The 288,358-nt window shown below is 40.9% G+C and overlaps 1 long non-coding RNA gene across 1 annotated transcript; it reads right to left on the bottom strand.

The window, feature by feature from the left end:
- Positions 1-182,496: 182,496 nt before the first annotated feature.
- On the bottom strand, positions 182,497-183,009 carry LOC124867412. The gene is made up of 2 exons (XR_007038046.1): positions 182,958-183,009; positions 182,497-182,883 (listed from the first exon to the last, which is right to left on the bottom strand). It is a non-coding gene; the product is annotated as an uncharacterized LOC124867412 (long non-coding RNA).
- Positions 183,010-288,358: the final 105,349 nt, after the last annotated feature.

The following is a 288,358-nucleotide window of genomic DNA, read 5'->3' on the forward strand; positions in this document are numbered from 1 at the left end:
ATCTCAAAATAATCCGTAAAGCCCTCGCAACAAGACTAGAAAAGGGAACTCCTCTGACAATACATCCTGACCAAACTGGTTTTTATAAAAGGGAGGCATTCATCCACAAATTCAAAGATTACCTAATGTAATAGATTATTCCTCTAGTAAAAGCAATATATTAGGATAATATATTATCTGTAGATGCAGAAAAAGCAATTGATAAACTGTAAATTCTTGTTTGCAACCTTGCGTAAATTTGGTTTTGAAAACTCTTTCATAAACTGGTTAAAAATATGATACAGTAACCCAACAGCATGTATCAGGACAAATATCCAAACATCTTTCAGCTTCTGTCTTCAGAGGGGCGTCCGGCAGGTATGCCCACTTTCCCTGATCTTGCTAGATGGAAATCTCTACCCATATCACTCATGGGCAGTGTTGCTTCCATGAAAATGATGGTCTTGCCAAAAATCTATTACTTATTCTCAATGATCCCAAATAAACCATCATCTGACTGTTTTAGATCTCTGGACTCTATCACTAAATTTCTTTGGAAAGATAAACCAACGTATAAGCTTAAAAATGCTACAGAGGACCAAAGATAAAGGAGGACTAGATTTTCCTAACTTTCACCATTACTTCTTAGCAAACAGGCTACAACACATCTCAATTGTTTAAACACAGTCCTCTAGATGAGCCCTGGCTAGATGTAAAACAGACCTTCAGATTAGAGGATTAAATTATTTGAATCCCTGGAACATATATTTGAAGGTATTCTTATCCCATTTAACAGATTAATTATACAATATGGAATTACCAAGACAAACTTTTCAGTTTACAATCAATACAACATAAAATCCTTCAGTACACTATATAGGTCAACGGATCTTCGGGATGGGTTTTGCACTGTCTAATACTTGCTTAAAGTGCACAGGCAATATACCTGACAATTACAGCCTCTACCTCCACCTCAGATCAACCTCACTGGGATCCTTTAATGGGGTCCATCACCTAGTGGGGGTGTGGGACCTTTGTCTTCATCCATAGGTCTTGGTGTGGGGCATCTGGGGTGTCCCTGGGTTAGGGTTGCTGGGGGTTCTGTGCCAGGGGCTGTGTCCCCCCACTGTGGTGGGTCTCAGGGGTGACATCTGATGCCTGCATGCTTTGCTTTTGCGGGGCCTGTACCAGCGGACATCAGGTACTGGCCTGGTGGCCGTGCTGCTCCTGCGTAGGTAAAATAAGGACACATTTGTCGGCAGCATTTGCTCGGAATGATTCATGAATTGGGACAGCCTTTGTCGCCGCGCTGTAACGTAATCGGTCTACAAATACGGCCTTCGAAGGATGCAGCCCCTGAGGCTGACTTCCGGGTCAGCCTCAGCGTTGGTACATTCCCTTTCCGGTTGATTTTCTGAAATGCAAAAGTGTTTTCTGAAATGTAAAAGTGTTTTCTGAAATGTAAATTTGTTTTCTGAAATGTAAATTTGTTTTCTGAAATGTAAATTTGTTTTCTGAAATGTAAATTTGTTTCACATCTTGTTAAATTGTTTTCTGAAATGTAAATTTGTTTTCTGAAATGTAAATTTGTTTCGCATCTTGTTAAATTGTTTTCTGAAATGTAAATTTGTTTTCTGAAATGTAAATGTGTTTTCTGAAATGTAATTTTGTTTTCTGAAATGTAAATTTGTTGCGGTACTTGTAAAAGTATTTTGCACCCCCCGGCCACCGTACTAGTAATAAGACAATATCTGCATGTAGGCTTTTAAGTTAGTTAAAAATCTTTTAACATTTTCTCTCTGGTGCCAGATCCATGCACATTCCATGTGACAAACCTTAGTGTGCCCATAGTTGTGCATGTGTAGCTAAAGTTGGACAATGCGTGTCACCATAGAAACAAATAGACCCAGATGAAATCATAGTTACTGCTTGGGGTTGCCTGATGTAAAGCCCAGAATCAGAGATATAACAGACAAAAAGACAGAAAATTAAAAAGGTGTTGGGGGTAAGAGCGGGTTAGAGATATAGGGTCATGTTAAGAAATATTTGTGTGTGTGTGTGTGTGTGTGCGTGTGTGTGTGTGTGTGTGTGTGTGTGTGTGTGTGTGTGTGTGAATGTGTGTTAGTGTATATGTTTGTGTGTTACAGAAAGAAAAAAGAGTGACAGAGAGGTGTAGTAACAGACAACATGAAAGGAGACAAAGAGGAGCAGATACCCAAAAGACAAGCCTTGACCCCACCCATATCTAATAATGTAAACATCATGCTGAGCTGTGCTTTACATTAGATTACATTTGTCAGTTATCTAACCTCTTATTTAACCAGTGTTACATGTTTTAGACTAACCTGCTGTTGTTCCAAATAAAGCTACGGAGTAATCTCCTTGTCCCCGGACAACAGCGTCAATTCATCTTGGGAATGACATATACAAGTCCTGCAAAGTGGTCAGAGGGATTTTAAACCATTCTTCTTGCAGGATAGTGGCCAGGTCACTACGTGATACTGGTGGAGGAAAACGTTTCCTGACTCGCTCCTCCAAAACACCCCAAAGTGGCTCAATAATATTTAGATCTGGTGACTGTGCAGGCCATGGGAGATGTTCAACTTCACTTTCATGTTCATCAAACCAATCTTTCACCAGTCTTGCTGTGTGTATTGGTGCATTGTCATCCTGATACACGGCACCGCCTTCAGGATACAATGTTTGAACCATTGGATGCACATGGTCCTCAAGAATGGTTCGGTAGTCCTTGGCAGTGACGTGCCCATCTAACACAAGTATTGGGCCGAGGGAATGCCATGATATGGCAGCCCAAACCATCACTCTGGGCATGCAACAGTCTGGGTGGTACGCTTCTTTGGGGCTTCTCCACACCGTAACTCTCCTGGATGTGGGGAAAACAGTAAAGGTGGTCTCATCAGAGAACAATACATGTTTCACATTGTCCACAGCCCAAGATTTGCGCTCCTTGCACCATTGAAACCGACGTTTGGCATTGGCATGAGCGACCAAAGGTTTAGCTATAACAGCCCGGCCGTGTATATTAACCCTGTGGAGCTCCCGACGGACAGTTCTGGTGGAAACAGGAGAGTTGAGGTGCACATTTAATTCTGCCGTGATTTAGACCGCCGTGGTTTTATGTTTTTTGGATACAATCCGGGTTAGCACCCGAACATCCCTTTCAGACAGCTTCCTCTTGCGTCCACAGTTAATCCTGTTGTACGTGGTTCGTCCTTCTTGGTGGTATGCTGACATTATCCTGGATACCGTGGCTCTTGATACATCACAAAGACTTGCTGTCTTGGTCACAGATGCGCCAGCAAGACGTGCACCAACAATTTGTCCACTTTTGAACTCTGGTATGTCACCCATAATGTTGTGTGCATTTCAATATTTTGAGCAAAACTGTGCTATTACCCTGATAATTGAACCTTCACACTCTGCTCTTACTGGTGCAATGTGCAATCAATGAAGACTGGCTACCAGGCTGGTCCAGTTTAGCCATGAAACCTCTCACACTAAAATGACAGGTGTTTCAGTTTCATTGTCCAACCCCTGTAGCTCCTTTAGTCGTTTCAGAATCAGAATCAGAATCAGCTTTATTGCCAAGTTTGTACATACAAACATACAAACAAGGAATTTGACTCATTACAGAATATACATATTTACAATGTACAATATACACATGTATAAATAAAAAGGTGCATTTGCAACATCTGTATGCTGTTGTTTTGTACTCTATTGAATGTTCAACAGAGAAACAGCCTGGGGGAAGAAACTGTCTCTGTGGCGGCTGGTTTTAGTGAGCAGTGCTCTGTAGCGACAGCCTGAGGGTAAAACTATAAACAGTTTATGTGCAGGGTGTGTGGGGTCTGCAGAGATTTTAGCAGCTCTTTTCCTCACCCTAGACCTGTATAAGTCCTGGATGGAGGGAAGGTCAGCCCTGATGATTATCTCTGCAGTCCTGATTATTCGTTGCAGTCTGGACCTGTCCTGTTGTGTGGATGAGCCAAATCACACTGAGATGGATGAAGACAGGACAGACTGAATGATAGCAGTGTAGAAGATGACCAGCAGCTCCTGTGGAAGGTTGAACTTCTTGAGTTGCCTCAGGAAGTACAGTCTCTGCTGAGCCTTCTTTCGAACAGTGTCTATGTGTGAAGACCATCTCAGGTCTTCAGAGATGGTGGTTCCTAAGAACCTGAAGTGGTCCACAGCTGATACGGTGTTGTTGAGGATGGTGAGGGGGGTGTAAAGGGGTGGTGTTCTCCTAAAGTCCACCACCATTTCCACAGTCTTGAGTGGGTTGAGTTCAAGGTAGTTCTGACCGCACCAGTGGAACAGCCGATCCACCTGCTGTCTGTATGCAGACTCATCACTGTCCTGGATCAGTCCAGTGACGGTGGTGTCATCTGCAGACTTAAGGAGTTTCACGGACGAGTCCGCTAAAGTGCAGTCATTTGTGTACAGGGAGAAGAGGAGTGGGGATAGAACACATCCCTTGGGGCACCAGTACTTATTGATCTGGATCGGGAGAAGATGCTCCCCAGTCTCACCTGCTGCTGTCGGTCCATCAGGAAGCTGTTGATCCACTGACAGGTGGAGGCTGGGACGCTGAACTGGGTGAGCTTCTGGTGGAGGATGTCTGGTATGATGGTGTTGAAGGCCGAGCTGAATTCTATAAACAGGATCCTGGCGTACGTCCCTGGACGGTCGAGGTGTTTCAGGATGAAGTGTAGACAATGTAGTGTAGATAATGATCCGAAAAACCCGGAGCGGCCCTGGTAACAGCATGATATGAGTCCTTCAAAGTTGTTCAACAATGGTCCAGTGTGTTTTTGTCTCTGGTGGGACACTTAATATGCTGTCTGTATTTGGGGAGTTCATGGGAGAGGATTGCTCTGTTAAAATCTCCCAGTATTATGATGAAGGAGTCCGTGTATTTTTTCTCCACGTCTGTAATCAGCTCAGCAAAATGTTTTTCCGCAGCAGAAGTGCAGCCATGCGGTGGAAAATATGAGCCAATTGTTATAAACAAGGAAAACTCTCTCGGCTAATAAAACGTTTTACAGATTATGGAAAATTACTCCAGATCAGGACTACATGTTTTCCCCAGCACTTTTATGTCTCTGTACCAACCTTCATTTATATAAAAGCAGATTCCGCCTCCTCGCCTCTTCCCCGATAGCTCCACGCTGCGATCCGCTCTGAACAGCTGGAAGTCCGGCAACAGCAGTGCGTGGTCAGGGATGTCTTCTCTCACCCATGTCTCGGTGAAGCAGAGAACCGCTGATTCGTGGAGGTCCGTGTTTTTACTGGTGAGGAGAAGCAGCTCGTCCATCTTGTTACTTAGAAAGCGGACATTTGCCAGATGGATTGAAGGCAGTGGTGTGTGAAGTCCTCTTTTGCGGAGCTTTACCAGGGCGCCAGCACGCTTTCCCTTCTGACGTTTTCGGCGCAGTATCCCGTATAGCGGCGCAGCTCCGCTTGCCAGTAGCTCGGTGAACCTCGGATTGATGAAGGATGGTGAAAAAATCCCAAGAGAGGACTCTCTGATGTCATCTAGAAAGAAAGAACAGATAAACTCTGAGCCGGTTTTCAAGGTTAGAGTCTGAAAAGGAGCATATATAATTAGTTACAGTAAAAGCTCAGTCAATTCCTATGTCTAGGAGAGAGAAACGGTTAAACACTGAAAGACATGGCCAAGTGGGTCATCGGTAGAGGGTGAGCATTAAGTTGTTGCCAGCAGAAGCTTGGACGATTCCCCTCTCCAGAAAGGTGTCACAGGCAGACACAGAGTCAGGCTTGGTGTAGCTTTTAGAAAGAGAAAAGAGAGAACAAGGTTAAAAGCTGAAATAACAGCAAACAATGCAAAATTGGAGAGTAGTGTGAGAATGTAGCGAAGAGGGTGAAAGTGGTTGTTATGTCCTCCAGCAGCCTAAGCCTATAGCAGCATAACTACACAGATAGTTTCAGTTCAGATTATTTAGTTAAGCGGCGCTTATTTACAACAATGTCGTCTCAAGGCACCTCACAAAGGGTCCCACTGATGGTCATTGTTATACTAAAAACCACAATGATTGGGATACCTCTCTCTGTCAGACTGATTATAACCATTGGAAAAGAAAAGGGGTCCTACAGGTAGCAGAAATGGAGGGTGTGTTTGCACCTCAACCATAACTGAGCCGGTTTAGGCTAAACCTGACTCCCCCTTACTCCAACCAACAGGGAGGGAGGAAGGCGGAGGTAAAAAATAAGGAAGATAGCTCAGGATAAACTAAGCCACTCTATAAGCTTTATCAAAAAGTAAAGTTTTAAGCCTAGCCTTAAAAGTACACAGGGTGTCTGCCTCACGGACTAAAACTGGGAGCTTGTTCCACAGGAGATGAGCTTGATAACTAAAGGATCTGCCTCCCATTCTACTTCTAGAGACTCTAGGAACCACCAGTAAACCTGCAGTCTGAGAACGAAGTGCTCTGTTAGGAACATATGGAACAATCAGATCTCTGATGTATGATGGAGCTAGATCATTAAGGGCTTTGCATGTGAGGAGGAGAATTTTAAATTCTATTCTGGACTTAACAGGGAGCCAATGAAGGGAAGCTAAAATAGGAGAAATATAATCTCTCTTTTTAATTGTCATCAGACTGCAGCATTTTGAATCAGCTGAAGGCTTTTAACTGCATTTTGTGGACATCCTGATAGTAAAGAATTACAATATTCCAGCCTTGAAGTAACAAATGCATGGACTAGTTTTTCAGCGTCACTCCTGGATAGGATATTTCTAATTTTGGCAATGTTCCGGAGATGAAAGAAGGAAATCCTAAAAACGTCCTGGTCAAAAATAACACCAAGGGTTTTTACTTTATTATCAGAGGTCAATTTAATGCCATCCAGGTTAAGTGATTGACTAAGCAGTTTCTTTTTTAAAGACTCCTGACCAAAGACGACAACTTCTGTCTTGTCTGAATTTAGAAGCAAAAAATTTAACCTCATCCAAGTTTTTATATCTTCAGACGCTGCACAGATGCTGCATTGTCTGTACCAGGAAGGAGATGCATCATCCAGTCTAATATCAGCGCACAACTCAGAAGCCTCAATCTCTGTTGGTATATGTATGTATTAGTGCATATTGAATGGGCAGATTGCACATCTGGAAGGGCACCATCAATGCAAAAATTTACATACAGGTATTAAAATACATGATCCCATCCAGATGACTTCTTTTTCAGGGAGGACCTTGCACATTTTGGCAAAAATGCTAACTGACATACTCCATCTTTTTAAATGGACTGATAGGAGAAGAGCCTACCTTTCTTTTAGTCCTGACCTGTCACCAATTTAAATAAAAAAGGCGAGTCATGAAACAAAAAATCGGGCAAAGAAGAGCCAGGAAAGTTGAAAATCTACAATCCCACACCAGATAAGAACGGGAGAACATTCCCCTTTAAAAAAGTCACTGCCTAGATATTTACAGATTGTTGTTAAAAGAACAAAGGACTTTTTTTCTGTGGTGAGCATGACCATGTCCCAGTTTTTAAACATGTGCTGCTGCCAAAGAATTCAAAATTACCTTCGTTTAAAAAAAAAATTATACTACTTATTAAAATACATGTTGGAATTGTTTACTACGTTGCATAATGAATAAACTGTGGGTTTATGATTTTTGCAAATTTTTGAAGTGTTTTTTTTTTTACATTTCACACTATTGTTAGAATTTGGAATTAGGGCTGTAGTAAAAAGAATGCATCTTGGAAAAACAAATGACACAAAGGAGCCTGTGATAGACCCCAGTCGGTCTTGATGCATGATAAAGCTATACTGAAGTGCAGGTAAACTCATGGGAATGGGGGCAGAAGTGGTTGAGGAATCACTGTCCAACATCTGCACTTCACTGTACCCCCCGCTTTACACAGAAAAAATATTATGCAGCAGCCTGGCTTCCATTGAATCCCAGTGATTCATTGCCCAATTTTAAACTGCCAAGCTGTTAAATTGCATCAGGTCTGCCAAAATTCATTCCAGGACTACGGAGGAGATATGAAAAATTAAATGTCATCGCAGCTACAGTGGAAAACCTTTACCTCCCCTCCTAGTAGGGCAAGAATATGCTAGATTCTGTTGTGATCGATGGCCATGCGGGACTATGCTTAACCTACTTAGTGATGTCATGTCAGGCTGCTGTGCCTGTTTACTCTCAGCAAAATGACATGGAGGCATAAAGTTTATCAAGCACTGACATCAGCCCACACTGTCTCCCTCTGTTGTCTTCTTTCTTCTTCATCTCCATCTTTATTTTGATTCCCAGAGGCTTAGTTCTATTTTCTTCACCTCATCAACTTCCATGCGTTCATCAATGTGAAACCTAGTTTGAAATGTCAAATGACTATTTTAAAGAAAGGCAAGAAGAAGGGGGCGCGGGCGTCTGAGTTCATATATGAGTTAACAACAGTTTAATATGTGAGTGTCGGAGAAGATAAAGAAGATCAGAGCTGTGAACATATATACACATCTGTCACTTGTCATAGCTTATCTATATGTTGCTAACTTTGTATATGACCCTTCATCTAGTCCTTTATCAACTCACTTTTTTCTTGAATTATTTGATTATTAATGTTTGGTGTTACTACAACAGCAGTGACAGCTGCCGTTATTGGTCAATGTAGCATCAGCATCAGTAATTTCAACATTGTGCCACCAGCTTTTTACTTGATTTGACTAGGCAGGTTTGTATAGCTATTACTCTTGGGGGCCTTAATTCTTATTTTTGGCTTTTGCAAGTCTTAATCAATCATATATATTCATTAATTACATGGATTGTATTTAGGCTGTCAATAATCTCCCTAAAATGTTCTCTTTATGCAAGGCAGAATGATTGTGCTATTTTCAGCACCCTCCAAATGTACTGGCATCCCAAGTAAAGAAGTGTAAAAGCCTTAAAATAAATTAATCTTTCATTGAAATAGCATAATCTCACTTTGAAATTTTTAGAAAAAGGGAACAGATGACAACATTTACTTCACACTTTACAGTCAAGCAGACAGTGGAGCAGACCGGTAGACATAAATTAGCCCTTAGTAAAATTTAAATACAATTAAATAAAAAAATATATTATAAATCTCAAAGAGAAATTTAATATTGTTAACGCTTATATTATGCAGGTTTCTTTAAAAAGCCATTGTAGATGCTGATGACTGTGGGCAGGAAGAATCTACTGTAGTGGTCTGTCTTACAGTAGCTCTGAAGAAGCCTCTGACTGCAGACACTCTGTTGTACGACAGTCTCATGAAGAGGATACTCAGTGTTTTGCATAACATTATTTATTTTATGAAGAACCTGTCATCATTCGTTTAATTGTTTTGACCCACATGCAGAGAGACACTCAGGAGGCAGGAGAAAGTTTAACAAGTTTATTTAAAAGGTGAATACTGGAACTGGAACCAGGACTGGAAACTGCAGACTGTATGGGAGAGATGCAAGAGGTAAGTAGTCTTAAATTATGTTTAGGAAAGTGATGGAAAACAATCTTAAGCTTTGGCTTACTGTGGATGGAGGTGAGTTTGATGAGGGAGAGTGATGTCGAGTCAGGGAGAGCTGTGAGACTGCTGCTGAATCTTTGGTAGTCCAAAGTGGTGATGAGTTTCTTGAGGTAAGGTTTCAGATGAGATCTAGACGATTTGATTCTGCGCATCTGGTTACCAGATGAGATTTTCAGAAGCTGGTGGTGGATAGTTGGTTGGTGGAGGGTGAGCAGGGTTCGCTCGGAGGAGGACAGAGGCTTTGACCTGTCAGCTAGTACTTGATCCAAGTAGATTCCTTGGGAGCTTGGAAACTTGACTTTGGCAGGATGCAAAGCAGGGATCTGAAGCCAGGGCTGAGAATTGCAGGAGCTTTGGAGCTTGGACTTAAAGTCACCTGGGCCCAGGGCTAAAAAGTTGCAGGAGCTTTGAGGCTTGGACTTTAACACACCTGGAAGGAGCACAAGATAGGGTAAGAAAACTGTGAGCTTCAGCAAGACTATAGTCTTTAAGATTTGGCCAGATGAAGTTACCACAAAGGCAAACACTCAGGCACTGGAGTGCTGAGAGCTCCACCTTCTTATACTCCTCCAGATGACTACTGATGAGAAACATCTGCTACCCTCCACACCTGGAAATTCTGGCGGCATCTAGTGGTGAGTAAGTCTAAGCAGCAGGCAAAAAAAAAACACATAACCAAAATCCCAGACTCCGACATCATCCCCCCCTCAACGGTCGCCACCTGGCGGCCGAGAAGAGGAAGAAGGCAAAGAAGCAAGTACTGCTTTGATCTTTTCTGGATCTGAGCAAACCTGCCCACCCTCTAGAATGAAGCCCAGGAAGATAACGGATGATCTGTGGAACTCGCATTTTTCGGCTTTTACAAATAGTCTGTTCTCCACAAGACGCTGAAGAACCAGGTGGACATGATGGTGTTTGGAAAAATCTTTTGAGCAGATGAGGATGTCGTCCAGGTATACGAAAACAAAGATGTTTAAAAAATCTCTTAACACATCATTTACCAATGCCTGAAATACTGCAGGAGCATTGTAAAGTCCAAACGGCATTACAAGATATTCAAAATGACCAAGGGGGGTTTTAAAGGGTGTCTTCCACTCATCACCTTGCCGTATTCGAACCAGGTGATAAGCGTTGCTGAGATCGGGTTTTTTGAATATAGTTGCTTCCTGGACTGGCTCAAATGCTGATGAAAGTAGAGGAAGAGGATACTTATTTTTTACATTGATTTGATTTAGTCCTCTGTAATCTATACAGGGACATAGGAATCCATCATTTTTGCTCACAAAGAAAAAATCTGCTCCTAATGGGGAAGATGACTGGCAGATTATACCTGTAGCTAATGATTCTGAAATGTATTTTTCCGTGGTTTGTCTTTCGGGTCTTGAAATGTTGTATAGCCGACTGGATGGAAGTGGTGCCTCAGGAAGCAGATCAATAGCGCAGTCATAGGGACGATGAGGCAGAAGGGAAGAAGCCTTTGATTTACTAAAAACTTGCTTTAAGTCAGAATACTCCTCAGGTACCTGTGGTAGATGAGATGACTCAGTCTCCTCAGACTCCAATTGAGGGGACAGGGGCAAGGCAGCGGACTGGAGACAAAGGGATAGACAGTTAGTGGACCAAGACTCAATACAACCTTCCCACCAGTTCAAATGGGGGTTGTGATGGTGTAACCAGGGGAATCCTAAGACCAGTGAACTCTGAGAAATGGGAAAAACAAAGAATGTTATTTTCTCATGGTGGTTACCTGAGATGATAAGCTCCAATGCTTTAGTGCGGTGAGTGACTCAGTGGAGTCCAAGACTAGGACCTCTAGGGGTGGATCTAGTGGTTCCACTTCAATGTGAGCTTGTTGAACTAATGACAGATCAATGAGGTTTTGTTCACACCCTGAATCTATGAGGGCAGACAGATTTAATTGGTCTTGGTTAAATAAATAAATAAGTTAAATAAGGGGTCCTCAGGCTGATTTTCTGGTCCATCAACTCCCCTTTTAAAAGTGATGGACCCTCTCTTTTTGTCGTATTGGGCAAGCTGCAACAAAGTGATCTGAAGACACACAATACAGACACTGATTAGACTGTCTGCGCCGTTGTTTCTCCTCTGGGGTCAACCTTGTACGTCCCAACTGCATGGGTTCTGGTTCTGAGGAACTGACACCTTTCTGAGAACGGGGTAATTGAGATGGGACAGAGGATTGGATCCTTCCCACAGTTTGCTCTATTCATGAGCGCTTCCTTTCTCTTATCTGATTGTCCATTCTAGTTGCTAAAGCAATGTACTCATTCAAAGTCTTAGGTTCTTCAACAATAGCCAGTTTGTCCTATAATGAATAATCTAGAGCCTGAAAAAAGGCTGACTTAAGTGCACATGAATTCCAACTAGAGTTAGCAGCTAATGTGCGAAACTCAATGGAGAACTCAGATACGGGCCTGTTTCCCTGTTTTAGCACCATCAGGCAGCAGGCCACACTTGTCTGATCTAAATCAGAGGGGAAGGTTTGTTTAAATTCTTGGACGAATTCCTCATATGAACAACCAAAACTGTTACAGTCAGTAAACCTAGCTTCTGCCCAACGGAGTGCTTTGACAGTCAGGAGTCCAATAATAAATGCTATCCTTGTATCATCGTGAGGAAAAGACTGTGGGGAACGGTTAAATACCAGGGTACATTGTAACAAAAATCCCCTACAATTACTATTCTCACCGGAGAATTTCTCTGGGTTAGGGGAAGTGACGTCATATGCATACGGAAGCTACTGTGAGGTTGGGGATGTGACCAAGGGAACGACGGCTCCCTCTGGTGTCTGGGATGTCCGGATACTTAGAGCGTGTTGTAGTAGTGAAGCCATCTGATCCAGCTGTTGGTTTTAATGACGTTGTTGTTCCAGTAAGTTGGGAAGTGTGGATACGTGAGACTGAATTTGATGGCCATGTTTGGGTAGTGTCCTCCTAAGTGCTTCTGCTGGGTCAGATTGGCCTGAGTGTTCTGTCATCGTTCATTTATTGTTTTGACCCACATGCAGAGAGACACTCAGGAGGCAGGAGAAAAGTTTAACAAGTTTATTTAAAAGGTGAATACTGGAACTGGGACTGGAAACTGCAGACTGTACGGGAGAGATGCAAGAGGTAAGTAATCTTAAATTATGTTTAGGAAACAGATGGAAAAAGATCTTAAGCTTTGGCTTACTGTGGATAGAGGTGAGTTTGATGAGGAAGAGTGATGTCGAGTATGTGAATTTGGTTACCTGATGAGATTCTCAGAAACTGGTGGTGGATAGTTGGTTGGTGGAGGGTGAGCAGGGTTCGCTTGGAGGAGGACAGAGGCTTTGACCCGTCAGCTAGTACTTGATCCAAGTAGATTCCTTGGGAGCTTGGAAACTTGACTTTGGCAGGATGCAAAGCAGGGACCTGGAGCCAGGGCTGAGAATTGCATGAACTTTGGAGCTTGGACTTGAAGTCACCTGGGCCCAGGGCTAAAAAGTTGCAGGAGCTTTGAGACCTGGACTTTAAGGCACCTAGGAAGGAGCACAAGATAGGGTAAGAAAACTGCTAGCTTCAGCAATAGTACAGGTCCTTCTCAAAATATTAGCATATTGTGATAAAGTTCATTATTTTCCATAATGTCATGATGAAAATTTAACATTCATATATTTTAGATTCATTGCACACTTACTGAAATATTTCAGGTCTTTTATTGTCTTAATACGGATGATTGTGGCATACAGCTCATGAAAACCCAAAATTCCTATTTCACAAAATTAGCATATCATTAAAAGGGTCTCTAAACGAGCTATGAACCTAATCATCTGAATCAACGAGTTAACTCTAAACACCTGCAAAAGATTCCTGAGGCCTTTAAAACTCCCAGCCTGGTTCATCACTCAAAACCCCAATCATGGGTAAGACTGCCGACCTGACTGGTCCAGAAGGCCACTATTGACACCCTCAAGCAAGAGGGTAAGACACAGAAAGACATTTCTGAACAAATAGGCTGTTCCCAGAGTGCTGTATCAAGGCACCTCAGTGGGAAGTCTGTGGGAAGGAAAAAGTGTGGCAGAAAACGCTGCACAACGAGAAGAGGTGACCGGACCCTGAGGAAGATTGTGGAGAAGGGCCGATTCCAGACCTTGGGGGACCTGCGGAAGCAGTGGACTGAGTCTGGAGTAGAAACATCCAGAGCCACCGTGCACAGGCGTGTGCAGGAAATGGGCTACAGGTGCCGCATTCCCCAGGTCAAGCCACTTTTGAACCAGAAACAGCGGCAGAAGCACCTGGCCTGGGCTACAGAGAAGCAGCACTGGACTGTTGCTCAGTGGTCCAAAGTACTTTTTTCGGATGAAAGCAAATTCTGCATGTCATTCGGAAATCAAGGTGCCCGTCTGGAGGAAGACTGGGGAGAAGGAAATGCCAAAATGCCAGAAGTCCAGTGTCAAGTACCCACAGTCAGTGATGGTCTGGGGTGCCATGTCAGCTGCTGGTGTTGGTCCACTGTGTTTTATCAAGGGCAGGGTCAATGCAGCCAGCTATCAGGAGATTTTGAAGCACTTCATGCTTCCATCTGCTGAAAAGCTTTATGGAGATGAAGATTTCATTTTTCAGCACGACTTGGCACCTGCTCACAGTGCCAAAACCACTGGTAAATGGTTTACTGACCATGGTATCACTGTGCTCAATTGGCCTGCCAACTCTCCTGACCTGAACCCCATAGAGAATCTGTGGGATATTGTGAAGAGAACGTTGAGAGACTCAAGACCCAACACTCTGGATGAGCTAAAGGCCGCTATCGAAGCATCCTGGGCCTCCATAAGACCTCAGCAGTGCCACAGGCTGATTGCCTCCATGCCACGCTGCATTGAAGCAGTCATTTCTGCAAAAGGATTCCCGACCAAGTATTGAGTGCATAACTGTACATGATTATTTGAAGGTTGACGTTTTTTGTATTAAAAACACTTTTATTTTATTGGTCGGATGAAATATGCTAATTTTGTGAGATAGGAATTTTGGGTTTTCATGAGCTGTATGCCAAAATCATCTGTATTAAGACAATAAAAGACCTGAAATATTTCAGTTAGTGTGCAATGAATCTAAAATATATGAATGTTAAATTTTCATCATGACATTATGGAAAATAATGAACTTTATCACAATATGCTAATATTTTGAGAAGAACCCTTATAGTCTTTAAGGTTTTGCCAAATGAAGTTACCACAAAGGCAAACACTCAGGCACTGGAGTGCTGACAGCTCCACCTTCTTATACTCCTCCAGATGACTACAGATGAGAAACACCTGCTACCCTCCACACCTGGAAATCATGGCAGCATCTAGTGGTGAGTAAGTGTAAGCAGCAGGCAAAAAACAACACATAACCAAACTCCCAGACTCCGACAGAATCTTTCTCTGCTCAATGACCTCCATAAGTTTCAGAGAAGTCCCCAGAACAGAGCCAGTCTTCTTTATTGGCTTGTTGAGCTTGTTTAAGTCCCTGGCTCTGATGCTGCTTCCCCAGCAGATGATGGCAGAAGAGATCCCACTCTCCACAACAGACTTATAGAAGATATGCAGCATCTTGCTGTTAACACCAAAGGACCTAAGCGTCCTCAAGAAGTACAGTCTGTTCTGCTCCTTCTTGTAGATGGCTTCACAGTTGCGTCTCCACTCCAGTCTGTTATCCAGTTGAACAGTTGAGGTTTTTATACTCCTCCACCACCTCCACTTCTTCTCCCAAGATGGAAATAGTGTTTGATCTATTTCTGTTCCTCCTAAAATCTACAATCATCTCCTTTGTTTTATTCACAATCAAGATGAGATGATTGTTTCTACATTATCCCACAAAGTGGTCCACCAGCTCCATGTAGTTTCTTGTCCATCCCTGATCCTCCCTACGACTGCAGAATCATCCGAGTATTTCTGTAGATGTAGGAGTCTGTCTTGTACTGCACGTCTGACGTGTACAGAGTGAAAAGTAATAGTGAGAGCAAAGACTTCTGTGGTGCTTCTGTGCTGCCGACTACCCGGTTAGACAAAAAACCATTTAGTCTCAAAAACTAGCCGGTATCTCTCACACTCCGTCACAAGTGTGGTGCATTCCACACTTCTGAGGGAGAAGTGTGGTGCATTCCACATCCCTATAGCATCTGGGTATCGGGGTACCGAGGACTCCACCTTCAACCGGTCCCTCATGGTTCCCCCCTGCAGGTGGGGGGCTGACTTTGGAAGCCAATTGTGAGCCTTTACAGGATTCCATTGGAAAAATAATGTTTTTTTTTGGGATTTGTGCGATTTTATGTGCTTTGTTATCTGGTTGGGGTAAAGAATGGAACAGATAAAAATACAATTAGGTTTTTTGTATGAAAAAGCTTAACTAGGTGTTGTTGATGGAGTTATATGCATGCAAGTCTGACTACTGATATTGAGAAAAACATTAGATAATATTGAAAGCAATGGCTTACATTAAAATTATTGAAAAAAAATGTATCAACTTTACTGTTAAACATGACAATGTACCAAATAAATGCTAATACTAATAAATGCCAAAGTTAACGAAACGTAAGACAACCATTGTTGTTGGTGTAGGCTAGGTACTACAGTGATTTTGTTGTTCTTCACCTCTCACACGATGGCATCATTTACCCATTTATAGATCTCTCAAGCTTCACGCAGTGAGTGTGAGACGCACGCATTTTCTTAACTTCACACGCCACACATGACAGTCCTCACGCTGAAAAATAAAGCTAGAGGTGGGCGGATCAATCGAAAATATCGATGGCCACTCGAGATCAGTATTGGATCAATAATAGCATAGTGAGGTCTACACGTTATTTTCAGATTCTCTTCTATGCGTCCACCAAATTTTTCGAATATCTTCAGAGTTCAGTGGAGCGCTGCTTCTCTCTCTGCTGCTCACTGCCCGTCCTCTCCCTGCTCTGCCAGCTGACAGCACCTACAGCAGCCCGTGTTGGCAGAGAGAAAGAGTAGTGTTTTGTGGATGTTATTCACTGCAGCGGATAAGGACACTGCCACATGATGTGTGCAGAAAAGTAATTTGCTACAGTGAGAACACCACTAATTTACAGAAATTTATGAAAACAGTTCACACTTGCCTCAAGAACTCTGAGCTGTAAAAATAGTTGAGGAAGATGGAGGAGGAAGGAGATCCCCAAACCAAACACCTAACACAGAGACAGAAGTCTCTGGCAGAGCCTTTTCAGCCAAAAATCAGGAATATTCAGGTAATCTTCAGCATAAATAAATGTTTTCAACAATGTAATTGGTGATCAGAGAGACAATTTTAGCACACTGTTATCAATTATTATATATTCAGCCAGTTAAAAAAGGCCTTAATTGTTTTTGGAAGTAAAAAATATACACTTATATAAATATATACACCTTAACCCTGAAATGTGAATACGGCTGAATATAATAACCTTTTGTATTAACTTTTGAAGGAAAAATAGTATTCCTATTTAGGCTACAGGCAACTTACTTAAAGACTCATCATCATAATCATTTTGTTATTTCACCTAGAAAATTCACAAAGAACCATATATTAGGGGATTGTTAAATTATTTTATATTGATGTAGCTAGTTAATAAAAACATGTTTATTTGCCTTAAATCTTTGTCCTTTGTTTTTTCATAATAATAATAATAATCAATTAACCAAAGGAAAAATCAGTAAATTATTCAAAGACCATGACATTTCAAGTAAAGTATCAGTACTGGTGTTGGCGATACTAGCCTTGTATTTGCTTGGTATTGAATCGAGACCAGAATTCCCAGTTGGTGGGCAAAGTGCCTTCTGGGATTACAGAATCTTTTCCATTCAGCAATGCGAAGAAATTGAAGAAATAAACAGGGAAGACGAAGAACTCACAAAGGTTGGAAGTTGGAACTGAAATAAATTATTGGCTGATAACTATGTTTTCCATTCTACTATATTGTTCAATTATTAATAGTAAAAACATTGATTTGCATTCTGCTTAAGGCCTAAATCCTCGATCAGTAGCCATAGATAGCAGTGTGTAGCAGAATTATAGCATTTCTATATAGCATTTCTTACTTGTTGCTAAAATCAGGATCATCAGAATCTATGAAAAATTATGTCCGCCTGAAATATTCTGCCCCCCTGCACTGTGAGTGCTTACAGCAGCCAAATAGTGTTAAATCAAATTCTATGATCATTAGATGTGATACTAGAGAGCACTGTTGAGTCTGTCCAACTGAAATATTCAGTCATATCCTGATGACTGTTTACAGGAATGTCATAATACTGGATATTAAATCTTAGTAATCAGAACTAACTTTTTGACACTTCAGATTATTATTTTGTATAATTTGAACACTGACAAATGAATCTCTCCTGAAATGCAGAGGGTTACATTAATTTTTGCATTTGGTTAAATCTGTCCTTCATTAGATTAACCAGTTATAATGATTTCTATTTGTGGTTATTTGTAGCAAGGATGATGTAAAATTAGACATTTTTCTTAATGAAACAGTTGGATAAACAGAGTGAGGTAGAAGGGCCAAAACCGTCCATAATCTGTATTTCCTTCAACACCAGCAGACATAATCTCACTCTGAACTATTTCATTAAACTTGAGAGATCTGCCCATCCACTACAATTCTCTACAAGATCAAAGCCGAACTGGAACTCTGAGAAAGATGTCACTACTTTGAGCAATGTAAATAAAGCTGTCGAGGCAGAATATGTTTCATAGGCACCCAATATTCATAATTTGTCCTGACACATTCGTTTTTCTTGCTTGAACAGATGATCAAAATAGTGTTGGCTTCACATAGGGGGAGAAGTAACATACATTTCCTGTAGCGACAATGAATGTCTATTAGCTGCCAAGATAAAGCAGTTGTTTGCCTGGGGGTGTAGCAAGACAGTCACATGATTAAAATCTATGAATCCCTTGTAGTTCTTAGTTGATTACAAAATTAGCCAGCCAGAAATTCTTGTTATTGGTCTGCAGGCAGAGTTTCTTTATTCCCAGGTATTAAACATCCTTCAATACCCTGAACATTAAACCCAATAAAAGAATGAGATTTGAACACTATTCTGATTTGAAGCAAGGGGGTGCTGTCTTCTCCAATCCAGGCCATTCTAACTGACCTGAAGACAATTTATGTCAGAGATTTAGAACATTTCTGGTGCTCTTTCAAGATGACTATAAAATTAAAAACATAATGAAAAATGAATAAAGAGTTTGCTGCTCTTCCTGAGCTCTTTCTTTCAGGATGTGTTTGCCCTATTCAGGTCAGCGACTGGAAACTAAGCTCACAATCAGTTCAGCTCAGATTCTACTCTTGATGGTGGTAAAAGGTTTTATCTCACCTCTGTTCAGCATGCACATGTACTGAATGAATGGTTATTTAAAACTTGCACACTTATATAACGTTTATGTGGATAATTCTATCTTCACATAAACAAGCAACTTGTGAAAGGTTGTTTAAGTAGTCACACTACAGTAAAACAGCACGAAGAGACAACTCTGACTTTATATACTAAAACTTCAAAGTCAATACTATTGCTAAGAAAAATATTTCATGCTTGCGCTGCATTCCTGCACTGGAAAAAATGCCACTTCCAAAATAATTTTTTGGCTTGAAATAAGCAAAAAATATCTGCCAATGGAACAAGTGAAAATTAACTTCACATGATTTCTAGAAATAAGACATTGCGTTAAAGCCTCACAAGGTATAGAGAGTCTTGAAACTAGCCACAAAAACTCATTCTGAGCAGTATTTTACTACAATTGTGAGCTTTTGCGTCTCATAATAAGCTTGTGATGCCTGAGATTAGTGTCCTTCCCCTCAAAAGTAGCATCTTTTTTTTCAACTTGAATGTCATCCTCTTGTCTTAAAATTTATTTAACTCAGTCTTAGTTTCATAATTGTGGCAATGCTCTGGATCCAGGTCCAAAACCAACTTAAATTAAGATTTGAACATGGCATTTTAAGACAATTACTGAGCATTGCCAATTACTGTAGTATAGAACAGTATCTGTACTCATTACCTTTGGAATAATATGCTGGAATCTGTCCAGAATGCAACAGAACAGAAAACGAAATATTATTTTGCTGTCTTTTTTCCAAATCACTTGAATGTTTGGTTTGACAGAAATGTATTAAAAATAGCTACACTAATAGAATGTTTTGTATTGCACTGTGAGTTGGGCATGTTGTTGATATCGTTGTTGATTATCAGTAAAGCAGATTTGTCTTAATTCAAGTAAATCTTTTTTCTTTAAACAAGACTTTATGTTTTACAAACCTCACAGGAACTTCAAACTCATCTGAAATGTCAAAAAAAAACTTGTTTCATTTAAGAAATTACTCAAAACAAGAAGTTTTCAAGACTATTTCACTTATCAAGATTTTCAAGATGCATTGTCTCAAAACAAGTAGTTATATCTCACTTAAATTTATCTCTGTAGATGGTTTTGACTTATATTAAGTGTGATGAAAGGTTTTGACTAAAAGTTAGAAAAATATACTTTGTAAGATTTTCCTTTTTTGCAGTGTGTATAGCAAAACAAACATGTTGTTCATTGTCATTGTTAGAATTATATAATTTATGGTAGAGGTAAATATGTTGGATTTAGCCAAGAAGGTGAATGGAAACAGGTTTCTGGTTCACTGAACAAGTCATTAGGAGAGGTGCTGTTCATTCTGTCTATACACCACTTTGAAACTTTGTAGTTATGGTTGTTTCAAAGACATTTAATGGATGAAGCTGTAATTGGGCAAGCAGCCTGCTGCTAATAGTTATAAAGATAACATGCCATGTGGCCGGTGGTACAGTTGGCAGCACTGTTGCCTTACAGCAAGAAGGTCCTGGGTTTGACTCCCGGCCTGGGATCTTTCTGCATGGAGTTTGCATGTTCTCCTTGTGCATGTGTGGGTTTTCTCCGGGTACTCCGGCTTCCTCCCACAGTCCAAAAACATGACTGTTAGGTTAATTGGTCTCTCTAAATTGCCCTTAGGTGTGACTGAGTGTGTTCATGGTTGTTTATCTAGTATGTATCTGTGTTGCCCTGCGATGGATTGGTGACCTGTCCAGGGTGTACCCTGCCTCTCGCCTGTAGACTGCTGGAGATAGGCACCATCTCCCCCATGACCCACTATGGAATAAGCAGTAGAAAATGACTGACTGACTGACCTTCTTAAATTCCACCTAAACATGAGATTGCTCTGTGTAATTTGTTGTGCCATTTGTTTTCTAGTCTGTATGTATCATATATTGTAGTATGTATCACAACTTGCAATAAGGCTTATAAAATGCTGTAGCTTTTGCTGTTAGTCTTTGCCATAGACAAAATACCTTCAAACATTGCTTCTGCTTTTACATTTTCAAATGAAAAGAGTCGAGAGGCTCTGCATGAAGTTGCATACCACTTTAGAAAAATGGAAATGGCTGCGTTTTAGTAGCTTCACAAATTGTATTGTTTTATACTAAGCTACAATCTGACATATATATATATATATATATATATATATAGCATTGTCCTGCATTAGGAGGAACCCAGGGCCAACTGCTCCAGCATATGGTCTCACAAGGGGTCTGAGGATCTCATCTCGGTACCTAATGGCAGTCAGGCTACCTCTGGCGAGCCCATGGAGGACCCTGCGGCCGTCCAAAGAAATGCCACCCCTTACCATTACTGACCCACTGCCAAACCGGTCATGCTGAAGGATGTTGCAGGCAGCAGATCGCTCTCCACGATGTCTCTAGACTCTGTCATGTCTGTCACATGTGCTCAGTGTGAACCTGCTTTCATCTGTGAAGAGCGCAGGCCTCCAGTGGCGAATTTGCCAATCCCGGTGTTCTTTCGCAAATTTAAAGCGTATTGCACGGTGTTGGGCTGTGAGCACATCCCCCATTTGTGGACGTCGGGTCCTCATACCATCCTCATGGAGTCGTTTCTAATTGTTTGTGCAGACACATGCACATTTGTGGCCTGCTGGAGGTCATTTTGCAGGGCTCTGGCAGTGCTCCTCCTGTTCCTCCTTGCACAAAGGCGGAGGTAGCGGTACTGCTGCTGGGTTGTTGCCCTCCTATGGCCTCCTCCACGTCTCCTGGTGTACTGGCCTGTCTCCTGGTAGCGCCTCCAGGCTCTGGACACTACGCTGACACAGCAAACCTTGCCACAGCTCGCATTGATGTGCCATCCTGGATGAGCTGCACTACCTGAGCCACTTGTGTGGGTTGTAGACTCTGTCTCATGCTACCACGAGTGTGAAAGCACCACTAACATTCAAGTGACCAAAACATCCGCCAGAAAGCATAGGTACTGAGAAGTGGTCTATGGTCCCCACCTGAAGAACCACTCCTTTATTGAGTGTGTCTTGCTAATCACCAAAGATTTCCCCCTGTTGTCTATTCCATTTAAATTCAATTCAGTTTATTTATATAGCGGCAATTCAGAACACATGTTGTCTCAAGGCACTTCCGGGGACTCCATTACTCTGCTGGGGGACTTCAACGCCCACGACAGTGACACCTGGATAGGCGTGATTGGGAGGAATGGTCTCCCCGATCTGAATCCGAGCGGTGTTTTGTTATTGGATTTCTGTGCTAGTCACGGATTGTCCATAATGAACACCATGTTCAAACATAAGGGTGTCCATCAGTGCACTTGGCACCAGGACACTCTAGGCAGGAGGTCAATGATCGACTTTGTTGTCGTATCATCAGACCTTCGGCCGTATGTTTTGGACACTCGGGTGAAGAGAGGGGCTGAGCTGTCCACTGATCACCACCTGGTGATGAGTTGGATCCGCCGGGGGAGGGGAAAGCCGGACAGACTTGGCAGGCCCAAGCGCATAGTGAGGGTCTTCTGGGAACGTCTGGCGGTGCCTGTCGTGGCAGCAATCCCCGAACCCGGCGGTGGACACCGGCAGTAAGGGACGCTGTCAAGCTGAAGTAGGAGTCCTATTGGCTGTGGTTGGCTTGTGGGACTCCCAAGCGTGCTGCGGCTCGGGCGGTGGCAGAGGCAAAAATTCAGACCTGGGAGGAGTTCACTGAGGCCATGGAAAAGGACTACCGGTTGGCCCTGAAGCGATTCTGGTAAACCGTCCGGCGGAGGGGGAAGCAGTGCTTCGCCAACACTGTTTACAGTGGGGATGGGGAGCTGCTGACCTCGACTGGGGACATTATCAGGCGGTGGAAGGAGTACTACGAGGATCTCCTCAATCCTGCCATTACGCATTCCCTGGTGGAAACAGAGGCTGTGGACTCGGGGTTGGACTCTTTCATCACCCAGGCTGAAGTCACCGAGGTGGTTAAAAAGCTCCGTGGTGGCAGGGCTTCAGGGTTGAGATCCGCCCTGAGTACCTCAAGTCTTTGGATGTTGTAGGGCTGTCATGGTTGACACGCCTCTTCAACATTGCGTGGCGGACGGGGACAGTGCCTCTGGATTGGCAGACTGGGGTGGTGGTCCCCCTACATAAGAAGGGTGACCGGAGGGTGTGTTCCAACTACAGGGGGATCACACTCCTCAGCCTCCCTGGTAAGGCCTACGCCAGGGTATTGGAGGGGTGAGTCCGGCCAATAGTCGAACCCCGGCTTCAGGAAGAGCAGTGTGGTTTTTGTCCCGGCTGTGGAACACTGGACCAGCTCTATACCCTCTACAGGGTACTCGAGGGTTCATGGGAGTTTGCCCAACCAGTCCACATGTGTTTTGTGGACCTGGAGAAAGCATTCGACTGTGACCCTCATGATGCCCTGTGGGGAGTGCTCCAGGAGTATGGAATCAGGGGCCCTTTACTAGGGGCCATCCGGTCTCTGTACAAGCGGAGCAGGAGTTTGGTTCGCATTGCCGGCACTAAGTCGGACCTGTTCCCGGTGCATGTTGGACTCCGGCAGGGCTGCTCTTTGTCACCGGTCCTGTTCATAACTTTTATGGGCAGGATTTCTGGGTGCAGCCAAGGGCTGGAGGGGGTCTGGTTTGGGGACCAGAGGATTTTGTCTCTTCTTTTTGCAAATGATGTGGTCCTGCTGCCCCCTCTAGCCAAGACCTACAGCATGCACTGGGGCGGTTCGCAGCCAAGTGTGAAGCGGCAGGGATGAAAATCAACTCCTCCAAGTCCGAGGCCATGGTTCTCGACTGGAAAAGGGTGGCTTGTCCTCTTCAGGTTGGAGGGGAGTTCCTGCCTCAAGTGGAGGAGTTTAAGTATCTCAGGGTCTTGTTCACGAGTGAGGGAAGAATGGAGCGGGAGATAGGCATACGGATCGGTGCGGCTGCCACAGTAATGGGGGCGCTGTGCCGGTCCGTTGTGGTGAAGAGACAGCTGAGCAGAAAAGCGAAGCTCTCGATTTACCGGTTGGTCTACGTCCCTACCCTCACCTATGGCCGTGAACTTTGGGTCATGACCGAAAGAACGAGATCCCGGATACAAGCGGCTGAAATGAGCTTCCTCCGTAGGGTGGCCAGGCACTCCCTTAGATAGGCTGAGGAACTCAGCCATCCGGGAGGGGCTCGGAGTAGAGCCGCTGCTCCTCCACATCGAGAGGAGCCAGTTGAGGTGGCTCAGGCATCTATACCGGATGCCTCCTGGATGCCTTCCTCGGGAGGTGTTCCGGGCACGTCCCACCGGGAGGAGGCCTGGTAACGCCTTGGGCTCCCCCCGGAGGAGCTGGAGGAGGTGTCTGGGGAGAGGGACGTCTGGGCGTCTCTGCTGAGTCTGCTGCCCCCGTGACCCGGTCCCAGATAAAGCGGAAGACGACGAGACGAGAGACATCTATAGCGGCAATTCACAACACATGTTGTCTCAAGGCACTTCACTTAAGTCAGGTACATACATTCCAATTAATCCTAATCATTGAACAGTGCAGTCAGATTAAGTTATTTATTCAAAATGGATAAAAAGTTTTTCTATCTAAGGAAACCCAGCAGATTGCATCGAGTCAGTGACTTGCAGCATTCACTCCTCCCGGATGAGCATGTAGAGACAATGGACAGTCACTGGCGTTGACTTTGCAGCAATTCCTCATACTGAACATGCATGTAATGACAGTGGGGAGGAAAAACTCCCTTTTAACAGGAAGAAACCTCCAGCATAACCAGGCTCAGTGTGAGCAGCCATCTGCCATGACCGACTGGGGGTTTGAGAGAAAGAACAGAGCAGAGACACAAAGAGAACAAAGAAGCACTGATCCAGGAGTACTTTCTATGGGAAGGAAAAGTAAATGTTAATGGATGTAGCTCCTGCCCCTCTCCAGAAAGGTTTCACAGGTAGACACAGAGTCAGGCTAGGTGTAGCTTCTAGGATGAGAAAAGAGGGAGAACATAAAGTTAAAAACTGAAATAACAGCAAATAATCTAGAATTAGAGTAGTGTGAGAATGTAGCAAAGAGGGTGAAAGTGGTCATTATGTCCTCCAGCAGCCTAAGCCTACAGCAGCATAACTACAGAGATAGCTCAGGATAGCCTAAGCCTCTCTAACTATAAGCTTTATCAAAAAGGAAAGTTTTAAGCCTAGCCTTAAAAGTAGACAGTTTGTCCATCTAGAGCCCACTGATGGCCATTGTTATACTAAAAACCACAACGATTGAGATACCTCTCTCTGTCAGATTGACCATAACCATTGTAAAAGACAGTAGGTCACACAGGTAGCAGAAATGGATGGTGTGTTTGCACCTCAACCATAACTGAGCCGGTTTAGGCTAAACCTGACTCCCCCTTACTCCATCCAACAGGGAGGGAAGAATATGGAGGAAAAAAATTTGCACAACAGCATGTGCAATTGATTGTCAATCAGTGTTGCTTCCTAAGTGGACAGTTTGATTTCACAGAAGTTTGATTTACTTGGAGTTAAATTGTTGTTTAAGTGTTCCCTTTATTTTTTTGAGCAGTGTATGTATATATATATATATATATATATATATATTGTACCATTACACTTCTGGTGCAAAAACCTATTTCTTCTTCTGTCAGGCTTTGGTTGGACACTATGCAATTTGTGTAAATCCCCTAAACCTTTTCTTAAACCCATTCTCAGCTATTTGGGCCATTTCAGTTGTATGCAAGTGCATTTCAACACAAAGATTTTGCAGTTAATACCCTGCATCAAGTTATAAAGCACTTCAGGCACCACGTAACTTATAAAAGTTGGAGTCAGAATGTGAATAACTTTGTGAATAACTTTCTTATTAAAAATTACTAGCAGTGGTAGCACTGTTGCCTTGCACCAAGAAGGTCCTGGGTTCGATTCCCGGCCGGGGGTCTTTCTGCATGGAGTTTGCATGTTCTCCCCATGCATGCATGGGTTCTCACCGGGTACTACGGCTTCCTCCCACAGTCCAAAGACATGCCTGTTAGGTTAATTGATCTCTCTAAATTGCCCTTGGGTATATGAATGGTTGTTTGTGTGTTGCCCTGCGATGGACTGGTGACCTGTCCAGGATGTATCCCACCTCTCGCCCATAGACTGCTGGAGATAGGCACCAGCTCCCCTGCGACCCACTATGGAATAAGCGGTAGAAAATGACTGACTGACAAACATTAGTTAAGTTTAACCATTGTTGTTTTTTCTTTCACAGTTTATCTCTCTTTTACCACTATTTATTTTACTTGCTTGCAGCATTTTTTCTTCTTTTTCTTTACTGCCTTTTGTTCTTGCAGTAAGTTCCTTATTTGACAGTACAAAAATGTTTAACCCTTTTCAGCAAAACAGTTTGTCAATTTTCCCCAGTCTTATCTTGAAATCATCCAGTTACTTCTCTTGTAAAAGCTGCTTTCCTATACAACTTGATGAGTAGTCCACCTTTTTGATTAGCAAACAATAAACAGTGGAGCTGCCCCCCTCCTCCACTTGGTCTCAGTTTCCTTCTCTTGCTGCTCATTGCACTACAAGGCAGCAATATTTATTATTACGAATATCATTTGTATTAATCATCAGGATAAATGACTGGTTTGGCTATCTGAATGCCTCATTTAGAGAAACTTGGCTCCCATGTCATGGTTATAAATTACAAGGCTTGTGTTTCACCTGAGGCTCTTACTCCTCCTCCTCCTTCTGCTCTCCTCAACTGCATCTACGCACACTTCAGCTGTTAGTACAATTCAGGTGTTGGATCTGCTGACATTGGTCATGCTAGTGCAGGTCAAATCAATCCATGTCAATGTATGGGGTGCATGTGAACAGGTATTTTAGGTATTCACTTTGTTTTCTGCACACAGTGCTGCTCTTTCTAGTTTTAAAATAATGGCCCGATGATAATTCACACAGTGGTCAAATATTACACAACTAAACATCAGGTCAAATATTGGATGGGGTGTTCAGTTTTTAAGAAATGTGTTTTTATACACAGAATGTAGCTTTATCTACTGGGTTTTGAAGCAACAAGGACAATGTTTTACCGGCAATATGTGATAAAGTTTTGTGGCAGAAAATGACAGTAAAAACCTGATTTTTCACAACTAGCTTAGGCTTGAACTACTCAGAAGTCTTTATATCGATATATTTATATATATATTTGATTCAACAACTAATGTCGAAAAAATAAAGTACCAGCTCAGATTTCCAAATTGTTAGGTAATTGGATAAAATGTAAAAAATAAATAAATAAACATTGACATTCAAATAATTTAAATGCATTTTGTTCTCTAAAGATCCAATCTTAAATTAACTGTGGGCTGCAAATAAAAGAAAAATAAAACATCAAATAAGTAAATGCTCTGCAATGAACCAACTATGATTAATCAAAATTTTCATCACTTTGCAATATTTGACAATATATGCAAAGTTTTTCAATTCCGATGAATTTTGGGTAACGACTGAATCAATAAATAGACACAAAATTTAGATTGTGACTATGTAAAGGAATTTCTACCTTGATTTAGATTAAACAGTTGTGGTTTGCTTTAATGCAGTGAGTCATCCAACCATACAGATCCAGATGCATTCATAATCCAAATGTTGTAGTACTATTAAACCAGCTGCTTTGCACTTTATACTATTCTAAATCATTTAACTATGTTGGAAAATAGTTGCCATTTATAGAAATTAATGGCAGGGGTTTGTCATTTAGTACTATATTCATAAGTTTTATTGCTGTTTTATAGCAATTTAGGATTTTACTGGATACATTTCACCCTGTATTCCGTATGGTTGCAGAAATACCAGTGAGCCGTATGTTGAAAATTCATTTGTTTTATTTATATAGCGCCGATTCACAACACATGTCGTCTCAAGGCACGTCACAAAGGGTTTGGAATGGTGCGGGGGAAAACACTGCAAGATACCCAGAAAATTCAGCAATGAAAAGAGGTGGGTACGTTTTTAATTACATCATTAAGACCTAGATGCAGTGTAGTGAATGCAGCCCTCATTTCACGTCTTTAAAAGACACAAAATTAAGTTCTTTGCTCTTTTTATGCTATTTGTAAAGTGTTGTAGGTAATAATAGATTTGTGTGTCAACTGCTGGCTTGTCATATAGTTGAGTCGACACCAGGAAAATACTGTGTTTACAAGTGGGGAGTGTGCAGAGAAATCAGTCAATTGAAAAACATCAAATAGAAATATATAATTAGATTAGTACCAGTGTCATACCTGCTTGTGTTTTTGTTATATTACCTGGTCTGGTCCTTTGTTTTCTGTCTCCCTGCGCTCCAAGCCCACACCTGTTCTGTGTTTTCCCCTGATTGTCTTGTCACGTTTGTCATTGGTTCCCCCTGCTGTTCAGTTTTTGTATTTAAGCCCGTTTGTTTCCTTTGTTCCCCACTGGTTCCTTATGTTATGTGTATGTGCGATCTTGTGTGTTGGCTACCCTCTCGGTGTCCTGCCATGGATAATAAAGACTCATCTTACCTGAAAACCTCAAGCTTCAGGAGTTCTTCCCTGCATTTTGGTCCATCAAAAAACCAAACTATGACAGAACGAACCAGCCAACGGGACCAAGCAGGAGGAATGGTGAGGGAATTCGAGAGGGGTGAGATTCTGGTCAAATTATTTTCTCACCTCGTAACCTCTCCCAGCTGATCCTGGTCCTGTTCCCGGAGGGCTCCCAAGCCGAGCCGCCCTCACACTCTGTTCCTGTCCGTGAAGGGCTCGTGGATGGACTGCCTCCACTCCCTGCTCCTGTTCCCGGTCCTGTCCTGGAGGGCTTTGAGGACGAACTGCCTCCATCCCTGGTTCCCGTTCTGGAGGAGTTTGTGGAGGACATGTCTCCACTTCCTGTTCCTGTTCCTGAGGAGTGCGAGGACGCACCCTCTTTGCATGTCGTGCCTTGGCGGCTCCGCCGCAGATCTCCACAGCCTCGCCAAAGGTCCCAGCGGTCTCTGCACCGATCGCCTGAGCTCCAGCGGTTTCCACACTGCGCCTCTGAGCTCCACCGTGGGTTCTCCTGGTCCTGCAGCTGGCCGTCAGATTAGCAGTCTCTGCACCGCTCGCCTGGGTTCCAATGGTTTCCGCACCGCGCCTCTGAACTCCACTGTGGGTTCTCCTGGTCTCCATGTGTTGGCTACCCTGTCTGTGTCCTTTCATGGATAATAAAGATTCATCTTACCTGAAAACCTTGAGCTTCAGGAGTTCTTCCCTGCATTTTAGTCCATCAAAAAACCAAACTATGACAACCAGTTAAAATTCTAAAGATGATCATTGTCCTCATCACTGATTGTTTTACCCTCAGCCCACTTTAGCATCTATCCTGGTTCCTGAATCTTCAGTCATATTCTAGCTCATACAAAGCGCAATTGATCACAGCAGGAACATGCCTATTGTGAAAGCTGTAATAATCCTTGATATAATAAAAATCCTTCAGAATCCACGCTGGAATATGTCCAAAGCAACTCGTCCAGCATAATGTTTACAAAAGCCTAATTACTGAGATCTTTGAGTTAGCTGTTGTTAACAATTATTCTCACCATCTTTACGACGCCTTATAAGTTTTTCTAGCACACCATTTAAAAATGTATTTAGGTGAAATGCTGCATTTGAATTCCAAAATTTTCATTATTTGTATAATTGTTGAAAAAGAATTGAACCTCTGGTTATTTAATAACAAAAAGGGGCAGGTTGATTGTGGGGTTGCTTATGGTCCTCAGTACCATGCAAAGTAGTAGAGCTCTGCTTTAAAATATGCTTTCATAAAGCAATGGCTATGAAGTGCAATTGATTAACTACAAGTGTTAAGTTCTTTGTTGAAATGAAAATACTTATTAGGGGATAAAGTGGCTTTTAAGGAATATGAGATCCATGACTGCCCAAAGCAAGAGCTGTGTCTGCATTGTAGTTACAAAGTCAAGCCTGTTCCCAGTGCGCATTGGAAACAAGGCTGCCCCTTGTCCCCCATCCTCTTTGTGGTGTTCAAGGACAGAATCTCTTGGCGTAGTCGTGGAGATAGTGTCTGTTTTGGGAACCTCAGGATCTCATCATTGCTTTGATGTGGTTCTGTTGCATTCATCGGACTTTGACCTCCAGCATGCACTGGCAGTTCGCTGCTAAGTGTGAAGTGGCCTGGATGAGTCAGCTCCTCTAAGTCTGAGGCCGTGGTTCTTGACCAGAAAAAGGTGGACTGCCCACTCTGGGTTGGGGGTCTCTGCCTTAAGCAAAAGAGGTTAAGTATCGTAGTGTTTCGTTCACGTTTGATGATAGGATGGAACAGGAGATAGACAGACGGATTGAGGCTTGGTCTGCAGTAATGCAGGTGATTCTCCAGTCTGTTGTGGTGAAGATTTGACCTACCTGTCAGTGTACGTTCTGACACTTAACTATGTTCATGAGTTATGGATCATGACGAAATTAACTACATTTCGTATAGAAGCAGAAGAAATGTGCTTCCTGCGAGGGGTGGCTGGACTCAGCCTTAGAGATAGGATGAGGAGCTCTGTCACACGGGGGGAGCCCAAAGTAGAACAACTGCATATTTAGATTTTGCATTAAGCTGTAAGTTCTGCAACAACATCTAAACTGTCTTGTAATTGTTTGAAAATTATCCTTGTCTGATCCATGAAATCAGCTAATAAGGTGGATTGACACACTATACTTTTGATTAGTTTTTTTAGCTACGTCCACCATTCCTAGGATTTATTTACTTTTAACAAGCTCATAATAATTTCAGATCTTTCTACTACAGGTAAGGCAACCATCACTTGTAATAAATAAAACAGAGAACAAGAAAGAAACAAGGAAAAGATCTGGAGATCATCTCCTGTGATTTTTATTCAAAAACAGACTTTGTGCATCCAAATTTGCCTTCAATTAATTTATTAACCTTGACTAAATATAGCATGTGTGACCCAGAGACGAACCCAAATCCTGCCCCCATGGTTGAAAATATAGATTTTTTTATTTTTTTCAACTGAACCCAAAAGAATCTAAAAACTGGCAGACTTTCTTTTAATAGGGAAAATGTGATAAACCTTTTTTACGTTTTGGACCTACAATAAATCTGACTAATTTGTTTATTTTATTAAAATATTGAATGTTTGGTTTATTGTTGAGCAGGTAATACAGTTTATAATGTAATTCTCTGTAATTTTAGCGTTTTAAAATGTCCTCTTTTTGACCCGTGGGTACTTTTGATTTGACAGCTTTGGCCCACATGACACAGCGTTTGTAAAGCATTGCTTGAGACTAATAATTTTACACTTAATACATTTGGGGAACATCAAAACCTTTTAACCATTTGGGTATTCTTCTGTTTCCCGAAAATATAGCTAAAATCTTGTCTGGTGAAAAGGATGTAATGTTACAACCATAATAAATTTTTAGGCCAACTTGATATCTTGACTTCTTATGACATTTAGGGATTATTTTATAAAGATTTTGATTGCATTGAAATTAATGTATTTGACATTTAAAAAGTTTTAAATCATCTTAAATCAAAAGTAAGGGGACAAAGAAGTCTACTTCATGAAAAGCATAATAGAAGACAGTCATAACTTTAAACAAGAAACACACACAATAAGCCACAAACCAATAAAAATATATAAAAATGTTAAAAGACTTTATAATAAAAACATTGCCAACGTTACAGACACTGTTTTCTGACAGACTGTCTTCAGTACATGCGTATCCATTACAGTCATAGATTTTGTTTTGCTTGTAAGGAAATCTAGTTTAGCCACACATACACACAAATGAAAGATGGATACAAAACAGAGATTTTCACAGGAGGACTTGTGTTTTTGTGTGTATATCATCCTCCCCTTTCTTTCTGCACCATATTTCCATGCGATTAAATTATTCAGTGGTACAAACTACAATTATGCTTTATTAAAAATTATTTATAAAAAAAAACTCTCACCAGGCTTTGCAGATGTGAAAGAATTTATGGCTTGCTTGTTTTTCTAATTTGCATCATTGATTTTGGTCGTGTTTGAAAAGCAATGATGCTCTTTACAACGTTTCTGTCTCTCCCTCTCCCCTCAGTGAGATGACATGTATTAGAACATCAGGATGGGTAGACGAGGGGGCTGTTTTCCTCTGTTCAATAGATGTACAAACATCTAACTTTATTTAAATGTGTTTATCTGCTTTACAAGATGTGTTATTGTGTTGTAGAATTATTTGTGCGTGGATCTTTATTTTGTAAATGAGTCCAAAAAAAAGCTACCGTAAGCCCCTTACTTCTGACCACAACAATATCACAAACAGAACATTTATTACCATTATCAGGATGTAAAAATAAAAGATCAAGCTGCTTTCTGACATTCTGCTGAAGGATGGTATTTACATGCATTAAATATAAATGTGGAATCTACACTTCAAAGTTAGGCCAATTACACGATCCATTAGTTCTACTTGTAACAGCAGATCCCGATGGCCACCACATGAATGATTTAACAGTGGTTTGTAAACTACATTAAATTTGCTTTCAGAGCAGCTATTGCCTTAATTTACTGAAAACACGAGGGGTCCTATGAGTCAGAATGGTAGAAGTGTGGAATGACTTAGAAAGAGTTCGATAGACAGGGAGGAGAGAGAGACGGGGGAGAGTGCGTTGTCCCACTCTCTCTTATTGCGTCTTGAATCTTGAGCAATGACTGGCTACTTTAGCAATTAAAATCCGGGGCAAAGACACAGCAGCTTGCTTTGGCCCGGAGACTGGCCCATTCATCATCCCAACTGCCATAAAATAGCACTAGATGGATTCTTTGATTTTAGCTTTGGAAGAACATAAATCAAAATCTAAACCACGGCCTGTCACAAGTATCACCAGAATTATCCATTTGAGAGGGAGAGAAGAGCTCAAGGAGAGGTGGAGGGAGGGAAGAAGGGAGACACAGCAGGATTTAGTCTCATTGTTTGTCCACCTTTTCATAGACAAACCCTCACACCCACCAACTATGCCCCAGTGTGACACCCTGGGTAATCTATAAGTGTCTCGTAATGAGGCTTCTTCTATAGTTCAGCTCCAGCATTCATCAAGAATTACAGAGAGGAAACCTCATCTGGAAATTTTTGACATTTAAGTGCAGATGGTAAATGTTCATAAGTAAAAATATAAAAATCAATGTTAAACAAAAAATAAGTCTGCAGATAAAATGTGTTTAAATAATCATTAAATTAACTGTTCCCCAAGATCTCTGAACCTAAAATTAAAGCTTTCTGAACCTATATGACTCCACCAGTCAAGTAGTAGTTTGCATCGATTATTCCTGACAATCAATGGCTTAGTTTGAAAAATATCAGGTTCAGTGTGATAATGTCATAGGGAACCTGCCATTAAAATTTTTGGACATAAAATATAAAACAATCATTTTAGCACCAATTGACAGTTTTTAAAATGTTTTTTTGTTTTTTGTTTTTTTTATCAAATCTTCATATCCAATAAGTCAGTCAAACGCATGTTTTGACGTTTAACAATCTAAGAAATGGTCAATTCTAAACATAAAGACATGCGTATTGTACAAATGGACATTTAAATGTAAATCTGAAAGACAAACTTTCACATCTGCCAATGGAATATCGGAAAAGATTCTGTGGACTGATGAGACAAAAGTTTAAGGTTTTGTTGAAAGTGTGAGTGCTATCTTGCATATTAGGGGTGTAACGTACATGTATTTGCATCGAAAATGTCACAGACATCCATGTAAATACAGCATTGTTTTACACCTAAGCACATGCAGAATGGTTATGTGTGTAAACAAGTGTACAATGCCACGTTCTGTAGCACAACTTTAAAAAGTGATCCCAAAACACAACAGTGAGGATTCCCAGCTATCACTAAACTATCAGAGAAAGAGCCTGGGAGAAGAAACTATCACTGTGGTGACTGGTTTTAGCAGACAGAGCTCAGGGTGTGTGCAGAGTGTGTGGGGTCTGCAGAGATTTTAGCTGCCCTTTTTCTGACCCTAGACCTGTATAAGTCCTGGATAGTGGGAAGGTCAGCCTAGATAATTCCCTCTCCATACCTGATTGTTCGTTTCAATCTGGACCTGAACTGTTTTGTGGTTGGGCCAAACCACACTGAGATGGAGAAAGACAGGACAGACTGAATTATGGCAGTGTAGAAGATGACCAGCAGCTCCGCTGAGTTGCCTCAGGAAGTACAGTCTCTGCTGGGCCTTCTTCCAAACATTGTCTATTTGTGAGGACCATCTCAGGTTTCGAGAAATGTTGATTCCTAAGAACCGGATGTGGTCCACAGCAGACACAGAGTTGTTGAGGATGGTAAGTGGGAATGTGGGGGTGGTGTTCTCTGAAAGTCCACCATCATCTCCACATTCTTGAGTGGGTTAAGTTCCAGGTGGTTCTGACCACACCACTGTACCAGCCGATCCACCTCCTGTCTGTATGCAGACTCATCACTGTCCTGGATCAGTTCAATTACAATGGTGTTATCTGCAAACTTCAGGAGTTTCATAGATGGGTCTCCTGAGGTGCAGTCATTTGTGTAGAGGGAGGAGTGGGGACAGAACGCACCCCTGGGGGGAAGATGCTTTCCAGCCTCACCTGCTGCTGCCGGTCCTTCAGAAGGCTGTTGATCCACTGACAGGTGGACACTGAGGCTAGGACTTTTAGCTGGGTGAGCCTCTAGTGGAGGATGTCTGGGTTGGTGGTGTTGAAGGCCAAGCTAAAGTCTACAAACAGGATCCTGGCGCACATCCCTGTGTGGTCAAGATGTTGCAGGATGAAGTGTAGTCCCAAGTTGACTGCATCATCTGCCGACCTGTTTGCCCAGTAGACAAACTACAGGGGGTCCAGCAGGCGGCCTGTGATGTCCTTGAGGTGCTTCAACACCAGTTGCTCAAGGGATTTCATGACCACAAATGTTAGGGCAACAGGCCCATAGTCATTTGATCCTGTAATGGTGGGTTTTCTTGGGTACTGGGCTGATGGTGGGGTTTTAGAAGTGGTAGGGAACCTCACACAGCTCCAGTGACTTGTTGAAGATCTCAGTGAAGATGGGTGCCAGTTGGTTGGTGGAGGCTTTCAGGCATAACGGGGAGAGATAATCAGGTCCTGAGGCCGTTTTTGCTTTCAGGCGTTGAATGAGTATATTGATATCTTCCTCTAGATCCTAAGTGCAGGCAGGGAGTACAAAGGTAGGGGGGTGGTTGAAAATAATTTGTGTCTGAATAGGATGTAGAGGAGTTGGGTTGAAGTGTAAACTGCTGCTTTTCATACTTGCAGTAGAAGCCATTCAACTGATTTACCAAGTGAGGATTCTGCTAAGGGTTGGGGGAAGGTCTCCTGTAGAAGGTCAGGTTTTTCAAATCATTCCAAACAGCAGAGGCATCTCCATGTGAAAAGCTTTTCTTTAGCTTCCAACTGTAGCTTTCCTTCGCTGCGTTGATCTCCTTGGTCAGTTTGTTCCTGGCCTGCTTATACTGCTGGTCTCCACTGCTGTGAGCCTCTTCCTTATCCCTGGGCAGCTGCCTCAGATGAGAAGTGAACCAAGGTTTATTCTTATTGTATGTGCAGAAGGTCTTGGTCTGCACACACATGTTTGTGGAAACGCTGTGTGAAAAACTGGTGGCGAAAGATGTGCTGCAAGTGGGTGCAGTGAAAGAAGCTGAAGACACCACACTTGACGCAGATGTTGCTGCAGCACAGCCTGGCACCACCTGCTGAAAACGCAGAAATCAAAGTCTCTGAACCTATCGAAGGTAGGATACTGCCTGGATACAGGTAGGTTCTCAGCAGGTGGAGAACCGCAACAAGGAGTTGGAAGTAGAAGCGATGCACTTTCATATCAGAGCTATAGAGTTCAAAAGAGGTTCACCTGCAGTTTCAAAAAAATCACCAAGCACAGAGAAGCGTTGGTTTCACCCTTTCGTGAGTCTGAGGTGGACTCTTAGTTTGGTGCGTGTAAGTTGGCCAACAAAATTCTGTTACTTTAATGTAAACTTGTAGGAAAAGCCCAAGAAGTGTGTTCAAGCTTGTCTACACACACACACGCACACGCACACACACACACACATAGTGACTAAAAAGAAAAAAAAAAAGTATCGATTAATTTAATAATTAATAGTAGTAACATTGTGTGTCATACAATATAAAGAAGCACTTTATTGCTTCAAAAAGAATAAATTGGTGCAAAACTTCTGAACAGATCTTTATGTTAATAGGAGTCACTGTAAAGTATCAAATATGGAATGGAGGGGAGCACGAGGGATTCGTATGTTTTCAGTCATGTCAACCTACTCTATAAACTAAAGCTGCAGAAGACACCAATCCTTTGATTTGACTCTACAGTAGTAAGGGGAAGTTGCTGTAAATTCAGCCAAAATAGTTAAACGCAATGAGCTTTATTAAAAATCTAAGTCTAATCTTTTTCCTGTTTTGTCTTATCTATTTATGTATTTTTTTCAGATGACACATAAAAGGAAACAAGTGAAATGTTTGTACAGTGTACTAATATGGTCTTAGATATCCACTTACTGATGGACCAACTACATTTGAAGAATAAAGAAATGGTTAAAATAATAGTAAGTCCGACTTTTCTTTACTACATCCTGCCTGATGAACCTCTTCTTGCTTCATATAACCGACTATATCCTAAACGCCTCTTATCTCTAATAAAAAGGATATTTTACCGACAAACAAAAACACAAACTTAAAACTCAGACACTAGCTGGCATGACACCCAGCTGGATTCTACATTTAGGAAAGAGTGACTGCGTGAGTGCCTGAAAGGTCAGGAGGGTGTGAATTTTATGATATGTGTGAAGGTTAGGAAATCTTTCACATACTTGCCTGTCTGCACTGACCTACAACTGTGCTGAATGTAAATGTGCAAGGCATCAAAGTGACTGTCAAAGACTATACTGAACTTTGTACATTGGTATTATATTGTCAGAATTTTAGGTTTAGATTAAAATATACTTCTGTTTTGTGGTCTAAGTACTTCAAATGAGTATGAGTTAAATATTTTAGCTGAGACCTTTACTAGGCTGCTCCTAATATTGTTAATAGTATTTTTCCAAAACATTGTGTGGCTATGTTTTTGTCAAGTTTAGCCTTAGAATTTTAATTTCTGCAAAAAGTATCCCTGTTATTCAAAGGCACCATGATAGTTAATGCAAAGCAAGTAGTACACTCAAAACAAATATTGCGAAATCCACCTGAGCTGTGGAACTCTGCAGACTCTCATGAGGTACCATAAGAATCTTGGCTCCTTGTTTGATTAATGTTCTACTTGCCCAGAGTTTCAGTTTGTGTTTTAAGTTGTACCATACTATTTCTAGGTTCTGATGATGGATTGGACATTGTCGGTGAGATTTTGAAAGCTATGAGGATGTTTTATCTAACCCCGTTTTATTCTTCTTCATAATTCCATCCCTGACCATTTAATTCAGTTCAGTTGACTGATATAGCACCAGTTAATAACACATGTCCTCTTAAGGAACTTTACCAAAAAAAAAAAAAAAAAACCTTTGTGGTGTGTTTCTTAGTCTTCATGTTGTTTAATCAAAAATGTGCTACGTTGTTGCATTTTTGTACGGTGCCATACAGCTTTTAGTTTTTTTTTTATTTTGAAAAACATTCCCCCTTTTCCACTGACTTGTTTAAATAAGACAAAAATGTCTTATATATGTTTTTTTTTTTCATGTATAAAATGATCAACTGGGATAATTATCTGTAACAGAGCCCAGCAAGAACTCACTATAACGAGGACAAGGACTTTAAAGCACCAAACCACAGACCACTGACTACGATGAAGTTAGTTTTAGGTTGGAAATTTAATATTCGCCCTCCATGGATTCAGTGAGGTCTTCCTCGTGTTTGACCCAGCAAGAAAGTCTGATTACAGGCAGTTAACTTCTGCCTGCTCTATACTCCTGCACATAATGGCTTGCTTAAGGACCGTCAATAAATTTCCAAACCGAATACTGTCATACCACATCCCACCCCCTTGGACATGTTAGCCAGCCACAATAAAACATTCCCACCCTCATGCGTAGCCAATAAAAACACTAACACCCACACACCTAACGTAAAGACACACAACAATGGACATCGTACACTCACTCACACTCCCCATACATACTCTATACTCCCAGGTCCAGGTACCGATACCCCAGAGGGGCAACCAACCCCTGGACCCAGGAGGTGGTCCCCTTCCTTTTGGGGTGGAGACAGGCAAACTGCTTTAGCACCAGCCCAGACCAGTGCAGGCTGAGTTCCGATCTCCACCCCATGAGTTCCGATCTTAACCACATGGGCCCCCCGACCCCCATGAACCCCAGCATGAATCTCCCCAAAGGGCCACCTTCAACCAGGACACAGATATCGAACACATGCCCCCGAACTCAATGCCATGAATACCCCCCTGACAGGGGCACACCCTCCCAGATGAGCTTCACAATCCCGCGTGGCAGACCCCACCGCACCAAGCAGGCTGGCCGGCCAGCCACTCCACCAAAGTGAACCCCTCTACCAAAGGGAAACCACATCGCAATCACAACCACATTTCTAACACAATGCCCGGCCAAGACCCCCCCAGCCGACGGACCGAGCCCCAAAGCTAGGAATTGCCAACCCCAGCGCAAACCCTAACCAGAAGGTTCACTCCTTCTCCCAACCTCCAACCCTAAAAGGTAAACAGCAACGGGAGTTTGGAAAGACCACATGCCTACCTCCTCCCTCTCAAATGTGGTGTTGATGCGAGTGGTGAGGTTAATAAAATAAACTCCCTCTGGATGACATTGAGTGTGCCCATCCACTAGGCCCTGCGTGTTTGTCATGAAAATGTTATAAGTGAGAGTATCTGAGTTGTACATGAAATTGGGGCACAGGCTGCCATGGGACCACGGACATGGAAAACCCTCGGAGCACTCCAATAATGCACCCACACCCCACAGCCCTACATGAGAGGTAGTGTGATGGGAATGGGGAGGGAAAGACTGGGGGGCAAAATGTTCTCCCAAGGAACCAGCTCCCCAGCTGACCCCAATAGGCACCCCCGTTCGCAGAGTTTCATCAAAGGAGGCAGGCACAGGCACATCCACCGGGTCCAAGGTTAGGGACAGGTACCAGGCCTTGAGAACTAACCAAAAACCGAGACCTACAACTGCCCAATCCCTCAAACCCCGATCCCCAGCCTTAACACCCTCAGCAGCCACAATCAGGCCAGCGGAGCAACTAAACACGCCTCACACCAATACCGATGTGGCCAATAAGCCACATCTGATCCAAAGTGGCAGGCCCACCCGAATGCAAACCCCAAGCCAGCATAGGCACAAACATCCCCCCAGACACCGCGACACACCACCCCGCCCATCACCGTGCCAAAAGGAAAGACGCTGCATAAAGACTGGTTTTATATTCAATATTCATGCATTTTATGCCCTTACTTTCTTTAGTTTGCCTAATTGCTGCTAGTGGTTTAATGCAAATAGCAAACAATGCTTGTTTAGGATAGTTCTGGAGAAGATGGGCCAACAGGGGAAGGTCACAACCTTGCACGCCAAAAAGAAATGGGACAATATGAAAAAGAAATATAAAGTATGTTCAAAACTTCTCATGTCACACACAAATAAAAAATATTTCTAAATGTCTTATTGGTTTCTCTGTTTAGTCAACTCTTTTTTTTTCCTTCTAACTTTTGGATTGCAAGTATCCAGGGTCAGGAGAGGGAGTCAGTGAAAAGCCCACTGCTGCTACTTGGCCCTAGTTTGTCCTTATGGATGAGGTGTTGGGACAGAGGTCTTCCACAACACTTCCTGTCCTAATTGCCTGCATCCCTGAGGACACTCCAGGGCCAAGCGGAGCGGTGGTCAACCAGACGGAGAAGGAAGACAGTGAGCCAGCAGGAAAGGGTCAGAAAATAAAGAGCGACAGATATGAGGAGATTATGGAGTTGATCAGGGAGGACATGAGGGTACAGAGAGAACCAGAAGAGAGGAGGGCACAGAGAACGGACAGACTGTTTTCCAAAGAATGGCACCAAAATAAGGTGCTACATAAGAAATTAATAAATACGTTTTGTTCAGATAGTTTCTTAAAGTTTGAAGCTGTTCTAATAAATTTCTAAATTGTTTTTGTCACCAATGTATTTTATGTCCATTTGACCTAACAATACATCAACTTCATTTAAATTTCTAAACACAAAGTTTATTTTGAAAATTAAAAATCGCATTTTAAACACAATGTGGAAAAAAAAAAGAACATTCAAACAGATCAAGATTACAAGACACAAAAGCATAAAATAAAACTATGTACAAATATTTACAATGGCGACAGCAGTATCAACCTGAGTGACTGGTTCCTGGAACACCTCTTCAACAGAACAAAAAGGCAGATGTCTTTCTGAACAGAAAGTCTCTGGCGGTGTGGCTAAATCTCTCGCAAGGTCAGAGACTTGGATGGGATGCTGCAACTGAGACCTGTGGTTTGTCTTTATGGATGTCAAGCAAAGCATCACAGAGGTGGTCTGCAGATGTTTGTGATTCCTCTTTCTGCTGTCCACGTCATCATCAAGTTTAAAGGGCTGGCTGGACCACATCACAAAATATTACAATTAGTTATACCCCACAAACATTAATCACATCTATAATATTATACTTGCCTGCATACAGTAGTCATGTTCTGGTGGTGTGTGTATATATATATATATATATATATATATATATATATATATACACTGCTCAAAAAAATAAAGGGGACACTTAAACAACACAACACAATATAACTCCAAGTAAATCAAACTTCTTTAAATCAAACTGTCCACTTATGAAGCAACACCGATTGACAATCAATTTATCATGCTGTTGTGCAAATGGAATAGACAACAGGGGGAAATCTTTGGCGATTAGCAAGACACACTCAATAAAGGAGTGGTTCTGCTGGTGGGGACCACAGACCACTTCTCAGTACCTATGCTTTCTGGCTGATGTTTTGGTCACTTTTAAATGTTGGTGGTGCTTTCACACTCGTGGTAGCATGAGACGGACTTTACAACCCACACAAGTGGCTCAGGTAGTGCAGCTCATCCAGGATGGCACATCAATGTGAGCTGTGGCAAGAAGGTTTGCTGTGTCCGTCAGCGTAGTGTCCAGAGCCTGGAGGCGCTACCAGGAGACAGGTCAGTACACCAGGAGAAGTGGAGGAGACTGTAGGATGGCAACAACCCAGCAGCAGGACCGCTACCTCCACCTTTGTGAAAGGAGGAACAGGAGGAGCACTGCCAGAGCTCTGCAAAATTACCTCCAGCAGGCCACAAATGTGCATGTTTCTGCACAAACGGTTAGAAACTGACTCATGAGGATGGTATGAGGGCCCAATGCCCTCAAATGGGGGTTGTGCTCACAGCCTCCATTATATATATATATATATATATATATATATATATATATATATATATGCGTTATGTTAATTTTTATTTACCACTTATATTAACCATAATCAGTTTGAAATTTCAATATAATGGAACCTTAAGATTTACGTTAACGAGCAGTTGGACAGGTGTACCATAAAGTGGCCGATGAGTGTATGTTCTTGTTGATAAATAAGAAGTGATAATATTAATATCATAGAGGAAGGGGTGGGTTATAATAAGCTTGTACTTTTGTCCATTCCTTTTAGCATTGAATATTAATTATTAGTAAATATTTCTCTTACTATCTAATGTTATGTTCAATACAATTTTGAAGTGAAATGGAAATAGCAACTTTCTACATTTCATCAGCTGTTGCCAAAAGTGTGTGATATGCTCAGCTCAGTTGTTTCTAAGCCACAGACACAAGACCCCAATGCATTTGTTTTATTAAAATGTCAGGGATGTATGCAACTCCAAAGTTGGACCTCTTCTAGGTAAATGAGTTTGTGAGCATGTTTTTTATATTTGCTAGGTGTATAAACCCCATATGCAGAACCTAACTTTATTACAAAGAACTGTTAGAAGATGGTCACAGGAAGCTAAAGAAGCCCAGCAGAGTCGTTTTGAGACTACAGACTGGGATGCACTATCCCAGTCACATGAAGATATCAATGCCATGACTGAATGTGTGACTGAGTATATAAACTTGTGTGTGGACAAAACCATCCCCACCTAAAATGTCAGACACTTTTCTTGGATTACCAGTGATCTGAAGCAATGGCTAAACAACAAACAAGAGCCTTCAGTGGGGAAAACAGGTAATTATTGGGGAGTACTCAAAAGCAACTTATGGTCAAGTTTAGAAACAGCAAGGAGGCATACAGGAAGAAGCTGGAGAGCAAGCTCCAGTAGAGCAATAGAAGAAATGTGTGGTCAGGGATGAAGAAGATCACAGGCCTCAAGGTAAAGCAGGATCACATAGATGGAGGTCTGGACAGGGCCACCAAACTGAACAGGAGATGCTGGGGCTCATAGTGGAGTTGAAGATGTCATCATACACCTGCTTCATCTGAACAAAGCAGACAGCACTATGAGTATGATTTCAAAAAAAGTCTCCAGTGCATTTAATACAGTTCCGCCTGATTTATTATGTAAGAAACTCCAGAAGACACAGGTGACCAACTTTACAATTCTCCCGGTTCTCTTCTTGGACTCTGGGTTTCTGCTGCGTAAGACATTTTTTAACAGTTTGTCATAGGAGGCAATTTTTGGATGTACTCCATGATCTTTTCTCTCTCATCCTGGATAGTGGCTTTTACATTCACTAGTTCTTGGCCCCTCTCCTTTTGCATTGTAATAGAGTCCCAGAGTTCTGGACTCTGGTGGCAACTCTTTGTAAATTATGAGTAGCTTTATTGTCTAGAAATTCGTGGCTTTGATTTACTCTTTTGGCCACAGTATTGTAGTAGTGTGGTATATGATGACTGGCACACATATGTGTTGATGGTTTGGGCTTTGTTCTTACCATTCAGCTGACTTTTCAGGGCCTGCCTTACAAGCTAAAGTTACTTAATTGTGACTTACTTCTTTGTGGCCTGGTCAAGGCAGCATTTACCTGTAGGCTGACAGAGTATTTGTTTCTCTTTTGAATGTATCTTGTCTGCAATGTTGTCTTTTTGTATGTCAACCTTTTCAGTTATAATCATTTTTTCTCTACTGGATACCATTCAGCCACACGTTTCAAATGATGTCCCGATGACAAGATCTTGGCTGAACACAAATATTAATCAGTTTTTCAAAAAGGTTTGGCTAAAACACAAAGTGTTGAAATGGGAATATACATTTTTTTTACATACCGTAACAGTCTAACAATGAGCGGGGCAGGTGATCAACTCCTCAGTTGGAGCAAAAAAACTAAAGGAAACAAATCAGGAGGTGAATCATGCGTTATGATGATGATGCAGCATAACAACCCCTGTATGCCTCAAACACCACAGCAGAGGGGAATAATCTCTGACTGCAGGGAGGCTTGATGAAATTCAGACATAATGACAAATAACAAAAGTCACAAACTGGGACTGAAAAATAAATAATATCTTACCCCTGAGGAGCCCGGTGTAGCTTTGTGCGACACGTAACATGAGATTGCGGATACGAGACAGAGGAGATGACACTCTTGACCTGAATAAGCTTGTGATGCTTGTTAGGTGTAAAAGCAGTGTTAGGGTGCAGCACAGCAGAGATTCTGTCGGCCCATATTCTGAGACAGGAGGGACCAGCAGGGAGAGCAGATAAATCACTCCTCTTCGCATAAGTCAGACCTAACAGCAGGGCTGTTTTAAATGACAGAAATGTAAGCTTGATCTAAGGGCTCAAATGGAGTTGTAACAAATACGCACATAACCAAAACTAAATCCTATTGAGGAACCAGTGGGTGTGACACCGGTCTGTATCTAAGTATGGCTTTCAAAAACCGTTTCATCAGTGGGTTAAAGACTGTTCTGTCACTGTGAACCCTCAAGATGGGACGACATAGCCACAGCAAACGCTTTAACTGTGCTGAAAGCTAAATGTATGTGCTTCAGCTGGTGGAGAAATGGCAATATGCAAGCTAATGGACATGAAATGGAGTCCATGCCTATCTCTACACACCAGTGATGAAAAGCTGTCCATTTTGATGTGTATGAGGCTGTGGTAGAAGCTGCTTGTGCACCGTCAATTGTGCACACCACATCCTGCAGGTGGCCGAGTGTCTCTAAGTTCCATCTCTGGGTAACAAGTTCCATCTCTGGGTAACTCCTGATTACCATGACCCCATTCCCTCCCCATCTGGAGGAGCGTGTCACTCTGATACCAGCAGTTGCATGTTCACAGCGCGCCTGAGCGCTTGGGGGCTTTTAGAATCACTGACAGCTGCACCTCACGATCCCGGTTCTGAAGTTGCTGGATCAGTGGAACTGGAAGAAATGTGCACAGGAACATTTTGGGCCATGGACTTGAATAAAGGTGTCCACTCCTAACAGAGATTCCTCTTGTGGGCTCTGATGGAGAGCAGATTTGTGTATGCCCAGCACATCAGAATAAATATAAAAAAATAAATATACAAAACAAGGCACACAAAAATAATTTAATAATAATAATATTAATACATACTTTAATCAGCATGGATGGCTAAAAAAAAAAAACATTCATCTAATGGCGGCGCACACAGATGCAGCGGCTCGGAGCTCCTCTTGTCGACATTGTTTTTTATTAGTATGTCTGTTTTTTCTCTGCTCGACCTGCCGTCCATTTAACACCTATAGCTGATAGGATTTTTTCCGCATTGGATTACAGAGCGAACAATACGTAATCGAGGACTTTAAACACACATATAACATACCGCCTGACATAGCCATGGATACTTATCCCTGCGGGCAGGCGAGTGAGGTGGCGCAATGAGAGGAAACAAAAGCGAGGCTGCCAGGCTGGCATTCTGGCACAGCTATGGAGAAGGCCACACAAACTGCCCAACATTTTCCTCTTGAATTCCAGATCCCTTGCAAATAGGATGGATGAGTTGAAGCTTCTGCTGACAACACAGTCTCGTACGGAACTGCTGGATCTTGCTGATCACGGAGACTTGGCTCCACTCATCAATTCCGGATACGGCAATTGAGCTAGCATAACACACAGCACACTGGAAAAGCGTTATATAAGTTCAGTCCATTTACCATTTACCATTTACATAGACACGACAGGAGCCCTGACTCCGACTGCGGGGGGGCTACATATGAACAGCAGTAGGTGCACAAACGCTACGGTTATCGATAGGCACTGCTCAGAAGACCTGGAATTTATCATCGTTAGCTGCCGGCCCTTGTATCTTCCACGTGAGTTTACTGTTGTCATGGTAACTGCTGTGTACATTTCACCCAATGCTAATGCTAGTATGGCTCTTAGCCAATTGGACAATGCTCTTGGCCAGCAACAGAACAATTACCCAGAGGCAGTGCATGTGATCATGGGGGATTTTAACCATGCTGATTTGAAAGTAGTGCTCCCTAAATTCCACCAGCACATTAAACGTTACACCAGGGAAACTAAGAACCTGGATAAAGTCTATTCCAACATCAAGCATGGATACAGGGCCACTCAGCTGCCCCACTTGGGCTCTTCTGATCACATGTCGCTGCTTCTGATTCCAGCAAACAAATAAGTGAAGAATTGAGCACAACACAGACTGTGAAAACTTGGCCTGACGGTACCCCTCAGCAACTGCAGGACTGTTTTCCAAGCACAGACTGGGACATTTTCTGCCACCAGGACCTGAAGGTGTTCACCTCAGCAGTGCTCGGCTACACCCAGTGGACAGGCACATCCGGGGGTTTTCCAACCAGAAAGCCCTGGGTTAACAAGAAGGTTAAGGAGCTGCTGAAAAATGGCACTTTCAGGTCCAGGGACAGGGACTTGTACAGCTGTGCTCCAGCTGCTCTGAACAGGGACATCAGAAAGCCAAGGCAAACTACAAGCAGAGGGTTGAGGAGGATGTCAACAGCAACAACAGTCGACAGGTGTGGCAAGGGGTCCAGCACATGATCAACTTTAGATCCAGCAACACCACCGCAGTCTCCGGGGATGCCTCACTGGCAAAGGAACTTATCCACTTCTTAGCCCATTTCGAGCCTGAGTCACCCTTGGAGCCCACACCACAGCTGGCATCCCTCCACAGCCAGACCCTTATGGTGCAGGTGCAGGAAGTGAGGAGAACCTTGAGGGCAGTGAATCCCCAGAAAGCTGCCGGACTTGATGGCGTGACAGGGATGGTGCTGAGGGACTGGGGTTTTCACCAGCATCTTTAATTAGTCCCTCATCCAGTGCTCCATCCTACTTTGCGTAAAGTCCTCCACCATTATCCCTCTGCCAAAAAAAACAAAACAATATTAGGAGTAGAGATGTACTGATCCGACATTAACATCTGTATCGGTCCTTATACTGAAGAAAATTCTAGATCGTGTATTGTGACAATGGGCCCGATCAATAGGTGAAGATCAATTCCGTCTATTTCTATGCTGCGCACTGTGAGAGAGGTCATGCGCATTGTTTTCAAAATAGAGCAAGCAAAGGAGTAATTCATTTCCAACTTTTTCACTCTACCTCAGCCAACACTCCTAAAGGCTATGTGCAATGTCTGCTCTGTTGATGTTCTGAGAGGTGGTGCTAAATCTTCATGCTACAATACAGACAACTTAATCAAGCATCTCCAGAGATTTCACCCTAAGGAGCACGCTGAGTTCGCTGAACTGAGTGAACAAAAAGGAGGGAGCAAGAAGCAGTTTTGAAACTTTGAAAGAGATGAAAGGACGAGGTGAAAAGTTTCCACCTATTAGTGTGCAGGCAACAAAAATCACGGACAGGATACTAAACTTTATTGTCATGGATGGGCAGCCACTCTCAGTTGTTGGGGATAAGGGATTTTGGCTGCTAATTAATCATCTAGAGCCACACTACGAAATGGTAAGCTGAAAGAATTTGAACCTGAACTGCACGGTAAAGTGTGCAAACATATTAGAGGAGATAAAAGATGTTGAGTTTCATGACAGACATCTGGAGCTCTGACGTTTCCGCTGTGTCCCTTTTAAGTTTAACAGCACACTGTCTGGATGAGAGCAGCAAACTTTTCTACCAGTGATGGTTAAGCCTGAGCTTGAGAAGCTTGATAAATCTGCTTGATCATTGGCACTGAGAGGTATGTGTGGGGGAAACAAACTTGACATGTTGGGACTATCTCAGATTTATTTTTATTACCAAGCTAGCTGGTGAAGCTATTGTTGTATTAAGTTGCTTAAATACTGGATATTTAATTACAATTTACACAATTACACTAAACCCTAGCACACTTATCAAATACAATTTGTAATTCAGTACATTCATGTCTGTTTATGTGTTTCAAATAAATCAAGTTTGAGGTTGGCTTGCACAAAGGAATGTATTTTCCATACAATGAGACATTTTGTTAGGCAATTCAGTGCTGCTTTCTGTATCATATTGGATCGGTATTGGCTAATACTAAGCCTCAGATATCGGTATCTGTATCGGAAGGGAAAAAGTGGATCGGTGCATCCCTAATTACCAGTCTCACAGCCGGTGGCACTAACCCCCATCATTATGAAGTGCATCGAGAAACTTGTTCAGAATCACATCACTTCATGCCTGCCACCTACACTTTACCCCCACCAGTTTTCCTACAGAGCCAATCGGTCTACAGAGGATGCCGTCGCTACTGCTCTGCACACCATGCTGACACACGTGGAGCAGTGAGGGAGCTATGCAAGGCTGCTCTTCTTGGACCATAGCTCAGTTTTCAATACTATCAACCCGAGCAGATTGGTGAGCAAGCTGGGTGACCTGGGTCTCTCCCACAACATCTGCTGTTGGATTTTGGACTTTCTGACAGACTGCTCCCAGAGGGTGAGATTAGGATCACACCTGTCTTCAGCACTGAGCACCAGCACCGGCTCTCCACAGGGCTGTATGCTAAGCTCTCTACTCTACACCCTCTACACCCACAACAGTATCTCCACCCACCGGAACACCATCATTAAGTTTGCAGATAATACCACGATGGTGGGGCTCATCTCCAGAGGAGATGAGACTGGATACAGAATAGAGGTCTAGCTACTGTCTGTCTGGTGCATTACCAACAACCTCATCTTGAACACTTCCAAGTCAAAGGAACTGATTATTGACTTTAGGAGATGTAAACCGTGCATTCAGCCCATCATCATAAATGGGGACATGGTGCAGATGGTGCCAGACTCTTTACTTAGCTGCTTTTTTCTTGCCATAATACAAATTTTAACAGTCTATTCAGTAGGACTATCAGCTGTGTACTGTATCCACCTCCTGCACAACACGACTGATGGTCCCAACCCCATTTAAAAGGCTTGAAATCCCACTTATTAATCCTGACAGGGCACATCTGTGAAGTAAAAACCATTTCAGGTGACTACCTCTTGAAGCTCATCAACAGAATGCCAAGAGTGTGCAGAGCAGTAATCAAAGCAAAAAAAGTGGCTACTTTGAAGAACCTAGAATATAAGACGTATTTTCAGTTGTTTCACACTTTTTTGTCAGTATATAATTCCACATGTGTTAATTCATAGTTTTGATGTCTTCAGTGTGAAGCTACAATATTCATAGTCATGAAAATAAAGAAAACTCTTTGAATGAGAAGGTGTGTTCAAACTTTTGGTCTGTAGTGTACATATTTTTTTTCATATATACAATTTATTCATTATTTTTTTTTCTTGAATCCTTACGGACCCTGGGTTATTTTTTTGGTAGGCAGTAAGTAATGTAAGCTCTTTGATCAGCAAATACCCATTCATTGTTCCCATGAGCAAGTTTTGAATCATTTAATAGCTGATCCTAAAGTGTTTGCTTTTGGTACAGTTTATCAAAGTCGAAAAATCTATCCGCTTCCATCAGGCCAAAGCCCTGCCAATTCCTGCCAGCATGCCTTTCTGGGCCCAGGATTAATCTACGAGGGATTTGTTTGATTTGTGGTCCTCATTTGTATGTCTGTCTGTGAGAAAATGGAGGACAGCTGTCAATGCAGAGGCATTTGTCTCTGTCATCTTCTCCCCTCCTCCAACCCCATCTCGCTCTTACCTCCACTCGTTTCTTTTTTTCTCACCCAACATGTTTCTCTCCCTTGTTCTGTCTCTTTTCAATTCTTGGGCACTGAACACTCCTCGCATCCAAAAAATTGGTAATTTCACTGTCTGCAACACTTAAGTGCTGATTCAATCAAAAATAAAGCAACACATAAAATGACCTATTTTAATTTCCCCAATGCGATGAGGACATTCAATTACATCCTCAGGAAAGCATGTTTTTCATGGTGGTGACAATTAAAGTCGTCTTTAATCTTTGAAGCATATTACTTTTCTTTATTACAGATCTCATAACAAAGTCAGCAGCCATCAAGGTGTAAATACCCCCCCCCCCTATCCTTTTGTTTTTCATTTTATTGCAAAAGCTAATCAAAGCAGGACACAATGGGATGAATTGGATAGACTTAAGTCAGGATGTCATATGGGGCTTTGAGATTATTAATCTGCAAAAAATTTTCTCTTTTTCTGAGCACAATTCCTAAAACAGATGTCGCTACGCTTATCCTTGCTCTTTGTTTGTTGTTTATGTAGTATAATACCCAAAAAAATGAGAGTAGAAAAATAGTACCATGAAAAGATATTTGCCCTCTTACAGTTGTTACTATTTTCTTTTTTTCCATTGTATGTGACTATCAGGTGCTGGGGAAGTCAAAGTCACTTATCAAAATGTATAAAGACAAATATTCATTGAACTTTAACCATTCCCACAAATAGTAAACCATCCATCCATTTTCTATACCCGCTTATTGCGTACAGGGTCGTGGGGGAGCTGGTGCTTATCTCCAGTGGTCTACAGGCGAGAGGCAGGGTACACCCTGGACAGGTCGCCAGTCCATCTCAAGGCAACACAGACACACAGGACAAAGAACCATGCACACACCCAGTCAAACCTAAGGGCAATTGAGAGAGACCTAATTACCTAACTGTCATGTTTTTGGACTGTGGGAGGAAGCTGGAGTACCCAGAGAGAACCCATGCATGCACGGAGAAAACATGCACACTCCATGCAGAAAGATCCCAGGCCAGGAGTCAAACCGAGGACCTTCTTGCTGCAAGGCAACAGTGCTACCAACTGCGACACCGTGCTGCCCCAAAGGGTTAACATCTACCCTTATAGAATATTATAGTCCAGAAGAAAAACTCAAAGAGTTACTGATTAACTGAATGGACTAATTTGTTCACCTTTTTTACAGTCAAGGGATTATGAAAAAGGTGTAACAATAAAATGAGCTCACAATGACAAGAATGAGAAGCAACAATGTTTTACCAATAGTTTTTCATTTATTTTTTTTGTTGAGAAAACTAAGAAATACAAATAGAGTTAAGGATTCACAAATCTTTAAGCTACTTTAAAAAGATACATAGTCAGTGTCGAACAAATCAGCCCAAGTTTGACTAATCTTTGGGCTCAGTGAGAGTGACTTTCTACTTTCTATGTAGAGGTTATGGACACTCCAGTTAAAGTCTACTGACTTTCAGCTACAAATAAAATGCATCAGTACTGGGGAAGTAGATAAGAAAAAAGTTTGGGTTTAGATGAGCATTTTTATCCTAAAAAATGATAAACGTTCCTTTAGAATATAGTTTGTTTAATTTCATGCCAAGTTCCATTGTCTGCATGACTTATTCTGTTCAGCTTTGATGCCATTAAGTTTAGGTTCACTTTGTTTCAGAACTTTAAAACTAATAATTTACCAGTGAGAGTAGTTCAAATGAGAATATACTCCAAAGCAGTGCCAACATGAGACAAAAACTCTTGAGTTTTGTTTTTCAAACCAAATGTATGCCCTTTTATAATTTTTTTTGCCCACACGTGCCTGTATAATTTGTTTTTGAGAAAAAAAAACAACTTCTTCCCTGAGCCCAACAAACAAACCAAGGGCCCTGCTGCTGTGGCTGGCAGCACTGCTCACTTCATTGGCCCAATGAAATACAGTGTTCATTACACCATTGATCAACTAGTCTCATCCTGTCACAAGATTACAGCTGGCCAGCACACCAACCTCCTCACACACACACACACACACACACACACACACACACACACACACACACACACACACACACACACACACACACACACACACACACAAACCACAAACACACCTCTGCATTTAGACACAGAGCTGGTAAGTGGGGTCAGAGGTGGCTTGTAGTAATCCATCTAACCAGCGTGACAGCGGCAGCTAATAAATCACCTATTCATCGTTTAATCCATCGACCGTCGCCACCAAAACCCTTAGAAAACTATCCCTCTACAAAACACATTCCATGCTTTTTAGTAGCAAACTATCATTAACACACCATAAATAAGGAGTGTTTCTGTTTAAACCAAAAGCTATCAGTTGGTGAATGTTTTTATAGCTGTTGCTGTAAAATTACTTAAAATTCCCCCATCCGATAAACAATGCCAAAAATGACATCACATGTTGGCCTTCTCCTTCTCCTTCCTGCACGCATTAATGCATTGACTGTTTGTATCCAATGCTTCTAAGAAATTTAAACCTGGTATGGTGAAATGGAAACCATGGGAATAAAAAGGAATTGGATCGAAAATAAAGAAAGCCAAACTTGGATCCTTTTTCTTTGAGTTATTTATTTTAGTTTTTTGTCACTATATAAATATGAAGTAATAATGAGCACTTTTAAAACCTGCAGTGTCCAACTGTTTTAATGCTCTGTGTTGAAAGGTTAACAGCCTGCATTTAAATATTGTTAATTGTGCTCACATACACACAGTTAGCTCATGCAGATTGCTACATTTCCCAAAGCTTTTCTTCGCAGGTTTGGCGAGGATCTGAATCTAACTATCTAAGGCCCTGTGTAAACCAGTAACTCAATATACCAAACATGTTTACCTGAGGAGGCCCAAGTGTTCTCAACTAAAAATCTTACCTATTAAATACTGTTTGTTAAACACTGTACATTTTTTTTCAAACAGTGTTTCAAGGCTGTATGGTACCATTATTGTTAGAATCAATGCTGCTGACAATTATTGTATTTTCTAGCATTGTAATTATTTTCTAAAAATGAGAGAGATGCCTTAATCACTAAAACTGGCAATGAAGGGGCTGCAAAGTTTGAAACTTTATGAAGTAATGTATTGCAATGCCTCATGTTAATAATGACATGCATTTAAAAAATTGAAAAAAATATCTTTATACATATTATTTCTCTGGCAAGTATATTTGGTGTGTCCGACAGACACAGGTGGAGCACAAATAGAGGGACATCTGTCTATGGTTTATTTGGTTTGGCTTATTGTCTCAGTGGCAGTGTATTGGGAAAGGATGCAGGCGAAAACGTTTTAGTGCAGATATTACATATATGGCATTAATCTCAGAGAGTTGCTTGATCCCTTCGTGTGTATGCATGGGTTCTCTTTCTTTCCCTTCCACATTCCAAAGACGTGCATTAGGTTAATTGTTCTCTCCAAATTTTCCTTAGGTATGAATTTATGTAGTTGTTAGTCCTGTGTGTTTCTGTGAAGGAGTAATGGACAGGATGCCAGGGTAATCTACGTTTTGCCACTGGAGATAGGCACCAGCCACCACACCGCATGTAGGATATGGCAGGGTCATAAGCCTGCATAAAGGGGGTGTAATTGATAAACAATAAACTCAAAATAACAAACTTTACTGCATTTTGCCAGTAGTGTTTAAACAAAGTTAACGAAAGGAAGACAAAGACAAATCAAAACAATGGAAACATCAATTATATCAAGGAGAAACATTCACATATTTGTACAAATAGATTAAAACTATTGATATTCCTACCTGGTGCTTGGGAGATTTAAAGAAATGTTGGTACATGGAGGTAATCTACAAATGGTGAGTCAATAATGGGCAGTATGTATTAGAGTGCTGAAAGAATAAATGGCTGTTAGAATTATGTTGTAGAGCAATAACACCTCAGTTCAACTTGACTTTAAGTTTGCTCTTGTCTAAAAAAATGAGAAAGAACTTGTGTCCAGTTTTTTAAATTACAGCTGCATCAAGATCCAATTGTAAAAACCATTCTCATTCTGGCCACCTTAATTTGGTCTTCCTTTCCTCATCTCGACTCATCGCCTCTCTAAATTCACGCTTTTCGAAAGCATGTTGTCTCACCTGACAAGAGAAGCCGAAGAACGCAGCAGAGAGTGAACGGAAAGAAAAGAGAGGGAGGAGACGAGAAAAGGAAGGGCCGAATCGTACAGTTTAATTACCAGCTCTGACTTGTAAAGTGCTCTGGTGGAGAACTACATGACCCAGCTACAAGAGACAGCTCAACTCCATCCTATTAGAGTGGGAACAGAAGGATTCTCTGCTGCCTGTTTCCTCTTGCTGTCCTACAATCCTTCATTGACAACCCCTCCCCCCCAAAAAATAATACTCTTACTCCTCTTTTTCTTTGCTTTTCCTAATACTTGGGTAACTCTGTTTCCTGTTTCCCAGCACTCCATAATTCAAAAATCTGTCTGTTAATGTTGAGTATCAGAAAGAAAGTAATTGAGATCATTTTTTGACAAGATGAGAGCACGTTGTACATCTCTTGTCTTTGTTGTGGAAATTTGCTGGGTTAAGAACACAGGATTAACTGTAATAAAAATAGCTATTAAGAAAAGATTCCTTTCAAACATGTCACTCCAAGAAGGAAAGAAAGTCAGAGAGAGAAAGGAGGGAGGGACACTGGCACCTAATTACAAGGAGCGCACTTGGCTGCTTTTATCAGTAATTGGACTATATAGCCCTTCATTATAATTTACTTTCTCCCCCAAACTGTGATAATGCAGACAAGCAGAACTGAGTGGGCCTGTTAGTGGCCCAGAAACTGACACCAGTTAATGGTTAATTATAATGACTAAATTAAAGGAGTGACGGTGAGAGGGCTCCGGATAAAGCCCAGGCACTTAATTTAACAGGATCACTATCAGAGAAAACTCATGAGTTCACGATTGGAAACAGAAGAGGAAAAGAAAAAAAAAGAAAAGGAAATATTTAAGAACAAAAATCCCAGAAGATTTTTATTGGCCTTAGTGCCAGAGTAAGGTCCTGGAGACCTAAATGTGTGTCCAAGGTTTATACTATAATTAAATGTCCATTTCAAGAAACACTCCACCAAACTTTGTGATTAGCAGTCAGAGTTACCACTTATACCTATTGTTACAGAGCACTTTGTAGTATTTGTTAAGTCGTTTCACGGGTGAAATACCTTTAATTCAGTCATCTGCATGATGGATTAAGGAATGGAAAGATGGTGGAGCCAGAGCCAAAACAAAAGCTTAATTAGAGTGACTTCTAAATCTATTGGCATGGTGGCTTATGTTGTTGCCCACTCTATGGGCAACAATGGACATTGTTCAGCTAACAAGAAGAATCGGATAATTTAAGGTGTTGCCTCTAAAATAGCATGTTGTTAAAATATCAGTGCCAATTTACAGGTCATCTGGACTTCCTATGTTTGCCAAATGTGAGCTGTTAGGTGGTAGTGAGAGCACAGTGGTTACACTTTAAAAAAGCTGCATGTCTGGTACCCAAGATATGCACATGGTAAATTATAATACATTCACCTTAACAAAAATATGTTTTTCTATTTTTAAAAGATAACTATTTTTGAAGCAGTGTTAGTCAGCTTCACATAACTTAAATTTAGGGAAACCACAACAATTTAAAGTAGTACCAGTAATTGTTTTCAAATATGTGTGAAATAAAGGAAGGGATTACTGAAAAATAACTCCTGGCCCTTGACCCCCATTTGCTTTTTAATCTATATTTTTACATAATGTAGCTGAAATGACTACTTATCATAATTTATACAACACATTATTCCATCAGACCAAACCTGATATTAGAAATGCATTAAAAATCCTTGCAATTAATTCTTTAAATGGAAAATAGAATTTAAAACATTTTGAACACCTTTCTAACAATACAATTCATCAAAGGTAGCATAATGTATCAGATGGAATATATCAGTCATGAATTACATGATATGCAATATATGATACAATACAATATATGATACAATGAAATGATATGATTATCCACAGAGCTCAAGAAAGCTGCTAAAGCAAAAGACACATTTATTTCTAAGCATCCAGGGATGTTTACAGAAGGATGCACAAAAGCTTTTCAGAAAAGAAAAACATTGAATATAGGCGCAGTACTTAAAACGGCTGCCTCACAGCTAAGAGATTGTTAGATCTCAGCTAAGGTATTTCTGAATGAAAAAAGGGTTTAACCGTGGTATGTCTTTACAGGCACTCCACCTTCATGTTTCACCATGGGGATGGTGTGCTCAGGGTGCAATGTTAGTTATGTGCCTCACAAACAGGTACATCTCAAAAATTAAAATATCATTAAAAAGTTCTATGTTTTTTGTCACTCATTTCAGAATGTGAAACTCATATATTATATAGATTTATTACAAATAAAAAGGAAATATTTCAGGCCTTTTTTTCATATGTTATTGATTATGACTCACAGAGAAAGAAAACTCAAAACTCAGTGTGTTCAGAATATTAAATATTGTGGAAACGTTCCATAACTCATGGTGTCACACCCTAACCAGCTAATTAACTCAAACCACCTGCAAAGGTTTTCTGAGTCTCTAAATGGCCTCTCAGTCTGGGTCAGTAGGTTACACAATCATGGGGGAAGACTGCTGACAGCCTCCAGATGAAAGGTAAGCCAGAAAAGGTCAGAAGCTGTTCACAGGGGGCTGTATCTAAGCATATTCACAGAAAGTTGAGTGGAAGGAAAAAGTGTGGTAGGAAATGATGCAGCAGCAACATGAATGACCACAGCCTTTAGAGGATTGTCAAGTGAAATACATTCAAGAACATGGGAGAGCTTCACAAGCAGTCAACTGAGGCTGGAGTGCATCAAGGGACACTACAGGTCCTTCTCAAAATATTAGCATATTGTGATAAAGTTCATTATTTTCCATAATGTCATGATGAAAATTTAACATTCATATATTTTAAATTCATTGCACACTAACTGAAATATTTCAGGTTTTTTATTGTCTTAATATGGATGATTTTGGCATACAGCTCATGAAAACCCAAAATTCCTATCTCACAAAATTAGCATATCATTAAAAGGGTCTCTAAACGAGCTATGAACCTAATCATCTGAATCAACAAGTTAACTCTAAACACCTGCAAAAGATTCCTGAGGCCTTTAAAACTCCCAGCCTGGTTCATCACTCAAAACCCCAATCACGGGTAAGACTGCCGACCTGACTGCTGTCCAGAAGGCCACTATTGACACCCTCAAGCAAGAGGGTAAGAAACAGAAAGAAATTTCTGAACGAATAGGCTGTTCCCCGAGTGCTGTATCAGTGGGAAGTCTGTGGGAAGGAAAAAGTGTGGCAGTAAACGCTGCACAATGAGAAGAGGTGACCGGACCCTGAGGAAGATTGTGGAGAAGGGCCAATTCCAGACCTCGGGGGACCTGCGGAAGCAGTGGACTGAGTCTGGAGTAGAAACATCCAGAGCCACCGTGTACAGGCGTGTGTAGGAAATGGGCTACAGGTGCCGTATTCCCCAGGTCAAGCCACTTTTGAACCAGAAACAGCAGCAGAAGCGCCTGACTTGGGCTACAGAGAAGCAGCACTGGACTGTTGCTCAGTGGTCCAAAGTACTATTTTCGGATGAAAGCAAATTCTGCATGTCTTTTGGAAATCAAGGTGCCAGAGTCTGGAGGAAGACTGGGGAGAAGGAAATGCCAAAATGCCAGAAGTCCAGTGTCAAGTACCCACAGTCAGTGATGGTCTGGGGTGCCGTGTCAGCTGCTGGTGTTGGTAATTTTGGGTTTTCATGAGCTGTATGCCACAATCATCCGTATTAAGACAATAAAAGACCTGAAATATTTCAGTTAGTGTGCAATGAATCTAAAATATATGAATGTTAAATTTTTATCATGACATTATGGAAAATAATGAACTTTATCACAATATGCTAATATTTTGAGAAGGACCTGTACTTGATGAGATTCAAGATGGGCTTCGAATGTCCCATTCCTCATGTCAAGCCACTCTTGAATCAAAGATGGCATCAGAAGTGTCTTACTGGGGATAAGGAGAAAAAGGACTGAACTGTTCCTCAATTGTTCAAAGTCCTCTTTTCCAATGGCAATTACTAAAAAAGTTGGTATTTCTAATAAAAATTAGTAAGTCAGAGCACAACCTGATTATCATTAATTAATTGCCAAGCAGCTCTCAGTCTCTGTTAGTTAGTGTTTTATGAATGCCTGCAAGGGAACAAATAAGAATACAACTGAAGACAATAACCAATAAAATGATGCTGTGACATCCCAGTTCAGTGTGGATGTCTATGTTTAAGAACCAAAGTTTGTTTTGAGGAATTGTGTTTGAGGCCATAGACAAGAACAGTTTTAGGGTTGCATAAACTAGCATTGCCAGTAACTGATTGAATAGAGTGTAGCGGACTACCAAGATGGTGGCGAAAAACAGATATGGACTCACAATTTGGCAGAAGGAAGGCAGGCAAGATATTGACATATCTGGAATTAGTGGCTCAGATAACAATAAAGAAAATAGCACTATTTTGCAACCTCTCTCAGTAACTTTGAGTACCAATAATACAAATAGACTAATGTGTATATGAGTGCTGCTGGAGAGCTATGGTTGAACACGGTGTGTAGAGAACAAGCTGTGTTGTACACACAGCAGAACTAATGGTGAATGCTGTCTTACCATTAGATGCTGGGATAATGGAGAAACAATTTAGCATGTTTATAAGGTCTATGTAGACATATTTTATCAGGTTAGTCAGAGGAAGGAAGGAAAAACAAATAAAATGTAACATGCTCAGGCAACCGGACTATCAGTGCTCAACCACTCATTGAGAAAATGTTAGAATCATAGATAGCTTCAGCTCTAGATCCGCTTCTGCCCAACACAGTTTAAGCTATAAAACAAAGCAAGACGCAGTAAAATACACAATATTTAAATCGCTCAGACATCCAGTTTCAGGCGGCTAGTCTTGTTTACAGCTAAAGTACAATCACTGGATACACAGACAGCAGACCCTACTTTACTTTGGATCCAAGGTTTCTTTGAAGATGCAGCCTTTAACTCGACCAACGAGATCAAGACATTGACACGTGTTTCCTTCCAATGCAGCAGTTGCTGCAGGCAAAGAGAAAGAACATTGCTGGGTGCAGAGTTTTGTAGCTCTATGACTTCATAGGGGAAACAGATGTTTGGAACTCTTCCTTCCTGGGAGCTATGCATTAAAATAGGTTAATGCTGTGTATTCTAAAATTCTGTGTTTTTTATCAGTCTCCTTTTATTCTCAGGTTAGTAATGCAGTTCTTGTTTCCTCCCATTTCTAGGTCCAACACCACTGTCAGCTAATCCATCTACCAGGTAATTTTAGAGCACTTCATACTTCCTTCTGCTGACAAACTTTATGGAGATGCTGATTTCTTTTCCAGCAGGACTTGGGACCAGCCCCCACTGCCAAAGGTACCAAAAGCTCGTTCATTGCCCAGCTTTGTTACTGTGCCTGATAGGCTAGCAAACTGGCCTGACCTGAACCTCATAGCGAGTCTCTGGGGTATTGACAAGGGGAAGATGAGAGGCACCAGACCCAACAATGTAGATGGCCACTAACTTGAAGGCCACTAACAAAGCAACCTGGGCTTCGAGTACTTCTTTGCAGATCTACATGCTGAACAGACGTTTCAGAAGCCTGACATTTCTGTTTATTCTAATTTTCTAACACTGAATTTTGTAGGCCATAATCATGCAAATTACAAGAAGTTGAGTTTTGAAATATGTGTAATGTTTATGTGTAATGAATCTATATAATTCATGTTCAATATTTCTGTAATTTTACCTTCCAGAAATATAGAAATTTTTAGTATGACGTTCAAATTTTTCAGATGTACCTTGTCTGCATAGACCTTATCCCAATTCCAAAGCAATTCAAGTTGCTAACAAGATTGATAAAAATTCCTCTAAACACATGATTGCTGCACAACTAGACCTCACTCCCTCACAGCATGAACACATGCAAATATGACCGTATTCAGGGAGTCAACAGGAATCTAAACTGTCAGGGGTCTGACAGGATTTCTCTGAACAACCTTGCTGTTGATAGTGCTGTACTCAGACACGACTCACTGTCACATGCAGAACATCAACTAAGATGACACTTGATGTGTATTATCATAATCGCGCAATTACATGTGTATTTCAGATTTTCTTGCTTCCAATAGAAAGTGTATGCAAGCGTTTGACAAGGCTATGGTCTCACAGGCTCTTTGGTTTCTCCTCACCCCTATGCACACACACCATGTAAATCTACTAGTTTGTGTGAATGCCTCCTTTGGACCCGCTGGCTTTTTCTCAGCAAAGTGGCTGCCCCACTGATCCTTTTAGAAGACACATTTTTTCTCTTACTATACTAAGGTGATCTCCATCATCATCTCTGGTACCATCTCCTTCATCTTAATCATTAAGCTGGATCTGAATCATCATCATACACGTATGAGATGGCAACCCTCCTGGTGGTTTCTCACACACACACACTAACACACACACACACACACACACACACACACACACACAAAGTGGTGGATCATCACTGCAGCTCCATGGCTCTCCTCCAAAATCCCCTGCACCATCAAAGCGAAAGGCCTGTCTGTCAGTCATATGGGTGATTATGGTGCTGAGTGACAGGGGACGGGTGACACTAAGCGGCAAGGCTGAATGCACCTCCGTCAGGCCTGGCGTGTCTGGGTGACACCGGGGGCTGGGCCGCGTCCCTCACATACAGGGATTAGCCTCAGTAGCTGCCATCTCAGCACCACTCTGTTCTCACATTAGCACAAACACACACACACACAAATTGGTGACACCTTAAGGTTAGAAGCATATAAACATGTAGTGCAAGGTGGCAGGCAACACTTTACTGTATGGGCACAACTTAATATCTACATGTTACACCAGAAACATGTACCTGCATGTATAAGGAAAATGCTCAGCGTACATGTAAAAAAAAATGCTTATGTGGAAAATTGCTCCAAATCAGCCAAAAGATGTACATATGTACCAAAAATATTCTGGGATGTAAAATTGTTTAACAATTTCTGGAAGACCTGACAAACTTCATAGCAGCATGACTTGGGTGACCTAAAAAAAGTGAATCAAAAAGATTTAGAAGGCATTTATAAAAATTCTATTTGAAGTGCCTTGCCAAAATATTCATACCCAAATCTTTTTTATCCTTTAACTTCCACAAACATTTTGGTATTTTGAGATTATAAATAACAGACCAACACAATGTTGTACATGAATGAAAAGTTGATGTAACATAAAACATGGTATTTACATTTTCTTACAAGTAAAAATCAAAAAGGTGGATATGTACACAGATTCCAGAGTAAAGATGTTATAAAACAATATTTCATTGCAATTACAGCTGTAAATGCTGTGGGGAATGCCTCTATCATATTTGTATCAAGTCAGTGAAATTGTTGCCCAATTTAATTTTTTCCCATTGCAAAAGAGATTAGACACAGTCGTATTAGATTTAGGGTGTCTGGGAACATCAATTTTCAAGTCTTCCATAGATTCTCTCTCAGATATAGATTTTGACTTTGACTTGGCCATTCTTACACATGACTACAGGTCCTTCTCAAAATATTAGCATATTGTGATAAAGTTCATTATTTTCCATAATGTCATGATGAAAATTTAACATTCATATATTTTAGATTCATTGCACACTAACTGAAATATTTCAGGGCTTTTATTGTCTTAATACGGATGATTTTGGCATACAGCTCATGAAAACCCAAAATTCCTATCTCACAAATTTAGCATATCATTAAAAGGGTCTCTAAACGAGCTATGAACCTAATCATCTGAATCAACGAGTTAACTCTAAACACCTGCAAAAGATTCCTGAGGCCTTTAAAACTCCCAGCCTGGTTCATCACTCAAAACCCCAATCATGGGTAAGACTGCCGACCTGACTGCTGTCCAGAAGGCCACTATTGACACCCTCAAGCAAGAGGGTAAGACACAGAAAGAAATGTCTGAACGAATAGGCTGTTCCCAGACTGCTGTATCAAGGCACCTCAGTGGGAAGTCTGTGGGAAGGAAAAAGTGTGTCAGAAAACGCTGCACAACGAGAAGAGGTGACCGGACCCTGAGGAAGATTGTGGAGAAGGGCCGATTCCAGACCTTGGGGGAACTGCGGAAGCAGTGGACTGAGTCTGGAGTAGAAACATCCAGAGCCACCATGTACAGGCGTGTGCAGGAAATGGGCTACAGGTGCCGCATTCCCCAGATCAAGCCACCTTTGAACCAGAAACAGTGGCAGAAGCGCCTGACCTGGGCTACAGAGAAGCAGCACTGGACTGTTGCTCAGTGGTCCAAAGTACTTTTTTTGGATGAAAGCAAATTCTGCATGTCATTCAGAAATCAAGGTGCCAGAGTCTGGAGGAAGACTTGGGAGAAGGAAATGCCAAAATGCCAGAAGTCCAGTGTCAAATTCCCACAGTCAGTGATGGTCTGGGGTGCCGTGTCAGCTGCTGGTGTTGGTCCACTGTGTTTTATCAAGGGCAGGGTCAATGCAGCTAGCTGTCAGGAGATTTTGGACCACTTCATGCTTCCATCTGCTGAAAAGCTTTATGGAGATGAAGATTTCATTTTTCAGCACGACCTGGCACCTGCTCACAGTGCCAAAACCACTGGTAAATGGTTTACTGACCATGGTATCACTGTGCTCAATTGGCCTGCCAACTCTCCTGACCTGAACCCCATAGAGAATCTGTGGGATATTGTGAAGAGAACGTTGAGAGACTCAAGACCCAACACTCTGGATGAGCTAAAGGCCGCTATCGAAGCATCCTGGGCCTCCATAAGATCTCAGCAGTGCCACAGGCTGATTGCCTCCATGCTACGCCGCATTGAAGCAGTCATTTCTGCAAAAGGATTCCCGACCAAGTATTGAGTGCATAACTGTACATGATTATTTGAAGGTTGACGTTTTTTGTATTAAAAACACTTTTCTTTTATTGGTCGGATGAAATATGCTAATTTTGTGAGATAGAAATTTTGGGTTTTCATGAGCTGTATGCCACAATCATCCGTATTAAGACAATAAAAGACCTGAAATATTTCAGTTAGTGTGCAATGAATCTAAAATATATGAATGTTAAATTTTCATCATGACATTATGGAAAATAATGAACTTTATCACAATATGTTAATATTTTGAGAAGGACCTGTATACACAACTGATTTTACAATAGAATAAAATGTGAGATCAGTCCAAGTATGCATGGTGTTGTTCTGGAACTCCGAGTGTCAAGTGTTCATGAGAGAAACAGCCTGGGGGAAGAAACTGTCTCTGTGGCGGCTGGTTTTAGCAGACAGTGCTTAGTAGCACCGACCTGAAGGTAAAAGCCTAAACAGTTTGTGTGCAGGGTGTGTGGGGTCTGCAGAGATTTTGGCAGCTCTTTTCCTGACCCTAGGCCTGTATAAGTCCTGGATAGAGGGAAGGTCAGCCCTGATGATTCTCTCTGCATACCTGATTGTTCGTTGCAGTCTGGACCTGTCCTGTTTTGTGGATGAGCCAAACCACACTGAGATGGATGAAGACAGGACAGACTGAATGATGGCAGTGTAGATGATGACCAGCAGCTTTTGTGGAAGTTGTACTTCTTGAGTTGCCTCAAGAAAGGAAGTACAGTCTCTGCTGGGCCTTCTTCGTAACATTGTCTATATGTGAGGACCATCTCAGGTATCGAGAAATGGTGGTTCCTAAGAACTGAAAGTGGTCCACAGCAGACACAGTGTCATTGAGGATGGTGAGGGGGTATGTGGGGGTGGTGTTCTCTGAAAGTCCACCATAATCTCCACAGTCTTGAGTGGGTTAAGTTCCAGGTAGTTCTGACCACATCAGGGTACCAGCCGATCCACCTCCAGTCTGTCTGCAGACTCATCACTGTCCTGGATCAGACTAATAACAGTGGGGTCATCTGCAAACTTCAGGAGTTTCACAGACGGGTCCGCTGAGGTGCAGTCATTTGTGTAGAGGGAGAAGAGGAGTTGGGATAGAACACACGCCTGGGGGGTGCCGGTGCTGTTGGCTCTTGTGCGGGAGAAGATGCTCCCCAACATCACCTGCTGCTGCCGGTCCTTCGTTAAGCTGGTGATCCACTGACAGGTGGAGGCCAGAACTTTTAGCTGGGTGAGCCTCTGGTAGAGGATGTCTGGGTTGATGGTGTTGAAGGCCGAGCTGAGGTCCACAAACAGGATCTTAGCGTGCATCCCCGGGTGATCGAGATGTTGCAGGATGAAGTGTAGTCCCAAGTTGACTTTATAATCTGCCAACCTGTTTGCAGGGGGTTCAGCAGGGGGACTGTGATGTCCTTCAGGTGCTTCAACACCAGTCGCTCGAAGGATTTCATGACCACAGATGTCAGGGCAGCAGGCCTTTGGTCACTTATTCCTGTGATTGTGACAGGAATTAGTGACCAGTCTCCTGCGATGATGGTGGAAGCAGGAGGGAACCTCACACAGCCCCTTATATATTGTCTTTAGACTTTTAAATTTAATTCCTGACATTGAAGAACATTTTGACACGCAAATTTAAATTTCACATAGACAACCCTAGAAATTTTTCTAATCCTTCTCAAGAGTTTTTGCACTGTAACTGACTCAAATGTGTCAAGTAAAACACATTTGAAGCTTTTTGGCAGTAATACAGGAACATTGGAGAGTAAAAAACTAATTTGAATAGTATCCTATGATATGGCAGTATATAACATTAGATCAGGTGTAAAAATATCCAAGCTTGCAAGGAGAAAATGTTCAGGGAGCATTTTTAGTGAATCCTAAAAGTGGCAAAAAACTTGGAAGGCAAATAAACGTAGGCAAATGCTGCTTCTTGATTGTCCACGTCATTTCTGCTATCAATAACAAAAACAGAAAAATATATTTTTTTCTTTATCATTTCTTATTTTTTTATTTCTTAATTTTTTAAACAGTCAGAGGTTCTCATTAACCTGACTGGCTTTATACAAGAATGTGATCTGTTTTTACATGCTATTGTTTTACTGTTTTCTCATGTACATTTGGTATAGAAAACAAAAAAATCTTCACTATCCTAAAAATAAGCTGTATCTGATCATTTCTTTCATCTTTAACTGCAGCGCTGCTGTAGAAGACATTTTCTTTTATTGTTAAGTGACATTAGACGCCACTCAAAAGGAACAATGAGCAGTGAGGAATACTGGAGAACTGCTAATGGACTTGGTAAAGGTTTTGCCTCTGCTGTCATGAGCCACCTCGACAAGGACAGTACCTTCCACACTGAGCCATCATCAAGCCTCATTTCACCTCTCAATGAGACAGACCATAATGAGCAAGGCTGAAACCCTGACAACCCCCACCCTTTGCTCTTTCTTCATGCGCGTCCCTTCTCTCGTTAACACCCACACCGTACATAATCCACAACTTCTCTTACCCCATCCTGACCCCCCCATTGTTTTCAGCCCCTGTTACCTGAAAAGTGGCACACACCTTGAGCTTATTCAGCAAAGTCAAATGCCACCCACTTTCTCTCTGCCAGCCACTCTTCTGCTCCCCTGCACTCACATTCACGCCTCGCCTGTATCTAAGAAATGGGATTATCTGGAAATATGAGCTGGTTTTTGCTAGTGGTAAAATTGAACATTGAGCTATGTAAGTGTAAATGCAAATAAATAAATAAAAATACAAAGAAACAATGCAGATGGTAAATATCCAGCTTGTTGCTCCTTGGCCTGAGTAATCCGTGTATTTGAGAGCCTGTTCTGAATTACCTGATTGCTGCTTCATGTCATTTATTGTATTTCAGGCTCTAACTGTTCGCTCCCCAAACAGAAACAGCGAGCTCAGCACAGCAGCATGCACCTCCAGCTCCCCAGAGGTAATGTGGCCCACAGTTGGATGTGGCAATGACAGCGGGGTTCACAAAATGCTTCAAGCCATGAGCGGCGTGGCGTCCAAACAGAAGAGCACCGCTGTCCGTGCGTTTTGCTTCACTACACTGCCATTATCTAAAGGCTGACTTTGATACATTGAATGTGGAGCAAAAATTTAAATTTTTATTATATCAGGCCACCTATTTGGCTTCATTAACATATTATGACATTTCTCTTGAGTTGCAAATAGGCACTGGTCTGTATGAGATTCTCATGGTAAGATAATCTTGAGAAGCAGAAATGTTAAAGTTTCAATGTATTTGAACCAAAAATATAAAATATGTATAACTGATTTAAGTGTTTTCTTTAAAACACAAAGCTGCCATAACCCTGTTCCTCGTGGTGCAGAAAAATAATGCAACTCTTGACTGCAGGTATCATGCGGTCATTTATAAGAAATTTACCAACTGGCCAAACAAAATATATTTTCCCACATTGTTTCATTACTAGGATTGATTTATAACTAGAATTGGAATGTGTGTAATTGACTTTAAATCTGTTTATATTGTTAGATTGAATTGACTTTATATTTCTTAATATGAACTAGATCTATTTGTTTTGTGAAAAGCTGGGAATCCATGCTACATAAATAAACTGAATTCAGTTGAATAGAATTAGCTTGACTTTGACACAAATACGTCAGCTGCAATATATCGAAATTGCAAAAATGTGTTTAGCTGGAAAGCAGATTCATTTCCTTTTTAAATTGCACCTCATTTGTAGGAAAATACATGTGTAGATTGAACTGCAGAGATATAATACATGGGATGTGCCAAGGATAAACTTAAGGCATAAGACAGTCAGAGGTTTGTCAGGTGAACAACCAGAGTTGAAATTGCAGAAATAGAACTTTGGTTTGTTGGTAGGGCTACAGTACAATACATAACACTATATAATTTTAACTGACTAACACACTGACTCGATGAAATCTGCAGGGTTTCTTTATATAGAAAAACATTTTGACGATTTTGAATAAAAAACTGAATCTGACTGCAATGTTTGATAGTTAGGATTAAATGGAATGTATGTCCCCCACTTGAAATCTGTATGATTCCATTAAAAGGACTTTGTAAAGTGCCTTGAGACGACATGTGTTATGAATTGACGCTACATAAATAAACTGAATTGAATTGAAACTGAATTGAATTAATATAATCAATAATAACTGCAAGGACAGTTTGAATTTGAATTTGAATATCCTTCATTTTCCACACTGTTATTTATTTGCATCATCACATTAGCTACAGCATCTCATACACTGAGATCTGTATCAGATGTGGAGATAAAGGGCAGAAAAAGTCCATCTAGCTGGGTAAATAAATAATTAGCAAGTAGAGTTTTAATTCATAGCACCTGAAATGTTCTAGCCTACTAAATACAACAGCCAAGCAGTCCTTTGATAGCAATATTGCATACATTGATATGGTAATAATGACTGTCATGCAATTTATTATGCATTTGTAGATTTTGGTGAAGTTAGCAATGCATCTTTTGCCATGTCATAATATCTTTGTTTCGGTTAGGCATGTTTAGGAATCACATCCTTCCTTTAATGTTGAAAATCTAGATCTGTGACAGATGACTCAGCTCGATTGTTAAATCTCAATCTGCTGACATTGTTCAAGAAACCTGATGGACCCCGGGAGATGTATCACCATTTATTTCAGTGGTGTTCAGTCCTATTGCCACAGGGGCCAAAACTGTGTACTTGCAGGCCACCAAAACTAATATTCTTGTTTTTTTCAATAAAAGAAAAATACAAAAGCAAAATAGATCTGATTTTGGTAGAAACAGGGCTGGTAAATCATTGCAGAAGCATACAGATTTGCTTTGTTAAAAAAAAAGCTGCAATGTGCCAAATGTTGATTGTTTTCTATTAGCCCAAATCTTTGTGTGTATTCTCAGCAACAACAGATATGGGTTGTTCTTTCTTCAGAAACTCTGCCTTTATTTACCCAAATTTAATAAATGTGTGCTCCTGAGTCTACTTTTCAGTCGCTTGATGTTTGTGGTCAAATTGAATTAAAACAAATACCGTGGTTGATGAGTGATGAGTACTTTGTGTTGCACCTTCCATTTTTATAGACATTAATTTGTCTCTATCATTTTTAAGACATCCCATCAGCAAAAATTGCCCTCTTCATTTTTTTTTATTTGCATCTGCACTGAACCTCTGGCAAACTAAATTTGTGCCACTTTTGCATTGTGGTTGAGGGCCACGCAAAATCACTGTGGGGCCATCAATGACACATTTTGAACGCCTCTGCCTTACATTATCTTTTTTTTTTGTAGATGGAACTAAAGCAATGGGAAGATGTTACATCTTTGTGACAGACTAAGTGTCGGAAAACATAATTAAAAACCTACCCATGTTCATATTTTCTGTAATATTATGATACAGTGCTTGTTTATCCCTTTTTATGCCTAAATAAGTTTTTTCTTTGTGTTTTCCTGCTGTTCTAAACAAGCAAAAGGAAAATGCTGGTAATTTGGTAAAATAAATATATATTTCTGAAATTTCTGAAATAGTTACAAAATTTTGGTTTTTAAAACAAAATGTCAAGAAATATTTCTCGAGGAATTGTTAAACACCAAACTAAGACAATGAGTAAATAATACTACGAATATTTTTTTTGATTAAGTACTTACTGGAGCTCTCAGCAAAGCACAAATCAGTGTTCTACTGCACAGCTGGAGGTGATGTATCTAAGTACATTTCTTCTCTGAAAAAACTCCAACTCTGCAAACATTATGAAAAGAGCTTGAGTTTCAGGGCCCTAATTGTTAAACATTTCCAAGACAAAGGTTTGTGTTCAGAATGCTCATAACAGTGGTATAACTGCAGTGACAAGCAATAACGTAATCGTGCACACATCTTGATTCCAGACAAAAACAATGCAGGTTCTCAACTCTTCTATTTTTTTCTAATTCGAATATGGAGATTTCAGGACAGAAGGGAGCAAAAATTAGCCAATAATTCAATTTGTTCATTGCAAACTGTTTTTTGATTTATATCAATTTCATGCCTCCCATCAGGTGCCACATCACGGAGGAGGGTAATAACCCAGAAATAACCTCGTTATGGAGACAGCACTGCGGTCTGGGCACAATGAACTCAGAGCTGAAGAATTAGTGACCTGGAAAGTGGCAGGGAGAGTTAATGGCATTAGTTATATCTCACACACACAGTATACAGAGGAGGAAAGAAAGAAGACCCTCAAAATTATTGCTGCCATTGGAAAAGAAGAATGCATAAAAATTCAAGTGGAAAATAAAAAAGAAAGGATCCTCTGATGGTTGATCTTTTTGCTCATCACGATCTCTTTTGATATCAAGTGCCTGGCACTGTTATGAGTATTTTACCATCAGCATTATTATGATTGCTGTTTGAAACCAAAATGAAGCTTTCGTTATTGTTTTTGAGTCTAATTAGAGTGAAATGAGGAAAACGTAGAGTAGGCTGCTAATGAATTATTTCCTTTCATGTATTTTCCAGTTCATCTTTTGTTGTTTGTGGATTTTGAATGGACACACTTTGGCAACACACAACCTTACCTACCTTCTCATTGGCTGTATGTATGTGTGTGTGTGTGTGTGTGTGTGTGTGTGTTTGTGTGTGTGTGTGTGTGAGTGTGTGTTTTTGCAAGTCTTATACATTAGCGACAGCTTAGAGGTTGCTGTTGCTAATGTATGAAGCAACATTTTCACATGCAGAACAAGACTGGGTGAAAAACAGAGACAACAGTCTGGGAAAAAAGGAGGCAAGTGGATAAAGCATACTAGCAGGTGTTGTTCCTGTTTTCCCTTAAGAAAACAAAGAGAGAGAAAAAAAATCCCTCATGGCTGCTGTGTTATTGCTAAGGAAATGATTTCAGATCAGGATAAACACAATTAACAGCATAAAATTCTGGATGTTACTAAGTAATCACCTCTTTGATATCCAACATCAATACAACTTTGGACACTTTGATATATGAGCTTGCCTTGATGAGCCTGGTGAATACATTAAAAATATGTTTAATTAGCATTTCAAATCAGCTGCACTCAACTAAAAAAGAATATACAATAAAGGAGAAATATGGCTGAAGAGACCCGTGTGTGTGTGTGTGTGTGTGTGTGTGTGTGTGTTATGTTAGAGAGAGAGCGGTGGGGGCGCGTGAGCAAATTACTCATGGTTTTGATGAACAAAGAGACTGCCCTCAGAACAAAGCATGTGTTAAATCCTTGCGCCTTTCACCTTCTCCGTTCATTCTGAGGCCAGCTGAATCAAAATTATCCTTCAGGCCTTTTTCCTTTTTCTCCTACTTTTTTTGATTTCTTCATCATTCTTATGCAAAAAATATTCTGTCTCTAATTAATATGACCTTATTAAATTTTAATAGCACTAGATCTCCACTTTGAAAATGCAGTGGGAAGCCTTGAAGTACACATGTCAGTATCTGCACTTAGCTGTAAGGAAGAAAGAGGAGAAAATGTGACTCAGGCTGATCTGGTTTGTGATGAATAACTGATGCACATTTTAACCTATTTACTTCATTTTGATTTTCTCCACCAAATGCACTTCTGAATCTTCAGATCACTGCTAATGATTGACACATCAAGACTTTTAGGGTAAAATGACTGCTATGCTCTCAATTATTTTTTTCTTTTTTTTCTTTTTGAGATGCAGTGCTATGCCAGAGAAGAAGTTAAGATTTCAAACTGTTCAAAGTGAATTTGCTATGAGGTGTAATTCAATGGAAAATATAAATGTCAGTTTCAATTTTGCACTGTGAAAAGAGAGTTTCTCACTGCACTGATGTCCTGTGTGTACCGAAGGCTGCAGCGAGCCAGTTCTCTCTGGATTTTGCTGTGCAGTTTGTGATAAGGTGCAGACAGCTTAGAAATGTATCCAGCTAAAAGCAGTTAGCTCTATTTTCATTTTTTCCAAAAGGAACATATTTACCTAAGATGGTAAATACAGCATAAACATTCTGAGGCAACTATGTTAGTTAACTCCTCAAACTTAAAGACAGTTCATGTCCTCTAGATAATAAAAGCAGTGTTTATTTAACTCCTTCTCTCTAAAAGATAATATTAAAGTCTTCTGAGCTGGCATACCTATCAGAAGGAGAAAAACAGCTGGGATTCATCTGAAAACCGCTATCACACTATTGCCTTGCATTACAGCTGAGATCTATGGCTTTTTGAAGGGGGCCCGTTGTTGTGGATCAGTTCCTTTCAAAGAGATCTGGCTCATTTTGCTATTTACTTATTTTTAATAAGCCAGCCTGGGGCACCTCTTTTGATCGTTTGAAGGAAAGCTCGGGTAAGACTGGGATAAGATCCAGCATTAAGTGGTGATACACAGTATTTGTTGACCCAGGGTTTTTAGGTAATTTTTTTGGCAAATATTACATTACTTTGCCGTTTTTGACAATAAAAAGCGCATCAAGAAGTTAGATCAGATAACTATTAGCTGAATTAATTGGATAGAAAGTGAAGGTGTATATTTCAGTTTCAGAGCTCCAGCATCCTGAGGTGAGTAAAGCATCTATAAAGCATACCATAAGATTAAGTGATATTATTAATGGGTCATTGTTGCTGTATTTGAATTGCAGTTGCATTAATTCTGTATCAGTGCTGCATAATCACAGTAAACAATGTGTGAGCGCTGTGGCGCTAATGGGGTGTCTTCCAATTGTATAAAAAAAAAAAACAGATATGCAATAACATAACGCCATGACAGTGTATTGTATTGGCCACAAAGCAGCGATATCTAACCCTGGTACAGAACATAGGTGATTGAATTGGTGAGTCAGAATTCTTTTGTAGCCACTGGCCATTCTTAAAATGTCCATTAGGTCATTTGTTGTTTTATCAACACACTTAAAAACAAATACTGTATATCCACAAGCAACACATTCAAATAGGACAGATGTATATGTTACAAAAATTGTGTGATAAAAATAGGACGATTGTTTCTTCTGACTGGTGCATGGATGAGCATGTTGTTATAAAATTATACAGTTTAGGTAACCGCAACGAATGTTTTTTCACTAGTTCAGGATGCGTGTATCCTGAAGGAATTTCTAAGTGTTTCCAAAATGTCATACTGTGTGTTAATGCAAATTATTCACATATTTTTATATTACTACTCATCTAGCAACTTTTATTTTGTTTATATTTAATACTCTATCCACGGTCTACGTTAGTGATGTCATCTGGTCAGTTTCTATTTCTTTTCAATGCCATTCTGTCTGTTGAAAAAAAGGCATATTTTGTGTTAAAGATTAAATCACATTTAATCAGCAGAGACCTTTTTTACACAGCATTTTCTAGTTCGGGCTTATGCATATTATGAAGGAGAGAAGAGCAGAAGACTGCAAAGCCTGAAGTTGATTCGCTGTTCATATATCTCTGAGTTTATAGTTTACTGAACAGATGGATTACCTTGTGTTTGGTCCAATAACTACACAGAATTCCCATTTTACAGGAATGTCCAAATGGGAGAAGCAAACAGGTATTACAGTATGTGAATTTTATTTCATACTTGGGAAAAGCATTTTTTAGAGAAATGAGAAATGCCATTTAAGTGATAAAAATACCAAAGTTAAACTTAATTTAAAAGCTCCAGTTAATTTTTTGTAATTGTTGAACATTTCCAGAGGAACATACACACAAAACATACTACACACTAAACATTACGCAGACTCCTCACATGTGGCCACCAGCCTCAGCCTTTGCATTCATTATTATCAGTAATTATTTGGTATGGGAACACATACATTCACACCTTTAATTGGCTATTTATTATGCAGCTGTCACACTCGCACTTTAATGATGCTGGTGTACCTCTTTGTCCATACTGTGTTTTTATAGCAGAGTGTTGCTATGACCTATGACATAAACTGTAAATTTGCAACACTTTTTTATGAAATGAACTTTTTTGCCACTATCTCATTGTACAGTGCCTTGCGAAAGTACTCGGCCTTCTTGAACTTTTCAAACTCTTGCCACATTTCAGGCTTCAAACATAAAGATATAAAATCCAAATTTTTTGTGAAGAATCAACAACAAGTGGGACACAATCGTGAAGTGGAATGAAATTTATTAGATGTGTCAAACTTTTCATATTTTCATAAATAAGTATAAAGTTTCAGTGATCACAAACTTTATTTAAATAGAACTCTGTTCATTATAAAAAAAATCAGTCCAGACTTGTTCAGTCTAGTGATTTTCACACTACAAGAAGTGACTGTAAAGTAGTGAGGAAGTTGTTCAAAGACAGCAAGTCCAGAAAGGTCAGCGAAGGGAATCTCAGACAACCCTCACTCCAGTAACACCTTCCAGCCTCACAGTACCCTGCCTTAGGGGTTCCATATGCCAACCAGAACAGGTAGACTCATTTTTCAGTTTGACAGCATCCCTTACTGCCGGTTTCCACCACTGGGTTCGGAAATTACCACCACAACAGGCACCGCAGACCTTACGGCCACAGCTACAGGTGGCAGCATCAACAATAGAGGAGGAGAACAGAATCCACTCGGACTCTATGTCTCCACCCTCCTCTGGAATCTTGTAAAACCTCTTCCGGAGTTGGGAGCTAAATACATTCCTGGCAGAGGGCTCCCCCGGACACTTCCCAGCAGACCCTTACTATACCCCTGGGTCTGCCAAGTCTGTCCGTCTTCTTCCTCTTCCAGTGGATCTCATTCTTTCCAGTCAAACCCATCCAGCTGTCACTATCGTTTCCCACATGTGTATTGAAGTCACCCAGCAGATTGATGTCCAGCAACCCCAACAGGGATGCCAGGAAGGTCAGGTACTCTGCAGGTGAGCCTATTTCTAGCTGATATTGCTCTGGCTACCGAGTGACGTCACGTGCCTTATTCTACTGGTCCTCATGAAGGCTTCTGAACCACTTTTTGTCTGACCCATCACCCAGACCCTGTTTGCTATGAGGACCCTACCAGGGGCATTTAAGACCCGGACAGCATAGCCTCTAGAACAGGAGTCCCCATTTACAATAGCAGGAGGTCCACTACCTCCATCATCCAAACACTTTGGGGTCCAAACATTTTAAATCAACTGACAAAAATATTTTCTTTCATTTTATTTAACATTTAAATAACACCAGAGTTTTTGTCTTTTAACTGCTGATCAGTTATTGCCCATAAAATCACCTGCTGACCAGAATATTAAACGCACTTTGAATGGCTCAATTGAGCTGGGTCTGTAAATCTTGGTATAACAATTCTGCTCTCCTTGTTGTGCTTGTGGCATTGCAATTTGATTAACCTTTTCCTTAAGTTGTCCTTTTTTGCTATCTCAAAGTGTTTCTGCCACAGCTTTCATGCACTCTTTGATCATTTCCCAGTCAGTGAAAGGCTTTTTGTGTTTTCCTAAAATCCAATGTAATTGTAGTAAAAACTCGTATGCTCGCTTTTGTGCTGTAAGAGACTGTGTTAGCAGCCATGTAGCTCGCTCATACTTTTGCCTCATTTATTCTCCTTGTCCACAGCAGATAGCTTTGATTGAAGTTCTCATGTTTGATTTAATGTCTCTTTAGATTTCCGCTCTTTATAAGTCCAACTGTTTCAGAATATATAAAGCAGAATGGCCTTACAACCTACAGAAGTTAAAAGGAAAGCTTATGCTTCTGTCCAGTTATCTTTCAATGTGCAGTTTTCAAAGTCCACTTTATGTATTTTTGAGAAAGCCATCTTCTTTTACTCACTCATTTGTGCACCACCTAGTCATTGTACTGTGAGCAAGCATGAGCTCCCAAGCTAGTAACTTAGCAGCTATTAACAGTAACGTTAATAGCTGATTCCTGGAGACAGAGGTTCAGCCACCACAGCTCTAGCCGTCAGTGGGTCAGTGGAAACACAACTGGTACAGTACCAAGTAGAGAGAGACAGAGTGGAGCAGAGCTGCCTAATTAGAGCCAGCAGCAAAGGGGCATTAGCAACCAAGGACCCTGCATAGCTTGATTTCTGGTGGTTGGCATACAGCGATGTGGTGCATTACCGCCACCAGCTGGCTTGGAGTGTGGACCAGAATGTCGCCGACCCATATAGCTGCCCATCACACCTGTTCAAAAGTCAGATGGACAGGAATAAAAGGTCTATATCTACATAGTAAATGAGAAAATGCTTTGCAGTCTGGACAAAACGCTCTCTGGGTCCGGATTTGGACCGGAGTCCGGGATTTGGGGACACCTGCTATAGAATCATTTGAGCACTCAAACCCCCCATCACGTTAAAGTGGTGGTTCAAGGAGGGGCAGTACAATTCAATCTAGTTAAAGTCATATTTGTTTGACCATTAAAATTAATCTACAGAAACCTGCAGATTGCCTTGAATTTTCTGTGTGTGATCACTCATCCTAATAGAGGGAAGAAACAAATTACTGAACGGAAAGACTTTCATCAGAAGCTCTCCACCAGCCATGGTTTTCTTCGGAAAAGTAAAGAACTAAAGGTAAGCAAAATTAATGTCAGCAATAAATGTACATATAAGATAACAAAGAGAAGAAAGGTAGCAGAAGAAAGAAAAGTAGCCAGCATTTCCTTAGAATAAACTATTTAGCTCATCAAAAAGTCTGATTTCAAGAACCAAGCCTAGAGATCTCCCTCCTAATCTGGTTTTAGATACACTAGGAACCACAAATAAACATGCAGTCTGAGAGCAGAGTGCACTTTTGGAAAACAATGTACAGTGAGAATTAGTATTTACACTGCATTACTGCCTCCTGGATGCCTTCCTCAGGAAGTGTTCCGGGCACGTCCCACAGGAAGGAGGCCTAGGGGACGGCCCAGGACACGCTGGAGGGACTATGTCTCTCGGCTGGCCTGGGAACGCCTTGGGCTCCCCTCGGAGGAGCTGGAGGAGGTGTCTGGGGAGAGGGACGTCTGGGCGTCCCTGCTGAGTCTGCTGCCCCCGTGACCCGGTCCCGGATAAGCAGAAGAGTAAGAGTAAGAGTACGAGTACTGCTACATATAGAACTCCCGTCCTTACAGATTCTCTCCCTTTCTGGTAGTAAGAAAATTTTTACATCAATGATTTCAAATAACTTAATTCTATGAAGCAAGTTATTCAAACCAACCTGAAATTGCATCTACATATCTGGAACTCCACACTTTATCTCCAGAAATTGTTCAAACTCCAATAGCACGAGTTCTTCATTTTCTTTTCTTTCATCTCCCAGTTTCAATGCTTTGAAATGGTACATGTTGCACTAAAAGTATCTTTTAAATTTTTCTTCTTCTGTTAAAGCCTCTGCTTACACAGGATGCAATAACTATTTCCACATATGGAGTGTTTCTGAGCAGGCCTACGTGCTCATTTGAAATAACAACTCTTTAGTCTTTTCCTCGTGCCAGGAACTTTTCCCTATTTAAACTTGTTCAGTACAGGTATGGAGGACCGATCCTGACAAAATTAAAAATAAAAGCAGAAATATATATATATTGTTTTTCCTTTTCCTTAGACTTGCTTTTTCATCAAGAAATGTATACATTTTCTTTTTCCTTTTCCTTAGACATGCCTTTGTTCTTTTTACATTTGCTTGTCTCTCATTTTCCTTTACCGTATGCATTTCTCCTTCATTATGCAAATGAGGATGGCTGCCTTCTTCTCTCCAGCTCCTCTACTATTGGTCAATAAACAGGAAGGAGGAGGATCCATGTGCAGGCCGAGGGTGTCCCAATTCAGGGGCTGGATCCTTCCAAGTCCGTACTTGTTGGCCGATTACGTCACAGCGCGGCGCGGAAGGTCTGTCAAATGCAGCCGACAAATGTGTCCTTCTTTTGCCCGATTTGGAGGATGGGTTGAGGGTATCCTTCGCGGTCCATCCTTCCCATGATTCATTGCAGATCGAAGTGGTTTGGTCAAGCAGGGGCAGCCATGACGGACCACAGTGGCAAAAGCTGTGAGTAAACTGTGAAAAATTACACTTTCTGTGACACAAATGAACTTTTACAATGTTTTAAGTGCGGGAATATAACTGTGTAAACGTGAAAAATCTGCTTGATTTATCTAGACATCGCTTAATTTCAAACCTGCTCCGACGTGTTCGGAGTTTTACGATCCCGCCGTAGTAACTGCCGGCTTACCTCGCCAGCCTTCCCGGCGGTGAAGCAAGATATCCCCGGAGAGATCTGAACGGACTGTCGGCACTGAGCTCCCGCTGGCAGTCATCACAGTGAACGTTAAACACAAGTGATTTCTAACAGTTTATATTAGTATTATTTTAATGTATTTTGACAGTTGTTCATGTAAGTCGATTTGACATTACAGGTGATATTAAAGTTAACCTGAATAAATGGACAATTTTATGTAATCCTACCGTATCGCTGGAGAGTGTGATTTAGAATAAATAAGCTTTTAAATATAAAATTTTGATGAAGAAATCTGCTATATGTGTTTTTAAAAGTTTATTTATAATTCAGCTAGCATTATAATTCATGATTCCAGGTACAGCTGAAGAGAAATGCAAGCAAATCTCAGTAAAGAAGTGAAAAGTTTGAAAGAGCTTGTTTTAGGCATTTGCATAGAAATTAATATGTTCTGCAAATTAAGACAAACGTAAAATTAAAAAAGATTTTTTTTTACACTGATATTAAGCAAGATGTTTTTTTTTGTTGTTTTTATTGTTTAGGGACAAAGGAGCAGACGGGCCAGTTTATTAAGCTCAGGGGTGAGAACCACCACCTTTTTACTGGAGCTAAAAACTCAGCCACCGTGGCCTGGAGGTACAATAACAACATTCTTTGCAGTCAGTTTCTGTCCAGTTTCAAAAACTCCTATCTTTCTAACTTTCATAAATATCCATCCAGTGATTAACATACTTCTTTTGGTTTTCCCTCTTTCCTTTTGCTTGTTTAGGACAATTCTGGAGAAGATGGTCCAACAGGGGAAGGTCACTCCCTTGCAGGCCAAACAAAAGTGACAATTTGAAAAGGAAATATCAAGTATGTTCGGAACTTCTCATGTCACACACAAATAAAAAATATTTCTAAAAGTCTTATTGGTTTCTCTGTTTAGTCAACTCTTTTTTTCTTCCCCATAACTTTAGGATTGCAAGTATCCAGGGTCAGGAGAGGGAGTCAGTGAAAAGCCCACTGCTGCTACTTGGCCCTAGTTTGTCCTTATGGATGAGATGTTGGGACAGAGGTCTTCCACAACGCCCCCTGTCCTAATTGCAACCAGATGGAGAAGGAAGACAGTGAGCCAGAAGGAAGGGATCAGAAAATAAAGAGCGACAGATATGAGGAGATGATGGAGTTGATCAGGGAGGACATGAGGGTAAAGAGAGAACCAGAAGAGAGGAGGGCACAGAGAACGGACAGACTGTTTTCCAAAGAATGGCACCAAAATAAGGTGCTACATAAGAAATTAATAAATACGTTTTGTTCAGATAGTTTCTTAAAGTTTTAAGCTGTTCTAATAAATTTCAAAATAGTTTTGTCACCAATGTATTTTATTTCCATTTGACCTAACAATACATCAACTTCATTTAAATTTCTAAACACAAAGTTTATTTTGAAAATTAAAAATCGCATTTTAAACACAATGTGGAAAAAAAAAGAACATTCAAACAGATCAAGATTACAAGACACAAAAGCATAAAATAAAACTATGTACAAATATTTACAATGGCGACAGCAGTATCAACCTGAGTGACTGGTTCCTGGAACACCTCTTCAACAGAACAAAAAGGCAGATGTCTTTCTGAACAGAAAGTCTCTGGCGGTGTGGCTAAATCTCTCGCAAGGTCAGAGACTTGGATGGGACGCTGCAACTGAGACCTGTGGTTTGTCTTTATGGATGTCAAGCAAAGCATCACAGAGGTGGTCTGCAGATGTTTGTGATTCCTCTTTCTGCTGTCCACGTCATCATCAAGTTTAAAGGGCTGGCTGGACCACATCACAAAATATTACAATTAGTTATACCCCACAAACATTAATCACATCTATAATATTATACTTGCCTGCATACAGTAGTCATGTTCTGGTGGTGTGTGTATATATATATATATATATATATATATATATATATATATATATATATATATATATATATACACTGCTCAAAAAAATAAAGGGGACACTTAAACAACACAGCACAATATTACTCCAAGTAAATTAAACTTTTTTTAAATCAAACTGTCTACTTATGAAGCAACACTGATTGACAATCAATTTCACATGCTGTTGTGCAAATGGAATAGACAACAGGGGGAAATCTTTGGCGATTAGCAAGACACACTCAATAAAGGAGTGGTTCTGCTGGTGGGGACCACAGACCACTTCTCAGTACCGATGCTTTCTGGCTGATGTTTTGGTCACTTTTGAATGTTGGTGGTACTTTTACACTCGTGGTAGCATGAGACGGACTTTACAACCCACACAAGTGGCTCAGGTAGTGCAGCTCATCCAGGATGGCACATCAATGTGAGCTGTGGCAAGAAGGTTTGCTGTGTCTGTCAGCATAGTGTCCAGAGCCTGGAGGCGCTAACAGGAGACAGGCCAGTAAACCAGGAGACGTGGAGGAGGCCGTAGGAGGGCAACAACCCAGCAGCAGTACCGCTACCTCCGCCTTTGTGTAAGGAGGAAGAGGAGGAGCATGGCCAGAGCCCTACAAAATGACCTCCAGCAGGCCACAAATGTGCATGTTTCTGCAAAAACGGAAAGAACCCGACACCATGAAGATGGTATGAGGGCCTGACGTCCACAAATGGGGGTTGTGCTCACAGCCCAACACCGTGCAGGACGCTTGGCATTTGCCAGTGAACACCAGGATTGGCAAAATCGCCAATGGCGCCCTGTGGTCTTCACAGATGAAAGCAGGTTCACACTGAGCACATGTGATAGACATTACAGAATCTGGTGACACCGTGGATAGGGATCTGCTGCCTGCAACATCCTTCAGCATGACCAGTTTGGCAGTGGGTCAGTAATGGTGTGGGGTGGCATTTCTTTGGAGGGCCGCCCATTCCCCAGACCTGAATCCGATTGAGCACATCTGGGACATCATGTCTCGCTCCATCCAACAACGTCACATTGCACCACAGACTGTCCAGGAGTTGGCGGATGCTTTAGTCCAGGTCTGGGAGGAGATCCCTCCATCCGCCGCCTAATCAGGAGCATGCCCAGGCGTTGTAGGGAGCTTAAAGGCATGTGGAGACCACACACAATACTGAGCCTCATTTACATCAAAGTTGGATCAGCCTTTAATTTTGTGTGTGGCTCCAAATCCAGGCCTCCATTGGTTAATAAATTAGATTTCCATTGGTGATTTTTGTGTTTTTGTTGTCAGCATTGTACAGAACAAAGTATTCAATGAGAATATTTCATTCATTCAGATCTAGGATGTGTTATTTGAGTGTTCCCTTTACATTTATATATATATATATATATATATATATATATATATATATATATACTGGGGTTGGACAATGATTTGGGCAGCCGTGTTTTGAACTCTGGTATATCACCCATAATGTTGTGTGCATTTCAATATTTTGAGCAAAACTGTGCTCTTACCCTGCTAATTGAACCTTCACACTCTGCTCTTACTGGTGCAATGTGCAATCAATGAAGACTGGCTACCAGGCTGGTCCAATTTAGCCATGAAACCTCCCACACTAAAATTACAGGTGTTTCAGTTTCATTGTCCAACCCTTGTGTATATATATATATATATATATATATATATATATATATATATATATATATATAGAGAGAGAGAGAGAGAGAGAGAGAGAGAGAGAGAGAGAGAGAGAGAGAGAGAGAGAGAGAGAGAGAGAGAGAGAGAGAGAGAGATATTTGAACACCCTGCAACTTTTCAAGGTCCCCAACTTAAAAATCATGGAGTGGTCTGAAACTTTCATCTTAAGTGCACGTCCAGTGTGAGAGATTTAATCTAAAAAAAAAGATTTTTAAAATAATTTATTTATGTGTTACTGCTGCAAATACGTATTTGAACACCTGCCAATCAGCAAAAATACTGGCCCTCAAAGACCTGTTAGTCCGCCTCTAAAAAGTCCACCTCCACTCCACTTATTATTCTAATTTAGAAACACCTGTTTGAGGGCGTTAGCTGCATAAAGACACCTGGTGGCCCATCTTCTCCAGAATTTTCCTAAACAAGCAAAAGGAAAGAGGGAAAACCAAAATAAGTATGTTAATCACTGGATGGATATTTATGAAAGTTAGAAAGGTAGAAGTTTTTGAAACTGGACAGAAACTGACTGCAAAGAATGTTGTTATTGTACCTCCAAGCCACGGTGGCTGAGTTTTTAGCTCCAGTAAAAAGGTGGTGGTTCTCACCCCTGAGCTTAATAAACTGGCCCGTCTGCTCCTTTGTCCCTAAACAATAAAAACAAAAAACAAAAAACATCTTGCTTAATATCAGTGTAAAAAAAGCCTTTTTTAATTTTACGTTTGTCTTAATTTGCAGAACATATTAAAATATTTCTATGCAAATGTCTAAAACAAGCTCTTTCAAACTTTTCACTTCTTTACTGAGATTTGCTTGCATTTCTCTTCAGCTGTACCTGGAATCATGAATTATAATGCTAGCTGAATTATAAATACACTTTTAAAAACACATATAGCAGATTTCTTCATCAAAATTTTATATTTAAAAGCTTATTTATTCTCAATCACACTCTCCAGCGATACGGTAGGATTACATAAAATTGTCCATTTATTCAGGTTAACTTTAATATCACCTGTAATGTCAAATCGACTTACATGAACAAATGACACATTACATTAAAATAATACTAATATAAACTGTTAGAAATCACTTGTGTTTAACGTTCACTGTGATGACTGCCAGCGGGAGCTCAGGGCCGACAGTCCGTTCAGATCTCTCCGGGTCTATCTTGCCTCACCGCCGGGAAGGCTGGTGAGGCAAGCCGGCAGTTACTACGGCGGGATCGTAAAACTCCAAACACGTCGGAGCAGGTTTGAAATTAATCGATGTCTTGATAAATGAAGCAGATTTTTCACGTCTACACAGTTATATTCCCGCACTAAAAACATTGTAAAAGTTCATTTGTGTCACAGAAAATGTAATTTTTCACAGTTTACTCACAGCTTTTGCCACTGTGGTCCGTCATGGCTGCCCCTGCTTGACCAAACAGCTTCGATCCGCAATGAATCATGGGAAGGATGGACCATGAAGGATACTCACAACTCATCCTTCAAATTGGGCAAAAGAAGGACACATTTGTCTGCCGCATTTGACAGACTTTCCGCGCCGCGCTGTGATGGAAGGATCCAGTCCCTGAATTGGGACACACCTTCGGCCTGCACATGGATCCTCCTCCTTCCTGTTTATTGACCAATAGTAGAGGAGCTGGAGAGAAGAAGGCAGCCATCCTCATTTGCATAATGAAGGAGAAATGCATACGATAAAGGAAAAAGAGAGACGAGGAAATGTAGAAAGAACAAAGGCATGTTTAATGAAAAAGAAAATATATATATTTCTTGATGAAAATGCATGTCTAAGGAAAAGGAAAAACAAAATATATATTTCTGCTTTTATTTTTAATTTTGTCAGTGTCGGTCCTCCATATACAGGCCTTGCGTGCTATTTAGGAATCAACCCATTATTCTACCACAATGCAATAGAAATTAAGACATGATTTTTAGGCATGCATGATGCTCCAAACTCATGCAAGCAGAACCATAGCATCCACCACAACACCTTGAGCTTTGTGCTGTAAAAAGTCTAAAAAAGGCAAGCTAGATTGGCACAGGCACATCCACTGTCATCATTATCACCTCTTCTCTTGTTCTCTCTATGCCACTTTCTCTGGGGATTTATTATTGATTTAGGGAGCAGGTGATAAAGATCAATATCAGTCTGTCCGCGCTGTGACAACAGGAGAGTAGTGGTGGCATTGTGTGACAGAAGATGCCAACCTATTATGTAGGCAAAATCAAATATTCGTTGCACCCGGACACTGCTGTTATTTATTCATGCTAATACAAGTATATTAAAGAAGCTAAACAGGGTTAGTGCTCCATCACTCACAAGGGGAATCTGCCAAAGCATTTATCAGGACCTCCAATATGACTCCCCTTGGCCAAGTCTCCCTTCACATGCAGCATGCTAACTGACAAAATGAAACTGATAATCGGCCTTGATTTGTATGCCCAGAGTTGCCGTTGCCATTTCTTTATGGTTGGTTTGCAAATAATGCATGATTTGGGACTTGAGCATCACACTTATATCGATGTGTGTACTTACATATGCAAACCCCCGACTGAAATTCCTCAGTGGTTTGTGTCGGTTATTGACGACACTTGCCAGAGGAGAGTGTCTTCATTAGGCGAACACTGATGCTGATGTGTGTGATGGATATTTGCAGCAATGAGTGCGCAAACGGGAGGGACCACCATTCCTCAACTGTTTTACGCCATTAACAGAGACTCCCCACCCTTTGTCAGCCCATAAAACTAAGACTCCAGATATATTATGTTTTAATACGTGCTTATAAAGAAAAAACATAAAAATGCAAAATGCAATATCCAGGAGCTGTCAGTTTGATAAACAAAGCTGAATATTGATCTGTCTCTAAATTGGAGCATGGGAGGGAGGTTGAGGAGGGGGGGCAATAATGTTTGAATCTCAGAGACATGAAATTACATGCTGAAACAGAGTGCGTTCGTCTTTGGCCTGTCACCATCCAGCTTCACAGCAGTTTTTTAAAGCAGAATAAACTGGAGCCTCGCTCACCCAAAAAGAAGCTGAGACCAAGTCATGCTGAAGAAACTATAGTTTAGGGCTTCTGTTCATGATTTTGGGGGCGGGGTCAAACTGCACTTATTGCTAATGGACACAGCTTGTTTTATTTTAAAACCAAGGCGTGCTTTCTATTCAATGTGGAAGAAGTTGTTTGGATCACATTAGAGTACAATTAAACTCTCTAGCCAAAATGCAAAACGCTATGTGTATTTTAAAACTTATACTGCACATTACTTTAAATACACAATTCACGGTGAAATTTGATGATGGCAGCATCAAGCTGTGGGGATGCTTTGCTTCAGCAGGGAAACTGGTCAGAGTGTCATGATTTCAAGGTTTTGTTTTGGGTTTTTCTCTTATCATGATTATCTTCCCAGGGCTGTGTTTTAGTAGTTATTTCATTAGGTTTGGTTTCTTAATGATTCTTGTGTTCTGTTCTTGATGCATTTTAGTTCATGTTCCGTAAGGGTTTTCTTGGGTTTGTTTTCTTGCGTTTCTGTTCATGTTGTTTCCACTCCATGCCTCAGTAAGTAATCAGCTTCATCCGGTCCACCTGTTCATGCCAATCAGTTTCTGTTTTTACCTGTGTCATGCTCATTATATGCACTGCTGTTCCGTTTACTCCTTGCAGATACATACTGTTGATCTCCCAGCCTGTTATTCATGCCATGCCTGTCCATGATTGTTTATCAAGCCAAGCCAAGCCCTGTGCACCTTGATTGTTTTTGTTGCCACTTGGCTGTGTGAGTTATCTTTACTTAAAAACTTTACTCACCGCATCTCTGCCTGCCCATCTGCATTCTGGAGTTCATTCCGAGAGCAATTCCTAACACATAGTACATGGGAAGATTATAGAGATTCTTCATATCCTGGTTGAAAACCATACAAAATTTTAGATGTCTACACGGTTGAACCACCTTCCAGCAGGTAAGGTAGCTGGTAGTGGTGAAATCTAAAATCTGATTGATCTTTGGAATCAAACATTTTTAAGTGTATTGAAAAGCTTAATGATGTTGTTCATTCAATCTGACAGATATGAAGCTAGTTTGAAAAGAAGAATAGGTTCAAAATAACAAATTATAAAAAAACAGGCTTTAGATTTCCAAAGATGGTGGAAACATACTTCAAAAGACTTGCAGCTGTAAGTGCAAAGTATACAGAGGGACTGAGCACAAACACAAGATCATTCAGATTTTTATTTGTAAATTAAAACAACTTAAAACCATGTATCATTTTCACTCGACCTATGCACTATTTTGTGTATGGTCTGCCACACAAATGGTATTTCAATGTCAGATGGCAGATGTATGGGTCCTTACAAGTTGACATCTACAGACTGACATGAAATGTGGATGGCTTTTATTTGAACTAAAACAAAACTGGGAACCATTTTTATTTGGACAAGCTTATTCTAAAAATCACCTTAATTTCTTTTTATTAGTTGTGTTATTACTAGATGTTTGAGTTCTTAGGTTTCCTTGTATTTCTCATTTTCCTGTGCTTATGTACTATTATTGTTGCCATTTTAGGTCTTCCCTTGTTCCATTTCTATAGGATTTTATTTATCCGTATTCAGTTGTGTCATTTAGTCTCCTCCTCCCTCAGTTCCTCTATTTTCCTCTGCATCAGCTGTTCCACATCTTCACCTGATTGCTCACACCTGTTTGACATGCCTTTCTCCCTCTGTATATCAGCTCTCTGGTTTTTATTATGTGAGATCGTTGATAAACAAGTTGGATGAAATCCAAGCCCTACAAACAACCCAGCCAGAGTATCTGGAATGTAGTATTATGTGTTTCACTGAGACATGGGTGCCGGATCACATCCCCAACTCGAATGGTCAGAAAACCTCTCTGCCAGGTTTTCTGACCATATGAGCAGACAGAGGAGAGGCAGACACAAAGGATTGAAATAGCAATGTTTGTGAACAACAAATGGTGTTCTTCAGGACTTGTTACTATGAAGTATCATCTTTGCAGCCCAGATATTGTTAACTGTTAGTAGTAAGGTTTGTCCATATTATTTGCCCAGAGAGCTCACTTGTGTTATTTTGGCAACAGCTTATGTTCCACCATCAGCTTTTGCCGACACAGCATGTGAACTGAGCATCAGCTCAGTTTTTGCTAAGCTACAGACACAACACCCCAATGCGTTTGTAGCAATATCTAGTGATTTTAAGCATGCTTCAATCTCTGCTACACTTTCAATATTTTGACGGTTTTGTCAGCTGCTCTACCATAGAAAACTAAACACTGGATTATTTTATACAAAAGACTCACATCTCTAAAACCTCATCCTCCTCCTCTAGGCAAATTCGATCACAATCTTGTATTTCTTTGCTCGGAATATAAGCCCCTTGTTCAGGGACAACCTATAATAAAAAAAACAGTTAGAAGATGGTCACAGGAAGCTGAAGAAGCCCTGGCCAATTGCTTTGAGGCTACAGACTGGGACGCACTGTGCCAGCCACATGGAGAAGAGATCGATGGCATGACTGTGTGTGACCACCATCCCCACCAGAACGGCAAGATGCTTCCCCAGTAGCAAACCCTGGATGACCAGTGACCTGAAGGACCTGCTTAACAAGAAAAAAAAGAGCCTTTAGAGAGGTAGGCAGGAAATTATTGAGGAGTATATAGAAGCAACTTTAAAATCAAGATAAGAGACAGCAAGGAGGTGCACGAGAAGAAGTTGGAGAGTAAACAACAAAACAATATCAGAGATGTGTGGTCAGGGATGATGAAGAAGATCACAGGCTTCAAGCAGAAGGACAATCCAACTGATAGATATCTGGACAAAGCCAATGAACTAAACATCAATAGGCAAATGAACTAAACATCAATAGGTTCAGTTCAGAAACAAGCTCAGCATCCTCCTCTCCTGCTCACAGCCAATCAGACATCCAACCCTCCTCTGACCCACAGCTTTCCTGTCACACCTCAAATGTTTTATCTTCCACCTCAGCCATGGATCCTTCTGCTTCTACGTGTTTGTCTTCAACCTATTTAGAAGATGCTGATGCTCCCTTTGCCTCCCTCTTCCACCTGTATGTCTAAAGAAGTCAGGTGAAGAAGCAACTGGAAAGACCGGAACAGAGCTGCAGGTCCAGATGGTGTCAGCTCCAGAGTCCTGACGGCCTGTGCAGAGCAGCTCTGTAGGATTCTACAGGACCTCTTCTACCTTAGCCTGACCCAGGAGAAAGTTCCAATGTTGTGGAACACCTCATGTCTTGTTTCGGTATCAAAGAAAACTCACCCATCAGTCCTCAATGACTATAGAACTGTTACCCTGACATCCCACATCACAAAGGTTCTAGAGACTCCTGTTGGCCCACACAAATAAACATTCAGGACCTCTTCCAGTTTGTTTATCGCCATCGAGTTGGAGTTGAAAATGCCATCATTCACCTGCTTCAACAAACCCAATGTCATCTGGACAAACCTGACAAACAGACCACAGTTTGTGATACTGAAGGGTTATGAGTCTAACCAGGTAGTCAGCAGCACAAGAGCACGACAGGGGATTGTGCTCTCACAAATCCTTTTTACTCTATACACCTCAGACTTCCAGTACAAGACAGACTCCTGTCATCTGCAGAGATACTCGGATGATTCTGCAGTCGTGGGGTAGATCCGAGATGAACCAGAAGCTGAGTACAGGTAGCTGGTGGACCATTTTGCGGCATGGTGTAGAAACAATCATCTCATCTTGAACGTGAATAAAACTAAGGAGATGATTGTAGATTTTAAGAGAAACGGCAATAGGTCCAACACATTCTATCATGGAAGAAGAAGTGGATGTGGTGGAGGGGTATAAATAACTTGGTGTTCACCTAGACAACACACTGGAGTGGAGATGCATCTCTGACGTCATCTACAAGAAGGGGCAGAGCACACTGTACTTCTTGAGGAAGCTCAGGTCCTTCAGTGTTTGCAGCTGCATATCTTCTATAAATCTTCTATAATATATATATATAATTAATATAATACATACAGGGGTTGGACAATGAAACTGAAACACCTGTCATCTTAGTGTGGGAGGTTTCATGGCTAAATTGGACCAGCCTGGTAGCCAGTCTTCATTGATTGCACATTGCACATTGCAAGTCTTTGTGATGTATCAAGAGCCACGGTATCCAGAGTAATGTTAGCATACCACCAAGAAGGATGAACCACATCCAACAGGATTAACTGTGGACGCAAGAGGAAGCTGTCTGAAAGGGATGTTCGGGTGCTAACCCGGATTGTATCCAAAAAACATAAAACCACGGCTGCCCAAATCACGGCAGAATTAAATGTGCACTTCAACTCTCCAGTTTCCACCAGAACTGTCCGTCTGGAGCTCCACAGGGTCAGTATACATGGCCGGGCTGCTATAGCCAAACCTTTGGTCACTCATGCCAATGCCAAACGTCGGTTTCAATGGTGCAAGGAGCACAAACTTGGGCTGTGGACAATGTGAAACATGTATTGTTCTCTGATGAGTCCACCTTTACTGTTTTCCCCACATCCCGGAGAGTTACGGTGTGGAGAAGCCCCAAAGAAGCGTACCACCCAGACTGTTGCATGCCCAGAGTGAAGCATGGGGGTGGATCAGTGATGGTGTGGGCTGCCATATCATGGCATTCCCTTGGCCTAATACTTGTGCTAGATGGGTGAGTTACTGCCAAGGACAACCGAAACTTTTGTGAGGACCATGTGCATTCAATGGTTCAAACATTGTATCCTGAAGGCGGTGCCGTGTATCAGGATGACAATGCACCAATACACACAGCAAGACTGGTGAAAGATTGGTTTGATGAACATGAAAGTGAAGTTGAACATCTCCCATGGCCTGCACAGTCACCAGATCTAAATATTATTGAGCCACTTTGGTGTGTTTTGGAGGAGCGAGTCAGGAAACGTTTTCCTCCACCAGTATCACGTAGACCTGGCCACTATCCTGCAAGAAGAATGGCTTAAAATCCCTCTGACCACTGTGCAGGACTTGTATATGTCATTCCCAAGATGAATTGATGCTGTATTGGCTGCAAAAGGAGGCCCTACACCATACTAATAAATTAATGTGGTCTAAAACCAGGTGTTTCAGTTTCATTGTCCAACCCCTGTATATATGTTGTGGAAAGTGTGATCTCTTCTGTCATCATCGGTTGGGGTAGGAGCATTAGAGCCAGAGACATGAAGAAGCTCAGCAAACTAATAAAAAAGGCTGGCTCTGTTCTGCATACTCCTCTTGAACCTCTGGAGATCAGTTTCATTGTCCAACCCCTGTACATTTGTCAGGAAATTCCAGAAATTCCCATTCTTCATTTATTTATTTTTTGTTATTTGAGGACACAATTTGTCATGTGAGTCTCATCTGGGATTCCTTGGAGTAAAATGCTATTTTTTTTGTCTTCATCTCCAGGCTTTAATGCCTGTGCTGGACCTTTGGATCCAGCAACTTTTATATTTCTGGTAATGCATACTGTCTTTAAAATTATTTTTATTAGTAAAGCAATTTAAAGGTTTAATATTATGTTTTTCACAGTGCCGATCATGATGTCCAGATGCTGTAACAAAGTTTAACCAAACTTATCCTGGTGACATAGGCGGTTCTAGAGAGGGGTCAACAGTGCCCCTGTAGAACTGGTCCTGGCCCCTGTTATGGACCCTGTACTGAAGATATAATCTTAATCATTGGTCCTTGGGACCAATATTTTTTTTACCTTTACAGTTTTACTTTAACAATGAATTAAAAATTAAGGTGTTGCACTCATAGCTTCAGCCATATTAAGATAGGATCACCATTTTCATCTGCGAGCTCAGGCGTCTGAAACCTGCAGCTCCAAAGCCGCAAGTGGCTCTGTGGCTCACATAATATATGAAATGTTTCATTCTTTTGTTCTGTGTCCCCCCGAAAAAGCATTGGCCCCATTTAGCCGTGTTCCTCAAGGCACACTCCCCCACATGCGTGTATGTAGCTACATGTATGTAAGTATGTTTTAGATGTTTCTCTGCTTTAGCACAACTGATTTCAGTTGATGGCTGATTATCAAGTTTTTGCTTAACTACAGTCACCTGAATCAGGTGTGGTAAAACTGGGAAACATCTAAAACATGCAGGGCAGGCCCATGGTTGAATAACACTGAGGTTTTAAGTGATATGCTCAAATACTGACTTTAGTATTAAAAACATTCAAATCTATAGTTTGTGCAACAGTCTGTATCTGATTGAGAATCTGCATGTGTATTCTACAATTCTGTGTAGAGTTCATCACATGCAGTAAAAATAAGATCTGTTTTAATAGGCATTGACATATAGGTACTGGGCTAAAACTTAACAAACTTTCTTTGCCACATCTTTCTTACTATGTACTTTCCGCAATAACAAAATATGACCTAAAAGTGTCAGTAAAATGAGGAACAGCTGCTCAATATGAGTTTAGCAATTTATTTAGTGACAAGGGAAACAGATTTGCTGTCTGTCATGTAAATCGATGCAAAACTAACGATCGCTGCTCGTATGGCCGAAATTCTTCTCTTTAAGTTTTGACCAGCTACAAAACAGTTAAACTGATGAAAATAAAGGTTAGTCCTGAGAAAATGTCTCAGGAGTCCCTGACAAATGTAACACAGGGCACAAAGCTAAGGTTGTTTTCCCTACATGCAGGAGGCAGCACTGGAAGAGATGTAGCAACACACTGTAGCCCCACAAGCAAACCCATTAGGAGGAAAAACACCTAATGGTCTGACCTCGCAGAAGTACAATGTCATTCTATTGGCTGGAACGGTTGCTAGGCGATGGTACTGCTCCAATCCGAGAGAGAGCAATAAAAATCTACAAGCAGAGGTTTGCGAGGCATTTTTAAACCATGCAGAGAGCAAGTTTGCACGTGAGGAGAAGGAGGCAAGCGGGAGGTGAAAATATCTGACCAAGAAGCATCAATTCTAAGTAGAGAAACAAAGATTTGAGGGAAAACAGAATATATTTGAAAGAAAGCAGACGTTTTGAGTGCAAGCAGAGGTTTTGAGTGCAAGCATTACTAAATTTGAGTAATCCTGCTCTTTGATTGAAAATATGTGCTCTTGAATTTTGGCAGTAAATTTCCCCCATAAAAGTCCTGCTAGACTGAAATATACGAAAGCAGTGAGTTGGTGAATTCATAAAAATGTGTGCATGTGCCCAAACAGCAAGTTACGTTGATATCACTGGATTGATTTTATGAAATAATCAACCAGCACTTCTGAGCTTTGCTCAGAAGTTCATATATTTTGGTTTGACACGATTTTTTTTAAACATCTAGATCTGCTAGATCATCAGATGACTGTTTGAGTCGATTTGTCAGGAACACCAAGGGTGAAGCGATAACAAACTGCATGCCAACTCTCCTTTTGAAAAAAAAAAAATCTCCTTTCCACTAACAAGGCATATGGGCCCATACCTTGAGAGTTAGCGCTTCATGACTCCAACAAATAGACTTACACCTCTCCTTCCATCTCCCACTCTAGTGAATCTCATGAAAGGCAGACAACCATCCACTTCCCTCCATCTCTCTATATTAAATCAACCAGTCAGGGGGCTGTCTGTCATGCATTCCAGCTTGCAGCTGACAAGTTGGCAGCTGCAATGCAAGAGCGGTTCATTCATTCTGATGACACACTGCCAATATCTGTATGGTAGAAGCCACAGACCTCTGCCTTTTGTGCTGTTAGTCAGTGGAAACTGATTCACAGTTAGACAAGGACAGAGGAAGAGGGGCATCGAACCGAGCAGAATTAAAAACATTGGCTGTAAGTGTTCAGATCCGGGGCGTCTGACTTGCCAGTGACTGATAAGTCAGGAGCAAAGTTTACAAGAGAAACAGCTCATCTTGCTGCCAGCAAGCTCAATCACTCTAATGTCTGCAGTTCCTGGTCCCATCGAAAGTGTGTGTCTTGGCATGTTGCCAAGACTTGAGGGCATATTGATGAGCCGGGAGGGTGCTGATCCAGAGCAAGGAATGTTCACTGGCTCTGAACTGTTACCGGAGGGGGCCCTTTGATGCTTCTAAGCATCACTGAAAAACACAAATGCAGCCACCATGACATCAGTTCAAACTACTCTAAATGTAAAACAAAGAGCCATATTTTATTTTCTCCAGTTCTGTGAATTATGTTACTTTTGCAAAATCTTCTCAAAACGTGATGGATTTGTACAAAGTAGAATAATTTAAATTAAAACTGTTGACATCTTGAGTAACCATCCTGTGCCCACATCTGTGACAGAAAGTAAAGTCTAACTGCAGAAGGCCAAATTACAACAGATGATCCCTCCAAGGGTTAGCTGTGAAGTCTGAAAAAAATAACACCTATTCTAAACCATATGCATCTAAATGCTGATAATTGTGTTTTTCTTCACAAAATGTTCCTTAACATCCAAGAAGAAACTTTGTCTTTAATGAGAGACCTGTCCCAAGAGGGTCAATGCATGCTGGGTAAAACAACTAATTAAGTGGCAATTAACCGTTTCTGTCTGCCAGCAAGCTAAACATAGTCAGCCAATTTAGGGGGATTTATCCAAATGCTTGCTCGTTAGTTCAACTACTGCACTTTCAACTATGAATGATAAAATCCCACAGAATTATTCTTGTTTTTACCAAAATAAATTAGAAAATGTACTAATCCCAATGAGCGCTGCGATGGATTGGAGACCTGTCCAGGGTAAACCCTGCCTCTGGCCCGTAGACTGCAGGAGACAGGCACCAACTCCCCGTGACCCACTATGGAATAAGTGGTATAAATGAATGAATGAATGAATGAATGAATAATCCCAATGATTCCTGAGTTAATGACAAATACGTTAAATGCATGTGAATCAGAGGAAACAATGAAATGAGAGAAAGGAAAAGTGAGAAAAAAAGAACTACATGCAGAAGAGGTAACGTATGAGATGCATGCTTCAGTTAAGTGGGATACATATGGGCCTTAACACTGGGTGACAGAGTGTGTGATGTTTTCCTATCTTTCATTATCAGGCAGCCTGCCGGGCCACTAGGCATTACCTGTTGATGACCGAGTGGACCGCCAAACTGATGGACAGATGGATAGGATTGTTGATGAATCCCTGGCAGGTGCTTTGTCAGTTCAGAAGGCAATCTAAAACCCTGGGAGGGGGAAAAAACCACTTAGTCTTCAGGGACACCACCGTAACACTTCTTACACAGTTCAAAATTCCACCTCCCTCCACCTTACACAAAACCCTGCATACAGTCAGGTTTCAGTGTTGCATGTGGCATTAATGAGACAATGCTTTTGTCACTTACAGTATAATAGCAGGCTATTGTGCTTCTGTATGATCTAAATCTAATTTAAAAAAACGCCCATGGAGTAGGTCAGTCTCCACTCTCATAGCCAGTGACTGATAGATCCAATACCTCTGGAATCAGATAAAACTTTGACAAATGGCCCCAAGCCGGCCCGAGCGGTGCTAAGGAGGACGGCGAGAAGCCAAGCAGTTGGTATGTCCACGGTCAGCCTTGTCCTTATATCCCATCACTGGCTATGATCAATAGGGCCTGTCTTTAGACACACATACTAACACAAGCCAGAGGTCCATCATTCCATGATTAAAAGGCCAAGAGGATATTGCTTTCCAAACAATCACCCTACTAAAAGAAAAACTACAATAATAATATTTATAATTTCATAAAACTTTGCTATTTTGTCAGTTAAACATGTTTGTGCCAATCCCATCAGCTTGTGTTGTTGAGCAAGGATCAAGGAAAATACAAACATAGCAACTCTGATGTAGTGGATGACAGTGGATTAGGAACAGATCCTGGCTACTTTTGAAGATTTCCATTTACCTCCAAAGTCCAAACCCAGGCTAACCGCTAATATCAATACAAGGTAATGTATTTCTCTGTGAGGTTAGTACTTTCAAAATCTGTAGTAACTTGTCCACTATAGGAAGTTATAATGCACTGTGTGTGACTGATTTAATAACATACATATCGTAAAATGTGCAAATGATGCCTTTTTCTTTTTTCACTTTTGCAAAGTTTCATAGGCAAGACAACTACATAAGATTATGAGATTGGGATAGGTGACAGCTTTCAGACTCATAATTCCAACTTCCAGGAACCTTTCAGTTAATTAATGTTTCTGTTCATTTTCAACTTCTAGTTAAAAATTTAACATCATTCAAACAATAATGCAGTGCTAAAGACAAAGAGTTTATTTTTTAATTATTTTTGTTAATATGATATAACATGGCAAACTGAAAAAGTCCGTTTGTACCAATGCTTTACAAAGTCTGTAAAGAGGGCGGTATTTGGAAAACTTTATTTACGTACAAGGTGTGTTATAAAATGTTTGAAAATGACTGCTGTTAAACACAAATGTTTAGTTTTAATTAGATTCAATTTACATATAATGTACCATTATTGTTTTCTGAATGTTTGGCATAAAATGGTATACCTTCAAATATGATTATGGATGAGTTCCATTTCATCTATGCTTTTTTCAGGCCACTGACTATATCACTGGATCGGTCACAATATACCAATGGTGCTGTAGCCAATGCATGAGAACTGACTTTTGAAGTCAGAGAACTTGTTAAATTATCATACAACTGTTAAAGTGGTTTCCTGTTCAGTTTTGCTCAAACATTTATGCATTTACGCTTAACTTGCACATTATTCTATAAATAATGTGCAAGTTAAGCTTCTGTATGCTGGCATATTGAAAAACACTTGTTTCTTGTTCATAACAGCACACAGATACACACCATGGCAAGACTGTGGTAGAGGTCTGGTCTCTTTACAACAGTTTCACATGCCTATAGACAGGTATATCAACCCCCTCCTGTAGTAGTCACAGTAATAACATTTACAGGCTGACATATTTGAGCACTGACTGCTCACTCTACTATGCTACACTTCTTTGAATATGCCTTGTTGGTTCACATTAACAAGTTCCAAAAAGCAACTCTTAGTTGTGTAATGATCTTTATTTACCTTTCTAATGCAGATGTAATACTGCAGTTGCTTCCCATACAACACCTTCAGTTTTAAAGTACCTGTGACACGCTTTTCCCACAAATGCAGAAATTGAAAGAAAACATCTTTATACTGAATAAGTTGGGCAGTAATTGACATTATATTAGGATTAAAGACATGATAAAAGAAAATTGTGACACAAAACAGGCATATTTCATTGTTATATTTTATAAGCCCAAAGTTGCCCGGAAATGACGTCAACGGGGAAGTCTTCAGGGATTTATTGTGGGAGCGTGACTGATAAACAGTTAAGGTAGAAGCCAAGTTGTGTTAATTTGGTGAAACAGTGTATTGCTGGTAGTGGCAGCAATACTACAACAGCAGCCCTTAGTCTGAACTACTTTCCTGAAGTGAAGAGGATCAGAGCTGATCCAGGCAGCTGGATCAGATCTGGAAAACTACAAAGGGACAGATGGGTTGGTCCCACCAAGCACAGTCAGTATGATCAGAGGACTTATCGGCAAACTGCTTTGAACAAAAAAAAACTCTGAATTCGCAAGAGCAATTATATCAGAGGTCGGGATATCTGACAGACAAAGGAGAATGTTGAAGAAGATCATTGGATCTGATGTGAAAAGATCACCAAAGAAAAGGTTGTTGCTTGCTGTTGTGGAGCAAGGCTCAGGAGGTAAGAACACGTCTTTGTCACAAACGGACCTTTAGATGTTGGCACTTATTGTTAGTAATTAAAAATCTGAAATTCTTTTTTTATTATTAATATTAATAATAATCCAAAATTATTATTAAAATAAGATCAATTACACACGCATACAATATATTTTAATAAATGTTTCTCTAAAGATTCAAATGTAAATTTTAAAAGAATTACAAACCAGGTAGTGAATCATCCCTTGTGTCTGCTGCTGCTGGTGCTACATGCTGCTCCGCTTCGCCTCCAGTTGTTTAACTTAGTGCCATACTTACTGTAATTCTGGATTTACACTGCATCTGCTCCGGTCTGCTCCAGTCCGCTGCAAAGCCCAGGGGAGCTCCAAGAAGCATATGCAGATCACTCAATAAAAGCCAGTTATAAATGCAGTAGCAAGTCCGAAACAACTCATTATGTGGAAATTAAACCAGTTAAAATTGCTTCACTTTCAGCTTTATCCATCCAGATATGTGTTTTGTTCTACTAAGTGCAACGAAGGTATATTTGTTGATGTTTGGTGCATTTAATGTTTAATTCCTGGTTAATAATACCTTAGTTAACTCAGTAACTGAACTATTTGATCTAAACAATGGCTACGTGTATTACAAACTGGATGTTTGTTTTCAGACCAGGATGCAAGAAGATGCTGGGAAGCCATACTGTGAGAACATTAATCTTCTTTTAATGAAGTTCTAAGCCAAAGCTTGCAGACAAGATTCACAAGAAACAGGAAAACTCCGGAACGAAAATAACTTAATGCAGGAACAGAAGAATGACAGAAACAAGCAGGATGTGGCGATGAGGAACGAGGAGAACCAGTAAGCTTAAATAAAAAGGAACGTGAATGATGAACAATGGAAATGAGGCGAGGAGGTAATCAAATGATAAGTAACAGGTGTGTGGGCCGGGTGAGGGACCTGAGGTAACAGAGGTTACTAAGGTTACTAAGCTGGACACGCAGAGACATAAGAAAACCTAAACTAGAGACGTAAACAAAATTAGAGACCAGGAAACTGGAAACTAATTAATGAGTCAACAACAAATCTAACACTAACAGAGAGGAGCAGGGAAACGAAAAATAACTGATTTCCTAAAACATTAACAATAAATAGTAACCAAACCAAGAGGGAACAAATAACCGAATAATACTAAGAAATACTGAATACAGAATACAACTGACTGTCAGACAGGAACTGAAACAAAGGGACAAACAAAGAGAATATACTAAGATAACTTAATTAGAGGGGAGGAAAATAAACATAAACTAAATAAGAGGGAGCTATACTAAAAGTAAGGCTGAGGAAGAACAACTAATAATAAAGGAACTAACCACTTAGTAAACTAATAACTAAAAGAGACCTAAGAAAGAGGAAGAATGTACTACTAAACTAAGGGGCAGCAGTGAAGAGGATACTAAAACACCAGGACAACAGAAGGAATAAAGGAACCTAGCTATAGAACCAAAAGGAACAGAATACCTAATAGAAAAAGTAAACAAACACAAAAACCAAAACAGCAGATGACAGTGTATGTATAAATACATGAATGTTCTTATTGATATAGCAAAATCTCTGTCTTAAGTGAATTATTTAAAAAATCCGGATGTTGTGCTCTTTCTGTTTCCTGTTGGTGCGGTGTGATTCATGTAGATTGACTCCGGCTGTTCTCAGGCATCTGGCAAAAATAGACTGGTCGAAACTTGCACCACTTGTGCTCTGCTATCTGATGACAGCTGTCTTTCTTCTTCCGACTCCGCTTCGTCTCTCTCTGATAGTGACTGAAAAATATATCTAAAGAAACATCAGTTTCTTTGCTACTGTCTGTGTTGCTGGCCATTGTAGCAGCGGTCAGTTTACATCACAAAAGAGCGCAAACGAGTAGTCTGGAAGTGCCTTTTTAGTGAAATTTATGACCATATATTTCAACAACTGTTCATTTCAGTGGCATGAATTTACTTTTTCAAATATTTTATTAATGTTTCCTTTCCATTAATGTTAATGGATTTATCATTATAATTCGATGTCACAGGCACTTTAATATACAGCACATGACTGTGTGTTTGTGTGGGGCAAAATATTAAAGTTATCATTCAGTTAAGATGGAAGCTGAAGAGCTTGTGACTGTGAGTTTGTGTGCATGTCTCTGAGTAAGAGTTCATGTATGGAGATCAAGACTCGAGTTTCATTTTCTCTCACTCCTGTGTGGTCCGCCAAAAAAAAACAAGAACTCATAAGGAGCCTGTGCCCACCTCTAAATGTTAAGTTGCATGTTAACAATGAGGGCTGCCCCCTTGCACTGTACAACAACACCCATCGACACCACATCTGAGCGGGCGGAGATAGGCTTGGGGTCGTTCCACAGCCCCGTTCTCTATTTAGGGTTGGAAGCCAGGAAGAGGTGTGGGCCATCTGAAACTTCAGCCACTGACCTAAACCAACTAACTGATGTGGTGACATCATACATCAGTTTCTGTGAGGACATGTGTGTGCAGACCAAGATCTTCTGCACCTTTGGGAATAACAGCCATGGTTTACTCCATACCTCAGGAATCTGCGCAGGGAAAAGGAAGAAGCTCACAGCAGTGGAGATTGGGGGCGGTACAGGCAGGCCAGGAACAAACTAACAAAGGAGATCAAAGCAGCCAAGAGAAGCTATAGTGAGAAGCTGAAAAACAGCCTTTCTACTGATGATACTTCAGCTGTATGGACCGGTCTGAGAAACCTGACTGCCTAAAGGAGCCCCCCCACCCATCCTGAACAGAATCCTCGCCTGGCCAACCGTCTGAATGGCTTCAACTGCAGACATGACAAGAAGCCATTCACACCTCAAACCATCTCCTCCGCATCCCATTCAGAAACAAGTTCTTCCCTCAAAGCTAGTGCAGGCAGATCCTCTGCCTGCACTAAAGATCTCCGAGGAAGATGTAAATAGGCTCTTTCAGCGCATGAAAACAGAGAAAGCTGGAGGACCTGATAACGTCTCCCCATCATGCCTGAACGCCTGTGCAAATCAACTTGCTCCGATCTTCACAAGGATCTTCAACAAACTCCTTTGAGAAATGTGAGGTCCCCTCCTGCCTCAAACGATCCACCATCATCCCGGTTCCCAAGAAACCCACCATCCTAGGATTAAGTGACTACAGGGCTGTAGCCCTGACGTCTGTGGTCATGAAATCCTTTGAGCGGCTGGTGTTGAAGTGCCTGAAAGACATCACAAGCCCCGTGCTGGACCCCCTGCAATTTGCTTACCGAGCAAACAGGTCAGCAGATGATGCTGTTAACTTAGGTCTACACTTCATCCTGCAACACCTCAACCGTCCAGGGACGTACGCCAGGATCCTGTTTGTAGACTTCAGCTCGGCCTTCAACACTATCATACCAGACATCCTCCACCAGAAGCTCACACAGCTCAACGTCCCAGCCTCCACCTGTCAGTGGATCAACAGCTTCCTGACAGACCGACAGCAGCAGGTGAGACTGGGGAGCATCTTCTCCCAATCCAGATCAATAAGTACTGGTGCCCCCCAGGGGTGTGTTCTATCCCCACTCCTCTTCTCCCTGTACACAAATGACTGCACCTCAGCGGACTCGTCCGTAAAACTCCTTAACTTTGCAGATGACACCACTGTCATTGGACTGATCCAGGACGGTGATGAGTCTGCATACAGACAGCAGGTGGATTGGCTGGTACACTGGTGCGGTCAGAACTACCTTGAACTCAACCCACTCAAGACTGTGGAAATGGCGGTGGACTTTCGGAGAACACCACCCCCATACACCACCCTCACCATCCTCAACGACACTGTATCGGCTGTGGACCACTTCAGGTTGTTAGGAACCACCATCTCTGAGGACCTGAGATGGTCTTCACACACAGACACTGTTCGAAAGAAGGCGCAGCAGAGACTTCCTGAGGCAACTCAAGAAGTACAACCTTCCACAGGAGCTGCTGGTCATCTTCTACACTGCCATCATTCAGTCTGTCCTGTCTTCATCCATCTCAGTGTGGTTTGGCTCATCCACAAAACAGGACAGGTCCAGACTGCAACAAATAATCAGGACTGCAGAGAGAATAATCAGAGCTGACCTTCCCTCCATCCAGGACTTATACAGGTCTAGGGTCAAGAAAAGAGCTGCCAAAATCTCTGCAGACCCAACACACCCTGCACATAAACTGTTCAGAGCTTTACCTTCAGGCCGCCACTACAGAGCACTGTTTGCTAAAACCAGCCGCCACAGAGACAGTTTGTTCCCCCAGGCTGTTTCTCTGTTGAACATTCAATAGAGTACAAAACAACAGCATACAGATGTTGCAAATTTACCTTTTTATTATATATGTGTATATTGTACATTGTAAATATGTATATTCTGTAATACAAAAACAAAACCAAAGAGCAAAGTGTACTGGAGTCAAATTCCTTGTTTGTATGTACGAACTTGGCAATAAAGCTGATTCTGATTCTGATCCTGATCTGGTCAGGTTCTGGGCCTGGAGTTGGGTATCAGGTCTCAGGGGTGGATTGAAGCCAGGGCTGGTGGTTGGGTGGGCTTCGCGGTGTGCTGCTCCTCTCGCTGTTTAATCTGGGTGGGGAAGTATGTGCAGCAAGTTGCGGGGTGCCGTGTGTGTGGTGGAGGGGTTCATCCCTTTACAGATGTGGAGTTGCTGTTATTTGTATTGACCGGGCAGTGACAGTGGAGCTGAGCTGGTTGGTGGTTGTCCCTGGGCTGACATTGCAGTGGTGGTGATGTGGTGTGTTTGTGTTTGTGTGGGTACAAGGCTTTGGGTCTGGGCTGGGGTCATTTGGGTTCAGGCGGCCCTATTCTGGACTGGTGGCTTGGGCGGTCTGCCTGTCTTCATCCTGGAATGAAGGGGACCATCTCTTGGGGCCGGGGGATAGTTGCCCCTCTGGGATATCGGTACCTTGACCTGGGAGTACAGCATGTGTATGGGGAGTCATGAGTTTGTGTGCGGCATCCATTCTTGTGTGCCTTTGCGTTGGGTGTGTTTGCATGTGTACACATAAGGGTGGGAACATGGGATTGTCACTGTGTGTGCCTGTTTTTGTCAGGCTTGCTTACCCCCTCTCGTGGATCATCTTAGGCCCCCCATCAAATGTGGGGTCTATCTCCCTTCGTCACACTCCCTGCCAGTGGCTGGTGCCTCTGCCCACCAGTGCGATAGTGGTTCTCGGTGTCGGGGGCAGTGTGCTCAGGTAAATGCCAGCTCACCCAGTGGTTGCTTGGCGGGGCTTAAATATTCTCATGGAGAAATCTTATATACACAAGCGTGCTCACACATAAACCCACGGGTGTTTGGATTCAGGTGTTTACACATACACAGAAATACAGATATACTCTACATATTGAACTGCGGTTGCCACTAAATGCATCTTTTAGTAATTAGTGTTGTGCACTTTTCAGTAACTTTGGTGTTGTTATATATGTTTGTTGTTTATCTTGTTTGTTTTCTCTCTTTCTGCAGGTGTAGTAGCAAACGTCTAGGACATTATCTTGTATTCTCTTTATCCTACTTTCTCTCCTCTATTCTTATCTTGTTCTTTCTCTTCTAACATTTTGCCCCACCTCTCTCCCTGTCTTTCTTTTTTTTTTTCCTTTTGTTTCCATCTCTGTGTCCATTGCATTTGAAATGATCTTTATATATACAGTATAGATCAAGTGGGGCTATATACCGAAAGCAGAAATGCTCCGCTTGTGAAAGTAAATATGTTGGGCTTTGTCTTGGCACTCACACAACAATTCCGAATGCTACTCTGTTAGACAGGACACGTAAAAAATAAATATTCACTTTATTAGAAACTGGCAGCATCTAATTTGTGGACATAAGACAATGTAGGAACGTGGCGCTTTGCTGCACTGCATCTTCTAGAGCATGCACACTTATGACAAGTATGGCATCTATTCTTGTCCACTCATAGCACAAACACAATATTTTATCAGCATTATCTACATCCTCTCCTTTTATCTGGTGACTCCAATTAAATCAAAATATGCTATGTGAATGAAAGTAATAACACAGGTCTTTTGCAATATTACTTCATTTAGTAAAAAGGTTAACTGGTGTATTGCCTAGTGCTGTCAGAAATCAAGGTGTGAGGTGCTCCATGGACAGAAAAATGTCACTTTAGTTTTGTGATTATAGCTGCTGAAGACATGCCTCGGAGAGGGTCAATTTCGAATCATCCCGAGTATGAATAAACTATCAACATGTATTATTGTTGGTGCCACTCAAACATGTATTTGGCAACTGTGGTGACTGTTGACCTGGGCAGGGCAGGAACTGGATATGATTGTTAGGGCTCATTCTGCTGGTGGTGTGCTACATACTGCGCAGCAGAACGTTTCCTCTGGGATGTTTTTGTTCATTGTTGTTGCCAAAACACTGTGCTTCTGACTCTGTAATGTGTGGATTCTACGCTTAGGTGGCCTATGTGGCCTATGTGCATGATGGTGAGTTATTCTTGTTGTAGGGAGTCTGGGATGATTGTTATGTGACTTTTTATGACAATGCCATCCTCCCTTACTAACTTGTCTCTGTAAGGGGAAAAAGGGCAAACAGAGAAGGGCACTTGATGTTTATTAGGCCAACCATTGCGAATCACATAACTGAGAGTTTGGAAGACTCAGTCCCTTGCTATGTGGGGCTGTAGCTCCTCCAGCCTGGCAGTGGGGACGTAGCTGACACACATTAGTCCTGCCTTTACATACTCCTGCCTTCGGCTCGTGACAGGGTATCAGCTAGATACATGTGTTTACTCATCTTGTGGAAAAGTTATGTCATAAGCTTTTCTGTTACAGAATCTAAACATTTCATTGTCTTCCAAATGTTTTAATGACCGTGGGCTTCCCATAAATATACTGTGTAGACTTGGTGCTTGCAAAAACTGCTCACAATGGTTCCTTTTTTATCTGTTCCTAACAGCAGCAAGAGCAGAGTCTGAGTGTGCGAGACGCATTTGCCACTGGGTATTCCTCTTGTAAGCATTCTCCACCCAGGCCATAATGTGGTGTTGTGAGAGCCAGGGTTAGGCAGTATCCTTGTGAGTGAGCTGTCTGAGTGGTGCTGTGATTTGAAATGTACTTCCTGAGATAGTTCACCATGCCAAGGAAATGTTATATGGCAAGGGGTCTTGAGGTACTAGCATGTTTGTGATTGCTTCAGTCTTTGTGGCGTCAGCTCTAAGGCCTTCTTTTGTGACTGTGTCCCACATAGCAAATGTGATCCAGACAAAACGTATAGCCTGAGTTTGATATCTCATGCATGGTCGAGCACTCTTTTAAGATTAAGCGTTACAACCTCCCACAATTATGCCATTAAACATGGGTAGCCAGCAAATGCAGGGAAACCCCAGTTGCTGAGATGATGCGGAATGGCATGTGTCAAAACCTATAGCACCTGAAAGATGTGCTAAATGTAGTCAGAATAGATGACTTGTGGTTGAGCTTTATTTGCCAAAGTGAAATTTATCATCAGTGTGTGCATGGTTGTTTGTCATGTATGTTGCCCTGCGATGGACTGGCAACCTGTCCAGGGTGTACCCTGCCTCTTGTGCGTAAACTGCTGGATATAGGCACCAGCTCCCATGATCCACTATGGAAAAAGCAGGTACAGAAAATGGGTGGATGGATGGAAATTTTGCATCAAGCACTGAAAACAGTGTTGCACCTGCATATTAGGCAGTAGGGTCTCTTCAAAGCAGTGTTCAAGTCTTTGGGATTAATGCACAGCCTCATCTCCTCTTTGTCTTTTTTGTGTGCTACAACCATTGATCAAACCCAGTCTGTGGGCTCAGAGACTGTCGTAATGACACCTTTGTTTGCCATATTGGTGAGTTCAGTCTTAACACATGCTTGTCGTGGTATGACATCCTTGGACTTGGTTTGTGTTTTTGTGTTAACTGTGCTTAGGTCTATGTTTTCCTTTATTGCATATTAGTTCCACCTGTCCCTTATGCCTCTATGTCTCCTTGCCACACCTGTTCTTAGTTCCTGTGATTACCTGCCTTTGTTTACTCCCTGTATATTAGTTGGTCTGTGTTCTTTGTTCCCCGCTGGTTCCTCCGTCACTATTCCTCGTTCACTACCCCTGTTTATGCTCAGTTTTGCTACGGTACAGAACTGTGTACACATGTAAGTTTTTGGCTCGACTCATGTTTGTACATGCTGTGATTATTTTGCGTTTTGGAGACCTTTAATTAAAGAGAAGCCTTCCCCTCATCATGCGGCTGCCAAGCTCTTATCTGCACTTTGGTCCGATCCAAACCCAGAATGTGATAATGCTAGCATTGCCAATGGGATGGGTTGTGCTGATCAGACGACAGGTTATACTTTTGGATCCAAACTCATGGAGTACGTTATTGGGAGTTCTTAGAGTTCATCACTGTACTGTTCAGACATTATTTTTTATAAAGTATCAGTCTCTGCGCTGACCTGGTGAAAATGAGAGCTCAGTGTGACAAATCCTAGGCACACACATGCACAAAAACCTACTACTTTGCGATCTACAAGGAAAGAGGACAGTGAGTGTTGCCGTCCGTCTTAACAAAGGGGCAGTGTAGCAAAACAGGCTGTTCCCTTTCTGCCTCTGTAGGCCACTAGGTTGATAGTTTTATTGCATTTTAAAATTTGTCCCAGAAAAAGCTTTTGTGTCTTTTGCTGTTTAATTACATTTTGCTTATTTGTCAGTTTTCATTTCCATAGGCTTGCCCTGTACATTAAAGGTGACTAATCCTTCATCCACAGGGTCCACAGATCCAATGGGCTTGACACCAACCACATAGAAAGTGTCATAAGTGGGACTGTGGTCAGGCTGCTCTAACTCTAGCTGGTGCACAGGTATTCTACTGTAGTGCTTTCTTACAAAGCTTCTATTTACCAGTCTTTGATTGTAATGCTTGGACTGGTTGCACATTTCTGGAAATTTCTTCAAGGTCCTCTCTGGATCACAGCTCCTTTCTGGACAGGCGCTCTAGCCACCATGGCATAAACAAGTGGACACTCCCGTTTGATAGACTCTGCTCCTACAAGATTGAGTAGCATGTATGCCTTCGTTGCCACTTTGTTCACTAGGTCATTGGTTACTTGCCACATTTATCTTCTGCTTTCAAAACAAGGAAAATGACAAAGGGAAAAAATACTTACAGGCAATAGGTCTGTGACATCTTCTGACACCTTGTCGAAATGAGTGAGGAGAACATACTCTTAATTTAGTTGCTTTAAGCGCAACTAATTAACATGAACATGTCAGGGGGAGTGGCAAAAGACCCTAGACAAAAGGGCTGCACTGCGACTTCTAGAGCAAGTACGGTATCTATTATAGTCCACACATAGCACAAACACAATCATCTACCAGAATGGTCTACAGTTCGGTCTACCTTTCATTCTCCACTGTAGGTGCAATTCAGATTCATAGATATAATCAGTAAATATAGCTTGTAGCCCTTAAGCATACATCAGCAAACTTGCCATCCTTTTTTTTTTTACCAGGAAAAGACGAGGCAATTTGACCACCTCTCGAGGTAGAGTTGGCCAAGGGGCACACTGTTGGCCAGTTAACAAAACAAAGTAAAAAGTACATGCAATAAAACATCATAAAAGCCACCAAAGTACATCAAATAAAGCCTTACAAGATTACAGCACAACATTTTGACTTAATCATTTAAAAGATAAAATAAATATTGTGTTGGGGGACACAGCTCTACTGCACTGTTTAGATGAACATGAATATGCCATAAAATTCTGCCATAAAATTGCCATAACAACATAACATTTTCGTATTCAAAATCTTTTTTCAGTAGTCAGATTTTATTCTAATATTCTATCTAATATACTGTATAATTTTCTGAGAAACTAAAAAGCTTTCCTTAGGTGTAAACCATAATCATCAAAATTAATAGATTAAATGATAAAATTAAAGAATAAATGTGTATAATGTAGAAGTTTCACTTTTACATTATACATTTTTGAAATATATTCACTTACTGTGGTAGTCTAATTTGTTGAGATGAATGTCAATGAAAACTGATTTTTTTTTTTTACCGTGTCCTGTCCGGCAGAGTAGCCCTCAAAATTGTTGTTTGAGTGCCAAGAAAAAGCCCAACAGATTTACCTTCACAAGTGGAGCATTACAGCTAACGCTTTAAAGCTCTGCTTGATATTTATAATAGAAACTTTATTAGAAACTGCTTTGAAATTATTTCAGTTGTTACAAACACGGAGACAGAAACGAAGAGAAAAAAATAAGAAGCATGAATGAGAGAGAGGTGGGGCATAAAGGAAAAAGGGAGTGAAGGAGAAAAGAACACCTGCAGAAGCGGTGTAGAAGCAAGCAAAAAGAGCACGGTACCTATGAATGCAAGATGTATTTAGTGGTAAATGCGGCTCAATAAAGAACATTTGTGTATCTGTTAACACCTGAATCTAAACACCTGTGGGTCTCGGTGTGAGTGCTTGTGTATGCAAGATTTCTCCATAAAAATATGCAATAGCGAGTGTGAGGAGCCACAGACCTGCCCCCCTGGATATAGACATCCTAAGGCCCCCCCCCTGAGCACAGAAATCCCAGGAAAAACAATCTCCGGGACTACCGCAACCCCCCCAGAGAAGAGCAGGGGAGAGTACCAGGGGAATCACCCAGCAGCCACAGTGCAGAAGCCCCAGGGAGCTGCAGCGAAGAGCCCACAGGCCCGCCGGCAGCCGTCTACGCCCAAGCAGATCCAGCCATGGACCCAGAGACCCGAGACCCCAGGACATATCACTCCCCAAGCAGAGGCCTGACAGAACCCAGGGGTCCAGCCCCCGGCAAGCAGCTACCGGGAGTGAGCTGGCACACACCAAAGCACCCAGCCCCGGACACCAAGAACCACAAGTACACCAGTGGGCAGAGACACCAACCACCGGCAGGTAGCGTGGTGGAGAGGAAATAGGCCCCACATATGATGGGGGGCCTAAACTGATCTACACAAAAAACAGGTACACAGTCACAATCACACATTCCTACCCTCATGCGTACACATAAAAACACTCACGCCACACACCCAACGTAAAGAACAAACAATAATGGACGTCTTACACTCATTCACACCCCCTATACATTCTCTATACTCCCAGGTCCAGGTGCAAATACCCCATCGGGGCATCCAGCCCCCTGACCCAGGAGGTGGTCCCCTTCCCTCCGCGGGTGGAGACAGGCAGACCGCCCCAGCACCTGAACTTGGGATGGGCTAGCCTGGGCTGGTGCCTGAACCTTAGCGACCCTGGCCCGGACTCCGATCCCCCGCCCTGACTTCAGTCCCCAACGATCCCCATCCTCATCTGTAGAGGAGGCCATGTGCAAAAGAGGGGTTACATAGTCCAAAATAGCCCGCAAAACAGAGCCACCACAAGATGTAACAGTCCCAACCCCCCAATGAAATCTGATCCCAAGTCCATGAGCCCCCCACCCCCAATGTACCCTATTGAACCCCAACATGAATTTCCCCACAGGGCCACACCCAACCAGGAGACAGATATTGAACACATGACCCCAAACCCAAATGCCATGAATCCCTTTCCCACAGGGGCACACCCCCACAGGTGAGCTCCATCCCCGAAAACCCCCCACACCGCAAGCTCTACACACAGCCCCGCTCCAAGCACCCCCACCGCATCCTGCCCCCCATCACACAGCGTGCAACAACAACAAGGCAAAGGCCCCGCGCAACGCCACCCCAGTCTCCGCCCATAGGCGCAATAGATCACACACTACTGAGCACCGTGCCCACAAAGGAACCCCCAACTCCACAACAAGATGGAACAAACTCACCCGGCAAGAGGGCTGCAACGATAGCCCAGGAAGAAACATTATCCAGCTCAGCTCTACCATCGCCCCTCAGCCGATCCAAATGCCAGTGACCCCACATCCAAGAAGAGGACACAACCCCTCCACCCCACATGCTGCAGCCCCTCCACGCCACCCTCTAGCCCGCCTCCCCGACCCACAACTGATTTTAATGATTCCAAGCACAGGTACAGCCAAACTGATCTGCTCTGCAGGTTGCTGCATGAGCATGTTGCAGCCATGAAGAAATGACTCCCTTTTAATAAGAAAAAACCTCCACCAGGACCAGGCTCAAAATGAGCGGCCATCTGCTGCATCTAACTGGGGGCTGAGAGGACCGAAAGGTGAGAGAATCACTTGTTTTCCAGGAGTATTTTTAATGTAGAGGAATCGAAGACCATAAAGACTTATGGCTACAAGAGCCCCCTCAGTGGTTTCTTCTGGGAGAGAAAGATTTAAACAGATCAGGATAGGGACAGGAGAAATATTTGGGAGAATTAAATAAAACAAATAGAGGATACATAATAATAATTATAAATAAATATTAAAGTGATATAAGCAGGCATAGCCAAATCCCCAGATAGATAGACTATACAACAATACAACCACTTGAAAGCAGGCAATGTTAACATTTAGAGTTTTTTAAACAAGACCATGCCCATTTGAGAATAAAGCATGTTTAAATTACTTTGGATTTGTTTTGATATTTAGACAACCCACTGTACTAGCTGGACCTGAATGCAGTTTGCAGCTGTGTGAAGAATCCCCTTAACTTGCATTATACACAATGTATGATATTGGTCTTCAAACCTTTTAAAATTAAAATAATATAAATGAAAGATTGGTAGTTCAGGAGAAGAAAAGGACAAATTTCCTTTGTGTAAAGAACCAATGCCATTCTTGACATCTTTTATGCCACCACACGTGAGGAGGGGTAGACGCCTTTCAAAACATTTCTTTGAGTAAATGTGTTGTGAAACCAAACGTGGGTCAAGAGAATGTTGGTGCCATCACAGTGAGTTTTATTGCTATTGTTTGAACCAGTTAGCCATCAGCTAGCCAGCGGCTACGAGCTAGTCTGCTTGCGCACTAAACAGGTGTTAAGTTGGTCTGGTACCCCCTTTTGTTGCCTCCTGGGTGCCGGTCCGAACGTCCCCATCTACATGGATATATGCCCAGAGAGATCCATCGTTGCTTCCCATATCTTGAATTGATCCAAGACTGGTTATTCCCATAAGTTGATGGTTTGATCTCCATTATTGCTCAGTGTGCATTTCCTATAAATTGATAGATCTTGCAGGATTTATTCTTGATTCTGATTCTATCCTTTCAGTGATCTAGTTAGGTGAAGGTTTGTTGGACCTGAATAGTTTGATTGTTAGAGGGAACTATTTGTTTAATACATTTTAACATAGATAAAGATAAGGTGTATGTGTTTATTTTATATAAAAGTGATTTGCTGTCAATAAGGCTAGTGCTTGAATCACTGTTTGGGTATTGGTTTATTAATACAGTTACATCTAATGTGATTTTGGCCATAATTATTAATAATCAACTCTAGTTATTGATTACGATTAGTAACAGTTACAAGTGGTAAAACAATATAAATTTTACAAAAAGTGTGAATATGAAAATATTTTGGGAAATTTTGGTTAATAATTATTAATGACTATTTATGACTTAATTATAATTACTGTTAAGTGCTAGTGAAGTAATAACTACAATCCCATGGTGTACTTCTAATATCTGTTCATTGTGGATGATTTTGGTTAGGAATTATAAATTACGAATTAGGATTTTTTATTAAAATTTTAATAAATATTCATAATCAAATTATCATAAGTGCAAAACATTCTTGATAAAATGTATTGTAAAACCAACCTTGGAGCAGCAGGAAGAGAAAATAGAGGAAATGAAATAATAAATGAAAGAAATTATTAAGATATCGGGGAGAGATTGGTGTACCTCCACAGGTCTGGTTTATCGTGGGTACAATTTCCAGATACCTTTATGAGGACCAGTGCATGAGGCACGTGACGTCACCCCGTACAGCAGAGCTGGGACCCCACCCTGGACCCAGGCCTGGGATCGGGACTCGACAGCTAGCACCTGGTAGCTGGGTTACTCCTTGCGGGCCCCGGCCAGGCCAAGCCTGAATGAAAAACGCAAGACCATCCCCCAGTGGGCCCAACACCTGCAGGGGGAGCCAATAGGGACCAGCACTAAGAAGGCTGGACAGTGGTCGAAGGTGGAGACCTTGACTACCTGATTTTCGGATGCCTAAACTGGCTCTAGGGGCGTGGAATGTCACCTCAGTGAGGGTGAAAGAAGCCTGTCACGGATTGTCCATAACGAACACTATGTTCACATAGGGTGATCATCAGTGCACTTGGCACCAGGACACCCTAGGCAGGAGGTGATATTTGTAGTCGGACCAAATGAACTATGTTCTCCACCTCTGTTGTCGATTTAGTGAGGAACACAAAGGAGGTAAACAGGAGGTAGCAGTACTTGTGAACAACAGATGGTGTAATCCGGGACATGTTACTGTTAAGTGTGGTCAGATATTGAACTGTTAGCAGTAAGTTTCCATCCATATTATTTACCTAGAGTGTTCATCAGGAGCACCACAGGGGACTGTGCTCTCACCATTCCGTTTCACTCTGTACACCTCATATTTCCAGCACAGAATTACAGCTAATAAAGAAGGCTGGTTCTGTTCTGGTGACTCCTCTGGAACCTCTGGACATCATTATACATAGAAAGATTCTTCATAAAATGAAGAACAGTATGGAGAATGATGAATATCCTCTTCTTGAGACTGTCATGCAGCAACAGACTGTCTTCAGTCAGAGGCTTCTTCAGATCTGCTGTTGTGGAAGCATTTCGTGTGGTTAAAAAGTGTTTGTATGTCTCAGGCAGACTATTCCGGGACCTTGATTCCTGTACGGCAAAAAAAAAAAAAAAAAAAAAAAGGAAATAATAAGGGTCCAGTTGAGGTCAGGAATAAGGAATGATAAGAGCTTGTTACTGTGTTTCAGCTGGGAAAGTTGTGATCCCTCTAAGTGCTGCCAGGTCACCTCGACATTATTGTCCAGTATCCAGATAAATGATGAGAATGTTATTGTAAGCTGTCACGTAGGCCAATCTGATCTTGTCCAGATATCTGGCTGGAGTGTATTCCTGGAAAAGTGATAGAGAAGCAATGTTGTAGATGTCAAAAAGTTTTACGTAAATGAGTATAATGATTTCAATTCGTCAAGAGGACCCCAATACACACCAATGCTTTGTATCTGTATAAAAATGTTCTTTAAGGACTGAAAAACAGGGATTCTTGGGATTTTGATGAAGATGTTTTTGTGCGCTGTGAGAAATAAAAGTTGGAGAGAGATATTTCTGAGATCTGTGTTAATTGCTTTAGCTCGGTGATAAGACCGCCCTCTTCCACCAATTGGTGACTCCGACGTGATACAATCTACAAGGAGAGGTTTGTGGTCCCCCTCCGGAGAGCGGAGCCTGGGCAGCTGTGGTTCGGGGCCCACAACAAGGGGAGGTGAATTCTTGTCTCTTTTCTAGTTGAAAGAATTTCAGCCTCCCGACCCTCAACTGGAGGGGTGTAGATAGAGACTTCGGTCTCTCTCTCTCTTTTTCTCTCTTCTCACAGTCTCCACGTGTTAGACTTATGCTTATTGATTGATTAAACCTTATCAATAATTATTAAAAATCATAATTTGACAAAATTAATTTCTTAACCAAAATCCTCATTTATGAATCGAGACCAGAGATGTCTTCTGGTGTTGTAATTGTGGCTCAACGCCTTTGATAATTACAACCGTTAAATACTCAGTAATAATTAATAACTATTACCGGAGATGTCACTGTTTAATCAACCGTTTCTGCCGAAACGTGTGGAACTTCTAACCTTATCTTGACTGACGAATCACTCTTGCACAAAATAACCCAGAAACGCCTTTTCTTTATCTATGTGAATATTTATTAAATCACAACCTGATACAATCTGTTCTTCTGATTTAATAATCTTCACCTACTCAAACATGCAAAGTTCTACAAAAAAGGGGTAAAATATCTAACTAAACAAAAATAAAACGAAACAGCCTCCTTGCAGAGAGACAGCTATTTCATATATAAAAAAAACCTGTTAGAAAAGGTACGTAAGAGACCTTGAGATTAAGCAGCCGGTGGATTTAAGTCGAGGTAAGAGAGTGCGATGCCTGGAGGGCAAGAAAAAGCACTGGAAAAGGCCACAGCTGTTGAAATTTTATATGTACACGATTTGGAGGTTCCCATGTTGATTGTTTTCTTTTTTTTTCGTATGAGATCTCTATGGTGAGCATTGGTGATCGGTGTTCTGCAGAAGTAGTAATTTGAACTTGTTAAAAAGACCAAAGTGAGTTAAGTAAACAATTAACTCGTGAGCTTACACAAAGTAAGATAATTGATCAATTGGGACATCAACAATACTATAAATTAGGTCTGAACTCCCCGGGGAAGAACATCAGGTGTAAGTATGAGAGTGTGAAAGACGTAAGGTGTGGTTTACAAATGGCTTTGATCAGCGCTGATTGAGTGAAAGGCAGTGTGTTGACTGGTATTTTGTGTGTGATGCATGTAAAGCGTATGAAAATGTGCATGTGTTGCCCATACTGAATGTGTGCATTGCTTTTGGAGTTCCATTGTTCTGTTCAGAATAACTGTGAGTGTCTAAATTAAGTGTGTGTCCCTCTTCTTTCTTCACACTGTTTGGTGATTTCTAGATGTTTCAGTTGCCAAATGTCCTATGCCGAATTTATGTGTTAACATCAGCCACCAAGACAAGACAACATTTTTATAAAACAGTGAGACAGCTTCTAGTAAAACTTTAAATCCCAGCGTTACAACTTAGACTGGTTTGATCAAAAGTTTTGCCGAAGTATTGGATACAAAACAAAAGAGAGAAGGAAAAAAGAAATCTCCAGCTCGGGTCAAAACACACACGCACACACACACACACACACACACAGAAATCCACTCTCCCTCCCTTCTCCTCCCTCTCTCACTTTTCCGCTTGCTTCTCTCTCTCTCTCCTCCTCTTTCTCATCCCCCTCTATTTCTACTCCATTGCTCCTCCACTCTCCCTCCTCTCTCTCTCTTCTCTTTCTCCTTCCCCTCTATTTCTCCTCCCTCGCGCCTCCTTCCTCTCTCTCCCCCCCTCCCCGTCTCTCCCAGCTCACTTCGTCTGCCCCTCCCGTGGAGTAGCACACGAACATTCCATGATCTGTGACTGTGTCGTTTTTAGCCTGCCTGTATGGTTTGATTTAATTTGTAAAGTCTACTTGAAAAAGTTATCATTTAACAACTTTTATAGTTGCCTTAGTCAGTGGACTGGTCTCTGAAATTGCATTGTTTAAGCTTAAAATAAACTGAGCTAAGGCCTTTACAATTACCTCATATAAGGCAGATGAGATTTTTATGTTTAGGTAAATCAACAGATTATAAAATAAAAGTATAAGATTCCTTTACAGCAAGTCAGGCTTAGTCCACACATTTGGTAAAAAAAAAAGGTGGTGCAAGCGGTTTAATCGAATAATTTACTCAAAGATAAAAGAGCACCTTGAGTAAAACAAACTTGCATTTACTTTATTTTATTAATTTCTTTACAGTCAAGAGAGCATACCATACAATTAAAATAAAACACAGCAACCAGTTGCTTATTAAGTTTAATTGTATTAAAATTAATATATCTGGACTGCATAAGGCATGATTAGGATACAAAGACTAAAATCAAGACTCATTTGATTTGGATAAGACAATATTAAATAGTTACTAAAAGTAACAATAATAATAGGAAAATAAATATATTTTAAACAACACCACCAAATTAACATTGAATTGTTTGGAGCAATACAAACAATCTTCCTAAGGGAACGAAAATGAGCAATCTACCAACAGTGATTATCGGGTGTAAGAACCCAGATTATGCTTCAAAGATCCCAAAGATTTCTAAAAAATGGGAGAAAAGGACACGTGGATTGTCTTCACCATGGCCTGAAAATGGAAGCTTTGACCTGTCTGTCAGGATCTGGGTTGTGTTTGTGTTTGTGCTTGCCACATGTGTTTTGTTTCAGACTGTGCTGGAGCTCTCAGGTGTGCTGGGTGACAGGTGTGACTTGTTCCACTGATTACTAGGAGGAGTACTTAAGCAGGAGGCTGCCACCACTTCAATGCGAGAGTGGTTTGTGACCACTGGTACAAACTTGAGACACTCTCCAAGTTATGCTTTGTACTTTGACCTCATTTAACTTTGTTTTTTGCTCCTCTGAAGATTTTGAAAGCCTAAGCTTTGGATCTATGTCACTGAGTTTTCTGGACTAAATTTCTGAAAGTTACTGGGGATGATCAAGCCTGTCTTCGTTCTGAGGATTCCTATCATGTGATCTACCTTCATTTGGATTCGCATCAAGCTGGCAACATCTTGTCCATTTGGAGCACGAGGAAGACAGCAAAGAGGATCCCCATGGGCAAACAGGGGACGATATGCTGGACCGGGAATACCTGGGAGATGCTGGACATGCAATGAATATCGTGCTGAACAATGCCCTGCCACGCGAGCGCGGGGGCCAGGCCGGGTCCTCCCAGAGGTCCAACTAACATGCCAAATTTTGGCTACTATGGGTGCCCAGAGAGCTCTACAGGGGAGAATCAGTACCCAGTTGTAAGCATGGGTGCTGAAAATGCTAAACATTCAAATAGAAAATAAAGAAACACCTATGTTAGTTGATACAGGACCAGCTTACACTTGTGTGAGCCCAAATTATGCAACTCATCTCCCCATATCAGATAAATTTATATCGACGGTAGGGTTCTCGGGAACACGACAACTAATCCAAATGATGGCTCCTGTACGACTGGTAGCAGATGATGATGAAATAAAAATACCAATTTTATTCTCTGATCAAACCCCAATTAATTTGTTGGGCAGAGATGCTCTGTGTAAATTGAAACTAAAAAGTTGGCGTACCGCTCAAGGAGTATATGTTCAAAAAGAAGGTCTGGATCTGCAAATGTTCATGCAGGTGCATGAGGCAAAGGTTTATTGGCTATGAGACATTGAAAGTCCAGTTGGGAATGTAATTTGTGAGTGGGGCCAGTACATTCAACTCCAACTTCCAGAAGCTAAAAAACCTCGTTTGGACTACCATTGTACAATGTACTACGATTTTTCTAAAAGCAAAGAGCTTAAGGGAAAATGGGACAGTGAAATGCAAGGATTAAATGTGAACCTGGCAACCAAATACATTGTTATTGGTACACAAGGGACAGCAATAAATGTGGAAATGAATGATTTCATTTCCAAATGGTATAACGTTTCGGAATTTAAGCCACACATAACCTTGTTTGTAGATAAAAATGTTCATGCAAAAGACTTGGAAGCAATGATGAAAGTTGCAACCACAACAAAATGGGAAGAAACAGACTATCCATTAATTTTCCAATCACAGGATGCATCAATGATTAAGATTGTGAGCGAAACATTGATGAAATCCAAACCACAATTGGTGACAGTGCCTGTAAATGACACAAACACATTTGAAGAAAAAGAGTTGTGAAAAGGCTTGTCAAAAGTTTGATTTTTGAGGACATGCTAAAACATGTTCCTGATCATGTATGGTCAAAACATGATACAGACATGGGTCTGGTAAAATTGGCTAATCCATTTAAGGTTGAGCTGAAACAAAATGTAGACCTTCCATTCCATCCACATTACCCGTTAAAGGCAGAAGCAGAAAAAGGTATTAGCACAACAATTGAAGGGCTACTAGAAGCAGGAGGGTTGGTGAAAACAAGCAGTGAGTGCAACACACCAATATTTCCAGTCCGAAAGGCAGATGGATCAAAATATCGTCTGGTTCATTACTTGAGGGTCATCAATCAGGTAGTTCAGGATTGGCCTGCAGATGTGCCAAATCCACACATGCTGCTAACCGCTGTTCCACCAGAAGCACAGTTTTTCACAGTCATTGATCTCTGTTCTGCATTTTTCAGCGTCCCTTTAGCAGAAGATTCTCAACACTTGTTGGCATTTACATACAGAGGCAAAAAGTACTGTTACACTCACTTACCACAAGGGTTCAAACACAGCCCTCATGTGTTCAACCACATCCTAAAACAGGATCTTGAAGAGCTAAGACTGAACAGCACAATATGTAGATGATTTATTAATTTGCGCACCCACAAAAGAAGACTATCATCGAGACTCAATGAAAGTCCTTCAGAGATTGGCTGAAGGAGGTCATAAAGCCTCAAAGGAAAAACATCAATATTGTCAGCCACAGGTAGAATACCTGGGGAGAGTGATTTCACAAGGAACCATTGGCATTTTGCCTTCGCAACTTGAAGGTGTTAGCAAAGTACCATGCCCACGAACGGTTGGTGAGATGATGACGATCCTTGGGATGACATGCTTTGATGCAGACTGGATAGAAGACTATGCAGAAAAAACAGGAGCGTTAAGAGAGCTTATGAAAGAATCAGGAAACCAGTCATTGAAAACCATGTCAAAACGGACAGCTGAGGCTAAAATAGCTTTTCAAACACAACAAACAGGAAATGCAAGTGGCACCAACTCTGGCAATGCCAGACTATGACAAGTAATTCTACCTATATGTGGAAAACAGAAAGGATATCTATGTCTCAGCAGTACTGATGCAGGAAATCTGTGCAGGTCGGCGAAAACAAGTTATTGCTTATTATAGCACAAAGCTTGACAATGTTGCACAGGGCTGGCCACCATGCTATCAAGGGCTAGCAGCAGTCTACTACGCCTATGAGAAAGCATCAACCATAACAATGGGTTACACAGTCACCATTATGACTCATCACAAAATTGTAGAGTTAATCAATCAAGGGAAGTTTGTTGTAACCCAGGCAAGATGTTTGCAGTACAGGCTGCTTCTGACATATCCAGATATAACTATTCAAAGATGTGACACCTCAAATCCAGCCAACATGATTCCCCTCAATTGTGAAGACTTAGAATCAACTCCATTGACGAAGGCAGAAATCACTTACTTTGTTGACGGCTCATGTTTCAGAGATCATCTCGGGAACCATGCAGGATTCACAATCGTTGAACAAAGAGGTGATGACTTCGAAACTGTAAAGGCTGTAATTTGTGAGCAACCATGCTCAGCACAACTAGCAGAATTGAAAGCATTAACTGAGGCATGTAAGCTGGCAAAAGGAAAGGTGGCAAACATTTTCACAGACTCGGTTTATGCTCATGGAGTTTGTTATTTGTTTGCTTCTCTTTGGAAGCAGAGAGGGTTCAAAAGAGCTGATGGAAGTCCAGTTCTATATAAAGAGCAGCTTCAACAGCTAATTGATGCAATGATGCTCCACTCAAAACTAGCAGTAATAAAGTGTCAGGCACACCGCAAAGGTAATGGTGTAGTCGTAAGAGGTAATAACGCAGCAGATGAAGCAGCAAAAATGGCATCCCGATGCCAGATGGCTATCTTGGCACCTGTAGTGTCATTGGAACCTTTGGTTATGCCAGAAGACTTGATACTGATTCAACAAGAGGCAAACAGCAGTGAACGTGACTTCAGGGCAAGAAGAGGTGCAACGATGAGTGAAAATGGGTTGTGGAGATCCCAGGAAGGCCTACTGGTGGCATCAGTGGCATTGTTAACAATGCTGATTTCTGAAGAGCATGGTGCATATCACTGTGATAAAACTAAGGTGTTAGAGAAGTTGAGAAATCAAGGTTTTTGGTCCCCACATTCGTGAACCATTGTAGATGAAAATTTCAGTCAATGTGACATATGTGCTCAAAATAATGTTCGGCCAAGGCATAAAATCACCCATTGGATACATTCTGGTCCCCGAGGGACCATTCAAACAGCTTGTGATATATTTTGTAGACATGATCAAACCAGTTCAGGGTAAACGGTACATGCTGGTAGCTATTGATCATTTCAGTTGAGGGGTTGAAGCCGTCCCATCAAAAACACTGGGAGCAGACACCATTATCAAATTCTTCACAAGAGGAGTGATTCCCAGATTTGGGATCTCGTCTGAAATAAGTTTGGATAACGGCGCAGCATTTGTGCAGAAAACAGTCAAAGGTGTTTTGCAGCAGTTACGGATCAAACAAAGGTTTGGTGCAGTCTACCATCCCCAGAGCCAGGGAATGGTTGAGAGAATAAATGGAACCTTGAAAGCTAAGCTGAACAAAATATGTGCTTCAACTAAGCTAAACTGGGTAGACGCTTTGCCGCTTGCACGAATGAGCTATCGCATGCAAATGTATAGGAGCATGCATCTAACACCACATGAAATGCTGACTGGCAGACCTATGCCTGTGCCTCAATGGAAGCTACCATTCAAGGGACCAGCCCTTGAGCAGTTGCAAACAGAGTTGAAAGCTTATATGGAACAACTACCTGCTGTCATTAGAGCCATCTATTTGCAGGAAAAAGTTAAAAGTTCCAGTCCAGAAACGGTGGTGAACAAACCAGTGGAGCCTGTAGATCTGGTGCACGTGAAGGTGTACAGACGCAAGTGGCACGAATCAAGATGGGAAGGGCCGTGCAAGGTCAAAAGAACCACTCCAACGGCCGTTCAGTTAGAGGAAAGTGACACTTGGCATCATCTGACTTATTGCACAAACATTCATTAAAATCGAAAGCAGACCTCAATTCTACGGCGGATGAGTTACAATGTTGAAACTGATACAAATAAGTGTTCAACTATGGATGTTGACAGAGGTGGTATACTAAGTGGCAGCGAAAGCGGAAATGACCTCTTTCAATCTGCAGCCAGCACTACAAGACACACCATTTCAACGAGAAGTGCAGTCAAGCGCAGAGAGGAGCAGCAGCGTGAAAGAACGAGACCATCATCCCAAGGAGACGAACAGTGACCCAATGGCATCGGTTAAAGACATAAGATCCATCTCCAACAAAGATGAGTACAAAACAACTTATTAGCATTACAGACACTGAATTCAAAACAGGGCTAGCAACAGAATATGAAGTGAACGTAAGCTGGGATGGAAGAAGATTATGTGGCAGAATGTTAAAGAAAAAAATACAGAGTATGGTGCAGATCAATGTTCAATTACAATGAACATGAGGGATGACGGTTTTGACGTGGAAGTGAGATTAGAAACCCATTGGAGTGAAGATGGTAATTATGGATACAACATGGTCATGAGAAATCCAGACACAACCGCAGCAGTAAGAGGCGAAGGGGATTTGGAGCGTATAGAGGATACAGCGTTAAATGCAAAAGTAGAAATGATAGGAGGAAGGATCAGATTACACATTTCACCCCAAGAAACGAGAGATAACTTGTTGGGTAGAAGCATAATTATTTCTAGATTAGGACTCACAAATGAGAAACGGCAAATGTGTAGTTGGTACATGGATTCCAATTATCAGATTATAGTAAAAAATCAGGAAAACGTAAAATGTGGTTTACAAGTTTTAAAAACAACCTGTGGATGGACTGTGGAAATGGATGTGATAGCTCTTAGAATAGAGAAATAGAGAAGTTCCAGACAAAGAAAGCGTATTAATTGAAAAAAAGTGTAATTTGCTGTTTACAGTTACTAGTAAATCTCCCACGACTGAGACAGATAATGACGAACAAGATGACATAATTCTGCCTATGGTACATACCACGCAAAAATTAATTGCACCCACTACAGTTGTAAGCACAATAGCAAACCCTATACACAATACAAATATTTGTATACGCTAGCAGAATCAGAAACGTAACTGTATTACCAAGAACGACTAGCACTACAAACGTAACACATGCATCGGGCCTAAATGATTATGTCCTGATCACGGGTAAAACCATACTCATGCAGAATGATTCAATATATTTGCCATAGCCTAACCAAACTAAATACGGATGCTCTGAAAAGGAGGGCTGTCATGACTATCAAGGCGGCCTGGATAAATTCTATATGGAGCGTCAGGACAACAAAGTAACCCCAAGGGCAATAAATAAATTACAAGACATTAAATGGCATGATTGAGGCCAAGGGGGGATGCACTTTGGCAAAGGGCCATCCAGAACACATGGTATAGCTGGTCATGGTATGCAGCTAGAGAATTGATGGAAAACGATTGTTTAATTTGTACTGTTACCCCTGGAGCAGCTCCAATTGTCATTCCAGAGAAGTATACATCCAAAGAATGTGCACTGGTACAACAACAGAGGTGCAGAGATGGGGAGTTTACTCCCAGCGTACACGTGGTGTCCTTATTCAAGTTACCAATGTGTGGTATAAGTTGCAGACTGCTGTATGGCTCACGCAATTCGCACCAATATTTAGACAAGTGGAAAGGTTACAGGTTTGAAGCACTGTGTGCTGAATTTAACCTCAGTACTACATAAAGAAGTCCTCTACTAAATTACGAGGTAGACTATGATGCAGAATACGATTGTTTTGCAAATGGAGGTTTTGAAAATGGCAAAGGGGTTGATGTGGGTAACACGACAGTAAAATGTAATGTGAATTGGGTGTTATCTTAGTTTAAACATGCAAATAGGACATCAATATTTCTTAAAACTCCAGTATGGTATCAAAATCCAGACTTTGTAGAACAAGACTGTGAAAACATGACCATGTCCATTCCAAGATTATTCTTTCTAGGAGGCCAAACACACTCGGTGGCAAATAGCTATTGGATGTGTGGGGAAGACGTGTTAGCAAATACCTTACCCCTTTGGTGGATGGGTCTTTGTGCACTCGTTAGAATGAAACTACCTATAACCTTGGTGTACGAAGGAGTAAAAAGTATGATTGGAATAGATGACAATAAAACGAGGGTTCACAGAAGTTTAGGTGATTATGGACTAAATGAAGGTGCATATTTGAATCTCATAGGCCAATCATGAGGAATTCCTGATGAATTCAAAGCGTAACATGAAGTCACAGACAGATTTGAATCTATTTTACATAGGATCACAGTTAACAAAAATGTTGAGTGGATAAACTATGTTAATTATAATCAACAAAGAATGATTAATTTTACAGTTGAAGGGTTTATGGCTTTAGGTGACCAATTGCATGAAACAAGTAGAATGGCATTGCAAAACAGGCAAGCTTTAGATTGGATTTTAGTAGACAAGGGGGCTGTTTGTCACATGTTTGGCAATCAATGTCGCACATACATCCCCATAAACACAGCCCCAAGAGGTACCTTCAATGCCATAATGGTTAGACTCCACAAATTAAAGGAAGAATGAAGGAGAATGCGGGCAAGGACAGCTGGTCATGGAAGAGTCTGGAGGAAATATTTGGCGACTGGGGGGCCTTAGCAGTGAAAATAGGATTAACCTTGCTAACTGTATTAGTTGTGATATTCCTGCTCGTGTGTTGCGTGTTGCCTATCTTAAGAAAGTGGATCTTGGGAACTGTGTACCGATGGACGACTGATGATGGGAAACCTCAGAGGGTCTAGTATGAATAGAGGCCTGGACCTGATGGACTTGTGATTTTTTATTTTTTTTCTATTTTGTTGTTCTTCTTACATTAGTTACATATAACATACGTCCAACACCTAACATAAAGACATGTAAAAAAAAAAAAATTATTTACAAAGTATGTTGCAGACCATATACCTTTTTATGCAAATTTTGCAGAATGGAAGATATTACCATCATGTTTTGTATTGGAAGTTACTTTGTCCACTGATGTATTTTGTTTTCAATTATCCATAAGTGCTTGGGAACTTGGAGCCATGAGGGCCGAAAAATCCAGTGGGACTGCCCGTGTCCAAAGAGACTCTGATAAAATGGACATTGAGGAAGTTTGGGCATAACAAAAAGGTGATGTCATTTATCCATAACAAAGTCATATAAGCAATTTCTGTTAAAAGCATATTATTTGTGAAGGTCAATATTATGTGTTTTCATGTTAAGTAGGGGTCGAACTGCCATTTCTGTTTAACAGTTTTCTCCTGGTTATGTTATATTAGGTAGGTAAGCACTTTGTATTTCTTTTTGAGGTTCCTTTGATAAGGTAAGGTGTATTCATGAAGAATAGGCCTTGTTTGTTTGTTATTTTGACCTGAGTTCCCCCTGAAGCTAGGATAATCCTTTTAACCTTATGTGAACATGTTTTAATTGTTTTGAGAAGAGTCACTAGTATTGTGAGGGATATATGTAGAATATGATGTTAGTGTGGGAAAAAGACTATAAGGACATGGTTTGTAAAATACTGGTCAGTGTTTTCTGTATGTCAAGGAAAACATCGGGAAGCTGCCATCCAAAGACCCTCTGGTGGTTCGGGGACCCTTCTTACATTGTTCGTGGACTCAAAGACATATGGACAGCGCTTGGGCACCCTGAATCAGGACTAGTGTGATGGAAGAAAAATAAAGTTGCAAAAGACTGACCTAGGAGATGTGGAACTGTTCAGAGTACAGAATCCACATGAGGATGCAGCAAAGGACTTAATGGATGTGTTGCCATGTTATTCTATGTCATCCTATGTTATAATACCAATGTTCTATGTAGTTAGATTTGCTGTAGGAATGTTCAGAATCATGTTAATCCATTTATACTTGCAAGTTGTGATATTCAGCTCTAGAGGTTTGACATGACCAATGTTCTCCGTTACAAAGGTTTCGGTAATAGGAATGATAAAGCAGGACCTGATTGGCATTAATGGTCCTTTTAAGTAGGTGGTAACAACACATATTAGATTCAAAACAGAGATCTCTCATTCAGATTGGCCAAGAATTAGATTTCTCTATGGCCTCTGGACGTTTTTCCCCACCTTTTAGGACGGGTGGGTTTTTCGACTGGTGTGCCCAAAGCCAACCTGATGGTCCCCTTCATCGACACATAGCTTGTAAATTTGACAGACATGGATGTTTTTCTATGGGTGAGTTGATGTGATGTGTTCCTGAAGGAGACTTTTGGGAAGAGCTACAGAGTAGCCGCATTTGGTCTAATTAGTGAATAGGTTTAGTATAGCATAGTCTAACACAGTTAAAATAATGTGCGCATAGGAACTCTAAAGAGGATCTTACTTAATTAGTTGAACCCGAAATTTCAGACCTAAACAAGAACAATCATTTAGAGTTGCTTATACATTTTTTACATAAAGTAATTTCACTACCTTTCATAATCTTTCATACTTTTTTCCTTTTATTCACTCATAAACATCACATATACTCACAGGATATTTACAATATGAATATAAGATCTCTCTCAGCAGTTAATTAGATTGAAAATCTAATTAAAAGGGGGAATACTGTGAGACAGACAGCTACAGGAGATCATTCCTGCACACAGCCATCAGCATCTACGACTCGAAACCTGTATAATATGAGCTACAGCAATATTTAATTTCCCTTTGAGATTAATTTGGTATTTTTGAATTTGAATTACATTCAATTGAAAAAAATTTTCCCAAAGTTCTAGTATTTAGTCAATACAAATATATACATTTTAAGCCTATAAACATGAAAGGTTTAGACTGATATAATGTGTGAAGGTGACTAAGATTTTTCTTTTATGTGTATGCATGTATACTGTATGTTTTAGTAATTGTTTTGGTTTAATTTAACACTTCTTACTACAAGCTGACAAAAATGTTGGCTGCTTCAACTTAAAAAAAGAACAAACAAATAAAAAAAATCTTTAACTTATTAATGATAATGGAGTGATGAAAGCTGAGAGTAAAATAAATGTAACACCATCATAGCTCTTAAAACTAAAATTATAGTTACATGTTTTCTTAGCAAAATATAATTGACTAATAGGATATCATGGTGACTACTGTTTTCATTGAGACATTAAATGCAGACAAAAAGGAAGTGCATAAAAAATGCTTGAAGTGAAAATAGCATTATGCACCAATTATTTGTTTGGACAACCTCATTTATTTAAATAAACATGTAGGAGTTTGTCCTAACTTTAAACTGGTACCACATGTATACCTGATTTCCCATTATTGTAGTAAAAAATGTCCTTTATTTTGTTTTCCCGGTGTCCCTTTGCAGTTCTGCCAGCATGTCTGTCCTCTAGTCACACCAGCAGTTAAATCCTTGATGTGTTGCTTCCTGGTGAGAAAGTTCTTTTTTGTTACTACGGCATGCAAAACGCGGCATTAGTCACCAGCTAGCCTCTGCTGACACGCTTGCTGTGTGAGAGAGATTAATGGCCACTTCGGACACTTTATTATTCTCTCACTCCCTTCTTTTTTCTCACTCTTACTCTCTCTGTCTTTCTACTTCACAAACCGGTCACACAATTAATTGCCTGGTGTATGCCTCCCTCCTGTATCTCCTGTTTTCATTCTTCTATTCTCACCAGAGTGGTGAGAATAGAAGAATAGAGTGGTGGTGAATGTGGATAAGAGCATGATATTAGAGATGAATATACACTAAAAACAGATTCTTCAAAGCAAGGTTTCTTAAATTGGCAATCTTTATTAAGTTTGGGAAAAAAGTTATGAGTTTTAGTGCGTTGTTTGGCATAATAACTGGACCCAGTTTAGGAAGCTTAAGTTCAGTTTGTCTGTCTCAGTAAGTCTCTAATTTAAAGTCCAGGGATCATTTCTTAATCAAAAAATCAAAAACTTGAATACTGATGTCTAAAATATTAAACATGTAATTTGGCACATTATAGGCAAAAGATGTCACTTACCTATGTGTTTTTATGGTTTGATGCAATATTAATAATACATGTTATGTTTTCGTCAGATAAAAGCAGAAAACTGTGATAATTAACAAGGTTAAAGGCTGAAAACATCAGTCTGTGTGGAATGAATCTGTACATTGTGCTTCACTTTGTCATGTTTGGGTTTATAGAGGACCAAAGTGGCAACAGGACATCGGCAAGCACATGGTGGACGTATATAGTTTAATATAGAAGGATGATACAAACATGGAGAAAACACAGGAATCTTGGAGATGACAACATCGATGACAACACGGACTACAACAGCTGACCTGACAATGAAGGGACAATAAATAGGAACTGAATTACACAGAAGACAACTACATGAAAAACAGAGTAGCGCAATCAACAGAAACGTAACAGGTGCGGATCATGACAGTACCCCTCCCTCAAGGGTGAATACCAGATACCCTACAACAGTCCAAAAGAAACCAAAACAAAAAAAAAACCTGAACAGGGCGGGTGGAAGGGGCCTCAGAAAGAGTTTAGCTGACCAGAAGGTCATCCTGGGTAGGCCCAGTTTTCAGACGGGGTCGTCCTTTAGAGAGACAAAGTTCAGAGGAGCAACTTAGATATTGTCCCGAGATGGCACAGCATTCTGGAGGCCAGTGGTGGCGATGAAGGTCCTTTGGAAGCTGGGGGTGGTGCATGGAGAACTCACAGAGAACTTTGCACATTTGCTGGTGGCGGTGCATGGAGAATCCATGAAGAACCTTGCATGGAGGCTGGCGGTGGCAATGCAGGAACCTTGAAGGCCACTGGTGGTGATGGAGGAAACTCAGAGGGCAGAGGCACATGAAGAACCCATGGAAAACATTATGTGGAGGTGTGGAGAGTCAAAGTCGAGCTCATGAGCCTGGAAGCCACAATGGAACTCAGGATTAGAAACATGAATTGGGTCCACATGGACATCCTCTTCAAAGAACTCGAGATCAGGAGCAGGAGGCGGGTCCACCTGGACACCCTTGTTGGAGACCTCAGGTACTGGAGCACAAGGCGGCAGCAGCAGCTTGATGTAAGGAGCAGGCACTGTCACTCAGAGCGTCTGCAGCCCTCCTGTCTGCTCGACCAATTTTCAGATCAGGTTGTACTGTCATAGTTTGGGTTTGTGGAGAACCAAAGTGGCAATAGGACATTGGCCAGCACACGGTGGCTGGATATATTTTAAAATAAAAGGATGATAATCTTATAGACACGGAGTGAAAACAGGAATTTGGGAGACGACAACAGGGACTACAACAGCTGACCCAACAATAAAGGGAAAGAAAACAGGAACTTAGATACACGGAGGTGAAAAAAACAATATAAAAGACCGGTGAGTGCAATCATCAAAAACGCAAACAGGTGTGGATCACACACATAGTGAATGGAGTTCAAAGCTAATGCAAGCATATGTGACAGTGCCATGGCAAAACCAGGAACAAGTCTAACCGAAGTCGTTTTGAGTTATTTACAAATCCTGAAAGAGTGGAATCTAAGCTTTTCAATGATGTCAAACTTGGAATCTGTGGAAATCTAAAATAGAATTGATGAAGATATGACCATTTGAATGTTGGCACTCTCCAAAGTACTAAGGAAAAAACAGGCTTCAAAGTTTTGTTAGAATGACTCTGGAAGCTGGGCGGTAACAAAAGCTGTTAATTTGAATAACTTTGTATAGCTTGCTGCAACACCTCCCCCAACAATGTTTATCAACAGAAGCTCCAATGACTGCTCCATCATTAAACTCACAGCACTATTTTTCTATGTAAAAATAATTTACAGTACTGCATTACAATATTCGTGTGCATTTAACAAACATCTTTCAACTGTCCCTCACCCTATGAGAACCTAAAAGGTATTCCTGCAGACTTCTTTGCCTCTGATCAAATAAGATGTTCTGGCGTGTTTTCTTTTCGTTGGTGTCTTTTTGGTGGATGTTGTCATTACTGAAGTTTCTACTGTACACCGGTTTGCTTCAAGATGTCCGATGATTTTCATGTCCTGCCACTCCTTTTCGGTTGCTAAAATATCAATCTGTATCTTGTACATGAGCCCTGGCGAAAGTTTGCAGCTACAGGACTGTGTCCCAATTGAATAATTCTCCTTTCTTCTCCCATAGCATTTACAGATCTTCTCCATTTCACTGTCTCTGCCTTCTTCAAATGTTGTGACGGCAATAGCTTCTGATATTTTACGTTCTAGCTCCTCTGCTGCCAGTCCAAAGCTATCTTTATCATCCTCTTTGGTTAATGTCAGCTGGACACTAGGACGTTCTCTAAAGTTATGCAGTCGTTATCATCAATTCCTTCCACTTCATCTCTTGATTCAGAATCTGAAGAGAGTCCGGCATTGGCATCGGTCCTGGTGAACATGTACTCCCACAACAAAGCGCTGTAACAGCCTCGGTTCAGTTCTTGGGCCATGTGTTCAGCTTGGTTCAACTTGAAGAAACACATTCTTTTTCAAATAGCAGCTGCTTTAAATAGCCATGAGCTTACTTCAAGCATGCAGCTTATTGGCCGATACGTATAACAAAAGCCAGCGCGGGAGCCAAACAAAAGTGCGATCTAAATGAGCTGTGGGTTTTCCATCCCCGATATGCAGAACAGGCCGCGTTTAAAAACAAAATTTACTGTTTTAAAACCTCAGGAACTGTCATTTAAAACACTGAATGGTTACTTCATAACAGTAACTTGCACATTTTGCAATACAATGAAAATCACTCAGAAATGTATGTTTTTACCTCTTTTTCTCCGTTTGCACTCTGCCGACTACTTTTCTCATGGCGCACCACATATTTACTCTCTGTTGGGATGTAATTAATTGATTAAAGGGCTTCTTGCATATTTCAATGCGGTGCCATATAACCTTGTTAGGAATAACCTTTATTAATATTACTCATAGCTGTTTTTCTCATTTATTCCATAGTGATATAAAGCATAAGTTCTAATGTCTCCCTTTGTTAGAATAGGATAAGAATGCTCATCGACACACATTACAAGGATAAATGGCCCAAGGGTTGTCATAAATGACCTGAGGATGGGGCACAGGGTTTGATGGTGGAGCAGCTGGTATCTGGTTTGATTAGAAAGCCACGGCACACTTAGATTAAGAATGGACACCCGCTACTACACAACCTACCAGATAGACACCACAATGGTGACACATAGTCTACTGATAATCACTGAGGGAGAGCGCATCCATTGCATTGGAGGACCAGATATAAAACTACATATGGCCTTCTTTCTAGGCTCTTCGTCATCCTTTTACAGACTGTGACGGTCCGAGACGGGAGCCTCAGCGCTAATCTCTGTAATCATTCCTCTGCCTAATTTAGATTAAAGGAGCTGAAAGTTAGAAACTGTTTGAGAGTCATTCATTTAAGAGTCAGTGTTAGATAGAGTGTGTGATCGCTTCTGGGGGCCAAGGACTGGAGGAACTCCAAGATGTCTGAGCGCCAACAAGGTGTGGTAGCTCGGACAACCTAGAGAACAAATTTACAGGTAAAGTTGTTCTGCATCATAAATGTAGAACAGTTACTAGCACTGTTGCCTTGCAGCAAGATGGCCCTGGTTATGAATCCCTGCCTCGGGTCTCTGTGCATGGAGTTTGCATGTTCTCACCATGCTTTTAAGTGTTCCCTGTAGGTACTCCAGTTTCCTCCCAAGGTCCAAAACCATGACTGTTAGGTTATTTGGTTACTTTATATTGCCTTTAGGAATGAGTGTATGCATAGCTATTCAGCTGGGTTCTGTGCTGCTCTTCTTGTCTGGACAGCCTGGGATTTCTAAGCAAAGACAGACAGGAAGTTGATGTAGCCTCTCAGAACATTATTTCAAAGGGCAAAAACAGTTACATTTTAAGGCAATAACTTAAGACTAATTCGACTGATGAAATAATGTGCATGGCCCATAATACAGGTAGATAGATAAATAAAAATCTTTATTAATCCCAAAGAAAATTCAAGGTATATATATAGTAGCTTCACAAAAACATCTCTCACATATAAGTGAGCAATAAAGAACAACAATTAGAAACCCACTAGATAAAAACTAAATTAAGATAAAACGTAAAATGGATAAGTACAGAACAAACAGTTCTCATTAAGGCAATTGAACAGTTTGTATGGTCTTTGGGACATAGGACCTCCTCTGTTCAGTGAATCTACTGTATAATGGTTGACATTCATTTTCCATGATAGTCAGCATTTTACTGAGGGTCAATTTATCTGCAGCCGATGTTAAGGTCTCTAACAGCATGCCGCCAAATAGCCAGCCTGTCTACCCTTTTTTTAATGCTGCCTCCCCAGCACACAACAGCATAAAAGGGGACTCTTGCCACGACTGACTGATAGAACATGCTGAGCAGCTTCCTACAGACATTGAAATAACCCAGCTTCCTCAGGAAGTAAAGATGACTATGCCTCTTCCTTTAAAAGGCATCAGTAGTTGCTGATCAGTCCAGATAATTGTCCAGGTGTAATCTTTGATTTTTGACCACCTCCACACAGACCCCCTCAATGGTAGCTGGCTGCAGGGCCTGGACCTCCTGAAATCCACCACCATCTTAGTCTTTGTGGTGTAAAGTTGGAGATGGTTGACCCTGCAACATTCAACAAAGTCATCCACCAGACTCCTGTACTCCTCCTCCTGCCCATCCCTGATCCCCTGGTCATCAGATAATTTCTGCATGTGGCATGCCTCAGAGTTGTAGCAGAAATCAGACACAAGATGAATGTCAACGCCCATCTACATATATTTATCTCTGTCTGAGGAGCTGAACAGTGTTTGGGCACTGGAGAAATCAAAGGATATCATTCTCATAGCATCTCTTCCCTTGATCAGATGCTAATGAGCTCTGGGCAGGAGGTGATGGTGTTGTTAATGTCTACCTTCTCCTGATAGACAAAACTGTAGTGGGTCCAGTGCATGCTGGACTTGTGGTCTGAGATGACAAAGAATCAGTTCATGGTATTCATCACATTTGATCTAAGAGCAACTGGCCTGTTTATCCAAACCTTGGAACAGTTTGCTTGGAGTGTGAATGCATGCTGGGCCAGCGTAACAACAGTAAGAGCATCACATTTGAGTAGAAGAATTAGAAGAAGAGGAAAAACAAAGTACGAGCGCATATCCGAAGTAAAAGAGTTTGAAAATTGCTCGTGGGGATATAACGAGGCGTTACCATTAACTACATTTCAACACACACAAGTAGCAACAGAAACCCCAATTGGGTGGACTTTTTTCTTCATGCTTTTTTTTTTCTTGATCAGCATAATACTGTCCCTGAAACAATCAGTTGCAACTGCATGACTTCGTTTGGTCCTGTCCAAAAAAATCTCTGTGTGAAAACAAACTGGGCCAACTGAATTTTGAAATTTCTCACTTTTTCCAATCCCTGGACCGGACTTGAAGTGTGTGTAATCCTCTTTATGTCCCTTCATGTGAGTCCTGCAACACGCTCCAATCAGTCGACTTGATACAGTCCCTCAGACTTGCCTCGGCCTAAGGAGTTCATTACCTGACAGTTGGTTTCTCTGCAGACAAGTGATGTATTTCGCAGTTTAAGAAAGACAGGTTGGTTGCACTGGGGCACAATGTATGCATCCCTTACATTAGCATGCATGAAATCAATTGTCCTGTTCTTCGTGGTGGAAGATTTAACCTACTGATGGAAAGCAGATAAAGAGGATGCTCAGAGTCGTCCATAATGTTCTTTATTTTAAGAATCCTTTTTTGCGCCACAATTTTCAGAGGTTCCAGAGGGGTCCCCAGAACAAAGCCAGCTTTATTTATTAGCTTGTTGAGCTTTTTTAGGTCACTGGCTCTGATGCTGCTACCCCAGCAGATGGTGGCAGAAGAGATCACACTCTCTACAACAGATTTACAGAAGATATGCAGCATCTTGCTGCAAACACCGAAAGACATAAGCTTCCTCAAGAAGTACAGTCTGCTCTGTCCCTTCTTGGAGATGGCTTCACAGCATCTCCACTCCAGTCTGTTGTCCAGGGGAACACCGAGGTATTTATATTCTTCTACCACCTCTACTTCTTTTCTCATGATGAAAATAGTGTTAGACATATTCCTGTTTCTCTTAAAATCTGCAATCATCTCCTTAGTTTTATGCACGTTCAAGATGAGATGATTGTTTTTACTTTATGACGCAACGTGGTCCACAGAGAGCTAACTGCAGGGAGCTTGTCCATCTCTGATAAACCCCATGATTGCAGAATCATCGGAGTAATTCTGCAGAGAAGTGTGTCTTGCACCGGACGACTGAGGTGTACATAGTGAAAAGGAATGGTAAGAGCACAGTCCCCTGTGGTGTCCTGTGCTGCTGACTACCTTGTTAGATACACAGCCCTTTAGTCTCACAAACTGTGGTCTGTCAGGTAGTCTTTGATCCAGTAGATTGCCGAGGCCTCCACCTGAGTCTTCTGAAGTTTCTAACTAAGCAAATCAGATTGAATTGTGTGAAATGCAATAGAAATATCAAAGAACATGATCCTCGCAGTGCTGCCTGCTTTGTCCAGATGACAATAGGTTTGTTGAAGAAAGACTATGATGGCATCACCATTTCTAACTCCACGGCGTTAAGCAAACTTAAGGGGGTCCTGATAGTTTATTGTTTGCTTACTCATGTGGGCCAACAAAAGTCTCTCTAGGACCTTCATGATGTGGGATGTCAGGGCAACAGGTCTATAGTAATTAGGGGATGATGGGTGAGTTTTCTCTGATACCCCAACAAGACAGGAGGTCTTCCACAACACTGAAACTTTCACCTGGGTCAGGCTAAGGTTGAAGAAGTCCTGTAGAATCTCTCAGAGCCGCTCTGCGCAGGCCTTTGGGGATGATGTTATCCACACAGAAGTTCATATACACTCACTGCATGGCCACTTTATTTGGTACACCTGTCCAACTGTCTTAACGCAAATTTCTAATCAGCCAATCACATGGCAGCTACTCAATGCATTTAGGCATATAGACATGATCAAGACAATCTGCTGCAGTTCAAACTGAGAATCAGAATGGGGAAGAAAGGTGATTTAAGTGACTTTGAACGTGGCATGGTCATTGACGCCAGACGGGCTGGTCTGAGTATTTTGTAAACTGCTAATCTACTTAGATTTTCACGCATTATCATCTCATCTCTATGCTTTACAGAGAATGGTCCAAAAAAGAGAAAATATCGAGAGAGCGGCAGTTTTGTGGGTGCAAATGCCTTGTTGATGCCAGAGGTCAGAGGAGAATGGCCAGACTGGTTGTGGCTGATATAAAGGCAACAGTAACTCAAATAACCACTCGTTACAACCAAGACATGCAGAAGAGCATCTCTGAAAGCACAACATATCGAACCTTGATGCGGATGGGCTACAGCACCAGAAGACCACACCAGGTGCCACTCCTGTCAGCTAAGAACAGAAAACTGAGCCTTCAATTCACACAGGCTCACCAAAATTGGACAATAGAAGATTGGAAAAATGTTGCCTGGTCTGATGAGTCTCGATTTCTGCTGCGACATTCGGATGGTAGGGTCAGAATTTGGTGTCAACAACATGAAAGCATGGATCCATCCTGCCTTGTATCAACCGTTCAGGCTGGTGGTGGTGGCGTTATGGTGTGTGGGATATTTTCTTGGTACACGTTTGGCCCCTTAGTACCAAATGAGCATCGTGTTAACTCAACAACCTACCTGAGTATTGTTGCTGACCATGTCTATCCCTTTACGACCACAGTGTATCCATTTTCTGATGGTTACTTCCAGCAAGATAACGTGCCACAAATCATCTCAGATTGGTTTCTTGAACATGACAATGAGTTCACCGTACTCAAATGGCCTCCACAGTCACCAGATCTGAATCCAATAGACCACCTTTGGGATGTGGTAAAAAGGGAGATTTGCATCATGGATGTACAGCCGACAAATCTGCGGCATCTGTGTGATGCTATCATGTCGATATTTCTGTGAGTGTTATGATTCTGGCACGTCTGCTCTACCCTGTCTCCCTGGCTGCAATCAGCAGATTAGATGCACCTGGTGGCTGCTGCAGTGTAGTGCAATCTGTGGAATGCCAAGCACCTGTGTCTTCCCTGATATATACTGACTCTGACAAGCAGACGGTGCCAGATTTTTGAAAGCCATCGTGTGAGTAGATATCCAGCGTTCCTTCCTGTCTGATCATTGTTCTTGACCTTGCCTTGCCTTTTGGGTTTATGCCTCTGCCTGCCCCTTGCCTGACGCTTCTTGTTCTGATCGTTGACCCTGTTTCTGTCTTTGGCTTATTGAGCCAGCCTAGCTCTCGGATTATTCAGCCTGGAGTCACTTCTTACCTGTGCTGTGGAGGTCACCGCCTGCCGCCCACTGAGGTTTCCCCTCTGAGTTTCAAGTTCCACGCAAGACAAAAGCAGTGATTCCTGGAAACTGTGAGGAGTGTTACCTGTGCGACGTTTTCCTGTGGCTGAATAAACCTTTTAAACTTTCAGTACTGTGTCTGGCTGAATCTTGGGTCCGCCTTTTTCTGATTCATTGCATAGCATGTCCTGGGGTACACCATCTATTGTTGACAAACATTGCTTTATAGGACCCCTACAAAATATGGTAAACAAGTTGGAGTTCATCCAACTTGTTTCCCATCGTTTCCCATCACATTGCCCATCATAATCGATAAAAAAGATGGATGAACTCCAGAACCACCTCAAGTATTGAAAATCATGTTTTTAAACAAATCAAGGCCTATCGGCTTGTGACCTTCATCACCAAACATCAGTTTGCATTTCAATAGAAAAGGTGTAAAAAAGTTGGACAAAAACAACTAACCAATGACACACTTATGAATAGATAAGTATTAAAGAGGGGGGGGGAGCAGGGATTCTTATATGGTTAGACAGTCCCATATAGTTAGGCATAATGCCGAAAATGCCTTAAGTTAAAAAATGTTGACAATTATGAAAAAAAGTAAAATCTACATCTAAAAAACATTAACTAAATGTCAGATTTCGATATAACTTATTGAAATGTAATCACTAGTATTTCATGTTTTTTCAGTTGTTGAATTCATGCATTTTGTGATTGTTGTGACCCAGTTTTTATGTAATTTCCAAAGAGCATTTGGTAAATGGCTGATTTTGGTATGTGGTATGATTCACCTTTAATCTTAGTATACATTGAAATAGTTATGTCTCTTTAGTCCTCACATTTTTGTCCCTCGCCATGCACCTCAGTGAAGTTGACCCATAAACCTTTGGATTTTCTTTGGTAAGCATTTGCAAGTTGTGCACAAAAATAGAAGATAATTGTTAAAAATCAGTTTTATGAAATTTAGCCACACATCTCAGTGGGGCTGCACCTGTCAAATTCAGAAAGTACACCAATAATGGGTATAAAGAGCTGTTTCATTAGGGACTCATGGTACAATCATATAAAAAAAAGCTGCCTAGTTCCAGAACACCCAGAAAACACTTGTGCTGGCATGAACTGCACATCCAAACAGAAAGGCAGTTATGGAGACTTGAACCCAGACTCTAATTCTAACTTTAAAGTCACATTGTTAAGAGTAAAATATCCTTTTTCTAACTTAAATCACTTTACCCAACACATAGTGTGTTAGCTGATATTGCAGACAGATGATACCAAAATCTGAGGAAAAACTGGAAGGAGTGGCTAAAAAATAGAAACATAAAAGTTAAAAGAACACAACGCTATGAATTCTGAATGCCTGTAAATACCTTGATGTCTGGGATATGTTAAACAGATGTTAGGGTAACCTGTACATACACATCTTCACACACTTCACTGATCAGAAAACATGACATATCTCTCAGGCCACAGATAAAAATAAACTAAACACAAGAAGAAAAACAGGGAGACCAAACATCCTTTAAAACTTGACATTAAATATACTGACACCAGAGAGCAATTAAACCAATCAATCTTACTGTTTCTCCAGAGCCAACATCTGGTGCTACAGTCCTGGAAGACCACTGTCTGGGAGTAAGATGTGGGGGCTTATGTCGGACAGACACTTTGAGCTGTCCTTCAATGATCTCCTTTTCTCACACACAAACAGTAGATTGAGTGAAAAACAATGCTCAGGTACACACAGGTCCACATGGACCTGTTGTCAGCCAGTTCTGCTGTGCTGTTCCTTTTGTTATAAATAACAACAGGCCACCTGGACTCCCCCAGCATGCTTCTACAGCTATGGCATACATATCTATGTGCAGGTGCATGTGAGGAAGTGTGTGTGTGTGTGTGTGTGTGTGTTTCTGCATGCACTGCAAGGCCTTAATGATTCCCCTGGCTAGCCAGGATGAGGCCAGGCACAAAGGAAAGCAGAGCACCTTATCCTGGGCTAATGGGACAACAGAGGATTGAGTCTGTGTCTGTGACTCTGTATGTGCGTGATGAGTGTGCACGCAGGGTTGTGTGTGCTGTACATGTAACTATGTACATGCGTGCTTGTGTTAATGGGACGGTAGAGGATTGGTTGGAGGACTGACTGGTGGCAGAGACGGATGGCCTGGGACAGAGACTGTGCTGACAACCTGTGAATACGGGGCAACGTTGCAGAAAGGTCAACTGTACTCACATACACACACACACTCATACACACATAATAATGTCAGGAGAGAAAAAATAGCCAAAGTGTGTTTCTCTTCAAAGCATATGTGACTTTCAAAGTTTTGTTGGTGTGTGTTGCTATGTTTAGGAATCAAAAAGGTTTGTGACAGAAAAAGTCCCATTTGTATACAGACTTTCTTACTGTAGGGTATAAATGTATCATTGAACAGCTTGAGGAATTACAAATAGATAAATATTCAGCTGACAACTTAAAAAGCAAAAGAACAAACTTTTGCAGGTTCAGTTGTTGTGACAGTTCACGTTGCTTCTACATTTTTGTGCAGAGTGATAAGATGCATGTAAACAGCCATTAACCTTTCATTATAGTTAAGCCCTGGCACACAAATAATCAGCCTTCAGTAAATTACATGTGGACAGGTAAATCTGTTTATAAATTCAGCTTAAATCACTTCAGCAATATAATTAGCAGACTGTTAAGTGTGTGTGTGTGTGTGGGGGGGGGGGGGGGGGGGGGGGGGGGGGGGGCAAATGTGCAGGAAAACCATTGTTGTCTTGCCTTAGCAACGATTACCTCATATTTAGCAATTACCAACTACATGCAAAGTGATTATGGGTGTGATTGCCACACCTGTAAGAACAGTTTCCAAGATCATCAAAAGTAGGATGTTTACTTGGAGTGTCTGAGAGAGTTCAGGAAGCACTGGAACTATCTCTTCCTGAAAAAATCAATGGACTCTTTTCATTGACATCACTGAAGTCCCTGCCTCACTTCCAGTCTGCAGTCTTGGGTGGCTCCGTGTAACTTCACAGCTCTTCACAGCATTGCAACATTGCATACTTTTTCGCCCATGGATAAGTATCTAGAGTCGTTACAGCCTCCTGATAAGGTCATATACCTCAAGAAAATCATCAACATGGTGGATCCATATGTACTGCCTGTTGGTTTCAGAATCAACTGATCAGCTCATGGTTTTGGCAGACTACTTTCTAGAATATTATTACAATAAATGTGGGTGAGCATTATTTATTTACCTGTCACAAAATGTGCATTGCACACTCTGGTATGACTGAGGTTCAAGCCGTACAAATCTACGCTAGAAATCTGATTCAGCCACAGTAGCCGACGTTGTGTACTCGGTGTTTTTGTTTTCTAACACTGATTTTTTATCACAGCTGGTAGACGGTAGAATTAACATTGCTCTTGACCACCACGCACAGCACAACCCACAATTAAGCAAGTTTTCACCATAGCTATGGTACAATGGTCCAGAGTTTTGCTTCACTGATCATGCTAAAATAATGAAAATAGGCTGCAGCTGTCACCCAAGGTGGTGATCCCGAGGTGCGGTCATGTGACCGCGGCGTCATGTAAAAACCCCCATTGTGTTGCCACCAGTGCAGCACTTGCCCAACATTGACAGCAGGTGGGTGTGGGTCCATCTGCATCCTGCACAGGGAGTTTTACCCAGAATTCTCAGAAGTGCTAACAATGAAGCTTCTTGATATGTATTTTGTGATTTAAAGAGCAGCTCTTTTCATGAATCCAGGAACAATCTGCTGATGATTTTATGTTTTCCAGCATCAAGTAAAAGTGCAAAGAAGTAGTTCTTGGAAAAAAATAGTGTTTCAATTTAAAACATAGCTGGCTGTTGCTGTGAAAAAGATTTCCAGGTTTCTTCTCTTTTTGCTATCTAAACCAATCTGGCATCGCTGTCTGTATACCACAGGGCAACAAAAGGACACACAGGATAATCTACCGTACACAGATGCACTTACTCGAAATGGTAGTGTAGAGAGAGCAACATGTTTGTGGACTACGGTAGGATGTAACTGGAAATGGACAGATCCATATGAGTTCTCTCCTGTTACCACTGCATGGGGAAAACAAAAGGGACCCCAGCCCGAGATTTGAAACAAAGACCTTAAAAATTCACTTTTTGATCATTTTTATACTTCCATTTGGGTCTCTAATGCTTCTACAAACAGTCCATTTGGCAATTTTTTGCTATAAATGAATGTTTTATTTTTCTGACAAATGCATGGTTTGAAAAGTTGTGAAATTGTGACGTCACAATTACCCTGGCACCTAGCAACGTTACCTGAGTCCCGCTCCTGACTAGCAACTGTAGCGGAGCTCCACCCACACGATTTTCAGAAGAGGATCACATCTTGCTGGGTGGTTTTACCTTACACACACTTTACAATGGCTACCCTCAAAGACAGATGTTCTGTTGTTGGCTGCAAAGACCCATGCTTGTGTCCATGTACATTTTCCCACTGTCAGATAATAGAGATTTGTGGCTTCATTTTATTTTTGAGGGAAATGTTCCAGTCACATTGCCAAAGACAGTACTAGTTTGCATAACTTACGGACTGTTTTGAGAACTCACATCAGTACATGTCAGGATTTGCAGAAAGACTTAGACTGAAGAAAAATTCAGTCCCTTTGGTCCGTGGAAAATCTGGACATTATAGAAATGTAAGTACTTATTGTTGTGTTACAATTATATAGCTAATTTCCATATAAGTAACAGAGCTTTAAAGCAGCTCATTCTGAAAGGAGCTCAAAAAGGGGAAAAAGAGGAGGTGAAATCTCATTATCAGAGTATGATTGTATGCAAAAAATTTAGTTAACATGTTTGGTACAGCCCAAAGACTTATCCCAAATGTTTAAGTAGTAAGTACAACAGGTCATGTTTGACACTCCAAGGCAACATTGCTAACAACTGCACCACCCCGCAGCCTGCTTATATGTGTCACCCGAAATATTTGCAGCATCTGCATGATGTTGTCATGTGTGTAGCAATTAAAATGGCTGGTGGCAACACGACCATACTCGAGTTCCGCATTCTAGATGGTTGCTACTCGCATCAATATTAGTGAAACATTCTTACTGTGACTGTTTTTAGCAGTTCTTTATTATTTATGTAACATTTAGTCAGTCGTACACGTACTACTTTTCAGTGTTTATAAGACAAGATGTTTCAACGCTGCTTACAGGTATGAAATACTGCGTAGAACAGTGTTATTGTCATTGTTGTAAGACTGCTGTTACAGTTGCTACCAATACGAACAAAAACAAACAGGAAACTGGAATGCTACAAGTTGGAGATAATGTAAACTCAACGCGGCTTTCCTTTGGTTTGAGTCTTGGCCACGGCGACCTGTGCTGCATGTTTATACCCTATTTCCTGTCTGTCTATCATAATAAAGGCCACTCGTTCGGCAAATCTTTAAAAAAAGAAAACCATTATCATTCAACACAGTAACTACATTTAAAAGTGCAAGTTAAAACCTTATCCTGCATAGGAAATTCCATATATCAACACCCTGAAACACCACTGACTTCTCTGGGCTTAAGCTCATGTGAGATGGACTAATGCAAAGTGAAAAAGTGTTCTGGGTTCTAATAAGTTCACATTGTAAAATTGTTTTGAAAATCATGGACATCCTCCAGGTCAAAGAGAAAAACGATAATCCAGATTGTAATCAACTCAAAGTTCAAGCACCAGCATCTGTGATGGTATAGGGGTGTGTTAGTGCCCATGGCATGAGTACTTGCACATCTGTGAAGGCACCATTAATGCTAAAAGATACATACAGGTTTTGGAGCAACATATGCTGCCATCCAAGCAATGACTTTTTCAGGGATGCCCCTGCTTTCAGCAAGACAATGCCAAGCTGCATTCTGCACGCGTTACAATAGTGTGGTTTTGTAGTAAAAAAGTGTTTTTTGGAATGTGTTGCAAGCGTCAAATTTAGAATGAGTGAAAATTTGCAAAAATAACATTAACCGTTAATAATAATAATAATAATAATAATAATAGTAATGATAATAATAATACTAGATTATGTTTTGTAATGCAGATAAAATACACAGGTAAAAGTCTTGGGATCACTAAATGCAAAAGAAATAAAAGCAGAACAAAGCATTTAAAAAATGCTATTAAAAACATTGGTTAAAGAGGAAGGTTTTAAGGCCTGTTTAAAAATGTGTCGGGGTCTGTGGAGCCTGGAGTCCTGGGAATGTGCAGAAGGTATGTGTTGGAAGAACGCAAAGCATGTGAGGGATAGTGAAGGGTGAAAATGTCTTTTAAATAAGATGGCACATTATCATGCAGGCACTGGAAGGTAAGCAGAGAGGTTTTGTAGAATATTTGGGCAGAGACGGGAAGCCAGTGAAGAGAACGGAGAATGGGGGTGATATGTTCATGTTTTTGGACTCTCATCAGAGTTCTGGCAGAGGAGTTCTGAATTTACTGTAATCTCTGTATGTTCTTGACAGGAATCCCAATGAGAAGTGCGTTGCAATAGTCAAGTCTGGAGTAGACAGGCATGGATGAGCCTTTCTGTATCAGAGAGGGAGAGTGAAGTCTGGAGTTTTGCAATATTCGGAGGTGGAAAAACAAGATTTTGCATAAGTTCTCAATATGGCTTTCAAATGTGAGCTGTGGATCAAAAATGACACCAAGACTGGTGATTGTAGTTGAAAGAGAAATGTTCTGGCCAGAGAAGGTAATGCTAAGATTCTTTTGTTGTTGAATCTGATGTGAAGTACCAATTTGAATCTCTTCAGTTTTTGAAATGTTAAGGTGGAGAAAATGTAGCTTCATCCATGCCTTTATCTCACATCCAAACAGGCTGTAGTCTCAGACACATTAAATTTTTTTTCCAGAATTCTGTTGTCATGTAGGTGCTCTTGAATGTAAACTGACTCTAATTTCTCCAGAACTTTAGCAAGAAAGGGAATGTTGGAAATGGATCAGGAGTTCTGGGGGTCCAGGGTGGGTTTAATAATGGCAGATTTCAAAGTGGGGGAATGTGACCAGATTGGAGAGATTCATTCACTATGGCAGTGATGAGACAACTGAGGGAGGCAATAGTGGGCTTAACCAGGGCTGTTGGGAAGGGGTAAAGGGCACATGTAGAGGGTTTCATGACGCTGACAGTGGCCTCAACGTCCTCTACACAGACCTCTGGAAAAGAGCAAAAAGGGGGAGGGCTGATCGAATTGTCTGCACATTGGAAGAGATTGCACAATGAAAAGTAAAATTTTAAGACGAAACCTAGTTGTGTGTCTGTCAGTTAACCAGAGAAATGTAAAATCCACTCCACGTTTATCCGGCGCCCAGAGAGAAGCTGGGCCCGCTGTAGACGCGTCAGGACTACAAGTCTAAGGAGCCGCAGTGTTCTGATGACTTAAGAGCCATGCGCCAGAGCGCCCAGCTGACCAGATGATCAGCACAGATGACCCAGTCCAATGGAAAATAAACTTTGTCCAGGAGCTTTGGTGGATGTAAGGAGGTCGGCAAAACAGACCCATTCTTCTGATGATAAAAATGTCCAGGTGACCAACAGACATGTTGCCGTTATTGAGGCCCAACAACTCCGCAGCAGAATAGCTTAGCATCATGCTAGCCAAGGAGGATTCAGCTTCACACACAGAGCCACAAAGTCCCCCAAACAAACAAACCAGGAACGAGGCCCAAGGACAGCAGACCATGCACCACACACAATAAAAACAGTAAAACAAATTAATTCAGGCAGAGAAGCAACGAACACATCATGCTGGCGTCAAACAATGTAAACAACATGCTGGCTCAGCATGTTGTTTACATTGTTTGATGTGGGTGGGCCCAAAGCTGGGCTTTTGGGTATCTGCTCTTTTTTTGTCTTCTCTCATCTTCCTCTTATTTACACTTGTTACCACACCTCTATGTCACTCTCTTTTCTTTCTGTCACACACTTAAAGCACACTCACACACACAAAAAGATATATTAACATAATCTTATATCTATCACCCCCTCTTACCCCCAGCAGCCTCTTACTTTTTTGTCTTTTTCCCTGCCATATCTCTGCTTCTGGACTCCATATCACGCAACCCCAAGCATTGACTATGATTTCACTTGGGTCTATCTGTTTCTGTGGTAACATGCGCTGTACAATTTTAGCGACACACGCACAACTATGGGCACACTAAGGTTTCTCACATGGAATGTGCATGGAGCCGGCACCAGAGAGAAAAAGTTAAAAAAAATTTAATCAGCTCAAAAGACTACAGACAAATGTTGTCTTATTACGAGAGATTCATAAATCTGCCACAGCTGCAAATGATCTTAAATCATCTGAGTTTCCTAATCTGTTTTCCGCCTGCTATAATTCTAGGCAAAGGGGAGTAGCAATCTTAATTCACAAAAATGTTAACTTTACAGTATTAGACACAGTTACAGATCCAGAGGGTAGATTTATAATAATAAAAATATCTATACATAACCAAAAGATATGTATTGTCAGTATATATGCCCCAAATGTTGATGACCCCCCTTCTTCCATTCTTTTTTTTCTGCACTGTCTAAACACTTGGATTGCTCAGTTCTTCTTGGGGGCGATCTCAACTTTGGTCTAAATAAAGAAATAGACAGGCAGAGTACAATAGCGCAGTTGGCAATCAATAAACACAGTTAAACAGTACATGAGTGATTACGGACTTTGCGATGCATGGTGATCTCTTCACACTAATCGCAGAGAATATACATTCTTCTCACAAGTCCATCAATCTTACTCTTGTCTGGATTATTTCTTAGTCAGCAGCTCGTTGTTGACTGACAGACACTGAGATACACCCTATAGCTGTCAGTGATCATGCACCTGTCTCCTTAACTCTTGTAAATAAGAAAGAAAACCCACAACGCAAAAACTGGAAGTTTAATACATCATTGCTTAAGGACGAAGAATTTATTAAATATCTTAAAAAACAGTCGACTTCATATTTGGAATTTAATGATATCCCAGGGACATCAACATCTGTTCTCTGGTAGGCAGGGAAAGCAGTGATGAGAGGTAAAATAATCTCATTCTCATCACATAAGAAGAAAAAAGAAAACAAACATGTACAGGAATTAGAAGAAACCATTAAACTGTTAGATGCTTCCCAGGAAGAGGAAAAGCTTGGCAAACTACGTAAAGCAAAACTTGAATTAAATGAAATCAACGACAAAAAAACCCAATTCTTAGTACAAAGACTTCGTATACAAAACTTTGGCAATAAATCAGGTAGCTTTTTAGCTAACCAACTAAAAATAAAGAAAGAAAGAACAACGATATTTGCTGTAAAAGACTCAACAGGGAATACAGTTTATGATCCTGAAAGAATAAACAGCACTTTCAGAGATTTTCACAAAGCTTTATACTCACCACAGAAAGACCCGTCAGATAATGACGTTGATCAATTTCTGGACAAAGTAACAATTCCTAAACTATCAGATAATCAAGCAATGGCCCTGGATGTACCACTGACTTCAGCCAAAATCCAAGAAGCTCTAAAAAGCATGCCTAATAAAAAGGCTCCAGGCCCAGATGGATTCCCAACAGAGTTTTACAAAGAATTCTGGAATATTTTGGCCCCAATATTCCAAAGAATGGGGCAGGAAACCGAAACAAATTGCAGACTACTGCCAAATATAAATTCTGCCAACATTACTCTCTTGTTAAAACCAGGAATAGACCCAGTACTCCCTACCAGCTACCGACCCATATCCCTTATTAACGTCGATCTCAAAATAATCTTTAAAGCCCTCGCAAAAAGACTAGAAAAGGTTACTCCTCTCTTAATACATCCTGACCAAACTGGTTTTATTAAGGGTAGGCATTCATCCACTAATTCACGCAGATTACTTAATTTAATAGACTATTCCTACAGTAAAAATATTGAGACCAATATATTATCTCTAGATGCAGTAAAAGCATTTGATAGAGTTAACTGGAAATTCTTGTTTGCAACCTTGACTAAATTTTATTTTGGAAGCTCTTTCATAAACTGGATAAAAATATTATACAGTTCCCCAGCGGCATGTATCATAACAAATAACCAAACATCTTCCCTCTTCTGTCTTCAGAGGGGCACCAGGCAGGGATGCCACTTTCCCCCTCATTATTTGCTATTTTTATTGAACCACTAGCAGCAGCAATCAGACAATCTAAAGGTATTAAAGGCATAAAATGCAGGAATATTGAACGTAGGGTGGCAGACCCTCTTCCCAATCGTTCTTTCTTTTTAAATGCAGACTACCACAACACGGATCAACACCACATTTGAGCTGGCGGAGGCAGGCTTGGGGTCTTTTCACACCCCCGTTCGCCATTTCCCATCTGTGGTCGGAGGCCGGGAGAGGGAGTTGGCCCTCTAGTCGGGTCTGAGCAGGGTTTGGGGGTCGGGTCTTTGGGAATGTCTGGTGCTGGGGCTAGCGTTTCGGCTCTCTCTCTTGGGATCGCTTGGGTTCCCTTGGATCTCGGTCCCTGGCTTTGGGCCCTGGTCTGCCGGCTGGGGGAGGTGCCGGGCTCAGGTAGGGGGGACTTAGCCAGCATTGATTGGGATGTGGCCCCGCTTCGGTAGAGGGGCTGGCCAGCTGGACTGCTTGGTGGGCCGTGGTGCGCCATGCGGGGGTAGGGGTGGCCGGCAGGCTGGGGCGCCCCCGTGGTTTGGGGGTGGGGTTGGCGGGGTGCCTGGTAACTGGTGCTGCCGTGGCCTTTTTCCACTGCTTCCTTCTGTGGTTCTGGCCCACAGTCGGGCGCCGGGCTGCGGCTGGCGGGTGGGGCGGCGGAGCATGTCTTGTGACTGCACCGGGGTGGCTGGTGGGTTGTGCTTGGCCTGGAGCGGTTGGCCTGCATGGCCTAGGTACATGGCTGGTGCATGTATCCCTCTCGTGGACTGGTGGGCTGGGGCTGCTGGCGCTGTCTGGGGGGATTGGGTGGGCTTGGTGGTGTGCTGCTCTGCTGGCTGTCGTGTGGGGGGGTGTGTGGGGGGATTGGGGCGGTGGGTGGGGGGATGTCGTGGAGGGGCTGCAGCCTGTGGGTTGGATGGGTTGTATCCACTTCTGGGATGTGGGGTCGCCGGCGTTTGGATCGGCTGGGCAGCGATGGTGGAGTTGAGCTGGATAGTGTTTCTCTCTTGGCGGTCGTTGCAGTGGCAGGGATGTAGTGTTTTTTTTTTGTTTTTGTGGCAGAGGGGGGCATAGTGGGGGCATGGTGGCTTCATCTCGGCTATGGAGTTCATCTGTGGGGGTGTTCCCCTGTGGGCGAGGGGATTCGTGGCGTTTGGGTTTGGGGGCATGTGTTCGATATCGGTGTCCTTGTTGGGGGTGGCCCTATGGGGAGGTTCATGTTGAGGTTCACTGGGGGTGGGAGGCTCATGGGGTTGGGATCGGAGCTCATTGGGGGGTTGGGACTGCTCCATCCTGGGGTGGCTCTGGTTGGCGGGCTGGTTTGGGCCATGTGGACCCCTCTTTTGTACATAGCCCCCTCTCCGGAGGTGGATGGGGGTTGTTGGGGACTGGGTTCGGGGCGGGGGCTGAGCCGGGGCCGCCCGGGTCTGGGTGGTGCCGGCGCTGTCTGCCTGTCTCTGCCCCAGGAGGGAAGGGGACACCTCCTGGGTCCGAGGGCTGGTTGCCCCTAGGGGGTACCGGCGCCTGGACCTGGGAGTATAGAGTGTGCATGGGGACTGTGAGTGAGTGTATGACGTCCATTGTTGTTTGTCTTTACGTTGAGTGCGAGTGATTTTATGTGTATGCATGAGGGTGGGAGTGGGTGATTGTGACTGTGAGTGCCTGTTTTTTTTTTTTGTGACAGGTTGGGTCTTGGACTGCTCCCTCTCCTGGATCAGCTTAGGCCCCCCCATCTTATGGGGGCCTATTACCTCCCGGCCACCCTCCCTGCCGGTGGTTGGAGTCTCTGCCCGTTGGTGTACTTGTGGTTCTCGGTGTCCAGGGCTGGGTGCTTTGGTGTGTGCTGGCTCACTCCCGGTGGCTGCATGCCGGGGCCTGGCCCCCTGGGCTCTGTTGGGCCGGCGGGGCCTGTGGGCTCATCGCTGCGGCTCCCTGGGGCTTCATTCTTCTCTTCTCTGGGGGGGACTACCATCTTGCGGTAGTCCCGGCGGTGGTTCTCCTGGGGTTCCTGTGCTTTGGGGGGGGGCCTTTGGATGTCTGTGGCCCGGATCTCCTCAGTGTCCACCCGGGACCACGGGGCAGGTTGGTGGGTCCTCACACTCCCTATCACATATTTTTGTGGAGAAACTTTGTATACAAATCGCGTCAACACTCATACTCACAGGTGTTAAGCTTCAGGTGTTGACAGATACACAGATGTTCTATATTGGGCTGCACCTCTCACTAAGTACATTTTACATTCATAAATACCGTGTGCTATTTTGTAAAAAAAAAAAAAAAAAAAAAACAGCTGCAGGTGTATAAGCAAGCAGGGTGTAATCTTTTATTCTCTTCATCCTTCTTTCTCTCCACTCTTTCCTTGTATTCTCTCCTTTTTCCCTTTTGCCCCATCTGTCTCTTTTTGCAAGCTTCTGTTTTCCTTTTCATTTCAGTCTCCGTGTCCGTAACAATTGAAATATTCCCAAAGAAGTTTATAATAAAGTTTCTTTTATAAATATCAAGCAGAGCTTTAAAGCATTAGCTGTGATGCTCCACTTGTGAAAGTAAATCTGTTGGGCAATTTCTTGGCACTCAGACAACAATTCTGAGCGATACTCTGCTGGACAGGACAGGGTAGAAAAAAAAAAAGAAAAAGATGAATATATTACTTCCAGGTGGAACAAACAGGTCAGTAAAATTAAAGAATTACATTTAACCTAAAATTGCCAAGGGGTATAAATAATTTTGGACTCAACTGTACTTTTACTGTGAACAGAGTCAGCTATTGGCATGGAACACATTCGTCTGCTGCCTAGGGTAATATTTGGTAGAGGGGACGCTGCTGCAAGAACTACCCCCCCCCCCCCCCCCAAAAAAAAAATAAATAAATATATATATATATATATATATATATATATATGTGTGACATCACTGAAGTCCCTGTGCCACACTTGTTTGTTATTATTTGATGGAGATTAGCTAACTAGCATTAGCCAGTGGGTACTGCTAAATATAAACTGAAGCTAACATTTAGTTTATATCTTCTGAAAAAGCTGTTTCATTTATTTAACTGCTAAACTGGAGGCTTTGAATCAGATGCTAACTTCAGTGATGGGTTTCCACCTGAAACAAGTTGTGAAGTTAGCCTAACAAAAGTTTGACCTGCTGACACTGATAACTGGACAGTATTTCATTTATGAAAAGGCAAAGGAAAGGCCTTACCAGGTTGAGAATGAATTTATAATTGTTTTGAAAAATGTTATAAATAACTTTATACTCCATATCACGCCCAATAGTATTTATAGTTTGCATCCTCTTGTTGCGCAAACAGCAAAATGTTTCATCATTTTAGCTGTTAAGTCATGTACTTGATGCGAGTGAACAGAATGTGAATCTCTGCTTAGTTTTTGCCTTCAGTTCATTTCCTCATATGGTTGTTTTATATTAAAATAAGTGCTACTGGAAACTCTAGGAACACTGTGACTGGAAATGACGATATGACAATCAGATGAAGCTTTTCACCTTCTATTATCTTTTCCTACTATCTGATGTTATCTTGAATATATTTTACAAAATAATCTGACTGTTTGTTTGTCCCTTTCTTAGTGTTAACAGAACAGGATAAAAGCAATTTGAATTAAACAGTAAAGAATATTATTTTCCTCCCATTTAAGTATTCTCAAGAAATTATTACCAGATAAAATTATTGGTCTCTATCTTATTACTGATGAAGAACAGAGAAATGTTGTTTGGTGGTAACTGCTCCATCTTTGTCAGGTTATTTGTCCTTTATTGGGTGTAAAGCACAGTGCAGGTCTGCTCTCATTTTATGTTGGGGGTCTGATTTTCTTAGGCAGGTTTCATTAAAATGAATCAAAGTCACCTCATAATGCTACAGTATTTACTGTAGCTGCTGTGTAACTATATGTGATTCATCTTCATTTATTTAATAAATCCATAATCTGAAATAAATAATTTGTGACGTTAAACACATCCGGTAGACTTTCTGCTGCAGTTGCATGTTTTTCTTGTACTGTTCAGCAACAGGTACATTTCATCTGTCCTGAACAGTTGCACTGAGGACATTTCTGCTACATTTGTCAACGCATAGAGGGCTGTTCACAGAAGAGGTGATTGATTGAACGATTCTTCCTACATGAAACCATGACTTTCCAGAAAATAAAAGAAGGATTTACAGAAAAATGGAAAGTAGGCAAAGTGTTTTTATGATGAGAAAACAATTTAAAAGTGCAAGTGTCCCTGTTTTTAAAACTGTTTGTTTTCAGTTGTTGATTAATCTAATAGGCCAGTTTGAGGTAGGGATAATACTGAAATGTCTGAATGTGCAAATGTATATTTCTGTGAGATCAGACCATCCCTGTTGCCTGAAGCATATGTCTGCCCTTACTAAGGTCACTGGGTTAAGTAGTATTCAGACCAGGGAGTACACTGCCTCAGTTCTGGCACAGATACAACAACAACACAAGTGTGGGATCATTGGGGTATCACAGGCCATTTAGCCAGTTTAATGGCTATAATGGATTATTTTTTTCATACTGTGAACATCACATACTGTAGGTGTGTCTCAGAATAGTAGAATAGTATGCCTTATTGTTACATTAAAATCGAAGCTCATTTTTGAGAAAATCTAAATTAGTTCAATTTTTCATTCTTCATTTGCTGATTTACATAGTTTAAACTAAAACTCTGTCTTTCAAACAAAATTCGATTCTCAGAAGAAATAGTGCAGTTTGGGCGTAACTTAGTAGACATGTAGACAAGTGTTGGAATGTAAAAAACTAAATTTTCAGTCCAGCAGTGGCATTGCTAATGGAGCAACCGTGTTAAAGCTGCTGGATCATTCAACACTCAGGGATTTCCATTGGTGGTCCAGTCTAGGGATTGGTCCAGGGAAAAGTAAAAGTGAGGAAATTCACACATTCAGTTCACCAGGTTTGCTTCAACACAGCACTTTTTTAAGTAACAAACAAAGTCATGCAGCTGCAACAGAATATGTTGTGGGCAGTATTGTGTTGATCAAGAAGAATAAAGTTCATAGGGTTTTGTCTTGCCACTTTCCTGTTCAAATGTAGTTGTGCGCCTGCACCTCTTCACTAATCAACATTGCCCCACGAGATGTTTTCAAATTCTTTCATTCTCATTTTCATGCTCTTACTATGTTTTTCCTCTATTTGTTCTTCTACTCCAATGTTCTGCTTTTACATTACATCCTTACTTCCTGCTTTTGGTAGGCTGGGCTGGCATGCATTCACACTGCAAGCGAATTGCTCCGGGGTCCTGATAAACCATGGAGAGACTGACATTTGGAACCCTGCCTCAGTACAGTTCTCCGGGCCATTTCAAGGTCTGGAATGGATTCACGCTGGTGTGATCTACTCCAGAGACCGGACTCTGGCGCAGTGCAAACCATTACAAAGATTTGTTGTGAAAGCACTGTCAGTCATACAAGTAAGTGTAGGTCAACAGACATTGAAGATGTCCCATAGACACAACAGACAGTAGCAGATGAAGTTTGGGAAGGACCACACTTTGGGTCTACATGTGGCCAGGTGCTTATAGAGATATCAGAGGGGCCCAATATTTGAATCTGTTAGCATGGTGTTTTGCACCATCTTATTATCCACGAAGCCTTACGCTGTGCTCACACTGAACGCGGTGCAGCTGCAAAGAACCCAAATCATTAAAATCAATATGTACACACATCATTTGAGGATGAAAAATTATAGTTATGCGCACTGTTGGGACCCACAGCCATGGATTTCAACATTAAACTCCGGTACGGACCTTTGTGGAACTTTCAAAATAAAGTGCATTAACCTTCTTCCAGCAGAGCCAGGACACGGGATAACTGCGGACGTCCTGTGACGCCACTACCCAAATAAAAGCACGGCTGTTGCTACATCCGCTCACTTTCAACACGGCCTTCGAGAGGGACCGGTCAGGGGAGGCCAAGCGCGCTGATGTCTCTTTTGCTGGCAAAAAGACATAAACTCTTCAAACTGGATCCAAGAGTGTCATACGATCATCGATCATATGCCCAAGATAAGTATGAGTGGAGCACTGTTTGTGTACCCGGTGATTTCATTCATGAACGGGGAAATTAAGGTGTAAGAGTTGCTTACCTTTTCTCTCCGAAGCCCCCGCAGAAGCAAAACTGTGTCGCAGAGAAATCCCCAGTAGAGAAGCTGTTTCTACAAGCCGAGTCTGAAGGAAGGACAACGGCCCACACCGCCATGTTTACGGTATGCACAGCTAGTTGACGGACAGAACGAGCCGCCCAGCTACAGCTCTGGAGCTAACCCTTTTGTTCACAGAGCGAACGCACCTTCAACCCCAGAGAGGTTAGCTGAAAGCTGAAAGCTAACTGCTTGTTGACTGTGGACGTTTCTTCAAGCTTTGCCCCTTGGACAACGTTTCCTCACCGTGGTTCATGAGGTTAGGTGTTTTGGGCAGAGACAGATTTAGGATGAAATGATCTAAACGTTTTTCATTTTATGAAGTTTGTGTGAAACACGGCTATCTTAGTGCTAGCAGGCCATCTGTAGCACACGTGCCGGTTTGTGTTCTTTGTATGTTTTAAGGTTAAGATAAACTTTATTTAAAGGGTGATTTTAAACAGAACATTGCTCATAACACGCTGTCCGCGCTTATGCATTTTAACCCTTTTATTATCCCTGGTATTTTAAAGGTATGTGTTGATTCTGGTGCTAAGCTATCCGCTTCTTTGTTAGCTTAACTGCTAACTGGTAAGAACACGTGCTTGCTACTAAACAATATTCAACAGAAAGGTTGTTAGTTTTCAAGCTAGTGAATAATAGTTCCTAAACATCATTTACTAAATTTGATAACTAAGTAAACACCATTAAGCCCCATTTCTCCAGAAAGATTTGGCTCTTTTCCAAAATACTCCCTTAATAATATTTCTTCGAATATTATTTCAATAACTAAAGGCAGCTAATTAGACACCGTTGAGAAATGGTCATCCAGAAGGTTGGTTTTATTCAGCAGATCATTATTTAAAACATTATTTTATTAAAGTAATATTTTATCTGACCTTGCATTGTGAAGGGTTGTCACTTGCTGATTATTGCCTAAGTTAGTTCCAAGACTAACTTCACTTCACTTCCAGATTCTTCAAGATAATCCTTGGTTCTCAAACATAAACATTGCATGGTAATGTTGCATCACTCTTTTGGTCATAATTTCCAATCATCTTTAATCAACTTGTTTATATTGTACATAGCCCATTAATCCTCCCTATTCTTTAATTCTGCTTGGTAGTTTAGTTGGATTGTTTTAGCATAGTAAAGAGTTTGTTGATTGAAATATGTTTGACTTTGAATTGACTTATTTTAGTTAATAAATTCTTGTACTTTAAGAAATTGTGTGAATTAATTCCATGTATGTGCAGAATTTATGCTGTTCAATAATGTCAGAGCTCGTCTCACACCTTTCTATTTTGTCCTAATACCATCGCCTTACTGGGCTGGTATTCACAGGACAACCCTTAACAAACCGAAATATTATTTGATATAATATTAAAATATTAATATTAAATATTAAATAATATTCTCAGATTCATAACCACAACAGCACAGATAACATGTTTTGCCATAGAAAAGAAAATCCACCAGCTGTTTTTACTCATTAGAGGGATAGCAACAGAAAGGAGGAGACAGGGATTTTTTTCTCTTCTTTTGCCTACATGCTCCGAAACGTGAACATTATTTCATAACTGGTGAGACGGGGTCAAAATACGGCCAAATACGGGCTTTGTTTATGAGAGACTTGCTAAATGTTTGGGGTTGTTCTCACATGAACTCCCAAAACCCACGTGAGCACCGTTTCCGCAGCCGCAGCCGTAGCTGGGCATGCAGCGCAGTGTGTGTGGCTTTCTGCCAGCACAACCGCACTGCAGCCGCACCGCAGCCACACCGTGTTCAGTGTGCGCCAGGCGTTACAAAACATCATACCATCTTGACAGATGTCAAGATGTGTTGTTCTGGAAATAGCATTTACAGACACAGGTGAAATATGTCTGTAGGAAATCACTGGGTCTGGGATCCCCCTGCCCCTCTAGAAAAATTATTAGAGGAACATATATATATAAAAATAAAAAATCCAAAGCAGGAAATCCACCATTCATCTGGGCAGATGAACACACACACTTTGTTTGTACAATGGTTTGGTCCATTGCACAGCAGTGCTGTCTGAGGAGCAAAGAAGCTGTACCTACAGGTACATCTCAAAAAATTTGAATATTGCTTAAAAGTGTAATATTTTCTGCCAGTCATTTCAGAAAGGGAAACAGTTATTTTATTGAGATTCATTCCACATAGAGTTAAATATTTCAAGCTTTTTTTCCTTATAATTTTGATGATTATGGGTTACAGGTACAGAAAACACAAAATTTAGTGTCTCATAAAATTAGATTATCATATTAGAGCAATCAAAAAGGATGTTTTGAGCACTAATGTCAGGCTTATAAAAAGTATGCCCATTTCTCTGCACTCTATTTCTACAAAAAAAAGTTTTGGGGAATCTAGGTGTCAATTAGCACAACTCGTTTTTAACTTTTTTTTTTTTTTTACACAAGACTGCACAAGTTTGTATAGGACAGACAACTATAGTATTAAAAGTATCCATGTTTACTCTGAGATTAGGTTACTTAAATTACTTTTCCTGCATGCCTGGCAGGTTGTGAGAAAATGGTTGTAACTCATAACAAAAAGAGGGAAGTTCAGTGTGTGCTTTCTAGGAAATACCTCTGTCATACGTGTTTGGCCAGCTGGGTCACTGTCCGTTCGCCTGCTCCAAGGCCCCAGGCAGTGGCATCCAAACCCGTGATCTCCATTTCTTTTGGCCATACAAACACATTTTCTGCAACCTGCAATAGATGATGATTGTAATCTAAAATAAATGAAAGGGGAAAAACACAGAGAGGGGAGGGTGGTGGGTATAAAAGGAGGAGGGGAACCAATGGATGGAGACAGAGAGCATTATCACCTTGGCCAAGCATCTCTTAGAAAAAAAAAACAAAAAAACAAAGGGTATGAGAGAGAAAAGAAGGTCCACGAGCAAATTCATCTTCCCCCACTACAATCAATCTCTGGCCAAAAGAAATACACAATAACTAGGCAGGAAGAGGCCAAGATTAATGGGCCACCGACATCTCCACTGACCAGCATCCACCTCCACCCAATACCACCTCGCTCTCTTCCTCTCTGTTTCTTTCCCCCTTTCACATGCCCCCTCTCTTTTTCATCCCTTTCTTTTTCATCCCATCCCTTTTTCCCTTATTCTTTGGCACTCCCTCTCATAGAATACCCCCTCAAACACACACATGCTCACTCACACACAAACCCAAAAACACACATCTCCTCGTTCTTCCACAAACACCTTGTTTCTACTACATGCAGTGATCTATCGTTTCTGCTGACTGTTTTACAAGTGCATTAACAAGCTTTAATGAGAGCAACCAGGCTCTGAACAAATGCACACAAGGGCAAACTGGCCTAAGGTTCGTCTTCTAACTCTTAGCTGTCCAGTGTGGAGCAAAAGGAAGGATGGATAGTCTTTCCATTGCCAAAGTCCCGTGTTATATATATTGGATATATATGTTCTACATCAGGGTCATGACTAAAAGGTTTACAGGGAAAAATAAGTAATAAACTGTATTTGATATTTTGGTGGTATTACATAAGATTGATTTTAACATTGAAACTCATTTCCTTTTAAGGCACTGAACAATCATCAAGTTAATGTGCTCTTGTGATTTGGGTATTTTAATCAAGCTGTATTGTTACAGTCGCAATAATTGTGATTATAAATTAGTAGTATTCCCATGCTGACAAGGATAATTCTTGCTGCACAGTTTTTTTGTTGACACTGATTCATAATACTAAATTAACCCATGGATGGGAGATGAATAACAGTGCTGGGAGAGAAAACAAAATTGTTTAACACACCTTTTTTCTATTTAATGATTAAGAAATTTCAGAAGGCAGTTAATAGTACTGCATTTCATTTAGAAGTAGATTTCTTTTTTCTCCTATTTTCCATAAAGAACTTGTTTATGTTGGTCTGTTACATAAAATCCTAATAATATCTTGACATTTGTGATTGTAAACTGACAAAATGTGAAAAAGTTAGGTCTCTTATAAACCTCTTAATACTCAATCTGTTCTGCAGTTTTTCAGAAGCTTCAGTGTTTGTTTCTTTAATGGATGGTTTAAGTTAAACAGTTGCATGGCTATCAAGCAGATTTAGTTTTACATTATCAATAAACTGCACTTTTAATCAATCATGATCATAATATTATGAGATTTTAGTTAAATAAAAAAGTTGAGTAAAGGCTTGATTAGTTTAAAAAAGGTTCATGGAAATAATCTGTTTTTCTGAATTCCCATTGATTACCACAAATGTAAATTTAGGCCCTGTGCACACGACAATGATCCACTGAAAACAGAACTGTTTACTGTTCACACATTTACATCACAACGTTAGGGTTAGGGTTTAAGCATGATCTCTGTACAAACGACACTAGTGAAAATGTAAAAACTGTGTAATTCCCCTGCTACGCCACAAGTAGGCTGTATGTTCTTTAAAACTCAACATGTGCATGTGTAGTAAATCACTCTGCTTAGAAAACAGGGATTCAAAAGAGTCATCAGTGCAGTACAGTACTCTACAGTACTATTATTATTGTTGGTATCTTCTTCTGTGGATTATAAACTGGTTGGCATCTGTTATACTGTGCGTGTGTTCATTCATTTCTAATGATTGTAGTCATACTCTGCATGTAGCAGGGCTTCTCCTATTCAGGAAGATTTTTGTTTTCAGAAAAAATGTGCGCCATTGTCATGTACATGAACAGATACACAAAAAAAATGTATCCATTTTCACCAAAAAACATGAAAAGGTCTCTGCTGCCGCTCACGGAGGGGTTGGTTGTTGGGCGGTGTCTGATGTCCAACTCCACCCATCAAACCGTTTTGATTGGATAGTCCTTCTCCTTCCCTCCAAATGCCTGCTTTTGATGAAAAGCCATCCCTGCCTGCAGTGAACCATGGAGAGAAAATATCCGCCGAATATCCAACTTAAAACTAACATCTTACATTAAATTAACTTCACTGAAGGAGTGAAAGTGGACATTTAGAGAGAAGGAAAATAACTATCCAATCAAAATGGTTTAAGGGTGTTGTCAGATTTCTGACCCTTCCCAATGTCCGACCCCTCCCCATTCCATGAGCTGCAGGCAGGGAGTTGTAGAAAAACGTTGTAGTATAAACAGGGCCTCAAAATGATATTTAACATTCTTTATCACACCACTTTTTTGTTTTATTTGAATTTTATCATTTGGTTCTAATTTATTGAAATAAAAAGATCCTGTTGTGAATGCCTCACCGATAAAACTTAAAAAAAGGGGGAACCATCCGCGGTAATGATTTCCTCAGTTAAGTTAGTAAATACTAAAAGTTGTAGAACAAAACAGAAAAACATTAATACATGTCCAGAACAGCTTCTTAAGAGAGTATTGCTCTATAGTATTATATGCAGTTTCCTATAACATAGAATACCTTTTCCTGAATTTACCATGTACATTATGTAACTTTTTTTGAACTCACCAAATACTTTCCCCGAACATTAAATTTCCTGTGTTCTCGTCTGGAACTTCCATAGAACTGACTTTCCAAGAACTTACTTAATATTTTAGGGGCAGGCTGTATTATGAGGCTACCTGTGGCCAAACACTTGCAAAAAAGAATCAAAGAATCAAACACAACTTGGCAAACAACCTAAAGAATAAGGTACTGTAGGTTTTTGCAACAGCTAAGAGGTCAGACTTCTTAAAGTAAAGTTGAGATTTGACTGACCTTGTGAAAACAAAACCTTGGACTTTTTCTGCAGCAAGTGTTGTACCTGTGTCTTTTTCAGCCCCTGTTTTTAAGTGCTTTTACCAAGGGATTTGAACTTGAAAGCTGGGGGTCCAAAATTATATTTTTAAACAGTTATCGAATTAATTTCCTGGAGGCCGTGAATGAAATAGCAACCAGAAGTTCAAGGAAAGATTTATAGTGCTCTATTTATGTATTATGACACATCATCTGTGGTTGATTTTCTTAATTACAACACAAAAATGCTTTAAAACAAGTGTCATTGGATTTCAAAAAAGACTTTTAGTTCTCTTGGTTGTGAACATGTTTCACTGTGAGGTCTGGTTTGAAGTTCCCAGCAGCAAATAGAGTGATCTACAGGAGACATCTAGCTTTAAAAGCCAGTATGACTAGGAGATAAAAACATTAAGAGAAACAATCACTCAGTTGAAGTCTGGTTAGTTTATAATCATGTGAAATAATATATTTATTGCATTTCATTTATCTTGCCAGTTTTACAAATGATCAGTGGTGCTTAGGTCAAATAAAAAAAACTTGAAGTGAAAGTGAAAGAGAAAGCTTATGAAGTCTCTAATATTTTATCACAAAGATAGACTTTTATAATCTAGAAAAATCCATTTACTTGACACCATTTAAGAGATTGTGTGACTTTATGAGATATAAAGGCTTCTTTTTAAAACATTTGACATAAATATGTTTCTTTAGAAAGCGATGCAAGACAACAATGTAAATAGAGCAGCAAAAGCTTTTCAATTCCTCTTTTTTAAACTTTTGTCTCTTGAAAGACTTCATTTATATTTACCAAACTGGCAGTACTTTCTGTCATGGTGCCATAGATCCAGGTCATAGTGATTTATGCCAACCTACAAGAGGGGTGTAAACTGGGCTCTTAATAAAAACTGTTGTAAGAAAACTGAATTTCCTGAAGATAAGGCCCAACACACATCTACCAGTGATCAAAAAGTACAGAAACCAACAAGAATAATAAAGAAATATCTTTAGAATCTGATCATTTATCAAAATTACAGGAAAGAACTGGTAGGTTTCGGTATAGTAAATGTGTTGCTATATACATGCACTCACATTATCTGAGTAATCATATATGCTTCATTGTATGCACCCAGCTCTCATAAGTACCCGTTTATGCCCAGTAGATAGCAAACACCCCTAGCTGCCCTGTTTGGGAAAATAACAAGTATTAGTGGGTTCATGGCCACATTTGTTATCTGTTTGGACTTTATGTCTGGGTGTGTTTGTTGTGTTTTGTGTTTTTACATGGGCCCAGGAGATCCCATAGGAGGCAAGGACTGAAAGAGAAAGAGGCAGTCCCCAGCACACAGAGGTAAAAATTCATTTCTTGAGGGCCATATATCAACGGGCATTTGTTTAATGAGCGCCAGAGTGGAAAGATGTATAAAACATGTCAGGCGTCCACTTGCAATGCGTTGTGGATAGCAGATAGCATCACACGGTGTGACCGCTCACTCTGTCTCCCTGCTCGCCTTTTTTTATCTCCAGCCTCCCCTCTCCCTATTATAAATGAGAGACAGAGGCGAAAACAAGTAAAAATAATGGAGACTAAAAGAGAGAGAAAAGAAAAAGGAAAAGAAAACACACTAAGACAAAGGCTGTTGGCAGCATTGCCTGTCAGTACACATTTGTGGAAACGGATGCAGATGCACAAGGAGGAGAAACTGATTACTACAAAAATGGATACTTAAATGTGAAACAAAAGCTGATGTTTTGGAAAGGATCCATTTTTAAATTGGGCTAGTCAGGTATCAGCACCCAATCTGCAATAATTTGATTGATTTTATCAGGCTCATTGCAGCTTAAGTGCTATCTACAGGAATGTAGGTACACGCACACACACACACACAGCATGCTTCCTGGCATGCCTAACTAACCTGTGTTTCCCTCCTGGCAGATCCTCATGCCTTTGTTAAGATATGTAAATGGGATGCATGGGGAGGACGTGTGGGTAATTAATTGTAACTGGGGGATAATGTTGCGCTGTCAGAGATGTCTCTGGTTTGTGTAACATTTTTTAAGAGTAATGTGGTTAAACTGGAAGTGTCTGTTAGCACTCAGTCTTAATTTTACCATGCCAGAAATGTAAAAGCTTATCCTGCATGCTTCCCTTCTACCACAGTGCTCTGCATATGTGCTTGTGTGTTAAAATTGTTCTGAAGGAATTATAAAGTTCAGATTGGTGTGTGAACAAAATATTTCCTGCCAACTTAAGTTAGTTTTATTGGAACTTAAAGTACCAGTACCAATAAAATAGCAAGTTCTTGGAGTTTACATGGTATATATACAGTCATGCAAAAATAAAAAAAGTACACTCGCTGTCAATTCTACTAGGTTTACTAGGTTCTAAAATGAAATTTAAATCTCACCTCAAGTTTCCAAAAACACCCAACAGATTCCATCATCATTTATTAAACAAAGACATAACCAAAATATGTAAAAAACTATTTACATCCCTCCTGCTTCTACATGAAAAAGAAACTAGTAGCCAGACCTGCTAATTAACTTCTGCTTTTATTACATTTGTTACCACAGACACCAGGCTCAGCAGGGAGACCCAGAAATTCCTCTCACTGCTATGAATCAGAAAAAGGCAGACCCAAGATTCAGCAAGACACAGTACTGAAAGTTTAAAAGGTTTATTCAACCACAGGAAAACATCCCACAGGTAACATTCCTCACAACTTCCAGGAATCACTGAGGCAGAAAGAGGGATTAGTGACTTGTAGTCTCTCCAGATTTTGCAGGGATCAGAAAAGCCACTAACCTGCTTTTGTCTTGAGTGGAACTTGAAAAACCCAGAGGGGAAACCTCAGTGGGCGGTAGGCGGTGATCTCCACAGCACAGGTAAGAAGTGACTCCAGGCTGAATAATCCGAGGACTAGGCTGGCTCAATAATCCAAGGACAGAAACAGGGTCAACGATCGGAACAAGAGGCGTCAGGCAAGGGGCAGGCAGAGGCATAAACCAGATGCAGGAAACAAGGTCGACAACCAAAATCCAAATAGTCCGACAGGGAGCAGGCAGAGGCATTAATCCAAAAGGCAAGGCAAGGTCAAGAACAATGATCAGACAGGAAGGAACGCTGGATATCTACTCACACGATGGCTTTCAAAAATCTGGCACCGTCAGAGTCAGTATATATCAGGGAAGACACAGGTGCTTTGCATGCCACAGATTGCACTACACTGCAGCAGCCACCAGGTGCATCTAATCTGCTGATTGCAGCCAGAGAGACAGGGTAGAGCAGACGTGCCAAAATCATAACACTCACAGAAACTCTGCCCAGCTTAATCTGGGGGTTCCCAATGTGGTTCCCAGGCCAGTAGGGTAATATAGTCCCTTAAATGTGTTCTGGGTCTCCTGCCAGTGGGATAAGCTCAGATGACCTCCCAAAGGGAGCGTCCAGGAAGCATACTGGTCAGATATTCGAACCTGACCCTCAACTGATTTCTTTCAGCCTGAAGGAGCAGTGAATTTATGCTGAGCTGATCATGTGTGACAGAACTCATCCCTTTATCTCTAAGGCTGAGCCTGTCAACCAACCGAAGGCTCATTTTCGCAGAAAACTTGCAGCAGGAGAGATTGAACCAAATGTTTTAACAGAAGAAGCGTTGGCTAGAACAGAATTTATAGACAATAACAAAACAGTAAATTTGAACAAAGCTGTAGAGATTAAGCAAATTTAGTAATTCCATTACATTTTTGTGAATTTCTTTTGTGCATTTTGGCTCCTTATGAAATGAATAATAAACTATAATATGCAAGGTGTTGTTGCTAATCAGATGTCCTATTTACTTAATTTAAATACATAATGAGGGCCAAATATAATTTTACTGTTTTAAAACACTAGTAGTAGTTTGCAGCTGAATGTACTCCTTTTCTCCCATCTAGTAGCAGGGTATGGAAGGGGTTGTGAAACTAAATAATACATCAAACCTTCACATACAGTGCATACTCAGAAATAGTTGTTTTGAAACTGACAACAAAATATGTCTGGGACATCCAAGAAAAGCAATCAAATCAAAAGCCTGACAGAAACAATTCAAATCTGAGTATTAAGGGAAGCTAAGACAGAGGGAATCGTCCAGTATAGTGTAGAAGAATATACTGCTATGAAAACTATTTGTGCCCCTTCAACTTTTTCACATTTTGTCTCATTAAATGAAAAGATTTATTTATTTTAATTTGAATTTTAAGTGATAAACCAACACAAAGTAATGCAGAAGTACGGAAAGGAATTGAGGCATGGTTTTCAAATATGTTGCATGCATGCGGATCCACCTCCCAGGAGTCAATACTACAGGTCCTTCTCAAAATATTAGCATATAAAGTTCATTATTTTTCATAATGTCATGATGAAAATTTAACATTCATACATTTTAGATTCATTGCGCACTAACTGAAATATTTTAGGTCTTTTGTTGTCTTAATACGGATGATTTTGGCATACAGCTCATGAAAACCCCAAATTCCTATCTCACAAAATTAGCATATCATTAAAAGGGTCTCTAAACGAGCTATGAACCTAATCATCTGAATCAACGAGTTAACTCTAAACACCTGCAAAAGATTCCTGAGGCCTTTAAAACTCCCAGCCTGGTTCATCACTCAAAACCCCAATCATGGGTAAGACTGCCGACCTGACTGCTGTCCAGAAGGCCACTATTGACACCCTCAAGCAAGAGGGTAAGACACAGAAAGAAATTTCTGAATGAATAGGCTGTTCCCAGAGTGCTGTATCAAGGCACCTCAGTGGGAAGTCTGTGGGAAGGAAAAAGTGTGGCAGAAAACGCTGCACAACGAGAAGAGGTGACCGGACCCTGAGGAAGATTGTGGAGAAGGGCCGATTCCAGACCTTGGGGGACCTGCGGAAGCAGTGGACTGAGTCTGGAGTAGAAACATCCAGAGCCACCGTGCACAGGTGTGTGCAGGAAATGGGCTACAGGTGCCGCATTCCCCAGGTCAAGCCACTTTTGAACCAGAAACAGCGGCAGAAGCGCCTGACCTGGGCTACAGAGAAGCAGCACTGGACTGTTGCTCAGTGGTCCAAAGTACTTTTTTCAGATGACAGCTAATTCTGCATGTCATTCGGAAATCAAGGTGCCAGAGTCTGGAGGAAGACTGGGGAGAAGGAAATGCCAAAATGCCAGAAGTCCAGTGTCAAGTACCCACAGTCAGTGATGGTCTGGGGTGCCGTGTCAGCTGCTGGTGTTGGTCCACTGTGTTTTATCAAGGGCAGGGTCAATGTAGCTAGCTATCAGGAGATTTTGGAGCACTTCATGCTTCCATCTGCTGAAAAGGTTTATGGAGATGAAGATTTCATTTTTCAGCACGACCTGGCACCTGCTCACAGTGCCAAAACCACTGGTAAATGGTTTACTGACCATGGTATCACTGTGCTCAATTGGCCTGCTAACTCTCCTGACCTGAACCCCATAGAGAATCTGTGGGATATTGTGAAGAGAACGTTGAGAGACTCAAGACCCAACACTCTGGATGAGCTAAAGGCCGCAATCGAAGCATCCTGGGCCTCCATAAGACCTCAGCAGTGCCACAGGCTAATTGCCTCCATGTCACGCCGCATTGAAGCAGTCATTTCTGCAAAAGGATTCCCGACCAAGTATTGAGTGCATAACTGTCCATGATTATTTGAAGGTTGACGTTTTTTATATTAAAAACACTTTTCTTTTATTGGTCAGATGAAATATGCTAATTTTGTGAGATAGGAATTTTGGGTTTTCATGAGCTGTATGCCAAAATCATCCGTATTAAGACAATAAAAGACCTGAAATATTTCAGTTAGTGTGCAATGAATCTAAAATATATGAATGTTAAATTTTCATCATGACATTATGGAAAATAATGAACTTTATCACAATATGCTAATATTTTGAGAAGGACCTGTATATAGAACCTCCTTGTGCCACAATAACAACTGAAAGTCTTTTTCCTTTCACAGATTCTCAATTGGATTTAGGTTTGTACAGGGCTATTCTAACACCAAACCAGTCCATTTTTGACAAACTGCATTTTGCATCTAAATAAAACTTTTAACTTGGTCTGATCTGACCAGGGCAGCTTCTTCCCCTACTTGTCTTGTGGCAAACGTAAACAGGATTTCCTAAGGTTTGTTTCACCAATGGCTTTCAGAGTGCAGAGCTAACAGCTATCCAGTCAACAGATTAACATATCTGAGTTGTCAATCTCTGTAGGTCCTTCAGAGACCATGGGCCTCTTGGCTGCTTATCTAAAATATGCTTTCCTTGCCTTTGTCTATATGGGTAGGTTTAAAGTTGTGCCTTTCTCTTTCCATTTGCATATGATGGATTGAACAGAGCTCAGTGACTTGTTGAGAACTTGGGTTTATGGTTTTAAGCCTAACCTTGTTTATAAACCTCCCTACAAATGTATCCCTGACTTAACCCTCTCCTTTGGTCTTTGTGATGCTCTTTGTTCACTAATGTTCTCTGTCAAACCTTTAAGATTACTAAGATAAAATTGCACACAGGTAGTCTCTCTTGACTAATTGGTGAATACTGAAGGTAATAGATGCACTGGATTTCCTTTAGGGGTGTCAGAGTAAAGGGGCTTAATACATTTTTTTTTCAGATTTAATGTATACAAATGTGAAATTGTGTACCATTTTTATATTGTAAATTTATTTACCACTTTGCCTAGGTCCATCTCACAGTATCTCAATGAAAAACACTAAAGATTGTGGTTGAAATGCTGCTACTTGTTGAACAGTTGAAGAGCTATAAATATTTTCCAATGCACGCTGTGTAAAAGACAGATTCTAAACAAAGTGTGTTTCTACCTGATACCAAAGAGAAGTTGAGGTTGAAAGAGACCAATGTCAACATTGCTGTCCTAGCATAAGAAACTGTCCAGTAAATTTAGAGACACCTGTTTGTCAAAACTAATTAATATTGTAATAATCTGGAAGAAGTCCATTATTTCTGTTATTTCTATTGCACTTTATATGCCTTCTCAGTTTCCTGTTTTGATGTGTGCGATCTAAACCTTTTCACACACCTGAAAGCGATTCGGCTTGTCTTGTCAAAGGGTTTTGGCTCTCAGTCAGTGCCACAGTTTCCTTGATGTTCTTCTCCATCAAGTCTTTTCTTTCTCTGCCAGTTTGACCCATTTAACATTCCCTGGAGATGATGACACTGAAGGGTGACGGAACCAAAGGTGACAGAACAGAGCTGTGTGTGCATATGTGTGCACATGAACAGTGTGAAGCTACCAAGCAGAGGCCACTCGGCCCGTGGGTTGTGTGGTGGCCTGAGTGGAACGGGAGCTGTCCTCACTGCAACTCGTCTCCTTTCATTCTTTCATCTGAGTGTCCTTCACCTCAGGGGACAGCTGGGAGAAAGATGAAAGGGACAGGCTGAAAAGAGGCTCAGGAAAAGTGTGTTAGGTAGGGCTGGGGGGATTTTAGAGAGTAAAGGAAGTGAACTAACAGGATTCCAAAAGACAGATGGATCGTGAAATACAATAGCAGTATTTGCTTGTTCATGTTATGTTGGACTAATAAAATTCCAAAAGTACATAAAATGGATCAAATGTTCTTATGACAACTTTTACTACATTCTATCACATTACACATATGCATTGGAAAACGTTATTCCGTCCTGGCAACAGTTCACCATTATAATTCATTTAATTTACTATCTACAGACCTGGCTGCTTTTACTGTTTTTATGTGCTAAGTGAAATAATGTTTGCTCATGACGAGCTGAATTTTTTTTTAACAAGAACAATCCTTATATTCCACTATAAAGACCCTTCACGGAGACTATTTCATTGGATTCATCATTCCCACTGCTTATATTCCTTGGGTCATTCTGTTCCATATTTCTCCCTGAGTATTTACAACACTTTCTGCATCACTCTCTCTGTTCCTGCATAGGTGGCTGTTTTCCACCAGATGAGCAATCTTTATAGATGTGCAGCTGCCATAACAGGCCTCATTTTCAGCACAAGAATGTGTGGTGTAAGTCTCTGTGAATTGTCAGGTTTCCTGTTCAACAAATCATCCATAACATATGATGTTCGGGGTGTAATTTTTATCCTTTTGACTGGGAAGCTACAAGGCAGTAATAGAATGTTGGGTCAAAAAAGGAACTCCTCTTAGGCAATGCATTTGTGATTTAATCTGACTGATCAACACAGTATAGGCTCTCATTAAGAAGAATTTAATTTAGACCAAAAATTCATGTATGGAATCATGAAGCAAAGAGAGTATGGGAGGGGAGATGTGGGGGCAGACTGCAACAAAACAAGCTTATATGTCTCTAACCTGGGATTAGACTGCCCATGACTGGGGGACTGGAAACTAACTGTGAAAACAAAGTTGTGTAAATGAAAATTATTCATTAGTAAGAACCTGTGTCAAGCAATCACCACCAGAGACTACTACCCACAGAGGAGGGAGTAGAAGCACAAGCATGTTTTGTATTTTTTACGGTTGAGGACCACCTTCACACCACTACTAGTCCCTCAAACCCCAGCTGTGCCCCCACCATGGACTGCCTGTTTTAGCATTGAATGATAACAATTTGAAGTCACATAAAAACAAGTTTTTAACAGTGCTCTACATTGTTTAGCCATTTTTTAATATAGTTTAGCAATATTGTTGCACAGTAAAGGTGCTGTCATTGTTCTTAACTTTACACGGATGTTAGGTCTAAATGTAAAGAATTGAGTAGCACTTTAGGTAATATTAAGTCCAGTCATGTATATGATGTTTGTGGTGCCCTGGAGGTAACTCATATCCCAGCTGTTTTACAGTCAGCTGCAAACTGCTTCAGAATATGTTAAAGGTTATGGATTGACAACACCAGCATAATAACATCACCCGAAAAAGGCAAAGTTGAGACCCTCACGTTCCCAAACCACAATCAGAGGAGAGTTTAGATACCGAGAGTTGTGATCCCATCCATGAACAACAAACAGGATCATAGACAATGGGCAGCGCTGGCGGAGACCCACATGCACTGAGAACAGTTTTGATTTTCCACCAAGAATGCAGTCAGTTCTTGCTTTGATTAAACGAGGACCCCTAAAAGGATCTCCACCATCCCCTACTCCCTCAGCATCCTTGACAAAATCCTTCAGGGGACACAGCTGTAAATTTTCTGTAGATCCACAAAACCAACATGGGCTGGACAACCATATACCCACGATCCCCTCAGCAACTCTTTAAAATAACAGATGGCTCTATGGTTAATGAATTAACAGCTGGTGTGTGGATTTCATGACTTGTGGCCTATTAATTATCAGTTAAAATGTAAAAAAGGACATTGGTATTCATGTGATAATACACCCCTGACTTTAAATGAAAGTTAAAATAACTTATTATCCACAGCTCAATTATATTTGCTCGCTCTTTAAGTTCAAGAAAAGAAACTTGTTGAGTTTCCTTGAATACAGATATTACTAGAAATACATTGCTGCCCAGCATTATAGATGTGTTCTGATAACCACCCGTCTAGATTGCCTTTGAGAAAGGCATTGCTGGGAAGAGAAAACCTGCAGGGTGGGAGTAGAGAGAATCGGACAGTGTATTAGGGAGGTAGATGTTATAATGTTGGTCCTCCTGTTCTCATTCCCCTGCTTTTCCCTCCTTAGCACCTTTGCTGCTGCTGAACAAAGAGAAATGGAGAAAGGAAATTTCTCCATTGCAGAAGCAGTCAGGCAGAGGACAGGAAAGAGGGAGAATAAATCAGCACCAGCCTGGTCTCTGGTGACCACCCGCGGCAAGGGAATAGTGAATGGAGATGGGACGAGAGCGGGGAGGTGAACTGGAGAGTGTGAGCAGAAGCTTGGACTACAGAGGAATAATGGCCTGTTTCTGGATTTCCCTCTCCTCCAAGCCCAGGTGAGTCGTCCAGATCTACTGTCAGTCATTTAATATCACAGAATCGCTCCCATTTAATAAACCCAGCAGTGTTCACACACTTACAAATACACACACCTCTGCTTCATCTGACAAATTACAATCATTGCAATCTTCCAGCAAAACAGCGTCTGATTTGGCAAACGGTCAAAGTGAACATTATCAGGCAACAGAGGCTTGAGATGTGCCCAAGGAGAGGATTAGAGAAGGGAGGGAAGGACAACTGCCACGTGGGGGATGAGCAGCAATTCAGCCCCAACAAATGAGCTACGCAGAGGATAGAGAGTTAAAAGAATGTGAACCAATACTAAAAAAATATACTATATATTGACAACAAGGATTTTTCAGTATAAAAATTGATCTGCTGTTGTTCCTTTTGAGAAATCTAAATGTTGAAGCTTGCGTCCTAGCCGTCTTTAACAATTGTAATTTTTCACACACTGATATTGCTATGATGATTTTCATTCAATATGTTGTGCAGCTGTACTAAATGTGGTTTAATGTGCACAGTCAGCAGTGCCAAATCCTGTAAGTCCTATAAGACAAAAAGAAACATTTCTTTTGGTAAGTTATGTTTAATGTTTGGTAACGCATAATGGAAAAAAACAAAATAAGTGAATAAGTATTTCAAAGTTTTGTATTTCTATCCTGCATTGTCAGTGTAGTGAAAAACATTTTAAAATATGTAGACTGTAAACAGTATAATTGTGTAAGCAATGATGATTTTCAATACATTGTGTTGGAGCTAATCTAGACAGCTGAGTGCCTATTATACCTCACAACTGGCCAATCTAGACCGAGCAGTGTTGGAGGAAGGTGGAGACTGGCATTATAGGTCCCAACTACACTTTTCTGGATACCTACAAAAACACGGAAATATTTTGCTATTAGGTTCTTATACCAGAAACATGAAAAGGCACATAGAAAATCAAGAACATTCTAAACATACCCAACCGTAATTCACTTTTGCTTTGCCATTACTGACTAATTCCATTAAACAATTAACCTTTTCTATAGGATTGAAATCTGATGATGATTTCAGGCAAAGCAAAGTCAGCAGAGTACAAAAACCAACAATAATCATGTATAGAAGAAAGCTTTTTATAAATAGCTTCTTAAAATCTTTGCCAAGTCCACACCTAAGTTTTATCCACATAGATGGCCGTCTTTGTCTCTTTATAACTGTTATAGTCGATTTAGGTTGCTGCCTCAAAAAAGATTTTATCTGTTGTGTCTTAAATTCAATAAAGTCAATTTTGCAACATGAGTAATATCTCAGTTTCCCCCATTTGTAAAGCTAATCTGTTACTGACACTGCAAGGCAACCAGGTCGACCATACTGTTTGCCTAAGCTGCCAGGTGTATGCATTTATGGTGCCACCAACATAAATATTATGACACTGAAAATTTGGAAGTTGGATATTTTTGAAACGTTTAAACTGACAGGAATAAACAATGTAAACAGGCTACTAAATACAAACCCAGAGCAATCTCTGCCAAAACAAATAGGGTTGAGCAGAAGTTTTGTTTTTATTTTTATTTTGCTTGTTTTCCCTCCCAAAAGCTAAATGTTTGAAATATTTATAGAAAATAAAATCCTTCAATTGCTACACTCCAAACTTTATTTTAGCTGTTTCTTGTACAAATAAACTTCTGCATTTAGCACAATTGTATTTCTGCTCTAAAATCTTTGAAATAACAATTATATTCTCTGTTGTTCAAACAGTGAGTTTTGCTATATATAAGAATGATGTCACTGCGAAGTAAAATCTGAAATACCTATTCTCATTAGAAGAAATATTTTGACAGATATGTAAGCTGATGTTTAGGCTTTAGTCTGTTTATGTTGAATGTTCATGTTGTAAATGGAGGGTAATGGTAATGGTTATAAAGAATAAATAATGGGTGTCATTTTTGGTGGGGAAGGCTTGTCTTATTCTGTATGTGGGATTTCCCTCCCTCACAGATTTTCATGTGTAGATTAGTTGCACTTTTTACTCTGCACAGTTTGCTGTGTTTTATTTTAAGTGAGTAATTGAAGCCAAGTCAGTGTGTTTCCCTTAAATAAAATGAGGGAACAAAGACAAACAGAAAGGGAGGGAATACTAGCGTATTGCAAACCCATAGGACACATTTAGTAATCCTTCCAATGATGTCCAGGGCCAGGTGATGGTTACCAGACCTGCAAATACCCCTACAAACAAACCCACACACACATACACAATCCATTTTTATTGTATTTGGGTCCGCAGCCTTGTATTTCCTATGCTCTCTTAGCGCCACACACACACTACACTCGAAAACAAAAATCTATAGTATCGACCAGCCAGTGTCACCACAATTATTCTTTTGAAACAGCCATTGAAAACAAATTACATCTGCACTGCGTTTTCATCCGATTGCTCTGGGTGAGCAATGCTCAATGGCCGGGTTTGCCCTGCCTTCACCAGACCATAGACCGCTCCCTATAGGTTTGCTGTCCATAGCCCAGTGTCGCTAACAACTGGTATGTGTGCAAGTGTGTGCCTGAGTACAGTAAGATCATAAAAATTCTGCAGGAGTAAAGGGTTACTCCTAAGAACTGGAGTAATGAAAACTGCATCAGAAAAATTTTGTAAGGTCTTGCACAGACTAACACAAACTGATTAGCACCACTTAAGTTTGCAGATTATATTTTCCTGAGGGGCTGATATTTGCACAGTCAACAGCAGTAATCAAAAATACAAAGTATACCAGTATACATTTGCAACCAAAATGTAAGTAATGCAGTAAGGGGGTCATGGCCTGTTAAAACGACAGAATATTTCTCGTGGAAATAGGAAGTCAGTTTCACTAACTGATGTTCAGCTGATGTATTTAACTGGTGAAGTGTTTGTTATGTTGTTATGAGCCACAGATATGATGCTTTGTGCTTTAAGCACCCAGTTGAAACAATGCAACTCACAAAAAGTCAGGAATATTCGGCTTTCAGGTGAAATTTAGGGATGAATCTAAAAAGCTCTATAACCTTTACAGGTGAATTTAATGCAACCTTCTCTAAACTTTTGAATGCACATTTACAACTGTTCAGTGTTTCAGTATTTTTTGAACAACTTGCTGTTTTCTAACGAGGAGCTTAACAGCACTTTTCACAAGTGTTTGCTCCATGAAGCAACCAATGAATTTCCTGATTCAATCAGAGTTGGTGTTTAAACAGTCCTCCTCATCATGCCGTTTATATTTTGATATAATGTGACCACGAAGACAACTAACAACTGATCAACAGTACCTTGCCATTGCGAGGCTTAAAACAGGAGGTTCTCAAAACAAAGTGGCAACTGAGCTTAGAGTGTCATCAGCAGGTTGCAACAGAGATGCACAGAAACTGCAAGAGTCACAGGCATAGAGGTGGATGTCCTTTGGCCATATCCCTCATTAATAACTGCTTCATTGTGAATAGTGCCTTGCAGAACTGGATGAAGAATGCCCATCAACTAATGGTACATTTAAGGGGGGTGAGAAGCACCCAAGTCTCTGCGATAAATGACCTGCAAGGGTACCTGACCAGACCACCAGGCACAGGCATCATCGTCTCACAGGGGCCAGGGAGCATTAACGCTAGACGAGGGACCTTAGTGCTTCTCTCTGATGAAAGTTGATTAACACTGAGCAGAAATAATGGCTCCCAACGATGTCGGAGACGTCAAGGAACATCGTGCATCAGCCACTGTTGTCACCAGACAAGGCTTTGGTGGTGGTGGCATTACAGTGTGGGCAGGTGTGTCTAGTCAATACAGAACTGCCCTACATTTTGTGAATGGTACAGTGAATAACACATAACATCAATCTGATTATGATTAATCCAATCATTGTTCCTCTGCATGAACTATACAGGCCTCATTTCATGGACGACAATGCTTTAGCTCATCGAGGTCGCATCATTAGGGAATCTTCATCTCATATTAAACCAGTGGGATCAGCTTGGTCACCATCTAGAGGATCGTAACTCTGTACCTCAGAACCTCAACAACCTGAGGGTCTCCCTTCAAGTAGTGTGGGATGCCATGCCTCAGCAGACAACAAGTCGACTTGTGAACAGCATGAGATGTAGATATCAAGCTGTAATTGATGTTCAAGTGCACATGAGACATTTTTGCTGTGCTATACCCACCACTGATGTCTGCTTTTGTTTCAATACATAGTTTGATATGAGAAAATCTCCATTTCCTGCTTCTACTTAATGCCATACCTTTATGATATAATATCACTGTAGCGTGAACTTTTTACATTATCGATACATTTAACCAAAAAGCCAAATATTCCTAACTTTTTGTGAGTAGTGCATGTTTTAGACTCTCTTTGAAGTAAGAAATAAATTCGTTTCTCATTTGCCTTGTTTTGTTGAGTTTATAAAGAACACAGGATGGGCTGGCTGACAACACTTGCTTACAAAGGCATTGAAGAAGCCTCCACCACTCTTAAGCAGTTTGTTTTGCAGCATTTTGGGTAACATGAATAACATTTAAATGGTGACAGTTATACATAAGATATAAATGATTTGTAATAATACCACAATGACTAACCATTAGCCGCTAACACTAAAGCAATCCACTTTATCACTTCTTGTTAGTGCTAACCTAAAGCGCTATCCTCAATTTTGCTTAAATAAGTCTGGACTGCACTTGATCATCTAATTTAAAATATAAAATACTTCACCCCCTTATTCCTCCCTCTTGCCCCTTAACCGTATGTTTATAAGAGGTATGGTGTCCATATTGTTTTTGTGGAGAAGGACGAGGGTAAGGAAAATGGCCTCATAGCTGCTAAAGACTGACACTTTTTTGGGGCTGTGCTCTCAAACCTACTGAGAAATGTAAATATTGTCCAGTTAACATATTTGAATGGCACAATAACCCCTGGAATGTCTAATTTGAAGTGTCCTGATATATGCTAATTATAGCTGAACATGACAGAAATAGCAAAGATCAAATGTTTCTGAATTAATAGGTTTTTACCATTGTAACAGGTTCTAGAATGTGCAGTTTAAAGCACACTAAAGCTTTTCTTGAGCAAAAAAAAATAGATTTTTCTGTTTAATATATATATATATATATATATATATATATATTGTTGCAAGAAACAAAATCCAGAAATACACTTATTTATAGTTTCATATCATTCCAATGAAACCTTACTTAACTCAGTATATAAGGTCAGACTATTCGTCATTACACTTCAATTATAATTATAATATATTTAAAGTCCATCACTTTAGAACAACTATAAACCAACTAGTATATATTTTGTTGGTATATTGGCAGTACATATTTGGAGGCAAACATCTGACCCACAAGTGCTAGAAAACTCTCAGGACAAGGCAACAGGGTTTAGCAGGTTTATTGATTACAGAGAAATGAATAAGAGATAAGGTTCAGGATCGTTGGCTGGGAAAGGATTTGAGGTGAGCAAAGTTTCTTGATGAGGGCAATTTTGCTAAGTTTGAACTTGTGGATAATTTCTTACTGTTATGAGGTTGAAGTTTGGTGAAGGGAAGGAATGAGTTGAGTCCGGGAGATGTTTGTCCATGTCATGAGTGGAGCTCAGGCAGAAGATTATTGAGGGAGGTTTCTGTTGCATGCCAAAGGTAATTGTTTGGAGATTCCAGGGAGAAGGAGCTGCCGATTCCAGGTGAAGTAGGTTGCCCAGAGGGTTGTTTCACAAGAATGTTTGAGGAGTTGATCCAGGAAGGCTCATAGAGGTGTCTTTCCAGGTAGGAGGTCGGGAGCTCACCTTTGGAAAATACAGAGAGCTCGAGGTAAGACAGGTGTGCCACTTGGCCAGATCTCCATCGAAAAATTCATTGTATTTCAGGGGATTTGCTGTTAAAGAAAATGGTTAAATAAATAAAAAATCTGGCAACACAAGGAATTTAAGCAAAGCACAAGAAGGTGTCACAGAGGGCAAGAGAGGTTACCACATAGGCGTTAAAACAGCGTCAGACAGCTCCTCTTAAGCTCCAGCTGATGAAGCTTGATGTGGATCAGGGTTTCACGAGGCCCAGCACCACCTTCCAGGAGAAGATCTGCAGCTTATTGAAAAACATTACACATACACAAAACGACACACATTTGCCATTACATCTTTCTTGTTCCTTAACAAGCATAAAGAATAATGTGTGCTGATAACTGCTTACCCAACACATCTGTCTATGTAATATAAATAAGTGAGAACCAATCATGTTTCTTGTAGGAGTGTCCCACATCTCAGTTGAATATTTCAACCACTCTCTGAATCAAGTGTCAAGGGGTAGGAGGAGGGGGATACTGCTAGTCATAGGGATAATCCTTGGAAATGGGATTTAGCCTTGAGCCTGGCACAAACTGGAAATTATCAAAGAGTGCGATGTGACTGTAACTCCTGTCACCTTGCAGGACTTGTTGCTGCAGCGCAATTGTGTCAGACAGATCCTACAGACTTGTCAGTCATACCAGTACAGAAAGTTACAGGGGTTATTGGAGTCTGAAGCTCAAAAGAGGGAGAGCAGGATGAAAGAAAGGACAATGTATAATGTCTTAGGACTGGTATTATTGCACTTAAGCGCAGGTTGCGAAATATAATACGACAGTTGGGGGTCATGTCATAACGGCAAACCAGGTGATTCTAGTGCGAGCAACAATTACAGAGGCAAGATTCAGGTTTAAACTGCTTTATTGACAAACAAGAAAATACAGCGGGGTCGTCTTGGAGTCCGGTTTCTCCTAATTGGTGCACTGTGGAAGAGAGGTAAGTGAGTATGGGTGGCAAGAGGTAATGTGCAATTTGAAGTGGTTTGAGATTAGTCTTACTGTTTGGATGAAGAGAAGCTTCCAGGGCAAGGTGAGTAGTGCCATGGAGACTGAGGTTGACAGGAGAAGTTGTGGTGCAATTGTTATGGTTCCTTTTGATTACTTTCCAGGAAGTGGATGTGGAGTTGGAGGGTGGACAGATAAGAGTCTTTGGAGCTGACGATCCAGACAAGAGGATAGTTTCGTCCTTGGGCTTGCAGGTTCCAAGGAGCTGAAGGAGGCTTTTTGTTGGGTAAGCACAGTGAAGTACTCTCAGCCAACGGTGAACTCAGGCACAGAACACTGGGTGGAGAAAATCCAGGTCTGGGTCTTCAGAGTACTTTCCACTCTACAGAGGAGAACAAACGTAGGTAAGAGACAGGGCCAGGAAACAAGAATGACAGAGCTTAGTCTGCTGGTCTGATTACCACTCAGGTGAGTTAACAATCTGACTCCTTGTTGAGGCTTCCTGCTGCTTAAGAAGTTCGTCTTGATTAGCCCTGAACATCCTCAGCTGTGAGGCTGCACCTGCCTGTCGCACCCTGCAGGAAAAGGTGAGAGAAAGGACCTGCACACACACACAACACTAACCTGTGCTCAGCTCTGTGGCATGACAGGTCAACCTTTTTTCCTAAAATGTGAAAGCAGGCCTACTGTAGCTTTTCTGCCATTTGACTCATGTGGATGTGTTCACATTTAATGAGGCCACATGAATTGTCAGATAATAATAATACAATTTGGGCAATAAAATGACTCAATATAAATATCAATGGACCTAAACTGGATTAATAAACATTCTTAATATGTGTGTGAGGAAATACTCTCCAGCAAACATTTTGGTTCTTAGCGCTACTGAAGCATCAGTTCACAGCTGTTTAAAAAGTGACACTGAAGTTGGCAATTTTTTATGTCTTCAGAAAAAAGTACACCAGCTTTTTAAACTGTGCTTTTACAAGTCACAATTCACATGCTATCTTCATCTAATAAGAACATCAGAACCTGATTCCTAACATTAGTCAGCTAAACTGTAAATGACAGAAAATGATAGAAAGATTGGCATTCATCCTCAGAAACTTGACAACATACTCAAAACACATCGAAGAGAAACCCTAAAAGTGATCTAATTTAAACATTTATTTATCTACTTTGCATCAGATGTTTGTGGCGCAGGGATAGAGAGGTCTGTTTTTAAGCATGTGTACTTGGCAGCGGAGTTCAGTTAAAGTGACGGCAGGCTAGAGGTGGGATGGTCCAATTTAGGCGGGCATAAAATCCTAGTTTTAGGTTTTATTTGTCTATGAGATTCTATATTTATTTTATTTATTTGATTAGTAATGATTTAGTATTATAGTTAATGAACGATACCAAAGCCATGCTGAGGGGCAGAGAAATTGCTACACCATCATTCCACTGCTATTACCTCAAACCATGTTACTGTTTCTAACAGTATTAGCCCAGTGCTTTGTAGCACACAAACACCTTCCAATAGCATCAGTCCAGCAGAGGCATGTGACAAAAGGAAAAAACAACAACTAATATCCAGCCGGCACAGTTGGTAATTAATCCTGGCTCGGCTTCTCTTTGCCAGAGTGTGCAGCAAGAGCTAGAAGGCAGGATCCCTTTGTTAAGCTTTGACCACACAAGTCACCTCACCGGCCCTCCCGAAGCGTGGAAACGCCAACTTTGGAGTATTAAGAAAACCAATAGCCTTGTTGACATGAACACGGAGGCCTAACCCCCGCAGCCTCCTCATATGAAGCATTGATTTTTCTGTCTGGGTGCAGTACTAAACCCATTCATTCTCTATGGCCAAAACCCAGGACTTGCACGGACACGAGCACTCTGCACACACTCACAGCACACACTGAAACCTAGGTAAATTCTTCTGTTATCCTCTCAGTCCTACCTTGGGGGTGGAAAGTTAAGGATTAAAGTCACCCCTCCTCCGTCAGGTTACGCCATCACTCTGGGACCCAAACAATAAAAGCACACACATGCACACACAGGTACAGAGACATAGGTGAATGTACAGAACACCAAGCATTGGGTCAGCCATTTAAGAGGTCAAAGGGAAGCCAAAATATGACATTAAAGAGTGCAATTGTGGGCTGGTAGCCTCTTGGTTTTAAGAAGACATCTATTTATACTTTGTCAGAAGCAATAAATAACAGTGGCAGCAGTGCCACAAATAAATATATACATACATGTATCTATATATATCTCTCTATATATATATATATATATAGATATATATATATATCTATATATATATATATTCATGTGTCAAAAACATTATGTCTGTGTGAAATTAATCTATGTGTGTCATTCAGTGAATTGATTAACTGAAATAAAAGAACCTTCCAATAGTATAATTTATTGAATATGACTGTACAGGTCCTTCTCAAAATATTAGCATACTGTGATAAAGTTCATTATTTTCCATAATGTCATGATAAAAATTTAACATTCATATATTTTAGATTCATTGCACACTAACTGAAATATTTCAGGTCTTTTATTGTCTTAATACGGATGATTTTGGCATACAGCTCATGAAAACCCAAAATTCCTATCTCACAAAATTAGCATATCATTAAAAGGGTCTCTAAACGAGCTATGAACTTAATCATCTGAATCAACGAGTTAACTCTAAACACCTGCAAAAGATTCCTGAGGCCTTTAAAACTCCCAGCCTGGTTCATCACTCAAAACCCCAATCATGGGTAAGACTGCCGACCTGACTGCTGTCCAGAAGGCCACTATTGACACCCTCAAGCAAGAGGGTAAGACACAGAAAGAAATTTCTGAACGAATAGGCTGTTCCCAGAGTGCTGTATGAAGGCACCTCAGTGGGAAGTCTGTGGGAAGGAAAAGGTGTGGCAGAAAACGCTGCACAACGAGAAGAGGTGACCAGACCCTGAGGAAGATTGTGGAGAAGGGCCGATTCCAGACCTTGGTGGACCTGCGGAAGCAGTGGACTGAGTCTGGAGTAGAAACATCCAGAGCCACCGTGCACAGGCGTGTGCAGGAAATGGGCTACAGGTGCCGCATTCCCCAGGTCAAGCCACTTTTGAACCAGAAACAGCGGCAGAAGCGCCTGACCTGGGCTACAGAGAAGCAGCACTGGACTGTTGCTCAGTGGTCCAAAGTACTTTTTTCGGATGAAAGCAAATTCTGCATGTCATTCGGAAATCAAGGTGCCAGAGTCTGGAGGAAGACTGGGGAGAAGGAAATGCCAAAATGCCAGAAGTCTAGTGTCAAGTACCCACAGTCAGTGATGGTCTGGGGTGCCGTGTCAGCTGCTGGTGTTGGTCCACTGTGTTTTATCAAGGGCAGGGTCAATGCAGCTAGCTATCAGGAGATTTTGGAGCACTTCATGCTTCCATCTGCTGAAAAGCTTTATGGAGATGAAGATTTCATTTTTCAGCACGACCTGGCACCTGCTCACAGTGCCAAAACCACTGGTAAATGGTTTACTGACCATGGTATCACTCTGCTCAATTGGCCTGCCAACTCTCCTGACCTGAACCCCATAGAGAATCTGTGGGATATTGTGAAGAGAACGTTGAGAGACTCAAGACCCAACACTCTGGATGAGCTAAAGGCCGCTATCAAAGCATCCTGGGCCTCCATAAGACCTCAGCAGTGCCACAGGCTGATTGTCTCCATGCCACGCCGCATTGAAACAGTCATTTCTGCAAAAGGATTCCCGACCAAGTATTGAGTGCATAACTGTACATGATTATTTGAAGGTTGACGTTTTTTGTATTAAAAACACTTTTCTTTTATTGGTCGGATGAAATATGCTAATTTTGTGAGATAGGAATTTTGGGTTTTCATGAGCTGTATGCCAAAATCATCCGTATTAAGACAATAAAAGACCTGAAATATTTCAGTTAGTGTGCAATGAATCTAAAATATATGAATGTTAAATTTTCATCATGACATTATGGAAAATAATGAACTTTATCACAATATGCTAATATTTTGAGAAGGACCTGTATATATACATTTACATATATATATATGTATATTTACAGTACTGTGCAAAGGTTTCAGGCAGTTGTGAATAAAATGCTGTGAACAAAGAATGCTTTTGCAAATATAAATGATCGTTGTTTCTTTTGATCAATTTCCAAAATGCTAAGTGAGTGAACCCAAACATACAGCCAAAGTCATTAAGAACTATTTTCAGCATAAAGAAGAACAAGAATTACTGTAAGTGGTGATATGGCCCCCACAGAGCCCTGATCTCAACATCATCCAGTGTGTCTGGATCATCCAGTGTGTCTGGGATTACACTGAGAGACAGAAGGATGTGAGAAAGCTTACATCAACAGAAGATCTGTAGTTAGTATTCCAAAATGTTTGAAACAACCTACCAGTTCCTTTAAAAACTCTGTGCAAGAGTACCTAGAACAATTGATACTGTTTTGAAGGCGGTGACTCCAAATATTGATTTGATTTAGATTTCTCTTTTGTTCATTCACTGCATTTTATTGATTGATGAAAAAAATATTGACACTTCCATTTTTGAAAGCATTCTTTGTTTGCAGCATTTTTTCACACCTGCCTAAAACTTTTGCACAGTACTGTATATATATATACATGCCTGTGTGTGTGTGTGTGTGTGTGTGTGTGTGTGTGTGTGTGTCCTACATTTAAACAGATAAAATACATCAGTTTAAACAGATTGAGAAAAAAAACAATCAACCAGTACTGACTCAAATAGTACAGGGATGTTAGTTGTGCAGCCTTCCAGCTGCATAATTAGTTAGGGAAACTAAGAGGTATTATTCTGAGGTACAAAATCAAAGTAATGTAGAAAAGGAAGCAATCAAAAGCAACTTTTTTAAAAGTAGTGGTGGACCTTATGTCATTAAACATTTATGGAAGCCTTTTTTAACATTAGGAGCACTTTAGTATCAACTAATCAGGATGAAGAAAAAATACCATTATTGTTTGCCTTCATGTTCTCTGTAAGGTTAACAGCATATATTTTCATTTTGTTTACTCTTAATTACTCTGTAACTTTAACTGCGAGAGGTTATTGCAGAACTGGAATCAGCTATCAGTGGTCCACTGTGATCTAAAACACAGAAACAAAAGAAAGAATTTAAGTGTCTACTTTTAAATGCTTTATCAGTGAAAGTTTTTTTTTTTTCTTTATTTTAAAAAAGAATTGATAACACAGAAGCCAGTATAACAGTTAATTTCAAACTGTGAGGGATCTGCTGTGTTGTTTAAAATAAACAGTCCTATAGTTCAGTTTTTGTGCCTATTTATCAACATATGTCCATCACGTTCTGGCTGCTATGTCATCTCCTCTTATTCTGTGATCACTACTCTCGCAATAGCACAGCAACATCAACTATACCACATTTGTCTCTGTATTTAGAACAAAACCTATCTGTAATACAAATGTTTCCTTCTAAACTAATGTTGAAACAAATCACATTATCTATCAGAGAATAGCGATGTGGGAGCAATGAACTGCTTGCATAGGCCACTGGCTTGTTCTGTCCATCTGATTGGGTCTGTAACAAAACTGCATCTAATCCTACTGGACTTGCATCACTGATGACTATTGTGCATCAAGTTTAAATTAAGCCAGGCAAGACTCACTTACTTATGCTGGTTTCATTGCTTGGAACGCTCTCTCTTTACTCCTTTGGCGGTGATCATGTGTCAGAGTATCTCAATCTATTGTAGTCCGAAGATGCACTTGTCCCTGTTGAGGGTTGGACATCTGTTCACAAATCTCCGAAAGACTTGCCTCAGTTTCTGTTCAAGGTACTTTTTGTTCTCTCCGTAGACCACTACAACATCCATATAGCAGACAGGGCCAGGCATTCCACATAACAAAGTGTCCATAGTCTCCTGGTAGGCTTCTGGTGCACTCGATAATAAAAAAGGAACTTTTCTGAAGTGGTAGCACCCTCTATGTGTGATGAAGGTCGTTAGGGGTTTAGGTTCTGGGGTCTAAATCACACTGCCAAAGCCCCTTCAATGCCTCTAACTTAGCAAATACTTTTGCTCCCTGTACTGACTGTAAGATATTATTTACTGTTGATACAGGTTGTCTTTCTCTGACCAATGCCCTATTCATTTCCCGGAGGTAATGCCCACTGCTGTTTCTTTATATCACCAATATACATGCTGTATTACAGTAAACATGCTGACGTTGCACAGTCTTTATAATATATTTAATAAATGTGTGTGACATATTTCATCTTTCTACTCAGCCATAAATGACTTTCATGACTCCTTCAACAACTCTCCAAGGCTAGAGATCCATGCATGTATTCACAAAGATTATCAGTCCTCTCAGAGAGTTCCTAACTTAGTTTAAGAGTGATTCACGCAGTTGTTGAGAGCGTCTTTGAGTGAGGAGTTGGCAGAAATTCCTATCTTAGTGAGTTGACACCGTTGCTAGATGTGTTGCTGTCTTCTAATGGTTGTCACTGGTTGTTACAAGAAACAAACAAACAAAAAATACGTGCTGCTTGTAATCAATGGAGAGAAATTAACCGATCATAGAATTTAAACAGGAATAAGAAATTTGTAAATCATGATGATGAAACCATCAAAATGTTTGTTATGTTTACTCGCTATTCTGCTCATTTTACCATTTCATCTATTTGATATTAATGTGGGCAATCACCGGTCAGTATTTTATTGTGATTACCTTGTATAAAGAGATTTGATTTGGCAAAACATTCACAACAAAATGGAGAAAAACAGGTCCGGAAAACCAATTTTTTTATCCATTAATTTATCCTTCCTAATATTACCTCAATAGAGGTGCATTTTTAACCTGTCCAGCTGCTGAAACTATTTAATTTCCCCCTAGCGGGATGATAAGATTAATTTTATCTCTATATTAATTATTGTATGATTGTTATAGAGGTTTATGTGCTCATTAACTTCATTGTTTAGTAGGTGTATTCCTGCATGATTGAGCCAGTAGCCTTTAATTTATTAAGTGTTGTTCAATGTACGGACAATATTTATCCGTTCTCTTGGTCTTTCCTCCATCTTCTGTACTAAAGACGCTCTTGGGCTCACTGAACGTCCTCCTCACTCCTCTTAACATTTGTTCACTTTAGGAGCTCGTTAAGGCCTAAGGTGCTTTGTGTGTAACTTGTATCTTACCAAAGTAAAATTCTGACGTAACTTGGAGCTAGTTTCAGTCTTAGGATTCTTTCTGAAAATGGGCCCTGGCCCACTGTTCTGAGGCCAATGGCTAAAATTGGAGAAATTATTTTGCTTCAGCAGTGAACCTTCAGGAGCGAAAGAAAATTGAACGCTTTGCTGGGTGAATTTGTGTGTTTGATGTCAAGCAAATGCAAAATTGTTTAATAGTGTTTTAATTTAAAGCCTTTAATATGATACAAATTAGCAACATTAGACATATTGTATAGTAGTAATTTAATACATTTTCCAGTCTCAGATTTATTGTTAGGCTTGGAACTCTATAATCCATTCTAGTCCCGATTATCATGCAAAAATACATCTTATTACTGTAAAGCAACTAGTGGCTGTCATTCACACTCTGTTAGATGGGGGTACAGTCCTTGGTATCTGTACAATATGCATCAACAGGCACCTTGGCCGTATTAAGGCCAGAAACAGTTTCAGGAGACTTCGCAACAACAGTCTGAAGGTGGTTAACCGGCAATTGTACCTTTCGATCTCCTCAACCACAAAGCTGCTGTTGTTAAATTTATCATCTATACTTGCCTATGAGTGCCCTCTGCTGTGTAGGCAGATGAAAAATAAAAGAAAAGTAGCAAAGATTCTATATTTGTAGACAACAATCAAGAGCCTACATCCTCCTTTGAGAGTTTAGAAAAATGATATACCTCTGAATGAATGAAATGATAACCTTGATCAAAAGATATAAATTAGGGCCGATACTTTTGTGTTTTAAATTAGATTATTTAATTGTGGGAAAAGAAAATACTGTTTTAAACATTAAACATTTTAAATGTTTGAATTTTTAACATGCTAGACCCATGGGAGATTTTTGGTGACTTGATGCATACCAAGAAAGATGACAGCACAAACAACTTGGATTTGATCACACCCTGTCAAGGTCACCATGCCTGCATGCTTTAAATCCAAAAACAATTATTAATTTCCAGGGCCAATCAGTAGGGATAGAGGAAGGAAAAGATGCAAAAAATTAAAAGATATTAAAACAATAATGATTCCTTTTTACAATTTACATTAAACCAACCAGAAATGAGCATTGTCAGGGCTAGCTATGTGCGGGAATATGAGAGTGAATCGGGACAAATTTAAACACTTCTGAATATAGGACAAAATGCTGGGAACCCTTTTTGTATTATATAGAAATATTGAACCTGTTTTCCAACATAGTTGCATTATTAAGCAGAGTACCATGTATAAACTGCAGGTTTACTTACATTGAGACATTTTGATTGTAACTGCATCTGGATCTGTACGGCTGGATGAACCCCAGCAAAAAAGCCTAACTGCAATAATCCACTTCCCATTAAGTCAATTGCTGTACATCATCATTCTACAGATTGTATATGTCTATTTATTGGTTTAGATGTCAATCAAATTTGTTGGAACTATATAATTTTGCTTGTTGTGTCAAATATTGACGTTTGATAAAAATTGGATTTATTTAGATTAATTGATTTCAAAGCAACTAATATTTTAATAATCTCGCAGCTCTAGTATAAGTACAAACAAGTGCGTATTGATGGTGTTCCAGTGTTTTGCATGTGCAGACAGGATGAAGTACAGGTCCTTCTCAAAAAATTAGCATATTGTGATAAAGTTCATTATTTTCCATAATGTCATGATGAAAATTTAACATTCATATATTTTAGATTCATTACACACTAACTGAAATATTTCAGGTCTTTTATTGTCTTAATACGGATGATTTTGGCATACAGCTCATGAAAACCCAAAATTCCTATCTCACAAAATTAGCATATTTCATCCGACCCATAAAAGAAAAGTGTTTTTAATACAAAAAACGTCAACCTTCAAATAATCATGTACAGTTATGCACTCAATACTTGGTCGGGAATCCTTTTGCAGAAATGACTGCTTCAATGCGGCGTGGCATGGAGGCAATCAGCCTGTGGCACTGCTGAGGTCTTATGGAGGCCCAGGATGCTTCGATAGCGGTCTTTAGTTCATCCAGAGTGTTGGGTCTTGAGTCTCTCAACGTTCTCTTCACAATATCCCACAGATTCTCTATGGGGTTCAGGTCAGGAGAGTTGGCAGGCCAATTGAGCACAGTGATACCATGGTCAGTAAACCATTTACCAGTGGTTTTGGCACTGTGAGCAGGTGCCAGGTCGTGCTGAAAAATTAAATCTTCATCTCCATAAAGCTTTTCAGCAGATGGAAGCATGAAGTGCTCCAAAATCTCCTGATAGCTAGCTGCATTGACCCTGCCCTTGATAAAACACAGTGGACCAACACCAGCAGCTGACACGGCACCCCAGACCATCACTGACTGTGGGTACTTGACACTGGACTTCTGGCATTTTGGCATTTCCTTCTCCCCAGTCTTCCTCCAGACTCTGGCACCTTGATTTCTGAATGACATGCAGAATTTGCTTTCATCTGAAAAAAGTACTTTGGACCACTGAGCAACAGTCCAGTGCTGCTTCTCTGTAGCCCAGGTCTGGGGAATGCGGCACCTGTAGCCAATTTCCTGCACACGCCTGTGCACGGTGGCTCTGGATGTTTCTACTCCAGACTCAGTCCACTGCTTCCGCAGGTCCCCCAAGGTCTGGAATCGGCCCTTCTCCACAATCTTCCTCAGGGTCCGGTCACCTCTTCTCGTTGTGCAGCGTTTTCTGCCACACTTTTTCCTTCCCACAGACTTCCCACTGAGGTGCCTTGATACAGCACTCTGGGAACAGCCTATTTGTTCAGAAATGTCTTTCTGTGTCTTACCCTCTTGCTTGAGGGTGTCAATAGTGGCCTTCTGGACAGCAGTCAGGTCGGCAGTCTTACCCATGATTGGGGTTTTGAGTGATGAACCAGGCTGGGAGTTTTAAAGGCCTCAGGAATCTTTTGCAGGTGTTTAGAGTTAACTCGTTGATTCAGATGATTAGGTTCATAGCTCGTTTAGAGACCCTTTTAATGATATGCTAATTTTGTGAGATAGGAATTTTGGGTTTTCATGAGCTGTATGCCAAAATCATCCGTATTAAGACAATAAAAGACCTGAAATATTTCAGTTAGTGTGCAATGAATCTAAAATATATGAATGTTAAATTTTCATCATGACATTATAGAAAATAATTAACTTTATCACAATATGCTAATTTTTTGAGAAGGACCTGTATGTTGAGACCTTCAGGGGATCCTTTAGTATATAAAGATTTTTTTTTTGGAAGATGTAGTTGTTAGTTTAGAATGACTGCTTTACTTCTGGCAGGAAAGTGGGTTGTTCTGCACAAATTCAGCATTAATTTGGCACTAAAGCAGGATTTAAAATGAATCACATAGGGGTATACGTATTTGCTTGGTTTTGTTCTGCATATTTTCAGGAAGACAGCGATAAACAGTACACACCAAATCTTTAAATGCCATTGGGGCAAACATAGAGAATGTGCCATGTATTTTCATCATATAATGGCTTCAGGGATGCATGGTACATATGTGGAAGCGCATGCTACTAATTTATTTTATTTTCCTTATGTTTCCTGACAACACACTGTACTGCCCATTACAAATCAGAGATGGAAAAGTTAAGGCAAGAAGCGGACCTTGTAGTTGCCCTGGGGTATTTACCCCAGTAAAATTTCCACTGAAGATATTGTATGATCTCTCCTTAACTCTGACTGAAAATTTGAGCGAATGCCGTGAGAAAATAGAAATTGTAATCACAGTAGGCTTGAGGGAAATGAGTGCAGCTAAGGAAAAAAAGAGCTATTGCACTTAGAGACCTGTCTTTATGAAAAACTGAAATGAAACCAGCATTGCATTTTAAGTAATCCAACCGACAGGGAGCACAGGAACAATGTGTTATTGCAGCTAATCTCTAATGTTGAGAAGAGATAAACTACAGACATTTCAAATGCTTCTTTGCTGGTCTGTGTAAAGCTGGTGTTTGTTATGGAACAGTGGTCTTGTAAATGCACTGTGGTGTAGGACATCACAGTGCATTTCAGTGGATTTGCTTAAATAACTTGATCAAACTGAAAATACAACTACTGGTAATGCACCTCCACATCAACTGGAAGAAAATACTATGTATGTGCTGATGTTTCAGTTTTTCTGACCTACAAAATCATTAATAGTTTAAGTATGTTTTAGATTTACGATGCCTTGCATTTACATCCCTTTCCTCTCATTACAACCACAAACATTTATGTATATTATTGGGATTCAATGTGACACTTAAGTTGGCACATAATTGTGAATTGGAAAATAATACATAATTATTAAAACTTCTCTTGCCAAAAATCAGAAATTGGTGGCATGCATTTCCATTCAGTCCTCTTTCCTATAACAACCCTGATTAAAATTCAGAGCAACTATTTGCCTTCAGAAGTCATCTTATTAGTCCACCTGTGTGCAATAAGACCTCAGTTTACTGTAAATCCAGCTGTTCTGTGAAGGCTTCAATGGTTAGTTGCAGAATAGTGGAGAAGTTTAAAGAGTTAGGTTATAAAACACTACCCCAAGATTTAAACATACCACAGAGCACTGTTCAATCCATCATCTAAACAGAGGGGTCCTCGGCAACTCTGGAGTAGCTGCAGAGATTCACATCTCATGTGAACAAATCTGTTAACAGCACAGCAGTTACTCGCACACTCCACAAATCTTGCCCACCTTTCACAACCTTTGCTTTGATTGCTGCTTTGCTCTCTTAGCATTCTCTCCATGAGCTTCATGAGGTGGTCACCTCAAATGGTTTTCCAAAGAGTCTTGAAAGAATTTCCCAGAGGTTCATTGAGAGACAGCCAAAGGTTAATATTTCCGTCATCATACCAAAGTGTGGCTACTTTAAGGAATCTGAAATACAAAATATATTTAAAGTTATTTTACAATTTTTGTTTGCTACATAATTGAGAAAATGTGTCTGAAACCTTTTACCAGCAGTGTATATGTAGTAACTTAACACGTTTATAAGAATAAACCTTTGTTTTTGGCAACCCCCAGCTGTCATAATCTGCCTGTGTTAGGGGGTTTTGAGTAAGAGATATATCTGCTTTCTCTACACTGCCATGTTATTCAGTTGCTGTTATTTATGTTCATTCATTTGATTAGATCAATAATTCATACACGTGTTTAGATTACTTTCTTGGATTCCCGTGTTAGACGTTTTAGTTTGTTAATTTTTTTGTAGATCTGTTTCTCCCTGTATATGTTTTTAAGTCAGTTCCATTGTTTACTTTTTTTGTTTTTGTTCTCCTGGATTCCCTGTGTCATAATGCTTCGAACGGATTTGACCCACATGCAGAAAGCAATTCAGGAGACAGAGTTATAACGGTAAGAAGTTTATTGACAGTATGTTGAAATGTGTAGGAGACTGGAACCGGGACACCAATGATTTGAGGGAGAGACCCGCCAGAGGGGGGTGGAGAGACCAGGAGGTTGTTGACCCGTGGGACCGGAGACAGTGAACACTGGTGTGCCAAGATGATTGATGGTCCAAGAGTTTTTGTAGTTGGTGCAATGTTAGGAGGAGGGTGGACAGGGTTCACAGAGGTAGATCCATGGAACGAAAAAATCAGGAGACTGCCAGCTGGTTTGATCCAATGAGGAAACAGGAGGCTTGAGTCTTGGTTCATGGGGTTGGATAGCTTCTTTCCAGAAGACGGTATCCAGGCAGGGTTCGATGCTGAAGGCAAAGTCAGGTTCAGGTGACCTGCAAGGCAACAAATCCAAAATTACAAAAGAGCAAAGCAAGGCAAAGGCAAAGTAATGTGGCTTGAGCTGTACCACAAAGGGCAACACTCTGGCAGTGAGTTGCTGGCAGCCTCCTCCTTAAATACTCCTCAGCAGATTATCAAGGAGATAGCAAACACCTGTCACCTCTCCTCCGGTTCAAAACGCCATCTAGAGGCTAAGAACAGAAACAGCACCAAAACAGACAGACATGGCACAGATCCTGACACCCTGTTCATTTGTGTCAATTAGCATCCCTCCTTCAGTTGCCTGCATGTTCTCTTCCACCAGCTGTTCCTGATTTCCCTCTGATTAGCAGCCCTTGTTCATTGGTCCATTCTCCACTCTGCCTTTAGTATTTATACTCTCTGGTTTTCATTATTCTCCACTGCTTCTTCTTGTTTGCTGCATGCTCCATGTCTGTTTGGTCCACAATACTGTTAACCTCCTGCCCGTGCCTCACATCTGCCTGTGCTTCAGCGCCAGGTCATCCCTGTACGCTCATTTATTATTAAACTTTTTCATCTCCAACTATGCTCCGCATTTAAGACCTTCCTCAGAAAAACATGACAACAGCAGTGGCATGCAGGCAGATGAGGCATCTTGACAAATAAAATACTAACTATTAGTAGTAGGACAAATTATTCAATAAATTTGTTTTCTGTATTTTAAAATTTATATGGTGAAAATCCCTGAATGTATCCATTACCTGTTCAAATATATGGGAGATGGGAAAAATGTGAGGCAGTGATGAGCTGTGCCTCACCTCTGATGACACCCTGTCACACACACTGACTAATGGAGGCAGTTGGTGCATACAGATTGATATATTTAGTCTTTCTGATTGGCCATAAATGCACAATGAAAATGCACAAGGTGAGGCAGAAAATACAGTGCACTGATAGGGGGCATTGCTGAGTCCCATAGGCACAATAGGTAACAGGTGCACATCGCTGTGTGCAAGTCTTCAAAGCAGAGGGCAGGGGTGTGATACTGAGAGGTCTGTAATGGTGCACTCTTTTAAACTTGCTCCAACAAAATGGAAGATTGTGTCTCAAAACTAAAGAATTGTTCTAAACTGGATTATTAGTCGAAACCAGGGGTGTTAGAGAAAGCAAGACCAACTCCAAAATCAGAAAGATCTGCCCCAAACAAGTGGGGGAAAGGTAACCTGCTCTTTACCACTGGAGTTGTACACCTGACAGGACTGGCAGTGAGGCATGAGGAGCAGAAAAGGCAACCTCTTTTAGCACAACCATTAAAATATGACCATGTCTGGATATTATGACATGACAAATTTACTAAGGATTCTCAGCAAACATGAAGAAATGACTACTCACATTCAAAGCCAGATATCAATTAAAACGTTTGGACCATCACGGATTGACTTGGGAGCCAATGAGCAGCACGGACTGTACACCAGCATCCACAACGCCTAGCTGAGGGAGAACCAGGAGATTTTAAAAGACTTGATTAATGCAACCTGCTACCTTGCCAAACAGGTGTTGGCATTTTGTGACAATGATGAGACTGCAAACTCTTCCAATTGTGGCAAATACGTAGAACTATTACAGTCTTCTGCTGAGAAAGATGAAATGTTAGACATTTAGAGACATCCACTGTTTTCAGACCTGTCAAGTAAAATACAGAATGAATTAATTGAAGCAGTAGGGGGGGTAATTCTAAATTATGTTAAAAAAGAGATTAAGGCAGCTCCAATTGTGGCTGTAATAATTTGACAAGATAGCCAATATCACAAATAAAGCGCATATTTCAGTAGTTTTGCGCTATGAGTCTAAAAGTGAAGTGGACTGTGAAGTTAAAGAGGCATTTTTGGTATTTGATGATGCAAGTGATGACAGATTAGCTCCCAGTATGGTTATGTATTGGAAGTGTAAAATTTAACTAGTGTGGAAAAGGTTGTACCTCAGACGTTTGGACAAAGCTTCTGTCATGTCATCAGAACTTAATGGGGTGCAGGCAAAAATTAAAGAAAAATTGCTGGAGGCCATGTTTACCCACTGTTACGCACGCAAATTGAACCTTGTGTTGCTGCATTCAGCAAAGTGCACGCCTGAGGTTAGAACCTTTTTAAAAACACTTGATGGACTTAGATCATTTATTAGTAAGTCCACAAACTGCACCCGCTTATTCATGACATTGTGAGGCTGTGTTTACCAAGAGCAGCACTGACCAGATGGCGCTCCAACTCTAGGCTGTTGCAAACAATAAGCATGGATAAATCTGAGTTACCAACTGTATTTGGCATTAGGAGTGAAAATCACGACAGTTGGTATAATGACACTCTAATGATGGCCAATGGATATGAAGGATCCCTGTCAAAAGCGTCCACATGCTTTTTAATGATGGCATATAAGATCATTTTTTAGTAAAACTGCACTTTTTACAGTATTGCAAAACAAAGTGTTGGACATTGGAAATTGCTGGGCATGTACTGTGACACAGTTGGAGATGTTGAACAGTTGAAACAGTGGACACCTTCTGTCAGCGCTATGAGCAAAAATGCACCATGCTTGCTCTTAGGTTCAGAACCTATGTTTATACTTTTTTCACCTTCTAAAGATTATATACAGTGTCTCTGGCACACTAAGGGAAACAAATCTATTGTCTGATTTTAGAGAACAATACAAAATATTTAACAAATTTGAAAAATCAAATCCATAACAATGGTTAACATAAAAAATTTAACGACTTCACCTTGCACCAACTTTTTTTTGATCATTTTGGTGAACTAGCTTTCCTTGGTTTGGTCCACTGTACAACATTTTTTGATATGTCAAAACAATTTGTTGACACCAAACTGCAGAGCCATTCCAAGTATGCAAAGGTATTTGACTTTGTTAGACTAAGAGCTGATCTCGTTAGACTGTACAGCTCCTAAACCATAAGAAATTAATGTGAATATCCTCAACAACATTTTAGCCCACCAGGATCTGATGCAGACTGTTCTTTAGAACAGTCAATCGTTCTGAAAAAGCTACTCCATCTGTTGTTTACTCTAACAGCTACAAAGCATCTGTGGAAAGGAAGGAGACACATTATCCACATTGAAAAAACTGAAAACATGCAGTTGGAATAGGACCAGTCCAGGACGACTCCCAGTGACACACATGCTGAGAAGTCGACTCTGGTCATTGGCAGCTCTATGGTCAGAAACATGGCTCTGGGTCCATCAGCTACCATAGTGTAAAGTTTGCCAGGGGCCAGAACGGGTGACATGAAATCCTACCTGAAACTGCTGGCTCAGGATAAGTGTAAATACAGTAAGCGTGTTATTCACACTGGCGGTAATGACACCCGGTTACGCCAATCTGACATCACCAAAGTTAGGTTTACCTCAATGTGTAAGTTTGCTAAAACAATGACGGACTCTGTGATTTTCTGTGGTTCCCTTCCCTGATCTGACCAGTGTCGTCACGTTTAGCGGCATGCTGTCATTCGCCGGCTGGCTAGGTTGTGCCCTGAAAACAATGTGGAATACATTGATAATTGGCAAACATTTTGGGGAGACCTGGTCTGTTCCAAAGAGATGGCATCCATCCAACCTAGTTTGGATGGAGCAGCTTTCCTTTGTACGAATACGGCCAAATTTATTAGTCCACCAAAACTCTGACAACTCAGGGTTCAGACCCGGAAGCAGGTTGTTACAGCATTGTCGGATAATGATCTACTATAACACTTCTCTCTGCAGCTTTGGTACTATTTACCCACCCATTACCCAATTAGGGTGTCTTGCCCATCGCCAAAATTGAATAGATTACAAAATAATCTAAAAGGAGGAAATCATGAAAATCTCAAAAATAAAAATAAACACATGACAGATTAAAATAGAATTATAAATAAATTAAACATGGCTTATTGAACATAAGATCTCTATGTTCAAAGACTTTGCTAGTTAATGACTTGATTTGTGACAATCTAATTGATTTCTTTTGTCTCACAGAAACCTGGCTGCAGCAACTGGATTATGTTACTATGAGTCAACTCCTTCTAACTAATTACATTTTCACATACCACGAAATACTGGGTGAGAAGGAAGAGTAGCAACCATCTTTAAGTCCGACTAAGTGATTAGTCCAAGATCAATTAAGAGCTATAACTCTTATTTAATCCTTTGTTTTCCTCGACCAAATATCAAAGCACTAAAACCTCTTCTGTTTGTTGTTTTGTATTGACAAACAGGTCCTTATTTTCAATTTTTAGATCATTTCTCAGACTTCTTATCTGATTTATTGTTAAATACAGATAAGGTCATTATAGTGGGGGACTTTAACATTCATGTTGACACTGAAAGTGATAGCCTAAATAAAGCTTTTAATGCCAACTCAATTGGCTTTGTTGAACACTATAACAAACCTACCCACCTTTGTCTTCATTCTCTGGACCTTGTGCTGACATATGGCAATGATTGTAAAGAAACAACAATATTTCGTCATAACCCTACCCTTTAATAACATTTAAGTTTAATTTAAATGAGTTCTCCACACCTGAAAGAACATTTCATTATAGTAGATCATTACCAGACAATCCTGTAACAACCTTCAAAGAATCTGTTCCATTTTTAATTTAAAAAAAATACAGTGAAGGGCAGTAATTTTGTTTCTTCCCCTTCACAAATTGATTCTCTTGTTCATAGTGTTACTTTCTCATTGTGAGGTGCATTAGACAATGTAGATCCTTGAAAAATAAGGTAATTATTCATAAGAGGCTGTGTACTTTGAAGCACAATGTTAGAAAACTGGAGAGCAAATGGTGCTATACACACCTAGAGGACTCCTACCTAATCTGGAAAAATAGTCTACTTTTGTCTAAAAAGACACTAGAACAGCTTATTTCTCATCATTAAAAGAAGAGAATAAGAATAATCCTAGGTTTCTTTTTGTACAGTTGCCAAACTTACACAGACTCATAGCTCTGTTGAGCCATCAATTCCCTTCGCTCTCAGCAGTAATGACTTTATGAGAGTCTTTTTTAAATAAAATTGATTTTACTAAAAATAAAATTATTGGCATACATGATTACTTCATCCTCAGTAAATGAGACAGCATTGGAGGTAACTGTAGGAAGTAATCTGTGTTTGGACTGTTTTGATCCAGTGGAGCTTCCTGAGTTTTCCAAAATATTAGCTTCATCTAAACCTTCAACTTGCATGTTAGACCCAATTTCAACCAAATTATTTAAGAAAGTGTTCCCTTTAATTACCAGCCCCATTTTAGATATGATTATTCTATCCTTAGTAAATGGATATGTACCACAGGTAGTTATAGACAGACTACAAGCATATCTTGAAGACATAAAAACATGGATGACTGCTGTTTCTAAATTCAGACAAGACAGAAGTTGTCACCTTTGGATTGGAGTCTTTGAAAAATAAACTGCTTAGTCAACTGATTAATATGAATGGCAATAAATTGACCTCCGGAAATAAAGTAAAAAAGCTTGGTGTTATTTTTAAATCCCATATTAAACAGGTTTCTAGGATTTCCTTCTTTCACCTCCGGAACATTGCCAAAATTAGAAATATTCTGTCCAGGGGTGTCACTGAAAAACTAGTCCTTGCATTTGTTACTTCAAGGCTGGACTATTGTAATTCTTTACTATCAGGATGTCCAGAAAATGCAGTTGCCTTCAGGTGATCCAAAATGCTGCAGCAAGAATTCTGATGAAAATGAAAAAGAAAGATCATATTTCTCCTATTTTACTTTTCCCTTCATTGGATCCCTGGTGAATCCCGAATAGAATTAAAAATTCTCCTTCTCACATATAAAGCCCGTAATCTAGGCTCCATCCCCCGGAAACGGGGGAAGCTCCAGGTTCTTTTTTGTTCAATGTTTATTGCTCCAACTTCCCTTACTTAAACATAGACATGTGTGGTATTCTCTGAAACATCGGACTCTTGGCCAAAGGCTAATATAAACCATTTCTACGAACACCAAACACAGTTAAAACTACAAGCAGTTGAATAAGAAAATTGCAGGAAGTAAACGCACTCTACAAAATGGATTTACCGGACGTCTCGGCCTCTGCTTCCTGATTGGTGGGATTTACGTGAAAGACGTGGAGATAACTTTATTCTACTGGCTCTAAGGATGAAAAGGAGGGCTCATCTGTGAAATGCAGCCAATCCAAACTTGAGTTATTAGCGTGCGTAATGTAGGTTGTTATTGTAAACACTGAGTACCCTGTAGCGCAAGGCGCAGTCACTACAGCTGTTACGCACCTGACCTTCCTACCTCTGGCTGTTTATGCGCTGTGGTTGTCATTTCGCGTGTTCGAGTGTTTGTTTTTGAAACACAATGGCTTCCCACACAAAGTTCTACACCCTCGCTGAAGCTCTGGATCTAATTAGAATGGATTGCGGTACTGAACTCTGTGCAGAGGATTTATGGTTTTCTGAAGTTTGTAGCCCTCCTCATGATATTTCGAAAAGGTTTATATACTTTACAATGCAGGAAAAATTAGGGCAAGCGAAATTTTATTTCATTTTTTTCTGTGTGCCATCCTCATTATCTCTGAAACAATAGCTTCTACTGTGATATTTACACTTCTGGTTGAATATCCAGAGTGTTACCTTTAATTTGACACCAAGCTTATTTAAATAGAGTTTGTAGTTGCTGAGAAAAACTCAATTACATTTGGCCATGTAATTTTGAGCACAAACGCCTTGGGTTACAAGAGGTTAATGATATGATAGTTCCATATATTCCTGGCAGGGCACTTTGTTCTCGAACTGCAGGTTAACTGGTGGTTCCTAGAGTCTCTAGAAGTAGGATGGGAGGCAGATCCTTTAGTTATTTGGCTCCTCTCCTGTGGAACAAACTCCCAGTTTTAGTCCATGAGGCAGACACCCTGTCTACTTTTAAGGCTAGGCTTAAAGCTTTCCTTTTTGATAAAGCTTATAATTAGAGTGGCTTAGGTTATCCTGAGCTATCTCTGTAGTTTTGCTGCTATAGGCTTAGGCTGCCGGAGGACATAATGACCACTTACACTCTCTCTGCTACATTCTCATACTACTCTCCAATTTTGTCTTATTTTCTGTTATTTGAGGTTTTAACCCTATGTTCTCTCTGCTTTTTCTCCTCCTAGAAGCAACATCTGGCCTCAATGTTTAGCTGTGACACCTTCCTGGGAGGGGGCATCGGCAGAGATACTGCTGCTAACAATAACTAACAATGTTCTCATTTTAGACATATACACTTTTCCCTGTGTTTTAAGTATTTAACCTTCTCTCCTAAACATAGCTGTTGGCTAAGCTTTTACTGTGACTAACTGTATGTGTTCTGCTTTATCCTGTATACTTGAAAACTGGCTCAGAGGTTATCTGCTTAGCTGCCATCTCTCCTAGATGAAGCCACTAAAGGAGCTACTATGCCTTTAATGTTTTACTTTTATTTTACGTAGAAAGTACTCCTGGATCAGCACTTCTGTGTTATTTGTGTGTATGTTCTATTGTCTCAAACCCCCAGTGGGTCATGGCAGATGGCTGCTCACACTAAGCCTGGTTGTGCTGGAGATGTCTTACTGTGAAAGGGAGTTTTCCTTGCATCTGTTGCTACACGCATGTTTAGTATGAGGGATTGTTGCAAAGTTAGTGACACAATGCAAACGACTGTCTGCTGTCTCTACATGCTCATCCAGGAGGAGTGAATGCTGCATGTCACTGACTTTATAGCATTGGCTGGGTTTCCTTAGAAAGTTTTTAACCAGTTTGAATAATAAACTGATTTTGACTGCATTGTTTGATAATTAGGATCAATTGGAATTTATGTACTTGAGTTGGAATCTGTATGATTTGATTGAATTGACTTTGTAAAGTGCCTTGAGACGACGTGTCGTGAATTGACGCTATATAAATAAAAGTGAATTAAATTACATTTTTCTTGCTTCCGTATTGTTGAACAGTATGGAACTGATTAAAGCATAATTAAAATAACTAAATGTTTCAGTTGAGGTAAAAATTGAAATATAAGCTTATATTTTGGGTTTGTACAGCTGACTCCAGAGAAGTCAGCACCTCAACAGTCAAGAATCTCACAACACGTCACTGCCCTACAGTGAATAACCACTTTCACTCTACAAACTATTTACCTTATTGTTTAGGCTCACTTGCACACTACAGAAAATATTTCTCCAAGAAAAACATTTTACACTTTATTCTATCATTTAACATTTTACTAATGTAGGCGTCATGATTGCAGACTATGACACCATGTCAGTGAGTCTCTGTATGTATTTGTGTGTAACAGAGCATTCAGTTCACTGATTTGTAGACAGGGTGTAGGAGTTGACTGATGACCACCATCACATCTCTATCAGTTCTTCATAACACTCAATAAACACACAAACACTTGTGTACAATGCACACACTCCCACACAAACACACAGTCAGGAAGAGAGATCTATTCTGTGGCTATGGAAGGAGATCTGACTTGCAAAATCTGGTTGTTTCAGTTTGAAGATACATTTCTAGCTTTCTTATTTCTTTCTCAACAATTTCCAGTGAGTTTTACAGCAAGAAAAAAAAATCAAGAACAATTATATGCTAAGAAAAAAAAGGGAATTTTCAGTTACGTTTCTTTCTTATCTTTGTGGCAGCATACCTCCTGAGTGTCAAGAAACAACTTTCTCCAACAAACAGCATTCCAATTTTCTTTTCTTACTGCATCTTTTCTCTTATGTTTTTACACTCGTTTTTTTTCTAAGGGCCACTGAACCTTTTACAGGGCTGTGTATGCACCAGCAAACATGCTGATACAATCTTAAAGGTCATGTTCTTTTCATGTTGACAGAGGCCCTCCAAAACTTTGATGGGGGGGGAGTCCCTTGAAAGGATAGCACCATTACACTGCAGCAACACCAACACTAGCAGCTAAAGCTGAAGCCAAACTGATTAATGCCCTACATCAAAAAGCCTTTATTCTATTCAAGCTGCATTTCCAGGAGCAGTCATGCTTAACCAAGATGGCCGATCTTTCAAGCGTTCCCATCTTAGTCAGCAAGATGCAAAAGAACATAATCATCTGTGATGAGTGGCACTTGCGTTGGCTTCTGGATCTGATGTGCCACTGTAGCATGCAAATTAAGCTGAAAGCTCAAGTACATGTCCTTATTAATCATGCTCTATCATGTATAAACACAGAAACATACAAAATACAAAGAAACAGCAAAAATACAAGAAACACAGCAATGTCCCCAGTTGTTTTAGAGTAATATTTGAACACTACAATTAAATAGCGAAAGGAATCACTGGTTCTATTTTGGTTCGTGTGTATGTGGATGTTAGTGAAAGTTGTTTTCTAAGTGTGTGTGTGTTTGTGTCAGTGTTGGACTACCATTGCCAGACAGCTTCTCTCTTTCTTGCCTTGTTTTTAAAAGGCAACCATAATGGCCGGTAAGGACAGCCTTAAGAGCTACTGGCAGCTTGAAGCTTGACGCAACCAAAGGTCATTGATTCCCCCATCCTCAGTGCCTGCTCTTTCCCTCTTTTTTTTTTAAACAATTCATTGAATTTTGGCATTTTGTGAACACACTCAGGACAGCTCGCAGACAACTCGACCTTGACAGCAAATTGGATAAATAAACCTTCAATTTAGCCGCTCTCCTCCACTCCTTCCTCCGCACAGCTTGCCAGCTCAGGCATGGAGTCCCACCGGGAGCTTTCACCTATCTACATCGTTCAGCCCACGCTCCACTCGGCTCTCCCTTGTTTTTGTTTTTTTTACCGGCCTGTCTAGCGGAGCTGCCCTCAGCGCTGTGACAAACACGGCCTTAAAGATAAGCTAACAGCCTCCTTGCACTCCAGTCAAAGTCAATCCGCACTCTCCATCTAAAATGTAATGCCAATTCCATCTCTCAACCACGTCCATCCCATTTCCACAGCCTATACTGTGCCCTCCGCCTCTGTCTCTGCCTGCCTGCGTCAAACCCTTTCACAAGTTCCAAACACGCGAGGTAATGCAGACAAGCACTGACATTCATGCAAACACACACTCCTTCATACCTATCAGATGAGCTTCACCATCCTGGGGGAGAAGCGTGATGTGAGAGCACTACTCCATAACGGGTAATGACATGGCATTTAATGATACTGTCCAAAATGATCCGGGCCTCTGCCGACAGCTACGGCTGCTCCGCGTGGAGGCCGTGGAGCCGTGGAGAGCCAGATAAGCTTGGCTGGGCCTATTTTATGTTTGTGTGTTAGTGTGCATGTCTGTGTCACACTGGTGTGTTTGTGATTTCCTAACACAGCAGAGGCAATACTGTATCTTTCACTCGTTCTGTCGCCTGATACGATGTGACATATGCTCCTACCGTACACTGCCATCATTCCTCCCATCACCTCACCTTTCTACTACCTCTCACAGCTTTTCCTGCTTCATTTGCCTCAAATTCTTTATGAAGTAATTTTTAGATTTTTTCTATCTCTCTTATCTCCTAAAAAATAATACAATATGATGCTATAGGTAACATTGTAAGGCAGATGTATATTCACAACATAACCAAACAAAAACAATGTTCTTCTGTTAGAGCTGTGTGAATAATGAAGAAAAGGGCAAGCCTAAAAATCGCCCCTGGCTCCTGCCTTAGTTTAAAAATCTACCTACCATAGCAGACCTTGTCCTGTCTCCAACTGACAAAAATCATCTGAACCAACAATGTCAGTAAAGCTGCTATTTCCTTCTCGCTATGTATGATGGTGTATTGAAAAACATCTGTTAAATGCATAAATAAATGTGAGGAAATGAAGGGGATTTTAAGGAACATTAAGAATTGTCAAATGTGTTCCTGATCTGAATAGCGCATGTATACCGGGATTCTAGACTGGCGTCGCTCAAGGTGGCAGCAGGTTGGAGTAGCTCTGTTACTTTTTATTATGATTAATTCTTTTTAAGAACTCAAAGTCCTCTTGTGGTGGATAAAATATTTTTTTTGGACTATTATCCTCTCTGTTATCGGACAGTGTGCAGCTAGAGGGATTTTTGCTGATACTTTTTTACTTTTGGACATTTGCTCTGATGCGTCACAATGGCAACAGGGTTGTCTTTTTTAGAACCAGAAGCAGCTGATTAATATCTCAAACGCTTAAATAAAAGTTCAACTACAACCCCAAATCCCTGATGAGTTGAAAAGGTGGCACCGTGGATGCAGAGCAGAAACAAAGAGAAGAGAGAAAAGGAGGAAGTTCAAACCATCTCTTCCATCAATCATGATGGGCATGTGAGATCATTGGGAAACAAGTTGGATAAACTCCAAGCCCTAAAAAGGACCCAGCCAGAGTATTGGGAATGCAGTATTATGTGTTTTACCGAGACGTGGCTGCAGGATCATATCCCTGACTCCAGCGTCTCTCTGCCAGGTTTTCTGACCATACGAGCAGAGAGAGATTTAAAGAGAAGCGGCAAATGCAAAGGAGGTGGACTGGCAGTACTTAACAACAGATGGTGTAATCCAGGACTGTGAAGTGTAGTCTCTGGAGTCTCTGCCGTCCAGATATTAAACTATTAGTAGTACGTTTTCGTCCATATTATTCACCCAGAGAGTTCACCAGTGTTATTTTGGCAACAGTTACGTTCCAAAATTTCCATTTCCTTCTTTAGCTGTTGCCATCACTGCTTGTGATGTCATCAGCTCAGTTGCTACAGAACCCAATGCGTTTGTGGCCATATTTGGTGATTTTAACCATTCTTCAATCTCAAGTCACTGAGTGTCTCTGCAACGCCTCTGCTCAAGTCACTGAGGGTCTCTGCGACGCCTCTGCTCAAGTCACTGAGTGTCTCTGCGACGCCTCTGCTCAAGTCACTGAGGGTCTCTGCGACACCGCTGCTCAAGTCACTGAGTGTCTCTGCGACGCCTCTGCTCAAGTCACTGAGTGTCTCTGCGATGCCTCAGTCTCTGCTCAAGTCACTGAGTGTCTCTGCGACGCCTCTGCTCAAGTCACTGAGGGTCTCTGCGACGCCTCTGCTCAAGTCACTGAGGGTCTCTGCGACACCGCTGCTCAAGTCACTGAGGGTCTCTGCGATGCCGCTGCTCACGTCACTGAGGGTACTGCTGACGCCTCAGCCCCTGCTTCTGGTCTCAAGGTCTTCCAGAGATTTTCTGAGAGTCTGGTCCTCGTTCTGGCCTCTGAACCTATAGACGGGGGGTTCGAGGAGGAAGCACCGCCGGATCCTGTCTCTGGGGAGTTCAAGGAGCAGCTTGTCCTCGTTCTGGTCTCCAAGGGTTCCCCAGACTCTGTTCCTGCCTCTGGTGATCCCGTAGGCTCTGCTTCAGCCTCTGAGGGTTCGCCAGGCTCTGCTTCAGCCTCTGAGGGTTCGCCAGACTCTGCAAACTCCAAGCCTCCAGGGTTCCTCCCTGGGTCCAAGCCGGACGCCAGACTCAAGTCTCCGTCGCAGATCAGGAAACGCTGCAGACTTCCAGACACCTCACTTCATGGGTTCCTCTGGCCTCGCTGCCATCATTCTGATCACCTGCTCTTTCGGCGCTGGCCTCCACGTCTTTGTCGCCGGTTTCCACGCCTTTGCCGACAACCGCCCAGGACTCTGTGTTGCAGGTCCTGGTTGCCCCCCTGAACTCTGTGCCTGCTGGGGACGACCTAATGGTCGCCCGCCTGAACTCTGTGCCTGCTGGGGACGACCTCCTGGTCGCCCTACTTGGGTTGTTTTTTTGGACTGTTGTGGGCGTCTGGTATCCGCCCTTAAGTGGGGGTTCTGTTATAATTTGGGGTTTTTTGGTTTTTGGTTTTGGGTTTTCTTTTTATATGTTCTTCACAGCTCAAGTTTTAAATCATGCTTCTGTTTATTATTTTCCTGTTTATGTTTTTGTTTCATGTTTTTCTAGTTATAATTCTATTAGTTTGTTTCCTTGGATTTGTGTTCTTTTCAAGCCATGTTTTGCTCATATCATGTTGTGTTCTCTGTTAGTCAGTTTTATCCGGTTCACCTGCACCTTGTTTATTTGTCTTGCTTCACCTGGTTCACACTCCATTTATACACACCTGTTCTGTTTACACATCGCAGAAACATTTCTCAAATAATGTCTTGTTGCCAAATCATGTCTTGTTTTGTGGATCATTTAGAGTCTGTCCTGCCTGTCAGTTTATTGTTTTGTTCCTGCCTCTTCTGAGAGTGAGTTGTTTTTTATTAAATTGTTTTTCACTTACCATCACGCTGCCTGCTCGTCTGCATTCTGGATTTCTATCTCACAAGCCCTAACATTTTCGGTGTTTGCATTATAGAGAACGCTGAGCATCCTCTTCATGAGACTATTGTACAACAACAGAGGGTCTTCAGTCAGAGGCTTCTTCAGATCTGCTGTAAGACGGAGCGCTACAGGAGATCCTTCCTGCCCACAGCCATCAGCATCTACAACAACTCTTGAAGAAACATTTATAAAATGAGCTACAACATTTAAATTCCCTTTGGAATGAATAAAGTATTATTGATTTGAATTGAATTAATGAAGTGAAATTCATGTGTTGTTTGCATTATTGTCATAATCTGCCTGTGGTATGAGTTGTAGTTTCCTTATTCTCCTGTTAATGTAATTATGTAAATTTATATTTTACTCCCTGTTGTTTTTTAGTTGCTGTTATTCTTACTAGATTAGGTTTATAGTTCATTGTTGTGTTTTTGATATTTATGTTACTTCCCTGAATATCTCCATGTGCCTGCTCATCTGTGTTAATTAGTATCCCTCCTTAAGTTGCTCTGCATTCTCCCTGCCACAAGCTGCTCTACTTTCCTCCTGATTAGATCTTTTAGTTCATTGGTCATTTCTCCTTCCAGCTTTGTATTTATACCCTCTGGGTTTTATTGCTCACCACTGGTTCCTCCTTTTACCTACCCTCTACATGTGCATGTTTTTTCTGCCTGTTCTGCCGTTACATGTACTGTTTCATGGTCTGTATGTATATCTGTGAAATTATTGTTATTAAAACTCTACAGCTCACCATTGTGTCATTGGCCAGGTATTAATGGTGTGCAACATATTAATAGTTAGGCAGCTGACATCATAGAGAATTTATTTCACTTTGCAAAATCAACAAAAACAATGCAGGAGACCTAGTGTAGAAGTTAAAGTATGCATAAAATTATTTTTATTGTGCAGATGTTAAACTAAAGGTGAAATATTTCTGAAGAGAGATAAGCAGAACAACCCACTAACAGTGCTAACAACACCTTTGGCTGTCATCTTGATAGCTAACTCAATTTAAGTCAATTCGATAATACTTTATTAATTCCAAAGGGAAATTAAATGTTGTTGTAGTTCATATTATACAGGTTTATTCAAACAGCGACTGCTTAAATACATGATCTTTTCCTTCAGACCTAGTCACAAGACGTGGGTTGTGTCTTGGAAAAAAAATGTACCAGCGCACACCAGGCCAACTATGTGGAAAAGTAGCAGAATTTGTTTCCGGGACAATGTTACAAGTATACTCCAGATTGACAACTTTTACTAAAGTATGTGACTACCAAAAAGTCTGCAGCGACTGTTGTTGCACCAATCGCTTGATTAGTGATTCTGCTATTGAAGGAACTGTCCCCTCAACATCATTTTATTTTCTGTTTTGGTTTGCAGTTAGAATTCACATTGAAACAGTAAAGTATCCCTAACCCATAATATCATTCATTATCTATTTTTCCATTCATGTGAGCATCCAGGCTGGGGTTTCTTGTTGAAGTTTCTGACAAAACAATGTTTGATTTATCTAAAGGTGGGTAATAATTCACAAATCAATCAAATAGTCAGGTAATATTTTCCGATTTTTATGCAATAAACCAGAAATTAAACAAAATCATTACCTGTTTGATTATAAGAGTAGTCAAGTTTCCATCAAAAGTGGCAATCATTTTAATCTTTATTTCATAACTAAACTATTATGTTTACTTCAACAAACTATTCGAAGCCGAGGGTATTTGATTTCCAAATAATATTCTCCTTCGTTGTTTCTAATAGTAACTAATATTACCTTTTCACCGAATAAATGTACTGTCTCAAGCCAGTTAACTAATAATTACTCTAACCACTGTAAAAGGTAGATCATTCATCAAAGATCATTTCTTTATGACAAAAGGCTTTTTAAAATTAAGTAATTTTTTTGTGATTTGGGGCAGCCACAACAAAATATTGAATTATCGTCATCTGGAAAAAAAAAAAAACACTAGAGGGATTTCATTTGTTTCTCAGTATCAAACATCCACACCTGGTAGGTTACTTTTCCATTAATTCTTTTTCATATGTAAAGATCAACTGACAATTTGGGAACAAAATTTGAATGCCCTATGAGCACCCCCAAGCAGTTAAACCATAATTACCAAAATTAATCAAAAAATACTTTATGCCATGAGACTTACTTCTGTTGCAGACACCTCGATTCTTCAGTAGATGCATGGTAAACATGGCATGTGTGAGCTCTGGTGCTCTTGCAGGTGCATTTTTCTACATGAGCAAAAAACCTGCGCTAATCTGGCTTATCTGGTGATAAAAGTGTGTCTGCTATACCGTCAAATGGAAGTCAATTGTAGCGCGTTATTTTGCTATAGCATCATGTCTTTCTGTGAAAAGTAGATACTCAATAGCATGACAAGGGTATAGGGACTGAATGTGTAGCAAAATATATTCCATAGTTCAACAGCTTAACTGCTCTGCATCAACCATGTGGAGAAGTGATAAAATGTGCCATCATAGCAGGATTTAAAAACAAAAATCCAGTTCTCCTGTTTTCATTCCACAACTATAAATCACAGGTTGATCATGCAATGTCACTTTATCAGTAAATAATTTTCTCCCAATCTATGGATAATAAAGAATTCAAGCACCTTATAAATGGTGTTCAATTGATGTGGCTTTTTTATGGTTTATTGATTTGTAATAGAATAATAAGATTATTTCTTTTTAACTCATAGGATCTCAAAAGACAATCCTATCCAGTGAGCAATGCACTTGATTTCAATGTTAAAACTGTACATAAACCTCATTTAGAGATGAGTCAAATATCAATCTGTACCTGTGATTTAGACCTAGGTACAGTATTTCATCTAGGTTCAGACTAATAACCGTTCTGAAAGTGGTGTAGTATTAGACCCAGTGAGCAATACACGAGATTTCAACCAAAATTACCAAGTTAAACTTGAAGCTCTGGAGATAAAGACTAACATGGTCAAGACTGAGCAGGCTAGCCAAAAGGAGAATAGAAACTTTTAAAAGTACAGGCGTCAATAACTGTTACGAGGTATTTTGTTTGAAAAACAATTATTTCTTTGACCTCTGAATAAATGGGCTGGTATTTAGGATTTTATTTTTTTATTCAGTGTGAGGTTGTTCTGTTACATTTAAAGATGAATATATTATAAGGCTTTTAACACGTCTTTACCATGGTGCTAATACATTTGGAGAGTGCAGTATACACTAATACACCTCTGATATAGACACCTTGAATACCCCTTTTTCACCAATGCGGTTAGGACGCCATTCCGGTTCCCGAACATGATTTTGAACCGGTGATGCATGTTTCCACTGACAAACAGAGGTTCCAGAGCATGAACTCTGGTTCGACTCTGGTACCAGGGCTGCTACCATTGAGGACACCGAGGTCCGGACCTTAGTACTTTTCTGCTGTGTAAAAAATAAATAATAATCTTTTCCTCTTTTCTTTCTGCTCTCGGTGGAGGAAGACGCTTTTTCTCTGTCTCCCGCACCCCTCCCATATCTGCCCTGCTTCAGCTCTGTGTCTTGTCTTCTTTTTGGAGCCTCTTTTTGCATATCTTACAAATTCTGAGTTATAGATTTGGTCAGCTGGTCTCTCAATGCAACTGATCAATTGTCTCGACGAGAAGACAGGGTGGAGGACAACCCACTTGTCCGGACGGGACGTTTTTCTCTGGATACACAATGGACTCCTGGCAGAAGTGGAGGATTTTGTGTTTGTCGATAATGTCAGTCGAGGATGTGGAAGATATGTATATAATTGGACGTTTGATATCAGGATTTCTGCTTTTTGGAGTCAGCTGTTACCTGGCATATCGAGAAATTCAGAGAATGTCAGCAGCTGTTCTGGCAATTGTGAGGCTGCCTGGCATGTGTGATGGGATCTTCAGGGCGATCAGCACTCAGACTGAGATGTTATGTGAGCTGAATCGCAGACTGGATGTGATCCTTACACAGGATCGCAGGCAGGTTGTGGTTCCCGGACTCAGGGGTGAAATGGGATAAATCTTGGAGAAAGTTGTTCACTCGGATGCCTTCGAGAAGCACCAGCGAGACTCTCAAGGCTGACGGAAAATTAAGAGTCAGCATAACCCAAATAATTATTGTTTTTCTGAATCTGGCTCCCCTGCACGGCTTGATGGCTTCAACTTCTCCTGGAAGTTATGTAAACATGACGCTCTGCTCCCTCTGCCCCCTCCCTTCCCTGAGGACATCTGTGGAGCTGCTCACAATGGCCGGTTGATGAACATTCCAATGTACCATCAAGGACAATGGTCTCTGTGACAGTGCTTCATGGACTTCCACACACTCACTTGCACACACACACATGCTCAAGATAAACATATGCACCCACTCACCGATCCCGGCATGATGTTGTTTTGGATACGTGTTGCTTCTTTGTGCTGAGGTTTTTTGCAATCTCAAACTGTATCCAGCTAAGGATAAAGTGTGAAATATGATTTTTTTTCCCCTCTACCTACCTAATGTGGCCTCTTTCCTCATCTAGCAAGGGCAGCGCCTGTGAGTGGGCAGCAAAGCCTCAGTGACCCGTCCGCCCCTTTTCTTGCGTCATGATGTATGTTTGGATGGGTTGTACTGGAATTCTAATTTCCCCTCAGGGATCAATAAAGTATCTTTGAATTGAATTGAAATAAATGCTTTTGAATGGCGTGGTTCTCTGAGTAGCTCCACCAGGTTACTGTAGAAGGCGCTGCAACTGTGTAAGGCAGCCAAACTCACTGTCTACGAAGAAGAGTGCAGTTTTGTATATCTTGCGCTAAAATAAAGACCAGTGGAAGAAAAGTCCAGCTGACGGTGAGTTGTAACAGCAGTACCTTGTTAAAAATATTCTACTTCAATTCTCCAAATAACATTGCACTAGTCTTCACCCTTCATAACACTGTTTAAGTTTAGTTAGAATAGTTACAGCCCATTGACAATGTTGTTTGATTTGTGTTGGCACATTGTTTGTGAGCAGCTGTGACAGACTAATGATGTTTCTATTTCAACAGTTAATGTTTCCGTCCATTAAATTAAGACAAAGTTTTTTTTTCAAAGCTCAGGTTTGAGTGGAAGAGTGTGATGAAAAGACAAAGAAGTGATGAAGGTAAGAGAGTTTGAATAGATGGTTGCTGTCCATCCACTCCAGCCAGGATACATTGCTGAGACCCTGTGTTGTTTAAAACAAACAAAAACTGACTGGCCTTTATTACATTCACTTTAGACTACTACTGACCACTGATAGATGTGTTAAGTTATATATGTATATATCCAGGCTACATTTGACTGCAAAGAATACAGTATAAAATTACAGCTTCACTATTAAATGTGTGTATTACTTAATAAAGCATGCTCTAATTATATTTGTGTTATTTTAGAAATATATTTCAGTGAGTCAAATCTAAAATGAATTTCGACATAAAGACAGACTAAGGCAGGTGGATACCTTTAGCCTAAGTTTAGTCTTTAGTTTTTGATTTGTCGGGAGAGACAGGTGAGTGTGTAAGTACAGAGGTAAGAAGTATGCTCAAATCTTGTGTTTTGAATGTGTTTGTGCAGTGTGAACAATCAACATTCATATAAACTAATTCATGTCATTTCGGTGAATCATCATGGTTGTGCCCTAAGTCCCTGTTGCTTTAGATGATGTCGCTCCCCAGGGATTCACACACACCACCTCACACACAAATACATGTCACATTCAATTCAATTATGTTTTAAATAAATGCTTCCATTTTCATAAAGTTTTGGTCTTAATTGTAACTGATGTGCAGGGGGATAATAATTATATAAGTATTTTTTAAAGTGTGGCTACGGCCCTGTCGGGCACCACAAAATACTTGGTTCTTCTGCCCAAACTGGCGGGTTGAAGCTCAGGACAATAAAAGCATATGTGTAGCATGGAAGACTACACATGTAGTCTTCCATGCTACACATATACTAGATTGTACCATATATACATTATTTATGTTTACAAAAACACAGTACACAGGCATTGTATAACTACTCAAATGAAAACATTGGACATACCACTGCTCTGGCACGGAGTCGCCATCTCCTTGTTCATATCAACAGTAGTTTATGGAAACTCTCACTTTCCACTAAAAGAAACATTGCTCTGCTGCCTCGCTACCATCCTACACCCCCCAATTATGCAACTGTTGATGACTCATGTTTGGTTCCCAAAACTGGTGGAAACGCATGTCAGTGCTCAACAAAACACCAAAGTTCGAGAGCACCCAAACCGAACTGGTTCAACAACGACAGTTTCTTTGGTGGAAAAATGCTAGAAGAGATAAAGTACAGTAACTTTTTTTCATTTTAATGGTTATTAGAGACAGTGACAACCTTTCTCTTAACCTTCCAACAAACTATGATATTCTTAATTGAAATCGGGAATGAGTAGGCCTGTATGATCCCAGCAAATACAGACCATTTTTCTTTATATAGTTGCAGAAACATTTTAACAGGTATATGTCTTTAAACCAGTTTTTTTTTCATTTGACTGGTGCTTTTGAAATATGTGGATAGAATTTATGCATGTCACCCACTTGACTCTCTTTGACAGCCATAATGACACCTTGGGGTGTTGAAAGTAAAACACAACCTCCGGCTAAAGTGGATCTGGCTGTGATAATGAGTGGCTTGCTCTGACTACACTGAAAGACAGTGATGAAATCTATGTATGAAACTCCATCAGGTAACTGAACCTACAATGCCTCGTAATAAGTGTTTAGGTACCGCTAAGAGGTCCTCTCCCCATTTTTAAATGCATTTATCCTCTTGTATGCTTTTAGGTTAAAAAACATGGCAGAAAGGCAGCAGGAATCAGAATGTTTATGTGAGTGTGGATGATAGGCTAACAAGGATTTGTTTGTCTGGCTTAAAGAATTGGCATTGCATTGGCATTCAATTGGTTCCATGCAAATACAAACACTGAACAAAAGTAAATTTGTTCTTTGATAATGCTTTTGTACATGTAAATGTGTGTGTGTGGGGCGAGGGGGGAGTTGATTTGATGTTCATGGTTGCATGTCAGGTGCCTCTATTTCCCAAGTGTATAAAACCCTGAGGGCAGCCTCAGGGCTTGCAGCCAGCATCTGTTCTTACACAGACAAGGGTAAGACACACTAAGACAGTATCTTGCAGCCATTCTATCAAAACACACACATACATAAACAAAGAATGTACAGGGGTTGGACAATGAAACTGAAACACCTGGTTTTAGACCACAATAATTTATTAGTATGGTGTAGGGCCTCCTTTTGTGGCCAATACAGCGTCAATTCGTCTTGGGAATGACATATACAAGTCCTGCACAGTGGTCAGACGGATTTTAAGCCATTCTTCTTGCAGGATAGTGGCCAGGTCACTACGTGATACTGGTGGAGGAAAACGTTTCCTGACTCGCTCCTCCAAAACACCCCAAAGTGGCTCAATAATATTTAGATCTGGTGACTGTGCAGGCCATGGGAGATGTTCAACTTCACTTTCATGTTCATCAAACCAAACTTTCACCAGTCTTGCTGTGTGTATTGGTGCATTGTCATCCTGATACGCGGCACCGCCGTCAGGATACAATGTTTGAACCAATGGATGCACATGGTCCTCAAGAATGGTTTGGTAGTCCTTGGCAGTGACGCACCCATCTAGCACAAGTATTGGGCCAAGGGAATGCCATGATATGGCAGCCCAAACCATCACTGATCCACCCCCCTGCTTCACTCTGGGCATGCAACAGTCTGGGTGGTATGCTTCTTTGGGGCTTCTCCACACCGTAACGCTCCCGGATGTGGGGAAAACAGTAAAGGTGGACTCATCAGAGAACAATACATGTTTCACATTGTCCACAGCCCAAGATTTGCGCTCCTTGCGCCATTGAAATGGACATTTGGCATTGGCATGAGTGACCAAAGGTTTGGCTATAGCAGCCCGGCCGTGTATATTGACCCTGTGGAGCTCCCGACGGACAGTTCTGGTGGAAACAGGAGAGTTGAGGTGCACATTTAATTCTGCCATGATTTGAGCAGCCGTGGTTTTATGTTTTTTGGATGCAATCCGGGTTAGCACCCGAACATTACTTTCAGACAGCTTCCTTTTGCGTCCACAGTTAATCCTGTTGGATGTGGTTCATCCTTCTTGGTGGTATGCTGACATTACCCTGGATACCGTGGCTCTTGATACATCACAAAGACTTGCTGTCTTGGTCACAGATGCGCCAGCAAGACGTGCACCAACAATTTGTCCTCTTTTGAACTCTGGTATGTCACCCATAATGTTGTGTGCATTTCAATATTTTAAGCAAAACTGTGCTCTTACCCTGCTAATTGAACCTTCACACTCTGCTCTTACTGGTGCAATGTGCACTCAATGAAGACTGGCTACCAGGCTGGTCCAATTTAGCCATGAAACCTCCCACACTAAAATGACAGGTGTTTCAGTTTCATTGTCCAGCCCCTGTAGGTGTCTACTAACCTTTTCAAAATCATGCGTGATGTTGCAAACCATTACAGAGACAGTACAGCATTAAATACCAAGATACTTCAGGACTCATCTCTGTGGGGTAACTTCCTGATGGAAAATGATTAAGGATGAATGAGTATCTGCTTGGATTTTCCTCTCCTCCATTTGAATTCTCCAAATAAAACTATTAGCTTTTTTCAACTTAACTATTATAAGGTGCATTTTCAGGAACCAGCATACTTTGTAATTCCATGTTGTTTCTACTACAGGAGTCAGATCCATGGTGTAGAAACCTACACCAAACAATTTTCCTAGTTGTACATTCTGCATGGACCCAGAATTATAGCTGGAGTTTTGTAGGGGGAGGGTCCTTTATTAGGGGTTGAATATCCCCAGCATTACTTTGAGGTCCACTCTTATTCTTCCACAATTCACACTTTCTGGTAACTTAACATTATAAAACCAGAGTAATGTGTTTTTTGTTTTTTCTTTTTATTGAAACACAATCTAAATCTGTGTTTGTCTCCATGTGCTATGATGCGGAGTTTTTTGACAGGGATAAAAATTACTTTGGATGAAGTATGGAAGGTAATGATGATTTTTTTATGGAGGAGAAGTTGCTGAGGAGCCAGCTAACTGATCAAGCAGACAAAGTGAAAATGCATGGCATGCGGTGTGCTTAGAGATGGAGGCTGGGGAAAAGAGCCATTTGTTTGTGAATAGATGCTCCTTGGATAAACAGGATGGGATATTTATAGCTGCAGGTGCACATCCAGTATCTACACCCTAAAGAAGAAGATTTGTGTTTTACTTTGTGACCTTTTGAGCCTCTGCAATATCTGAAGCTGCTTTTGTACATTTGTGAATTTTTCAAAGTAGTCTAAATCCCTTAAGTTGAGGCAGGAGCTTACAAAATCTGTAACAAATGAAAATAAAACAGAACCAAATTACCTTTCTGGTTGTATGCATATTCAGTGATAATGATGATAATTTAAACCAAGTAGTGTGTGCAGCTTAGTCCCTCCTTCTTGTCTTGCCTCTTTTTCAGTTCCTCCCTGTCAGCATTTACTAGTTCAGCTTGGGGTTGGATTCTATGCCCCCATTCCTAATTGGCATTAAAGATGCCCAGGGCCCTCACAACACACATGGAACCAGTCTCTCTCTCTCATACACACACACACATTGACTATACACTACTCTACAGTGGCAGTGGAGAGTGGCTGATGTGTGGGAAAATTAGCTTTGGGTGTAGAGAAAGGAAAAAAAGCTTCTGAAGTAGTCCTTTGCGGGACAAAAACTGCAATGATATGGAATATTCTGCTCATAATTACTGCCTGTTTACTCAGCCCTCCCCCAGCTCTTAACCGGCCCCACCAGCAACCACATCCCACACATCCTCCTCCCTTTCCTCCACTTTCTCTTGCCACCTTTCCCTTCTCTTTCTACATCTAACCTGGCATCTAAAGCATCTACTAGAAAGGGGACAAAAAGGGTAGTCATTTACCCAAACACCTAAAAAAGATGGGCAATAGTGAAGCAGTATAAGGGTGCTATGCTTTCTTTCCTTGTTCTTTTCTATGACTATACAACGAATCATAGCTATAACCACTGGTCTATATAAAGTCAAACTGCAATGTTTGAGTCTGAATTCCTTGTTATTGTAGCTCCACAGGCTCCTCTCAGGTGCGTCTGAGAGCAACTCGTTTTGATGTGATCTCTTTGAATGATATTGAGTTACTTCACAACCTGAACCCTCTTCAGGTCAAAGAGTGTTCCACTCCACCCCGTTCAGACATTTTTGTGGCGGATATGAGAAATTGTTCCAATTTAAGGTAGCTGTAATTAAACCAGCCAAGATGAATGAATGGATTAATAAATTACAAACCTATATCCAGTCTTCTTTCTTATGTAAAATTCTTGAGAAAATAGTTGCTAATCAAGTGCGTGATCATTTCCACAGCAATTACCTGTTTGAAGAGTTTTGGTAAGGTTTCAGATTTCATCATAGCAAGGTGAAGGTCACTAATAATATTCTCATGCCTCAGATAATGGACTTGTGCCTGTACTTGTCCTGTTAGATCTCAGTGCTGCATTTGATACAGTCGATCATAATATTCTCTTAGAAAGGCTGGAATTAGCTGTAGGGATCAGGGGAACAGCGCTAGGCTGGTTTAAATCTTATTTGTCTGACAGATTCCAGTTTGTTTATGTAAATGATAAATCACCTTCAAACTCCAGGGTTAATTGTGGAGTACCACAGGGTTCAGTGCTTGGGACAATTCTCTTTACATATATGCTTCCAATAGGTAAAATTATCAGGCAGCATGGGATACATTTTTACTGTTACGCTGATGATACTCAACTATAAATCCTGATTAGCCCAACCAGCTAGATACACTACAAGCATGTCTTGAAGACATAACAACTTTGATGACTTTCGATTTTCTGCTTCTAAAATCAGACAAGACATAAATGGTGTCGTCTTTGGAATGGAGTCTTTGAAAAAATAACTGCTTAGTCAATCAATTAATATGAACGGCAATAAATTGACTTCTGGTAATAACGTAAAAAATCTTAGTGTTATTTTTGACCAGGACATGTCATTTAAATCCCATATTAAACAGGTTTCTAGGATTTCTTTCTTTCATCACCGGAACATTGCCAAAATTAGAAATATCCTGTCCAGGAGTGACGCTGAAAAACTAGTCCATGCATTTGTTACTTCAAGGCTGGACTATTGTAATTCTTTACTATCAGAGTATTGATTGTTTCGTATATATTCCGCTTCATTCTCAGACTGCAGGTTTACTGGTGGTTCCTAGAGTTTCTAGAAGTAGAATGGGAGGCAGATCTTTTAGTTATCAGGCTCCTCTCCTGTGGAACCAGCTCCCAGTTTTAGTCCGTGAGACAGACACTCTGTCTACTTTTAAGGCTAGGCTTAAAACTTTCCTTTTTGATAAAGCTTATAGTTAGATTGGCTTAGGTTATGTGGAGCTATCTCTGTAGTTCTATTATGGGCTTAGGCTGCTAGGACATAATTACCACTTTCACTCCCTCAGCTAAATTTTCATACTACTCTGCAATTGTGTGTTATTTGCTGTTTATCAGCTTTTAACTATATGTTCTCTCTCTGTTTTTTCTCTTCCTAGAAGGTACATTTGGCCTGGCTCTGTGTTTAGCTGTTAGACCTTCCTGGAGGGGGGATTGGCCAAGCTGCTGCTGCCAACAACTTTATTCTCATCTTCTACAGAAGATACGCTTGGCCCTGTCTTTCAGTATTTAACCCTGTCTCCTAGACATAGCTACTGGCTGAGCTTCTACTGTGACATTAAACTGTACCTTCAAACTCTAGACTTGGAAACTGGCTCAGAGTTCATCTCCTTAGCTGTCTTTCTCTCCTAGATGAAGCCACTAAAGGAGCTATTACAATTAATGTTTTACTTTTAATTAATTTGTAAATTAATGGTAGTATTTTTTACTTTACAAAGTGGAGCAATTTGATGGGACCATAACTTTACTCTAGATACTACCAATACAAAAACAAACAAGTAAAAAAAAAACAGTTAATAGGCCCCAAGACTGGTACTACATATTCTAGATGATTTGTAGATGAAATAACTCAAAAAATAAATTGCTGTGTGAACATTGGGCTTTTTCTGGACCCAAGCTTCAAGATGCTTCAAAATCCTAACACTGTCTGTGATCTTAGACATTTGTTGTAAATTATTTGGTCTGGAATAGTGCATAAACTTGTAATCTAGACCCGTTGTTAAGAAACTGTCGTAAACTGGTGCAAATAAAAAGTTTTCTTTTTATTTGGAAAGTAGTTTCTAGTATTTATGTTCCTTCACGTTTACTTAAAAACTGCTTACATTTAAATAACATAAAATACATATTTGCTACACCATCTTATCATACAGTGTATACAGTAGACCTACCCTGTTCTTATTTCGTAGTAAAAATACCTTTTAGTTTATCAGAGGAGCGATAGAATTTCTTTTTTTTCCCGCTGAGTTCTTTTGGTTGGTGAATAGGTTAGTGGATGGGTGGGGTTGGTGACAGAAATATTTCCCTGTCCCGTGCTGTGCAAGATACTATATTAAAGCCATATTTCGCATCACACTTGGCAGATATAAGGGTTGTCTTAAACAATATGAACTATGTGTTAAGAAATAAATTGCTTACACCAGTAGAATTCTTATAGGAACACTTCAAGACCCCCAAGACCAACCAGATCATTATTTCTTGCACATTTTCTCCAGTGCAATCCGACATGGTTACTGATTGTAATAAAACACTGTGTGAGGTTAGAGGCTTGTGAAAAGGCTACAATGACAGTGACAAAACGGTGTGCCATTCATCTTTTTAATTTACTGTTTAGTGTTTCAAAATTCTCACCGGTGACTGACTTCTAAGCGCTGTTTTTAAGCCAGCTTAAGCTTTGCTTTGAATGCAGTTCATTTTAAGAGTTGTAGTTACTGTCTACTACTGTGGTAACTGAAAATGTGTGTAAACAGTGCTGCTTATTGAACAAACTGTAAATAAAACTGAAATAAAAAGTAGTTTTTATTCCTAGTGTCTGAGGGAAAAGGGACAGCTTTATAAAAGCAGCTTCACCAACCACTGTCCTTTAGTTCAACACAATTCTGCAAATCTGTTTGAAGTCAAATCTTACAGAAGGAAGCATAAAACATCAAAACAGCTTACAGGGTCTTAATGCAGCTTTTTCATCTACTGTGCCCTTCAGAAGTATTGATACCCCTGGAACTCGTTCACATTTTGTCACCTTTTCTCACAGGTTTCAGTGTGTTTTATTTGGATTGCATTCAGTATATCGACACAAAGCAGATACAGAAATTATATTAAAAATGGTTGACAAATAAACATTTAAAAAGTTTGATACCTTGGATAACCCTGAAAATTTGCAGCAATTGCCTTTAGATGCTACCTAGTTAGTAAACAGAGTCCACTTGTGTTTGATTTCTTCTTAATATAAATGCAGCTCTTTTGTGAAGACCCTCAGCTGTTTTTTAGAGAACATTAGTAAACAAACAGCATCATGAAGATCAAAGATCACAGAAAAACATTTAACCAGTTTGAATAAGAAAACAGAATTTGACTGCATTTCTTGCTAACCAGGATCAATTGTAATTTAATTCAATTCAAAAATACTTTATTAATCCCAAAGGGAAATTAAATGTTGTTGTAGCTCATTATGAGGGTTTCTTCAAAGAGCCATTGTAGATGCTGATGGCAGTGGGCAGGAAGGATCTCCTGTAGCGCTCCGTCTTATAGCAGATCTGAAGAAGCCTCTGACTGTAGACACTGTTGTTGTAGGACAGTCTCATGAAGAGGATGCTCAGGGTTCTCCATAATGTTCTTCATTTTATGAAGAATCCGTCTTTCCACAATGATCTCCAGAGGTTCCAGAGGAGTCCCCGGAGTCCCTGGCTCTGATGCTGCTTCCCCAGCAGATGATAGCAGAAGAGATCACACTTTCCACAACAGACTTAAAGAAGATATGCAGCATCTTGCTGCAAATACTAAAGGACCTAAGCTTCCTCAAGAAGTACAGTCTGCTCTGTCCCTTCTTGTAGATGGCTTCACAGTTGCATCTCCACTCTAGTCTGTTGTCCAGGTAAACACCAAGGTATTTATACTCCTCCACCACCTCCAATTCTTCTCTCATGATAGAAATAGTTTCTGACTTATTCCTGTTTCTCTTAAAATCTACAATCATCTCCTTTGTTTTAGTCACGTTCAAAATGAGATGATTGTTTCCACACCATGCCACAAAGCGGTCTACCACCTTCCTGTACTCAGCTTCTTGTCCATCTCTGATCCACCCCACAAATGCAGAATCATCCGAGTATTTCTGCAGATGACAGGAGTCTGTCTTGTACTGGAAGTCTGAGGTGTACAGCGTGAAAAGGAATGGTGAGAGTACAGTCCCCTGTGGTGCTCCTGTGCTGCTGACTACCTGGTTAGACACTCAACTCTCACAAACTTTAATCTGTTTGTCAGGTAGTCTTTGATCCAGGAGATTGTTGAGGCCTCCACCTGAGTCTTCTGGAGTTTCTGACAAAGCAAATCAGGTTGGATTGTATTAAATGCAATGGAGAAATCAAAGAATATGATCCTCACAGTGCTGCTGGCTTTGTCCAGATGACAGTGGGTTTGTTGAAGCAGGTGTATGATGGCATCTTCAACTCCAACTCCACAGCGATAAGCAAACTGAAGGGGGTCCTGATGCTTTACTGTTTGCTTACTCAGGTGGGCCAACAGGAGTCTCTCTAGGACCTTCATGATGTGGGGCAACAGGGCAACAGGTCTATAGTCATTGAGGACTGATGGGTGAGTTTTCTTTGGTACCGGAACAAGACAGGAGGTCTTCCACAACACCGGAACCTTCTTCTGGGCCAGGCTAAGGTTGAAGAGGTGCTGCAGAATCCCACAGAGCTGCTCTGCACAGGCCTTCAGGACTTTAGGGCTTACATGATCTGGACCAGCAGCCTTATTCCAATTCAGTCTATCCAGTTGCATCTTCACTTGACTTCTTGAGACACACAGGTGGAAGGGGGAAGCAAAGGAAGCATCAGCATCTTCTGATATGGTTGAAGGCAAACATGTAGAAGCAGAAGGGTCTAGGGCTGAGGTGGAAGATAAACAATTTGAGGTGTTACTGGACAGCTGTGGGTCAAAGGAGGGTGGAATGTCTGTTTGGCTGTGAGCAGGAGAGGAGGATGCGAAGCTTTCTTTCTTGTTAAGCAGGTCCTTCAGGTCACTGGTGATCCAAGGTTTGTTATTGGGGAAGCATTTCACGGAGAAAAACAAGATTGTGATCTGATTTACCTAGAGGAGGTCTTGCTGTAGAGATGTATGAGTCCTTGACATTTGCATAAAACAAATCAAATGTTTTGTTTTATCGGGTAGAGCAGCTGACAAACTGTTGAAACGTTGGAAGTGTTGCAGAGAGTGAAGCATGGTTAAAATCACCAGAAATTGCCACAAAAGCATTGGGGTTTGTGTCTGTAGCTTAGCAACAACTGAGGTGATGGCATCACATGCAGTGTCGGCAACAGCGGAAGGTGGAACGTAAACTGTTGCCAAAATAACACTGGTGAACTCTGGGTAAATAATATGGACGAAAACTTACTGCCAACAGTTCAATATCTGGACTGCAGAGACGACACTTCACAGTAACATGTCCTGGATTACACCATCTGTTGTTCACAAGTACTGACAGTCCACCTCCTTTACATTTGCTGCTCCTCTTTAAATCTCTGTCTGCTCGTATGGTTAAATAGCCCGGCAGAGAGACGCTGGAGTCGGGGATATGATCCTGCAGCCATGTCTCAGTAAAACACATAATACTGCATGCCCGGTACTCTGGCTGGGTCCTTTGTAGGGCTTGGAGTTCATCCAACTTGTTTCCCAACGATCTCACATTGCCCATCATAATCGACGGAAGAGATGGTTTGAACTTCCTCCTTCTCTCTCTTCTCTTAGCTCCTGCTCTGCATCCACGGCGTCTCCTTTTCAACTCATCAGGGATTTGGGGTTGTAGCTGAAGTATTATTTGAGCTTTTGAGATATTAATCAGCTGCTCATGGTTGTAAGAAACGGCCCCGTTGCCATGGCAACGCATCATAACAAATGTCCAAAGATGGAAAGTATTAGGAAAAATCCTCCAAGCTGCACAGCATCTGACACCGGAGAAGACAGTTGTCCAAAAAAAAAATAATTAAAAATCAACTGTATCCACCACAAGAGGAATAGTTCCCAAAAAAGAATAAATCAGAATCAAAAGTAACAGAGCTACTCCAACCTGCTGCCACCTTGAGTGGCGCAATGTATGCATCTGTTTGATTTCATCCAATTGAATTTGTAAAGTGCCTTGAGATGACGTCTCGTGAACTGGCACTATATTAATTTAATTAAATCAACCAAAAAATTTAATGGTGCACTCCACAAATTTGGCCTTTATGGGAAAGTGACAAAAGGAACAAAATGCTGGAAATAAAACCAACTAAAATATAAAACATCTTGTGGAAACATGTAGAATGTGCTCTTGTCAGGTGAGACCAAAATGTAACTTTCTGACCTACATGCAACATGCGGTGATGGGCTTAATGCCACACACCTGGGAGCAATCCAGACGGAGTCGCTTATAAGGAGCTGCAAGACATGCATTCATCGCCTGATGATCCCACATGAGTGGTAACCTCAAGCCTCCATGTCATTCGTTTTGAGAAACCTGTCTAGTTTCCAGTTAAGCTCTGTTCAGTCTGTCCTACGTTTACCTCTACTTTAAACCCCAAGTCCTGTAAGCTGTCTGCATTCTGGAGACCATCTTCATTCTTCGAAGAACATAACCAACCGGACAAACCAAGCCCAGCAGTTCATTCTGCAGCTCCTGCCTGCGCCCGATGCCCTGCTCGCTTCCCACGGACTCCCCTTCTCGAACAAGTTGTGCTCGCCAGCCTGCCTGCTCTCCGACGCTGCCCACGGACTTATCAACTTGGACCCTCGGAGTAAACCTTCCCGGAACAAACCTCTGCATCGACGACTGTACCTCCCAGCCTTCCTCTCTGACCAGCACCGTAAGCCCTCTCCTTTTCCTCCACACAGTCAATGATCTGCACAACTCCTCATCTTACCTTGCTAATCCCGACTGTCCTTCACAGATCACCAGGTTCCAGCGCCGACAAGTACCAATCCCAGACTCGCCCCAGCGTATTAAATAAACAAGTTACAAACTGTTTTGGTTGTCTGCTCGTGGTTCTGCATGTGGGTCAGAAAGTTACCTCCCAGTATGTCAGTTGGAGGCAGCAAAAGAATTGAAACTGAGATATAGGCTCATCTTCTAGCAGGACAACAACCCCAAACAGTCAGAGCTGCAATGGAACGGTTTAGAAAGCATATTCATGTGTTAGAATGGTCCAAAATCCACACCTAAATTTGGTTAAGAATCTGTGAAAAGATTTAAAAAATGCTTGTATAGATTCTGGCCATCTAATCTGACTAAGCTTGACAAGCTTTGTGACAAAGAGCGATACGCTTTAATTTTAGTCTCTAGATGTGCAACGCTAGTAAAGCCATAGCACAAATGAATTTGAGCCATAATCATTGCAAAAGGTGGTTCTACAAATACATGCAATTTCTGTTTTTTTTTTTTTATCTAAAGCCATGTATTACTTTCCTTTCACCTCACAATTATGAGCTACTTTGTGTTTAAAGTTTGTCATTAAAACATGATGAAATCTTTTCAAAGGTTTGGCAGGGCACTGTAGACTGCTGTACTTGTCAGCCCTTTGCAAACAGAGAATATTTAAGAGCTTTGCCTTAAGGAATGTTGTTGAAAGTCATTGCTTGAACAAACTGATAAAGCTATTGCAGCTGAATAGAATCAATAAAAATGAGAAGTGTGGCTCTTTTAACCTCTGCCACTCTTTTGAAAAGGCTCCCATTTTCCTTATCTAATAAATGGTCTCCCTAGTCACTGCCGTAAAAATATTGCACACACTAACACACAAGCACTGTACGTAGACATCAACAGTGTACTCACACGTACACACACATCTCCTGGCAACAGAAATCTTGACAGATCTCCTATGACAGACAGGGAGCGAGATCAGAGTGAGGTGAGTGAATGAGAGGGAGGCAAATGAGAAGAGAGATGGAGGGATGAGGAATAACCATCAAATCAGTGACAGAATACAGGTGTTTGGGTTTGCCAGACAACTGTTCATCTGCCTCCTCTCCCTGCAGCATCTAATGGTGTCAGAATACTTGGCCATCATTGAATGCCAGTCTCGAGAAGTCTGCCAGAAAGCTTCTGCTGGGAGCTAAAAAATGGTAAGTTAAAAAGGGGAGGTGTGAGGAGGAGGAGGCCAGGGGAGAAAGAAGTGTTTGACAAAGAGTGAGAGAACAAGTGCTCCTCTTTAGGAACATCCCTCCCTCTGTTGCTAACATTTGGCTGAACTTTGAGGTGGGAGCCTCCCACATGACTTATTTTCTGTAAGGTCAGATAGAGAGGGAGCGAAAGACTGCAACAAGGATGTACTGCAAAAATGGTGGCTGGGGTAACAGTCAAGCAAGAGATAGCAGAAAATTAACAGGGGTTTGGCAGATATTACTAATACAGGTCAAGAATCTGAAAGAGACACCATCTCTTTTGGCATCTCTTTCAGTAGTTCAATCAGTTTTGAACTGGGTGAAATGCATGCACAGCAAAGCAAAACAAACATTTGCAGGTGGAGTATTAAAGCAATACGCACTCACTTGTCACTTTAGTAGATAACTTTTTACCAGAATTGGTTTAGACCCAGTTTTTCCTTATTCCTCTTCTTGCTTTCATTGATTCTACAAATTGTCTGAAACATTCATCAGACTTCAGTTCATATTGACATGAAACTCAAGTGCTGCAGATTTGTTAATACATTCATGATGGAAATCTATAACAAAACATCCCAAAGGTGCTTTTATGGTTTGAAATCTGGTGGCTGTGGAGGCCATTGGAGTACAATGAGCTCACTGACATGTAATTTGACCTTTGTGACGTTTGCATAATGCTGATGGAAGTAACAATCTGAAGGTAGATACACAGTGATTACAAAGGGGTGGACATGGTCAGAGGCTGTGGGGTTAAAACAATGCTCAGGTGGAGCAACGGGGTCCAAAGTGTGCCAAGGAAACCTTTCTGCACCATTACAACACCACTGCCACCCTGACCAGTTGATCTAATGCAGCATGCTTTCTTGTTGTTTATAGCAAATTATGAACCTAACATCTGAATGTCACAGCTGAAACTGAGAATCATTCGACCAGCTAATTGTTTTCCAACATGATATTTTCTAATGTTTTGGAGCCTGTGTAAATTTTACCCTCAGTTTCCTGTTTTCCACTGACAAAAAGGCCACCCGTTGTGGCTTTCTGCTGCACTTGCCCATCTGCTTTAAGGTTCAGCATGTTAGGCTCAAAGATTATATTCACCATACATTGTTTGGGTATATGACCAACTGTTTCCTTTCCGACCTCTGACATCAACAAGAAATTTTCCTCCACAAAACCTCTGCTCACTGGAAGATGGTTGCCTGTGAGTGTCCCAGTAGATCCCCATTCCTGAAGCAATTGCATACTGATGCTCAATTTGAACCTCAGCAAGTCGTCTAAATGCATTGAGTTGCTGCTACTTGCTTGGCTAATTTCATAGTTGTGAGAAAAAGCAATTGAACAGTTATTAAATTGTGATAAGATGACTAAAACGGGGAGCGGTGCATAGTATAGCAGTAGAAAATGTAACCCATATACAGAGGCTACAGTCCTCAACCCAGCTGTCCCCTGGTTTGAGTCCCAGCCCTGCAGAGACCTGTGCTGCATGTCTTCCCCCTCTCTTCACCCCACTTTTCTTCCTACTTTCAAATAATAATAATAAAAAATAATAATAATAATAATAATAATAATAATAATAAAGGCCACTAATGCCACAAAAAAAAAAAAGACTAAAATCAGATTTAAGCAACATTTGTAGTTCAAGAACACAGCTATGAGGGGACTTTTGACTTCTACTCAGAGGGTCCTATCTACATACATTACCCACCTGTTTGGCATAAAAACAGGCCCAGGAATGTGCTTTCATTCGGAACATTATTGAGACATTTTTATTGAACGTTCAAAGAATGATGAAAATGATGAAACATTTTCAATATGATTGAAACAACTCAATATGATTTTATAATTTATATTATGTAAAAGGTCATCATTTTAAGGGAAAAAATGGCTTAGCTTTCATACGTTGCAATTGTTTTTGTAAAATCATGGGCTTTATCTGATATGGTCTGATGATAAAATTACATAACCTTTACTATGTTATCATAATTTGCAGAAGTTCTTTCTTTTCAAAAACGGAAGACTTTACTTCTGACTCTTACTATTTTCCCACATTATTAAGTCACAAAATGCATAATGAAAGCAAAGAACCAGGGTTGATTTTGTGAAGTCTCACTTAAATAAATAAATAAATTATGATTTAGCTTCAGAAATAAAAATTTTGATTGGAAAGAAATAATGAAATTAATTATTCTCTAAATTTTGTTAGCAGCACAGCAACTGAGGACTTACTTTCATTAAAACATAAGGTTTTGTTTTACTGTACCAAGGCTTGAAATATTCTACCAGTTAAACATGTTCTTTAGGGTGGATGGAAGCTTCACTCTGACATTTGTAGGTCAGTTCTAAACTATTAGTCATATTCTCACTGTTTCTCTTTAGTCAGTGGTTCTATTAAAATAATTCAGGTGGAGGTATTCACCCATTTCCAAAGTAAACTCTTGCTCCAAGAAAAAGCAATGTTTTTTATAAAATACAATTTCAGTGAATTCTACTGATCGCTAAAAGTATATCTAACAAAAGCTGGGGACATTACATTATTTATTTCTTCAATTGTACCTCTGATTACCAGTCAGGAAAGTCTGTGTCAGTCTGTGCTAGTCGTGGTCAGTCTGCAGGGCGAGTCGACTCAAACATTTGTTACCCCGAGTTCACACTTCTTTTCATTTCTGTGTCTGCTTCATTATCTATCGCAAATTGTGCCATGCGGCAATTCACACTGAATGCGTTTTTGCATTTGGGATCAACTGTTTGTGCTCAGTCATCTGTCAAAAATAGACTCGATCTCTATTTCTGTTGGACAACACACGGATGACGCACGGATGACAGAGTCAGTATGAACAGGGGTTAGAGTGAGATGGAGTGAGCGCTTTAGTCTGCAAGTGTGTTAGGGAAACCCAATCGACCTGACCCAACTTGACTTCGATAGCATTAAAACCCACATGTTTGATTTTTTTTTTTTTTTGGTGGATCGGGTGAACTGATCACGACCCAATTGCACTGGCAACTTTTATAAAACTATATAAAATTATAAACATAAACGCAAAACAGCACTGGGGATAATACAAACCATCAACCACCTATTTAAAGCCTGCAGTGTTGAAAGAAAATAGGAAAACAAATGAGAGATACTTGGATATTTAAGACTTATTAAAGCAAATCAAACAATTCACATATTGAACATAAAGGTCATGGGACTTAATCTAACGAATTATGATTTATGAATAAAATATTTCCAAAATATATTTCCCATCATACATTCTTATTGAGGGGCTGCATGGTGGCACAGTTAGTAGCACTGTTGCCTTGCAGCAAGAAGGTCCTGGGTTCAATTCCCAAATGATTTCTGCATGGAGTTTGCATGTTCTCCCCATGCATTTGTGGCTTCTCACCGGGTACTCCAGCTTCCTCCCACAGTCCAAAGCCATGCCTGTTAGGTTAATTGGTCACTCTAAATTGCCCTTAGGTGTATGAATGGGTGTGTGCACCCTGCCTCCTGCCCATAGACTGCTGATATAGGCATCATATTAGCATTGTCCCTGCTTGTCCTAGCTTTGTACATGCTTTTTTTAAGCCAGGTTGTAATGTCCATTTTAGCATACTACTGTTTAAACTGTTTTCTTTACTGCCTCCAACGTCCCAATTAATAGCCTATAGCATCCTCTGCTGGTTGTCTTGAATGCAGACCATGATATATTATGGATGTGTTTTTGAAAATTGAGCTTGCAATCTAAGGTCACACTTAGGCCTTTAATGTGCTCATGTGGCTTAATCATCAAAGAGTTCAAAACTAGATAAGTGAGGTTTTCCAGATTGTCAGGGCCCACAATAATTATCTCAGTTTTGTTAACAATCAGCTAGAAAGTTTCTGGACAACCAATTTTTGACTTCTGCAAGGCATTCTTATAATAAGCTTATTAACAAGGCTCATGTTATCAGCAGAAACATATATGTACAACTGTGTATCATCTGCATATACATGATAGATACCATGGTGTGCAATGATAGAACCAAGGGGAAACATATATAAATTCAACAGCAGAGGACCAATAATATATCCTTGTGGAACACCGTAATCAGTGTTAACCCAATTAGATTCAAAGTCACTAATAGTAATAGAGAATGTTCTACCCATGAAATATGAAGACAACTAATTAAGGACCATTTAGACCTATATGATGTTCAACGCTTTAGGACAATAGGATGGTCAACTGTGTCAAAAGCTGTGCTAAGGTCAAGGAGAATACAAACAGATTTTATGTTGGACAAGACTAATTTTCAGATTGTAACACCTCTAACCAGTGTTGTTTCTGTACTATGATTGGTTCTAAACCCTGACTGGAAAGTGTAAAATAAACTGTTGTATTAAATACTTATGAAGTTGAGGATACACCGCTTTTTCAAGTAGTTTACCTAGAAATGGTAGGTTTAAAATGAGTCTGTAGTTATCCAAGGAAGTGGGTCAAGTGTATTCTTTTCTAACATCTAACAGTGGTGTTACACTAACATGTTTAGGAGCGCCAAGAAAAAATCCAGAGGTTAAGGAAGCACTGACAATGTCAATCTTATCATCCACCAAACAACCAAGGAAATTTTTAAACAACTTAGTGGGTATGGGGTCGAAGGCAATAGTTGCATAGTTTAATTGGTGTATGGTGTCTCCTAACTCATGTCTATTTACTGGAAAGACATTAGAGAGAGTTAAATTAGATTGAGTGATTTGTAGGAGAGGAGAGGCATATGAACCAGAAGTTGTATATGCAACAGTATTTCTAATATTGCAAATCTTTAACACAAATTGAGAAGAAAAATCATTGCATTTTTCAACTGAATTAAACTCAATTGGGGTAGAATTCACATATTAATAAGTCTGTCTGTAGCATTCTAGGGTCTAAGATCCTGTTATTATCAGCATTAACAAAGACGATTTGAGAAAAATAATGTTCCCTAGCCCTTTTTATTCTTTGTGATCCTCAATTTGTAATCTTTTGTAGGTTGCGAAGTCCGATGATAATTTGGTGTTGTGCCACCTCCTTACAGCTAGGCGACATGATCTTTTAAATGTTTTGTCATACCAGGAGTTATTTTTACTTTAAGAAGTGCCATGTCATCTAAAATTCTTGCCATGAGTGAATTAGATCTTTCAACTAATAGGTCACACGAGGGCACAGAATAATTGGAAAATTTGAAGATAAATTCAAAACAGAAGGACAGTCAAAACAATGTGACTTAATGGTTGAAAAATTATCTTAACTTGAATTCAGTTATGGCTTCAGAACAGATCTATTGACAGTTGTGTCTTGGTGGATGTCTAATGCCAATTTAATACTGAAAAAAAATAGAAAAATGATTAGAAATGGCAACATCAAAGATACACTTTGAGACAGTTTTGAGACCTCTGAAAAAGACCAGGTCAACACCCAGATTTTGAGTTGGCCCAGCAACATGCTGTATGAGGTCAAGGGTTAATAACAGGTCAATAAATTGATTTGAAAATGTGTCAGAGTGATTACCACATGCATGTTAAAAACACCCGAAATAAGGATAGAATCAGGCACGATAGCAGTAATAATAATAATAATATTAATAAAAGTTATGAACAGGACCGGTGACAAAGGGCAGCCCTGCTGGAGTCCAACATGCACCGGGAACAGGTCCGACTTAGTGCTGGCAATGCGGACCAAACTCCTGCTCCGCTCGTACAGGGACCGGATGGCCCCTGATAAAGGGCCCCCGATTCCATACTCCTGGAGCACCCCCCACAGGGCATCACGAGGGACACAGTCAAATGCCTTCTCCAGGTCCACAAAACACATGTGAACCGGTTGGGCAAACTCCTATGAACCCTCGAGCACTCTGTAGAGGGTATAGAGCTGGTCCAGTGTTCCACGACCGGGACGAAAACCACACTGCTCCTCCTGAAGCCGAGGTTCGACTATCGGCCGGACTCTCCTCTCCAATACCCTTACCAGGGAGGCTGAGGAGTGTGATCCACTTTGCCACTATTTGTTTTCAAATTCACAAAAGTTGATTTGAAAACAAATAGTAGCAGACCCTTCTTGAAGCTCTAAGCATTATATAAAAACAGTGCTAAAGAAATGGAAGAATACTGGCAGTTTCGGGTCTGCTTCGGCTACCCGTGGGGTGGGGAGGGGGGTTGAGGGATTTGGGTTATGTTCGGGTGGACAGTGAGGCCCTGGAGGCCGGGTGCTCCTGCTGGGGCCTGCATGGTGCCTGCGGTCCTTAGAGCCAGCTAAGCAGCACCCGTGCTAGTGCGACAGGGATTAGATGAGAGGGGATGGCCTGGGCGTCTCTGACAATGTCATAAGGGGGAAGGGTGCGGGGAATGACCCTTTTGGTGGAGTGTTGTTTGTGTGGGTGCTTGGGTCATGCCCTGGAGTGGTGGGCTCCCGTCTAGTGGCCAATGGCTCCTGGCGTTGTCGAGCTGGCATCCCTCACTCTTGACCTCTAAGGCGCAGGCTCACCAGCGTGGATGAAATGTTCCCTTCCTGCCTTGGTCCATATGAGTTCCGGCTGATGTGATGAGCTGGTGCCGCCTGACATGTTGGGGGCTCTGAGGAAGTCTCCCCTGCTTGGTGCTGGGCGGTTTTTACTGCCATGGGTTGGCCGGGTGTGGCTGGTTCCTGTGCTTGGCCGGTGTGGCTGAGGCGGTGGGGCTTGGTGATCTATGTCTCACTCTGTGTCTCTTTGGCCTGGGGGCTGCTGGTCCTATGCCTCAGTAATGACTTACGTATGTGCGGGCGTATGACTGCCCTGGGGTTGGCTTTGCGTCTGGCTACCTGGGACTGCTGTGGCCCTCCACTGCTGGGTCCACCTGACCTTTGCTGCTCTTACGTGCTCAGGGTTGCAGGCCTTCTACTGTTCTCGCCACAGTTACAGCTGTGCACCTCCAGGTGACAAACTCACTCGAATACACCTACACAACACAAACTCTAATTTCTTCATATTGTTGTAATTATGAATCTGAGAATATTATTTAATATTTATTATTAATATTGTAATATATTATCAAATAATATTTTAGTTTGTTAAGGGTTATCCTGTGAATACCAGCCCAGTAAGGCGATGGTATTAGGACAAAATGGAAAGGTGTGAGACGAGCTCTGACATTATTGAACAGCAAAAACTCTGCACACACATGGAATCAATTTACACAATTTCTTAAAATACAAGAATTTATTAACAAAAATAAGTCAACTCAAAGTCAAACATATTTCAATCAACAAACTCTTTACTATGCTAAAACAATCCAACTAACTGTCAAGCAGAATTAAAGAATAACAAAGACTGATGGGCTATGTACAATATAAACAAGTTGATTAAAGATGATAGAAAGCCATGATCGAAAGAGTGATGCAATATTACCATGCCATATTTATGTTTGAGAACCAAGGATTATCTTGAAGAATCTGAAAGTGACATGAAGTTAGTCTTGCAACTAACTTAGACAACCATTCACAATGCAAGATCAGATAAAATATTATTTTAATAAAATAATGTTTTAAGAATGATCTGCTGAATAAAACCAACCTTCTGGATGACTAACTCTCAACGGGGTCTCATTAGCTGTCTTTATTTATTAAAATAATATTTAAAGAAATATTATTAAGGGAATATTTTGGAAAAGAGCCAAATCTTTCTGGAGAAATGGGGATTAATGGTGTTTACTTAGTTATCAGATTTAGTAAAATAATGTTTAGGGACTATTATTTACTAGCTTGAAAACTAACAACCTTTCTGTTAAATATTATTTGGCAGCAAGCACGTATTCTTACTGGTTAGCAGTTGAAGCTAACAAAGGAGGCTGATAGCTTAGCACCAGAATCAAACACACACCTTTAAAAATACCATCAATAAAAGGGTTAAAATGCATAAGCACAGACGGCGCATTATGGCCGATCTTCTGTGTTTAAAATCACCCTTTAAATAAAGTTTGTCTGAACTTTAAAAACACAAAACTGAACACTTGTGCTGCAGATAAGTCTGCTAGCACTAAGATAGCTGAGTTCAACAAAACAAAACAAAACTTCATAAGATGAAAAACGTTTACATCATTTCAATCTAAATCACTTCTATCTCTCTTATTCTGCCCAAACACCAAACCTTGTATGAACGTGTTGAGGAGTTGTCCGGGCGACGATGAAGTTTGAAGAAATGTCCACAGTCAACAAACGGGTCTCAGAGGCAAAGTAAAGCAATGCTTATACCTTAATTTCCTCTCTTTATGAATGAAATCAGGTTGGATCCAGTTTGAAGAGTTTATGTCTTTTTGCCAGCAAAGAGACATTAGCACGCTGTTTCCCCTCCTATCCCGATGATCACCGGCGTGGAAGAGGCAGGATGTAGCAAGAGCAGTGCTTTTATTTGGGCAGTGACGTCACAGGAAGTCCGCAGTTATCCCGTTTCCTCCTTCTGAAGTTGTGTTGGAAGTCAGTTAAATGCAATTTATTTTGAAAGTTCCAGAAAAGTTTGTACTGGAGTTTTGATGTTGAAATCCATGGCTGTGGGTTCTAACAATATTATTTGAATACTCTTGCCTAAGGAGGAATATTTTATTTTATGGCCTTTGTTAAAATTTTGTTTTAATATGTTCTACATGTGTACTAGTGGATTTGTGTTTACAACAGAGTAGAATCAGTAAGAAGAGTGCTTAATTCACCTGAATTAATTTATAAGTCTGTTGAAATTAGAGAAATGTTAAACAATCTCCTCTTTGCCAAAAGTATTTGCTCATCTGCTTTCAGACACAAATGAACATGGGTGACATTCCATCCTTAATTCACAGAGTTTAATATTATTTCAGCATTAGAGCTTTGCAGTTATTGATTCTGCTGATTGCTGGCGATCTCTGCATTTTATACACCTTTGGCCATGGAAGTTGTTGCAATGTCTGTGGTCAATGATTTTGAGGGTCCAGCAAATACTTTTGGCTATATAGTGTATGAGGTTTCTTGAGACTTTCAACGGCCAATTTAAACAGCTTACTTAATGCCGTTTTCTAGTGTGTGCATGTGTGAGTCCACAGTGTATTTCCATTGTGGATCTCTGGAGAAAAGCTGTGGAGGTCTTTGTTGTCCATGTCCTGTTGTTACAGCAGATGAGTCATCACCTTACTCTATATGCTAGAATATAGATAAGAGAAAGACGATGTTTAACCATACACAGAATGTCAGACTAAACCACCCTGCCTACCAATAGCACAAATATTTACCATAAATAAATCAATTTAGATAAAAACACTGACCCCAGTAAAGATTACAGACATAAACAGGAGGGAACCAGCACACACATAATCCTTTTTCATTTCATTTTCCTTTGCTTCTGTATTTTGTTTAGCTTTCCTGAGAGCTAATTCTTTCACTCAACACAGCAAAGCTCAAAATGGTTCATCTGTATGGTAATAGAACTGCTTGAGCCCAACTTAACATTCAAATGTGTCAAAAACGCGGTCAGAATACAAAGAAACAGAAATACAAGAACATGAAAATGAATCATCTCAAAAAAATCCTGCCATGATATTCAGAGGTATTAATTTTCTAATTCCACATTTTCCATGTTCAGATATTCAGGAGAGAGAACTAATAGCTGAAATTATATGTGGTAATAATTCATGCAGAGTGGACTCCCTTTGAGCTCCAGAGGGACCTCTGGTGAAATTCATCAGAAGGAATCAGATAACAGCTCTGTGATATCATGTTTTAAAACATCTGCCGTTTGCTCAAAGTTTCATCAGGGAACAAGTTTAAAAATAAAATACAAATTATGACATCATTCTTTAGATTACCACACATTGACTAGCAGAGTTCATAGCAGGAGATGCCCAGATCAATAGTGATTCTTTGTGTAAGTGATATAAATTTGAAATGCTCCAGAGATAATGCAGTATATTTGTTTAAAGCACAGAAAGGTGAAAGTTTTCACCACGGAATTAAGGTTGTGTGATTGTTGCTGTTTGCTTGCTGTTCAATTTGGAACACGGAAGCAATCTAGCTTCAAATTTAGGTTTTCTTCATCACAATCCTTTAGAGAAAACTGTCAACCATCTTATTTAAGCACACATTTCTGTTCCAGAAGTTCAGTCCCAATAGTCATTATAGAAACAATGTCAGCTTTATGAGTTACTCTTTCAGCTCTGGGTGTATCAGAACGTAATAAACTGTATTATTTATTAATAAAAGTTTAGGCTAATATAGAAATGCTGCATAGAGCCTATGACTCCATGGCTAGTAGATGCAACTGAAGCAACAATGACTTAAGGTACTTGTTATCTGTATGATCTTATTAGTGTCTCCAATCACTGTGGGGGAATTTTGACCCATTTATTTTTGCAAACTTGCATCAGTTCATTGAATTTGTCATGATTCTCTTATGCTTGTGTATGTGTGAGACTCTTCCCTGTCCAGCAGATCTCTACTGGTTGGCAATGTAGGAACTATACAGCTCTTCTTCCCCATGGACCTGACTGCATCTTCCCCATGGATAAAAGAAACTGCTGGGGGTGCGGTTTGTGGCATAGCAGATGAGTGTGCAACCCATATACGGGTGCTTCATTCCTCGATGCAGCTGTCCTTGGTTCAAGTCCTGACCCTGAAGGCCTTTGCTTCATGTTATCCTCCTCTCTTCACCCCACTTCCTGTCTGCCTACTTTCAAATAAAAATAAAAGGCCACTAGTGCTGCAAAGAAATCTTAAAAAAAGGAGCTGCTGGACGGCCATTACCTGGCTGATGATCAACCAATATGGTAGAGTCAAGCCCTCTTAGTAAACTTAGCTGGTGATATGATTGAGATAATCTTCTCAGGTAATGTTGAATTTACCTCTGAGTCACTCATTCCTCAAGCTTTCTCTGCCTCCTAGGTCCAAACCACTCTTGAATTCCTGTTCAATTCACGATCAATCGAGCCATTACCTCCTGTGACAGACCTTCTCTCCAAAATAACTCACCTCAAAATAAGTCATCCTTCACAGCTTTGTTCTTCACAGTGTTATCTTCTCCTCCTTCTACCTTCTCCACCTTCTCTGTTTTCTGTAGATGCTTGCTGTAGACGAAAACACTGTTGCACATTTTCTAATTGTAAATAAACCATTTGCATCTGCTGTTTCTGAGCAAACCCACATGCATGAGAGTCAGGAAGTTAAACATGAATGTGACACAATCAGGTTAAGACCTGGACTTTGACTGTGCCATTGCAACACTGATTTTTCTTTTTCAGTCATTTCGCTATAGTGCTATACGGTTTGCTATACAGTTTTCCTAACATTTTACCATAGAATACTTTGTAATGCAGAGGAGGTAATGGTTGAGTCAATGACTGTAATGTGCCCAGGTCCTGTGATGTCAAAACAGCTCAAATAATCAGGTCTCCAGGCCACTAGGCAGTTAGTATGAGGTGCTTGTGCTGAAATGCTGTTTGGCTTTGACCAAACACGGACCTAATCATGATCACCAGACATGTCTACTTTAGTCTCAGCAGTCCAAAAGACATTGTTCCATAAGTCTTGTGGTTCATCCAGTTCCAACTATGCAAATCTGAGTTTTGATGTCATATTCTTTTAGAGAGGGGAGGCTTAGTTTTTCCCTAACTGAATTGTCACCTTGAAGTTTAATATCTAACATGGCATCTAGTCAGTCAGTCATTTTCTACCACTTATTCCATAGTGGGTCGCGGGGGAGCTGGTGCCTATCTCCAGCAGTCTATGGGCGAGAGGCAGGGTACACCCTGGACAGATCGCCAGTCCATCGCAGGGCAACACACAAACAACCATGCACACACTCATTCATACACCTAAGGTCAATTTAGAGTGACCAATTAACCTAACAGGCATGTCTTTGGACTGCGGGAGGAAGCTGGAGTACCTGGTGAGAACCCACACATGCACGGGGAGAACATGCAAACTCCATGCAGAAAGACCCCAGGCCAGGAATTGAACCCAGGACCTTCTTGCTGCAAGGCAACAGTGCTACCAACTGCACCACTGTGCAGCCCATGGCATCTAGAGTCTGATTTTTAAATCTAGAGGTTTAAGCAAGGCTGGAACTACTTTTACTCCTCAGTTCCAACTAATTAATTATAGATAAAATAAGAGAACAGAAAAATGTATTTAATACACTTTTCTCATTTCCCAAACTTCTGGTCCAACAATATGACTGATGAACACACCCCAACGTAGTAGCTGCTGATAATGCACCAAAGGTTTGCTTTCCAGCCACAAAGAACACACTAAAGAAGATTCAAAGGATGCATCGAGTAATGGATGTGCACAAGAAAGGTTGGTGAGCAGTGATGGAGCGCAAAAGCACATTGCTTGGCATGTTGGGCAGAAATTAACAAGAAAAACGTGAATAATGCAGCAATGAACAATGCAAACATGTTGCTGTGCGCATGAACACTAGAGCGAATGTTGGCTGTGACTGTATTAGTGCAGGTAAAGTGTGTAGCTGTGATGATGGGGTTCAGAACCACGTCTAATGTTTAAGGTTATATACATGTCACTACTATTATTCAGCACCTGACTGCTTAAGGTGTTATGGACCTGTAGGGACCCACAACAGGATTTTAACAATATGTCTAAGCATTGCATGATCTGACTTTTCAGTGGATTTGCTCAGACAACCAATCTTGAGAACACATTCAATTAATTATTATTTAGTTATGAATACTCACTTTTAATCTATAAACTTTTATTTTTTTGGAAATAGCCTTACCATTTTTTTCCATACACAGGTTTCCATCTTTGCTTTGTTTTTGCGTAATGTATGTTTTTGTACTCTTTAGGTGAGATTTAAATAATTTTAGAATCTGGATAAATATTGATCATTTGCATGAGGTCCAGATATGTAAAACCCTAGAAATGAAAGAGGGTGCATTCCCTTAATGTATGGTTCTTTTAATCTGGATTTTCTTTCTGCCACCATTTTGGACTGATTAATTGTAAGGTCCTTTATTAAAATCACAACTTGCAAGGAATCTTACATAGTAGCATTGTAGTCAAATGTGGTGGGTTTGTTCAAAATGGGTAAAAGTAAAGTCAGGACAGTAAAGAGTGAGCCTTGGGTGTTACTTCAGCACAAAAATCATGACAGTATGAATAGTGATTTCTTCAGCAACATCCACAGGGGCAGTAATAAACTCAGGACAATGGAGTGAGATGGAAATTAAACTCAGCCCCATGTGTAATCTAAAGGTCATCGACTTTGTGAGAACGCAACCTCAACACTACACGTCAACACTGAATATGATAGAAATGAAAAAATACTGAAACAATCTTACAGATTGTTTAGTTTTTTTGGAATAGTACTGACAAATGTGAAAAGACCAAAGACAGACCTTCTTAATGTTCTAGCAATAAATGCAGTGTATCATTGCAGTAAAAAAGAAAAAATACTGAGGAATGCACGGTGGTGCAGTTGGTAGCACTGTTGCCTTGCAGCAAGAAGGTCCTGGGTTCGATTCCCGGCCTGGGGTCTTTCTGCATGGAGTTTGCATGTTATCCCCGTGCATGCGTGGGTTCTCACTGGGTACTCCGGCTTCCTCCCACAGTCCAAAGACATGCCTGTTAGGTTAATTGGTCACTCTAAATTGACCTTAGATGTATGAATGAGTGTGTGCATGGTTGTTTGTGTGTTGCCCTGCGATGGACTGGCAATCTGTCCAGGGTGTACCCTGCCTCTTGCCCATAGACTGCTGGAGATAGGCACCAGCTCCCCTGTGACCCACTATGGAATAAGTGGTAGAAAATGACTGACTGACTGACAAAAACTAAATCCTGAATTAGCAGAAATTAGTTATGAATTTGATCACCTGGCCAATTGTGATTAAGCAATAGTAATTGGGAGATATTACAAGATAGGGATGTTTTTATTGTAGTGCATTTTTCCAAGTGCTGCAAATCTTGCTTGTTAATTAATCTGTGGCACATCAGCATTTTCTAACGAATGCTTCTGGATATGCATCATCATGGCACAATCATGTCTCTTTGTACAACAAGAAAATAAAGAAAACTTTGTCCCTACATCGGTAGAATCTACCCACTAGAGGTACACTTTTAGCCTAAAGACATATGTGCGACTTTCGCCATGTTTTTGGGAGCAAGCTCATGGAGAGACACTAAATTGGCCCTGTCTCACTGCATGTGTATACAGACAGTAGATGTGTCCGAGTTCTTAAGTGGCCCGCTAATCACACAAATTATTGCCTCCAATTAGCGGTGTGGTAGTAATTAATTCCCCCACTATCTCATCGTTTAGCGTGCCTTCTCACCATGGCACCTGTTTCCCCAATCCTGCCAGCTTTGTTTGTTTATTCCATACACACTATTTGCATGTAAAGCTTTAATGAACAGTGTAAGCCATGCACCACTTGCGTATAGGTGTTTTGAAGGCACCAAGGGTCATGGACATCGGGACTACAAAGCAGCGGCGGGGAAAACTCCCATCGAGAGCGTTCTTTACACTAACACTGACTGCACCCTCCCTTCCTCTTCCACCTCTCTAATATGGATTAATAAAGTGATAACGCTCTTTGTTAATTAATATGAGCATGCAGTACTAATTACTTTGCTGTACGACAAGCAAGCTGTTGAACCCGTAAAACGAATGGTGTCAGATCAGGCTGGCAATGCCACAAAGCTGGGGCTGTCTTCTGATTAGTAATAAAGGAAAGAGGCACCGGGAGGGAGACAGTGAAGTTTGTGAATAATCATGGTGCAATCAAGACGCTCTGGTGTTCATGAGAACAGTTAAATACACACATGAAGATGTGTCAATCAGCAGTCAGTGGTTGGCCCACACATCATGGGTGCAGCAGAGAGCCAGACACTGCAGAGCCATCTCCAATATAAATGTGTGTTTAGTTGGTTATTTTCTTGTAACAATGGTTTTTGGCAACAAATCTTTGAAAGTTTGTTTATTTTTCTTTAAATATTCTCATATTTGTGAGGAAAATACAGTTTTTTTGGGGGGGGGGTTTTCTGGTAAATGTGTCCTGTCTGGCAGAGTAGCACTCAGAATTAAAGTCTGACTGACAAGAAGAAGCCCAGCAGATTTAATTTCACAAGTAGAGCATTACGGCTTTCGCTATAATGCTCCGCTTGATATATACACTGCTCAAAAAATAAAGGGAACAATTAAACAACACAATAATATCCAAGTAAATTAAACTTCTGAAAAATCAAACTGTCCACTTAGGAAGCAACACTGATTGACAATCAATTTCTCACGATGTTGTTCAAATGGAATAGACAACAGGAGGAAATCTTTGGTGATTAGAAAGACACACTCAATAAAGGAGTGGTTCTGCAGGTGGGGACCACAGACCACTTTTCAGTACCTATGCTTTCTGGCTGATGTTTTGGTCACTTTTGAATGTTGGTGGTGCTTTCACACTCGTGGTAGCATGAGACGGACTCTACAACCCACACAAGTGGCTCAGGTAGTGCAGCTCATCCAGGATGGCACATCAATGCAAGCTGTGGCAAGAAGGTTTGCTGTGTCTGTCAGCGTAGTGTCCAGAGCCTGGAGGCGCTACCAGGAGACAGGCCAGTACACCAGGAGATGTGGAGGAGGCCGTAGGAGGGCAACAACCCAGCAGCAGGACCGCTACCTCCGCCTTTGTGCAAGGAGGAACAGGAGGAGCACTGCCAGAGCCCTCCAAAATGACCTCCAGCAGGCTACAAATGTGCATGTGTCTGCACAAACGGTTAGAAACTGACTCCATGAGGATGGTATGAGGGCCCGATGTCCACAAATGGGGGTTGTGCTCACAGCCCAACACGTGCAGGACGCTTGGCATTTGCCAGAGAACACCAGGATTGTCAGATTTGCCACTGGCGCCCTGTGCTCTTCACAGATGAAAGCAGGTTCACATTGAGCACATGTGACAAACGTGACAGAGTCTGGAGACTCCGTGGAGAGCGATCTGCTGCCTGCAACATCCTTCAGCATGACTGGTTTGGCAGTGGGTCAGTAATGGTGTGGGATGGCATTTCTTTGGAGGGCCGCATGGTCCTCCATGTGCTTGCCAGAGGTAGCCTGACTGCCATTAGGTACCAAGATGAGATCCTCAGACCCTTTGTGAGACCATATGCTGGTGCGGTTGCCCCTGTTCCTCCTAATGCAGGACAATGATAGACCTCATGTGGCTGAAGTGTGTCAGCAGTTACTGCAAGATGAAGACATTGAAGCTATGGACTGGCCCACCCATTCCCCAGACCTGAATCTGATTGAGCACATCTGGGACAACATGTTTCGCTCCATCCACCACAGACTGTCCTGGAGTTGGCAGATGCTTCAGTCCAGGTCTGGGAGGAGATCCCTCAGGAGACCATCCGCCGTCTCATCAGGAGCATGCCCAGGCGTTGTAGGGAGGTCATTCAGGCACGTGGAGGCCACACACAATACTGAGCCTCATTTTGACTTGTTTTAAGGACATTACATCAAAGTTGGATCAGCCTCTAGTGTGTTTTTCTACTTTAATTTTGTGTGTGACTCCAAATCCAGGCCTCCATTGGTTCATAAATTTGATTTCCATTGATTATTTTTGTGTGATTTTGTTTTCAGCACTCTATCTATATATATATATATATATATATATATATATATATATATTTATGAAACTTCATTTGAAATTGCTTTGAAAGTGATTATTTCGAATGCAATACATGCTGAGACGGAAACAAAAGGAAAAAAAGAAAGAAATGGAGAAAGGTGGGGCATAAAGTTAAAAGGGATAGAAGGAGATAAGAATAGAGAATAAAAAGAAGGATCAAGAAAATACAACACCCTAGAAGTCTGCTTCAAGCAGGTGCAGCTTCTACACCAGCCAAGGCAGCGTGATATAGGAAAATAGGCCCCACATTTGATGGGGGGCCTAAGATCATCTAGGAGAGGGGGTAGCCCAAGACCCAACTTGGCAGAAAAGCAGGCACACACTGTCACAATAACAAATTCCCACCCTCATGCATACAGTTACAAGCACTCACACCCCACACACCCAAAGTAAAGACACACAAAAATGGACGCCATACATTCACTCGCATTTCCAAACACACTGCATTCTCCCAGGTACCAATTCCCAAGAGGGGCAATCAGCCCGTGGACCCAGGAGGTGGTTCCCTTCATTCCGAGGTGGAGACAGGAACCGCCTAAGCCACCAGTCTAGACTAGTGGCAGGCACTGCCCCATCCCGAATGACCCCGGGCTAAAACCCAACCCCCTGCCCTAACTCCGGCCCTCAATGACCCCTGACCCTATCCAGAGACTGGGTAAAAAAAGGGGTCCACCCGGTCCAAACACACTAAATAGTTCAAACCCCCCAATAAATTCCAATCTTATTGTGCCATATTTGTGAGGAAAATGTATTTGCAAGTTAAACAGCTGCCTTGAGCATGTGTGTTGAGCATTGACACTAATCTCTGCGAATGCCAGATAGCATAATCTGCTATTGACTCTTGTTTGGTGTTGTTTATTGAATTAAATTATTTACATTTGAAGAAGCAAAACATGCATCTGCTCTTGCTGCTCACCAGCTTGGTCACACACTGCTGTTGGATGGTATCTTGCTGTTCAAACATAATTTGAGATTTGACATCTTAGAAAACAGAGCTGCCTCCAACAGTAGCAGTTTGGCTTTGGCATTTGGCAACTTCTTGTCGGGAGTTTCCAACATAATGAACTCTGCTTCTCCACACATAAATGCATTTTTCTTTCAATGTGTCACCATTTAAGAGGAAATAAACAGGCCTTCCAGTTGTATAAGATTTATTGCCAAGAAACATTGTTACAACAAGGAAAAAATAAACAAAGAAACAATTTTTCTTACTTTTGGTGCTAAATATTGTTATCTCCATGGCCTTGGAGTAAAGTGGTCGCAATTCATCTTGAAGGAATTTCGGTCAATCCTTCTTCAAAGCATTACTTCACAGCACAGCATAGTTAATATAAGTTAATATAGGGTTTTCCTTGACTAGAAGGTTACACCTTTCAGATTTGTTATATTACAAAGCTACTGCACACTTGCTTTTGCACTATGGGTCATTGATCATGATCTACTATTGTCTGCCATTTGACTATGGAAGAGTTGATAAACAAGAGAGTTTGTAGACTTAGTGACTGCCCAAGTCCAAATCATACTAAACCCTACATCACCATGTTTTTCAGCAGATAGGAAGTTTGTATTGAAATGTGTTCTTTCTTCACCAAAGTGGAAGTAGTGGTCAAAGTGGAACATAATGCCGCCATCTTTCTCAAAGAGCACTGTCAGAGTCTGTGTTGTCCTCAACATTACCTTTTAAAATGGGACAGAGGCCCTTTGGAGTCTGTAGGGTCAGCTTCTGGCTTTTTAGCAACTTCTAGGAGAGTGCACAGTCTGAGCTCAAGGTAAATTTGTGGCGTCCAGACAAATTGTCTTGCTAACATTGTTTCTGATCTGTCTTACTCTTTGGAAGGTGTTAACACACATTGGAATACCCTGGACGAACAAACTGTCATTACATCTGCTTTTGGAGAAGTGCATTTGAGTAACAGTGTAGCTTTTTTCCTGTGGAGGCAATATGATTGTTTCTTTTCCATTCTCTGCTTCTTGATTTTTTTCATCTTTTTAGGAGATAAATTCACAGTCTAACATATTAATATACATTTTAATCTATCTAAAGTTATCTCATTATCTGATGTATTTACCTTTTATGTCATATACATTTTTAATTGCATTCCCTAATAACTACCTAAGAATAAAAAAAAAAAATTACATATATTTTATAAATGTTATAAATGTGAGAAACAACATATCTGTGCCCAGTAAAATTGTTGCCTTTGCTTCAAGATGTGTTTCCTTGCACACTCTTCCCCCTACTGGTATAAATCCATAACAAGCTACCCATATACAGTGTACTCATTAAAATACAGATTTTTTTATCTATAATTCATAGAAACATGTTTTGAAATTACTAATCAAAATAAGATGCAGTATTTTGATGCCAGAGTTGTGCAGGGAGTGGAAATTTCAGCAGTTTTGCTGCACGTGCGGAAAGATCAGCATTATTTTTTAAATATGTGTACTTTTTGAAACCCTGTTTTGAAACTTGTTTGTATCCCCGCTGCCGTCTGCGTGTGTTAAACTTACATTCACTTTAAAGAAGTTCACTAAGATCAGGTCCTGGGTGTCAGTTTTGGGCAAGATACAGTCATAAAGTAATTAAATCTTTACCCCTAAAAATATCTAGCACTATGTGATATGTTTACTATGTGATATGTAAAAAATGTTCTTGGCAACAAAATTGATGAGGAAATGATTGCAACGGAAACTGGGACAATACATATCTCATCATTACAGGAGGCCTAATTATAAAATAGTTTCATGGAAATTGCCTTATTTAATGTTTGTGGTTGAAAGAAATAAAAAGAGAAAATACCGATTCATGTTAAAAAGATGAATAGAGACGAAACATATATACATATTACAGCCCTTATGTGATTAACTTCATGAGCATATAAAACACTAGTTTATATCGTTAAAATAATTTTGGGAAGTAGAAATCAATAAAATGTTACTTTTTGAGTTAAGTTACTATGTTTGTTTAGACACGCTTCAGAAGTGAAAGGGACAAAGTGCCTCAGCGCTGCACGTCGTACAGGCAGAAATGTTCCTCTAAAGAAGGTTTGAATAGAATTAACGATACTGCAAGACGTGATTTTCTGACAATGGTCATTAAGAATTAATCAGCCTGGTGCTCAATAATTTATTACACTTCCCAAAGTCCCCCATTAATTTTTGAAGCTCTCCATCCCTGTCTGTGATTTGTATGAAATCTTAGGAAATTTCTAAATAATCTGCTTGAGTGGCTATAATCCTGGCATGCATCCTAAAATCAATCCTGTCTGTAAATGGATTATTAAGCATCTCAAAATATCATGTCTAAGGATTAAATACATTTGCTTATTTTTATTTGCTTTTTTTTGCTTTTTTATTATGAAAAATAACTTTCCTGATTGGTGGAGTGTGGTTACAGCAACAAGAATAGGAGTGCATGCCCCACCAGACGATGTTCCTGACGAAGACAATGCCTAGCTTTACCCAATGCTTGATTTTGATTTTATTCAGATATTTGTGTAAAATAAAGGCATTTAAAATCATTTTTGCCTTTGATCATTTTCATGATTATTTTCACACTGGACACCTTTAATTCTGAAAGCAAGCGTCAGACATGACATGGCAAAGCCAGAATCCCCAAAGATTTTAAAGAGTATGTATGAGACTAGAACATAGAGGCAACAGTGTTTCCAAATTCTCTCTCTTTAGATCAACACAATATTATGTCTGGTGCTCAAGTTATTCTTCTGCTTGTGACCCTGCACTTAAATGTAATAAATTAAATTAGTGACTATTTTTTAAAGCAAAATCCAAAATTGAAAGCAAAAATTAATTCATCAACCAAAACGTAAATGGGTGTTGATTCTGTTATTGTGTCCACTAGTGGGCCTGCCACTTGGTCCATGGATGGTTATTAATATAAAATATTACAGAAACTTGCTGCTCTGTGTATTAACAAAATGTATTGACAAACACAACTCATGTTACTGCTTTTAATAAACTCTGTGTAAAAAAAAGTAACATTCTCTTTGTAATTGTTCCACAACCATCACTTCCTTCCATTGATTTATGGGGTAAATGCTTTTTAATAAGAGAGCTAGAGCACAGGGAAGACACCAGAACAAAAGAAGGGTTGGATGAGAACTTGCAGAGACAAGTAAAGAAAATGCAAGATGTTGACTCCAAGTAGAAGGTAAGGATAACCACCCACCCAAACACACTGTTAAAAAGAAAGGAAAACATCTCTGTCCGACACTGTAAGTAGGCTGAGCCACCGTGGCCGTCATTTCTCAGAGACAAAAACTAATACCCTTGATTCAAAGTAACAGCCGAATGGTCATTAGGGTATTATGTGTAGCCTAAAGCAACGGTGTCAGCTTCCCTATGCTAATGGGACTGTGCCCCAGAAAAATTAGCATGGAGCTCTCAGGGGCACAGAGATCACCTTGCTCTCCTGGTCTCTGCAGTTGTTCTCATTAAATATAAAGAGAAGCATTCATTGCCATTCAAAAGTAGAGATATCTGCTTCATGGAGGGCTTTCTGTGTGGACAGAGAGTTACAATCTGTGAAACAACCTTACTTTAACTGATAGAAGATTTAACTGTCAAAAAAACATCATCATAGATATGTGCACCATTGTTGGTGGCCTAGAAGAAATGCAGGCATACTGGACTCTGCAAAAGGATTTGTAAATCAAACCGGTTCTACAAGTTGTTAATATTTACTCTGTTTCCTAGTTACTCCTACATAAAGAAAGCTTTAAATCTACTTCATCTAAAATGAACTTTTATGTTTTTTTTCTTAGATGAAGGGAAAAAAATTCTTTTCCGATGTTGGACCACTTGTTTGCTGAATATTGGACCATTTGCACGTTGTTGGATGTCATTATGCCTTTCCAACGGCATCGGCCATTTTGTATCCAGGACAGTCCGTTCCTACATATCCCGTCGGACACTGCAACTGATATGATGGGACGCCCCGAGTCTGACGTCACAGGACGCTATATATGAAGGCGCCCATTTTGAACATACGCCTTCAGCTGGAGACCGTGTCCGGTTACCAACATCTGAAGCATCACCTGGAGAAGAGTCCCGAGTGGATCTCATTTATTCTCTCTTGTTGGCCAACGAAGAATTCATAACTGAGGTTTCTGGAATAAGAAGGCCAGAAATTTCAGTTTGACGATCGAAGACGTGAGTTTAACACGTAACTGAAAAACACGGAATTTCGAGGAGACGAATCACCACCTTGTTTTGTCCTAGTCGACTTTGATGGTCAAATCATATTTTCCCTTCCGCCAAGGAGGCCAGAGGACGAAGATTGACCGCTTTTCCTGAAGTTAACTGTGGACGCACAGTAACTTCCAACTCCACACGTTTCGGTCGATTAAATAGTGACATCTCCGGTAATAGTTATTAATTATTACTGAGTATTTAACGGTTGTAATTATCAAAGGCATTGAGCCACAATTATAACACCAGAAGACATCTCTGGTCTCGATTCATAAATGAGGATTTTGGTTAAGAAATGAATTTTGTCAAATTATGATTTTTAATTATAATTATTGATAAAGATTAATCAATCAATAATCATAATTCTAACACTGAAAAACGAGTTTATGAAAGAATCGCTGCCCTCCATACTGCACTTTATCTTTGGTTGAAATTTAAAGCCCACACACAAAATACATAAGTGCTACATAGCACAAATTAGACAAAGAATACAAATAGTAATAAAATCAAGATTGCAAGTGTACAATGACTTCAGTTTCTTCAAGATGAAACACAAGCATAAACTGTACTGCAAAGCTGTTACCATCCTAACCTTCAGTCTATCACTACAGCTTTTTGCAGCTACACAGCAGTCCTACACATTCCTTTAACAGCTAGATTTACACTGTCTGAATTTTTTCTTTGGTCAGGGAAAGGTCTTCTTAAAGGTAGAGTAGCATGAAAGCAGTGTGTGAAACATAGGTCTGATAATTAAACCATTTAAATACCTGCTTATGGACGTATGCACAGTTTTACTCATAATGCGAATGGTCACAATTGAAAATCAAATTGTAATACAATATTAATAAATAAATAGGAGTCACAACTTTCTGTCCATCCTCAACTCTGAAAAAAAATAATATATATATATATATATATATATTTCCACGCAATCAGCCTTACAGGGCATTTCCAATAATTATCTATAAAGAAACAACTTGTGCTAAATCTTACACGTGAAAAGGTTTCCTGTGTTGGAATTATGATTATTGATTAATTAATATTTATCAAGAATATATATATATATTATTAACAATCATAATTTGACTAAATTAATTTCTTAACCAAAATCCTCATTTATGAATCGAGACCAGGGATGTCTTCTGATGTTGTAACTGTGGCTCAACGCCTTTGATAATTACAACCGTTAAATACTCGGTAATAATTGATAACTGTTACCAGAGATGTCACTGTTTAATCAACTGTTTCTACCGAAAGGTGTGGAACTTTTAACCTTATTTTGACTGACAAATCACTCTTGCACAAAATAAACACAAAACGCCTTCTCTTTATCTATGTGAATATTTATTAAATCACAGCCTGATACAATCCGCTCTTCCAATTTAATAATCTTCACCTACTCAAACATGCGAAGTTCTACACAAAGAGAGGGTAAAATATCTAACTAAACAAAATAAGACAAAACAGCGGTGGGAATCAACCAGCAGTTATGGCCAAAGTGATAATATGACAAGGGAATATGGTGTTGAACGAAGCTTCGGGAGCGCAGCCCGCCAGAAAGTGTAGCTCAGTGAGATGCACAGTCATAAACATCCCCCAACTCTGGGCGGGGGTGAGCACACAAAGAGCTATAAAACTTTTGGCGGCAAGCTAATAAGCAGTAAAGTTGAAGACAAAGAAAATGGTGAATTTCCCCATGAGGTTATTATAACAGTTCAGTTCCACAGCGCGCCTGCGCTTGTTCTCAGGTGTTAAACAACCCCGCAAAACACACAAAGCTGGGTAGCACAGCAGCTTCAAGACATCCAACACAGCACATCAAAGTTTCAATAAAAGGTTGCATGCACATAAAATTCAGAACACTTTAAATTAAATGGCAAATCTAATCGCACTAAAATTTCCTCTACCCTGCCCAGACTTTTTCTAAGAGAGAAGTAAAATTAAAGGATGGGTTTTACTTTGTTGAAGTCTTCCTTCTGAGCAGAGGGAGAGAGTAGGAAGGGGAAAGTTGGAAGTTAACGTGCGTCCACGGTTAACTACGGGAAGAGCGGTCAATCTTCGTCCTTTGGCCTTCTTGGCGAAAAGGAAAAATATAATCTGACCATCAGCAGTCGACTAGAACCAAGCAAGGAGGGAAAGTTGTGTCTCCTTGAAACTCCGTGGTTTTGGTTACGTGATAAACTCACGTCTTCGATGGGCGAAGTGAAATTTCTGGCCTTCTCATTCCAGAAACCTCTTTCATGAATTTTTCGTTGGCCAACGAAGGAGAATAAATGAAGACTCCACGTTGGACCTCTTCTTCTCCAGAGAGAAATGCTTCAGTTGCGTGGTAACCTTTCAAGGTCTCCAGCTGAAGGAAGCTTCTTTCAAATGTTCGGCTTCCTATATCACCTCCTGTGATGTCAGACCTGGGACGGCCCCGTCATATCAGCCGCAGTGGCCTATCCTGCGGTACAAAATGGCCGATGACATTGGAAAGGCATAGTGGCGTCCAGCAATGTGCAAATGGTCCAATATTCAGCAAACAAGTGGTTCAACACCTGTGTCAGTGCATGATGTGCACACACACACACACACACACACATGGATCTGTCTTCTGGAGGCTAAGTGGGATTGCTCCTCTAATACCCCCCATTACGCTCAGATCAGCCAACCACTGCTGTCACTGGTCATCATGTAACATGTAACATAATGTGTGTGGATGGGTGTATTTGTGTTCATGGGTTTGGGGATAGAAGGTTTGAATGTATGCATTTTTAGTATGCTTGTTAAGAGCAAAGCATGGAGGACTAAAAATAAGATGGCATCCCTGATTTAGTTCCCTATACTGACCTTTGCAAGACTTGAAGCACTTGTGTTTACGTGTCTTTGTGTGTATCTGAGTATGAATGTGTTTGCTAGTACACCTGTAGATGTTTGCATATATGTCTACCTGTCCCTACTTTTGTATGTCTGTTTGCAGTTGAATTAATAAACATTGATACAAGTTGTAAAACCAAGGATGAGATTTTGTAGCATACAAATCTGGAAGAAAAATCATATTATAATTCAAATAATAATATTTCATTGTAGTGTTACCTAGGAAATGTAGGGTGATTTGTAAAGAATCAAATTTGATTTACAAAGATAATGCAGTTTTTTCAGGGACACATCACATGCCCAAACACTAAGAAACTGCTGTACAAAAATAGTTCTACATTATACCTTGAATAAGGATACACTGTCGTACTTTCTAATAGTCACCTCCTGACTCCAAAAATATATCTTTTGGGATAGCACAAGATGTGTACCAAAATCTGGAACCCTTAGAATAAATACTTATATTCTATTTCTTGGAGACTGTCTTAAAGAAATATTTATGATTTTTTTAAATTATATTCTGTGACATTATTATCAGCAACATTTCCTTAATCTGTAATAGACAGATGTCATATTACAGTAAGTTTGTGGAAAAGTAAAGAAAGATGCACAGAGTGGTGGAACCCAAAAGGCTAGTAGATGGACCCTATTTCAGCTGATTTCAACCAACTCCAACTGCATTTATTCACATCTGTGGGATTAAACACTATATTAATGAATGTTTAATGTTTATACAAAACATTGTTACTGTTGTGCCCCAGCCATCGACAAAGACATGGACTCTGAACTGTGCACACACAAATATGCTGGTAGGAAACTGTATCTTTAAATAGACCCCTTTTCAGTTGGTTAACATTGTAACATTTTTGTGTGGGTGGGGCATAGATGGAGGCAGAAAGATTCCCCTGAGCAGTCCAACGACAGTAGTGAGCAAGTTTTACTAGCTTGATGTATTTAACCATGGCTGTAGAAAATCCGAATTTATCTGAATATGTATGGTTACTTATTTTCCAGGACCCAATAGTTATTTAACGGATGGAACCAGATCTGTCGACCAAATCGATGGACGATCTGACAGGATTACCTCCGGCTGAGGGGCCTGACATCTACACCTACCTGATAGAGAAACCAAGCATGTAAAGTAAAGAGAAACAGAGGGCCTATAAATCCTTAAATGCCTATAACTACGTACTGGATGGTCACGTACAAGACTTGAAATACAAAGATTTAATGAGTTTTGCGTCGTACGATTCAAAGTTCTGCCTAGCCCGCACCAAGGCCAGAAGACGACCATGTATCAGGCTTGAGTCATTGTAAACAGAAGAAACGACTATTTCATGACAGCGAAATTGCACTTACGCAGCTGGGTGAGTAACTTAGCTAATATCAGATTAGAAAGCTCACATTTGATGGTGAATTTAAATTTTAAAAAAATTATTTTGTTGTTAACAGTTATGTTGTGTTTGCTATGTTGGTGTGTTGTTACCTGATATAAAGTGTGCACAGCATATGCAAGCGTTTTTGATGATCGTTTCTGTCCAGTCCACTCATTTTATTTCGTTTAACCATAGCGGTTGTCGTTTTTTTGTCTGGCAGTGGCAGCAGGTATGCGATAAAATTTCAAATTGCCTGTACTGTTTCTAACATGAACAACGCAATGATGAAAGATGATATTAGCTCCTTGCCGACCCTGTGCTGGTTTTGCATCCAGGAAACGTTGTGACGTAACTGTGATGTCGCCAAAAAGAAGGGTCTATACAGCATATACAGGAGTCACAGCTGGGGTGTCCGTGATGTCATGCTGCCACTAACAAAAACACTTTCCCAGCTTCCCCTCACTCTCTACGCATGCAACTCCTAGAGATGTGGACAGGGGAGGAAAGGTGCGCCAATGTCTGACTTACTGGCAGGCTGGACTACTTCTTCAAACTTGGATCCAGAGTTGACTATGACCTGATGTTAGCGTATCAGTTGATTGAAAACAACAAAAATTTAAGTATGATGTGCTGTTCGAGGACCCAGTGATCATACAAAAGGGGCAATTAAGACGATCTGTCTTCAACTTTTCTTTCTGAGCCAGAGAGGACCCGTTGAGTGAAGCGGACTTCTTCCTCCCTACCGGAGAGGAGACAACAAGGCATGTAATGTGCCAGTCTGGGTAGCAGGAGCTACCCCCATGACAGCTACTGAGAGTAGCTGCCATGTTTCTTTGTTCACTGTCCCCCACATGGCCAGACTGGGCCGAATCTGCCAGATAACATGTTATTGTTCTTAATTAATTAGAAAACTAATTTGACCTCATTTCTAAATTCCTCAAGATAAATGTTGGTTCTTAAACATAAATATCCACATTCAACTGTCATATTATTGCATCATTTTAATTGATTCCCTTGTTAATTTATTTGTGCGTAGTTCATTACTTTTCTTTATTCTTTCATTTTGTAATTTTTTTTTTATTGTTCTAGAAATGTAAAGAGTAAGTTAACTGAAATGTTTTAACTTGGATTTGAATTGTTTTGTTATTAAATTATTATATTTTGGAAAGAAGTGAATTTATTCCACATGTGTCCAGAGTTTGCTGTTCCATAATACCAGTGCTCAAATCACTCTTTCACCTATTGTCTTAATACCACCACCATAATCGGCTGGTACTACCAGGACATTTCTTGATAGACCGAATGCCTTTATTTTTGAAGAAATTTGAACCTAACCAGGCAGTTTGTTTACAAGGGGAACTGAATTAAAGTGAACACATCTCCTTCTGGAAACTAAAAGACTTTTATGTCAAATCTTAGTGACTTTATGCAGAAAAAAATTTGCTTAAATTTTACTTATAGGATTGAACTATATCCATATAAATATCCATATACAGGGATTGGACAATGAAACTAAAATACCTGTCATTTTAGTGTGGGAGGTTTCATGGCTAAATTGGAACAGCCTGGTAGCCAGTCTTCATTGATTGCACATTGCACCAGTAAGAGCAGAGTGTGAAGGTTCAATAAGCAGGGTAAGAGCACAGTTTTGCTCAAAATATTGAAATGCACACAACATTATGGGTGACATACCAGAGTTCAAAAGAGGACAAATTGTTGGTGCATGTCTTGCTGCCGCATCTGTGACCAAGACAGCAAGTCTTTGTGATGTATCAAGAGCCACGGTATCCAGGGTAATGTCAGCATACCACCAAGAAGGACGAACCACATCCAACAGGATTAACTGTGGACGCAAAAGGAAGCTGTCTGAAAGTGATGTTCGGGTGCTAACCCGGATTGCATCCAAAAAACATAAAACCACGGCTGCCCAAATCACAGCAGAATTAAATGTGCACCTCAACTCTCCTGTTTCCACCAGAACTGTCCGTCGGGAGCTCCACAGGGTCAATATACACGGCCGGGCTGCTATAGCCAAACCTTTGGTCACTCACGCCAATGTCAAACGTCGGTTTCAATGGTGCAAGTAGCGCAAATCTTGGGCTGTGGACAATGTGAAACATGTATTGTTCTCTGATGAGTCCACCTTTACTGTTTTCCCCACATCCAGGAGAGGTACGGTGTGGAGAAGCCCCAAAAAAGCGTACCACCCAGACTGTTGCATGCCCAGAGTGAAGCATGGGGGTGGATCAGTGATGGTTTGGGCTGCCATATCATGGCATTCCCTTGGCCCAATACTTGTGCTTGAAGGGCGCGTCACTGCCAAGGACTACCGAACCATTCTTGAGGACCATGTGCATCCAATGGTTCAAACATTGTATCCTGAAGGCGGTGCCGTGTATCAGGATGACAATGCACCAATACACACAGCAAGACTGGTGAAAGATTGGTTTGATGAACATGAAAGTGAAGTTGAACATCTCCCATGGACTGCACAGTCACCAGATCTAAATATTATTGAGCCACTTTGGGGTGTTTTGGAGGAGCGAGTCAGGAAACGTTTTCCTCCACCAGTATCACGTAGTGACCTGGCCACTATCCTGCAAGAAGAATGGCTTAAAATCCCTCTGACCAATGTGCAGGACTTGTATACGTCATTCCCAAGACGAATTGACGCTGTATTTGGTGCAAAAGGAGGCCCTACACCATACTAATACATTTTTGTGGTCTAAAACCAGGTGTTTCAGTTTCATTGTCCAACCCCTGTATATAAGCATAGAAAATACAAGAAGCAAAATATCATAAATAAACTGTGCTAGCTGTGCTGTGCTAGCTGACTTCAGAAATTACCATTACACTTGAGAAACTTGTAGAGAAAAATGAACATGAAATTGTTTGTTAGAACATATGACTCAAGCTCACAACTAAAGTAGTGAACTGTAAACAGGAAATAGTTCAGTCTTAATCTGAGTGAAAAGAGTTTAAAAGCAGGTCTTGTTAAAGGTGAACTTGTATTACACTGCTGTTCATTGCATGATGCATCTCTGACAATGGAAAGATTGGTAGTAGTGTCTATATAGGATAGGTCTTACTTTTGAATGACAGCTAATTTATCCAATACTGAGTTAATTCACATCTGATTAATTAGTCAAAATATAAACATTGAATTGTGAGAAATCATACATATACATACTTCAGCAGTGGGAGGATTAACGTTAGCAGTGAGGTCTTCAGACAGTTTTCAAGAATTTATTGAGCTATGTTTTCAATTATCTGTAATTTGTTCATAATTATTTCAGTTTTCTAAAGTTCTAATCATCCTGATGCTTATTTGCTTCTTTTACCTAGATAGCGTGGGGGTTCTGTCAGGAATCAGAATGAGCAGCAAAACTGGCAACCAAGGAAGGCAGTTTAAAAGTTGATTACAATGAATAGATAAGGAAATCCGCTAGAATTCAAAAATAAAAGTCAAAAATCTAAAAGGAAGTTTAAACCCATTTGAAAAATTCTGAATAACTAAAACCCCATTTTAATTCCTTGAAATCTTTTTTTTCCAGCTCTGTTTGTCCCAATGTGTGGAGAGAAAGGTCCAAGCCATTTGAAGAACCCATTGGTTGCTCATTGCAGTCCCACACCTGCGGATCACCAGCATGGTGGGCATCTTTTAGAAAGCAGAGCACCTGTCATTCTTATAAATTTGATTGAGGAGGCCATGAGATTTATCATCCTCACTCAGAGTCTGCCCTCTGAGTGCTCCTTAGACTCTGAAAGCTCCTTGAGGTTCAATTCTTTCTCCTTGCCAAGACTGGTGCCGCTGCTGCTGCTCCTCCTGTTGCCCATCTTCTCCAGCTGCAAGTCTTCTGCTGCTGCCGCTGCTCACCTCTCCCTGCTAGTTCTCTTACTGCACATCCTGTAGCCTGCTCTCTGGTGCATGGCCTCCTGGTAACCAACCTCTGCTTCCTCCTTTTCCGGTGTGTACCATTACCCTTATAAACCTAGAAATGCTTCTTGATTGCTTGTTCAGTGATTTTTGTAGTTAGGGTGAAGGAACTAAAAAAAAAACTGGGAAAACATCATTTTAAAATCATTTATACCAATACTAAAATACAGACACACCATGCATTAAAATCTTCACCCCCTGACAAGGGTGTAACAGTACACAAAAATCATAGTTCCGTATGTACTTGGTTTTTAAAGTCAGGGTTCAGTATGGATTCACTCAAGAGAAACAAATATAAAGTGGATGGACGGACGGACGGACGGATGGACGGACAGATGGATGGATGGAATATAAAACAATAAAACCTCTTGAAAATTGTTATAGTTTATAATTCAGTATATTCAGTATAAGACTGAAGACATTTCAGAACAAAAAAGAAATCAATTTTGTTTTCAATTTCCGTTTTGATTTTTAAACAATCCAGTTTACGAAATGTACTTGAATACACCATAAAAGAGAAGCTGTTGGGAAATTCCCGCTGGTCAGAGGGACTCCTCATAGTAATAGTGTGTTGTTGCATTTTGAACAGGTTTTACTGGTTGACTGCTGCAGGCAGATTAAGCTCCATATCCTTTTGCTGTTGAAAAATGCATACACTGACAACAGATTATGGTTTGGTTTCCCTTTCTTTTTCAACTGTAGCTGCATGAGAAACCTTAAAGCTCCTAAATAGCAGGGTTTAGTGATAGCCGGGAGTCCGCTCTGTTGTGTTTTGCTGTCACTTTTTATAATTGCGCTACAGAATATTGCATTCCTCATGTAATTTTGCACAGAAAGATTCTGCATATATTTGTTTGGTTCTTTGAAAACACAGCTTTGTAAGCCTTATATGTTGCCCTATACATTAGTCTTTAAGGATTTTACATGACTTGTTGAAGGTCACCATTCACCCAAGACAGAGAAAATCTTTTTTTAAACTTGAAAACTAGTTTAAACCGAATATATTCAAATTTTATGCAGTTTCTAGAGTCATATTTACTACATTGATATTTCAATCTGTAATAAATATTTTGTAAATGTGCCTTTACACTGTCTGAGTAGCAGGTTCACACTGGGTGAAGGCCATGCTATGCCATAAAACTCAGCCAGAACACAGATTGTCTTTGCAGTGTCTTCTGAGGCATATGAACCACAGTGGTGTGGACATTAGGAAAGACAGGATGAAAGTTCTCTGAGAGGTTTCAGCATCCAGAAAACCTCCAGAGCTGCAGAGGTGATTTTCTGCAATGGCTGTCTTAACTTGAGACAACTGAGATTTAGCAATGTCTGTATTAGTAATAATTTGTCCACTTAAACGTTTCCGGGCACATTTTCAACACTGATACCTTTGTGTAAAGAAAAAGACCCATTTCCCTCTGGTCCATGGTATAGATCGTTGGCCACATTGGCCATCCAACCGTTCATGAATTTGATATTTAAGTGTGTGTGTGTTTTGGTGGAAAGGTAGGTTATGGCTTCTTAAGCCTTACCTACACATCACCTTCTTACTGCTGAACTTACAAAGAACTCTTGGAGTTTGTAATTTAACAGATTATCTCTCTCTCTCTCTCACTCACTCACTCACTCACTCACTCACTCACTCACTCACTCACTCACTCACTCACTCACTCACTCACTCACTCACTCACTCACTCAAGCAGAAACAGCAAATCAGTCTAGGGACTAGCCACTGACGGCAGTGTCTAATTGACCTTAAAGGAGAAAAGGATGCGTTGAAGTAAACTGGCAAAGATCTACCTCTTCTCGACTTTTTCTCCCTCTCGTGTACTCAGCCCTCTTTTTTTTTCTTTTTACTTTCCTGCCCGGTGATACACTTCCTCCTACTCTGTTCATCACTTTATGAGCAGAAACTCCATCATTCAGTTTGATTGCAGCTAAACAAGAAGAGTTGGAGATGGAGAGTTGCAGGAAAGGAGAGAGCGAGAGAAGAGGTCCTTTATTAAACCTGCTGCTAATTGAGATAGGACAAAAATAATGGGGAGTGACACTTTAATGAAGACATGCGATGTGTTACCACTTCTTCCTTCCTTCCCCTCTGCTACAAGGAGGAGGAGGTGCAAAAAAGAGAATAAAGCAGAGGAAGATGAAGAGAGAATGGGGAAAGCTCAACGGAGGCTTAAATTTAACTTTTTCTAGTAAAACAAAGAAGCATAAGAGTAGAGCTGATACTGACTCACATCTCATGCTGTAATGTGGTTTCAGTGAGATGTCAAAAGTGGGAGTTAAACAGAATTATGGGCATGGATGTTGTTCTATTACGTTAAAACACAATTGTGTTTCATCAGGACACTTGCAATAGACTTGTCGCTGTGCTTTGTTTGGAGGCTCCATCTCTGTGTAAAACGTGAAACTGTCAAGCAAAGTGAAGCTATATTGGAGCATAATTAGAAAAGATACTCGTCAGTGAGATGCCTTTTCTCAACATCTAACAACAGAGGAGTATCAGTGGATATAGGCAGAATGGTGATCGGCGTTATGAAGAAAACTTTCAAAATATTGTCATGTATTTAATCTTAAGAAGTGCAATCAACAACAATTTTTTTTAAACGCCTGTTCTGTTGCATGATAAAGAGTTCTGGTCAAAACAAATAAAGCTATCATTCCTACAACAGGTTTTATTACAGTAAGTTGGTCTGATTAAATATTGCAGAAACGTTGGGTCAAACATATTGCAGACCTTTTATGTTTATGCAGTAAGAATAGATTCAACTTTGACACAGCTAGGGTTGCACTTTATCACCTATTCTGTTTGTATGGTTCTTCAACAGGATCTCAGTGTCTGGTTCACCAGTTAAGCCCACATGGTTTTAGAAGCAATTTCCGCCTGAAATTACATAACTGAAATAAAACAAGTGTAGCTCTACAGTTATAAAGTCTAAATCCAAACTTTTGGTACCTGTGTGAAGGTAAGACATAAAATAATATTTTTCCAGTGGAGCCTCTGTTGCAACTGTTACTATGTCTGATTTATTTCTGATTAAACAATGAAAAAAGTAAATCTTTTGTGCTTTGCCAAAATTTTTTTCTTAATAAACATTGCAATACACCGTGAAAATCCTTTTGAAATCCTAGATGAAGCCTCAGCTTGTATGTATCAGTATCTTGACTATAAGTGTAGCAGATTTGGACTAAATAAGTTGAAGCATATTTGTTCCACAAACGTTTTAGTGGGCAATGTGCCAGATGGAGCTGGCATTTTGGCACAATTTAACCAAATGTGCCAAAACTGTGCTAAATGTGTTTTTCACCTCGTAAAAGGCAATCTGGTGAAATAAAAGTGCATTCTTTCAATTGCACGACCATTTTCTGGATATCACATAGCCTTTGGTCATACCATTTACCCTGTGTATCATCAAAATATGCCATTTTGCACAGCATAAAATCAATATAATGAAAGGAAATCAACCTAGGTCAAATTCCTTGTTTGCGCACACAAACTTGGCCAATAATGTTCATAGTGACTCTTTTTTTTAAAACAAACTCAAAACAAACAAGCTTTGAATCAGTCCCACACAAACAGCCATGCGGCCTGTTTGTTCTGGAGAAGTACAAGTCGATTGTTTACACATGTCCTACACGAGAATAATTACAAACGTAAAACAAGTCCTCCACGCAAATTACGTGACCGGAGAAGGTGCTACAAAGACAAGCTATACCTTGTTTGTAAGGTGAGTTTCTGTAGTTTTTAGTGGTACCTGACATGGGGGGTTACTTCAAAAAGAAAGGTGTTTTCTGTAGTGTTTTGTTCACGGAGATAGCCATGTCTGAAAGACCTTTAAATGTCATCATGTGTGTTTAAGTTGCTGTAAAGGTAAAAGCATTTGTTTAAAACTCATTTGGTGAATTGTTTTGTGAACAATAAAGCCTCCTCTTGCGATGGTTTTAAGAAAAAAAAAACATGTCGTCATTTTTAGAGACAGCATAAAATGGGCCTTGCTCTTCATTGCTCTGTTCATACTGGTACCGGTATGCTTGGGCTTAACAGGTTAAGGAACCTCTGGTCCTTTCCTTGTTTTTTTTTGCAGATGATATGGTTTTGTTGGCGTCTTCAGGCCACACTGAAGCGACAGCCAAGTGTGAAGCAGCCAGGATGTGAGTCAGCATTTCTAAGTTTTAAAGTTTCAGCTAGGAAAAGGTGAACTGCACCCTCCAGGTCACCTATGCCTCAAGGGGAGGATTTCAAGTATCTTGGTGTCTTGTTTACAACTGATGGCATGAGAGAGAGAAATGGATGCACAGGTCAATGTAGCACCTTTATTAATGTGGGTACTATTCCTGTCTGTCGAGGTTAAGAAAGAGCTGAGTTAAATGTTGTAGTTTTTGTTTTACCTGTCTGTCTACATTCTGACCCTCCATTATAGTCTATGAGATTTGGATCAAAAGTGAAACAACGATGCTCTGCCTCTGGGGTCAGCCTGAGAGTTAGGATGAGAAGCTCCATCATCTGGGGGGTGCTTGGCTGTTATTGGTTGTTAAATGTGATTAGTTTCTAAGTGTTTTGTGGATGTCAGCTGAAAGATAGAGGGAGGCATCTTAAACCCTCCTGCCATAAAAGACATGTCAATTGCTAGAGAAAAATCAACCTGCTGTACACTGTCATGGTGAAATTTTTAAGAATATATATTTCATCAGGAATTCAGAAAATCTTTTCATCTTATAAAAAACATCAGATCATGCGTCTTTTAGATTTACAATTTTATTTAAAAGCAAAGACACCATCAGTGCTAAGTAAAATCTAAACGTTAAGGGCTGAACTGCTCGAACTGGCGAATAGCCCAGGACAGTACAGACTCTCAAATCTGGTCTTTATTCCACCCAAACTGCAGCGGTTCACAGTGTCCCCCCTCATCCTTTCTTTGTGGCCCAAAAGCTGGAGGATGGACCATAAACAAAAGAGGGGTAAACTGAGTGGCTGCGAGCTAGGCTAAAGGCTAACCCATACAGACCAGCTCTTCCCAGTCTCCTCCTGGTGAACGTTAGATCACTCGCCAACAAACTGGACAAGATTCGACATCATTTGACATCAACAAGGCTGCAAGTCCAGACATGGTGTCAGGTTGGATATTAAAATCATGTGCTGACCAACCTCCAGGTTTTTTTTATTTTGGATATCTTCAACCACTCCCTGCAGTTTTCCATGGTCCCTGCCTGCCTGATGTCCTCCACCATTGTGCCTGTGCCCTAAAAAATCCACCATCACTTGTCTTAATGATTACCGTCCTGTTGCTCTAACCCCGGTCATCATGAAGTGTTTTGAAAGGATCCTCCTGAAATACATCAAGGGCTCCCTGCCTGGCTTGGACAGCCTGCTGTTCACCTACAGGGAGAATCACTCCATAAAGGATGCTGTCTCGCACTTCACACGGCCCTGACTCATCTGCAGAACCCTAACACCTATGTTAGAATGCTACTTGTGGACTTCAGTTCAGCCTGCAACACCGTCCTTCCTGATACGCTGGCCATGATGCTCCACAACCTTGGTTTATCTGCACCACTTTGCTCCACCACTCAGCGACTTCCTGACCAACATGCCCCAGGTGGTGGGGATAGAGAAACTCACATCTGCCCCACTGATCCCCAACACCAGCATGCCACAGGGTAGCATTCTCAGCCCTGCCCTCTTCACCCTATTCACACAACAGGAGGTCCACAACCTGACTCAATGGTGCTACAGGAACAACCTCACAAGGAACTGATTGTGGATTACAAGAGGTCCAGGAGGATTGAACATGCTCCTCTCTGCATACAGGAGAAGGTGGTGGAGCGTGTGGACAGCATAAAGTTTCTGGGCATTCACATCGCCTCTGACCTCTCCTGGACTGAGAACGCCTCCAACCTGGTAAAGAAGGCCCAACCATGGCTCTTCTTTCTCAGGAAGCTGAAACCAACTGGACTCTCTACTCAGCTGCTCACAAACCTTTACCGGGCCTCAACTGAAAGCATCCTGTGCCTCAGTGTGACAGTGTGGTATGGGAGCTGCGCGGCACAGGAGAGAAAGGACTTAGCCCGGGTGTTGAGGACACCACAGGGAATTGTAGGATGTCATCTACAGGATCTGGACTCGATTTATGTTGCTCGAGTCCAGAAAGGGCCAGACACATCGTTACAGACCACACCCACCCGGGCAATGCACTTTTTGTCCCACTTCTGTCAGGAAAACGATTTAGGAACATCAAAAACAAATAGATTCAGAAATAGTTTATTTCCCAAAGCAGTGAAGGCATTTGTCCCCCTGCAGGTAGACACTAAACATCCCTGCTGACAATCAAACAAACCACCAGCCCATCATAGACTGTTTTAGCACAAGCTGTACTTTATGTAAATACTAAATACTATATGCCACATTCCATGTACATACAGTGGGGAAAACAAGTATTTGATACATTGCTGATTTTGCAAGTTTTCCCACTTGCAAAGCATGTAGAAGTCTTTCATTTTTATCAGAGGTACTCCTGAACTGTGAGTGACGGTATCTAAAATAAAAATCCAGAAAATTGCATTGTGTGATTTTTAATTAATTAATTTGCAGTTTATTGCATGACAAAAAAAAAAAAGGGGGGCGGAATCACGCGTCCGTAAACACCTCAAGAAGAAAAACGGTAAACTTCTCATCCGTCCAGGAGGGGAAAATGTGAAGAACCGTTTAGTCGACTGAATCAACAAGGAGGGAATTCATCTCCTTGGAAATAAAACCTCTGTGGGTTTTTCACCTGCGCTGGGTATCGGCATGGACTTTGATCGGTATATGAATCTTCTGACCTTCTTGTATCAGACAGATTTCCAGCTTTCAAGCTCTTCCGGGAATGGCCTTGTGGAGCAAAGGTTCACCTTCGAGCTTTTGTCTCTTCAGATATGCGCCTCCGCTGCATCGTCCCGTGAGACAAGCGGGAAATGGCCACTAAACTTTATTTCCTTCGGGTTTTACAATCCCGGGTGAAGTCAGAGCAGCAATGTCTGTTGAGCTTTGCATATTCAACACTGCGACCAAAATGGATGACTCCCACACACGCACACATCTGTGTTTTACTATCTCTATGGGGACTTTTCATTGACTTCCATTCATTTTCATTCATTTCTATGACCCAACCCTGACCCTGACCCTACCCCTAACTCTAAACATTGCCAGTGCATATCTAAGCCTAACCTAAACTTAATTCACACCTTAGTCCTAACCCTAACCCCTAGCCAAAGAGCAAAATACACTGCTCAAAAAATAAAGGGAACACTTAAACAACACAATAATATCCAAGTAAATTAAACTTCTGTGAAATCAAACTGTCCACTTAGGAAGCAACACTGATTGACAATCAATTTCACAGCTGTTGTGCAAATGGAATAGACAACAGGGGGAAATCTTTGGCGATTAGCAAGACACACTCAATAAAGGAGTGGTTCTGCAGGTAGGGACCACAGACCACTTCTCAATACCTACGCTTTCTGGCTGATGTTTTGGTCACTTTTGAATGTTGGTGGTGCTTTCACACTCATGGTAGCATGAGACGGACTCTACAACCCACACAAGTGGCTTAGGTAGTGCAGCTCATCCAGGATGGCACATCAATGCGAGCTGTGACAAGAAGGTTTGTTGTGTCTGTCAGCATAGTGTCCAGAGCCTGGAGGCGCTACCAGGAGACAGGCCAGTACACCAGTAGACGTGGAGGAGGCTGTAGGAGGGCAACAACCCAGCAGCAGGATCGTTACCTCCACCTTTGTGTAAGGAGGAAGAGGAGGAGCACTGCCAGAGGCCTGCAAAATGACCTCCAGCAGGCCACAAATCAGAATCAGAATCAGCTTTACAGGTACTTAGTTCCTCACCAGAACTAAGAAAGTGGAGCGCATCACCCTGGTTCTAAAGTCCCTACACTGGGTCCCTGTAGCTCAGAGAATAGACTTTAAAATACTTCTGTTAGTCTATAAATCACGGAATGGCTTAGCACCAAAATACATTACAGACTTGTTGTCAGTGTATCAACCACCCAGACCTCTCAGGTCTTCTGGCTCAAATCTACTCTGCGTACCCAAAACCAGAACTAAACATGGAGAAGCTGCTTTGAGTTCTTATGCTCCACTAATCTGGAATAAACTGCCAGAAAACTGTAAAAGCGCCGAAACCCTAAGTTGCTTTAAATCAAGATTAAAAACTTATTTGTTTAGAGTGGCCTTTGACTGTGCCATTTAGGCATGATAAGTTGCGTTTTCAGTCAAATTTTCCTTTCATTTTCTTGTCCATGATTCTATTCTCTTTATTTTATTTTATTAAACTTTTTTAAATTACCTCTGTTGTTTGATTTTATCATTTGATTTGTTTTTCTGTGTCTGAATCTGTGTTTATATTGCTTTGTGTTAGAAACAGACTCCTTGAGGATGGTATGAGAGCCCGACGTCCACAAATGGGGGTTGTGGTCACTGCCCAACACCGTGCAGGACGCTTGGCATTTGCCAGAGAACACCAGGATTGTCAGATTTGCCACTGGGGCCCTGTGCTCTTCACAGATGAAAGCAGGTTCACACTGAGCACATGTGACAGACATGACAGAGTCTGGAGACACCATGGAGAGCGATCTGCTGCCTGCAACATCTTCAGCATGACTGGTTTGGCAGTGTGTCAGTAATGGTGTGGGGTGGCATTTCTTTGGAGGGACGCACGGCCCTTCATGTGCTCGCCACAGGTAGCCTGACTGCCATTAGATACCAAGATGGGATCGTCAGACCCCTTGTGAGACCATATGCTGGTGCGGTTGGCCCTGGGTTCTTTTTAATGCAGGACACTGCTAGACCTCATGTGGCTGGAGTGTGTCAGCAGTTCCTGTAAGATGAAGACATTGAAGCTATGGACTGGCCCGCCCGTTCCCCAGACCTGAATTTGATTGAGCACATATGGGACATCATGTCTCGCTCCATCCTCCAACGTCACGTTGCACCACAGACTGTCCAGGAGTTGGCAGATGCTTTAGTCCAGGTCTGGGAGGAGATCCCTCAGGAGACCATCCGCCATCTCATCAGGAGCATGCCCAGGCGTTGTGGAGAGGTCATACTGGCACGTGGAGGCCACACACAATACTGAGCCTCATTTTGACTTGTTTTAAGGACGTTACATCAAAGTTGGATCAGCCTATAGTGTGTTTTTCCACTTTAATTTTGTGTGACTCCAAATCCAGGCCTCCATTGGTTCATAAATTTGATTCCCATTGAAGATTTTTGTGTGATTTTGTTGTCAGCACCTTCAACTTTGTACAGAACAAAGAATTCAGTGAGAATATTTCATTCATTCAGATCTAAGATGTGTTATTTGAGTGTTCCCTTTATTTTTTTGAGCAGTGTACATTAAGCCCTCAGAGGATCTGATTCAATTTGGAGGCCATTTGGACATTAAGACTAGCCGTAGGTATTTATATGATTCAATCTCAATTGGGCTTTTGAGAATATAAATAGTGGGATCCAACCTTCAATACAGAGAGTTACCAAAGCATCCAACAGTCTTTCAGAACAGAAGGAAAAGGTCTCCAGACACAGAAGATGCTTCACAGATGCATTAGACATCATTACTTGATGAAGATTAATAGGAGTGGCATCGTGGATATACATGATGTTAGGTTGTTGGATCATTCCAAAAATGACACAGTGGCCAAATTGTGGAACCAATTGTGAGGGCATGCACAAGCATTGTTTCATCCAGAAGGCTGTCTTTGAAAGCCCAACACCAGTGTCACCTTGGCTGGCATAGATGTCATGGGTTCTGTAATTGCTGGAGCACAATATGTCAGTTCTCTCTTTGGTGCAGTCTGTCTGTGTTGACCAGTTAACTCTGTATGGGTGCCCTTGTGTGCTACAAATACCCTCATTCAAAAGTCCTCAATTTATCATTTTTAATGGAAGGGTTAGGGTTTATTTTTAGATTTACTCATTTTAAAGGGGCCAACTTATTCTCTTCAGGTACTAATCACTGAGGGAATTATGGGTAAGATTTAAATGTGAATCATTACCAACAATACCAACAATTTGCATTGTACTCGTACTCGTCATCTTCCGCTTATCCGGGACCGGGTCGCGGGGGCAGCAGACTCAGCAGAGATGCCCAGACGTCCCTCTCTCCAGACACCTCCTCCAGTTCCTCCAGGGGGAGCCCAAGGCGTTCCCAGGCCAGCCGAGAGACATAGTCCCTCCAGCGTGTCCTGGGCCGTCCCCTGGGCCTCCTCCCGGTGGGACGTGCCTGGAACACCTCCCGAGGAAGGCGTCCAGGAGGCATCCGGTATAGATGCCCGAGCCACCTCAACTGGCTCCTCTCGATGTGGAGGAGCAGCGGCTCTACTCCGAGCCCCTCCCGGATGGATATCTCCTGTCCAGGGTGTGCCCCTCCTCTCGCCCATAGACTGCTGGAGACAGGCACCAGCTTTCCCACGACCCACTATGGAAGAAGCAGTAGAAAATTACTGCCTGACTGGATATCTGAGTTTAAAGTATTCAAAAATATTAATAAATTTTTTTTTGACATGTGCACTTGATGTGTCTGTAAGATTTTTTACCATAATTTAAAGTATTTATTGACCCAAATAATCTGAAATCCTGAATTCTATACTGTAAAGTTCTTGTCATCAGAAAAGTGTCACATGCTGCGGTGGTTCTTTGGCTCAGACTTGACAGTTTGTCCTTTTCAGTCACCAACCACTCACTTTGTTGTTCTACTATCCTCCTTGGATTGCAACGTACTTTACACTCTCAAGGCATTCTATTAAATTCAATTCAGTTTATTTATATAGCGCCAATTCCCAACTAATGTCGTCTCAAGGCACTTTTCAAACTCAATTCAATCAAATCACACAGATTTCAAGTTGGGTACATATATCCTAATATAACATATGATCCTAACTATCAAACAGTGCAGTGAGATTCAGTTTATTAATCAAATTGATAATAAAGTTTTTCTGTCAAAGGAAACCCAGCAGATTGCATCGAGTCAGTGACTTGTAGCACTCACTCCTCCTGGATGAGCATGTAGAGACAGCGGACAGTTGCTTGCATTGACTTAGCAGCAATCCATCATACTGAGCATGCATGTGGCGTCAGCGGAGTGGAAAACACCCTTTTGACAGGAAGACACCTCTAGCAGAACCAGAACCAGGCTCAGTATGAGCAGCCAACTGTCAGGACTGATTGGGGGTTTGAGAGAACGGAGCAGAGACACAAAAAGAACAAATGCACCTATCCAGGAGTACTTTCTATGAGAAAGAAAAGTAAAACATTAATGGTGGTAGCTCCTTTAGTACACTGCCTGGCTAAAAAAAAGTCGCCACCCAAAACAAAAAAAAATAGGTCACACACTAATATTTCGTTGGACCGCCTTTAGCTTTGATTACAGCACGCATTTGCTGTGGCATTGTTTCGATAAGCTTCTGCAACGTCGCAAGATTTATTTCCACCCAGTGTTTCATTAATTTTTCACCAAGATCTTGCATTGATGTTGGTAGATTCTGACCGCTGAGCAAATCATTCTCCAGAACATCCCAAAGATTCTCAATGGGGTTAAGGTCTTGACTCTGTGGTGGCCAATCCAGCTGACCTCATTCTTTGAACACATACTGTTGCTGAACTCAGACCTGACCAACTGCAGCAACCCCAGATCATAGCACTGCCCCCACAGGCTTGTACAGTAGGCACTAGGCATGATGGCTCCATCACTCTGGAACAGGGTAAATCTGGACTCATCAGACCATATGACCTTCTTCCATTGCTCCAGAGTCCAATATTTATGCTCCATTGCAAATTGAAGCGTTTTTTTCCCGGTTAGCCTCACTGATTAGTGGTTTTCTTAAGGTTACAGAGCTGTACAGTCCCAATCCCTTGAGTTCCCTTTGCATTATGTGTGTGGAAATGTTCTTACTTTCATTATTAAACATAGTCCAGAGTTCTACTGTTATTCTTTGATTTGTGTTAGGGTTTGAAAACTTTTGTAATGTTTATCACTCATGTCTGCTCTAAGTGCTTTTCCCTCCCACATGCCACAGAAAGGGAGATGGGGGAGAGGAGTGAGTTATGCTTTTATCAGCAACATCTAGGGGCTGCTTGTACTAGTCCCCACTCCCTCTCTGCTTAAAATCAAAACACATGAACCCTAATCTTTCTGACCACACACACACCCTGAATGTTGAACTGTGTGTGAACCAGCATGTATAAATAAAGAGAGAGGGGTGCGAACACTTTGTAGATTTGCACTGCAGAGTGTGAGCTACCTCTTGCGTAAGAAAAGAACAGAGACTCTGTGTCAATTTCTTCTTTCCTCTGAGTTGACTAATTAATACCTAACAATTTGATTTCACCAAACGTTTAAGTGACCACCGATCACGATCATTCAGGTATTTTTTCCGGACACATTTCTTCCTCGAAGACGATGGATCCCCACTATCCTTCCAGTTTTTAATAATGCGTTGGACAGTTCTTAATCCAATTTTGGTAGTTTCTGCAATCTCCTTAGATGTTTTCTCTGCTTGATGCCTGCCAATGATTTGACCCTTCTGAAACAGACTGAAATATTTTCCATGACCACGGGATGAGTCTTTGACATGGTAGTTTAAGAAATGAGAAGCAACTTATTGCACCAGTTGGTGTTAAATAACTTGTTGCCAGCTGAAACATAATCGCCCATGCAGTAATTATCCAATGGGAGGCTCGTACCTATTTGCTTAGTTGAACCCAGATGGCGACTTTTTTTTTGGCCAGGCAGTATAGCTTCTACTAGGAGAGAAAGGCAGCAAGGCAATTGAACTCTGAGCCAGTTTTCAAGTCTAGAGTATAAAAGAGAGCACATACAGTTAGTCAGAGTAGACGCTCAGCCAGTAGCCATGTCTAGCAGAGAGACAGGGTTAAACAATGAAAGACAGGGGCAAGAGGGTCATCTGTAGAAGGAGAGCATTAAGTTGTTGGCAGCAGCAGCAGCAGCTTGGCCGATTACCCCCTCCAGAAAGGTGCCACAGCTAAACACAGAGCCAGGCCAGATGTAGCTTCTAGGAAGAGAAAAAACAGGAAACCTATAGTTTAAAGCTGAAATAACAGCAAATAACGCAAAATTGGAGAGTAGTATAATAATGTAGCAGGATTTGAGCATTTTGGACAGCTCTAATGAAGTCATGCAATATTTGCATACAAAATTAAAACAACACAGGTATGCTGCTGCACTCCTCTCATTGTACCTGTTCTCCATTTCACTCAGTGACTTACGGAAGAACTTATGTGTGCATCCATGTCACAGCAAAAAAAAGGTTGGCTAGCAACTGTGACTCAAGTTGAAGAGTCAGTCAATACTTTCAGTTTATTCAGGTATGTCCCAACTGTAATTATTAACTGTTAATTAAATTTCTCGAGGCTGGCTCAATGAAACGATGGTTAAAGCTGTAGCTCATTTTAAGTTGCAAAAGCCTGTCAGCAGACTTTCTTACTTTTACATTTGTTAAATACATGTGTACACTTTAACAAATAGCTCCAGAGCAATGTTGGTAAGATTTCCCCAGTAAATGGCAGGCAAAACAACGTTATGATGTCTCTCTCTTTCTCCTAGTCTCCCTGGCTTTCTCCTCTATTTCCTGCATCCTCCAGTATGATGGTAAAAAATGAGACTCCTTACGCTGCAAGCTGCAGCTTCTTGATTGAATTGAGTGATTTTTCCCAGCTGCACACCTGCATAAAACAGATGATAATGCTGTTGGAGTCATTTACTGTGACTCTACTAAGATGAATATGAGCTGCGCTTTCTCATCATGCAAATGTGGCTGCACAGGGGAAAAAAAACTCTTTTCCTCGCTCTCCTTTCTCTGGGGAGAGCTATTTTTTGCAGCATAACAGAAAAAGATTACACGATGCTAAACGATTCAACTCTGTGTTTAAATGCAAACCTGCCTCTTCCTATCGACGTATCTTATTAATTTTTTTGGGTTTAACTCAGTATTTGTATAATATCAGCATAGCTGGGCCTTCCTGTGAACTGCGGTGCAGTGGATTGATAGGAAAACATCATTATTACTGGACAGTTTCCACTGGCACACAGCCTCCGGTTTAAATGTTGCCCTCTTCCTATCCGTCTATCTGTCCTGTCCCTTCTTTCTTTCTCTCCCCTCTTTGTCTAATAGCCCTTCATTTTTGCAACCCATTGCCCCTGCAGGCCACATGTAATACTCTGAATGACCCAACTGGCTGGGAATACACCAGATTTGTCACACGAAGACACACACCAATACAGGGATTATGGCTGGCGGCCATATTCATAGGTTTTCTCCTGCCAAAGTGTCAGCTGCCATCAGGACTGGTGAAGACGTACAAGGGAGAGAGGAGTCAGCAAACAGTTGACTATATACAACTACATACATCAAACAGGTCGTGGTAAAATGCGCCCTGTTGGGATCAGGCCAGACTCCGCAGGGTGAGATATCTCCAACTCCCACTGAAGTCTGGGTCTAATTCGCGTCTCCGAAACCACTGTGTTGTATCCAGAAGCAGGCTAATTTTTAAAGGACTGATTCCATATATGGTGTTTTAAGGTACAAGTCATCACCTAAAATATCCCAAAACATCTTTTAAAATCAGACTTCTAGATTTTTTTAAACAAAATATAACTTTCTGCAATCACCTGCAGCTAGGTGGCTGGCTGGATGGCTGTGCCACCCCTTTTTTAGTGGACAGAAGTTGTATTACAAAAATAAACACTTAGAAAAATAAGGGGACAAAAATTTTTTTTTCCCACTTGTCTTTCTAGGCTTGAGACAAGGAAAAAAGAAAAGTCTTGACCAAGCATCATAATCCACCATTGTTAGGTTTTTTAATTTTGTGTTCTGCTCACCTTTCTTGCACAGCCATGTCCTTCTCTTGCCTTATTTCTGTTCGTCCAGGTTTATTAGATTCTTTCTGTTTAGTTTGCTACTTCCTGGACTCCTCTGTTGAACTATATTTTCCTTATAGTTCTGGTTCCTTTTGTTATGTTCCTTAAATAGTCTATCTCCCTCAGTTAGCTCGATCTCCCTGTTCTACCAGCTGTTCCTGATTCCTTCTGATTAGCTCCTCTCCCAGTTCATTGGTCCACACTTCACTTCCCTCAGCATTTAAGCCTTCTGGTTTTCATTGTTCTCCACCGGAGTCTCTGTTGACATCCCCCAGTTCTACATCTCTGAGTTCCTGTTTGTTACCTTGCCTTAATTCCATTCTGTAAATTTATTGTTTTCTATTATTGTTAAATGTCACGTCTCAACTCACCATGCGGCTCCCATCCTCCTGCCTGCGCTTTGGTCCTGTTTTGCCTCAACACAACTGACACCAATATATTTTTCCCACTCTGTTGACTGAGATAAAAAAAACTGTTTATCTTTAAAAATTAGGTTTTTATTGAGCCGTTGTCACCAAAATATAAATACGTAAACGAATAAATACATATATAAATCATTATGGGGTTCATGTTTTAAACTTGGTGATTAAAGCTGGTGATTGATCATACCCCTTTCTAATTTATTGTGACAGGTTATGATAAGCATCAATGCTGTAGTTAATTCTGTATCTCACATGAAAATGCAATCTTGGTATAATAATAACACAGCATGTCCAACAAGTACACTGTTTATGTTCTTTTGCTGTATTTACTTTACAACAATCTCACTTAGAAAAGGGGACAATGGTTTTTGGAAACCATCTATTTGACTATCCATTTGAAAAATACAGCTGTTAGTGACGGCTCGTGGTTTTATTCCAGAGCCTTTAGTGGCAGAGCTAAGTATTACAAAAACAAATACTTGGAAAAATTAGCCTTTGAAAAAAATATCTCAGAATCAGAATCAGTTTTATTGCCAAGTTCGTACATACAAACAAGGAATTTGCCTCCGATACACTTTGCTCTTTTGTTCTGTTTTTGCATTACAGAATATACAAATTTACAATTTACAATGAACAATATACAATGTCCAATGCAATATTCTGCATTACAGAATATAGAAATTTACAATTTACAATGTACAATATACACATATCTAATAAAAAAGGTGCATTTGCAACATCTGTATGCTGTTGTTCTGTACACTGTACTCTGTACCTCACTTGCCTTTCAGCACAGAACAGAAAAAAACCAAAAAAACTTTGAAATATTTTAATCTTGATTTTTTGACTAGCCACCTGAACCTGGATTTTTGAGCTCCTGCTGAAAACAAATGAGTCCTGACACAAGACCTGTGAATTGTAATATAAAAATATCAGTCAGATATTTGAGAAAAAAAGGCTGTTTAAAATATGGTATTTAACTTTCGTGCCAGTGTAAACATAGATCATTCAAATTTCTTCCATATGTCACATTACGCTATGTATTTGTCAGACCAACGTGCAGATCAGAGATGAAGAGTTTTTCCTTTATTAATAATAAGAAGAAGAAACAAGAACAACTTACATGGTTAAGTCAGGGAGTAAAACAGACACGGAGCCAGGAACCAAAAGGGCAGCATACAAGAGGAACCAGTGACAAACAATGACAACTAGACAGGATAAATACTGAGGGAAACGGAGTATGGACCAATCAATAGAGGAGGCTAATCAGGGTGAGAATCAGGAGCAGCTGTTGGAAGGGAGTCTGAAGAATACTGAGGGAGAGTGACTAATTAACATAAATGAGCAGGGAAGCAGGGAAACAGAAAAACATCTAAACGAACTGAAACTAATAAACACTGAAACTAACTCAAGAACATTAACAAGGGGGAAGCGGATCTAACCAGGAAGGTAACAAAAACTTAATAGAATTAATTTAATAAGCCTAAATCAACTGAAATAAAGCAAGTGAAGAACATGGCAGTGCAAAGAAGGTAAATAGAACTCAAACCCAAAACCTAACACAGGCAGATTCTGACATTATCCTCCCTCAAGGGTGGACTCCAGATACCCTTCAGAAAAGTCCAGGAAAACAAAAAATAAAAAATAAAACACAAAACTACCTAACCAAAGTGGGCAGAGGGGTCCTCAAAAGGAGGGCAAGAACCAAAACACAAAATTACCCACCCAGGACGCGCAGAGGGGGTCCTGAAAGGAGGGCAGGAACCAAGACAAAAACAGAGTTCACGAGGTTGGCCGGGAGGATGTCCCGGAGAGGCACAGAGTTAGGGAGGATGGACAGGAGGACGTGCTGGTGAGGCAAAGAGTTTGGGAGGCCGGAAATGTTGGGACCGTGGCGGCCCATTTTATGAATGGGTCAAGGAGGTGCTTTCATTTAGTTTGTTCTTACACTCTCATTCCTTTAGTCACAATAATATTTCTCCTACAGTGTAACCCACTTGCACTCTTACGTTCACCAATACTTTTGCTGGGAATTGGTTAATTGACAAGCAAGTATATACACTGCTCAAAAAAATAAAGGGAACACTCAAATAACACATCCTAGATCTGAATGCATGAAATATTCTCATTGAATACTTTGTTCTGTACAAAGCTGAATGTGCTGACAACAAAATCAGACAAAAATCATCAATGAAATCAACTTTATGAACCAATGGAGGCCTGGATCTGGAGTCACAAACAAAATTAAAGTGGAAAAACACATTAGAGGCTGATCCAACTTTGATGTAATGTCCTTAAAACAAGTCGAAATGAGGCTCAGTATTGTGTGTGGCCTCCAGGTGCCTCTATGACCTCCCTACAACGCCTGGGCATGCTCCTGATGAGACGATGGATGGTCTCCTGAGGGATCTCCTCCCAGACCTGGACTAAAGCATCCACCAACTCCTGGACAGTCTGTGGTGCAACGTGACGTTGGTGGATGGAGCGAGACATGATGTCCCAGATGTGCTCAATCGGCAGTGTATATATATTGTTTTTTTTTTTTAGTATTAGTCACCGGAAATATCACGCATACGTTTCAATTGTATCCGTATCCGTGATCTCGTTCTTTCGGTCATGACCCAAAGTTCATGGCCATAGGTGAGGGTAGGAACGTAGACCGACCAGTAAATTGAGAGCTTTGCTTTTCGGCTCAGCTCTCTCTTCACCACAATGGACCGGCACAGCGCCCCCATTACTGTGGCAGCTGCACCGATCCGTCTGTCGATCTCCCGCTCCATTCTTCCCTCACTCGTGAACAAGACCCCGAGATACTTAAACTCCTCCACTTGAGGCAGGAACTCCCCTCCAACCTGAAGAGGACAAGCCACCCTTTTCCGGTCGAGTACCATGGCCTCGGACTTGGAGGAGCTGATCCTCATCCCAGCCGCTTCACACTCGGCTGCGAACCGCCACAGCGCATGCTGTAGGTCTTGGCTAGAGGGGGCCAGCAGGACCACGTCATCCGCAAAAAGAAGAGACGAAATCCACTGGTCCCCAAACCAGACCCCCTCCGGCCCTTGGCTGCGTCTAGAAATCCTGTCCATAAAAGTTATGAACAGGACCGGCGACAAAGGGCAGCCCTGCCGGAGTCCAACATGCACTGGGAACAGGTCCGACTTAGTGCCGGCAATGCGGACCAAACTCCTGCTCCGCTCGTACAGGGACCGGATGGCCCCTAATAAAGGGCCCCCGATTCCATACTCCTGGAGCACCCCCCACAGGGCATCACGAGGGACACAGTCGAATGCCTTCTCCAGGTCCACAAAACACATGTGAACCGGTTGGGCAAACTCCCATGAACCCTCGAGCACCCTGTAGAGGGTATAGAGCTGGTCCAGTGTTCCACGGCTGGGACGAAAACCACACTGTTCCTTCTGAAGCCGAGGTTCGACTATCGGTCGGACTCTCCTCTCCAATACCCTGGCGTAGGCCTTACCAGGGAGGCTGAGGAGTGTGATCCCCCTGTAGTTGGAACACACCCTCCGGTCCCCCTTCTTATAAAGGGGGACCACCACCCCAGTCTGCCAGTCCAGAGGCACTGTCCCCGACCGCCACGCAATGTTGAAGAGGCGTGTCAACCATGACAGCCCTACAACATCCAGAGACTTGAGGTACTCAGGGCGGATCTCATCCACCCCCGAAGCCTTGCCACCGCGGAGCTTTTTAACCACCTCGGTGACTTCAGCCTGGGTGATGAAAGAGTCCAACCCCGAGTCCCCAGCCTCTGTTTCCACCACGGAATGCGTGATGGCAGGATTGAGGAGATCCTCGAAGTACTCCTTCCACCGCCCGATAATGTCCTCAGTCGAGGTCAGCAGTCTCCCGCCCCCACTATAAACAGTGTTGGCAGAGCACTGCTTCCCCCTCCTGAGGCGTCGGACGGTTTGCCAGAATCGCTTCGAGGCCAACCGGTAGTCCTTCTCCATGGCCTCACCGAACTCTTCCCAGGCCCGAGTTTTTGCCTCTGCCACAGCCCGGGCCGCAGCACGCTTGGCCTCACGGTACCCGTCAGCCGCCTCAGGAGTCCCACAAGCCAACCACAGCCAATAGGACTCCTTCTTCAGCTTAACAGCATCCCTTACTGCCGGTGTCCACCACCGGGTTCTGGGATTGCCGCCACGACAGGCACCGCAGACCTTACGGCCGCAGCTATGGGCAGCAGCATCGACAATAGATGCAGAGAACATGGTCCACTCTGAGTCTATGTTTCCAACATCCCCCGGGATCTGGTCGAAGCTCTCCCGGAGGTGGGAGTTGAATACATCCCTGGCCGAGGGCTCCGCCAGGCGTTCCCAGCAGACCCTCACTATGCGCTTGGGCCTGCCGAGTCTGTCCGGCTTTCTCCTCCTCCAGCGGATCCAACTCACCACCAGGTGATGATCAGTGGACAGCTCAGCCCCTCACTTCACCCGAGTGTCCAAAACATGCGGCCGAAGGTCTGATGATACGACAACAAAGTCGATCATCGACCTCCTGCCTAGGGTGTCCTGGTGCCAAGTGCACTGATGGACACCCTTATGTTTGAACATGGTGTTCGTTATGGACAATCCGTGACTAGCGCAGAAGTCCAATAACAAAACACCACTCGGATTCAGATCGGGGAGGCCATTCCTCCCGATCACGCCTCTCCAGGTGTCACTGTCGTTCCCCACGTGGGCGTTGAAGTCCCCCAGCAGAATAATGGAGTCCCCGGGAGGGGCACTATCCAGCACCCCCGACAGGGACGCCAAGAAGGCAGGGTACTCTGCACTACCACTCGGCCCGTAGGCTGAAATGATAGTCAGAGACCTCTCCCCAACCCGAAGGCGCAGGGATACAACCCTCTCATCCACTGGGGTAAACCCCAACACGAGACGGCTGAGCTGGGGGGCAACAAGCAAACCCACACCAGCCCGCCGCCTCTCCCCGTGGGCCACTCCAGAGTAGAAGAGAGTCCAACCCCTCTCAGGGAGATGGGTTCCAGAGCCCACGCTGTGCGTGGAGGCGAGCCCGACTATTTCTAGTCGATATCTCTCGACCTCCCGCACAAGCTCAGACTCCTTCCCCCCCAGCGAGGTGACATTCCACGTACCTAGAGCCAGCCTAAGCATCCGGGGATCGGGCCGTCGAGGTCTCCACCTTCGTCCGCCACCCAATCCTCTTTGCACCGGTCCCTCACGGTTCCCCCTGCAGGTGGTGGGCCCACTGGGGGATGGCCTCGCGTCTCTCGTTCGGGCTTGGCCCGGCCGGGTCCCGCGAGGAGCAACCCGGCCACCAGGCGCTCTCCGACGAGTCCCGACCCCAGGTCTGGCTCCAGGGTGGGACCCCGGCTCCGCCGTACCGGGCGACGTCACGTGCCTCGATATTGTGTTCTTCATGAGGGGTTCTTGAACCATTCTTTGTCTGACCCATCACCTAGAACCTGTTTGCCATGGGAGACCCTACCAGGGGCATTTAGGCCCCAGACAACATAGCCTCTAGGATCATTTGAGCACTCAAACCCCTCCACCACGTTAAGGTGACGGTTCAAGGAGGGGCTGAAATGAGCTTCCTCCGTATGGTGGCCGGGCACTCCCTTAGAGATAGGGTGAGGAGCTCGGCCATCCGGGAGGGGCTCGGAGTAGAGCCGCTGCTCCTCCACATCGAGAGGAGCCAGTTGAGGTGGCTCGGGCATCTATACCGGATGCCTCCTGGATGCCTTCCTCGGGAGGTGTTCCAGGCACGTCCCACCGGGAGGAGGCCCAGGGGACGGCCCAGGACACGCTGGAGGGACTATGTCTCTCGGCTGGCCTGGGAACGCCTTGGGCTCCCCCTGGAGGAACTGGAGGAGGTGTCTGGAGAGAGGGACGTCTGGGCGTCTCTGCTGAGTCTGCTGCCCCCGCGACCCGGTCCTGGATAAGCGGAAGACGACGAACGAACGAACGAACGAACGTTTCAATTGTTAAGCCTGTTTTTGCTTATAGCGTGCCAAATGTCACATCACTGAATACATTTTATTATGCTGATTGGTTGCAACTATAACAGGGGGGGGGTGATATATGTCTTCTATCCTATGTATAATGTTCAAAAATCCTATAAATAAAGTGTTTAATAAGGTTTATTAAAAACACTACTGTCATAGAGCTATCTGAGATTAGGTTGGTGTGAAGCGAACAACCTTAACTCTATGAAACTTCTAATATTCTTTATCGTAAGCACACATACTCTATCTTTACAGAAATGGTCCTATATGTGTAAACGAATAAACGTGAAAGGTATTCAGGTCAACAATTTGCCTAGCAATCATAACTGTGCTATTATAAAGTTAACTTAGTTAAAGAGTAAAGGTAACTGAAATGATCCAGGAAAGGCCTTACTGAAACTGTTTTGCTAAAGAACAGAATGCATGACTTCTGAAATTACATGTTCTATTACCATCCTTATTGCCCACATACCTAAAAGACCATAGCTTCTCCTTAGCTTTAATTAGTAATAAAAAACAATGTGGGAACCACAGAAGTGGAAAGAAATTAGCTGTTAAAACCTTGGCCATTAAAGAGGATTATTTTGGTTTGCTGATTTATTTTCTCAGTCCATGAAGTGTGGAAGTAGTACAGATCTGATATTATCATAAAGGTTCGTTATATCCGTCAACAGAGTAGATAAGTAGTAATTATTGTGCTTACAATCTAAAAAGACAAACCCCTCGGGATATGGCTGTTCCACCACCACTGCTATCTTGTTTCATCATTTTCACAAGCACATTCTTCATGTGCCATTTGAAAACATATCACCTTTGCATGCTATCATGGGTTTGATAGCAAGATGCTCAAGTCCTCTGTGTTGATATTTATGAATAGCTGTTTCCAGGGAATGGAGATTGTTCCCTCAATGCTTTCAAGGATCAGTGTGTGTATGTGTGTTTGTGTGCTCAAATCTTGAGGGATGGAACATTGCGTGCCATAGGTAACTGACCTGAGACACCCCCATGTTTAATCTAAGAGCAAAACAGGACTCATCTGCAGGCTGAATATTGAGTATCTGAACATTTTTTCACCCTTCCTTGCTTCCTCTCTCTCTGTATCTCTTTATCGCACACATACACACCATTGCACACGCACACACACACGCACGCACACACACGCACGCACACACACACACAAACACACACACACACACACACACACACTCACATACAGACACAGATGCAGTCTCATATCCCTATGCCATGTGTCAGAAGAATACAAGTAATGGCTGCCTCTAGAAAAGCCTTTACAAAATGAAAAAGAATCAAGGCTTTCTAATTTTCTTTTCTGTGGGATATGAGCTTCAGCTACTCCTTCACCTCTGAAATTACTTCATACTGTTGTCTCAGATTCAGACATAGATCCACCTGTTTAAAGTCTTCCTATTTTCTTAAGTTATGTGCATTCACTGCATGTATCTGTATCATGACATTAGTTTCACAGCTAGAATTTGTTGATATGTATGAAATAAATTTGTGGTTTAAAAATTTGTGGAACAGGCTGGCTGTTAGAGCACTCAGACCGGTAATCATTTTTAATCCTTGGTTACAACTCGTTTGTTTTCACCGGCTCCTAATTCTACCTGAGCAGAACATCTTGATTTGTATTGAGTTATTTATTTTATGTTACCTTTAGTTTTAGTGACTTTTTTACTAACTATCACTACAGTTTTAAATGCAAGTCTTTTAAAGCACTTTGGGCAATGGAAAATACATTTTAAACGTGATATAGACATACACTCATTGATTGACTGATTGATAGAAAACTGCATATGCAGAAGTAAATCAAGATCCAAACACATTCCCTTTCTACATTCCAATCATTGGGGACTTGGAATTAATTTTAAATATGCAAACAGATGTAAAAGGCATTTGCAAGTCTCCTTCTAGCAAAAATCACATGATGGAAGAAGAGTTACTTTGAGACACTCTTAAGTGAGTAAGAGGAGCAAAACGCAGACTCTATAAGTAGGTAAACTTTTATGTGAAAAATCAGACTATCGTCAATTTACTGTACACCACTTACATTAATTAGACACACTTATTGTTAACAAATGCATAAGGAAGTGAGCCCAAGAAAGGCTAAGGCATTTCAGAGATTAGAGGTGTTTTTCAACATATTTATGTTAGAACTCTGAAACTGTATTTTAAACAGCGAAAATCCACCGACTTGTAATTAAAAACACTATGAAAGTGATGTATGAATACCACTAACATTGGCTGATACATATACCATCTAGTGGCCGGAGTGTGAACCACACCTAGTTTATGATAGTGGAAGGGCACAATGGCAAAACCGCATGACATTTTCCTGATCAGGATAGTAAATAGTCTTAACCCTGATGTAGGTTGGGCAGAAAGAAACAATGAATATACAGTATAGAGAGAGAGCTAATAATGTCTTCTACAACTGATATATCAGAATAGACAACATGTGACTGAAATTCTAAAAGTTACTTCTAATTTTGGGTTTGAGGATTTTTATTGATACTTTAAATTAAAGAATGGAAATGAGTAACACTAGTATTAATTACTAATATATATAATTTAGGTTTAATTGTCAAAATTCTGTGAATGTATTTTTGCTATGCAATATTGAATCAAATGATTACTTTAGATTATGAAAATAATGAACAAATAATTAATTATATAAGTACTTACCCTATTGGGATATTGTTTTTATGTGAAAAGGGCATAAACGCTTGTTCTTATTGCAAAAAGGTGATAGAAGCTCATGGGAATGTGTAGCAAATAAATATTTTAGTATTTAGCTGTATTTGAAACAGTTATTATTGGGACAAATAATTTACTCGCCAAAAAGTCCCCCATCCAGCAATCCAGCACTGTGTCTGGTTGCAAAACACTGTTCATCAGAATGGATTAATCATTCTTTAAACCTAACCATCTTGGCTAGTTGCATGTGTGCATCATATAAAATGTATAGACTGTATGGATATGCTTCCTGTTAACATTACCTAAGTTTATCTGGTAATGGTGCTTTCATAGCAATTTATGAATAGTCAATATCTACAACTGCAAAAGGTAGAAAAGCTATCCAAGCCAAGATGGCCCAATGTGGACATGCAATAGCACCCCAATTCAAACCTAAGAACTATTGGTTCGTGAGACCTTAACTTTGTCTGACAACCTATATGTCAGAAATGAGTAACTGTTATTAAGGAGCTCCACACAAAAAGGTTTTTAAAAGGTTTGTCCTTGATAAACCATATCAGTTTAGTATCAGAGCGCATTCATACTGCCGGTCCGATCCAAGGATCGGTGAAAGTGAGAGAATTCACAACTTCACTTAGACCAGTTTGCTTTCAAACAGAGATTTTTTAGACGGAATCAATCAAATTCATGCATTTGAGTAAAACAGATGGGTATGGCCCTGATACCAGAGAAGTGCCATCTATGGAAGCAAATCGTTACCATATTTCAAATGAAAAAGCATTTTCGGAAATGCTTTTTCATTTTAAGAATGTGGCTGCATTATTTGACCCATAAATAAAATTAGTAATCAATCATCCTATTTGCATTTGCATTTTCTTCTTCACAACTCCACATTTTATGCCATAATCAAAAAGAAAACAAAGCAGACATTGCTTTTGCGTTTTCGTGGTCTGCCCGCAAAGTACTGCCCAGAACTCAAAAACGAAAAAGCATTCCGAGCGGCGGGCGCAGCAGTGTGACGCTCTTCCTCAGCTCTCTGCTGACCGAGCTACCCATCTTGTTCGGTAGGGGGCGCTGTGCACGTCTGCATTGCATTACATTGCAAATGTGCCGAGAAATTGATTGAATTGCAGCAGGGCCGAGCTCAATTTGTGGCAGTGGCAGGCAGAACTGGCAGTTCCAGTGGCAGGCTGTGGCGAAGCTGCAACCAGAACTGCCACAGCCTGCCGCAGGGTGGCAGGGGATTCCACGAGGATGCCAGAAGGTGCCAGACCGGCTGTAAAAGCTTGCCAATGTGGTTGCCGCTGTTTTTGTGGAAGCTGATGCTGATTATCGGCAAATGGGTTGTCATTATTGTTATAGCCTGTTACCTTTAAACAATGATTTCATTATTGATTATTATTTAATAAACAGCTTTAGACCCATAACATGAGGTGATTGTATTTACTTGACATGGAAAATAAATAGCACTATGTGTATGTGTGACGTGTTGAAAGGATGACGAAGATTTATTGCACAAACAGTCGGTTTATTATAGAGCACGAGCGGCTATTCGGAATTGTCACTCACAGAAAATTATAAATAAAAGCTTAAAAACATGTTGGATGTCCCAGGCCATAAGGCTGCCATGAGGGTGCCACAGCCTGCTTGCTATTTATTTTCCATGTCAAGTAAATACAATCACCTTATGTTATGGGTTATGGTTATGTTATGAGTCAAACAATGCAGCCACATTCTTAAAATGAAAAAGCATTTCTAAAAATGCTTTTTTCATTTGAAATATGGTAACGATTTGCTTCCATAGCCATCCACCACTCTTTTAAGGTAATATTTTTTGGAAACAAATACAGGAATCAAGTCAGAAGAGTTGTGGTTTTGCAGAGTCTGTTGAAATCTTACTGAAAATATCATACATTTATGCCACAAACGTCCTAATTGTTATGTAACTGTGTATCAAATCAGAGGAGATTAAAGGTAGGGATGATTTACTAAATATACAGTATATTTCTGTTTAATGTCCCATTCTCACGTGAGAGAACATGTGAATTATTTCAGTAGGATAACTTAAAAATGAGACATCCAAAAGTGAGGCTGAAAATGACACTTAACGCAAGAATGACTTTAATAACTGTGACATCCCTGTGAAAAATATAGACAGTCATAACACTGAACAGAAATAGAGTCACACTGGTAGAAAAGTCATTTCTGATGGGGTTCTATAGTACCTGCTGTGAGCTGGATCAAGGTCCTATGACATCCATAAAACCATGTCCCAGTCCTTGTGTTCTATCTGCTTACTATCAAGTGATGGACATGTTGGCTGATAAAGGAACACAGCTGAACTCATATAAGGACATTGACAAAAAGTATAATAGTTTTTTTTAATGTATAAAACATGACTGATCATTACTTTCCTCTTTATTTCTTGATGAAACACCTTTCCGCCCCCACTTTGTCATTACACCTGCGATCATGAGGAAGATTTAATTAAAGACTAGAGGATTATTCCACAGACCAGCATACTGTCACCTTCTCTTATTATTCCCTAGACCTTTACTCTCATATGCTCCTTGTTCAATGGCTCTTCAGGTTAAGGGTTTTAGTAGCAGAGATAGAGTGATCAAAGCTTTCTACCTACAGTGTGAGGGATCTTCCTTTCTTTCCATCTCTGTCAGAAACTAATTTCACAGATGTCCATTGTGCTGGGGGGTTGTGGGAATTTTGATCAAAACTGAATACAGCCAGTATAAGTAGTTTATTAAAATATTGTACTGCTTTTCTTACTGATCATAGTAGTTTTAGCAGTGCAGATTAATTTATTAGCAACAAATTTATTTATTTCAGTGTTTCAATTAAGTATTTGGTTGACGTTACTTGATGGTTAACTCATGTTCTGTACTCTGTCTTCTGTCTTCATACATGTCCTTTTAATGCCAGTATCACAATAGTTCTTAAAAAGGACATGCACAAGATCAATTACAGTGCCATAAAAGTATTTAGATATCTTCTGTTTTCGCCTCTCTTTGTCACACTTATCAAACTAATTTTAATATCAGACAATGATTATCTGACTAAATACAAAATGCAGTTTTTAAATTATGATTTCAGTTATGAAAGGATTTAAGCTTTTCAAACCAATCTGCCACTATGTGAAAAAGTGATCCTTGGTGGCAACAACTGCCATCAAGTGTTTGCAAGAACGTGGTTCTTGGAGTGGGACCCCAGAAGGCAAACAGGTAGGCAGAAGCAGCTGGGTAAGTGGAAAGGTTTAATTTAACAAAACTTACAGCAGGCAGGAGGTAGCAGATGTAGGCTTGAATATGAGCAGGCATGTCGAGAACACATGGACGTAGACGGGCTTGGCATGGCAAACAGTATGTATCTGCAAGGGGTAAACAGAACAAAAGTGTATAACGAGCATAGCACAGGCGACAACCGTGGGACGGATAAGCATAAGCAGGTGGACCAGATGAAGCTGATTACTATGGCAAGGCAGAGAGTTAAAACAAAACATACCTGGAACTAAACAGAAATCCAAGAATATGATCTAACCAAGGGAAAATCTTACAAACGTAACAGAACATAAAATGCAAAAACAGAACAAGTAAGAAATAAAACATAGGACTGAACTAAAGCATCACCTGGAAAACATAATCAGGAAGAGATGAAAAACCCAAAACAACTCAAATACCTTCAAATCCTCACAAATTAGGCCAGATTCGAGGGTTTTTCATGGCTTGTTTAAGGTCATACTACTGCATCTCAATTGGATATAGGTCCGGTATTTGAATAGGCCTTGTTTTTATCTGTTTTTTTAATTTTTAGAGGTGGACATGCTGGTGTGGTTTGGATCATTGCCCAGCTGCATTACCCAAGTACCCCTGAGCTTAAGGTGACAAACTGATGACTAGACATTGTCCTTCAGGATTTATCAGTTACAGGAACTTTTTCAGCTCCTGAAGGAGCAAAACAACCCAAGAATAGCACACTACCACCACCACCATATTTAGCTCTTTTGATGGTCTTTTTCTGTGATGCTGTGTTAGTATTATGCCAGATGTCCAAAAAAATCCACTTTTGTCTCATCTGTATATTTTCCGCAAAACATTGGGGATTATCAAGATTTTGGGGGGTGGGCCTTTGTGTTCTTTTTGGTCTACAGGAGGTTTCACCATGAAACCCTCATATTAATGCTATTCTTCCTTATTGCTGCAATTTGAACAGAACTTAACTGAGGCAGGTGAGGTCTGCAGTGCTTGAGATGTTGTCTGGGTTGATTTTCCTGGGTGGGTCGTCATTACATTCTTGGAATAATAGACAGCCTTTTCTGGGAAGATTCACGTCTGTTTTCTACCTTTGTGGATAATGACACTCACTGTGGTTCACTGAAGTCTTAGAAATTTCTTAGAAATTTCTTTGTCAGGTCTCCTAGGTTGTTTGCAGGACCAAAGCACATACAGAAACTCGGAAGCAGCATTGTGACTTGTGATTTATTAGTAAAGGAATCAGCAAGCTTATAGTGAAAACACAGGAGAAACAGGACATGGAGCATGGGCAGAGAAACAATGTCACGGAAGAATCCAGCAATGATGAAGACAACCAGAGAGCTTATATACTGAGTGAGGACTGGAGAGAAGTCATGGAATGCAAGTGTGAACAATCAGAGGATAAGTGAAACAGCAGAGGAGAGTAAAAGCAAAGAGCTGAGGAAGAGGGAGAGTGATCACCACAGAGAAGCAGAATAGAGATGAATTCTAAAACACTGAGGTAATCTAAATGTAAAAAGAACACAATAAACTAAGAAATAAGTATACCAAGGAATGAAATACCAGATTTCAGGCAAGGTTGGAGACATAGAGTATGAGTGGACTACGTTCTATTGACAATGCTGCCGCTCATTGATGTGGCCATAAGGTCTGCACTGCTTGTGGCGGTGGTGGACACTGGCAGTAAAGGATGCTGCCAAGCTTAAGAAAGAGTCCTATCAGTTCCAGTTGGTTTGTAGAACTCCTGAGGCAGCTGACGGTTACCAGGAGGCCAAGTGTGCTGGTGCCCGGCGGTAGCAGAGGCAAAAACTCGGGCCTGGGAGGAGTTCATTGAGTCCATGGAGAAGGACTAGTGGTCGGCCTCGAAGCAATTCTGGCAAACCGTCCGGCTCCTAAGGAGAGGGAAGCAGTGCTTCACCAAAACTGTTTACAGTGGAGGGTGGGGAGCTGCTGACCTTGAAAGGGGATGTTATTGGGCAGTGGTAGGAGTACTTCAAGGATCTCCTCAATCCTGTCATCACGCCTTCCCTGGTGGAAGCAGAGATTGGGGACTCAGAGTTGAACTCGTTCATCACCCAGGGTGAAGTCACTGAGGTGGTCAAAAAGCTCTGCGGTGGCAAGGCTTCGGGGATGGATGAAATCCACCCTGAGCACTGAAGTCTCTGGATGCTGAGGGGCTGTTGTGCCATGCCTCTTCAACATTGCTTGGTAGGCAGGGACAGTGCCTTCGTACTGGCACTGTAGGAGGGTGTGTTTTAGGGCCAGAGTGTTGGAGAGGAGAGTCCAGCCGATAGTCGAACCTCAGCTTCAAGAGGAGCAGTGTGGTTTTTATCCTGGCCATGGAACACTGGACCAGCTCTACACCCTCTATAGAGTGCTCGAGGGTTCATAGGAGTTTGCACAACTGGTTCACATGTGTTTTGGGGACCTGGAGAAGTTATTCGACCATGTCCCTGATGGTGCCCTTTAGGGGATGCTTCAGGATTACGGAGTCAGGGGCCCTTTGTTAAGGGCCATCTTGTCTCTGTACAAGCAGAGCAGGAGTTTGGTTGCTTGCATTAAGTCAGACCTGTTCCCGGTGCATGTTGTACTCCAGCAGGGCTGCCCTTTGTCACCAGTTAAAGTATCTTTGGATCTCTTTCTGAGTGAGGGGAGAATAGAGCAGAAGATAGACAGACAGATCATGCAGCCACCGCAGCAATGAGGTTGCTGTGCCAACTTGCTGTGGTGAAGAGAGAAAGGCCGGTCTAGATTCCTGCCTTGACCTAGGAGCATGAACTTTGAATCATGACCGAAAGAACGAGATCCTGGATACAAGCAGCTGAAATTAACTTCCCCCACAGGGTGGCCGGACACTCCGTAACAGGAAAGGTGATGAGCTCAGCCATCCGGGAGGAACACGGAGTAGAGCCGCTGCTCTACATAGAGAGGAGTCAGTTCAGTTGGCTCGAGCATCTCTTTCAGTTGTCTCTTGGACACCTTGCCCGGGAGGTGTTCCAGGCACGTCCGACCAGTAAGAGGCCCAGGAGATGGCCCAGGACAAACGGGAGGGACTACGTTACTTGGCTGGCTGGGGAACATTTTGGGCTTCCCCCAGACAAGCTAGAGTAGGTGTCTGGGGATATGGAAGTTGGGGCATCTCTGCTTAGACTGCGGCCCCTGTGACCTGGTCTTGGACAAGCGGAAGAAAACAAGTATGAGGAAGGAAATAAAATGGCAAAAGTTAGATAATTAAAACAATTGGAAATCGAACAAAACAGAGACATTGAAGAAATCCAAAATTCAAGATTGATAGATGCGAGTGGCAGTTTCTCCTTTCTGTTTGTTGGATGGGTGTGAGGACTTGTTATCACTCATGTAAAAACCTTGGGTTGCAAGGCACCTGCACTATGCCTTCCTCCCTGTGTGTGTGAGATCATTGTTATCTCTGTGTGAACCAGCCTCCTTTCCGTCTCACACACATACACCCTGTCTGAACTGTCTGTTGAACTGTGTATATAAATAAAGAGATAGGGTGTCAAAACTTTGTAGTTTCACTGCAAAGTGGGCTACCCTTGTCACAAGTAACTATGACTGTATCGTTCTTACCTCTGAGTTGACTAAATAATACCTAACATTTATTGGTCCTTCGAAGCCGGATTAATTCAATAACCTTATTTCTCTTTGCTTTAACAGTGACTCTGGGATCTGTGGGGGAAGCCTGACGTCGAGCGAAGCACCGCTGCACAGCCTCCTTTAGCCGGAGTGGCTGAAAGTCCCGGTGTGTGTGAATTCACACCTGGCCAGTGGGTTATTGCCTTCCTCTGCGCGGGGTGACTCTCACAGGGTCCAGAGAGTCACCAAGAAGTCAACTCCGAGGTGAGACAGTTTTAAAATACAGTTCATAGGAAAAGTACTTAACAGTCGTTGGTAGTGCGTCGCCGGTAAGGACGCTGCATTCGAATGGTTTTATTCCACCGTGAAAGGGATAGTGACAAATTTGGTACAATTCCGCCGTGAAGGGGATTAAAGAAAACGACTGAGGATTATTCTCCTGAGAGGGAATAGAGTAAGCGCTATATAAATAAAAGAAGAAAAGTACTTAAAAGTCGTTGGTAGTGCGTCGCCGGTAAGGACGCTGCATTGGGATGGTTTTATTCCACCGTGAAAGGAATAGTGACAAATTAAGGTAGGGCCCCGCCAAGAAGGGGGCCAAATAAAACGACTAAGGGTTATTCCCCTGCGAGGGAATAGAATAAGCGCTATACAAGTAAAAAGAACGGAGTAAATTGAGCTCATAAAATAACACCAAGTTAACTTAGAAAAATTACAAGGTACCTGAAACTAACTGTGTGACTGTGTTGTGTGTGTATGGAGGACTAAGCATTTTAATAGAATCATAGCAGGATTCTGCTAGTCCTGTGTTTTCTTTTGCCCAGATTAAAACTACGTACTGGTGACTTTGGAGATTCAGGTCGGATTTCATTCCAGAAAATTAACACCGCTGCGAATTAGTCGCAGTAGAAGGCCGTGTTAATGTCCTCTCCTTAAAGTCTCATGCCAGTGACCTTTTATCTGGGACATTCATACTACAATTAAACTAACATAAAACATAATGGGGAAGAAACAAAGTAAACTAATTGACTTAGAATGGGAGGTAAAGTTTATGGAGAACTATGTAAAAGGAGCAGGTATGATCTGTCATAGATGGAATAAAAAATAAAAAACATGGGTTTTTGGGCAAATTAGATACAAAGGATGTCTTAAAATTACAAGGGGATCTAAAATTAGCAATAATGAAAACTAAAAAGAGAAAAATAACAAAGAACAATGGGGGAAGAACAGAGAAAAAGCTCTGATTTAACAGAAATATGTACACGATGGCATAAAAATACGGATTTTCAGGTAACTTAATTATCACTGAAATCCTAAAACTACACGGGGATCTTAAACTGGAGATTATGCATTCAAAAGATTCAAGAGACAATAAAAAACCTTGCCAGGTTATAATTTCAAAGGGGACTTTTCAGTCCATGAGTGCTCACAGTTGATAAACAGATTAAAACAAAAAGATGAATTAAAAAAAACAACAATAAGAGCAGCTTTTAACTGACATAGCCATAATACTGAGGCCTTAAGAAAAGCACAGAAAAAAAACTTTCAGCTTAACTGAAAACAAATAAAGGGGGGCGGACTGCCACCCATCCCAGGTTAGAATACCAAGGTAGCCCCAAATTATAAAGACTAAGAGATGGTTTTAGAGGACGTGGTAAAGGAAGTTAAAAGAGGAGGTGACAATGTGGACAACATGGAAACTGTCCAACTGGACAACCCAGTGAACAATGACTAGAGAAGAGAGAACAGAATGTTGTTAAAGAAGTAATCTGAGAGTAAAAGATTTTGTAGGCAAGCATTAGTGAGAAACAGGTGCTTTAAAAATCATTCTATGGTGTTATACTACTAACAATATCATGATAAAATGCAAAATATTCATTTTACAGGGAAATAATTCCATATTTGGCTCAGATTGTTTGCATTCTTGATTTTTCCTCTTTGAGAGAAGTTAAATTTCAGCTCTGTGAAACGACCTTGACAAAGAGATGCAGCTGCCTGAAAACAAAGATAAAACTTCTGCAAACAGCAGAAGCCTGTCTCTGCTGAAAGGTCTGAAATAAATTGTAACTCTACCCTGCATGTGTCAAACTCAAGGTCCGCGGGCCAAAACCGGACCCCAGAAGTTTAGTGATTCTCTAGAAGTAGAGCCTTTTAATATGGTGATTGTGTGCTTGAATGTTATTTTGTCAATCAATAAGCAGTTTTGTCTACATTCTGCCACAATCTGCCTTTTGAAAATGTTTTGAATCTTGCTCTTTATGTATAAAAAAAAAAAGAAAGAAAAGAAAAATTGGCTAAAGTCTGCAGACACAAAATGAACCTGGATTGAAGCTCTAACTATGTTTATTTAATCTGAGATCCTCTTCAAATGCAACAGTATATGTCAGTCTACATGAGATACTAACAACTTCACCTACTGGTATAATATAAAGATCTGAGTGAATATGTGAAACAAACAATGATGAAAGTTTTTCAACAGGTGATGCTCATCCAGAAGGAAGACAGTGTTCCTAGGAAATGCAGCTCATTCATTAACAATCAATTTTTCTCCTATAGGTGGAAGTTTTGCTGACTAATCATAGGCTGGATCTATGAAACATTATGTGCACAGACCAAATGACCAAGGTTCTGACTGACTTATGAACCTCACTGACCTGACAATGATAACATGACACCCAACAGACAACACCTTTAAGGTGGACCCCACTAAGACCACCTTATTGATTCTTGGTGAATAAAAAAAAAAGAATTGAAGCGTTCAAAACAGACCTTGTGGAAACAAAAGGGGTTATGAGGAAACAATGTGCATTTTAAGAATAATAGAAGTCAAATTATGTTCAAATCTTTGCAAATAAAAATTACTCTGACAGAGAAATAATTAAGTAGTGTGTGAATGTGTGTGAATGGGAATGACTGATTTCATTGTAATGCATCTTTGAGGGACCTTAAAAGCGCTAATAAAGGTCTGATGTTCTGATGATCTTTGCCAAATTTATATCTTAATAAGGTTTCCAGAATCTTTTTCAAAAAATCATTTAAAGATGGCAAAGGTTCTACCTCTACTGAAAATACTGATAACCATAAGAAAGTTCATAGACCCGTCTTGAATTTTTCCTAATTCTTTTACAAATAGGTTATTTAAACTTTCATGTGGCCAAATGTCTGTGTTTGACTTTCTGTTTTTGTGAAATTAATGTCTGTTTCATGTTATGTAAAAATTAGAGTCCTCAACATACCATAATAATATTAGGTCAGTTCTCTATGGTAAAACAAAAAGATTTTAACAGATGTTTAGACTTTTTCCAGTCAGGTTCAAAATGATTGAATTAGACTCAAACTTAACATAAGATTAAATTAACCTTAACAGAATTACTGGACTGGACTGAAATAGAGAAAACTTTAGTTAATTGAAACAAACTTTAGTTACTTGAATTAAATACAAAGCTGACTGAAACTGTATGTTGTATCTATAAAACTGGGTAAGATAAACTAAGATTATAAGATATAATATGCCCTTCATTTTTTGTGTTCATCAGTGAGTGAGTTTTTATTTTTTATTTTTAATAAGAACTAAACCAAGCATTATTTATAATAATAGCAAATACCAAAAATATTGATCTCATTTTTAAATGTAATAAGGACTTACTTTATAAAATATGATAAAAAAGAATAATAAGAATTTGGAAAAACAGAGGCTTTAAACATCTGCAGGAACAGCACTGACACTGTCAAAGGTAGATCCTAATACAGGAATCTGGAAGCTCATTCTGGCGTGGATAGTCAAAGTCCATCCAAGGACACATTTAGATGAGGCAGAGGGACAAATACAGGGCTTAACTGAGAGCAAAGAGAGCAACATGCATCCTGCCCTAGCTGCTGTCCCACCTGAACTATGGTCCCAATCATCAACTGATGTAGGACTTATAAAGGGGTTCCCACCATACAAGGTTAAACTAATATCTGAAAAAAGGCCATTAGTCCGTCAATACCCCTTAAAGCCAGAAGCTGAAGAAGGTACTAAGCCAGTAATACAAGATATGTTGAAGTCAGGAATATTAAGAGAAGCACCTGATGCTACATGCAAGGCATATCACACTGACATCGCTATTATTATTACAGCCAAACATAACTCTAAAAAGATGTGCCCTTTAAATCCAAGTACTCTAATACCTACTGCAGAAGATGGAAAACCACATTCTTATAAAGCAAAAGTTGAAGAAGACACCAAACCCAGACAAGACATTTCTCAAACCCTTATACCAGATTCATGTGTTGTGTTTGTAGATGGCTCAGCATCTAAAGATGAATATGGAAAGAATAGAGTTGGTTATGCAATAACAACCATCGATAGGATAATAGAAGCTAAATCTCTACCCAATACATGCTCAGCCCAAACAGCAGAATTATATGCTGTAGTAAGAGCATGTGAATTACATGAGGGACAAATACTTACTATATACACAGACAGCCAATACGTTTTCGGATCAGTACATCACCATGCTAAGATTTGGCAAAATAGAGGTTTTAAAACATCATCAGGGACAGAACTAACTCATTTCAACCTATTAAAGAGAAAATGTCAGATCTGCTATTTATAGACACAGACGTGCTGAAAGACGCCCAACAGTCAGCACCCAAGACAGAAATAAAGGCCTGGCTAAAGAAAGGAGCACAGAAAAAAGATGACATCTATCAGATAGAAGATAAACCAATCCTCCCAAAAAATGTATACAACACAGCGGCTACAGTGACACATGGGAAGACCCACGTGTCAAGGGGGGAATATGTCACATCTGGTAAAGCATTAATGCTACACTATAAATATTTCTGACTATGCAAATCATTTTTGCAGATCATGCATAATTTGTTGCAAACACGGGGGAAGAAATATTGCCTAGTTGTAATAGATGAACCTAGTGACACATTTCTTCCCCACATATGGTATCCCACAGATTATAAGGTCAGATAACGGAACTCATTTTGTAAATAAATTAATAGAACTAAGTTCTAATGCATTAGGGTTTCAGTTAAAGATTAAGGAAAACAATGGAAGAAACAGGGAGGCCATGGCCCGGATGCCTATCCCTGGTTAAATTATGGATGAGAATAACTCCAAATCAAACTGGTCTTACTCCATTTGCCACCTACTGTACATCATTGTATGGCTCCACCCACTATATTCTGAGTCTGAGATCACGTGACACCAAGTTGCTGATGTGAATTTGTATTCTCAAAGAAATAGTACATGGCAGACCGTTTTCTCTGCCCTCTGACATGAATGAAATAGAGAAAGCACAACAGGAACCTTCATTAGCTGAGTGGATGAATAAAATGTTGCAGACAAAAGAAGAACAAATGTCCAGTGGTCTGCCGATAATCTCTGCTCCTATCCCACAGAATGAGGCCTGGAGACCTGGTCCTGATTAAGACACTCCACCGGAAGGATTGGAGCACTCCTTGGTGGAAAGGGCCGTTTCAAATACTCCTGACAACGCCCACAGTTCTGAAAATAGCAGAGAGGCCTTCCTGGATCCATAAAAGCCACTGTAAGCCAGTTTTGCCGTTACAGGAGCCAAACCAACCGACGGGGTAGCAGAGGAAGTCCGGGTTCAAAGATGGCCCAGCGTCTCAAACCGGTGAAGAAAACAGCTGATCTGCGCCCAATTATAAAATGGCTCTCTGTAACATGTGGACAGGACTGATAAGCCTGAGCTTAATTCTGGTAGCAGGACTCTTTCTCTATCTAAAGCAGGATCCACAGGAAGTGATACCGAACCAGAAGAGATGGACATCAGACGGGACCCATCTCAGAACACTGACGGAAGAACATGACGCACATCCATTCCTACAGAATTTCTGGTATTGTTCATGGTGGCATATGCAACACTGAACCAGGTAGAAATGCACGAAAATGAAGGGGACGATTATGATGACATGTTGTAAATAAATCACATCAAAAGCCTGAGTGTACTCATACATTGTATTTCATAAAATAACCTTACAGCAGAAAATCGGAAGAAGTTGTTGCTTAAGTGAAATGAGAAAAAGTACAATGATGACATAAACAGGGCAGATTTTTTAATTCTTTTATTTTTATGATTTCAAGTATTATTCTTTTATTTTTATGATTTCAAGTATTATTCTTTTATTTTTATGATTTCAAGTATCATTCTTTTATTTTTATGATTTCAAGTATCATTATTTTATTTTTATGATTTCAAGTATCATTATTTTATTTTTATGATTTCAAGTATTAATCAACATTTAACTTTTAATGGTCGCCGAGGACGGCGGGGCCGTATGAGTATTTCCCACAAAATATAATCTGTTTACCGTCCGTGGGTTTTCGCTCATACAAAGTATTTTTCTTACTCGTTTTTATATTAAATGTTTTTACTTGTGATAAAAGGAGGGACTGTTGGATGGGTGTGAGGACTTGTTATCACTCATGTAAAAACCTTGGGTTGCAAGGCACCTGCACTATGCCTTCCTCCCTGTGTGTGTGAGATCATTGTTATCTCTGTGTGAACCAGCCTCCTTTCCGTCTCACACACATACACCCTGTCTGAACTGTCTGTTGAACTGTGTATATAAATAAAGAGATAGGGTGTCAAAACTTTGTAGTTTCACTGCAAAGTGGGCTACCCTTGTCACAAGTAACTATGACTGTATCGTTCTTACCTCTGAGTTGACTAAATAATACCTAACACTGTTCTTGAATTTCTTTAGATTGGGGTATGATGTGTTGGTTTTGTGGATTTTTTTAGCCTACATGTTGTTAGACTGGCTCTGTAATTTCTTGATTCTACTGGTCAGGCAATAATCAGATTAGTGCAACTAGAACCAAAGAACATAGATAATCATAGTTAATTGAATTAACAAGGGGGGGAATATCCAAGCTTGGCTTGGATAGCTTTTATCTTCCCCTAAAAAATAAAATTCATTAAGGGAAGAATCTATTGCACCTACAGTAAATTATATCTTTTGACATCCTTGCAAAATCCTGAATGTGTCATAGTTTGGGATTTTTGTTGACCAAAGTGCAGAGACAGGTGAGGAGACGGCATTGGTGAGCAGAACGATGATTTATTTGAGATCCAATCTCTGGCATAGCAGGAGGCAGGCAGGCAAGATGAGAACAGAGAGTTTACAAGAGTCCAGATCAAACAGAGTACAAGAGACAAAGGGAACTAGACGCATGGAAGGTGACGCAAACAAACCAGCGAGGAAAAAGGAAAACAGACCAACTAAAATACAGAGGGAAATCAATGAGGAACAGAAGACAGGTGATAAACAGAACTAAGGACAGGTGTGACATGGGAAGCAGGTAGGCTGAAGGACAGGTGAAACTAATACAAAACTAAACCATGGGAGAAGGGACTAATTAACAAACTCAGAGAAACAGATATTAAGAAAACTATAACAACCTAAGATATAAGAACCTGGCAAATAGGAATTAACAAAAGAAACCCTAACTCCAAAAGTAAACAAACTGAAACCAACACTGATTGAACTAACTGGGAAGGAAGCAGAGAAAGCGAGGACTAGAATAAATGTAAACCAAAATGTAAACAATAACTAAAGCTAACCTATCAGGAGGGACTGGAAGAATGGAGATTAATTGAGGAACTAGGCTAGAAAGAACTACAATTATGAAGGGAACAAACACAGAGTAAATAATAACTGAAGGGGGAACTAATGAAAAGGAGTAGCAGTAATAAACTAGAAGAGTACAAAGATAACAAGTACCTAACCATAAATACACAGAGATACTAAACAGGAAGCTAAACTAGGGAACCCAAGGAAGCCAGAGAACTATAATAATAATAATAATAATAATAATCAACAGAAAACCATACCAGTAATAAATAAATAAGAAAGCAACACCAAGGGAACTATGGGCGAGGGGAGAAAGAACTACAAAAACACTAGGAGGCAGGAGAGAGAACAAAGCTATCAGGGAGCAGAAAGAAATAAACAAACATGACTACAAAACCCTTCTTGCTGCAAGGTAACAGTGCAACCAACTACGCCACCGTGCAGCCCGACTCCCGGCCGGGGGTCTTTCTGCATGTAGTTCGCATGTTCTCCCCGTGCATGCGTGGGTTCTCACCGGGTACTCCGGCTTCCTCCCACAGTCCAAAGACATGCCTGTTAGGTTAATTGGTCACTTTAAATTGCCCTTAGGTGTATGAATGAGTGTGCATGGTTGTTTGTGTGTTACCCTGTGATGGACAGGCGAGCTATGCAGGGTGTACCCCGCCTCTCGCCCGTAGACTGTTGCAGATAGGCACCAGCTTCCCCGCAACCCACTATGGAATAAGCGGTAGAAAATGACTGACTGACTGACTACAAAACCCAAAATAGAAACATCTAGCTGAAAAGTAAACAAGCACAAAACCACAACAAAGTCCAAAATGGCAGATCCTAACAGAATGAAATTAATTTCAAATGTTTTTGTTGTGATGACAAAATATTTTTAATAGAAAATAGAAGGCTATGTTCAGTCTTTATTCTTCTTGTAAAAATGAGAATATTAAGAATCCAATTTCATGGATGTACATTTTTTTCTTTTTTTCCATACTTTTTAGAGGTCTGTTTTAAAGGTTCCACCTGCTCCAGTCTGCTCTTAGGGTCCAGGACTGCTTGCTTGGAAGCATAAGCTCTAAACCATGTAATCTTCAACCCACTGGGTCATCAGACATCAGCAAACGTTTGACATGTTTGACTGTGTCCTGTTGGGACCCAGCCATGGAAACAACATTATACAGACATTTCTGGAACTTTCAAAATAAATTGCATTTAACTGACTTCCAGCAACTGAGGAAAGGGGGGTAGCAGCAGACTTCCCATGATGCCACTGTCTAAATAAGAGCACCCCCTCTCCAACAAGCCGACCTCTTTCCACTGCTCCTCTGCGGGACCAGGATAGGGGAGGCCCAGCGCGCTGATGTCTCTTTGCTTGCAAAAAGACATAACTCTTCAACTGGATTCAAGAGTGTCATACGATCACTCTATCATACGCACAAGTTAAGTGTGAGTGAATAACTGTTTGTGTACCCAGTATTCACTCATAAAAACGTGAATTAAGGCCAGTCAAGCCTGGCTTGACTTTCTCTCTGAGGCCTGCAGAAGCAAACAGTGTCCCAGAGAAGTCCCTGCAGAGACGCTGTCTCTGCAAGCCGAGTGAAGCGATTTTCCTTGCCTGAGAGGAGGACAAACGAGTAGTCACATTACGGCAGTTAACGTGCAGTGTGGTCTGCGGACAGAACGAGCCATCTTCCAGCCACTGCTCCAGTGGTTAGCTGGAAGCTAACCCTTTGTTCACAGAGCTCTCTTCAAACTTCATTGTCACCAGGACAGCTTTTCCTCAGCACAGTTCATACGAGGTTAAGTTTGGGCAGAGCAGAATAATATAGAAGTGATTTAGATTGAAATGATCTAAACGTTTTTCATTTTATGAAGTTTGGTTTTGTTTGTGTTGAACTCAGCTATCTTGGTGCTAGCAGAATATCTGCAGCACACATGTTCAGTTTTGTGTTCTTTGTCTGTGTGTTTTAAAGTTAAGACAAACTTTATTTAAAGGGTGATTTTAAACACAGAAGATCGGCCATAACGCGCCGTCCACGCCTACGCATTTTAACCCTTTTATTGACGGTATTTTTAAAGGTGTGGGTTTGATTCTGGTGCTAAGCTATCAGCTTCTTTTGTTAACTTAACTGCTAACAGCTAAGGACACGTGCTTGCTGCCAAATAATATTTACCCAGAAAGGTTTAGTTTTCAATCCAGTAAACAATGTGTCCCTAACATTACTAAATTTGATAACTAAGTAAACACCATTAAGCCCAATTTCTCCAGAAAGATTTGGCTCTTTCCAAAATATTCCCTTAACAATATTTCTTCAAATATTATTTCAAAAAATAAAGGTAGCTAATGAGACACCGTTGAGAATTCATCCAGAAGGTTGGTTTTATTAATCAAATCATTCTTTAAAACATTATTTTATTAAAATAATGTTTTATCTGATCTTGCATTGTGAAAGGTTGTCTAAATGTTTGCTGATTATTGCCTAAATTGGTTCCAAGACTAACTTAACTTCACTTCCAGATTCTTCAAGATAATTCTTGGTTCTCAAACATAAACATTGCATGGTAATGTTGCATCACTCTTTTGGTCATAATTTCCAATCATCTTTAATCAACTTGTTTATATTGTACATAGCCCATTAGTCTTCCCTATTCTTTAATTCTGCTTGGTAGTTTAGTTGGATTGTTTTAGCATCGTAAAGAGTTTGTTGATTGAAATATGTTTGACTCTGCGTTGACTTATTTTTGTTAATAAATTCTAGTATTTTAAGAAATTGTGTGAATTCATTCCATATATGTGCAGAGTTTATGTTGTTCAATAATGTCAGAGTTCGTCTCACACTTTTCTATTTTGTCCTAATACCATCGCCTTACTGGGCTGGTATTCACAGGACAACCCTTAATAGACCGAAATATTATTTGATAAAATATTAAAATATAAATATTAAATAATATTCTCAGATTCATAATCCCAACAGTCCGTACCAGATTTGTTTTTCAACACATGTTCAACAAATCTCATAATTGTAATGTTTTTTTAGAAATATCAATTTTATTGTACAGAGCTGCATAGTGCAGAGATGGGCTTTAAACCTAATTTCTAAAGTAGAAAACCACATACTGCAGATTCCAAAATGCCAAAAAGACTTGAAAAATTACCCCCTTTTGCACAAAAAAACAAACTAGAATATAAAAGGGTGTTTGGCCTTTTTTACCATAATGGTACATGGAAATGTTTGTTTTTCTTTCTTTCAAGAGATATTCCTGCTTATGTCCATGTGCTCAGATGTAATAAACACAAAGAGAAATCAGAGCCGTGTGTATAGGATTAACACATGTACAGGAGGGTTAGTTTAATTGTGGTGAAGGTGTATAAAACTGCGTCAGAGAGTGGACACATTCTGGTTAAATACCCTTAAGATGATCGTTTCATGTAATACAGCCGAAAGTGACATTGTGTCACGCTGCCTACATAGGAAATTTCACTTGCTGTATAAGACAGGTTGCATGGTGGCACAGTTGACAGAACTGTTGCCATGCAGCAAGAAGGTCCTTGGGATAAAATTCCAGCCAGGCCGATACTACATAGAGTTTGCATGTTCTTCCCATGCTTGAATGGGTTTACTCTAGCTTCTTCCTACAGTCTAAAAAGATTCACATTAGCTTAATTGGTTACTCTAAACAGCCCTCTGGTGTGTGTTCTTTTTGTAGCGCCCTGTGATGGACTGGTGACCTATTTAGAGCATACCTGATCTCTTGCCCACTAACCGTAGGTGCAGCCTTCAAGGAATATGCTTAAATGAATGGATGGATGTATAAGACATTATTTCACACGAACTAGCCATAATAAAAGTTGTTTTTATGCCAAAGTCCTAAACCCAAATCAATTACATTCTGCACCAAAGTAGTAGATGAGTACAGCATGGAACAATCAAGGGTAACAAACAACCAATAAGACAAATAGATTCTTGATTTTTTTTCTAGATTTTGTTTTTTATTAAAAAAGACAAATAGATTCCAGGGAGTATTGTGTGTGGGCGCGCACAGCTAGATGCCCTTTTGTGCAATAACTTCATGATGTTGTCAAATTACATAAGGGCCAAAGGGGATCAGAGATGATTTAAGTCTACGGGATTACTTCTTTGAATCAAACAAATACCGTAATTGCATTAAAAGTCCTGTAAGTCTTTTTAGTGGACATCTTTGCACTGATTCCTGTTTCAACATGTTTGTGACTTTGTATGGCAGAGAGACAGACAACTGTGCTTGCATACGTGTTTGCTTTGGTACACACGAATTATTTTCACATGCCCCAACACACCGTTTGCACGACACACTCATTCACAATTGCCAGGAGGTGTTTGTTTCTCTTTTAAATGGGCGACGCGCCATATGTGTGGTCATTAGTCTAAAGACCGTCCTTCAGCCGCACCAGAGGACGACATGTCAATGAGTAGATTAAGTAGCCACTGGTGTTCTCTTGCTTTAATAAAGGACCTTGAAATACAGCAACTTTTACTTTGTTTCACACTCATCCGCTTTATGGATCTTTTCATACAGATCACAAATGCTAACAGCAATGTGTGGCTTCAGGGAAACCATATCAACAACATACCTTAAAAAGAGCTTAAGCTGCCTGAAGGAGAGGAAATACTTTGAATTAGTGTTTGATGAACACAGGATGAATTTATACATTCCCGTCATTACAGTCATTGATACAGCTAAACAACTGATTTTTTAAGGACTAGAACATGACAGACACTTTTCCCACTATTCTGACAACAAATTGCAATTTTGGAACTTCTTATCTGCTATATGTATATTTATATTGCTGAGTCTTGCATTTCTAGCTGTTTTAGTATGACTGGGGTGAAAATGACAGTTATTATTTACCCTTTTTTACCTCGCCAAAAGGCAACATTGACAGAAGACACACATAAACATGATGATATTTTAACTTGAAATCCATCCAACAAATCAGTCAATGAGATGTTAGAAAAGGTCGTTCATTGCATACTAGACAAAACAATCATGCATACTCACTCTCGATCTTAAACTCTTGAATACATTTTTCAAATAACATGGATTTATAGAGTCAACTCCATGTAAGAATGCTTATTACTAAATTATTTTAAAATAAAAACTGTAGACGAGGCCATAATCAAGTCTATCAACTTCTTGGAGTAGGTCTCTATGGGTGTGCTCTCAAAGTTGAAGGTGGGGTGAAGGAACAGGGTCATTCATTGGTTAGTGGGAGTGAGTTATAGGCCTACAACCTGTCGCGGTTAATAGGATAAAAACATTCACACATGTTGGAGTCCCCCAGATGGAAGACCTAGGAAGAAGTGAAGTTAGAAAGGTGGGATGGAAC

This window comes from Girardinichthys multiradiatus, chromosome 4 (genome assembly GCF_021462225.1).
Source record: "Girardinichthys multiradiatus isolate DD_20200921_A chromosome 4, DD_fGirMul_XY1, whole genome shotgun sequence".
Lineage (NCBI taxonomy): Eukaryota > Metazoa > Chordata > Actinopteri > Cyprinodontiformes > Goodeidae > Girardinichthys > Girardinichthys multiradiatus.